The sequence below is a fragment of the Bufo gargarizans genome, chromosome 2 (genome assembly GCF_014858855.1).
Source record: "Bufo gargarizans isolate SCDJY-AF-19 chromosome 2, ASM1485885v1, whole genome shotgun sequence".
In the NCBI taxonomy this organism is placed as follows: Eukaryota; Metazoa; Chordata; class Amphibia; order Anura; family Bufonidae; genus Bufo; species Bufo gargarizans.
In genome coordinates this window covers 37,836,554-38,117,239 of record NC_058081.1, presented here as the reverse complement: position 1 = coordinate 38,117,239, position 280,686 = coordinate 37,836,554, and the positions used below count along the sequence as shown (strand labels likewise).

General features: G+C 44.0%; 2 protein-coding genes, 1 long non-coding RNA gene and 1 other non-coding gene across 5 annotated transcripts; 1 reads left to right on the top strand and 3 right to left on the bottom strand.

Moving 5' to 3' along the window:
* Positions 1-25,072: 25,072 nt before the first annotated feature.
* PPAN (peter pan homolog) lies at positions 25,073-36,388 on the bottom strand. Its single transcript, XM_044278774.1, has 12 exons — positions 36,308-36,388; positions 33,663-33,833; positions 33,013-33,114; positions 32,628-32,678; positions 32,069-32,239; positions 31,317-31,393; positions 30,307-30,414; positions 29,926-30,049; positions 28,063-28,141; positions 27,700-27,829; positions 27,048-27,205; positions 25,073-26,319 (listed from the first exon to the last, which is right to left on the bottom strand). The coding sequence occupies exons 1-12, from the start codon at positions 36,320-36,322 to the stop codon at positions 25,913-25,915; spliced, it is 1,593 nt and encodes a 530-aa protein (XP_044134709.1). The 5' UTR covers positions 36,323-36,388; the 3' UTR covers positions 25,073-25,912.
* Positions 36,389-45,939: 9,551 nt separating this feature from the next.
* On the bottom strand, positions 45,940-265,933 carry COL5A3 (collagen type V alpha 3 chain). Of its 2 annotated transcripts, XM_044278772.1 has the most exons (66): positions 265,687-265,933; positions 210,709-210,876; positions 207,994-208,207; positions 195,306-195,468; positions 155,122-155,253; positions 144,271-144,450; positions 140,778-140,921; positions 139,703-139,867; positions 137,397-137,447; positions 137,267-137,308; positions 137,111-137,173; positions 132,853-132,927; positions 131,964-132,044; positions 131,818-131,874; positions 131,614-131,667; positions 130,827-130,880; positions 130,606-130,659; positions 129,500-129,553; positions 129,270-129,323; positions 128,519-128,563; positions 128,243-128,341; positions 128,090-128,143; positions 127,963-128,007; positions 127,310-127,363; positions 121,034-121,078; positions 120,018-120,071; positions 115,864-115,908; positions 113,014-113,067; positions 111,817-111,924; positions 108,572-108,625; positions 106,467-106,520; positions 105,929-105,973; positions 105,728-105,781; positions 105,472-105,516; positions 104,307-104,360; positions 101,061-101,114; positions 97,506-97,559; positions 97,316-97,423; positions 87,442-87,531; positions 87,141-87,194; positions 86,932-87,039; positions 79,132-79,239; positions 78,987-79,040; positions 77,898-77,951; positions 77,643-77,750; positions 70,553-70,606; positions 69,597-69,650; positions 69,466-69,519; positions 69,203-69,256; positions 67,670-67,777; positions 67,279-67,332; positions 67,147-67,200; positions 64,724-64,777; positions 64,588-64,641; positions 64,399-64,506; positions 64,262-64,315; positions 62,720-62,773; positions 60,182-60,289; positions 60,046-60,099; positions 59,744-59,779; positions 58,273-58,326; positions 57,838-58,093; positions 54,636-54,748; positions 53,202-53,270; positions 52,862-53,095; positions 45,940-47,754 (listed from the first exon to the last, which is right to left on the bottom strand). In XM_044278772.1, exons 1-66 carry the CDS (start codon positions 265,769-265,771, stop codon positions 47,608-47,610), a joined length of 5,418 nt encoding a protein of 1,805 aa, XP_044134707.1. In that variant the 5' UTR covers positions 265,772-265,933; the 3' UTR covers positions 45,940-47,607. The 2 variants fall into 2 exon arrangements, with proteins under 2 accessions (XP_044134707.1, XP_044134708.1); XM_044278773.1 differs by lacking the exon at positions 144,271-144,450.
* Positions 129,288-130,939, top strand: LOC122927170. Its single transcript, XR_006387764.1, has 3 exons — positions 129,288-129,328; positions 130,617-130,699; positions 130,847-130,939. It is a non-coding gene; the product is annotated as an uncharacterized LOC122927170 (long non-coding RNA).
* Positions 202,439-202,511, bottom strand: TRNAK-UUU. The gene has a single exon. It is a non-coding gene; the product is annotated as a tRNA-Lys (tRNA).
* Positions 265,934-280,686: the final 14,753 nt, after the last annotated feature.

Genomic DNA, 280,686 nt, shown 5'->3' with positions numbered 1-280,686 from the left:
CTGGTGATGCTAAAACCCGCCCATCAGAGCCGGTGACATCACCGAACACACTGCAGGGCAGAAGCTTCCGCCTGGCAGTGTACTGTAAACAAAAAGAGCCCTTGCCCTGTGTGATCCAGCGCAGGGCAAGGGAGCGCATTAGAGCATGAACTGCTCCGATGCTAACATCAGGGGGGCTGCCTGGGTGAAATTATGGGTATGTCCGGGTTCAACTCAGAAACCGGACCACCCCTTTAATTGTAGTAGAAGAAGACTTGCACTCTGTCTTGATAGCTTATAGATCGTTTTTTATTGTCACATTCATTACTGGTACTGTGACGCGTTTCGGCAATGAATATGCCTTTTTCAAACTGTTTGAAAAAGGCATAATCATTGCCGAAACACGTCACAGTACCAGTAATGAATGTGACAATAAAAAACTATCTACAAGCTATCAAGACAGAGTGCCGGTCTTCTACTACTATTGAATTTGGAATGCCATCCTTGAGACACATGCACCGATCAGCAGGAATATAGCAGTGCCAACTAATTATTGTTACGGAAACCCTTTAATTGGTCACGTGATTCAAGGGGACCAGGTCTTTAACTCTATGTAGTGGGTTCCTAGAGCCACCACGTCCAGATAATCCTAGCATAATAGTTCTACATTCCTGATGGCTAATAAGTGTCAGCAGAGCAAGCGCATCTGGCACCAATGCATTCGCCTATGGGAAGGTTTTTAATTGAGTTGAATGGCAACTTTCAGCATGTAGTGAAGTATTGCCTGAGGCAGGTTCTGAATCATCTCCATGAGTAAAATGGAGATTATGATACTTATGGTTATGATGGTTAAGATTTAGGTACTCCACAAAGTTCGGTAAGAGACTTGGTGAAGACTGGTAGACTAGGAGGTCATCTATATAGATGATGAATGACTCTTCAGATATCCAGGTTGGATATGGAGGAATACATGGTACAACAATTCAACATTTTGTGGGATCCCCAAAGTGAATAGAAGGCAAGCTGTGTATGCACACCCACCCTCTATCCACCACCGCTGGAAGTCCCATAGTTGTAGATTGGCTGCACTTATGCTATGAGACTTCCGAAAATAGCAGTGAATGGAGAGCACGTTATGCAAGTGCGGTGTGCTCCCAGTTCACTTTAGGTCCCCATCCTACAGAGAGAAGCAGGTCCTAGAGGTGGGACCTGCACCTATTTGATATTTATGGCATATCCTATCAATGTGCCATAAATGTCTAGATGGGACAACCCCAAACAGAGATGGTATATCTCCTTGTTGATGTCTTATTTCCAAAGTGAGTTGGATCACTCACTGAAAGATTATGTACATGGTTAGAGGAGTTACAACGATGGATACGATCATATGGGAAGAACATAATTCTGGCTGGACTGTGAAGTTGTTTCACTGTATACCTCACACAATAGACCGTTCTCTGCCTTATCATCTACAACTATACTAACCCATACCACAATGACCTGGTACGGTATGGTTATTAAGTAGAGTAGCTCCTCCTAGTCAGCCAGTCCTCACCCAATCTCACACTGTCAGTCAGTGGTGTGGGCATGACGTGAACGGCAGAGAGCGGAGATTCTGGCTCATTTGCATTTCAAAAACATACATTTTCTCAAGAATGTGGGCATCTAGGAAGATGCGACCAAAACTATGTTCAACTGTCAAGTGCATGTCTTAGGTGGGACAGTTTTATTGCAAAGTGTCTGATCACTCCTGAGCTGAGCTTGAGCCATAGTCACTGGGTTTCTGCTGTTTTAAAAAGTAGACACACAAAGCTAATGCCTGTGATCAATGAGAATGACCATCATGGACAGTTAACTTCTCAGATGTTTGGTCAATTGTGACTATGGCATCTGAGAGGTTTTCCCCAGGAAGTGAACAGCTCGCCCGCGTGGCGATCGGGGAAGCTGTTCATTTGCTGTGAGAAGGGAAAGGGTCTGAGACAATCACAGCAATAATTCCTATGGAACTATGCAAATTCTTGTGTAAAAAAAATAAATAATTTTAAATGTTCTTTAAAATATAAAAAAATTAAAATCATCCCCTTTCATAATAATAAAAAAAAAAACACTCCAAAATGGCATTAAATAAAAACTACTTTGTCCTGCAAGAACTGTGCTCTCACACAGCTCCGGAGATATAAAAAGTATTCGTTTAAACCAAATAGCAAGATGACTGCTTGAGAAAGGTCCCATTGAGAGGACTGAAACGTTTTCTGGTGATTAAACTAATACTTTTTTTTCTTTTGGAATTGCCGTGGAATTTATCTTTATTATCGTTTTTTTGGTTGGTGGATCGCCTCTTCAGCCGCTGGCACTCCGTATTTACTTAAATATCGCTTTGCTGCCCATAACATTTCTTTCTTCCCTATTTCCCTATAAAAAAAAAAAGGTTATGAGGGTCAGAACATAGGGATGCAAAGAAAAAAAATATTTTTTTTTTATAGGTATTTAAAACTAAGAAAAACTACATGAACTCCAGAAAATGAAGGGAACATGTTAGTTTGGCTGCACAGGGAATGTTTTAAAAATAAAACCCATAAAACTCTCTGAATTGCGTTCCCCCACCCCCACTTCCATCCGATTTGGATTTTTTTCCCCCAGCTTCCCACTACATTATACATGGTGCCATTAGAAAGTACATCTTGTCCCGCAAAAAAAAAAAACAAGCCCTCATACGGCTATGGGAAGAAAAAAAAAAAAAAAAAAGTTACGGCGCCTGGAAGACGGAGTAAAAAATACGAAAAAGCAAAAATGGGAGAAAAAAATAATCGCCTGGTCCTGAAGGGGTTAAGTTTGAGTGTATCTGCAGACTGTTTCTGTTTTCCCTCAGTGCCGTCATCCAGCAGATCTGAGAGATCAGTCTGGGAACCTTCCTCAGGCAATACTGCACTACATGCTGAAAGCTGCCATCCAACTCAATTAAAAAACGTTCCCTTAGGCGAATATGGCGGCGCCAGACGCACTTGCTCTATGACACGTAATGCCATCAGGAATGTGGCGCTATTACATCAGGACTATCTGGACGCAATGACTCTAGGAACCTACTACATACAGCTGAAGCCATCACTGACTCCTGCTCAAGACCGGAATATCTTTTTGTGAAGAATTATACATTTTTTACTGCCTTTAGAGCAGATATTGACACGATCCTTAAAGGGGTTGTCTCACGAAAAATATTCTACGTCCAGTGCCTGGATCTGAATATTTTTGTAATTACATGTAGCTTATTACAGCTCCTGAGTTAGCCACTGAATTCTGTATAGCGCCACCTGGTGTTCTATCCTTCAACTGCCACCAGCTGCAGCAGAAAGGACACGCTGCCAGCTTGATCTAAATTTAGCAGAACAATTGATGCACGGAATGAGGAGATCTCTGGATCCACGTGAGGTACAGGGTTGGTTCTATGTTAGAGAGAGACTGTCATTTACTGTATGATTTTCATATTTTACATTACTTAAAGGAAACCTGTCATCAACTTTATGCTGACCATACTGAGAGCAGTATAAAGTACTGACAGAAATGCTGATGTCAGCGGTGTGTCACTCATCAGCTAAAAGTAAGTGGTTGCCGAGAACCAGCATCATAATCATTGCAGCCCAGGCCTGGAAAAGAGTCAGATCTACCTTTAATCTGGCAACTAAAATTTAATGTGGATAAGTGCAAGATAATGCACCTGGGGCGTAAAAACCCAAGAGCAGAATATAAAATCAGCGATACAGTCCTAACCTCAGTATCTGAGGAAAGGGATTTAGGGGTCATTATTTCAGAAGACTTAAAGGTAGGCAGACAATGTCATAGAGCAGCAGGAAATGCTAGCAGAATGCTTGGGTGTATAGGGAGAGGCATTACCAGTAGATAGAGGGAGGTGCTCATGCCGCTCTACAGAGCACTAGTGAGACCTCATTTGGAGTATTGTGCTCAGTACTGGAGACCATATCTCCAGAAGGATATTGATACTTTGGAGAGAGTTCAGAGAAGAGCTACTAAACTGGTACATGGATTGCAGGATAAAACTTACCAGGAAAGATTAAAGGACCTTAACATGTATAGCTTGGAAGAAAGACGAGACAGAGGGGATATGATAGAAACTGCTAAATACATAAAGGGAATCAACAAGGTAAAAGAGGAGAGAATATTTAAAAGAAGAAAAACTGCTACAAGAGGACATAGTTTTAAATTAGAGGGGCAAAGGTTTAATAGTAATATCAGGAAGTATTACTTTACTGGGAGAGTAGTGGATGCATGGAATAGCCTCCCTGCAGAAGTGGTAGCTGCAAATACAGTGAAGGGGTTTAAGCATGCATGGGATAGGCATAAGGCCATCCTTCATATAAGATAGGGCCAGGGGCTATCCATAGTATTCAGTATATTGGGCAGACTAGATGGGCCAAATGGTTCTTATCTGCCGACACATTCTATGTTTCTACCTGAGAAGTGTCCTGGTTATTCATAGATTCCTGCTCTCCTGCCCACCTGCTGATGACTGACCGGCTTCTACCTAGTTTTCTCCCTTTCTCTCTAGGAGAGAACTGCCAATCATCAGCAGATGGGCGAGAGAGCAGGAGATTAGGAATAACCAGGACTCTTCTCAGGTAGATCTGACTCTTTTCCAGGCCTGGGCTGCAATGGTTATGATGCTGGTTCTCGGCAACCACTTACTTTTAGCTCATGAGTGACACACCGCTGGGATCAGCATTTCTGTCACTATTTTATGCCCATAAAGTTGATGACAGGTTCCCTTTAAGCATCCTCAGTAAAAATGTGCCCTTCCTACATCAGAAAGATGCCTTAAAGGGGTTGGCCACTCTTCTATTATTCTGTCTTTCTCTGCTATAGTTTACATACTGCTTACACTACATGTCGTCCAGATGGCCGGCTTGTAGCGTGTTTTTTGGTGCATGCTCAGATGTAATCAGTGTCTGCTAGTATCTCCCATTCACCCGTGCACGCTCCCGTCCTTCGTGTTACTGCGCAGACTCTGCCGTCCTCTTGCCTCATCATTTAGACTGCACATGTCCAGTGTAGTCTGCGCTGCTACTTTATACTCAGCTTTCGGGGACTCTATTCCTCTTCCCACACTTCAGAGGATGAGTTCGGCGCATGTGCAATCCCTCCTGCGTCCAGCACTAACTCCATCATTCGGTGTCTGTTTTCTCCTAACCCCGTTATATATACCGCGGTCAATGAGGTTGTACTGCGCAGAACGCAGAATACCACCGGACAAGAACCTGCGCAGTACTACCTCATTGGCCACGCTATATATAACGGGGTTAGGAAAACACAGGCGCCGAATGATGGAGTTAGCGCTGGACGCAAGAGGAGTTTCAGAATGCGCATGCGCCTAAGGCGTCATCAGAAGTGTAGGCAGAGATACGAAGGCCGCGGAAGCTGAACATAAAGTAGCGGAGCAGAATTACACCGGACATCTGCGCATTCTAAATGATGAGGTAAAAGGACCGCATAAAAAAGGAGAGGTGGACGAATCTCAGGAGTCTACGCGATAACATGAAGGACGGGAGCGTGAACTGGCGAATGAACGGGTGGGAGAAACTAGCAGCCAGTGTATTACATCATAAGAATGCACACAAGCTACAAGCTGGACGACATATGATCTATGCAATGTAACATACAGGAGAGAAATCAAATAATGGAAAAAGTGGCCAACCCCTTTAAATAAGGTCCCCCCAGTCAGAAAGCAGCCAGTGCTTCCTGCAAACACAGGGCCAGTTCATCTCCTTCCAATAGTGCGTCCAAATGTTCTCTTTCTCGCGTCTCAGGAATATTTATTTTTGAAGTTCACAATGGGAAACGCAAGTCTTCTAAAAGTTACCGGCAAAACAAGCGTCAGTTACCACACCAGAAGCAGGAACGGGTTCAGAACAGCTCTCTGGAGTCTGAAGCTCGACACCAGACCGCCAGTAAATCCGCCAAGTCTACGCCAGCTCATAGATTTGCTTTTTGTGCGCGCGGACTGCCAAAAGCTTTAGGAGTTTTTACAAAAAGTATTTGGTTGAGGTTTTCTGCTTCTCCATTGTCTTCTATTAAATTCACAATCAAATCTCCTTCACAGAAATCACTTCGGAATCGGGTTTCACATCCAGCTACTGGAAAAACCTCTTCCATTTTACACTGTGTGCACAAGGAGGTTTTAACATTAAAGGCGGTGGGGAAACTGTTGGAGGAATTTTGAACGTGGCTTTAACAGCAGAAAACGCCCGTTTTACGCTGATGAATCCGTGGCAGATTTTAGCCGTGTGAACATAACCTCAAGAGGACAAAATTTGTTTCTTCAAACACATACCTGAACTTTTCCAAAAAATTGGTATTAGACTTTTACCGGTAATTCTGTTTCCATGAATCCACCATGACGGCATTATAACAGGAGATTGACCTCTGTAGGGCAGGAGAACAGAAAAAGGTTAAATTGCCCCCTCCCTCCACCATTCCCCAGTGTTCTTCTAAATTACAGTCATCCCTCAAGATACAACGGCCTCAGGATACAATATTTTCAGCATACAATGGTCTTTTCTGACCCATCGTAAGTTAAAACCAGACTCAACATACGATGTCTCTGCCTCAGATCCAACCAATCAAGGTCACTTCTCTGGTAAAGTAGCTGGATTTTATGCTAGTTAGCAGCTATTCCTGACTGATAGGGCTCATGCACACGAACATATTTTCTTTCAGTGTCCTTTCCGGGTTTTTTTGCGGACCGTATGCGGAACCATTCACTTCAATGGGTCCTCAAAAAAAACTTACGTTTCTCAGTGTGCATTCCATTTCCGTATGTCCGTATTTCCGTTCCACAAAAAAATAGAACATGTCCTATTATTGTCCACATTACGGACAAGGATAGTACTGTTCTATGAAGGGCCAGCTGTTCCGTTCCGCAAAATATGGAATGCACACGGATGTCATCAGTTTTTTTTGCGGATCTGTTTTTAAAGCACTGTAAAATACATACGGTCGTGTTCAAGAGGCCTTATATATATAATGACTTGTTTAATCTGTCTTTGTTATCTGCTTATTTTTCTTAAATCTTCATTTTCTCTCATCTTGGATGACAATTTAGGGCTTTGGAACCGATTACTCAACTTACAATGGTTTCAACATACAATGGTCATCCTGGAACCAATTAATATTGTAACTTGAGGGACCACTGTACGATAGTGCCCGAGATATATTCAATCCATATCTACATTTTTTTTAAAGTAATTTTTATACTCAGAAATCTGATCTACTTCATATGTGTAATATATGTATAATCAGTTGCAAGAAAAAGCATGTGAACCCTTTGGAATTATATGGATTTCTGCACAAATTGGTCAAAAAATGTGATCTGATCTTCATCTAAGTCACAACAATAGACAATCACAGTCTGCTTAAACTAATAACACACAAAGAATTAAATGTTACTATGTTTTTATTGAACACACCATGTAACCATTCACAGTGCAGGTGGAAAAAGTATGTGAACCCCTAGACTAATAACATCTCCAAGAGGTAATTGGAGTGAGGTGTCAGCCAACTGGAGTCCAATCAATGAGATGAGATTGGAGGTGTTGGTTACAGCTGCTCTGCCCTATAAAAAAACACACACCAGTTCTGGGTTTGCTTTTCACAAGAAGCATTGCCTGATGTGAATGATGCCTCGCACAAAAGAGCTCTCAGAAGACCTATGATTCAGAATTGTTGACTTGCATAAAGCTGGAAAGGGTTATAAATGTATCTCTAAAAGCCTTGCTGTTCATCAGTCCACGGTAAGACAAATTGTCTATAAATGGAGAAAGTTCAGCACTGCTGCTACTCTTCCTAGGAGTGGCCGTCCTGTAAAGATGACTGCAAGAGCACAGCGCAGACTGCTCAATGAGATAAAGAAGAATCCTAGAGTGTCAGCTAAAGACTTACACAAGTCTCTGGCATATGCTAACATCCCTGTTAGCGAATCTACGATACGTAAAACACTAAACAAGAATGGATTTCATGGGAGGATACTACAGGCGAAGCCACTGCTGTCCAAAAAAAAACATTGCTGCACGTTTACAGTTTGCCCAAGAGCACCTGGATGTTCCACAGCAGTACTGGCAAAATATTCTGTGGAAAGATGAAACCAAAGTTGAGTTGTTTGGAAGAAACACACAACACTATGTGTGGAGAAAAAGAGGCGCAGCACACCAACCTCATCCCAACTGTGAAGTATGGTGGTGGGGGCATCATGGTTTGGGGCTGCTTTGCTGCGTCAGGGCCTGGACGGATTGCTATCATCGAAGGAATAGTGAATTCCCAAGTTTATCAAGACAATGGCTTAAACAGAAGAAAATACTCCTTCTGGAGTAGCTCAGTCAGAGTCCTGACCTCAACCCGATTGAGATGCTGTGGCATGACCTCAATAAAGCGATTCACACCAGACATCCCAAGAATATTGCTGAACTGAAACAGTTCTGCAAAGAGGAATGGTCAAGAATTACTCCTGACCATTGTGCACGTCTGATCTGCAACTACAGGAAACGTTTGGTTGAAGTTATTGCTGCCAAAGGAGGTTCAACCAGTTATTAAATCCAAGGGTTCACATACTTTTTCCACCTGCACTGTGAATGTTTACATGGTGTGTTCAATAAAAACATGGTAACATTTAATTCTTTGTGTGTTATTAGGTTAAGCAGACTGTGATTGTCTATTGTTGTGACTTAGATGAAGATCAGATCACATTTTATGACCAATTTGTGCAGAAATCCATATCATTCCAAAGGGTTCACATACTTTTTTTTTGCAACGTGTGTATGGTTTACCATCAATCGTGCATACCAGGATCATATAGCTCCCAATAGAGTCGGTAATGCACTTTGTCAATGTGGATTTTATACAAATAATAAAACTCCCACTTTTCTTTTCTTTACAGCATAAGGCCCCATGCACACGGCCGTTGTTCACGACCGTGTGCGGGCCGTGGAACCGCGGCCTGGATCCCTCCTGAGAGCAGGAGCGCACGGCGTCACTGGTTGCTATGACGCCGTGCGCTCCCTGCTGCCGGCACAGTACAGTAATACACTGGTATAGATCATACCAGTGTATTACTGTACTGTGCCAGCAGCAGGGAGCGCACGGCGTCATAGCAACCAGTGACGCCGTGCGCTCCTGCTCTCAGGAGGGATCCAGGCCGCGGTTCCACGGCCCGCACACGGCCGTGAACAACGGCCGTGTGCATGGGGCCTAAAAGTGAAATATACCGCGAAACCTCCGGTGTACGCATCTATGTACATCCACCTCCAACAAATTAGATTCTTGTATAAAGGCCACATCACTTTTAGACTTGAGGATCTCTGTCCATAGCTGCTTACGCCTGTATGGGGAGTTCAATCCCCTCATGTTGAGCAAATATATCTTTAATCCCATGACAAGTAATCATAAACCCTCAATAACAAGTTGTCACGGCCTTTGGTGTGCGCTGTGACACTTATGCCATGCTTGCTGTTGCCTGTGGCAACATGTTGCCGTTTCAGCATGCGGGGGCAATGTCACGGCCTTTGTGGTGTGTGCCGTGACATGTTTGCCTTGCATGTTGTTGTCTGCGACAACGTGTAGCTTTTTATGCTGGTGTGTGCACTTCCCCTTTCAGTTGTTTCCTCCTCTGTCCGGTGCTGGAGGGGTTAACCACCTTGTTGGGCCTGGTCACTAGGTGCTTCATCTTACCTGTGGCTAGAGGCCAGGAGTCAGTGGTACTCCAGCCATAGTTTGTGTTGGAGTTATGCTCCTGGTCTTCATGCTCCATCTCCCAGAGTGAGGGCCTCCTAGTGGGACATCGAGGTCTCCAGCGATATCTTCTCTCCCTTACATGTGTTGTATGTTTGGTGTGGGGTTATGATTTGGTGTGTTGTAATGTCTAGCTTGGTGTTCCTTGTCTGGTATGTTTGGTGATATCTTCCAGCATGGTTGCTAGACTTCCTAGCCTGTATGCAGTGCCAGATGGGGCTGCCATGCACCTTGAGGCATGGGGGTCCTGGCGGAGTCTGGTGTGCTGGATACCTGAGTGAGTTTCTGTTACGGTGTCCTGTTTGGTGTGGGGGCTCCGGTACGTATTCACAGGTTCCAGTCGTGGTGCAGCGGCAGGTAAGTGTGTTGTCTTGTTTTCTTACCTGCCAATTCTCTTGCTGCATATTCCTTTCCCTGCTTCTAGGCCTTTTGAGACTCCTGTTCTTCCGTGTCCTGGAAGAACAAGGCGCCTCTCCTCAGCTCCTTTGTGAGGGATTCTCAGGGCCTTAGGTATCCAGGGTATGAGCCATCCTACCATCCAGGTCCGCTCATATGGTGAGGCGTTAGGGCTAGGTGTAGGGATGCATTAGGAGGTGACCTGCCCCCTTATCCTTGTGGTGTAAGGCGCTCATAGGGTAAGTAAATCGAGGTACAACAGCTTCCTTCAAAGAGCTGGTGGATACGATAGACTCACCTGTTATGGTTGCACCAAAGTTAAGTGCAACCGTATTGCAGGTGAGCTGTGAGGTATAAAAGGTGCAGGTTGGTGCTGCCAGACTGCGTCAAGAAGCCCCTTGGGACGAAGGCCAAGTCGCCACTTGGGTATATATTGGAAAACGTGTCTTAGCTTGTCACTGTGGAGTGATCAAGCTGGTAGACGATCATAAAGGCGCATTACCTTGACCCGGTACAGGATACAATAACATTTATTTTGAGACAACGCGTTTTGGGGTCTCATCGGCCCCTTTATCATGTCTAGGCAGTTACAAATGCAATCACACTTTGTGTAAGTGCTGTAATAGTATAACCCATCGTAGAAAAGAGTTTAGGAGCAATTTCACAAAAGAAGAGTTTCACATCAAAAGTTTTGTCAACTGCTCCTCATCATATATAATCTACCTCCTGGAATGTGAGTGTGGACTACAATATGTAGGTCGCACGATACAAACACTCAGAGAATGCCTAAACAAACACAGGTCAAACATCATGAAGGGCTTCATGAAGCATAGCGTGTCCCGACATTTTCTCAACGTCCACAATAAAGACCCTACAAAGCTGACGATTACTCCAATTGAACAGATCGACGCAAACTGCTCAGCGAGAAATAAGACTTTCCGGAGGAGAGAAATGTTTTGGATCTTCAAATTGTATACATTAGAACGACATGGACTCAATGAAACCCTGGAAAGCAAATGTTTCTAAGGCTAGGTCCCCCTTCCCCCCCATTTTTTATTTTTTTTCCTCTTCCTCTTCCTTCACTAACTCTTTTCCCCTTACATATATGCAAATGTGCATTTACCCTTTCGGCTGCAAACCTACAAACTCGGAACTCAATCCCAGAGTAACTCCATCGCATGTCCTGATAATAGCCAATCATATATATTTATCTCATCATTACACCTCAGTAGTATTATCACCAAGCACACCAACATACTTCACCATTTAATTATAGCACATTGCTTATATCACTACCTCCCTCCAATTTCATTCATACTTCCCCCCCCCTTTGTCACATCAATCATCCCTCCAATATTTCATATATCAATACACACACCTACTACTAATATCCTCTCACCAGGTCCTGTCACCCTTAATACCCAGTATGTCCCATTAATTCTGTCACCCCCCCTATGAATAAAGATCAATACATAATTTCTCTTCCCCAGACCAATTGCTTCTATAGAACTGTTCTGGCCAACAAGAACATCAGCCGTGCTGCTCAAAGAAGCGGCCGCCACTCCCGCATTTGCACAACCGCACCCCAAACTCCCGATATCAACTCCCTCACGGCGCGCGCAGACCTTTCTTCGCAATAGAAAGAATAAAAAATTATATATATATATATATATATATATATGGGAATGAGAAGAGAAAGATATGGGAGGAATGGAGGGAAAAGAAGAGGGGAAGAGAGAGAAAGTAGGAGAGGAGGAGAAAGGGAGAGAAAGAAAGAGAAACAAGGAGAGAGAAGAGGGAAAGGAGAGAAAATAAGAAAAATAGGGCCAGATGGTCATAATGTATATACATTTACTGGTTGGTCCATTTTAGCCAAAGTCTTAAATGAACCCCCCCCCACCCCCACCCCCACCCCCCTTCTTTTGTTTCACATGACCCCACAGGTACGGACATGCGCCTTTTTTTAGAAGAAACCAGGCAGTACACACCCAGCTGCACAAAAAAATAGGGTGACACAGGTATTTTTTAATACCAAATATTTCCTGCCAAATATGTGCCAACATATGACAGTCTTACCAAAAATATACATCAGCTAATTATATATATATATATATATATATATATATATATATATATATACACACACGGTATTTTCACATGTACTAATACAATCAGTACCAATAAGATATCTACTCACCTAACCGAGTATTAGAATATTTTATATGTTTTAATTATAATTAACCTATTTATTTATGAATGTATACAGGGAGATTTTTTTACAGCCTTCTTTATATATTCTCATAATTATTGATGCACCCGCCCACTCAATGGAGTGTGTGTTCCCCTGTTTTATCGATATCTATATGTTTTATCAATATCTATATATTCATCCATGCAAATATATAACTATATATTAAATTCTATATACAACTCTTAAACGTACATATACATGTACACATCTGTCTATACCAAATTCCATATACAACTTTGAAACGTACATATGTTTATTTATTATTTTTTACTGTACTTTTCCTATTATCTATGTTCCATTTAGACTTGATAAAGGGGCCGTTGAGACCCCGAAACGCGTTGTCTCAAAATAAACTTTATTGTATCCTGTACCGGGTCGTGGTAATGCGCCTTATGATAGTCTACCAGCTTGATCACTCCACAGTGACAAGCTAAGACATGTTTTCCCTTATCCTTGTCTTCAGGCCTAGTTGCTTTCCTTATTCCCCAGTCATCGTACGGTGGGAGGTTTTCCCCACTCCCCACAGTGACACAAGTGCACCCATTTCTCAGTGTGGTGACAGGATAAACCCCGGTGCTGCATGCTGCTTGGCGCAGAGATGTCCAGCACAGGAACACATTCAAGAGATAAGAAGGAACATATTAAAATAAAAGTTAAAAACAAAAATGGTGATGTGTAACAAAAGGCCAACATGGCAAAAATGCCCTATCAGGGCTTCTGACTTCAATGGTCAGGAAAAAGATAAGGTGCTGGGGCAAAAAAGGAAAATTGCCCCCGTCTCGGACCAACACTTTATATCTGGTCCTTGCTTCTCCAATAAACTTTCATAACTCACGGATCAGGCAGTGTCCCAGTCTGGGGTAATCTTGTCTGGACGAGTGGCGGTGTCTCCCGCCAGCTGTGATTCTTCGGTGATAAGGCCCCATTCCAGCAACTTACGGGATGCCCCTTGAGGAGAGTCGAGAGCCTGTAGGGACCCGTTGTGGGTGACCAGCAATTTGATGGGGAAACCCCACCGGTACTTGAGGCTCCCTCAACATTTTGGTAATGGGAGCAAATTCCTTTCTTTTGGCTAATGTTGCTGCAGAGAGATCCGAGTAGATAGAAATGCCCTTGAAAACATCAGATGGCGTGGGGTCTCGCCTCAGAGCTCTCAGGAATGCCTCCTTGATCGTGATGAAGTGGATCCTTGCTATGACGTCCCAAGGTAGGGACCCGTCTAAACCCATCGGCTTCGGCACTCTACGAATGCAATCTATTATCAGGTCTCTTTCAGTGACCGTTGGCAATGCTGCTTTAAGAAGCTTAAGTAATAGCTCAAGCTCAGCCAACTCCACATTTTCTGAGATCCCGCGGATTCTAATATTATTTTGACGGTGTCGATCCTCCGGGTCATGTAGTTTGGCTGAAAGTTTGGAAATGTCCTCCTCCATAGCCTCGTAGGCGTCTATGAGAGAGTTGTGCGATATAGCGAACTCTGCCATCTTAGTTTCCAAGTGCGCCATGCGATCACCAATGCTTTGTAGATCTCTTTTGAGATCCCTCATATCTTCTTTTATAGAAGAGCGCAGGTTTTCCAGCAATCACCGCACAACATCCTCAGTGAGGTGAGTAGTTAACTGACCGCCAAGTCCAAGCTCTTTGGCACCGATAGAGATACTCGGCAAGGATGTCGGCATTGCGGTAGTGGAGGCAGGAGAATGCGCTGGCGGTGTGGCTCCCCTTAGGCCTGAATCTACTGGCCCCCTTTTACCGAAGAATTCTGTCAACTTTGCCGTAGCTGGGCGCCTTCTTACTTTCCCCATGGCTGGTGAGTATTAGGGGTTACCAAGGTTTTATCTGGGTCGTCGGGAGAACCGCTTTGAGACGCTTTTCAGTGCATAGGTCCGGAGCAGAAAGATTAAGCGACCCTTTTCTGTTAATTCTAATTTAAAAGAAATAATCTTAGAGGAATGGGAGGAGACAAAGTTAATTATCCCATGGGAGTTCAAAAATAGTCTAGTGTTTGATCCAAAATTGTGGGACGACATCCCAAAAATAGATGTTTTCAGGTGGCAAAAGTGGCAAGAAAAACATCTATTCCCTTTGAGGACTCTTCACATTTGAAGGATCCTATGGATAGGAAAACCGAAGGCCTCCTTAAAAGAGCCTGGGAATGCTCGTCAGCTTTAATTAACACCAATATTGCAGCGACGTCTGTAGCCAGAGCGATGGGGCTGTGGTTGAATCAGTTGGAGAACCACCTTAAACTTAAAAACATCCAGGGAAGTTATTCTGGATTCTGTTCCCCTCTTAAAAACGGCTACAGCCTTCTTAGCAGATGCTTCAGACGAGTCTGTCCGTTTTGCTGCAAAAAAATGGCACACTAGCCAATACTTCCAGAAGAGTTTCATGGCCAAAAAACTGGTCTGGCAAAATGGCCTCTAAAAACAAATTATGCTCCATTCCATTTTTCGGTGGGAAAGCGGCCTACAAGAAAAAAGGGTTCCCGGAAGAAAAGCCTAAGAAAACCCAGTCCTTTCTGAGTACTCCTAGACAGACGCAGAATTTTTCTGGACGAGGAAAGGGTAAGACCAGTAGGTGGAGCTACCCTTAAGGTGGGAAAGGCAGAGGTTTCTTACTCAATCCGAATACCACCGGCAATACTGGAAAACAATGACGCCAGACCAGTAGGAGAAAAGCTGCGGTTCTTCAGTCACAAATGGACGATCCAAAAGGGCTACAAAATAAAATTCATATTCCTTCCTCCTCAAAAGTTCTGTCTAACAATTCCTCAAACAACCTCCGTGAAATGTCAGATGGTGCAGGACATACAGAAATTATGCAACATGAAGGTCATCATACCGGTTCCAAAGTCGCAACAATTCAGAGGCCACTATTCAAAACTGTTTCTGGTAAAAAAAAAACTGATGGATCGTTCCGGACTATCATAAACATGAAGTTCCTAAACAAGTGGATCAGTTATTACAAATTCAAGATGAAATCAGTGCAGAGAGCAACCCCTCTCATCACACCAGGGGCATTAACCACCTCAGCCCCCCTAGCTTAAACACCCTTAATGACCAGACCACTTTTTACAATTTTGCACTACACTACTTTCACCATTTATTGCTCGGTCATACAACTTACCACCCAAATTAATTTTACCTCCTTTTCTTCTCACTAATAGAGCTTTCATTTGGTGGTATTTCATTGCTGCTCACATTTTAACTTTTTTTGTTATTAATCGAAATTTAACAAAATATTAGCAAAAAAATGATATTTTTCACTTTCAGTTGTAATTTTTTTTTTTTTAAAAACAACATCTATATATAAATTTCTCTAAATTTATTGTTCTACATGTCTTTGATAAAAAAAAAAGGTTTGGGTAAAAAAAAAAAAAAAGGTTTGGGTACAAGTTATAGCGTTTACAAACTATGGTACAAAAATGCGATTTTCCGCTTTTTGAAGCAGCTCTGACTTTCTGAGCACCCATCATGTTTCCTGAGGTTCTACAATGCCCAGACAGTAGAAAACCCCCACAAATAACCCCATTCCGGAAAGTAGACACCCTAAGGTGTTCGCTGATGGGCATAGTGAGTTCATAGAACTTTTTATTTTTTTGTCACAAGTTAGCGGAAAATGATGATTTTTTTTCCCTTACAAAGTCTCATTCCACTAACTTGTGACAAAAAAGGAGATTTTTGTATAACTTACCAGTTAAATCTCTTTCTCGCTCTTCCTTGGGGGACACAGACCTTGGGTATAGCTCAGCTCCCTAGGAGGCGTGACACTAAGTAAAACTGTTAAGCCCCTCCTCCATCAGCTATACCCTCAGCCTGGAGATAGAGGCTACCAGTTGCGTGTCCAAGTAGTGAAAGGATAACAACCAATAACGGAAACAACCAGCCAGCAACCCAACGGGGCGCCAGACCATAACCCTGTAACAAAACACAGAAGGGTGGGTGCTGTGTCCCCCAAGGAAGAGCGAGAAAGAGATTTAACTGGTAAGTTATACAAAAATCTCCTTTTCTCGCCCATTTTCCTTGGGGGACACAGACCTTGGGACGTTCAAGAGCAGTCCAAGAAGGGAGGGACCACAAACCCAAGGCGGACCACCACCGGAGCATCAGGAAACCGCTGCCTGCAAAACCAGGCGGCCCAAAGCAGCATCCGCTGATGCATGCGTATGCACTCTATAGAACCTTGTGAAAGTGTGCAGAGAGGACCAAGTGGCTGCTTTGCACAACTGTTCAGCCGAGGCCCGATGCCTCTGCGCCCAGGAAGCTCCGACTGCTCTGGTGGAATGAGCAGTGACGCTGAAAGGCGGAGCTCTACCCTTGGCTCGATAAGCCTCAGACACCGCCAGTTTAATGAAACGGGCAATAGCCACCTTGGAGACCGCCAAACCCTTGCGCGAACCCTCCGGAACCACAAACAGGGAGTCCGTGCGCCGAAAGGATCCGGTGACCTCCAGATAAATCTTCAACGCCCTGACCACATCCAGACGGTGCAGTTCCCGTTCTCTGGGGTGGGAAGGAGAGGGACAGAGCGACGGAAGGACGATGTCCTCATTGATGTGAAAGGCGGAGACCACCTTTGGCAGGAAGGACGGGACAGGCCGAAGCACAACCTTATCCTGGTGGAAGATCAGGAAAGGTTCGGAGCAAGAAAGAGCCGCTAACTCCGACACCCGTCGGAGAGATGTGATGGCCACAAGAAAAATGACCTTGCAGGACAGAAGGCGAAGGGAGACCTCCCGTAAAGGCTCGAAGGGGGCTGATTGGAGCGCCGAGAGCACCACATTCAGGTCCCAGGATGGAACTGGAGGGCGGTACGGCGGAACAGAGTGAGCCACCCCTTGTAAGAAGGTCTTAATTGGCCCCAGAGGGGCCAGGGGACGCTGGAGAAGAATAGACAGCGCCGAAATCTGTCCCTTCAGAGAACTGAGGCTCAGCCCCAGGTCCAGACCCGACTGGAGGAAGGACAGGATCGTGGGAAGAGAAAACCGGAGAGGTGGGATGCTCCGGGACTCACAGAACCCCAGATAGGACCTCCAAACCCGATAGTAGATCCTAGAGGACACGGGCTTACGAGCACGGATCATGGTGCGGACTACGTCCGCGGAGAAACCCCGTCGCGTTAAGACGGCGGTCTCAATAGCCACGCCGTCAAACGTAGCGAGCCTAAATGCTCGTGGAAGATCGGTCCCTGAGAGAGAAGGTCTTCCCTGGAGGGCAGTGGCCACGGTGCGTCTGCCAACAGCAACATTAGGTCGGCGTACCAAGACCGGCGGGGCCAATCCGGGGCGATCAGAATCGCGGGAACGCCCTCTGCCGCGATCCTCCGAAGAACCCGTGGCAGGAGGGGGAAAGGAGGAAAGACGTACAGAAGGGAGAATTCGCGCCACGGAAGGACGAGCGCGTCGGCGCCGTACGCCTTCGGGTCCCGTGCCCTGGCCAGGTATCGGGGGACCTTGTGGTTGAATTTGGAAGCCATGAGGTCCACGTCGGGGCGACCCCAGCGAAGACAAAGGGCTTCGAACACCTCTGGGTGCAGGGACCATTCTCCCGGGTCGATGGTGGACCGGCTCAGGAAATCCGCCGCCCAGTTGTCCACCCCCGGGATGTAAATCGCGGATAAGGCCGGCACATGCGCCTCCGCCCAGAGGAGAATGAGGGTCACCTCTTGCATCGCTGCAGCGCTGCGAGTGCCTCCCTGATGGTTTATGTATGCCACAGCCGTGGCATTGTCCGATTGGATCCGAACAGGGTGGCCCCTCAGTAGATGGGTCCAGTGTCTGAGGGACAGAAGAATCGCCCTCAGTTCCAGAATATTGATTGGAAGTCTGGACTCCGATAGAGACCAAACGCCCTGGACGGACCGGGGAGGGAAAACCCCCCCCCCACCCCCGTAAGCTGGCATCGGTGGTAATCACCAGCCAGTTCAGTGGGAGGAAGGACCTCCCCCGTAGAGGGATAAGCAACCACCAGCTGAGGGAAGCCCGAGCCAGGGGAGGCAGAAGAAAGGTCCTGTCCAGACTCCTCGGTGATTTGTCCCAGGCCGACAGAATTGCCCTCTGAAAGGTGCGGGATCGGAATTGTGCGAACGGCACCGCTTCGAAACAGGCAACCATCTTCCCCAACAACCGCATGCTGGATCTGAGGGAAGGGCGGTGATGACGGAGGAGACTGCGAACAGACCCGCAAAGGGCCAGACGCTTGTCCGACGGGAGGCGGACCTCCGCCAACTCCGTATCCAGGAGCATCCCCAGGAAGATCAGCCGTCTGGAGGGGGTAAGAGAAGACTTGGGGTGGTTGATGATCCAACCGAACCGCGTCAGGGTCTCCAGAGTGAGTCCCACACTGCCGGATGCCTGAGAGAAGGAGGGTGCCTTGACCAAGATGTCGTCCAAGTAAGGGAGAAGAAAAACACTTCTTGAACGCAGAAGGGCCAAGACAGGGGCCAGGACCTTGGTGAATACTCGAGGAGCCGTCGCCAGACCAAAGGGAAGGGCGACGAATTGGAAGTGATCGTCCCCCACCGCGAAGCGCAGGAAGCGGTGATGACATGGAGCAACCGGAACGTGGAGATATGCATCCTGAACGTCGATTGAGGCCATGAAATCCCCTCTTTCCAGGGAGGCCACTGCGGACCTGAGAGACTCCATCCGGAATCTCTGCAGTCAGAGAAAACGGTTCAGGCGCTTTAGGTCCAAGATCGGTCGCACTGAGCCTTCCTTCTTGGGAACCACAAAGAGGTTCGAGTAGAACCCCCTGAACCTTTCCGTCGGAGGCACGGGGGCGACGACACCCTTGTCCATTAGAGAGCGAATGGCCGTGAAGAAGGCGGCCGCTCGTACGGGATCCCGCGGAGGACGGGACCGGAAGAAACGGTCTGGCGGAATGGACGCAAATTCGATCTTGTATCCGCAAGATACAATCTCGAGCGCCCATGCGTCTGAGATGTGGGCCCGCCATACGTTCCTGAACAGTAGAAGGCGGCCCCCCACCCGGGTGGGTGGGGGCGCACCTTCAGGCAGAGGGCTGCTGGCCTGAGGGAGCCCGTGTGGGCTGGGGCTTGCGCCAGGTAGATTGCGTCCGAAAAAACGGCTTCTTGCGTCTATCCTGGGCTGGGCCAGAGGAAGAAGAACCGGCCGCGGGTCTAGACCCGGTGGGCTTGCGAAAGGACCGAAAACGGGACGAACCAGCGCGACCGCGGGGGGCGCCCCTCGGCCTGGACTGGGGGAGGTGAGTACTCTTCCCACCCGTGGCCTCAGATATAAGTTCGTCCAGACGGGTTCCGAACAAGCGGGAACCCGAGAATGGTAGGCCAGCCAAAGAGCGTTTGGAAGCGGCGTCCGCCGCCCAAACCTTCAGCCAGAGTTCCCTCCTGACAGAAACTGCCAGGGCAGAGGAACGGGCAATGAGGGCACCCGCATCAAGAGAGGCCTCACAGACAAATTTTCCGGCCTGGACAATTAGTTGGGCTAAGGAACGGAGGTCCTGTAGAGGGACGTCCGACCCTAACTCCCGTTCCAGTTGCAAACCCCATTCAGAGACCGCTTTACCAGCCCAGGCGGAGGCAAAGACCGGTCTAAGGGCCGAACCAGAGGCAGTAAATATGGCCTTGGAGAGGGATTCCGTACGACGGTCCTCAGCAGACTGGAGGGAAGATCCGTCTTGTACAGGAATAGTAGTGCTTTTGGACAGGCGAGCCACGGGAGGATCAACCTTAGGCGGGGACGTCCACGTGGTCACAGAATCCGCTGGAAAGGGATAACAAATGTCCAGCTTTTTGGGTGTAACAAAGCGGACGTTAGGCCGGGTCCAAGCCTTGGACACCACAGAAGAAAAATCTGCGTGGATGGGAAAGACCTTGGAGGCCTGTCTGGGGCGAAGAAAGGACACGCCGGCCTGTTCAGAGTTGGGGGGGTCATCGTGTATGTGAAAGGTATCACGGATGCTAGTGATAAGATGCCCCACCGCGGACGCCAATTTGGACGGAAGCTCTGAGTCCATGTCCACGTCCGAATCCGCCAGTTCTCCCTCAGAAAGCGTATCCCTTTGAGAGGATAGACTTGACTGAGCTCGCACGCATGGCGGAGAGAGCGAAGCATCTGGAGAAGATGTGCGCTCAACCCTTGAACGTTTCTGAATATGCCGGGCCCTGGAAGATTCGCTGGGAGGCAGGGAATCAGTGGGGGCGGCAGAAACGGTAGTCCCAGCGGGTGCGACAGGGATTGTGGCAGCCTGCGGGAGAGGCGGTCTATCCACGAGACGGCCCACTACGTGTGTAAGGCTTTCCACCGCCTGAGACAGAGACCTAGCCCAGTCAGGGGGTTCAGAGGCACCGGGGGGCGCAGCGGAAAGCGGGCCCTGCACCGGGGCCTGACATGCAAGGCAATGCGGCTCAGATTGCCCACACGAAAAAAGTTCCTTACAGGCGGTACAGGCATGGTACCATGGTTTGGGGGCACCCGTGGGATCTGACATGCTGAAAAAGTGGTCGTACCCCAATACAGAGACCACAAGGGATATAGCAGCTATGACCAGGAGGGTTAGGAGAGGGTTAACTGTCCTACCAGTGCCTCAGAAGAACGTCAGGAGTAGAGAGGATCAGCAGCAGCTCCAGCAGCAGCAGCAGCAGGGAGCAGCAAACAGCAGAGAGCCTGCAGATAGCGCCCACAGAAGCCGAGCGATACACCAGGTGCTCAGAGTCCCCCACGTGTCCCAGCTTCCTGTCTAGGAGTGAGGAAACGCGGGAAGAATTCAGCAGAAGCGCGGGGAACAAGCTCCGCCCCCTCCAGCGCTTGAATGTCTCCTGTGAAGGAGAACCTAAATCCGCCCCCAAAATGGCGCGCGCAAGCCACGCCCCCTGCTGCCGAAAAAACTCGCAGGGCTAAGAAAAAGCAGGATGCCATGAAATAAAGGGCCCGCAGGCCCCAAGAGTGCGGCAATTATTCCCAGGTGGGTGACCTTCTGCCACCATTGTCCCCTGCCCCGCCGATGCCGATATGGTCATGTCGGGCATAAGCCCCGCCCCCCGTTCGGAACGGAGCGGGCGGCGGCGGGAGGGAGAGATCAGCCGTCTTGAAGAGTAGCCTGAAAATGGGGGAAAACGGCGTGGGGGTGCAGGATACACGGAGGGGAGCTGGGGAGGGTCTGCTGGAGCGCTCAGAATGAGCGACCACGGGTGCCCCCCTTACCCAGAGGGGTACATGCTTGCCGATAGGGACGGGGTATGGGCTGGAAAAGCCATCTCACCTGTCTTCACCCTCAGTTCCTTCCAGCAGGGTCGCCCCTTCAGCTACTGGCACCGCAGTGGCAGGAAGCTGGGAGAGGGGCTTTGCGTGCGGGCGACCCCCTAGCTGGCGGGATGTAGGGGAGCCATTGCTGCCCAGATCCTCCTATTGCTTCTGTGGGGGAGGCAGCAGTGCAGATAAGTTGGCACTGGCGCAGCTCACCCCGGGAGAGCAGAGAGGCCCAATGCGTCTCTGGTATCTCTAGGAAAAAACAAAAATAAAATAAAATTACAACAAGGAGAAAACAGCCCTGCAGTAGCAGGGAGTGTCTTGCCTCCTTGGACACTAAGCTAAAACTGGTAGCCTCTATCTCCAGGCTGAGGGTATAGCTGATGGAGGAGGGGCTTAACAGTTTTACTTAGTGTCACGCCTCCTAGGGAGCTGAGCTATACCCAAGGTCTGTGTCCCCCAAGGAAAATGGGCGAGAAAAAATAAAAACTTCCATGAACTCACTATGCCCATCATGAAATACCTTGGGGTGTCTTCTTTCCAAAATGGGGTCACTTGTGGGGTAGTTATACTGCCCTGGCATTTTAGGGGCCCAAATGCGTGCAAAGTAGTTTGAAATCAAAATGTGTAGAAAATGGCCGGTGAAATCCGAAAGGTGCTCTTTGGAATGTGGGCCCCTTTGCCCACCTTGGCTGCAAAAAAGTGTCACACATGTGGTATCGTCGTACTCAGGAGAAGTTGGGGAATGTGTTTTGGGGTGTCATTTTACATATACCCATGCTGGGTGAGAGAAATATCTAGGCAAAAGACAACTTTTCCCATTTTTTTTATACAAAGTTGGCATTTGACCAAGATATTTCTCTCACCCAGCATGGGTATATGTAAAATGACAAGTTACAGCGCGCTGTTTCTTTCCAGATTATATCATCCGTAGTTTCTGTAGTTTAAATTGCCATATGCGTTTCGAGGTTGCAGACCTCTTTTTCAGTGGCTGTTGTGAATCTCTATATGTAGCAGTCCATACTTTTGTCAAATGATTTGTCGAATAAAGGATCTCTGTGCAGAATCACTATGTAGAATAAGGCCTGCACAGAGATCCCTTATTCGACAAATCATCCTTGTCTAGAAATATATTCTGTGCCTTTGCAAACCTCTTTCTTTCTTCCACAATATTTTAAAGATGAATCAAAAGTGTAAAACTTGAAACATCCTTGGAGAATATTTGAAAGATCTGTTGGAAGTCTGAGGGGTTTTTTTCGAGAAAGTTTGAGAAAAACGTTGAAAAATTTTTTCTCTAACTTTTTTCGAATACATATTTTCGAATAAACTGAAATAATGTTCCAAAAAAGACTTTGGCTGAATGCACACGGCAGTGTTCCGTGGTATGCCGGGCTGGATTCACTATACCAGGGGTCAAGCAACCTCCAGCACTCCATGTGTTGGGAAACTACATCTCCCAGCATGCACACTTGCTTGGCTCCTCTCTAAACTCCCACACAGGTGGAAAGAGCACGCTGGGAGTTGTAGTTGCACAGCAGCTGGAGTGCCGAAGGTTGCTGATCCATGCACTATACTATACGAGCGTATTACTGTACAGCAGTGGCGGCATGAAGCGCACGGCGTCATAGCAACCAATGATGCCGTGCGCTCCTGCTCTGAACAGAAATCCAGCCCGGCATACCACAGACCGCTCTCGGAACACGGCTGTGTGCATTCTGCCTTTTGGAGAGAATTAACTATTTCACCTTCCCAAGATTAGTTCTTAAGCCTAAGATAGCCTGGAATGATGAGATGGTTTATATATAAACTATCTAAATATCACATTTGCGCTTTGGGTGCGTTTTCTATGAGAAAGACCTAGTGAAACACCTTGAGTTAAAAGTCTCTGAGGAAAGACTCAAAAGAAAGTCACTTATACATAATGCAAAGTATTAGATCGCATTATTTTGAATATTGAGGTTAATACCCAGGTCTCCTTTTTAGAATATTACTACTTTCTGAACTGACATTTGCATTGTTTAAAGAAATGGATATATTGGCATTTATAACTGTTGGGATAATTAATCCCCACCATATGACTCACTAGGTAACTATATAATGATCCCTTTTAAATATATTATGCTTATAATAATGGGATATAAGTGGTACATTAATCGCACAGATACCGTATCTACGCTTCTGATGCAATTTTTTTTGTTATTCCCACATTAGATTCCTCTTTTGCAACACTTCTGGATACTATTTTAAATCAACACTTGTGTTTTAAATGTCGATTGATGACATGGGAAGAACCACATTATAGAACAGCTGAGACTTCTGAAAACCACCCCTCCCAGTTAAATTTTGACCAATAGGTGTTCCAACCCCACCCCCTTAAAACCATATACAATATGGACTGCGCCATATAGAGATTCCCAACAGCCACTGAAGAAGGTCTGCAAACTCAAAACGCGTATGGCAATTTAAACTACAGAAACTAGGGATGATATAATCTGGAAAGAAACAGCGCGCTGTAACTTGGAATAGGTGACGTACAAAAACCACGCGAGACGCCGCCAAACACGTGATCACCATTCAAAGGTTTTGTTTCAGTCCCGATTTAATGCAATACGCTACTGAAGCTTGCATCCACATCGAACTACCTGTGCCTATATGTTAAAAGAAATCATCGCTGACCAGGCGTGCGGTCTGTTCTCCCCGGTGCCTATATGTTAAAAGAAATCATCGCTGACCAGGCATGCGGTCTGTTCTCCCCGGTGCCTATATGGTAAAAGAAATCATCGCTGACCAGGCGTGCGGTCTGTTCTCCCCGGTGCCTATATGGTAAAAGAAATCATCGCTGACCAGGCGTGCGGTCTGTTCTCCCGATGCCTATATGGTAAAAGAAATCATCACTGACCAGGCGTGCGGTCCGATCTGCCGAATAAACCACTGGGAAGTGGTGAAGACATGGTAAAGAGACTGCTCCTTTTTCGTTTCATATGTTCGCCTGCCTTCCTTTTATATGCTTGCTTGCTATATAAGATATCCGTATGGTAATTATATCAAGCCATGAGTGGTCATATATTTTACTAAAGAGAATATAAGCGGTCCTACACGTTACCACTGGGAACAGAATCTGGAGGACTTTTATTCAGATTTTTATATTGTCATGTGGTTTTCCCAAACAGTTGATGCTTTTCACCAATCGATTTTTTTGAGTATTTCACTCGATTTACTGTTTGATCATCCATCACCAGTCTATTATATAACCAACACTCGATTCAATATTCGATAACTATGGAATGATTTGTTTTTAATGCTGTTTTAATGTATTATGGTGATATGTTTATTAAATTCTTTTTGATGCAACTCCCTATGGCTTGAGTGCCCGTTCTATACACCTATTTTGCGCTTGTTTTGGGGTAAAAATATATACGTGAGCACCTGATTCCATTCATATTGGAGGTGAGCCGCCTGTTCATTTTTCCTTTTTTTTTTAAAGTTTGCATAATGGCTGTGCTTCATAAAGGCAAAGGAACAGGTCTTTTTTGTGCTTTCCTTAGCCATACTATTTCCTGATTAAGCTGCACAGCTAGATGCATTTCTCTCACAAGCAGTACTGTATGTAGTGACCTCACTTCCGTTCTCACTATGTTCGTCTTCATCTATGGAGCTCAGAAAGCTTATAAGGTGGAGGGGACACACATGAACTTCTCTGATCTTCAGAAGCTGTTCTTTTATGAGGCTCAGGAGCTCATCTAGCTCTGATACTCTCCCCTACCTCTCAGCAGTCTTCAGTGTGTTACTAGAGACGGATCTTGCCTAACAAGCAATGGACTGCAAATAAGGTGGAAGGGAGACCCCTAAGTAGCCATAACTTTTACAGATTTTTTTTCAGGTGGAAGCAGGCATAGTTTTTAAAGTGATTTAGAAATCTGATAGTTAAACCATTCACTATGAAATTATATTGCAAGAAAGTACCTATGGTCTCCAACTACTGTGAAAATACAACTTGCAGCAGACCACAGGATATGCAGATGCTTCACTTCTGATAAATCTCCCTTAGCAGGTCACCATTATATACAGTCACACCGCTCCGTCTCTCTGTTTAAACGTCAATTTAACATAACCCCCGCCTCTGAGGTCCTGTTCGGGACAGTTAGCGAGTACGAGGGTACATAGAGAGGAAAATAATCCATTTTATTTGAAGGCGCAGTGGTAAAAAGCCGCTGTATATGTTATAATTAAACCTATTTACAGGGAATGTTCGTGGTGGCGCCCTCTCATGGTGACTTTTTCTTATGTTTGAAGGCTTTCCCCTTCGGACCCCCTGTTTTTTGTCCTCCAGTAAACTTGCCCTTTTTCCCCCTCTTTGGGTCTCTAGAGCCAAATGCGCCAGGCTTCTTGAATCCCATCTGCTTTTTCTTCCCCTTGCCGGTGGGGTGTTTATTTGGGGACCAGCCCTTCGTGTCTTTAAAGGATTTCTGTCCTTTTTTAGCAGGTCTGTCTGAATGTCCTTTGGGACTTTTAGATCCTTTGTGCAAGGAGAACTTGGCCTTGTGATGTCCGGTGGAGGACGGGGAAGCCTTGCTATGTTTCATGTCTCCTTGAGATTTTTTAAATTTCTTCTGGGGCGGTCTGGATTTCCATCTTGGTAATGACCTTTTTCCACTGCCCTGAAGGAAGAGATCTGCAAGGGGGATGAAGGAAGGAAAGAAGAGTCAGAATACAGAAAAAAAGAAATAAAAAAAAAAAATCTTTCAGGAACAGCTTGTCCCGAGAATCCCCTCCCAGACATGGGAGCAAGACAGTAGCAGCCTGGTCGGCTGCTGAGGGAGGCAATTGGAGTGTAATAATGCAGGGGCGGGCAGCCACAGACGCAGTTTTTGAAGCAATGACGTCACAATATACTGCGGTAATTAGGAAACAGCGATATCGCCATATCGCCTTTTTTTAATACCACGGTATATCGTGATACCGGTATATCGCCCAACCCTAGATAAACCACATGACCGCTGCCATCTTGGATGCTATGGACATGGGAATCTATTTACATTTGGCATCCATTAGTGGTGGACTATGAATGGACACCACAGGTTCTGCAGCTGTACTCATGGCGTTTAGCTGATCTCTGGTGGAAATTAGATTGTAGATGGTCTAAATCAGGGATGCCCAACCTGGGGCCCTCCAGATGTTGCAAAACTACAACTCCCAGCATGCCTGGTCAGCCTACAGCTATTAGGGCATGCTGGGAGTTTTAGTTTTGCAACAGCTGGAGTGCAGCAGGTTGAGCATGCCTAGTCTAGATAAAAGAATCCCAGAGAACAAACATGCAGAGAACAAAGACTGGCATCATTTGATGTAAACCAGGAGACGCGCGCCTTGTGCCCGGTCCAAACAGCTGTACAGACAACGTACCTTTGTCTGGTTCCTCTCCGACCGTCTGTCTGTAATACTCTGCGTCGTCATCTTCGGACACCTCTGCTGCATCCTGTTCACAAGAAGCTCCAGGGTCCTCCACTTCACTGTCCTCATCCTCTGGTTGCTTCCGTTTCATGCCAGCCAAGCTGCGCTTCCTGGTGGTAAAGTGACAGGAACCTGGCTTTATATACTGGTTAGGTGACAGGATCTAAAATCTAGGACACCTACTATTCAGAGGCAGCCCGCACATGGGGGTTTGATCACTACGTGCAGGGCCATCTACATTTCTCTTCTATATTTATTAAAGTCAAAGATGTCCACAGAAAGAATCACTCTGCATGGACCTAAGAGGACCCTTTATGATGTTTGTTCACTAAAGAAGCATGTGGACTACCACTTTAAGACAAGAACCATGTGATCGGAGAGGTCTTCAGTATAGATGACCATAGAAAGCCTAACAGAGGTTTTCCCACAAATGCCGTGAGGAGCGGATTGAATGGTGTAGTGGTCAGGCATGTGTCTTCCTGCTCCATTTAGTGTCTATGGGGCTGACTACAGTGTGGACTGATCTCTCTGGAGGTCTCTTCAGGCTTCTTTCCTTGCATGACCCATATCACCATCCCTAAAACGGGACAGGGCTTGCACTCACTTATTCTCCTCATTTAGCTCTTTCTTGAGCTGGACATCCTTCTCCTGTTTCTTCCTCCGCTCGCTCTTCGCTTTCAGTTTCTTCTCTTTACGATCCAACATGGCCTTGATCTCGTCCTCTGTCTTTTCAACTGAGAAGGGATAAAAATAAATAACTAATCTCTCCTGTGGACAACAGAAAGGTGAGCAGACCTGGGGCATACTGTGCTTCTACAATGGCAGCCTCTGGGACCTGTGCTGGCTCGCGGCAACCAGGATCCAAGCCGGTTATCATGTGCTGCCCATACATTACACACTGGAGCGCTAAGCTAGTCCTCTGTTAGACACCCCGGACAAAATGAGAAACTGAAAAACCACAACTTACCGAAACTGTGGTATAAAACGTTGCCGTCATTCAGACCCTCCTCAATCTTAACCAACTGTAGAGTCATCCTGGGGCCGATCTGGGGGCAAAAGAAAGATCATCATGCCTGGCCCACCTCCTCCCATCTGGGGGGCCCCCCTGCGCCTGGCCCACCTCCTCTCCCATCTGGGGGGGGGGCCCCCCTGCGCCTGGCCCACCTCCTCTCCCATCTGGGGGGGGGCCCCCCCTGCGCCTGGCCCACCTCCTCTCCCATCTGGGGGGGGGGGCCCCCCTGCGCCTGGCCCACCTCCTCTCCCATCTGGGGGGGGGGGGGGGCCCCCCTGCGCCTGGCCCACCTCCTCCCATCTGGGGGGGGGGGGGCGCCCCCCTGCGCCTGGCCCACCTCCTCCCATCTGGGGGGGGGGGGGCCCCCCTGCGCCTGGCCCACCTCCTCCCATCTGGGGGGGGGGGGGCCCCCCCCTGCGCCTGGCCCACCTCCTCCCATCTGGGGGGGGGGGGCCCCCCTGCGCCTGGCCCACCTCCTCCCATCTGGGGGGGGGGGCCCCCCCTGCGCCTGGCCCACCTCCTCCCATCTGGGGGGGGGGGGGCCCCCCCTGCGCCTGGCCCACCTCCTCCCATCTGGGGGGGGGGGGCCCCCCCCTGCGCCTGGCCCACCTCCTCCCATCTGGGGGGGGGGGGCCCCCCCTGCGCCTGGCCCACCTCCTCCCATCTGGGGGGGGGGGCCCCCCCTGCGCCTGGCCCACCTCCTCCCATCTGGGGGGGGGGGGGCCCCCCCTGCGCCTGGCCCACCTCCTCCCATCTGGGGGGGGGGGGGGGCCCCCCTGCGCCTGGCCCACCTCCTCCTGTTTGGGCACCCTCCACCCGGCCCACCTCCTCCTGTTTGGGCACCCTCCACCCGGCCCACCTCCTCCTGTTTGGGCACCCTCCACCCGGCCCACCTCCTCCTGTTTGGGCACCCTCCACCCGGCCCACCTCCTCCTGTTTGGGCACCCTCCACCCGGCCCACCTCCTCCTGTTTGGGCACCCTCCACCCGGCCCACCTCCTCCTGTTTGGGCACCCTCCACCCGGCCCACCTCCTCCTGTTTGGGCACCCTCCACCCGGCCCACCTCCTCCTGTTTGGGCACCCTCCACCCGGCCCACCTCCTCCTGTTTGGGCACCCTCCACCCGGCCCACCTCCTCCTGTTTGGGCACCCTCCACCCGGCCCACCTCCTCCTGTTTGGGCACCCTCCACCCGGCCCACCTCCTCCTGTTTGGGCACCCTCCACCCGGCCCACCTCCTCCTGTTTGGGCACCCTCCACCCGGCCCACCTCCTCCTGTTTGGGCACCCTCCACCCGGCCCACCTCCTCCTGTTTGGGCACCCTCCACCCGGCCCACCTCCTCCTGTTTGGGCACCCTCCACCCGGCCCACCTCCTCCTGTTTGGGCACCCTCCACCCGGCCCACCTCCTCCTGTTTGGGCACCCTCCACCCGGCCCACCTCCTCCTGTTTGGGCACCCTCCACCCGGCCCACCTCCTCCTGTTTGGGCACCCTCCACCCGGCCCACCTCCTCCTGTTTGGGCACCCTCCACCCGGCCCACCTCCTCCTGTTTGGGCACCCTCCACCCGGCCCACCTCCTCCTGTTTGGGCACCCTCCACCCGGCCCACCTCCTCCTGTTTGGGCACCCTCCACCCGGCCCACCTCCTCCTGTTTGGGCACCCTCCACCCGGCCCACCTCCTCCTGTTTGGGCACCCTCCACCCGGCCCACCTCCTATCTGGGTTCCCTCCACCTGGCCCACCTCCTCCTCCTCCTATCATCTCCCTATCTGCCCATACATCCATGTCTGTCATCACACCAGCATTTATTAGCCCCACACCTCTGTCAGACGCACGGCACTTTGCTGGGATTTCATGTTGCCACGTCCGGCGTAAATCTGGGGCAGCTCTGTGATGTTCTCTTCTCCATCTTGCTCGGCCTCGCTCTCAGAGAGGTTGGCTCCTCTGGAAGACCGGAACAAGGAGTCAGTAACTGGGGGTCTCATTTTTGCATCAGCCCACCTCAGCATGGGACAGCAACCTGCAGCACTCCGGCTGTTGTGAAACTACAACACCCAGCATGCTCGCTCTGCTTGGCTGCTCTCAGGAAGCCCACAGAAGTGAATGGAGCATTCTGGGAGTAGTAGTTTTGCTACAACTTAAGTGCCGCAGGTCGCTGAACCCTACTGTATGGCATTACCCCATTTTCTTATGACACTTACTTGACCAGTAATTCACTGATGTCCTCCCAACGGCTCATGTTCGGAAATTTCTCCTGGAGAAGCTTCTTCATCCCCTTGCTCATTCCAACTGGTACCACCTTCACACTGCTGCAAAGACGTAAGAGACACAGTTATTATGGTCACAGACGACATCGCCCCCTACAGTTAGTTTGGAGGTACTGCAGCATTGGAACCATATTCCTACCAGAAAAATTCTCAGTTCCTTTGTGTAAAACATGTCTCATCCTGGATTAAAAAAAACAGACTCTCTAGCACCACCTATAGGCAACTACCCTGAAGTCAATGTAAATATGGCCAGGAAGACTCTCCTGTCACCGGCGCTCAGTTCCGACTTTCCTTCTCTTCTACTCGTGGTCCCCGCTAGATAGGAACGTCTTGTACATGCATGTGACTGCTGCCGGCCAATCAGTGTCCTTAGCGGTGATGTGTGCAGGCATGCCGTGTGACCGCTGCCACCAGGGAGGACAGTGATTGTCCGGCAGTGGTGACTCACGTGTAGATGGGAACATCAAACTTCTGGTCCAACAGGATCGGAGGCGGAGGAAAAGGAATCTCCGCACTGGAATCTGAGTACCGGTGACGGGCAAGTTTTTTTTGTTTTAACCCCTGCACCCAGTCAGCCCATATCAAAAAGGATCCCCGGTTTTAATGAGCCCCTTTAAGTGCTTAATTAACCCCTTATACCCAAGGAGAATCAGCAATTATCAAGCGCCGGTAGATACTGATGGACTGTGATTTTATGTTGGTGACACCAATGTGTAGACAGTCCCTAAGTGTGAACACTGCTCGTAGCTACTGCCACCACCTGCACACCAGGGACCCCTCTGATGACTGGCAGCAGGGGGCAGCTAACCTGATGACTGTTTCTAAAGGAAACCAGCAGAAGTGTGATTTGAGCAAATGACAAAATAAAGAACGGGTGCCACTTGGGCCGTATTCCCGACCTTGAGCTCTAACCCTGGCCATCTTCCCACCACAGCACTACTTACTAATGCCTGAACTCCAGCAGTTGGGTGTCCTCGTTGTAGTTAATGAGGATACATCTGCGGATGGTGTTCAGGTTGACCTGTAATGGTAAAAAAAAAAAAAAAAAAAAAAAAAAAGGGATGATCAAGAGTGATTCATACACAGGATAATGAGGGTTATAGTTCATACGGATGTCTCAGAGCGTTTACTTTGGAGGATCATCATGGGAGGCCCTCAGCAGACTATACGTCATCATCACCGACATCCACTAAAGAACAGGGGAGGTGCAGCATTACTTACCCCCCCTCCCCCAGTATGAACACAGCCATATAAAGATGGGAGAACTCTCCGATCTCAACCAGCAACCGCAGGGTGGCACTGGAGATCAGTGGTAGGGAGATAAACCCTAAGGGCTGGGTTCACACCTGAGCGTTTTACAGCGCGTTCCAACGCGCTGTAAAACGCTCAACAAGGAGAAACCAATGCTTCACTATGAGAATGGTTCACACCTGGGCGTTTTACAGTGCGTACAATCGCGCTGTAAAACGCCCGACGCCCCAAGAAGTACATGAGCTTCTTTGGGGCGTCGTGTCACGCGTTCCCGTACATAGACTTCAGCGGGAATGCGCGACAATGGGCGTTCACTTGTCTCTGTATGCGCGATTGCAAACGCCGGTACAATCGCGCATACAGAGCGCTCCTTTCAGAAGGCTCAGGTGTGAACCCAGCGTAAGCTGCAATGTAAAGCATGGGGGAAGGACTGAATTTCTCTTACCTTGTGCACATTGATGGAGGGGAACATGTTCTGGAACATGGTAGCCATGACCTTGATATGCATTCCCTGTGTGCCGAAATTATTGAGAACCAGGAGAGGAGGAAAGGAAAACTGCTGCTCGTGCATGCGATGCTTCTTCAGGGTGGAGACCACGTCCTTCACCAAGGAATACTGCGGATAGGAAGGGGCACACTTAACAAGCATGGCCCGACGGAGTGAGGCCTAGAAACATGTCACTCATACCAGTGCACTGGCAGACAAAACGTAAAGAGGCTCTGCCGCCACTACTGAAGCATGCACAGTAGCTGCTCTGGTAGCGGTAACAGTCCCTCTGCGCTTGCGTTGCTAACTGGAGCAATGGCGCAGGCGCGAGAACGACAAGGCCTTGTCAATCAAGGAGGGAGTCTCTTCAGCAGCAGGGCCGGACCCTCGCTGCTCGAGAAGCCTGTTTGATGAATGAATCGATTCGTACAGATCGATCTGCTTGTCTCTAGTCACCACTGACAGACGTAATAGCGTTTTCCACATCGAAGGCTGATGATGAGAAAAGGATACCAACCTGCATCACTCTGAAGTGCAGCGTGGGGCCTCTCGGCAAACGGACAAATTTCTGATGACGGGGGGAAAAAAAAGAAATCAGAGCTTTGCATTAAGGGATTTCTCCAGGGGTCCTAGAATGTAAAAGGCGACAGCAGGCCGAGGCAGAAATCACTGGACGGCCCTGTCTTTAAGGGGGACCTTCAGAGTAAAGTCTATTGTAGTGGCGTCTGCAAACTGCATGCCGCCAGCTGCGTGAAACTACAACTCCCAGCGTGTCCAGACAGTTGGCAGCGTATAATGGGAGTTGCAGTTTTTAAAGCAGCAGGAGGGCTGCAGGTAGACCGCCACCAGTCATATCTGAGGCCATAAGATAATGGTATTGGTTGCTGTGGCTCTTTACTTACAAAGTTGATGTTTGCCTCCGTTTTAGTGAAGATCAGGAAGTGGGTGACTCCGAGGGGACCGGCCACCGCCACAAAATCTTTCATGCTGTTATTCTTGCGAACCTATGACACAAAGACCCTCGTGAGCAAACTGTATGTTGACCCCATCCCTCCCCACACACATCGAGCCCAAGGCAGGAACATGGGCCTTAGCGTGGTGCTATCCTGGACAGACAGGGCCACAGAAAACTGCTGCCAGAGTCCAGGAAGTGCCAGTGTTTCAGAAGAGAAGGTCACGGTGGTGATGAGCTAGCACTCAGGACATGGCAGGGTACCCTCGCTGCCCACCATGCTCTTTAGGGTCTATTCACACGTCCGCAAAAGGGTCCGCACCCGTTCCGCAACGGGTGCAGCCCCATTCATTCTCTATGGGCCCGGACATAAAGCGGAGAGCACACATGTGCTCTCCACTTCCGCATTTGCGGATCGCGGCCCCGAACTTCTGGTCCGCAGCTCCGCAAAAGATAGAACATGTCCTATTCTTGTCCGCAGCGCATTTCTATAGCGTGTGCCAGCGGGGTGTGTTGCAGATCCGCAACACACCACAGACGTTTGAATGGACCCTTAATCAGTTTTAGGTTCCCAGCCTTGTAATATCGGGGTGGTGTTACCTTCAGAGAGGTGGCGGTGAATGGCTCCATGGCTCTCCTCACATCCTGGATCAGCTGCTGTACGTTCTTCCCAATCTGCCCCCGATGGAAGACAAATGAGTGCGGGACACCGGAGTACTCCTCCTCGGCATTGTGAACGGCCGCCGCTCGTAACTTCTTCTGGTTCTTAGTCTAAAGACAAAGACAAGTAAGTAAGAGACACTTCCACTGTTTACCGAGCTGGGGCCAAAGCAGGTGACTGCAGAAGCAAACCGCCGGGTGCCTCCACCAGAATACAGGCAGCGTTTAGGATAGCCTGGATGCAGAGGGAGCCTCAAAGGGGTTTTCCAAGAGTTCGAAACTGATGGCCTATCCTCAGGATTGACCATCAATATCTGTGGAGGTCGGACTTCCAGCACCCCTACTGATCAGCTCTTTGAAGAGGCCACAGTTCGCCGGTGAATGCCACGGCCTCTTCCTAGGCCGATGGTGTCACGTTTATTGGTCACAAGGCCTTGGTGCAGCTCAGTCCCATTCAAGTGAATATTCCAAGTAAGGCTACTTTCACACTAGCGTTCGGGGCTTCGCTTTTGAGTTCCGTTTGAAGGCTCTCACAAGCGGCCCCGAACCGATCCGTCCAGCCCCAATGTATTCTGAGTGGACGCGGATCCGCTCAGAATGCATCAGTCTGGCTCCGTTTGTCCTCCGCTCCGCAGGCGGACACCCGAACGCTGCTTGGAGCGTTCGGATGTCCGCCTGGCCGTGCGGAGGCAAACGGATCCGTCCAGACTTACAATGTAAGTCAATGGGGACGGATCCGTTTGAAGTTGACACAGTGTGGCTCAATTTTCAAACAGATCCGTTCCCCATTGACTTTCAATGTAAGTCAAAACGGATCCGTTTGCATTATCATGAACAAAAAAAAAAATTTTTTTTTTTTTGTTCATGGTAATGCAAACGGATCCGTTCTGAACGGATCTAAGCGTTTGCATTATAGGTGCGGATCCGTCTGTGCAGATACCAGACGGATCCGCACCTAGATGCAGGTGTGAAAGTAGCCCATGAAGTCGTGGCCCTGGGCTCCCATGCCGGTGCCCACCGGAGCCTCTTCAAACCACTGATCGGTAGAGATGCTGGGAGTCGGTAGAGATGCCGATGACAGATCCTGAGGATAGCTTATAAATGCTGTACTTTAAAGGGATTGGCTCACAAACAATATTTATCACATATCCCCAAGACGGGTGACAAATGGGGGACTGTTGGGACCCCCACTGATCATGAGAACAGAAGCCCCGTGTGAATGGAGCTATAATGACCGATACCAAAGGCAGAACGACCGCCACAGCGGCTGCTATGGGACCCTGCCTCTTCTAGTTACTCCCCTGGTTGGACCCCTTGCAATCATACATTTCACCTACCGTGTAGATACTTGCTGTTCTTGGGCCAACCTCTTAAAGGGGATGGTCCATCTAAGACCGTGATTGATTGAGACATCGCTAAGATATGCTCAACAACGCACAACGGGTAGGGGAATTTCACACCAGAATTGGGAAGGGGCCACCTAATGCGCTTGCGCCTTACCTCTCAGCTGGACACTGGCCGACCCTGCGCATGCACCAGAAGCCTCAGCAGTGGTTAGATGGCAGGGAAAAATTACGGGCCAGTGCGCAAGCGGGATATCTCTTATATCGAACATCCATCTGATCACCGCACCTGCACACTGTGGGGGTAGGGAAATCTGATGGCCATTTGTTCTGTTAAATCTCCCTATCACTCACTGCGCAAGCGCAGTGTCTGGATCTGGAGCCGGCTGAGAGGTAAGGAGCAAGCGCATTAGGTGGCCCCTTCTCCCCAGCTCAGGTGTGAAGTTTCACTACCCTGTCGTTGTGCGCCTGCGCGGCACACCTCCTTCCAAAGCTGGGAACCGATGCAATGTCCGGTGCAGCCGCATCACAACAGGAAGTGACGAGGGTAGGGAAATTTCACAGGTAGGGGAAATATCAGGACCCCCACAGAAGTGGAGGGTGCACATACACAGGGGCCATGAGACGGGGGACCCCCACAGAAGTGGAGGGTGCACATACACAGGGGCCATGAGACGGGGGACCCCCACAGAAGTGGAGGGTGCACATACACAGGGGCCAAGAGACGGGGGACCCCCACAGAAGTGGAGGGTGCACATACACAGGGGCCAAGAGACGGGGGACCCCCACAGAAGTGGAGGGTGCACATACACAGGGGCCAAGAGACGGGGGACCCCCACAGAAGTGGAGGGTGCACATACACAGGGGCCATGAGACGGGGGACCCCCACAGAAGTGGACGGTGCACATACACAGAGGCCATGAGACGGGGGACCCCACAGAAGTGGGGGGTGCACATACACAGCACATACCCTATACTCCGCTGGGGGCACTTGCAGTGAGGACTATTATTGGCAATGCCACATTCTGGACAACCCCTTTAAGGCTGAGGCTGCAAGGTGGCCTTAACCATGTGTGTGCCAGTCTGGGAGCCACCAATCATCTGATGACCGACTGGGGACTTTCACATAAAACCAGTGTGACCTCCCTGCTGCAGAACAACTACAACTCCCGACAGTCCAAGGATGATGGGGCTCTCCGGTCACTGCAGATGCTGCCCCGGCCCAGTTCTCCCAGTTCCTACCTTATCCTTCCCCATGCTGCTCTCCGGCTGCTACCGCTTAACCCACGTGTTAGCTTAGAACAGCGCACGCGCAGTCACTTCTGGTTCCGCCTCCCAGTGAAAGGAAACAAGGTTCCTGCTTTATAAGTTCCGCCGTCACTTAGTTCCGGGAAACGGCTGTGGGTTCCCCACCACAGAAGCAGGTGGGAACTTCCTCTACAGTCTCTATGGGGCTCGACATGTCTGATATGAATATAGTAAGACCACCATGTTGTACTAGAAGGGGGTAGCGGTTTTTTGTGCTGTCTAAAGCAGCCAATCAGATTCCAGCTTTCGTGTGTACAGTGCTGGTTGGAAAACGAGTGAAGAGTTCTGATTGGTTGCTATAGGCAACTCTGAAAGTCCAGGTGTGGCATATTCACATGTAGCAGTTGTGCCGCACATGTACCGCTGATTGCAGCGCAGTTCTCGACCCCAGAACCACAGCAATTTGTCTTCTGTCTAACGCCTCACTCACACGTTTGGATCCCTGTTTTTATGCGGATTGGATGCAGACCCGTTTATTTCAATGGATCCGCAAAAAAAAAAATGTGGCCCCCAGAATTAATAAATACCTTCATTAGGGCCTCCCAGTAATAGTAATGTCTCCCAGAATTAATAATGACCCCATTAGTGTCGCCCAATAATAGTATTGCCTCTATTAGCGCTCCCCCACAATTATTAATGCCCCACATTAGCACCCCCCCAGTAATAGTAATGCCTCCATTAGTGCCCCCAGTAATAGTAATGCCTCCATTAGTGCCCCCAGTAATAGTAATGCCTCCATTAGTGCCCCCCCAGAATGAATAGTGCCCCCAGTAATAGTAATGCCCCCAGTGATAGTAATTCCTCCATTATTGCACCCCAGAATTAATAGTGCCCCTAGTAATAGTAATGCCCCATTAATGCCCCCCAGTAATAGGAATGCCCCAATTAGTTCCCCCTAGTAATAGTAATGCCTCCATTAGTGCCCCAGAATAATTAGTGCCCCAAGTAATAGTAATGCCCCCATTAGTGCCCCCAGTAATAGTAATGCCACCATTAGTTCCCCCTAGTATTAGTAATGCCTCCATTAGTGCCCCCAGTAATAGTAATGAATCCATTAGTGCCCCCAGTAATAGTAGTGCCCCTATTAGTACCCCCCAGTAATAGTAATGCCCCTATTAGCGCCCCCCCAGTAATAGTAATGAATCCATTAGTGCCCCCAGTAATAGTAGTGCCCCTATTAGTACCCCCCAGTAATAGTAATGCCCCTATTAGTGCCCCCCAGTAATAGTAATGCCCCCATTAGTACCCCCCAGTAATAGTAATGCCTCCATTAGCGCCCCCCAGTAATAGTAATGCCCCCATTAGTGCCCCCCAGTAATAGTAATGCCCCTATTAGTGCCCCCCAGTGATAGTAATGCCCCCATTAGTGCCCCCAAGTAATAGTAATGCCTCCATTAGCGCCCCCCAGTAATAGTAATGCCCCCATTAGTGCCCCCCAGTAATAGTAATGCCTCCATTAGTGCCCCCCAGTAATAGTAATGCCCCTATTAGTGCCCCCCAGTAATAGTAATGTCCCACATTAGCGCCCCCCCAGTAATAGTAATGAATCCATTAGTGCCCCCAGTAATAGTAGTGCCCCTATTAGTACCCCCCAGTAATAGTAATGCCCCTATTAGTGCCCCCCAGTAATAGTAATGCCCCCATTAGTGCCCCCCAGTAATAGTAATGCTTCCATTAGCGCCCCACAGTAATAGTAATGCCCCCATTAGTGCCCCCAGTAATAGTAATGCCCCTATTAGTGCCCCCCAGTGATAGTAATGCCTCCATTAGTGCCCCCCAGTAATAGTAATGCCCCCATTAGCACCCCCCAGTAATAGTAATGCCCCCATTTGTGCCCTTCAGTAATAGTAATGCCTCCATTAGTGCCCCCCAGTAATAGTAATGCCCCCATTAGTGCCCCTCAGTAATAGTAATGCCCCCATTAGTGCCCCCCAGTAATAGTAATGCCTTTATTAGCGTCCCCCAGTAATAGTAATGCCTCCATTAGTGCCCCCCAGTAATAGTAATGCCCCCATTAGCACCCCCAGTGATAGTAATGCCCCCATTAGTGCCCCCCAGTAATAGTAATGCCCCATTGGTGCCCCCCAGTAATAGTAATGCCTTCATTAGCGTCCCCCAGTAATAGTAATGCCTCCATTAGTGCCCCCCAGTAATAGTAATGCCCCCATTAGCACCCCCCAGTAATAGTAATGCCCCCATTAGTGCCCCCCAGTAATAGTAATGCCCCCATTAGTGCCCCCCAGTAATAGTAATGCCCCCGTTAGTGCCCCCTTCTCTGCTTGTGCAAGAAAAAAACAACTCACCTCCTCCATTTGATGGCGCCGCTGTAAACACTCGCTGCTGACTGAATGTGCAGGACAGGACCTGCGAGACGTCATCACGCTGGAGCGCAGGTCCTGTGCTGCACATTCAGTGAGCAGCGAGTGTTTACAGCGGCGCCATCAAATGGAGGAGGTGAGTTGTTTTTTTTAATAACACAAGTGGGGGAGAGGCGGGAGGTAAAGGCTGTACTAATGAGCGCTCCACAATAGAAGTAACAGTCCATATAGGAAAATTCTGGCAATTATTATTGCTGGTAGAAAAAAATTATTGCTACCGGCAGCGGTATTAAATTACCGGCCGGGTGGCAACGTCACAAGGATGACATCCGATTTTGCCATGTCACGTGAATGCACCCTTAATGACTAATTTGTAACTAATTGTACACAGAGATTTCATACTTCCAGTTTATAGTTGGGTGGCAAAAGCCATTCTGCTTTTCTGGGGTCCTGAAAGGACAGATATGCCCTCATAATGCAGTCAGGACATATGGACGCCCAGTAGGCAGTTTTTGCCATTCAGGACTTTAGGAAAGTTGGGTAACGTCCCCTGTTGAAGCCATATTGGTGGTAGAAATTGTTTCAGGCCTTGGCTTCTTTGATGCCAGTATTTTGGTGTGGATTACAGGCCTAAAATACGGAGTAATCCACCTCCCATTGTTTTCAGAGAGGGGGTTTGTGCACCTAGCGTTTTACAACTGTGACCATAACAAGACACTACAATAAATTTAGACTAGCACAGTGGTGGGCAACCTTATTAGTAAAATGAGCCAAATATCGACAAAACAGCTATTTTTATTTTTTTGAGAGCCAAATTTATTCAACTTCAAATATATAGGAAGGTACATTGGTATTTACTTCATAAGGGTATTCCTAACCATCTGAACATACCTTTCTCAATCCTCGACACTACATCTTCTTTCACTCCACAACGTTTTACCCTATAAGGCACACATAGGTTTTAGAGGAGGACAATATGGAAAAAAATATTTTTCATTACACCTCAGGTCAGACCACTAATCAGAACCTCAATGTTTGAAATCTCTTTTGAAATTTGAAAAAAAGGAACTCGGGGGTTCTGTACCAACGCAACGCTGTCTTAACAGAGTTTTCTTGAATTTTTATGCACCTGGAAAAGCCGTGCGAAGATTTCTGAATCCATTTACTGTCAGTGTCACTAAATTCAAGGTGGAGTTCTTTTCCCCACTCAGCAACCCAGGGCGGTACGCTAGAATAGCTCTCACTTAGAATCTGCCTATAAATGAGGGTGGTGCATTTATGAGGTAAATTTGGCAGCAGAACATAATTCTCCTACCATGATGGATCAGGGAGAGGGGTAAATTTGGAAATCATAAACTGCCTACAAGCATTCTCAAAGTCATTTCTTTGAATGAAATCTTTACCAAGGGCAGGTACACCCGAGAGGGCAGTATAGAAGTCGGAAGTGATCTGTAACCCTTTCAAATCTCCTAATCTGTGATGTGACATCGATAGCCAAATGTCTGATGGAGATTTACTGGGGATAACTGAGATAGGAGCTAAGGGAGAAATCTTGTCCTGAGCAGATGTTAAGACCAAAGACTTATGGCAAATATGCAGCATTCCTCTGGTGAGTACGCTATCTACTTTGGTCCCTTCTCCTGTCCTCTCAGGTGTCCATAACCTATGGAACAATTCCTTACCCAACAGGGCCAATTCTAAATCTACATGCAGACAGAATGTCTCTTGTCTGGCCAGTTTAAGCCACCTTTCCAAACTAATAGCCTGTATATAGGTTGATAGGTCAGGGAGGGAGATACCCCCATGTTTCTTTCTTCGGGAAAGAAGGCGAAAGGACATTCTAGTGCGCTTCTTATCCCACAAATAACTGCTCATGATGGATTGTAGTTTATTAATGAAACTAACAGGTACCGATATGGGTAGGGCTCTCAAGGTGTACATTATCAGCGGCAGGATGTAGGTGGTGAGGACATTTTTCCTGCCTAGCCAGGTTAGGAAAGGAGAGCTGCTCTTAGAGAGAATAGAGGTGACTTTGGAGAGTAGCGGGGGGAAATTAAGACTATACAACAACTTGGGGTCCATCGGGATCGTCACCCCGAAATATTTTATTGCTTGTATAGGCCACTTGAATGGTGTGAGGGCTTTGACCTTAGTACGCAGGACAGCTGGGAGGGAAACGCCAAGGGCCTCCGACTTATCAAAATTTATCTTAAAATTTGAGATAACCCCAAAAGTTTCGAAAATCTGCATAACCTCCAGCAAAGCCTCTTCAGGATTTGACAACAGGAGCAGTAAATCATCAGGAGCAGTAAATCTGCCTAGTTTCACTCCTTTGATCGTGGGGGATTGGCGGAACTTAAGAAGAAGCGTCTCTAGGGTGAGTACAAACAAGGTGGGGGATAATGGGCATCCTTGACGAGTACCGTTTCTAATTTGGAAGGCGTTCGATAGGGTGCCGTTGACTAGTACTCTCGCAGATGGTGCAGAGTATAGAGTATAGACAGCTCTGATGAGGCCTTCAGGGAAGCCAAAGGCTTGTAGTACTTTCTCCATATAGGCCCAGCTAACCCTATCGAACGCCTTCTCCACATCTGTGCCCAGGAGTACAAGAGGGGACTTAGATTTGATGGCGTGGGTGATCGCATGTATGACTCTACTGATATTATGCCTACCCTCTCTACCTGCAACAAAACCTACCTGTTCTTCACCCACAAGCCCAGGGAGCAACCCTGACATCCTGCTGTTAAGCAGTTTAGCCCATCACTTCAAATCGGTGTTCAGCAGTGAAATCGGCCTGTAACTTCCACATGCTTCCTTATCCTTCCCTTCTTTATGGATAATCGTTATGTGCTTCCTAGGCTTGTGGGGTCAGAGAGCCACCTGTAAGGAGGAGATTGCATGCCGTGACAAAATGTGGGACTAAAATATCTTTATACTTTTTGTAATATGACCTTGGAAAACCATCAGGTCTGGGACTCCTGCCTGAAGGGATAGACATTAGAACCTTTTCTACCTCTTCCGTTGTAAACGGTTGAAGCAGCTGATGTATATCGACCTCAGAAATTCTTGGGATGTTAATAGAGCTAAGGAACTCCGACGTGCGTGTCTCGATTTGCTGGCTGGTGAGGGGTATTGGGAGGTTATACAGATTTGAGCAAAACTCCTGAGCTATCGCTGGAGTATTAATAAGTCGGGGGCCTGAGGCTGATTTGATGGCTTGAATAAAGGATTTATTTCTTTGGTTCTTAATAAGGTTGGAGACTAACTTAGAACCCCTATTCCCATGAAGGTATTGTTTAAAGCGCAATACGAACATTCAAAAAGTCAGTGACCTTATGCCTCAAGCACTTAAGCAGAACCTCAATGTTACTAAGACCTCCCTGAGATCAGATGTCAGCTCAGACCCCAAAGTAAATGACCCCCTCAATCAGACCTCAGATAAGAGCCCCATGCCTCTTATCATCCCCATTATCAACCATGATGCCTCTCATCATCACCATTATCATCCATGATGCCTCTCATCATCCATGATGCCGCTCATATCCCCCATTATGATTCTCATCACCTCATTGCCTCAGATCAGCCCCAAGTTTCATAAAATAAAAAAGCACTTACCTCTCCGGCTCCTGGATGCCGCTGCTCCTCATCACCCGCGCTCTGTGTTCCTCCTGCTGTCGGCTGTGCTGTGAACTGGCGTGCACAGAGTGACGTCACAGAGCGCCTCACACTGTGCGCAGCCCTGCACAGCCTACAACCGAGGACCAGGAAGCGGTGAGTACAGAGCCTTCACCGCTTCCTGGTCTTCACCCTCCTACCTATTTTTGCTATGGGCAACGAAAATGCTATCGCACTGTACATGTGAGCCCGCACCTGGAAGAGCCAATATCAGGGGGCTAAAGAGCCGCATGTGGCTCTAGAGCCGCAGGTTGCTGACCACTGACCTATCCTATGGATAGTTCACTAATATCTATAGTATTATTTGCAAAAAATCCACTGGACCCAGGAGATCAATGTTTATAATCCAATAGTCAAAAGACCAATAATTCCTGTTTCAGGTCAATTTTAAAATATAACTTTTATTATTAATTATTAGAACAATTTTTTAAAAACATTTAATACAAAACAAAACAAGAAAACACTCTATTGAGAGTCTTTAAAAATATATATGTAAGGGGAAAGTGTTCACGGGGTGATTGTGACACTGTGTCACTAACTATACCGGATTGTATCCTTCTAAGAATGATGTTTCTATTTATCAATAGATACAACTCAAAAGTTTGCCTTTGGCTTATCTTCACTTTTGGCCTTAAGGGGGAGCTTCGTCGTAATAAATTTTAATAATATGCTGGGGAGAGCGTATCCATAGCACTGTGAACTGCAGACGCAGTACGCTTTGGATTATGACCACGAGGGTGTGCAGATGTAGTGATTTGTGCTGGCAATAGATATTAGGCTGAAACAAACAGCAGGAAATACTCCTCTAACGATCAATATTACTTGTTGCAAACAGCACACCGCATACATCGCTAGAATGATAGTATAACCTGGTGGCACATAACACCAGTAGATGACCAAAAGTGAAGATAAGCCAAAGGCAAACTTTTGAGTTGTATCTATTGATAAATAGAAACATCATTCTTATACAATCCGGTATAGTTAGTGACACAGTGTCACAATCACCCCGTGAACACTTTCCCCTTACATATATATTTTTAAAGACTCTCAATAGAGTGTTTTCTTGTTTTGTTTTGTATTAAATGTTTTAAAAAATTGTTCTAATAATTAATAATAAAAGTTATATTTTAAAATTGACCTGAAACAGGAATTATTGGTCTTTTGACTATTGGATTATAAACTAATATCTATAGAGCTCGGAGTATCAGTCTATAACCAGGCAGATTTGACTTCCATGGGTCCTGAAGTAGGATTCTGTCAAAACTGTAATTGTTACCGTTTCCTGTTCTTCTCCGGGGCTTATATTTGATTCCAGGTGGAATTTGCCGTTTACCGTGACAAAAATTTATGGGGTCATTTATTAAGCTGAAATATTTCTATATTAGACGTATTTCATGCGCAGATTGCGACTTCTCCCCGCTCACGTCTGGTCTAAAAAAGTGGAGATGGTGTAGGCGGGGAAGAGGATAGGCTGGCAGGCCGTCTCAGTTACCATTTTTTTCACCTGTTTTAGCCGTAGAAAATGGTCTAAATGTAAGACAGCTTGGAAACTGACTTACATTTAGAAGCGGCGGTGGATCCACCAAAGTTATGTAGAGGCCGGTGCCCTTACATAACTACAGCGGATCCACCTCCAGGTTCGTTTTTTTTAAGACCAGCATCTAAAACGCCGGTCTTAATAAATGTGCGCCTTAGTTTGTTCTTAGTCAAAATATGTTGTTAGTGGTCCTCACCAATGAACTGCATCAACGGCTGTGTTGATACATGCTTTGTGGCTTCCATAGTGCTCAGCTAGGGTGTACAGTATAACACTGTATGAACCCCCGATGACTTGTGATGAGTTCTGTTGTGTTCTGGCATGGGGTCCATTGTTTTGTCTGGAAAAATACTTATTTATACATCGCTATTTTTTCCCTTCAACTTTGGTAGAATCTGTAATAGAGGCTCCCAAAAAAAGCCTCAGAAGCAGATGTAAATAGGGCTTTAGAAATCACGTCACACATTAGCAGTCATGAAACCTTAATTTAAAGTCTTTTTTTATTCTTATAATACAGATTTGGTATATTCGTTCTAGCACCATATAAAACGTTTGTTTTATTTTATAAAAAAAATAACCAAAACATTTTTGCATTTTGTTCAGTAATTAGTAACAACATGTTTAATCGTGGAACAAGATAAGACAGTGGTCTGTGGTCTATTCAGTACGAGGCAGCAGAGTCAATCACAGTACTAGCTTTCAGGATCACGTGATTTAGCGACAACTCATTCAAAACCGGCATCCTCTTAAAAGGGAAACAATCAGTATTTTGGTTCAACTTTTTTATTAATTTTTTCTAAAATGAGCGCAGTAGTTTAGTACATCTACAGTACCTAAAGACGTTTGATGTCGAAGAAAAAGTCAACCATGCACAGCCACATCAGATAGGGTAAACAGATATCTCTAGTAATTATCTGAAGTGCAAATGTTGGTGTTGCTGAGCCTTTGTACGGCCACTATGGATTACCGGGGTACATAATTAGGGGCCTATGCATACCCCACTACTGTCCCAATATTTGTGGGGGCTTTATGGGTCATGGGAGAATCATCCTCAGGATAGGTCATCATTATCTGATTGGTGGGGGTCCAACACCCGGCACCCCTGCTGATCAGCTGTTTGAAGAGGCTGTGGCACTCCGGTGAGTGCCACTGCCTCCTAACAGGTTACCAAGGTCAGTGCCATCTGTTGGAAGTGGATGAGCTTGGTATTGGGGCTAAACCCCATTCACTTGAATAGGACCCATGAACATGAAGTCACTGGCCTAAAAGAGGCTGTGGCACCTACCAGAGCGTTGCAGCCTGTTGAGACAGCTGATCTGCAAGGGTGCCAGAGGTTGGACCCTACTGATTAGACACTGATGACCTATCCTGGGGATAGGTCATCGTTATTAAACTTTTAACGGCCTGTACTCAATGGCTTTCCCCAAGTCACCAAAGATCGAGGACTATGGACAGCAGATGGTGACTGCACCTTGTACATAGAACTTACTGATCCTGGTTGCTAACACAAGTCAACTCAATATACATTTTGACAAAGATGCCCATTTAGCATTTTTTTAAGTAATGAGATCTATATCATGAAGTATCTCAGTAGACAATGCTGGAGTCCATAATGTATCCTCAGATATCTTCTTAAAATGAATATGGTAGGTGTAGTTCTCTTACATAAAGCTAGAATTCTGTTTCTATAGAGCACCATTAAAGGGGACAGAACTTGTAAGCAATATCTTGCTTGCCCATAGGTCCTGTCTCTCCATTAGTTACATATATTGCATTCGCTCACAAACTGCTTCATAAATAAATTGTTATATATGAGTGGATATCCACACATTTTATAGATCACACATATAGTTTTGGAACTTAAAGCCAACAGTTCACTGAGGTGGACACCTTGGCTTGAGGTCACCACGTCTGATTTCATAGGAATCAACTTTAGGAATACTGATGTATCCATACATTGGCTGCCCGATTTTGTTATGTTGGTAATTAATACACTTGAAATTATTTTAGAAAAAGTCTTGACTCTTTTCCAGGACTGGCTTCTAACCTAATCCTGATACCTCCATCAGTAATGTTTATTGCATACATGCTAACTTTACTTGTAGTATTCAGATCTTTACTTAACAGATGAGTGAAATACATGCTGATTTAACGCATAGAATATTAGGTAGAGAAACACATAATCCTCTTCTACTTAGCTTTTTATCTTTAGACATTTTTTATTATACCTTGGTGGCCAACATTTTGCTCGTCTACTACGTCACCTTCAATTTTGAACTAAAGTTATTTTTAAATGTCCTGTAGGTAAGCATCACATGAGACCTTTTTGAAACCATCACCCAAATTTGCAGTAGAATTAGTCTTCTGGCCTTAGTCTTCTGGCCTTATCAAAGAAGAAAGCAATTATACTATTAAAAATGTAGATTAAGGCTGGTCTTTTGAAAGAGATGGTCTTTGGAGAAGTTTATTGTTCATATTAAGTGAGTCCATTAAAGCACCTTTTTACCCACATAGTTTGGGCAGTGATACCTAACCTTAACCAAACAAGGAGGTCTTGTCTATAGATTGAGCACCAAATGACCCCTTTTGTGCAAACTGGTTAAGGGAGTGACTGGTGATGTTGCTAGGTCTAGAACATACCAAGTACCTCTGTGCATCCAAGCATGCATTGTCGATATGGAGGAACATGATACCACGGAAGTGTAATTGAGAAGTCAAGACCAAAGACACATTTTGGACAGTCTTTGGATCCACTAGACTTATATGACATTGAACAGATATTGTTCAGCTAAAAGATGAACTATGTTCTGAGAGATAACTAGATACCTAGACTTGAAGGTCAGAGAGCATTAGACATGGCTGACTTAAGTAATGATTAGAGTTGTCTAGAACAGTAGGGAACAGTACAAGGAAAAATAATTAAATATTTTTTTCTTTACCCTAATACACAGAGCTCATCTTTAAAGGCTAATATGGGGTTCAAAAACTATACACAAAAATATACAGTACATTTATGTCAATATGGTTAGTGACACCAGTTCCTCGCATGGTGAGTCTCAAAAGCAATCTCTTGTACGTGAGGTAGATATCACTAACCTATTAAACCTTTTGCAGATTTGGGATCTCAAATTAGATATACAATGCATATTAAAGGTTATAACATAAAACTATCATGGTCAGATTGGAAGGAGAATTTGTTCAGTGTATGACTGATGGTTGAAGATGATGGAATCACTTTATTGCAACCAGTTCTGTGACTGGGGCATCAAAAGAAACATCCTGATTGGATGATTATACTCCAGTGCAAAACCCAGGAGTGCTTCTGATGTTTGGGGAGAGACAATCCTGTAACGTGAGCAGAAGTAATCACATATACCCAAAGATGACTGAAGTACTGTAGTGACCACTGTGCCGCAGACTTTTTCCACTTTGAAATATGGTGGTCTGTAGTCCATCAAGATCTTTGGAGCCATAATTATCCCCATACTGTAACCCTACAAGGGTGAGCCCTCACTGGAAACACACATCTAGAATCCCCTGCAGTTAACATATCAAAAATATATAACAAAAATTTAACAAAAACACATGGGTGAATCTTTGTGATTGATGACCAATAGAAGTTTCCTAGTTCATTGGCCATGAAACTCAGTTTCCTTTTTCTGGAAGAGCAGAATGATCTGGGCGTCTTTAATTTGTTTATTTCTTTAGCCGTTGAAGCAGACTGGCCCCAGCTCAAAGCCAAACTTCTGACTGCTTTCTCCAAAGTCACTGACAGCAATGTCCCTGAGGGGTAGATGTTCTACCTTGTAGGTGTTGATCTCAAGCACCGTTCGCTCTACACCCTTACGATACTGTAATGACAAGATAAAACAAAAGATATGAGTCTTGACTTTTGTGTTGACTGTTGAACATCTTTCTTATGGTTTGCGATAGAAATTAGTAATGAATCCTAGAGACAAACTCAACTAATGGTCCAGTTGGGCAAAAAGAAATATGGCCTCATGACTTGATTTCAGAAGGACACTGTGAGTTACGGCCATCATCAAGCTAATGCATGGATCTTTTCAATGAGCTTGTTTAATAAGAGAAAGCGCCTTTCAAAAATTCACCACTAGAGGGGTAAAAAAGTAGCCACGATACCCTGGTAGGAAGCCAGGGAAATCACAGTTTTTGCATGAGAAGTATATTATTACATGACAGCCATTCAGTTGTAATTCAAGAAAGGCTCATAATGTAGAACAGGAGCAACACAGAGTGGCTTTCTATTCTTTTCTCGTTTAGAGAGGGGTCTCCAGTGGTGGATCTATAATGTTTATATGGGTGGTCTATAGCGCTGCCCTAGTCTGTTTTGGAGGTGGGTACAATGCAAACAGCCTATGGCTGTTTAGTCCATGATGTCAAACTAGGCTTAACAGATTAAGCTGAAATATAGCCCTATGACTTTTGATTTCCATAAGTTATGACCAAACTTGAATTTGGATGGATCATTTTAAGTTCTCAAGAACTGGTTTATTTCTCTCATTTAGAGAATCAAAATAAGAGTCTTGCAGGTTTCATATCTTTTAATGGCTAACAAAAATAAAAGCAATGAAGGCATAAGAGACCTAATGAAGAGACCTAAGTTGTTGCTTGCTGTGTATTATTGCTTCTACGTTTGTTAGCCAGTACAAGGCATAGCCTTGGTCACTGCCGGGTCCCGTTATAGTCAACAAGGTCTGGCAGTGCTACTGCCATTTCAGGCTATGCCGGATAGACTGGACTTTTAATGGTGTTGTGAAATGCTTTTAATGGTGGTGTGAAACTAGCCTTATTTTCTTTCATTTAGGCTACATTCACACGAATGGCTATTAAAAACAGACACCCTGTCAGCTTTTCATGGCCATTCAGCATTCATGTGTGCATCTACAGGTGAAAATGGAAAAATGTGAATATCGTGCAAAAGTTCATTTATTTCAGTAATGCAACTTAAAATTAGAATATTGTGAAAAGGTTCAATATCCCAGGCTCAAAGTGTCACACTCTAGTCAGCTAATTAATCCATACCCCCTGAGCAAAGGGGACCTGAGATCGTGACTTTGGGGTTTCATAAACTGTAAACCATAATAATCCAAATTATAACAAATAAAGGCTTGAAATATCTCGCTTTGCATGTAATGAGTCTCATATATGAGTTTCACCTTTTAAGTTGCATTACTGAAATAAATCAACTTTGCATGATATTCAAATTTTTTGAGTTTCACCTGTACTTTCTGGCCATTTGTCTGTTTTTAACGGCTGTTTTGCATGAAGACGGATGAATGCGATTTTATTTTTCGATTTTGGAACATCTGAACCTCAGCGGTGCCTCAATATATATTATACACCCCACAGTGCCCCAGTACAAATAATAGATCCATATTGCCCCCAGTATCTATAATCCCCCTGTAGTTCCCCCAGTATCTATAACCCCCCCGTATTGCCCCCAGTATCTATAATCCCTGCGGTAGTGCCCCCAGTATCTATAATCCCCCCCGTAGTGCCCCTAGTATCTATAATCCCCACCGTAGTGCCCCCAGTGTCTATAATGCCCCCCATTGTGACTCCAATATATAAATCCAGTATAAATATTGCTCCAATAATGCCCTCCATTCTGCTGGGTCAACAACAAAAAAAATACCTCATCCACCTGAACACGAGGAAACACTCGCTCTGCACTAAAGGTAGCAGGACCTGACATTCCCAGAGTCGTGATGTCACGCTGCTGGGAGCCTCAAGTCCTTCTCCCTCCAGTGCAGACCGAGTGTTCCCTCACGGTTAAGTGGATGAGTTATTTTTTTTACATTATTTTCAACTCCTGAAAAGCACTTTTACCCGTTTTAATGGCCATTAGACTGGTGCACTCATTTCTAAATACCCATTAAAAACGGGCGCTTGATTTCAATGGGGTCCATGTGAATAGCCCCTTAGACTTCTACTGATTCTGAAAACGGCCATGTGATGGCGTTACAAAAATGACCATTACATGGCCAGTTTTCCCATTCGTGGGAATGTAGCCTTATTGAGAGCAATAAACCAGTTTTCTACTGCCTAACACAGGACCAGACTAATTTTCTAACTTCTTGAGAGAAATATCAGCAGTATATGTAGCTGTAAAAAAATTTTTTTTTGTTGTTTCAACCCCATAAAAAACTTTACATACAGCCTTTTTTTTTAGGTAAAATTTACAAAATTGCATTTTTTTTTACTGTCTATATGATCTGCATAACTTGCTGTTCCTGTGATAGTATTTTATGCCCTTTTTGATAAGGTTAACCATCTAAGGCTACTTTCACACTTGCGTTCGGAGCGGATCCGTCTGGTATCTTCACAGACGGATCCGCACCTATAATGCAAACGCTTAGATCCGTTCAGAACGGATCCGTTTGCATTACCATGAAAAAAAAAAAAATTTTTTTGTTTTTTTTGTTCATGATAATGCAAACGGATCCGTTTTGACTTTACATTGAAAGTCAATGGGGGACGGATCCGTTTGAAAATTGAGCCATAGTGTGTCAACTTCAAACGGATCCGTCCCCATTGACTTAGGCCTCATGCACACGACAGTTTTTTTTCACGGTCCGCAAAAACGGGGTCCGTGGGTCCGTGATCCGTGACCGTTTTTTCGTCCGTGGGTCTTCCTTGATTTTTGGAGGATCCACGGACATGAAAAAAAAGTCGTTTTGGTGTCCGCCTGGCCGTGCGGAGCCAAACGGATCCGTCCTGAATTACAATGCAAGTCAATGGGGACGGATCCGTTTGATGTTGACACAATATGGTGCCATTTCAAACGGATCCGTCCCCATTGACTTTCAATGTAAAGTCTGGAGTTCTTTTATACCATCGGATTGGAGTTTTCTCCAATCCGATGGTATATTTTAACTTGAAGCGTCCCCATCACCATGGGAACGCCTCTATGTTAGAATATACTGTCGGATATGAGCTACTTCGTGAACCTCAGATCCGACAGTATATTCTAACACAGAGGCGTTCCCATGGTGATGGGGACGCTTCAGGTTAGAATACACTACAAACTTTGTACAAGACTGCCCCCTGCTGCCGGGCAGCACCCGATCTCTTACAGGGGGATATGATAGCACAATTAACCCCTTCAGGTGCGGCACCTAAAGGGGTTAATTGTACTATCATATTCCCCTGTAAGAGATCAGGGCTGCCAGGCAGCAGGGGGCAGACCCCCCCCCTCCCCAGTTTGAATATCGTTGGTGGCACAGTGTGCGCCCCCCATCGGGCCCCCCCTTCCTCCCTCTAATGTTAGAAATCGTTGGTGGCACAGTGTGCCAACCACCATCGGCCCCCCCCCTCCCTCTATAGCAGTAACAACATTGGTGGCAGTGTGCGGTCTCCCATTCCCCCCCATCATTGGTGGCAGCGGAGTTCCGATCGGAGTCCCAGTTTAATCGCTGGGGCTCCGATCGGTAACCATGGCAACCAGGACGCTACTGCAGTCCTGGTTGCCATGGTTACTTAGCAATAGTACAACAGTAGAAGATTCATACTTACCTGCTGGCTGCTGCGATGTCTGTGACCGGCCGGGAGCTCCTCCTACTGGTAAGTGAAAGGTCTGTGCGGCGCATTGCTAAAGAACTGTCACTTACCAGTAGGAGGAGCTCCCGGACGTTCACAGACATCGCAGCAGCCAGCAGGTAAGTATGAATCTTATACTGTTGTACTATTGCTAAGTAACCATGGCAACCAGGGCTGCAGTAGCTTCCTGGTTGCCATGGTTACCGATCGGAGCCCCAGCGATTAAACTGGGACTCCGATCGGAACTCCGCTGCCACCAATGATGGGGGGGGAATGGGAGGCCGCACACTGCCACCAATGTTGTTACTGCTATAGAGGGAGGGGGCCGATGGTGGTTGGCACACTGTGCCACCAACGATTTATTACAATAGAGGGAGGGAGGGGGGGCGATGGTGGGGCCACACTGTGCCACCAACGATTTATTACAATAGAGGGAGGGAGGGGGGGGCGATGGTGGGCGCACACTGTGCCACCAACGATATTCAAACTGGGGAGGGGGGGGGCTCTGCCCCCTGCTGCCTGGCAGCCCTGATCTCTTACAGGGGAATATGATAGTACAATTAACCCCTTTAGGTGCCGCACCTGAAGGGGTTAATTGTGCTATCATATCCCCCTGTAAGAGATCGGGTGCTGCCAGGCAGTAGGGGGCAGTCTTGTACACAGTTTGTGGTGTATTCTAACTAGAAGCGTCCCCATCACCATGGGAACGCTTCTGTGTTAGAATATACTGTCGGAAATGAGTTTTCACGAAGTGAAAACTTAGATCAGAAAAAGCTTTTATGCAGACGGATCTTCGGATCCGTCTGTATGAAAGCAACCTACGGCCACGGATCACGGACACGGATGCCAATCTTGTGTGCATCCGTGTTCTTTCACGGACCCATTGACTTGAATGGGTCCGTGAACCGTTGTCCGTCAAAAAAATAGGACAGGTCCTATTTTTTTGACGGACAGGATACACGGATCACGGCCTCGGCTGCAAAACGGTGCATTTTCCGATTTTTCCACGGACCCATTGAAAGTCAATGGGTCCGCGAAAAAAAACTGAAAACGGCACAACGGCCACGGATGCACACAACGGTCGTGTGCATGAGGCCTTACATTGTAAGTCTGGACGGATCCGTTTGCCTCCGCACAGCCAGGCGGACACCCGAACGCTGCAAGCAGCGTTCAGGTGTCCGCCTGCTGAGCGGAGCGGAGGACAGACGGAGCCATACTGATGCATTCTGATCCGCATCCACTCAGAATGCATTAGGGCTGGACGGATCCGTTTGGGGCCGCTTGTGAGAGCCTTCAAACGGAACTCACAAGCGGACACCCGAACGCTAGTGTGAAAGTAGCCTAAGCAAAAAACTTTCTAATCCCGTAATACTAGTGTTTTTGGATTCCAATACTTACTTGACACCCATCATATAAGGCTTTTAGCTGTGGAGTACGGCTGTGGGAGAGCGTCTCCTCATTGTCTGCCCTCAGCTTTATCGACCGGTCATGATTTCCCTTTGTCATATCAAACCATCCCACAGACTGCTGACAACTATAGACAACGTTTTGATGGCCCACAGCACTCAGTAGTTTGAGGAACGTCATCTGGACAACGTGGACGGGATTACCATCTGCATCAATGTACTGGAACTGTGGGAATCGTATAAAAAAATAAGATGCAATGTGACAAAAATGTTGTAACTGATATGTATATTGTAAAGTCTAGAGATAAATCTCTGCGATAGGAATCACTTACCTTCTTTCCTTTTTTAAAAGTGCTGTACCAACCCCCTGGGGTTTCCTTACTCCAAGCTGCAACTTTTACCTGGTGAGAAATAAACAAAAATCAGATTGAGGTTAAACTAATTTTTATGTTGGGTGTGAAGGACACGAAACCGAAGAAAACAACAAAGGGGACATTATAGAAAATGTCCTATTGCTTAAATCACATTTTTATGTTTAACATATTTTTAAAGACTTTTTGGTGATATTTTTAATTTTCCATGTCAATATCTATAGTTAAACAAAAACCATAATATCCTGCAGTTTTCGCACTGGCCACTAAGCCTAATAATAGGCCCCACTTCTTGCTCTGTAGTTATCTGCTTATCTGTACACAGAGGTGACATCATTACAGGCAGGATCCACCATTCACAATAGGTGATATCACATCTTATCTATTCTTCCCTTGTACAATGCAGCCTAGAAAAGTCTCCCCTAGAAGTCAACGAGGTCCCCTCCTGACCGTTGTGTCTATGGACCATGGGGCTGCCGTAAAGCAGTTTTCTTAATGCTTTCTAAATGCTATTAAGAACAGCTCAGGCAAGATGGCCGCCACCGTAATCATGTTCAGGAAATTGTACCATTTTTTTATTCTATCAGAAAATAAAAACAGATTAGAAAAAAAGAAGATACATTTACTTTAAAGGGCTTCTGTCAGCCCACTAAACCTTTTTTTTGGTCCAGTAGATTTTGTTTAAAACATGCTTTTAAAATATGCAAATTACCTTGCTACCAGCAAGTAGGGCGGTTACTTGCTGGTAGCAGCCGCATCCTCCGATCCTAAAGACGCCCCCTCCGCATTGACAGGGCCAGGGAACGGGATCGTTCTCTGCTGGCCCTGCCTGTTTGCATTCAAAATCTCAGTGCGCCTGCGCAGATTGAAGACAGGTACGGCCGCGGCTCAGGCGCCAGATTTTGAATGCAAACAGGCAGGGCCAGCAGAGAACGATCCCGTTCCCTGGCCCTGTCAATCACAATGTGGAGGAGCTTTAGGATCGGAGTCTTTAGGATCGGAGGATGTTTTAAACAAAATCTACTGAACCAAAATGATTAATTAGATTATGTAGCCATAAATCGCAGTGTAGGGATTATAAGTAAGCAAAAAAAAAAAAAGGTTTAGTGGGCTGACAGAAGCCCTTTAAGCTCCTGCTCTTTCTGATCTCTGAGGTCCAGAAGGCGGTCCTATCAGTGATTGACAGCTCTCTCTGTATACACAGTCATAGAGGGAAGGCTGTCAATCACCGATAGGACCGACTCCTGGACTACAAATATCAGAATAAGCAGGAATCTAAATGCATAAATAACTTGTTGTAATTAATCTTTTTATTAATGTTAAGTGTATAATAGTGAAAGTCTCAAAGGGGTATGTTTTTTTATTTATTTTTCCCGTTATTTCCATTATACTCACTGACTCAAACTTTTTGTCTGGGTGCAAACAAGTTTCTCCACCAGCTGTAAAATTGCAGAAGACCTTGAAAGCATCTCTGTTACAACCTTGGTTTGGATCAATCCAGTATTCACCTAAGATGAACAAAATACTTAAATTTCTGCTTATTTTTTTCGGCGCCAACACCCTTGCTAAAACAGGCGTAAAACATGATAAGTTAGACGGGCCCTTTCCCCGCCATGCCTACTTTTGTAGACCTGACATGAGGGGGGGGGTTGCAAATTAAGGCGCAAAGCGGCTTTGCGTCGCAATCTATACCAGAAATACTCCTAATATAGATGTATTTCTGTTACTAAATGACTGTTATTGTTTATGAACTTCATACATATCAAAAGAAATTCTCACATTTTAGATACAAAATACATGTATTCCATACCCTACCTTCCCCTATATCTCCTCCTATTACTCCATATATCCTCCTATATCTCCTCCTATTACTCCATATATCCTCCTATATCTCCTCCTATTACTCCATATATCCTCCTATATCTCCTCCTATTACTCCATATAACCTCTCCTATATCTCCTCCTATTACTCCATATATCCTCCTATATCTCCTCCTATTACTCCATATATCCTCCTATATCTCCTCCTATTACTCCATATAACCTCTCCTATATCTCCTCCTATTACTCCATACCCTACCTTCCCCTATATCTCCTCCTATTACTCCATATAACCTCTCCTATATCTCCTCCTATTACTCCATATAACCTCTCCTATATCTCCTCCTATTACTCCATATATCCTCCTATATCTCCTCCTATTACTCCATATAACCTCTCCTATATCTCCTCCTATTACTCCATATAACCTCTCCTATATCTCCTCCTATTACTCCATATATCCTCCTATATCTCCTCCTATTACTCCATATAACCTCTCCTATATCTCCTCCTATTACTCTGTATATCCTTCTATATCTCCTCCTATTACTCCATATAACCTCTCCTATATCTCCTCCTATTACTCCATTTAACCTCTCCTATATCTCCTCCTATTACTCCATTTAACCTCTCCTATATCTCCTCCTATTACTCAATATATCCTCTTCTATATCTCCTCCTATTGCTCCATATATCCTGTCCTATATCTCCTCCTATTACTCCATATATCCTCCTATATCTCCTCCTATTACTCCATATAACCTCTCCTATATCTCCTCCTATTACTCCATTTAACCTCTCCTATATCTCCTCCTATTACTCAATATAACCTCTTCTATATCTCCTCCTATTACTCCATATATCCTCTCCTATATCTCCTCCTATTACTCCATATGACCTCTCCTATATCTCCTCCTATTACTCCATATAACCTCTCCTATATCCTTCAATTTCTCCATTTAACCTCTCTTATATCTCCTCCTATTATTCCATATATCCTCTCCTATATCTCCAACTATTACTCCGTATAACCTCTCCTATATCTCCTCCTATTACTCCATTTAACCTCTCTTATATCTTCTCCTATTACTCAATATAACCTCTCCTATATCTCCTCTTATTACTCCATATATCCTCTCCTATATCTCCTCCTATTACTCCATATAACCTCTCTTATATCTCCTCCTATTACTCCATATAACCCCTCTTATATCTCCTCCTATTACTGTATATAACCTCTCTTATATCTTCTCCTATTACTCCATATATCCTCTCCTATATCTCCTCCTATCCATATAACCTCTCCTATATCTCCTCCTATTACTCCATATAACCTCTCCTATTACTCCATGTATCCTCTCCTATATCTCCTCCTATACATATAACCTCTCCTATATCTCCTCCTTTTACTCCATATATCCTCTCCTATATCTCCTCCTATCCAAATACCTGTTATATCTCCTCCTATTACTCCATATAACCTATATCTCCTCTTATTACTCCATATAACCTCATATCTCCTCCTATTACTCCATATACCCTCTCCTATATCTCCTCCTATTACTCCATATAACCTCTTCTATATCTCCTCCTATTAATCCATATAACCTCTCCTATATCTCCTCCTATTACTCCATATATCCTCTCCTATATCTCCTCCTATTACTCCATATGACCTCTCCTATATTTCCTCCTATTACTCCATATAACCTCTCCTATATCCTTCAATTTCTCCATTTAACCTCTCCTATATCTCCTCCTATTATTCCATATATCCTCTCCTATATATCCAACTATTACTCTGTATAACCTCTCCTATATCTCCTCCTATTACTCCATTTAACCTCTCTTATATCTTCTCCTATTACTCAATATAACCTCTCCTATATCTCCTCTTATTACTCCATATATCATCTCCTATATCTCCTCCTATTACTCCATATAACCTCTCTTATATCTCCTCCTATTACTCCATATAACCCCTCTTATATCTCCTCCTATTACTGAATATAACCTCTCCTATATCTTCTCCTATTACTCCATTTAACCTCTCCTATATCCTCTCCTATATCTCCTCCTATCCATATAACCTCTCCTATATCTCCTCCTATTACTCCATATATCCTCTCCTATATCTCCTCCTATACATATAACCTCTCCTATATCTCCTCCTTTTACTCCATATATCCTCTCCTATATCTCCTCCTATCCATATAACCTCTTATATCTCCTCCTATTACTCCATATAACCTATATCTCCTCTTATTACTCCATATAACCTCATATCTCCTCCTATTACTCCATATACCCTCTCCTATATCTCCTCCTATTACTCCATATAACCTCTTCTATATCTCCTCCTATTAATCCATATATCCTCTCCTATATCTCCTCCTATTTCTACATATAACCTCTCCTATATGTCCTCCTATTACTCCATATAACCTCTCCTATATCCTTCAATTTCTCCATTTAACCTCTCTTATATCTCCTCCTATTATTCCATATATCCTCTCCTATATCTCCAACTATTACTCCGTATAACATCTCCTATATCTCCTCCTATTACTTCATATATCCTCTCCTATATCTCCTATTACTCCATATAACCTATCCTATATCTCCTCCTATTACTACATATAATTTCCTAAATCTCCTCCGATTACTCTGTAGAACCTCTCCTCTATCTCCTACTATTATTTTATATATTTTTCCTCTATATCTCTTATTCTATCTTTCTTCCATTCTTTATTGCAGGATATTTGGTGTCACTTACCGTCCTTGTATTCAGGATGACACATCTGGAGCTCTTTGCAAGTTCTTCCTGGGCTGTCTTTGGACCCCACTGGCCATCTCATCTGCTCTACCTCCACTTTCAGGGATCCTAGTGTGGCATAAACTTCTTCCATGCCATCAGCCATGTAATCTGTGAGTCCCTCGTCTGCCTGCTCCCTGTCAGAGTAGCGCCGTCTTCTTCTTGTGTCTTCATATGTGTCAAGGGGTAGAGGTTGTATGGTTTGCGCTGGACGTCCCTGTTATGAATAACATGGTTGAGATTACTATTACTTCAATTGTGTTTTATTCAGTTTTTGAACTAGTGAAATATTTTTTCCTTTTTTTTTTTCTTTTGCCACAGAAACATTTATGGTCATGGTCCTTTACTGATGTATGATCTCAGACCTATACTATGAACAGTATTCTCATTACTTACTGGTGGTCCAGGAGGGCCAGCTAGTCCAAGGTCTCCTTTCATACCTAATGGTCCCTGAAGAAGGAAAACATCAATTAGCAGTAATTAGCCACATGATTCATCACTGGATTGTGCTTAACAGTAGTGCTCTTCAGTAGTGCTTTATAGTGCTTCTCACAAAACCATGCCGATTTATGGCTTATACTTATTTCCATCTCCAAATAAAGGCTATGATTCTGCAATGACTGCAATGAAACCTGAATGTTCCCTATAGGGAAAAAGTTGAAGACCACTTGTCGGGCAGTGGTCAAAATAATTGGTGACTTTACCACAACCATAGACCAAAACTTGCTGTAGACATTTGGTCAAACCCAAGAAACCCTCATCTTGGTCAAACCCAAGTCACTGTTATCACCTGGCAAAAACAGAGGAGTTCATACCAGGCAGCGGCTTTTGGGCCTTTTAGTAAAGAGACCAACTCAAGCTATGCTAATTTTACTTCTTTTTAGTTGTATGAAAAAGTACATGAATCCACTCCTTCAGAGTTTAATGACATTAACCAACATCAGCAAGGGGCCTTATATGTTTATCCTATACGGCCCTTTTTATTCCCCTTGTGCGTAAAAACTAATTCGGCCAAACCCAGGGGTTTTGAAAGGGTTAGCTAACTAAGTTTTGTGTATAGGGGTGTGTTGACTCTCTGGACAACATCAAGGGAAGGAATTATCTGCCACCAGAGTGTCTGGCAGGGGCTTACTCCCATTGAAAACACATGCATGTGTACAGTGTGGGTCTGGGGTTCCATGGGTCTACCAGAGGAAAATATTCTTGGTGCCCAACCCCCATATTACAAGTTAAGTATAATAGGCTTTAATAAAAAAATATATACAGTATATCGTAGTGGCAAGTGATTGTTTCCAAAGGCAGCTCCAAATGGTTTTTTTTACTCCTAGAATTTTGGAGTCCACTATGGTATCAGAGCCTTGGCCCACAAATGGATCCTCTGGGACTTGGGCCATTTCTGCACGTGCACCTGCATGTATACCCATGGCTGCCATTGTAAACTGCTGTACACTATTAAGTTAGCCATCACGTCAGATGGAATGGGTCAAAAAATCTATATAAGGCTACTTTCACATCTCCGTTTTCCTTTATGGTTTTAAGATCCGGCAGAGGATCTCAAAACTGGAGAAAAACGCTTCAGTTTTGGCCCAATTCATTTTCAATAGGGGCAAAACTGAACAGAGTGCACCATAATGCATGCCGCTCCGGTTTGTTGCATTCCCATGCAAGCAGCGTTTTTGTGTGCGGCATGGGAAACTGAACATGTTGGATCCAGCATCAAAAACCATCTAAGTCATTGGTGCCGGATGTTTTTTTTCGGACAAGCAGATGTGAAAGTAGCCCACTAAATCTAATTGGCCCCAAATGTATTCTTACCTTTGTTATCCATTGTCATATTTTATCATTTATTACACTAAGTAATACTTACTGGGGCACCTTTGGATCCTTTTTGCCCTAGAGGTCCCTGTAAAACAATTCAAGAGTTACTAATATAACTTTATACAAACCTACTTCTCTAGTACAACTATCCTGGCTTACTATCTTCAACTACTTCACCTTTCTAGGCTCTGTTCAGACTGGCATCATGGTCTTCGATTATAATGTTAGCCATGATGCTATTCCAGTTCTGTCATATTATTGGTCTACATATCGTCAATATACATGTAATGGGGTCTGTTGGGGTTCTGTCAAGGTTTACATCATTAGAAAAAACAATGAAAGGATAATTACCGAAAGGCCTCTTGGCCCAGGTGGTCCGTTTATTCCAGCAGATCCCACTGCACCCTGAATGGATGAAGAAAAATAAATTATTTTACTCATACAACTGGGTAGGTAACTGGTAATATTATCATAGGGTAACACTTACCGGATCTCCCTTAGGTCCTTGTACACCTTGGATTCCAGCTGGCCCTTTGTCTCCTTTCTCTCCCATTTCTCCTGGAGTTCCTATTAGTCCAATGAGTCCAACATGGCCCTGGGGTGATTAAACAGTGTTAAAGGGGTTGTTTCGTCTGGTTCAGGACCCTTCTATAACCAGTTGATAGCTGCTACAAACAGCATAATTTGCACTTGAGGACCTTGTCTGTTTATTACATTGACAGCCCATTGATGTGAATGGGTACTGTGTAATACTTAGTATACCCTCTGGTGGCACTACTGGGGATTTGAAAATGCTGGAAGGTTCCCTCCCCAACTGACTGCAGCTGATCAGTGATGGGACAGCTTTTTGGCAGTGGTCACTGTTAAGAAAAAGTGAGTGCCCAAAGTGGAAACCTTTAACCTAAATGCTATAACTTCAAGAGTTTAAAGGGGTTGTCACACAAAAAATATTCTAAACTTTTCAAATCACTTACCTTTTGTAATTACATGTAATTGAAAATGTTGTTTAGCCACGTGTTATTCAATAAAATCTAACTATATAGTGCCACCTGCTGTTTGTTCTTTTCATTATTTCTCTGTCCACCTTGCTGAGGTGGTCGCACATGATCAGCTCCATCCTTTAACTACCATCAGCTTTTTCTAGAAAGGACACACCCCCTGAACTGTCAGCTTTAAATAAATCTACCAGGACAATTAGAGCAAAGGTACTGTGAGGTACATAGCTGGTTATAGCTTTGTAAGGCCTCATGCACAGAACCATGTTTTTCATCCATGTGCTACCCACTTTTTTGTGGACAGCAGACTGACCCTTTTATTTCTAGAGGTCCATGCTCACGTCCGTAATTTTTGTGGATCCGTCCAACTGTTCCGTTAATTATAAAACATGTCCTATTCTGGTTATACAGTCCTGATCAAAAGTTTAAGACCACTTGAAAAATGGCAAAAAAATCATATTTAGCATGGCTGGATTTTAACAAGGTTCCAAGTAGAGCTTCAACATGCAACAAGAAGAAATGGGAGTGAGACAAAGCTTTATTTGAGCATTCAATTTAATGAAAACAATGAATAAACTGAAACAGGCTGTTTTTCAGTTGATCAAAAGTTTAGGACCACACCTCCCAAAAAAACTAAACCCCCCCCCAAAACAGAAATCTAACCTCCAAACATGAACTCGGTAATGAGTAGCTCCACCGTTATTGTTTATTACTTCAAAAATTCGTTTCGGCATGCTTGATGCAAGCGTTTCCATGAGGTGAGTGGGAACATTTCTCCAAGTGGTGAAGACGGCCGCACGAAGGCCATCTACTGTCTGGAACTGTTGTCTATTTTTGTAAACTTCCCTTGCCATCCATCCCCAAAGGTTCTCAATTGGATTTAGATCAGTGGAACACGCAGGATGGGCCAAAAGAGTGATGTTATTCTCCTGGAAGAAGTCCCTTGTCCTGCGGGCATTGTGTACTGTAGCGTTGTCCTGTTAAAAAACCCAGTCGTTACCACACAGACGAGGGCCCTCAGTCATGAGGAATGCTCTCTGCAACATGTGGACATAGCCAGCGGCCGTTTGATGCCCCTGCACTCCTGAAGCTCCACTGAAGGAAAAAGCACCCCAGACCATTATGGCGCCCCCTCCACTGTGGCGCATAGAAAACATCTCAGGTGGGATCTGCTTGTCATGCCAGTAACATTGGAAACCATCAGGACCATCAAGGTTACATTTTTTCTCATCAGAGAATAAAACTTTCTTCCACCTATGAATGTCCCATGTTTGGTGCTCTCTTGCAAAGTCCAAATGAGCAGTTCTGTGGCGTTCAGGGAGACGAGGTCTTTGAAGACGTTTTTTGTTTTTGAAGCCCTTCAGTCTCCGATGCTGTCTGATGGTTATGGGGCTGCAGTCAGCACCAGTAAGGGCCTTAATTTGGGTCGAGGATCGTCCAGTGTCTTGACGGACAGCCAATTGGATCCTCCAGCTCAGTGCTGATGAAATTTTTTTGGGTCTTCCACTTGTGCTGTGAGAGACCCTGCTTATGCAGTTCAGCAACCCGACCACGTTCAAAAAGGGAGAGTTTTTTTGCCTTTGCCATCACAACGTGTGACTACCTGACAGAAAATGACAATGAATCCACATCTTTGCACAGATTTGGCCTTTTAAAGGCATGTGGTCCTAAACTTTTGATCAGCTGAAAAACAGCCTTTTTCAGTTTATTCGTTGTTTTCATTAAATTGAATGCTCAAAAAATGCTTTGTCTCACTCCCATTTCTTCGTGTTGCATGTTGAAGCTCTACTTGGAACCTTGTTAAGATCCAGCCATGCTAAATATGATTTTTTGCCATTTTTTAAGTGGTCTTAAACTTTTGATCAGGACTGTATTACGGTTGATAATAATCATTTCTATCTAAATTTTGCGGATCTGTGGTTTGCAGACACTATTGTGTGCATGAGGCCTTAGGAAGAGATTTTCATGTACTATATGATTTTCAATTTTACATTAATTATGGGATAACCCCTTTAAGGAATGAACCTTACCTTATCACCTTTGTATCCTGGATCTCCTTTAAGGCCAGGTAGACCGTCCGGCCCCTATAGAGACAAGATTCATTCAGTTTACAAATAGCAAACAAATATACTTCTTATGACAATTGGGAGGATCTATGACAAGGGACCCTTCCATCAGAAAGGATATTTTTTTAACTTTTTTTTTTAATTTTTGTTTTTCATTTCGGCCATACTATTCATTTGAAAATTAAATACAACATTTTGCCTTTCTATAGCAGGCAACATAAATGATGAGACCATAGGTAACCCATTGTCAGTTTACTGCTGCTGTGAGGGGAAGATGTTATCTGAAGTGTAATTATGATGATAGTAGATGTAGAATTGGGATGACAGCTTCATTGTTTTCTTGATAGGCCTAGTTAAAGAGGTCCACAGAAGAGCATTGCATTGATTAGTGTGATGATCTCATTGAGTCACTACAGGGGGTCTCTCTCTGCTTGCAGTGATGGTCTGACTGAGAGAGTTAAGTAATACTGCCTCCTGTGCTAAAAGTCAAAATTCTTATGCTAGTAACCCGTGCCCACCACTGTCATACACTTCTGAATGGGCACTGGTGTCACGTTACTCACCTAGCTGGTTCCCTTGCTGTCCCGGTTGTTCGGACCCGCTTCCCCTCCTCTGCCCACCAGCAGCGGGCCTGACCGCCAGCATTCCATGTGTCACTCCCTGCTGCAGGCTGTGGTCTCAACCTCCTCGCCAGGTCTCTCAGGACTGTCCTTAGTGCGTCCATGCAATTTCAGGCTCTTAAAAGCGCTGGCACACGTGCACCCTAGTCTTCACAAGCCAATGACTGGCCATCCCAGGGTACCTGAACAATCGGTTACACTGTGAAGGTGTGCTTTTCTGTTTGCCTGTGTACCAACCTCTTCCTGTTTATCGTTTCTGACTCTCCACTGTCTGACCTTACCTGTGCCTGTTCACCTTATTGACCCTTTCCTACCTGATCTGACCTCAAACCTGTCCTTTCGGATTCGCACAGACTCTGCCTGCCCTGACCTCGGCCTGATTCTATGGGTTTTGCCTGATCCCTTGGTGCTTCTCATCAGAGTTTCTGATCCTCTGGGTCAGCTGTCAGCCACACTGGGACTACTATAAGAGACAGGTGCCTGTTGGTTCCCCTGCAGCAAAGTCCAGATTCTGGTATGGGAGTTAAAGGGAGAATACCAGTGGACTGTCAGGTTTATGGCTTTAGGTTTAGCCCAAAGTCATGCCAGTTGGTTGACACAGTGTTCGTTAGAAAAATAGAGAGCATTAAGGAGCCAGAACAGAAAGTAGAATTCATGGATTGACTTCAAAAACTTATATCCAGAAACCATCCACCAGTTTTTGTAAATAAAAAAATTATATAGACTATTCATATAAAAAAAATTGATGGAAATTGGCTATTAAACTTTTATTCCCTACAAATCCGATATTTAAGTCCAAATAACAACGGATTTAAGGCATAAAAGGAAATGGTGTCATTTACATCTCCTAATTGTCCCTCCAAACACCACATTTTTTTGTCCTTACCATAGGCCCAGGAGGTCCTGTTTGACCAGGTGGTCCCAATAATCCTGGTTCACCCTAGTAAAAAACAAATGCATTGCGTTACATTTCATCAAACTATGAACAAGCATTTCTTACAAAATATTTGAATAATCACTTACACCAGGTCCTGGAATGCCCCGCATGCCCTCTGATCCTTGCTTCCCTGGAGATCCCTGTGGTCCCACTGGTCCAGTCTTTCCAGGAAGACCTTCAGTGCCAGGCTCTCCCTAGTAAACATTTGCATATCAATCAATATAACAGTTTATGCTAGCTTGTGGAATACATTTTTTGTTGTGTTCTGTTCATACCTTAGCTCCTTTTTCACCTTGTCGGCCTTCTTTGCCTACTGGCCCAAGTTGACCCTTAAATAAAAAAGAGAGCACATCAGTCCAGCATTAGTTAGCATAAGATGGTGACACCAACACTACAGACTCTGGTACTTACTCTTCTACCTGGTGGACCAGTCGGTCCAGGCTCTCCTTGAGTTCCAGGTGGTCCCTGTAGTGAGTGAAGTATGGAAATGTATCATTGACTGTAGTTTATGATGCAGTAAGGGACAATTCCTTCAAACTAATATGGACGCTTCGGCATAAATGACTTTGCATTATCACAAGTAACATTATATGTCTAAAAAGAAAGACTTCGTAAAGGGCTTCTGCTGGGTTGATTAAAAATGGCCCCAAGCAACCTGTCCTAGAATGTTAGCAGGACTAATTGACTCCACTGGCAGAGCTGCCTAGGGGGCTGAGGTGGCAGGGCCTCACTACACACTATGCTCTGGCACTTGCAAATATTACATATTAGTGAGCATTCCTGTCAGGGTGCTCAGCCATGATGGCATATCTTAGGCATGATCATTTCATTACTATCTATTGTAGAGCAGTGTAATGAGGCAGCTCTGCAAGTGGTGGCAACCAGTTCTTCTCACATTCTAAGTCAGGTTGCTGACCTTCATTTTAAATCATTCACGGAGAACCCTTTTAAAGGTGAAGCCAGCCATACATTGGTTTCCAAGTGGTTACACTGTACATTTATTGTGATTGGTCAGGGTTCTTACAGTAGTTGACCATTCTACCAAATTATTTGTTACTTCACTGAACTGAACATTCAACTTCATTGAACATATTTTGATACTTAAATTGATCGAGAAAGGTTAACCTTGATGGACCAGTGTCTTCTTTGAACATACAGTATGTACCTAAGGCTTGTTTCACATTTGCGTTTGCGTAATTTTGCGTAACAGCCTGCCGGTTCTGGTGTTGCCAGATACAACCGGACTGCCGTCCGGCCCCCTTAACTATAATAGGGGCCAGTGGTGATCTTGGCGTGATCTGGCAAATATGCTGAGGATCTGCCAGTGAAATACTGCTGCACGCAGCGTTTTTTGTCCAGCCAATTCCCGGCATTCTATGCCGAAACATCCTGCTGTAACAGGCAGCCGGCATTGTAGAACAAACCTAAGTAACCCTAAAGGTGAGAATAATACATCCTTCAGAGATTAGGAACCCTACTGTAACAGGGTACAAAACAGGGTACCAAAATAGTGTTCTCATGGTACACTATGGTGAGTCCTATTATCAGCTTTAGGCCTCATGCATACGGCCGTTGTTTGGGTCCGCATCCGAGCCGCCGTTTTGGTAGCTCGGATGCAGACCCATTCATTTCAATGGAGCGCAAAAGATGCGGACAGCACTCCGTGTGCTGTCCGCATCCGTGGCTCTGTTCCGCGGCCCCACAAAAAAACTATAACATTTCATACTCTTGTCCGCGATTTGCGGACAAGAATAGGCATTTATATTGCCGGTGCCCGTTCCGCGAATTGCGGAAGGCAACACAGGCGCCTTCGGTTTTTTTGCGGATCCGCGGTTTGCGGACCGCAAAAAACGGCACAGTCGTGTGCATGAGGCTTCATTCTGAAGAGTATTAAAACCATGTTAGTATCATTCAGTAGAACTTATGGGGGGTTACATCCAAAATATGGACTGTTAGACTCTTGTGAGGCCATAAGGTACACCCTCAATAGTTGTCAAACATCGGTTTGGCCGTCAGCTATTCCTTCTAAATATTTTCACTGAGCGAGCATGTGTTCTCAATGGGGAGAGGGGAATAATCTAATGCTAGATACCCCTGTTGCAAGTTATGATCAGGCATGTTGAAATCCAACATGCCTAATCCTTCTGCCTAGTCCTGTTGTTGGGGGGGAGAGTCAGCACACCTCCATACACTTAAAGGCTATTTACACCGTCGGAGGCAAATATTTTTTTATTATTGCATTTTACTCATTTTGGGCTAAAAATAATTTTTCCAATTGGTCTTTATTAAAAATATTGAGCCGTTCTGTCACAAAAGGTTAACTGTTTGTCTAGCTGTGTGATTCCTACTTTTTACTTTTCATTTTGTGCCGGTCATCTAATAATCCTTATCTCTAATTTATTGAGAGGTTGATAAACACTTATTTAAGCCACATTTATATCAGTAAGATAAGAACTGAGCTATAATGAATGTTTATAAGATCTGAGACATAAGGAGCCCGTCAGGTTAGCTGGCTGACGGAAAAGAGCATCTCAGCTATGTACAGAAAAAAGGGTTCCATATTTGTAATGAAGATCAATTTAAATATTGATTTTAGCTCAAAATGAGTACAATGCAATAATAAAAAAATTGCCCCAAAAGGTATATTGCCTTTAGGATAGTAGACCGGTCCTGGGCAAAATCCAGTGTCTTGTGTGTTCTGTCAGTGTGCTCTGATGTGTGTGGTCACCTTTATATAGTAGACAGTCTACCATTTTATAATTAATAGGATGAAGAAAATCTATTATTTCTTACTAGTTAAAAAACCATACTGATCTATTGTGTATCATACTCACAGAATGGCCAGGGTCTCCAGCACCTCCCTTTTCTCCTGGTGTTCCATCAACTCCCTGTAGATAAGGTCATTGTTAGTCAAAACATACATTATTATACAGTTATATAAAAAAAGAACTCCATAAACTACTTACCGGAACTCCAGGTTCTCCGCGTGGTCCTGGGTCTCCGGGAAACCCAATAGAACCCTAAAATGAAATATTTCCATAAAGTTGAGACATTCCTGGCATAGGATACCAAGCAGAATTACAATTATACCTGAGGTTTAATTTACAGAAGCTAATATTTCTTGCTCACCTAAGTTGAAAATGAGGTGTTTGTTAACCTTATGTGACTATAACTATTTATTAAATCCTTGAGTAGAATCGAAAGAGTTGGGTGGTGACTGGATTAGTTATATACATGACAAGAGGTCAAGAGAATGGGGCACACCAGGTTGTCCTATAAAAATGATTACGGGTAATTACCCCCCCACTTTGTTTTACAATATCATCGCATACTGTTTGGTTCCTTGGGGCATCTCACCATGTTTCCTTTTGGTCCATCTTCTCCTGGCCGTCCCTTCTTTCCAGGCGGACCAGCTGACCCAGATAATCCTGACTCTCCCTTTTCACCAACATCACCTTTGCCTCCCTGGAAAAACATCAATGTCTATAAGAGTCACAACTTCTAAATCTATGCGTCAGTTTTTACTACCTGGTGCCACAGTAAACAAGAACAGTGCAGGAGCAGCCCTAATTGTATACACTCTGTGGTTGATTTTAGGAACAGAGTCTTCTGATGAACTGTCTTGGAAGATATATGACAGCAGTCCGTGTAGGGACTAAATAAGGGAAAAAGTGCAAGATAATAAGAATAAATAAGGTGAGCCTTCATAGGGTAGGGATGTTCTTTTCAGGGCAGCTCCTCTGAGTAATGGGTGTAAGAATTCGGGATTGTTCTCCAGAGAATCACTTTTGACCTATATGCAGTACACTAGAACTGAGGGTATCTGCAATTGTTTCTTGTATTGTTATTGTTAAGTATTTCATATTGTGGCTGTATATTCCAGCAGAGGGATCATGGATGATAAAAGATTGGCAGGAACAGGGCTAACAACACTATTGGTAGGAATTGGCTGTTCCTCTCCTATTGGTAGATATTGGCTGGTACTGCTTCCGGTCAGGAGGGTAGTTCCTGTCCAGCTGGAGAGATGAGAGGAAGCACATGCTAGAGCTCCTTCTCCAGGACGATATTTGATACTCCATAGAGACCAAGGTCTTTTGAGCTTCAAGACAGCATATGAGAGACAAGACAGCAGAGTGAACAGCAAAGCATGGCGTTACAGTCACCTATCACCCAAACCACTACTAGGCCAGTTCAAGTCCAAACCTTACAGTGGACACCTTAACCCACAAGTGCCTAAAATTGCTATTCCATTGACAGCCACCCTGCCACTATCCCACGTCCACTGTTGCCAAAAACTGCTATTTGCCGCTACTGGATGTACTGCAAATTATATTTTGAATTACTGGTATGTAAAAAGAGACTGTTATACGTTCACTTCTGGCCTCATTCTTAAAACTACATTTCCACTGCACCGATCCCCAGGGAGCAATGACCTGAGAAAGTACACCATAACACAACACTTCATCAGGGCTACTACCACTCCCATCCTCTGTACCTACTTCTCAGGGGTTCGCCGCATAAACATTTCCTAAGAGAAAAGTAGAACCCTGTGCATATATCCATAATCAAAGGAAAAAATATTTTACAAAAATTTTATTTTTCCTGTCATGGTCTTGTCCAGGGCTACTTTTCACGATGATTTGGGCAATAATTTGCTGTGCAGAAAAAGGTCATCCAAGAAACAGATTGCTGACAGTAATAACGCAAGAAGATCTCATGATGATTATAGTATAGTGGACAGAAGGGCAAGAGTGATAGTAATGCTTGACCAATGTATGAGTAACTCATTGACGCAGAAAAGAGATTGCTAGGATGGCTACTATATTATAGACCTAACTGGACACTGATAAGGGTCTGTGGACAAATCGATGAAATATCTTCATTACTTACTGAGGGACCTGTTTCTCCTGGTTGTCCTGGATCTCCAGCTTCTCCAGGCTCTCCCTGTAAAAGCAATATGGATTCTTATAAAGATTTACCCTCTATTGGTTCTATATTTCAAAAAATGTACACATTTTTATCTAGTACACTCATCTGTAGTACCAACCTCTGAAGATTTCATCCTCCTATCGCATAGACATGTTCTGTCTTTCGCAAGTTTTTTTTAAGGATCAAGCACAACAAATACAAAGTTTGTTTCAACTCCAACCCACCTTTTCTCCCACAGCTCCTGGTTGACCCGTACCACCTAAATTTCCTGGAGGACCCTGAAAATGAAAACAAGGTGGTCAGGGCTGGACTCATTCAGTCTTGTTTTTTCTTTGTAAAGCTTAAACTTACTTACATCACCACCATTGGGTCCCATAGGACCTCTTGGACCTCCAGTTCCAGGGGGACCCTGTAATCATAAATTTATGTTATTGACTCTTAAGACCAGTTTCCTGCTAATATTTGTTCTATGTATGATCCCATTTTAGGGTTGATGGGATGTGGGTAAATATAGAACTATGCATTTTCTCTGGCTCCAGATGATTCTTCTGGAGCAACAGACCTTTTGCCTCTAGGTCTGTGGCGATTCTACAACTCTCACATTTCTTAACCTCATTGCCATCCACAGAAGATGTCAGGAGACCTCTAACACCTTTTGAAAAGATCTGCATGGGCACATCTTCTAACCCTTTGGAGATCCACATCTTCTCTATCGCTAACACAATGGGTTCACAAGTTGGATGATATCCTGAGGATGGAGGCACTCACCACTTTACTACACGACTACAAACATTCTGCATTTATCACAATGTGAACTCCTTTGATTTTTTTTTACCAGGGGTTATCATCCTATTGATCCTTTTTGAAAAAGCCCTGGTAACCTCCATATACTTGTCGCAAATTTCTCCAGCCTCCCCTTTTTCCAGTTTTTTCTTTTTTCAAACTTTTTTCTTCCATCCTTTTTTCCCTTGCACATCTTGTTTACCTGTATCATCTTGGCATGTATCTTTTAGCCAAAGATGCACAGTTCAGCATTTGACTACATCTTACCCTATCAATAGTGGCGTAACTATAATTTATAGGGCCCTATAGCAGAATAAGATGGGTATCTCACCACCTAGTGTAAGCCTAACATATGGGCTTTCTCCTCAACAATCCATAGTACTGTTGTTTTATAACTGTTCATTATTCACTTGACGTGTTATGACAAAATGTTACTGCTTTGTATGTATGTTCCTTTTTTTATAAAATTTTTTAAATTTTGTCAATAATGAATTTGGTAAGGAAAAACATTTATTCCATCCAGTGTACCATTGGTCCAACATGTCCACTTTCTCCTTTCTCTCCTGGAGGTCCAGGCATACCCTATAAAGAGACAATTATTAAAATATTAGATTGAAATGCTTTCATAGTATATACTCCATAAATTATCCATTGTATTTAGTGAATGACATACATTAGACAAGAGTCACTGTTCTTTCACAAAAACGAGATTTTGTATAACTTACCAGTAAAATCTCTTTCTCGCTCTTTCCTTGGGGGACACAGAAGACCTTGGGTATAGCTCATCTCCCTAGGAGGCGTGACACTAAGTAAGAACTGTTAGCCCCTCCTCCACAGCTATACCCTCAGCCTGGAGAGAGAGACTGTCAGTTGCGTGTCCAAGTAGTGAAAACAAGGCAAAGTCCAAAAGTGGAACCAACAAGCCAACTACCCAACGGGTAAAACAAACCCGGAAACCGTGCAGAGAAGAACAAAGAATGGGTGGGTGCTGTGTCCCCCAAGGAAAGAGCGAGAAAGAGATTTTACTGGTAAGTTATACAAAAATCTCGTTTTCTCGCCCAGTTTCCTTGGGGGACACAGAAGACCTTGGGACGTTCAATAGCAGTCCAAGAGGGGAGGGACCACAGCACCAAGGCGAAGCACCCGAAGGCATCAAGAAACCGCCGCCTGCAGACCAGGCGGCCCAAGGCAGCAGACGCTGAAGCCCGAGTACGCACCCTGTAGAACCTGGTAAGGTGTGCAAGGAAGAAGTGACCGCCTTGCACAAATGCATGGCCGAAGCCTAATGCCTCTGACCCAGGAGGAACCGACAGCTCTGGTGAAATGAACGGTGACACCAAAAGCAGAACCCTGCCCTTGGTGCGGCAACCACAGCAATAGCCACTCTGAGAAAGAGGAGGAAAGCCACCCTGGATGCCGTCAACCCTTCGCGCGGACCTCCTGGAACCCAAGAGGCCGAACGTAGACAAGAGTCGGAGATCTCCAAGTAAAAAACTGCAAGGTCCAAACAACGTCCAAACCGGTGAAGTGTCCGTTCCCGGGGGTGGGAAGGGGAGGACGACTGCCTCGACGAAATGAAAGACAAACACCACCTTCAGAAGGAAGGAAGAGACGGAATGGAGAACAGCCCTGTCCTGGGGAAAGACAAAAGGCTCGGAACAAGAAGGGCCGCCACTCAGGCACCCGCCAGAGACACGATGGCTACAGAAACACAACCGTACAGGACAGAAGGAGTAGAGAGAACCACTGTAACGGCTCCAAGCGAAAGATTGGAGCGCCAAGAGCCCAGTATGTAGGTCCCAGGGCGGTACCGGAGGGCAGCACAAAGGAACCCAAGAGCCGCTCCACGGAAGAAGGTCCAGACAGGCCCAGAGGGCCGGGGAACGCTGAAAGAAGAAGGGCAGCGCTGACACCTGATACTTCAAGCGACAGAGTCCCAGTCCCAGTTCCAGGCCGGACTGGAGAAAAACAGAACCATGGAGAGAGAAAGGAAGAGCGGGGGAACGCCCAGCTTCCCACAGAACCCCAGGTAAAAACCTAAGTCCTCCAACAGATCCTGGACGAAACATGGCCAGGAGCGAACACTAGCGAGCCCACTAGAGTCGCCTGGGCAAGAGGGTGAAAACCCAATGATCAGGCGCAGACCAGTAACACGGGTAGAACGGTCGGTAGAACTGGTCCCGCCGGCCCCCGAGCAAGTTGTCCCGGATCCACCCTGAGTGGGGGAGCAGAAGGACAAACGGACAGGAACCGAAGGGTCCGTCCAGCAACCGCCAGATGCCAGGACAAGACAGGCTAAAACCCAAGCCGATGCAGTCACCACAGGAAGACGGACTACAGTCCCGGTGTGGGAGATCTGAAGACAATCTTGGCAAAAGGCAGTCCTCCCAAGCTACCGAGAAGGTAAGTCCATAGCAGAAACATTGCCTAGAATTGAAAACAAAAAAAAAAAAAAAAAACGCAATCTGCACCCAGCGGGAGGACAGAACGCCGTAGACCCGGTAACTAGGTACACAGCTAGTACAACCAGTGTGGACAAGGGGGACTCAAAGGGAACACCAGTACCATCCACATGAACAACCACGCTCTCCCCCGAGGGAAGGGCAGTGAAGGAACAGCCTCTGAAGCGCGGCCGGAACAGAAGCCACATCGGAGTGATCTGTACCGAGTGGGAGCCAAACCGACCGGCGAGAAAAGGCGGTCGAGACAGAGGCCGGCATAGGAGTGGGCAACAGAGAAGCCATAGAACAGCTCAAAAGCAGCACACCGCTACACTGAGACACCCGGTCCACCGCCTTGAATACCCTGAAGAACTCAAGGCGGAGGTCCTCCGGACCTGGGTAGGCGAGCACCCAAGAGAAGTTGGGTGACCTTCCCAAGAAGAGCAGCCCGAACCTGGTAGCAGATCAGACTGAAGCACCGAGGGCGCCAACCGGAAAGAATCATACCACACTGCACCCGAAGAGGAGGAAAAGGTACTAGGCGAGGGGACCGTAGTCCTGCCAGAGCCAACATAAAATGCGAAGGGCGCTGCAGACAGCACACTCGACCATGTGACCACTAGCGCAGGGAAACAATGCCGCGGAAGGACGAATGGGTACGTATCTAGGAACCACGAACACTCCCCGGGCGGAAGGGCCAACGAAATGAGTGAGTACCACCCAGCTCGGTGCAGTAGCGAGCAGCAGAGCCCGTCTACTTAAATATAAGGTATTCATCTGTTGCTTATTGGACAACACCTTAGGCTCACACAGGTGGACAGAATGATCTCCTTAGAGAATAGTGCAAGGCTTGCTGCAAACACCGTCTCCCAAGAGAAAAAGTATGTCGCAGGGGGAAAGGAGGCATACGTACGAGTAGCCCCGTAAGCAGTGAGAAGGCTAACCCACCTACGGGACGAGAAGGCATACACGGCCCAAACAACGCACAAGAACGTCCGCTCACTGCAAAAATATCACTCAGCGAAGAAGGCCAGCCACAGAGTCCCACAGTATCTACGGAAGTGCAACTGAAAAGGAGTTATGCACAAGACTAGTAAGGTATGCGATAGAACGCAAACTGACCTCCTCGAAAGGGGGGGACATGTACCTGGCAAACTGCAGTCAGCAAGAGTGCAAGGGCCCGCCCCAAAAAGGGGGTGATGCCCAAGGTCGTAACTACGTCAGAGAAGTAGGGCATACCCTACTTCGCCCAGAAGGGCGCCATGCACATGGCCACACAGTATCCAGCAGGAACGCAGGAGGTCCACCTAGTGAAAGGGGGGTCATGCACAGGGCTATCCTAGCATTAAGTGAGTGTGCAACAATTCACCCAACACCGAAATTTTGTGAGAGTGCAACTACTCCACCAATGAAGGGGGAACATGAGCAAGTCCAGCACAGCACATACAAGGACAGCCTTGAATCCCGTGAGCGTGCAAAATTCCGCCCATGGAATGAGGGGTGGTCACGCACAAGGCCAGCACCGCATCCAATGGGAACACAAGCGTTCCACCCATGATAGAAGGCCATGCTCAAGGCCAGCAATGTATCCGGTGAGAGTGTAGTATGCCGCCCAGAACACGAAGGGTGGGGGGGGGCCATGCACATGGCCAGCATCGCATTCAGGGAGAGTGCGAGCAGCCGGTGAAAATGTGCGTATGTCACCTAAAGGAGGCATGCCCATGGCCGGCAGCGAATCCAGTGAGAGTGCGTACACCGCCCACGGAAGAGGGGTCATGCATATGGCCGGCAGCGGATCCAGAGAGAGTGCAAGCACCCCGCCATGCATAGGGTTCATGCACCTGGCCAACAACGTACCGGCGAGAGAACAACCACCGACCGAGGGAGTGTATGTATGCCGCCACCAGGGAAGGAGGCATGCCCAAGGCCGGCAGTGAATCCAATGAGAGTGCATCATACCGCCTATGGAAGGTGGTCATGCACATGGCTGGCAGTGAATCCAGTGAGAGTGCCGAATGCCGTCCACAGAAGGGAGTCATGCCTATGGCAGGCAGCGAATCCAGAGACAGTGCGGCGTTCCGCCTAAGGAAGGGGGTCGTGCACATGGCCAGCACCGAATCCGATGAGAGTGCAATATTCCGCCTAAGAAGGGGGTCATGCACATGATCGGCAACGAATCCAGTGAGAGTGTAGCGTTCCGCCTATGGAAGGGGTCACGCACATGGCCGGCAACGAATTGCCGTGTTCCACCTATGGAAGGTGGTCGTGCACATGGCCAGCACCGTATCCGGAGAAACTGCAGTAGGCCGCCAATGAAAGGGCGATCATGCACAAGGCCAACCCGCAGTTAAGGAGAGTGCAGTATCCCGCCAGGAGGGGGGTCCTGCACATGGCAGGCACCCTACAGAAAAGGCCGCATGCACTGACCAGCGCCGTAGCGCGGAGAGGGCAAAAAAACCGCCTAGAAGGGGAAATGACCCTGGTAGCGCCGCAGCCGGGGAGCGCGACACCATGCCACCTATGGAAAGGGGGCATGTATACAGGCAGCACTCTGAGATGAGGCTGCAGTGTCCTGCGCAGCCCACAAGTCATATTAATAAATAATTTAATTTCTTTTTTTTTTTTTTTTTTTATTTATTTATTATAACCCAGCCTCACTGAGGCAGAAAGCCACACAGGCCCATCGGAAGCCGGCCTGTACCCAAGGGGTTAACAGGGATCCGGCCTGGGGGCGGCACTGCGATCCTCTGGGGGCGGGGGAACCTCCAGGCGGGAAGATTCGCGCCCGGAGAAGTTCCAGCCCCCTCCAACAGAGGCCCGAATTTTGCGGCCTAGCAGGCCGTGAAGCCGGGGTCTAAATTTTTTGCGGCGCCCGGCTGACCGGGGCCGCACAGTATTTAAAGTACCGGCCGGGCCTACGGAGCGGCACATACCGGCCGCGGGTGCCCACCCCGCGGGCCGGAAGAGCTGGGGACCCGGATAGAGTGGGATCGCTGCCGCGAAGTGTCGCCCAGGAGGGGAACAACATTTTGCGGCGCCCGGCCGACCGGAATGTTCCGACGGTCGGCCGGGGGCTGTTGAGGCATAGCGCTCATTTGTAGGCCGCGGTGCCCACCCGCTGTCGGAAGCGATGACCCGGCAGCCATTTCACCCCTGGAGCGGGCCCTTGGCCTAGAACAGCGCTCCATATGGCCGGCAGCCACAACCACCTTGCCCTTGGACCGGTGCCCGTGATGGGTCAGGGGCAGCAAGGCGCGGGCCCTCTGGCCCTGAAGCAGTGGCCGGTAAGAGGGAGGGGGACCCTGAGACCGGGTCTGTGAGGGTGGGAGGCCTGCATAACCCCTACGTCAGGGGCAGCTAGGTGCGAACCTCTGCAGCTCCCCAGGCATTCTTCTTGTCAGGGAGAAGGGTGCCAATGTCCTATGGAGGGGAGGAGAGGGAGCAGAATGTCGCCCTGTGGCAGCCAGGGGCCAGCCTAGGACTAGCAGGGACAAAAGGGTCCAGAGGCCCTGTCAGTATGGGGGTCAGGCACGCAGGAGACCGGGGTGGGGGGGGGGACGTAGGGCTGGAGAAGCCAATCTCTCACCACAGCCGTCTTCACCCTCGGTCCGTTCCAGCAGGGTCGCCCCTTCAGCTACTGGCACCGTAGTGGCAGGACGCTGGAAGAGGGACTTGGCGTGCGGGCGACCCTTGCGCTGGCGGGATGTAGGGGAGCTGGGCTGCCCTGATCCACCTTGCCTTCTGTGGGGGAGGCAGCAGTGCGGATGACCGGCACTGGCGCAGCTCGACCCCGGGAGAAACAGAGAGGTCTAGTGCGTCTCTGTTGTCCCTGATGTTCTGGAACAAAAAGAAAAGAAAAAAGTAAAAATCTAAAATTAAAACAAGGAGAAAACAGCCCTGCAGAGCAGGGGGTGTCTTGCCTCCTTGGACACTAAGCTAAAAACTGACAGTCTCTCTCTCCAGGCTGAGGGTATAGCTGTGGAGGAGGGGCTAACAGTTCTTACTTAGTGTCACGCCTCCTAGGGAGATGAGCTATACCCAAGGTCTTCTGTGTCCCCCAAGGAAACTGGGCGAGAAATGTCATTTCATTTAATAGAGAACGGTATAAGTAGCAAATTTCTAAATAATTTAATTAAAAAATCTGCCTGCATCCACCTGAAGTCATGGCCACTAGGCATCTCATTTCCACCTAAGATGCAGTCCACTGCCTGTTGTCAGGCAAGATCCGTCTCTAGAAACAGAGACACAGAAGATGGCTAAGAGGAAGTGGTGACGTGTCAGAGCTAGCTGAGATCCTGAGCCTGATAAAACAACTGCTTCTAGACTGCTTCTGAACATCACAGGAGCCTTCTGCCTCTATGTAAGTGTGATTTATCCCTCCTTATCTGTTCTCTGAGCTCTCTAGATGAAAACAAACATTGTAAGAAGTAAGGGAAAGGACATCACAGCAGTACAGTACTGGCAAATTTCACAGAAGGGAGACGCCCCTGCTTCTGAGAGAAATGCCTCTAGCTATGCCACTGAAACTGAATAATTTGGCTGAAAAAACATTAGGGAAGCCCAAACATAACTGTTCCTTCACAGTTATGATTATACAAAGAAGCAAAGCCATTATGTAAACTTTTTTTTTTTTTTTTTTACTCAGGTATGCTTTAAGGTTTGGGCAAATCATTTTCAGTAAAGTTGATAGTGGGGGGCAGGGGGTAGTTTTTTTTTTGCAGGGAAAATGAAGTATTGCGGAGCATGGGAGTCTATGAGATCTAACAAACCAACTTACTCCTATAGGACAAATGGAAAGGGGTTCTTCATTTTTTTTTTCTCTACTGATAAAATAATAGCCAAATGCATTGGTTTGACCCTCATGTGATTTTGTGGGTGTTGCAGTTGGTCAGCTTAAAGGTGCAACCCAGAACAGAAGCGCCTGGCGTTAGTCCCCCTACACAACCTTTTAATTGGGACAGTTATCCAGACCCTCGTTTTCCAGCAATGCAGTTCCTCTGGGGAGGGGACGGTTTCTTGATTTCTAATAGCAATGTAAATTGGAGGGCTGGGTCCCCTCTCTCTGTGGGCCTCATAGCAGCTATATGGTCAGCCTCTATGGACTATCTCCATACTTTTAAAAACAAACTGCCTAGTGTTTATTTTCAAGGAACCAACAATGGGATGGGTCAACTTACCTGCAGCCCCCTTGGGCCAGTTATACCAGGGAACCCTCTATAACCTTCATCTCCCTTTTGTCCTTGCATTCCTTGTTGACCCCTACGTCCAGGCTCTCCATCTTGCCCCTATGCAAAACAGTAATATGATGAATAAATCTTCATTGTTAAATTTTATAGAAACACAAAAGGATATTTAAATCTTACTTTTTAGTGATTAATTGGAATAAGATACATGCATGTTTGCAAATATGATTTGTTCAACACAATACTTACTGCTTGACCAGGGTGTCCTATTGGACCTTGTATGCCAGTTGGTCCTGGTGGCCCCTTTAAAATAGAGAATATAGTCAGATATTGGAGTAAGGCTACATGCACACGTTCAGGATTTATGTGCGGAGAATCCGCACTGAAATCCGCAGGTGTTCACAGGCAAATCCGTGCGGTCAATCCGCATTAATTGGTGCGGATTTGCATGCGGATTTGCGTGCGGATTTGGTGCGGATTTTCCGCATGCGGATTTCACTAAGTGAATTAAGAAAATCCGGTCAGGAAAAAAAAAATTTATTGACATGTCGCGGATTTTAAAATCCGCACCGCAGGTCAAAATCCGTGCGGAAAAAATCTGCATCGTGTGCATTGAGAATTTCAAATTCTCATAGAATACAATGTACATGACCTACGGTGCGGATTTTCCGCACGCAAATCCGCGCGGAAAATCCGCACGCAATCCTGATCGTGTGCAGGGGGCCTAACATGTACATTTATAGAAATTTTTGTGCTGTTCCTTTACATTAGTCTATGTTTATATTGTTTCTATGTATGTCTCTTCTATAAACTCTAAAATAGCCTTCATCCAAAGTGTGTATATATATATATTTATTTATTTTTATCGCAAAGTGTAGTTTGCTGAAGGACTTGTTAAAAAATGTTTAATGGGCTGGACTTTGTATGGAATGGTAGGTAGATTGGTAGTGGGACCTGCCATTTCCTTCCCACTCCAGTACACCACTTTCTCCTAAACTAAGGCAAACTCAGGTGTAGCTGCTTTGCATGTTACTGGGGGAATAAATACAGGGCTGAAATACTCATACAGTGTCAAGAGTCTGAAAGCTGCATGACCTGGTGGCTGAGTAAAGCCTGATCTCCTGTTATCTGCTGTATTCCTAGGTGAGTAAACCTATGTGCAGTTAGCAGTCAGATGGGCAGGTGTTTTTGTGTTTCTATGAAATCAACTGCATAACTTTGTTTGCTTTTATATTATTTTGGAAGATCAATAGGAAGTGTTGGACTTTTAACTTTTGGAAACTGTTAAAGCCTGTGAAGTCTGTCATCACCAAATCCGACAATATTATAGATACTTACTTTATCTCCCTTGTCACCTTTACTTCCTTTTTGTCCAGGGCCGCCCATTTCTCCCTAAAAGAAAGGTGCCAGATAACATTAATATTCACTTTGTGGAAACCATGCCAAAAAAGAGGCACAAAGACGTCAAACAGTTGTCAGATACCTTATCTCCATCATCCCCAGCAGGTCCAGATTGACCAGCAGGTCCTGGTGGTCCAATGCTTCCCTGAGCACCATCCTGGCCAGCTCCACCCTCAGGTCCTTTCTCGCCCTGCGAGACAAAACATAATCTTAAGTTATATATTATAAATACTGTACAAAACATTATTTTTGCATCAAATGAGGGGTTAGAAGGGGGTTAGAAAATCTGCTACTAAATGAGATAGATGAGGCAGCAGATCATAATGAGGTCGTTATTATGGGGGACTTCAACTACCCAGGTATAGAGTGGGAAACTGAAACCTGTATATCTCCTAAAGGAAACAGGTTCACATTTGGAATCGCACATCGTGTATCTAACCGGGCGAGTTTCAATACTGAGAACCGTTGACAATTTGGAAAAGAGTTTGCTGCTCACTGAGCAAGCACTCTATGGGGTAGATGTGGGGGAGGGTGGTAGCGAGGAGGCTCAGGAAAGTGAGGTAGCTAGCTGTAGAACAGTTAGAAAGTAGGGTAGAGGGAGGAGTGCCAGGGAGGCTAGCCCTGATCTGACACACCTCAAGTGCATGGTTGGAAGATTAGGGCGATGTCAGTTCAGGGAGAGCACTGCTGCAGCTGAACCCGTCCTCTTCCAGTCAGGGGAATGTCAGCTCCAGTAAGCAGGGCACCAGGAGAGCAGGGCAGGCCAGACAGGTGCTGGTAGTGGGAGACTCAATTATAAGGTGTACAGATAGGGTGATCTGTCACAAAGACCGGGATCGTCGAACGGTGTGTTGTCTTCCTGGCGCTCGAGTTCGACACATCGTGGATCGGGTTGACAGATTACTGGGAGGGGCTGGAGAAGATCCAGCAGTCATGGTCCATATTGGAACCAATGACAAAGTTAGAGATAGGTGGAGCGTCTTTAAAAATTATTTTAGAGATTTAGGTCACAAGCTTAGGGCAAGGACCTCAAAGGTAGTGTTTTCCAAAATACTACCTGTACCACGAGCCACACAAGATAGGCAGCTGGAGACTAGGGAGGTTAACAAGTGGCTCAAGAACTGGTGTAGGAGGGAGGGGTTTGGGTTCCTGGAGAACTGGGCCGACTTCTCTGTCGGCTACAGGCTCTATTATAGGGATGGGCTGCACCTCAATGGGGAAGGGGCAGCTATGTTGGGGGAGAAGATGGCTAGAAGGTTGGAGGAGTGTTTAAACTAGGGACTGGGGGGGAGGGAAATTACATTATAGGAGGGGAAGATAGTGCAGATAGAGCCCGGGGTGAGGTAATGGGACTGGGGGAGGAATGGAAGGAGGGACTAGAACAGTTCAGAAGGAAAGGTGTAGGGTAAAAAATATACATAAACCTCTCAATTGTATGTATACTAATGCCAGAAGCCTGACTAATAAAGCTGGTGAACTGGAATTAGTGATGTGTGAGGAGGACTATGACATAGTGGGAATAACTGAGACATGGCTGGATGATAACTATGACTGGGTGGTTAATCTACAGGGTTACAGTCTGTTTAGAAAGGATCGCCAAAACCGGAGAGGGAGAGTGGTCTGCCTTTATGTAAAGTCCTGTCTAAAGCCCACAGTCCGAGAAGATATAAATGAGGGACATGAACATGTGGAGTCACTGAGGGTAGAAATACATGGAGGAAAAAACCCAAAAAAATTACTAATAGGAGTTTATTATAAACCACCTAATATACCAGAATCCACAGAAAATCTGCTACTAAATGAGATAGACGACGCGGCAGATCATAATGAGGTGGTTATTATGGGGGACTTCAAATACCCAGATATAGACTGGGGAACTAAAACCTGTATATCTCATAAAGGAAACAGGTTCTTGGCAATAACAAAGACAATTACCTTTCCCAACTGGTTCAGGACCCGACTAGAGGGACAGCCATACTGGACTTAGTATTAACCAATAGACCTGACAGAACAACAGATGTGCAGGTTGGGGGATACCTGGGAAACAGTGACCACAAAGTAATAACCTTCCAATTGTCATTCAAAAGAGTTTTTCTTCAGGGAGGAACAAAAATACCAAACTTCAAAAAAAGCGAAATTTAGCCAACTAAGAGAGGCCATAGGTCTAACTACCGTAACTGGGACAAAGTCCTCAAAAATAAAAATACAGCCACAAAATGGGATGTTTTTAAAAGCATCCTAAAATCTAATTATGAGAGGTACATACCTTATGGAAATAAAAGTTTAAGGAACAAGAAAAAAAACTACAGTATGTGGATAAATAGAACTGTAAAGAAAGCAATAAATTACAAAACAAAAGCATTTAAATCACTAAAACAGGAGTGTAGCGAGGAAGCCCTGAAAAATGATAAGGAAAAAAAAGAATATGTAAAAAACTAATAAAAGCAGCCAAATTAGAGATGAGAGATTAATTGCCAAGAAGAGCAAAACTAACCCTAAAATGTTCTTCAATTATATACAGGTCCTTCTAAAAAAATTAGCATATTGTGATAAAGTTCATTATTTTCTGTAATGTACTGATAAACATTAGACTTTCATATATTTTAGATTCATTACACACCAACTGAAGTAGTTCAAGCCTTTTATTGTTTTAATATTGATGATTTTGGCATACAGCTCATGAAAACCCAAAATTCCTATCAAAAAAAATTAGCATATCATGAAAAGGTTCTCTAAACGAGCTATTAACCTAATCATCTGAATCAACTAATTAACTCTAAACACCTGCAAAAGATTCCTGAGGCTTTTAAAAACTCCCAGCCTGGTTCATTACTCAAAACCGCAATCATGGGTAAGACTGCCGACCTGACTGCTGTCCAGAAGGCCATCATTGACACCCTCAAGCAAGAGGGTAAGACACAGAAAGAAATTTCTGAACAAATAGGCTGTTCCCAGAGTGCTGTATCAAGGCACCTCAGTGGGAAGTCTGTGGGAAGGAAAAAGTGTGGCAGAAAACGCTGCACAACGAGAAGAGGTGACCGGACCCTGAGGAAGATTGTGGAGAAGGACCGATTCCAGACCTTGGGGGACCTGCGGAAGCAGTGGACTGAGTCTGGAGTAGAAACATCCAGAGCCACCGTGTACAGGCGTGTGCAGGAAATGGGCTACAGGTGCCGCATTCCCCAGGTCAAGCCACTTTTGAACCAGAAACAGCGGCAGAAGCGCCTGACCTGGGCTACAGAGAAGCAGCACTGGACTGTTGCTCAGTGGTCCAAAGTACTTTTTTCAGATGAAAGCAAATTTTGCATGTCATTTGGAAATCAAGGTGCCAGAGTCTGGAGGAAGACTGGGGAGAGGGAAATGCCAAAATGCCTGAAGTCCAGTGTCAAGTACCCACAGTCAGTGATGGTCTGGGGTGCCATGTCAGCTGCTGGTGTTGGTCCACTGTGTTTTATCAAGGGCAGGGTCAATGCAGCTAGCTATCAGGAGAATTTGGAGCACTTCATGCTTCCATCTGCTGAAAAGCTTTATGGAGATGAAGATTTCATTTTTCAGCACGACCTGGCACCTGCTCACAGTGCCAAAACCACTGGTAAATGGTTTACTGACCATGGTATTACTGGGCTCAATTGGCCTGCCAACTCTCCTGACCTGAACCCCATAGAGAATCTGTGGGATATTGGGAAGAGAAAGTTGAGAGACGCAAGACCCAACACTCTGGATGAGCTTAAGGCCGCTATCGAAGCATCCTGGGCCTCCATAACACCTCAGCAGTGCCACAGGCTGATTGCCTCCATGCCACGCCGCATTGAAGCAGTCATTTCTGCAAAAGGATTCCCGACCAAGTATTGAGGGCATAACTGAACATAATTATTTGAAGGTTGACTTTTTTTGTATTAAAAACTGTTTTCTTTTATTGGTCGGACTAAATATGCAAATTTTTTGAGATAGGAAATTTGGGTTTTCATGAGCTGTATGCCAAAATCATCAATATTAAAACAATAAAAGGCTTGAACTACTTCAGTTGTGTGTAATGAATCTAAAATATATGAAAGTCTAATGTTTATCAGTACATTACAGAAAATAATGAACTTTATCACAATATGCTAATTTTTTTAGAAGGACCTGTAAATGGTAAAGAGTATAAATCTGAAGGTGTCGTCCCTCTACAGAGCAATGAGGGGGGAGTTGCAGAGAGCGATGAGAAAAAAGCAAAGCTATTAAATATTTTTTTCTCCACTGTATTCACTGGGGAAAATAAACTGTCAGATTAAAATGCAGAATGTAAAAGTAAACTCCCTATTAAAAATGCCCTGTCTGACCCAGGAAGAAGTACAGCGGCGTCTTAAAAAGTGTGGTAAGGTTAACAGAAAAGTGTATGGTAAAGTCCTGGAAGGGGTGTATATCCCACCCAGCTTTTTCAACTAGGTGAGGTAAATAAAATCCAGAAGGTTAAAATGGTCTCAGCAATGTGTAGGTTGCTGAGACAGTTTTGTTAAGTTTATGGGCTGTATTTTATTGGACTGGGAGAAGGTAGGCTTGGTAGAGGGACCTCCCCAGTCCACCTCATTCAGGGGCAGGTTTTCCCCTAGCCTGAGGGATCCCCAGCTGAAGCCAGCTGGGATCGTTAAGAGGAAATAAAGCACAGTCCAGGCTGTCAGTCTGGGGAGAGTAATGCCTGGACAATGTCTGGGAAGATGGCTGCCCTGCTGGCTAGAGATGCCTAATTCTCTGTGTGACCTGTGTTCAATAGGTGAGCTTGGATCTTCACTGTATTAGCCAGAGCCCAGACGGGCTTTGTGGTGCTGGACCTTCACCTTACCCAGTGAACTATAACTGGGTTTGCCTGTATTGCCAGAGTTATAAAAACAAAATAAAGCAACGTTTGGAATTTAACCCTGTGGTCTGCAAGAGAATCTGTCATTGCCGCTTCGCCTGAGAGTGTAACCCCTTACAATAGATACATACACCCCAGTATCCTAAGAGAATTAAGTAATGTCATAGCCAGACCCTTATTTCTGATATTTAAGGACTCTATACTGACAGGTAGTGATGGCCTTGCGGTTCGCCCGGCGGTCGGTTCGCGGCGAACTTTGGTCGTTCGTGATTCCCCGAACATGCGAACATATGGCGACATTTGTACCCGCCATATTCTTTTACATTGTAAAGAACTTTGACCCATGACACATCCATCAGGTGGTACAGGACAGCCAATTGAAAAGTTTCAGCACATGGACACACCCCCTACCTTATAAATAGACCCGATCTGGCCACCAGTTTACATCGAGTCTTTTGTCAGTGTAGGAAAAGGTTGCTGTGTGGAGCAGGGACAGACTGTTAGGGACAAAAACGCTAACAAATAGGTCCACAAAAGTCTGTCTAATAACTGGTATAGGTGTACTATTGATAGGTGTGCAGTACAGAGGGGTGTAATACACTTATAATATACTTTCTAACATAGAAATCATATTATAGTGGATTTGTATTGTGCAGCAGTGGTGAGTGGTTTTGCTGCGTTCCCTCTGCTACACACAGTGACAAACGGTATTGGAAAAAATTATTATAACTGGTGTGCGCATGCTCGTACGCGAAAATTATATTGCCGATATTTTGCATAAAAAATAAAATAATGAATGGAGATCACAAATTAGAATAATACATCTGGTATGTCACTGTCCATGTTGTGGGACTATTTGTGCACTACTAGTAATTATTTCTTGGCTGCAAATATGAGCTGAAGGTTTTTCAGGTTCGTCTTCCATTACAATAAATGGGACCCGACGCGAACTTGCGCTTCATCCATCACTACTGACAGGGAGTGTGCCACAGGATTGCCGCATCTTAGAGCATCTCAACGGAAATAAGCAAATAACGGCATATCAGCATGGCTTCGTGAGGGATCGGTCATGTCAAACTAATTTAATCAGTTTCTATGAGGGGGTAAGTTCTACAGCGGCAAATCAATAGATGTCGTATATCTGGACTTCACCAAAGCATTTGACACTGTACCACATAAAAGGTTAGTATATAAAATGAGAATGCTCGGACTGGGAGAAAATGTCTGTATGTGGGTAAGTAACTGGTTCAGTGATAAGAAACAGAGGGTGGTTATTAACGGTACACACTCAGTCTGGGTCACTGTCACTAGTGGGGTACCTCAGGGGTCAGTATTGGGCCATATTCTCTTCAATATATTTATTAATGATCTTGTAGAAGGCTTGCATAGTAAAGTATCAATTTTCGCAGATGACACTAAACTGTGTAAAGTAATTAACACTGAAGGACAGTATAATACTACAGAGGGATCTGGATAGATTGGAGGCTTGGGCAGATAAGTGGCAGATGAGGTTTAACACTGACAAATGTAAGGTTATGCACATCGGAAGGAATAATGCAAGTCACACGTACATACTAAATGGTAAAACACTCGGTAACACTAACATGGAAAAGGACCTAGGAATTTTAGTGAACAGCAAACTAAGCAGTAAAAACCAGTGTCAGGCAGCTGCTGCCAAGGCCAATAAGATAATGGGTTGCATCAAAAGGGGCATAGATGCCCGTGATGAGAACATAGTCCTACCACTTTACAAATCACTAGTCAGACCACACATGGAGTACTGTGTACAGTTCTGAGCTTTTGTGAACAAGACATAGCAGAGCTGGAGAGGGTTCAGAGGAGGGCAACTAAAGTAATAACTGGAATGGGGGGGACTACAGTACCCTAAAAGATTATCAAAATTAGGGTTATTTACTTTAGAAAAAATATCAATGAGGGGAGATCCAATAACTATGTATAAATATATCAGGGGTCAGTACAGAGATCTATCCCATCAGCTATTTATTCCCAGGACTGTGACTGTGACGAGGGGACATCCTCTGCGTCTGGAGGAAAGAAGGTTTGTACACAAACATAGAAGAGGATTCCTTACGGTAAGAGCAGTGAGACTATGGAACTCTCTGCCTGAGGAGGTGGTGATGGTGAGTACAATAAAGGAATTCAAGAGGGGCCTGGATGTATTTCTGGAGCGTAATAATATTACAGGCTATAGCTACTAGAGAGGGGTCGTTGATCCAGGGAGTTATTCTGATGCCTGATTGGAGTCGGGAAGGAATTTCTTTCCCCTTAAGTGGGGAAAATTGGCTTCTACCTCACAGTTTTTTTTTTGCCTTCCTCTGGATCAACTTACAGGATAACAGGCCGAACTGGATGGACAAATGTCTTTTTTCAGCCTTATGAACTATGTCACTATGTAAGGATAAAAAAATTTAAGGTGAACATGCTCCTGATTTTAAAAATCATTTATAATTATGGAGAACCCAAATGTTAATGCAGCATACCACCCATAGATAAAAATGTAGTATAGCCAGTGAGCTATTCAATAAAATGCATCTGCATAGCGCCACCTGCTGTTTGTTCTTTTCCTTATTTTTTGGTCCATCTCACTGAGGTGGTCACACGCGCTCCGGTAAAATCTTCAACTGCCACCAGCCATATGTTCTGTAAGAGGCTGCGGCAGTTACAGGGAGAGAGCTGCAGCAGAACGACATGCCCACTGGGGAAAGCACACCCCACTGAGCTGCCAGGCTGAAGATTATTAGAGCAATTTGACCAGTGAATGTGGAGATCTCTGGACCCATGTGCACTACAGGGCTGGTTCTAGCTTTGTTAGAAATGTATTTTACATCAATCATGGCACAAACATGATCTGAAACCAAGAAGAATAAGATTTTGCAGAGTGAATATAAGTTTCTCGTAGATTTTTAGGTAGTTGTATGGTTAACCACAGGTCAGCCATGAATGGCTTCTCTTACTGTTGTCACGAAATTTGATGGTCCTGTAACATGAAGAATGTATTAATGACCACTTTATTATGTTACTTACTGGATTCCCCTTCTCACCAGCAGGTCCTGATTGTCCTTGTGACCCAGGGCGTCCTGGAAGGCCAATTCCACCAGCTGCTCCAGGTGGACCTCTCTCTCCGCCTGGACCCTTTAAACAGGTAACATTTATAAAGGTTAGGGGACTATGTGTGGATGAACATACACAAGTAACAGGGGCTACTGTTGAATTTCCGGATCTTCAACACCTACTGGAGCTCCTGGTGAACCAATGGGGCCTTCTCCTCCTTTTAAGCCAGATGGACCCTACGAGGAACAAAGAGATTCATTGCGATTTGTAATGTATACTCTATATATAGTGAAACCTTTCCAAAAAGACCCCTTTATCCAGACCATATTTTCTGTGAAAACTTTCCATTTTATTATACTAAGCATACTGGCCATCTTGTTTGACAAGAAACTTTTTTAATGCAAATTCTGGTGAGCGTATCTCTAAAAGTTTTTACTGTGTACATATATTTTTATCAATTTATATGACAATAATGATATTTACCATTTCGCCTGCTATTCCACGGGCTCCTGGAAATCCGCTTAACCCTTGAGGGCCAGCTTTGCCTGGAATTCCGACAGGACCGGGGTCACCCTGTGACGGCAAATGACATATGCTCCTTGTGAATGGTTGCAGACTAGAATCACTTTAAAAAGTGTCAAGATTAGAAAAATGAGAAACCCAGAAAAAAAAATTGTAATTCATTATTCATTCATAATATCCTCCGGGTGGGTCTCCAATATCAGATTGTCTGGGACGGAGCAGTTATAATTACACCATTCTGCCTCTACGAGTAAGATGATGTGCAGTGTAATTTTGAAGCAGATCTCATGTGAGCTTCGCTATCAATTCAAACAGCTGGTAGGCTGAGGTGTTGGGAGTTGGACCCCCACCAATCTGATATTGAAGACTTATCATGAGGATAGGACATTAATATTTAACCACTGCACAACCCCTTTAATTAACAGGATAACAACTTAGCACGGTGTGGCTCCACCCTTAAAGGGCATGTCCAGGATTCTACTTTTGATGGCCTGTTTTCAGGCGTCCAACAGCCTGCACCCCTGCCAATGAACTGTTCTACAGTAGCTCAGGTGACATGGCTACACAATCTGCTGAGGGAGCAGCGCTGTAGCAATCATCTCCATCCCCTACACAGTAGACAGAACTGTGTAGTTCCAACACCGACTTCCAGAAGGAGTGTTACTGCAGAACAGCTGATCAGTTGGAGTGAGATATTCATGGCCTGTCCTGAAGATAGGGCATCAGTTGTAAAATCCTGGACAACCCATCTCAGGGTGACCAAAGATATAATGTAGATGCCTCAATTGTTGGGATTCGCCAAAGTCTAATGTCCCTGTCCACGTCATACATACAGTTGTGGCTATGACTGGTAATGCAGCTCATCGCAGCTCAGTTCCAATCATTTAACTTTAGCTTCATTTAACCGATCAGCAGGAGTGCTAAAGTCGGACAACCCGATGGGTTATTATACGGATAGGCTATCAGCACTACCATTCAGGAAAACATGTTTATTCACCAGACTGAGACTATGGGGATCCGTAATAGTCTTCCAAAAGATATTTGGCCCATTAGATTACAGCCAGCATTCAGTTTTTTTAATCAAATTTTTGAATCCAAAATCAGGTGTACAGTCGTGGCCAAATGTTTTGAGAATTACATAAATATTGGAAATTGGAAAAGTTGCTGCTTAAGTTTTTATAATAGCAATTTGCATATACTCCAGAATGTTATGAAGAGTGATCAGATGAATTGCATAGTCCTTCTTTGCCACAAAAATTAACTTAATCCCCCCAAAAACTTTCCACTGCATTTCATTGCTGTCATTAAAGGACCTGCTGAGATCATTTCAGTAATCGTAACTCAGGTGAGAATGTTGACGAGCACAAGGCTGGAGATTTTATGTCAGGGTGATTGGGTTAAAATGGCAGACTTGACCTGTTAAAAGGAGGGTGATGCTTGAAATCATTGTTCTTCCATTGTTAACCATGGTGACCTGCAAAGAAACGCGTGCAGCCATCATTGCGCTGCATAAAAATGGCTTCACAGGCAAGGATATTGTCGCTACTAAGATTGCACCTCAATCAACAATTTAAAGGATCATCAAGAACTTCAAGGAAAGAGGTTCAATTCTTGTTAAGAAGGCGTCCAAGAAAGTCCAGCAAGCGCCAGGATCGTCTCCTAAAGAGGATTCAGCTGCAGGATCGGAGTGCCACCAGTGCAGAGCTTGCTCAGGAATGGCAGCAGGCAGGTGTGAGCGCATCTGCACGCACAGTGAGGCGAAGACTTTTGGAAGATGGCCTGGTGTCAAGAAGGGCAGCAAAGAAGCCACTTCTCTCCAAAAAAAACATCAGGGACAGATTGATCTTCTGCAGAAAATATGGTGAATGGACTGCTGAGGACTGGGGCAAAGTCTTATTTTCCGATGAAGCCTCTTTCCGATTGTTTGGGGCATCAGGAAAAAGGCTTGTCCGGAGAAGAAAAGGTGAGCGCTACCATCAGTCCTGTGTCATGTCAACAGTAAAGCATCCTGAGACCATTCATGTGTGGGGTTGCTTCTCATCCCATTGAGTGGGCTCACTCACAATTTTGACCAAAAACACAGCCATGAATAAAGAATGGTACCAGAACACCCTCCAACAGCAACTTCTTCCAACAATCCAACAACAGTTTGGTGAAGAACAATGCATTTTCCAGCACGATGGAGCACCGTGCCATAAGGCAAAAGTGATAACTAAGTGGCTCGGGGACCAAAACGTTGATATTTTGGGACCATGGCCTGGAAACTCCCCAGATCTTAATCCCATTGAGAACTTGTGGTCAATCCTCAAGAGGTGGGTGGAGAAACAAAAACCCACTAATTCTGACAAGCTCCAAGAAGTGATTATGAAAGAATGGGTTGCTTTCAGTCAGGAATTGGCCCAGAAGTTGATTGAGAGCATGCCCTGGTCGAATTGCAGAGGTCCTGAAAAAGAAGGGCCAACACTGCAAATACTGACTCTTTGCATAAATGTCATGTAATTGTCGATAAAAGCCTTTGAAACGTATAAAGTGCGTGTAATTATATTTCACTACATCACAGAAACAACTGAAACAAAGACCTAAAAGCAGTTTAGCAGCAAACTTTGTGAAAACTAATATTTGTGTCATTCTCAAAATTTTTGGCCACGACTGTAGATCATAAAGTATAGAAAGTATTAAGGACAGCTATAAATTATCCTCTTTTTTTAAATCCACTCCTAGTTTTGGCTTCAAAAACTGCATCTAAAAACCTGAATGCAGGGCTGAACCCTTAATTTTTGAATGTTCTCTTTGAATGTTTACTAAGAACATTGATTGGCTGTGTCTGGTACCGCACCACAGTTTCAGCTCGGTCCCATTTACCTGGTTAAGATGCAGTATGAGACGTGGCCACTCAAATCAATGGTGTTGTGTTAGTCACTGCCTTCACAAGGCTGTGGCTTTTCAGCCAGTGCTGTTGCCTCATTTTTATGATTGGTATGGAACCAGGGGTGAGACCCCACAGATCACGGTACAACTTAAAGTTTCCTACATAGTTTTTGAATATATGGAATTTTGGATGACGTTTGAAAAGTTCCCAGTGGTCCTATTTTTTTTTTTTTTTTTTTTTAAACTCGTTTTATTGAGAATAGCAACCAAAAATTGGTACATTTATACATATGACAAAATCAAGAATCATATATGTGATTATACATACATTGCCATGAAGTGGTACAGAACAGGAACAATGTGACACATTTCCATCCAGAGAACAATGAAAAATAAAGAGAAGCATATGACGTCTTCTGGTAAAGTGCATTTTGTCTAGTTTCATATCTCCCCCCCCCCCCCTCCGCTTATCATAAACCATGAAATAATACAGCATGTGGTATCACGTGGACTGTACGGATTGCATGTGAGAAGGCAGTGCAGTGGTAGGTGATGAACACCAAGATCCCCATATTTTGTCAAATTTCTGAGGACACTTCCTATTACCATACATCACCTTTTCATAAGGTAAGATTTGGTTCACCAGTGCCTTCCACTGACCTATTGTCGGCGGTCTGTCCGCCATCCAGCGCAGGGCTATAGCCTTCCTGGCCAGAAATAAGGTTTCTCTTAGGAAGGTGCATACATACAAGGAGCGGGTATCCCCATCCACTATCCCTAGCAGACAGATCTTAGGACAACAGGGTATTGCCTCTGTGATCAGAGTCGATAGAATATCCACTACTTTCTTCCAAAAGGGTTGCACGTACCGGCAGTCCCAGATAAGATGCCAGAAATCCGCATTTTCTTGAGCGCATCTATGGCATCTCGTGTGGTCAAGCCTTCCCATTTTATGTAGCCTGGTAGGCGTTAGATAACTTCTGTGAAGAATGAACAATTGAGTAAGCCTATTGTTGAGAGAAGGCGACACAGTTGATGGTGCGCATAAAGCCTCCGCCCATTCCTCATCAGAGAGTTGTGTCACCCTCTCCTTCCACCTCATCTCCACTAACAGGGGTTTGGGCCTAAGTTTAAGATCTAGAAGATGCGTGTATAACTTTGAGATCATCCCTCTCGGTCCCTGCGTCCTGAGAATCCCTATCAATGGGTACTTGGAAATAGCCCTCACTGCCACCTGAAATTGAGCCTGAAGGGCATGTCGTAGCTGTAGGTACCTATAAAATTGGGGTCTTAACACCCCAAACTTCTCCTGGAGCTGAGAAAACGAATGGAGGACCCCCTTCTCATACAAGTCCCTCAACGTGAAGATGCCGCAGTTTTCCCAGATAACCCTTCCCTCACATTGTCTCAAGTGGGGGAACATAGGGTTGTCCCATAATACTATATCGTCAGGAAAGTCCCGGTATTGTTGGAACTTGGCAGCTCTCCACACCTGATTGGCTAATCTGTGTATGGGTAGTAATCGACCCTCTATTGTCTGCAAGTTTTCTAAAACCGGCCACAGGGTAGAGAGACCCAGATGGTATCTTAAGTAGAATTCAGAATTCGGAATGGGAGTCTGCGAGACCCATGCAGCCAAGAATCTGAGCTGACCTGCCAAGAAATACAAAAAGAAATCAGGCATCGCCGCCCCTCCCTGCTGCCAACCCCTCTGCAGAATGTCAAGAGCCAGCTTCCTTCTCTCTTTACCCCACACGAATTTTGCCACAATCGAATGCAGCCTCACAAAAAAGGTCCTCGGAACTGGGGTGCACGCGTGTTCTAATAAGTACAATGCTTTAGGTAGGAGAACCATTTTAACAAGGTTCAATCTGCCCATGACTGATAAAGGCAATGTGCTCCAGGACTTGAACTTGTCTATAGCGTAAGATTCAATAGGAACAATGTTGAGTTGGTGTGACAACGTTGGTTCCTTGGTAATTATGATACCGAGGTACTTAAAATGATTCACCACCATGAGGTTATGGTAAATCGTAGGCCAGTCCGGCGACCATAAGGGCATGAGGGCCGACTTGGACCAATTAATACGGAGGCCGGAGAAATCACCAAATTGGTCAATCAAGTCAATTGCTCTAGGCAGGGATGAGTCCACATCGTCCAAAAATAGGATAAGGTCATCTGCGTATAACCCTAATCTGTCTTCTCTACCACCTACTGATACCCCCTTGAAAACCCTATCCTGTCGTATTCTGATGGCTAGATGTTCAATTGCCACTGCAAACAGCAATGGGGATAAGGGACATCCCTGCCGAGTACCTCTTTGCAAGGAAAATGTAGGGGATGACGAGCCATTAATCATTATATTAGCAGTAGGCCGATGGTAAAGCACCTTAATCCATTTGATGAAAGTGGGGCCAAAGCCAAAACTTTCTAGGGTGTGCAGCAAGAACTCCCACTCAATGGAGTCGAATGCCTTGGCTGTATCTAAGGATGCCAAGGCCCACTGTCTATCGTTCGTGCAACCCACCTGCGCCACCACCTGGGCTCTCCTAATGTTGCTAGAGGTGGACCGGCCCGGTATAAAGCCGGATTGATCCTCATGGACTATTGAAGTGATGACTTTATTTAACCTATTCGCAAGGACTTTAGTCAGAATTTTGTAATCTAGGTTCAAAAGTGATATTGGGCGATAAGAGCCACACTCCATTGGATTTTTATCTGGCTTTAAGAGAACCACAATAGAGGCATCATACAGGGAGTCCGGAAGACACCCCCTCTCCAGGGAGGAAATATACATTCCACGTAGATGAGGCCCTAAAATATCCCCATATTTCGAGTACATCTCCAGGGGGATGCCGTCCGGGCCCGGAGACTTACCCAAGTTTAGACCCTTTATTGCAGCCACTACCTCCTCCAGCGTGATCTCTTCATCAAGAATCCCCCTATCCAAGGGAGATAATTGAGGATGATCCACCTCACCCAAGTATGCCCGGAGTGCAGGCAGGGTATAATGGGTTCTTGAAGAGTATAATTCACTATAGAACTCCCTAAACCTATTCAAAATTCCTCCAGGCTCCTCCACCACAGATCCGTCCTCGTTCTGTATGCGGATAATCGGAGGGGCCATAGTGTTACGTCTGATAACCTGTGCTAGGATCTTCCCTGTCTTGCCACCCTGTTCAAAGGCTTGTTGTTTGAGAAAGAAGAGCTTGCGATCGCTCTTTTCCTGTAAGCATAACAGGTATTGTCTACCCTTCTGCATCCAGTCTAGTCTAGTTCCTTCGGTGGGGTCAGATACATACGCAATCTCAGCTGCCTTACATAACGCACACAACTCCTCTTCCTTAAGCCTCGCGGTTTTTTTAAGATACGATATGGATGACTTAGCGCATCCTCTCACATAAGCTTTCAGGGTATCCCACATTATAAGAGGGTCACCGTCTCCTACCGCATTCAAGTCCAGGAATGCTCTTAGCTGGTCAGGTATACGATCGTTCATATTTATCAGGGACAGCCAGAATGGGTGAATGCGCAGATTGTTGCCACGTGACTCGCCCTCAGAAGAGGTCAGAGTTCCCACGATAGGCGCATGATCAGACGGTCCCTGAGGCATATACTTCACATTCTCTATTGCAAGATAGGCCTGTGCATCACACAACAGATAGTCAATCCTGGATAGCGCCCCCTTGGAGGGTGTAAAACATGAGAATTCCCTGCTGGATGGATTCCTTTCCCTCCACACGTCTAGCCACCCCAGCTCCGAGATGAACCGACCAAGCCGCGTAGCACCCGTCTGCGTGTCGTCCGCACGCGGGTTGGCCTGAAATCTATCTATTACCTCATTCCCTACCATATTAAGGTCACCCATGCACATCACCCTGGAGTATGGGAATTGAGCCGCGAAGCTGGCTGCGGCCTGCAGAACAGAGAGGTTGGCAGGAGGAGGTATGTACACATTAATTATAACATAGGGCGCGCCATTTAAATGTGCATAGATAAAGATGTACTGGCCCTCAGGGTCCACCACCTCTTGATGTACCTCCCACCGTACTGAGCGATGTACCAGTACGGAAACACCCCTAGAGTGTGACGTGCCATATGCGCTCCTTAACCATTGCACCCAGGGTTTACGCAATCTTCCCTCTGTATCTGCTGTGATGTGGGTCTCCTGGAGGCACAATATGTGCGGGTTGTATACCCGAATTTGTGCAAATACCGCCATACGTTTCCTGGGGCCTCCCAGACCACGCACGTTCCAGGACATATATGTTATAGGTGCCATGGGATTTGGCCTAACATTAATGAGTGTGCTGGTCCAGGAAACCCACATGTGAAGCACTTAACATTAGTGACCATGTTAACGGAGGACCTGCACAGAGTAGAGATAATACAAACAAGTGCAGGTGAGAGCGCTGGCTCCCAATATCAATAGTAAGCTTGGCTAGTGGCTCATTAAACCTAAAGCATAATCTGAGATATATCACGGGCATACTCACGGGCCCCTCACACCCGTGGAACATCAGAAGAGAGGTCTGCCTGGAGACCAGCAGAATCGTGTATACTCAGAGTAGTAGGACAATGGAAAAAAATAATAAGAGGTAGTCCCAGGATTTGAACAAGTATAATTTCCAACACAGGATTGTCCCCCCTTCTCTAGGGCGCATTCCGGGGTCTCACCACGAGCCAGTCCTCGGCCTCCCTGGGGCTGTTGAAGAAGAGCGATTTCCCGCCATCCAGAATTCTCAGTCGGGCCGGATAGGCCATAGAATATTGTAAATCCATGTCCCTCAGGCGTTTCTTTATAGATGTAAACGTAGCTCTTTTCTTCTGTAGTTCTGCTGAGAAGTCCGGATACAAGGAGATGTTAGCAGATCCGAGGGTGATGGTCTGTTTGATTCTGGCCTTAGATAGGATGAGGTCGCGGTCCCGCCAGTTGAGCATACGGGCAAGGAGTGGTCTTGGTGGGGCCCCTGGTGGGGGCATCCGAGCTGGGACCCGATGGGCTCTCTCCACCGCAAAGGCCGCCGAGAAGGACGCATCTGGAAACGTAGATTGAAACCATCCCTCCAGAAATGTAGCGGGATCAGATCCCTCGGTCCTCTCAGGCATTCCCAGTATGCGGACGTTATTCCTCCTCGATCGGTTTTCTAGGTCGTCACATTTCTGACGCCATAGTTCAACCGCACCCTCCACCGCAGTCACCCTCGCTGCCAGGGGTCTGGTCGAGTCTTCCAACTCTGACACCCTCTCCTCTGTGAGTCGGACCCTCTCTCTTAGCTGTTGGACATCGTGACGCAGGAGGCCCAGGTCTACTCTGACCTCTTCAATCTTTCCTGTAAGCGACGACTGGCACCCCATAATGGCAGCCATTAGCTGACTGTGGGAGACCTGCAGAGTGAGTTCAGGCTCTCCCTCCGGTTCCGCCGTTGAGGCCTGTCCGACTTGTCCCCTGGTGAGCGGTGCACGAGGAGAGGAGGTAGCGGCAGCGCCATGTTGCGAGTCTTGGCGGGCGAACTCCTTCAGGCGATCCGCCGCCTGTTGCGCCTTGCTGGGACCCATAATAGTAATGCACGACCTCTATGGGATCTGTAGCTTAGGTTTAGGCAAAAAAATCTTTGATGCCAGCTCAGGATTAAGCAGGATGGAACTTATGGAGCCGGAGCTGCTCTCAGACACGTCCAGCCATGTCGGCAGTTAGCCACGCCCCCCTCCTATTTTTGTTTTTAATACCTATCTGCATCTGTTGTTCAGTGCACTGTGTTTCTAGAGATAATGAGGAGAATATTCTCTCGCCAATGTGGGAGTAAAATTTTAGAGGCTATAAAAGGATGGGAAAATATTTCAGCCATAATAAAATTGGAGATTGTGTCTCCATAAATGGGGTGTTTGGAGAAGTAGATTTGTAATTCATTCCTTGACTAAAAGACTTCTAGACTAAAGAAAGCTATTTACTTAGGGGGAATTTGTTGGGTTTCCACCTCGTTGATGTTATCTACTCCCAGATCCTACCTGTCTTCTGATAGTATAGTGTAAAGATGTCAGGAGATACTGTACATTACGGTAGTGTTATTGACAACTATCTGAAGGCCTCATCGTACAAGTTAGTTTGTTTCTTCAAAAACACTTCTCAAAATAATGTGGGGGTTGGAAAAATAATTTCAGGTGGAAAATCCTGAGGAAGAAATGGCATAAAGTGAAAAGGTTTTCCATCAAAGACCAAACATAAGTATATTCAATGTTATTCAAGAGTAATTGGTAGGAGATGGCTCACCTATTGTTCAGTATATGGGAAGGGTGCACCTACTAAAAAAAGATTCACCCAATCTTCGTTACTATGTAAAAATGTATGTAATATAGTAGGGCACACCTACATTCAGTAACACATGGGGACAAACTATATATATGTGTTACTAAATGTAGGTGTGCCCTACTATATTACAATACATTTTGACATATTCAACGTTATGTTCTATAAAGCAGTGGAAGCTTTCCATGGCTGCAAAGTCATACATAGCATAGAGTTACACTTGTGGAAAGAACCTCTGCCAGAGAAATTGGTCTCACTCTTGATGGGTGGTGCGACCTTTTCAGGACTTCTACTACAATGATGACAAAGAAAGTGAGACACCTGAAGGGCTAACAGGATCTTTGTGTCCCACACAGAACGCAGGCTCTCCTGTCTCAAGATGAAAGTGTGATGGTTTAAACCAGTACCAAAAGGGGCTCCTTCTCCTTGGATTCTCCTACTACCATTGTTGTAATTAGGGGTAGAAAACATATGAAGTGTGTAATCCTATGAAGGCAATGTGTTATTATAAGTTGCAGCATTTTAGACCACCTATATGTACTTTTCAATTTTCTTTTAAGTTTGTGACCCCCCATCAGTACTGTAAGAACATCATCAGAGTCATTATCCTACATGACTGTACGTTTTAGCTGTTGATAACATTGTGGATCAGGTATTTACCTTTGCACCCTCACGTCCGGCAGCACCTGGCAATCCATGTTCACCGGGAGATCCTGGTGATCCTGGGTGACCTCTCTCTCCCATAGGGCCTGTTTCTCCAGATTTTCCCTAATGATGAGAGCACAAATCATCACTATATCAAGATCACAGAAAGTTAAATATCAGGGTTTTTTGTTGATATCATACATACTTGTGGTCCGACAACTCCAGCTGGCCCCGGAAGTCCTGTTTTGCCTTGAAAGCCCTGTTACATTAGATAGGATAAGAAATGTCAGATTCCTGATGGTAAGTAAATATTGAGATTAGAGCAGATTTACCCCATTTAAAATGTAGACAGTGTAAACTTGGACCAGGCAGTTTAAAGATGCGCCAATTTTTTTCGTAAGTGACTAATGCTGGATAATAAATGTGATGCAGGCCTGGACACTTTATGTAATCTTACACCACTTATCGGTTGGCTTAGTTGGAATTTTATGCCAAAGTTTTTAAGTTGGAATTTTATGCCAAAATTTGGGTATAATTTTGAAGTAAATTGTTGTGTCTTAGCCCAAGCCCTGCTAAGCCATGCCTATTGTCCCGCAAAACCATAACCCTTGACAACCTAGGTGCAGTGGATTATTATTATTATTTTAAAGTAGATGTGCCAAATTGTTCCGAAAATGCCAACAATATCTAGTTGCAATCACATTAGTTGATCTGGTCCTTATAGGAATTAGAGTAAAGTTAGCCACACACTTCTGATAGCTTTTGACTAAACACCTTTTAGCTGGTGTTAGTTCGGCTGATATTACTTCCGACCCCCCATACACATGCATGCATGGGGAGGGAGGAGTAAGTTAGTATTTCTCTGGCTGTGGTTTATCTCAGTTGAGAACAAAGGGATCAGGCATGTTTGAATCCAACATACCTGACCCATCTCTATGGCAGATGGCCAGTTAGTCCCACTGAAAATGGTTTGGTATGGCTAGCTTTAGGCTTAGGCTTCACAGCTGGCACATGGCATTTAAAATCGGCATGAGTTTCGGTGTCAGAAGATGCAGCTGAACTTCAAAATGAATGGTGGGTGATTAGGGTACTAATGCAATGGTTGCACTGGCCAATTGTTGTCAGCTGTAGATATATTGCACATACCAAAAACTAAGGTGGGGCTATCATGTATACCAGGGATGGCCAACCTGCGGCTCTTCAGCTGTTGTAAAACTACAACTCCCACCCTGCCCTGCTGTAGGCTGATAGCTGTAGTTAGTCTGGGCATGCCGGGAGTTGTAGTTTTGCAACAGCTGGAGAGCCTCAGGTTGGCCATCCCTGATGTATACAATCTATGTGTACATCAGGATTTTGTGGTCCCAAAATGGTGAGGTGCCACCATCGGGCAGGACTTCTAACCAGATTGGGAGAGTTTTATTCTCTGGCATTTCCAAAGAGAAGAGATTTGTTATAAAGATATTTTACATAGTAATATAGTAAGGCCTCATGCACACGACCGTTGTGTGCATCCGTGGCCGTTGTTTCTTTTTCCGTGATTTTCTGCGGACCCATTGACTTTCAAAACTCGGAAAATGCATCGTTGTTCATCAGCGGCCGTGATCCGTGTTTCCTGTCCGTCAAAAAAATATGACCTGTCCTATTTTTTTGACGGACAACGGTTCACGGACCCATTCAAGTCAATGGGTCCGTGAAAAAACACGGATGCACACAAGATTGGCATCCACGTCCGTGATCCGTGGCTGTAGGTTACTTTCATACAGACGGATCCGAAGATCCGTCTGCATAAAAGCTTTTTCAGAGCTGAGTTTTCACTTCGTGAAAACTCAGATCCCACAGTATATTCTAACACAGAGGCGTTCCCATAGTGATGGGGACGCTTCTAGTTAGAGTATACTACGAACTGTGTACATGACTGCCCCCTGCTGCCTGGCAGCACCCGATCTCTTACAGGGGGCTGTGATCCGCACAATTAACCCCTCAGATGCCGCACCCAAGGGGTTTATTGTGCGTATCATAGCCCGCTGTAAGAGATCAGGGGCTGCCAGGCAGCAGGGGGCAGACCCCCTCCCTCCCCAGTTTTAATTTCATTGGTGGCCAGTGCGGCCCCCCTCCCTCCCTCTATTGTATTAATTTCATTGGTGGCCAGTGCGGCCCCCCCCGGCCCCCCTCCCTCCCTTTATTGTATTAATTTCATTGGTGGCCAGTGCGGACCCCCCCGGCCCCCCCCCTCTCTCTATTGTATTAATTTCATTGGTGGCCAGTGCAGTAGCACTGGAGTAGTGTCCTGGTTGCCATGGTTACCGATCGGAGCCCCAGCTATTAAACTGGGACTCCGATCGGAACTCTCCGCTGCCACCAATGATCCGGTGGGGGGGGGGAGGCCGCACACTGGACACCAATAAAATTAATGCAATAGTGGGAGGGAGGGGGGGCCGGGGGGGACGCACTGGCGACCAATGAAATTAATACAAAAGAGGGAGGGGGGGGGGGCCGAACTGGCCACCAATGAAATTAATACAGTAGAGGGAGGGGGGGTGGGGCGGGCCGCACACTGGCCACCAATGAAATTAAAACTGGGGAGGGAGGGGGGTCTGCCCCCTGCTGCCTGGCAGCCCCTGATCTCTTACAGGGGGCTATGATACGCACAATTAACCCCTCAGGTGCGGCACCTGAGGGGTTAATTGTGCTGATCACAGCCCCCTGTAAGAGATCGGGTGCTGCCAGGCAGCAGGGGGCAGTCATGTACACAGTTCGTAGTATATTCTAACTTGAAGCGTCCCCATTACTATAGGAACGCCTCTGTGTTAGAATATACTGTCGGATCTGAGTTTTACGATCTAACTCAAATCCGATGGTATATTCTAACATAGAGGCGTTCCCATGGTGATGGGGACGCTTCAAGTTAAAATATACCATCGGATTGGAGAAAACTCCGATCCGATGGTATAATAGGGAATCCTGACTTTACATTGAAAGTCAATGGGGGACAGATCCGTATGCAATTGCACCAGATTTTTGTCAACGTCAAACGGATCCGTCCCCATTTACTTGCATTGTAAGTCAGGACGGATCCGTTTGGGTCCGCACGGCCAGGCGGACATCAAAACGATTTATTTTTTACTTTCCTTCATGTCCGTGGATCCTCCAAAAATCAAGGAAGACCCACGGAAGAAAAAAAAAAAACGTTTGTGTGCATGAGGCCTAAAATTGAGGAAAAATACATGATCATATAGTTTTGTGGTCACCGTAAAGATTAGATTTTTTTTTTTTTAGAGACCACAACTCTAGCCCATGTTAGGGAAGGCCACAATGAATGGGAGTTAATCGACAGAAATATTTCTATAGACTAATACAGTCCACAGAAAATGATGTAGATAGGAAGTTGCATGGGTGCTTCATAGAGAGCCTTATCTGTTTGTATAGTCTAGTGTTGGCTTTTTGCCTAATCTAGTCCCCCGACCTAGAATATGTCACAGCTCTACTCTTTTCACTAGCCTTCCAGTATCAATATACATATATCGTCCTGTTTAAACTCATGATCTGTAACATCAGAACACAGAAATTTATTATTTTTTAATCCTCATCCAACTATATCCAAACCAAATGTTTCCATTTTGGGTGGAGATCTTTCCATAGAATAATAAAATTCACATTCAAAAATACTTTGTACCAACAACCCCCCCTCCCATTCCAAAAAATGAACATTTAGACCTCTTATCCAATCAAGATTTCACGTCATACAACATATTAAACTCACCGTCTCTCCCCGTTGGCCCGCATGTCCAGGTAAGCCATCTTTCCCAGGGATACCCTTATGAGAAAGCACAGACGTCAGTTAAAATGTACAAATTAGCCATTTACTAATAATTATAGAAAGAGTCAAAAACTGAGCATAGTAGAAAAATAGAAATCAACTTAAAGGGGTTGTCTGGGATTTTATATTGATGGCCTATCCTCAGGATGGGTCATGAATATCTGATTGGCGAAGGGTCTGACTCTTGGTGCCCCCACCGATTAGCTGTTTGAAGAGACCACAGCGCTTGGAGTTGGACCTTCATTGATCAGATATTGATGACCTATCCTGAGGCTAGGCCATCAATATAAAAATACCGGACAACCCCTTTAAAGGATGGCCAATGAACATTTATCACCTATCCACAAAGTAAGCGATACCTGTATAATTGCTGTGGATCCAACTGCTGCAACCTCCACTGATCAGTAGAATGTCCCCCCAAAGTCCCCTGTGTGAGTGGAGCACTAGTGCGCATGCATGACCATTGTTTTATTAACTCTCTATGGGACTGCTGATTACAGCGCTCGGCTATCACCATTAGTCCCATAGAAGTAAATGGAGTGGTAGTAACACAAGCGCACTACCGCTCCATTCACAAAGGGGAATCGAGGGCCGCCTTTTTTGTGGTCCCAGCAGTTGAACGCCCACATCCATCACGGAAAACACCACCAATGGGTTGATAACAAGATCACAAGGTGACCCCTAGCGATCGGCTGTATTCTGGATGGGAACCTAAAAAAGAAACTGTTCAGCTAGACTGGGTTTGCACATTCTATTTTTTTGTTGCGGTAAAAAGAGAAAGAAAACCCCACATCATAAAAACCTTGGGGGAGATTTATCATTTAGTTTCGCCAGAAAAGTGGCGTTAAAAATCTTAAATTGTGTTGTTTTTTTAAAATAGTCGCAAGTGACCTTTTTCGCCGCCCTCTCCACTTTTCGGAAAGTGGATGTGGCAAGGGCTGTTGTTGGCTGTTTCATTTCATCGGTAATATGCCATTGCATATTAAATACAAAGCAGTGTCTCCCTGCAGCAGTAATGTCAGTTTATGACTCTGCTGCACAAGGAAGGGTTTATCTGCAAAGTATTCCTCATTAGAGTAGTAGATGAAGGACTGGAATGACTGGCAGAATGACAGCTCTAATGTTCTCGCGATAGGCCTAGATAAACATGCAAACCCAGGAACAGACCATTGGTTAGTGTAATGGGAGAAGCCCAGACCAGCCATGCTACTGTAATATCATAGGGGAGGACTGGTTCTCTGATTAAGTCACCACCCCTCAGGACTGCTGCTCCAATTTAAATGTGCCTGTTTTCCATCCACAGGCTACATTTGGGTGCACCTGTGAAGCCTGGGCCTTATCAGCCAGTCTTGAGTGGGACTCACCTCCCCCCTCCCATTGCTAGCATGGTAGATGCTGGAGTTAACTGGTGAGTGGTCTGTGAGTCGGACCTCACGCTCCTGTAATTCGCCCACTGGCCCCTGGTATTGCCCATACGGCTCAGGTAGGTGAGTGTTAGGACCCGAGCTACTTGAGAAACCTTGGCGCGGTGCTCGGGCTTAGACATGTCCTCCACAGTAGGATATTTTGGCTAATCTCTAAAATTTAGCATCAGTATGAGGGTTTAGTAAGACCGCAGAGTGAACCTGTCTTTGGAAATGTTATTATATTGCTATATTGGTTATCACATCCACATAATTGCTATCTTGTGTAGGATGTCTATTGTGGTACTTGTGGTTCGCTGCGGGCATCCTCCACTGTATACATTTTCGCTGGGGATCGCCATTAGCAACGGGCCACAAGTGCAGGTTTTGCTCCCCTGTATATACATGTACAACTGCATATGGGTTTCAGCACTTCCTGCCTGTTTAACATAACGCCATTTTTTTATTTGTTTGTGTAAAGAAAAACAGTCTGCCAGGGTTCACCGCAACCGTAGCCGAATAATGCTGTGAACCCCCACATCCCCATTGACTACACTGTGATCCATCCGTTTTTTTACATCAACGCCGGCTTTCGTCCTGCATGCACAACATTTTTGTCCATCTGAAAGCCGCCATTTCTTTTGGAAAGCGCCTGGATGCCCTTTGGATCCCGTTATAGTCAATAGGGATCCGACGGCGTACGACATTATCTGGCTATGCCAGATACGGTGAACTCCAGCAGGCTGTTCCACTGCCAGAACAGTTGCCGGATTTCTGAATGCAGATGTGAACGTAGACTTAGCTAAAGTGGTTGAGCTTTTACTTTGGTCACTATTGCATACAGAGACGTTTAACCATCTAGACTCCATATCTTATCACAAGCATTATGCTTGACAGGTACCTTTAAAGGGGTTGCCTCACTTCATCAGATAGCATTTATGATGTAGAGGAAGTTAATACAAGGTTGTTACTAATGTATTGTTATTCTCCATATTGCCTCCTTTGTTGGCTGGATTAATTTTCCCATCACATTATACACTACTCGCTTCCATGGTTACAACCACCCTGCAATCCATCAGTGGTGGTCGTGCTTGCACACTATAGGAAAAAGCACCAGCCTATGTGCGCTCCCATGGTCCCGGCCACCAGAGAAGCCAGCGTTTTTTCCTATAGTGTGCAAGCACGGCCACCACTGATGGATTGCAGGGTGGTCATAACCATGGAAACAAGCAGCGTATAATGTGATGGAAAAATGAATCCAGCCAGCAAAGGAGGCAATATGGAGAATCACGTTACATTAGTAAGTGCCTTGTATTAACTTTCTCTACATGATAAATGCCACTTGCTGAAGTCAGACAAACCCTTTAAAGGTCCCTTTACATGGCACAATTCAGTAGGTGATTGTCGGGAAGGAAGCATCAAACAAGCACCTGCTCATCAGTGAAGGAGACTGCTATCTCCTCCACAGTATGAGGAGAAGTGATCGCTAATGCCATCACTCATCCCCATACAGACTTGATGTTTGCTGGCAGCAGAGGCTGTTTAGTTGGCTCGATCTGCTGACGGCAAATGATGATTTAGGTGCATGCACAAATGAGCATTTTACCTGACGAATGAGCATTTCGCTCGTTCATCTGGTAATCGCCAGCACCTTAACACCACCAGATAATGGCTAACGAGTGTTCCTATGAATGCTCGTTAGTGATTATCTGGTAGATTAAGGCCTGTGTAAAGTTGCCTTAACTGTAAGCCAAAAAAATATTAGGTAATTGTATTGGTTACTTACATTGGGTCCTTTTGGTCCTGCAAATCCAACTGGTCCTGGAGGCCCTAATGGTCCCTACAAGTATAAGACAAAAGAAATTATTTTGTATGACTATGTCTGCAAGAACTTTAAAGAGGTTCTGCACTTTGTTTTAACTGATGATCTATCCTCTGGATAGATCATCAGCATCTGATCGGCAGGGGTCCGACACCCGGGACCTCCGCCGATCAGCTGATTGAGAAGGCAACGGCGCTCCAGTAGCGCTGTGGCCTTCTCACTGTTTACCGCTGGCCCAGTGATGTCACGACTAGTATCAACTAGCGTGGGCGGGGCAAAGCTCTGTTCACTTGAATGGAGCTTAGCCCCGCCCACGCTAGTTGATACTAGTCGTGACGTCAGTGGGCCGGCGGTAAACAGTGAGAAGGCCGCGGCGCTTCTGGAGCGCCGTTGCCTTCTCAGACAGCTGATCGGCGGGGGTCCTGGGTGTCGGACCCCTGCCGATCAGAAGTTGATGATCTATCCAGAGGATAGATCATCAGTTAAAAAAAAGTGCAGAACCCCTTTAACTGTCTTAAACATGGTTGTCTATAGGAGGGAGTAGACCATTCTGAACTTTGTGTCCTGTATTCTATGTAACGTATTTCTCCATGTAGTGTGACACAGTGAGAGGTTTTGTCTGGGAAAACAGGTATTTCCTCCCAGCATGTGCTGCTGGGCTGATTTACAGCCAGGTGAAGTCAAATACCGGACCGGATTTTAAGTGCCAGTCTGGGTTTTGGCAGCACCTGGCTGTCCTTGAATAGGCAGCTGGACTCAGAAGCCAGAACTCTGTGTTGGTATCTGGAAGCCTTCTGTCTGGATGAAGGCTTGCTACCTGTTTGGCGTGAAAACAGGTTGGTGCTGCTATAGTCAAGGACTCTTTGAGGCAGAATGCCGCATGGCGTGAATTACCACTAACACCGCAAGGTGACTTTTTGTTTGATTATGACTGCTTGTTTTGTCACTTGCCTAATGTGTGAATAAAACACTGAACTGTTTGATCCAAAGAACTTGTTGTTGCCTCTATACTGCGTCCGCTAATCCTGTCTACCAAAGCGAAACCCCACAGTAGCTATAGTAATCTGATACAAAGCCCAAATATGCCCTGCTTAGACATAGACATACCCTGCAGAATCCCATAACTCACCTTTTCACCAGCAGGTCCTGGAACACCATCATGACCTGAGTCACCCTGCAAAACAGAAGACAGTCTCATTGATGTCATTATGGATACTAGCTGGTGTGCCATGGTCCTGGGCAGTAGATCTCACCCCCATAGGTCTAAAATCCATGGAGGGCACTGACTGTTTTAAAGACTCTCTAGCTAAACTTCATGTTGAACATGTCAACTGACTTTGTGTCTAAATTACAGTGTGCCCTAAACAAGCTAGAGGAACACGCACCTTCAGACCAGGTTTTCCGGTTGGCCCTCGCTGACCTCTTTCACCTCTGGTACCCTAATGAAACATCAAAAACAATCATAATTCAAGATTTAGGGTGCAATCTCCTTCTGCGCCTATCAATATCAGCCCATTTTTGAGAGAGAAGGTGGAGATAAAGTAAATCAATATGGTGTATGATATACTAATATGTAATGTTCTTACCGAAGGTCCACGCTGTCCGGCTTGTCCAGGCTGTCCACCTCTTCCCTAAATGGAGAACAAATAGCAATCATCATGGTAGCAAAAACTCAGGTGAGCTGCTATTCTTTTATGGCTGTAAAACACTTTAAATGCTTACCAACAGATATAACACTGCCCTCAGTAAAAGGCCGCGTTAGGCTTTAGACTTAAAGGGAGCCAGGGATAAGGACAGGCTTTCCTTTAGATTGGTGCCTTTATTCTAAAGGGATTCTAAAGGGGTTTTGTCTAAAATCATTGCCAAAATTACACCAAGTGGCAGCCCAATGGGCAAATCACGGAGGCACAAAAACTAGGCCTCCCCTCCATTAGTGCTCTTTCCTAGAAGTCAAAAGCCATTCTAAGCCTTTATATGCAGGCACTAAAGTGCTTTAAAATACGGCTGGGGTGTATGTTGCTCTAAAAGGGTCAATTGTTGATGTAGAAGATGATCTGAGTAAATAGCAGCTCCTCAGACAATATCTTCACCTCACCCAAACCCGAAAGATTGTTGGAAACTTACCCTCTTGCCCTTCTCTCCAGCCATACCCAATGGTCCAGGAAACCCTGTGGACCCCTGCAAGGCAAAGTTAGTAAATCAGTGCCATTCTTAGATATGTTAATAGAGAAATACCTACCGTATTTTTCGCCGTATAAGACGCACCGGCGTATAAGACGCACCTAGGTTTTTGGGGAGGAAAATAAGAAAAAAAATATTTTTAACCAAAAGGTGTGCTGTGGGTTTGGAACTAGGTGGTCTGTGGATGGCACTATTACTGGGGATCTGTGGATGACGGACACTGTTATGGGGGGATCTGTGGATGACGGACACTGTTATGGGGGGATCTGTAGATGACGGACACTGTTATGGGGGGATCTGTGGATGACGGACACTTATGGGGGGATCTGTGGATGACGGACACTGTTATGGGGGGAACTGTGGATGACGGACACTGTTATGGGGGGAACTGTGGATGACGGACACTGTTATGGGGGGAACTGTGGATGACGGACACTGTTATGGGGGGAACTGTGGATGACGGACACTGTTATGGGGGGAACTGTGGATGACGGACACTGTTATGGGGGGAACTGTGGATGACGGACACTGTTATGGGGGGAACTGTGGATGACGGACACTGTTAGGGGGGAACTGTGGATGACGGACACTGTTAGGGGGGAACTGTGGATGACGGACACTGTTAGGGGGGAACTGTGGATGACAGACACTGTTATGGGGGGATCTGTGGCTTTTACTGTTACAGGGGGATCTGTGGCTTTCACTGTTACAGGGGGATCTGTGGCTGGCACTGTTACAGGGGGGGATCTGTGGATGGCACTGTTATACATGTGTAATCCACAGACCCTCCCAGCCCATAACTGTGCCATCCACAGATCCCCCGCCGCTCCTGTATACTAATATCATATGTCTTATTCAATTAATAGTTTTTAAATATGCCTCTTTATTCCTAAAAGTACCTTAAATCCGAAGCGCTTCAGTACAATGCCGGCAGGCCGGGCAGCCGGCGCGGCGCGGCGCGTCACTCACTGACGTCACTTGCCTGCGCCGCCTGCTTCATTCATAAAGTAGGCGGCGCAGGCACGTGACATCAGGGAGTTACGCTGCCGCCCGCCCAGCCTGCATACTACTGAAGCGCTAAGGATTTAAGGTACTATTAAGCATAAAGGGGCATATTTGAATAACCATTCATTGAATATGCCATATTTTATTAGTACACCGGAGCGGCGGGGCGGGCCTTTAGTACAGTGACTGCACCGCCCCGCCGCTATTGCCGGCCCCAGCTCCTCCTCCCAGTCCCTCCCCGAGTCCTCGCTCTCTTTACATCGCTGCCAGCGATGTAAAACTGACTGCATTCGCCGTATAAGACGCAGGGGCATTTCTCCCCCATTTTGGGGGAAGAAAAAGTGCGTCTTATACGGCGAAAAATACGGTACTTAAAATATACATTTTATGTACTTTAGAGAAAAAGGAAAATATATGAAATACATTGTCACATAGAGTGATTTTCTTGCAGTAGTCCTCCGCTCTGGCTAATAGAGAGGGTTCCCAAGAAGAGGACTCTCCTGAATGACTTTCATATGCCGTAGAAATGCTTGCACTGATTGACCTATTGTGACCACCTTTCTTTATTACCTAAGATTTTAAAAATTTGCCTGTTCATAATATTGACAGGGCCAAACAAAGACAGCTTGCCACCCTCTGGTAAGAAAAGTGGGCCCCTTTTTGTTGAGTCAGCTGCTTGTCATAGAGCCCTTCAATAATGTGCCAACTTTATTCACCAGTAATGAGGACTTATGGCATAAGCCTTCTACATGCAATCTAGTAGACCGTTGGCGCTGTTCCTTTCAAGATGGCCATGTTGGCCTCAAGGCCCAAACTAGTTCCAGTAAGCTTTAAGCATTCATGGAAATTGCAATTCAGGTTATCAAAGTGGTGCCCAGCATATAGCTTCTTCGACTCATAAGAAAAAATTACTTCTAAAAATGGACTTCTTGATCACTGGTCATCATTGCTACTGTATATTATGGTCTAAACAGCAGTACTGTAAACATTCTCCTTAAAACAGTCTTTCTACCATTAGTAAAACATGAAATCTACACTCATACCTTTGTTCCTTGGCGCCCAGGATATCCTGGAAGACCTGGAACTCCAAGTTTTCCCTTGAAATATAAAAGAAGCTCATCAGAACATCAATCTTACATAGTTACATAGTTAATACGGTTGAAAAAAGACATAAGTCCATCGAGTTCAACCAAGGGTTAGCTGTGGATGCGAATCCCAGAAGGAAGTGAGACTCAGATTTGTACACATTTTCGTAAGCATTAATGTCATTTACTTTTAGGAATTCATCTAAACCCTTTTAAAACTGTCCACTGTTCCTGCTGTGACCACGTCCTATGAAAGTCTATTTCACAGATTCACATTTCTTACAGTAAAAAAGTTTTGACACTTCTGTAGACTAAACTTTTTCTTCTCCAGTCGGCGGCAGTGCCCTTTTGTCTTTTGATGGCATTTTACATGGAACAGTTTTTCACTGTATTTTTTGTATGGCCCATTTATATAGGTTAATCATGTCCCCCCTTAGATGTCTCTTCTCAAGACTAAATAAATTTATCTTTCCTCCATGCCCCTTATTAGTTTAGTCGCTCTCCTCTGTAATTTTTTCAGCTGCAGTGCTTCCTTTCTATGGACTGGTGCCCAGAACTAAATTGCATATTCCAGATGAGGCCGCACCAACACTTTGTAAAGTGGTAGTATTACATCCCTGCCCGCAAGTCCATGCCTCGTTAATGCATGGCAATATCCTGGTGGCCTTAGAAGCAGCTGATTGACATTGTATTCTGTTACTTAATCTACCATTTACAAGGACACCCAAATCCTTCTCTATAAGTGACTTCCCCAGTGTTACATCCCCTAGGACATATTTTGGAATCAGTTTTTTGGTAGGGTCCACTTCATCTTCACTGCAGGCAGAAAGTATTCTTTCAGAAGAGCCATGTGTTGCCATCACAAAGTTCTTTACCTGTCTGTATTGGTTTAGAAGCATTGTAAGTTCCTCGATTCGAAAGTCTTTTTCTTTGTTTGCCGCTAGTAATGTCTCCATCCCCAATTTTAGCCTCTGAACTTTTTGATCTCTTTCCGAAGATTCATTTTGTGCAATTGTCCTTGAAGATATCGGGCTCTGTAAGCGGTCAATTTCTGCATCTTTCAGTGCCAGCTGCTCCTGGAGTTGAGCAATTTTGGCCTTTGTTGCCTTGAGTTTCCACTGATACTGCACTCTCTCATTTTCCAGTTCCTCCACTTTAATTTTAAGGCTTTTAAGTTCTTGTATTAGCATCTCTGCTTTGTTGTGAGAGTCTTCGCAGTCGTTCTTCTCTTTTTTCCAAACTGGCCAGCTTGATCTTTAGGTTCGAAATCTCAACCATTAGGTCCAACTTTTGGGTTTCTAGAGAGGTCCGGCTCAGAAGCTCATTCTGTAGACATCCATCCGTCTCCTCCTAAAGTCTACTCCATCTGCGTCCGGCCTAGGTCTACAGACACTACCTGCGGCAGGTAGAGGCAGTCAATCCCGGCCAGAGGACGAAAAGAAATGCTGCAGCTAGGAAAACCCTCCAGACAGTGACGGAAACTTCCACGTGGAGCTTCTAAAACTTTTATAGCAACTACTACACTCGGAGGCTGCCAGCAATGTGGAGAGCGCCAGCCGTGGACGGCCCTCAAGAGATAATTAGAAGCCAGGATCTGAGGCTAATCTTAGGCTTGCGTTCTCGTTCCCGACCATAGGAGAACACGGAGGAGATAACACAGGCAGCGCAGAGCTACTCAGCAAACTAGAAACAAATGTGGAGTCGGGAACCCTAAGGGGTTACAGCAGAGTGTCAGCATACAGCTGACACTCGCTGCTGATGTCGGCGGCTCAGGAATGGAGCCTCCAACATCAAATAAAGCAGGGGGACCGCATCAAGGGCAGGAGGCATAGATAGGGGGCAGCGCTGTAAAGGAGGGGCGTGGCCAGCAGGAGGGGGCACATTTGAGGGTCTGATGCATGCATGGGGGTACCGCATCAGCGGTACAATACATGGATGGGGGGGCGGGGATCGCATCGGAGGCAGGGCTCACAGGTGGGGTGGGGGGGGGGGGGTTGGAGGCACACAGGAAGAGAGCAAAGATCGGGGGCTTCATTACACATTACCTGATTTCAGGCTCTGATCTGCAGAGTGCAGATCAGAGCCTGAAACCGGCATTTTAACACTACCGCAATCCGATTGGTTAGTCTGCACAGATTAACCAATCAGATTGATTGCCGGCAAGGGACCACTCTGATTGGTCCCTTGCTGGCATTACTAGACTGTATGCTGTCCCTGACAGCACCAGGGCAGGGGAAGAAGCTTTAATCCAAGCGCTTTCCAGCCATCTAACCATTTTCACCCAGGGCAGTTGCACACTCCCCATTAAGGTGCAGCCCGTCCCTACTGTAGAGCCTGTAACCAACCGAGAAGATGGCCTAGTTCTCAATGAACCCAAACCCTTCCTTCCTGCACCAGCTTCTGAGCCACTTATTTAACTCCCTAAGCTCATCTACTGGGAGATGTTTGTGTATTGTGAGTAGGAACCCAAGTGGAAGGGATCAGTGATCTTTAGTATAGTATATGGCCAACAGATGTACCCGTGAGTCAATCCCATAGAGGTGAGGTCCCCAATCTGTGACTTTCCAGCCTGCAAGCTGTAAGGGCATGGTCGGAGTTATAGTTTTGCAACACATTAGAGATCCCTGCCTTAAGGTGGATTTACATGTAAAGAGTAGCAGCCAATTATAGGGAAGGAAGCGTTTCTTCCTGACAACTGGCTGTTCGTTTAGTAGGGGTGAAGCACTGCATTTATATGCAACGATCACCTTGACAGTATGAGAATGAGCGATTGCTATTTCGATCTCTAGTCCTCATACAGCTCCATTGTTTCTGTGCAGCAAAGTGCTGTTTAAACAGCACGATCTGCTGACCAGAAATGATAATTTACTTGCCAGCACTAACAACAGTTTCACCTGTTGAACAAACATTTTGCTTGTTCATTGGGTGATCGGTTGCATCTTTAGAAGGGCAGATTGTCAGGTTCGAGCGTTCGCAGGGACGTTTATCTCAAATAATCTTAACAATTATTTGGGTGTGTAAATCCACCATTAGAGTATGTATTGACTGACAGTTTTTGGCATGGAAAATAAAAAAATATATATCTTAGGTAAAAAAAATAAACCTCAATGAATATACAAAGGACCATATTAAAGTCTCTTTGTATAACAGTTCTGTAATAGGAATGGTACAAAGAAACAATATTATAGTATGAATAATCCAACCTTCTCCCCGGGAATTCCAGAAGACCCGATTTCTCCTAAGGGCCCAAATTGTCCCTTAGGACCTTCAGGACCATCTTCTCCACGTACTCCTAGAGCTCCAGGGTCACCCTAGAATGACAGCAATGGGAAATAAAAAAAAGTTATGAATATAATTGATATTTCTAGATCCAAAAATAATCCTTGATGATTTTTCAAGAATTCAAGGTACCAGGACAAACTAAGAAGAGGCTTTTATACTGTATTGAATCCAACATGTCCTCTTTATTATGTCTTGAAAAAGGTCCACCATGGCTCCAAAGTCACCTTTAGATGGGGTCATCTTCTGTTGGACCTTGTTTTGGGCCCATTAAGGTATCAAAACCTGGGTTTTCTGAAGAACTCTCTTGTGGGGTGTCCGTTTAAGAGCATTGGAAAAAAATGCGGATTTTTTTTTACTTAATTTCCTTCTTATAATGAACTTTGGTATAGTTAACCAAAATAGAATTTTGAAATGTATCCAATATTACCAGTAACCTATTGTGCAGAACTGGGCCACATAGCAAAACCAAAATGTGGGCTGACATCTGATGCAGGCTCTGGTAGGTTACATGGTTCAAAACTTCCCCTCAGCTATAGTCTGGCACCTATTGCACACGCCTGGTATAAAGCTTGTCCCCTGATCTACCGAACCTTTATATGGAAACAGATTTGAAGATGATGGTCCAGAGTTTTGGTGGCACTGAAACAACTCTCCCCAAGAAACTGGAAGTTGTTGGGCTGGTGAGGTCCAGAGCTCGCCCCTTTTAGTCTGTGTCCTCCTGGGTCTATGTACATGCATAGATCTTTTACGTATAATATTAGCAGATACATATAACATACAATACATCTATCTCTGGCAACCAATCTGTTCCATTGAACAGAAAGGTATTTGATACAGTGGCAGTTTTTACTCAGGTCATCACTTGTTTTATGCAACTATAACTGCCGAAGACTACCCTACTGGGGACACTGGAAGAGTTCTATTAAATAGTGCTCATCTCATGCTTTACAGAAATTCACCAACAGATGTTCATTTTTTTGGACATGTAGATACCATGAAACTACGTTATTGACCCTCTTATTGGATGGAAAAGCATTGTACTAATGTCTGCTCATAGAATTTGCTTTTTACCGTCACGTAGACCGACAGAATTCCAAACATTGACCACTTGGTCTTACCGTGTCTCCTTTAATTCCCATATCTCCTTTGGATCCTGGAAATCCATCTTCTCCCTGTAATATAAAAAAGAGAGTGTATAGGCAACTGTGAAGGCGTTATCCGAGTAATGAAAAAAAAACATTATAAAACTCCTTAGGGCTTACATATACATTAGTTAAGCTTGATTTCTTAAAAAAAAAAAAACATACTTACACCTTTGCATGGTTTTGTTATTCTTGCTTTGTTTACATGACGCAGCAAAGCTGTGGGGGCGTGTACCAACACTGCCTGAGCTCTGCCTCATGAATATTTGTGGGTGTGAATAATCTGCCTTTCCCCGCCCCCTGCCCTGCAGCGCTTGCTCTGCACAACCTAACCTCGCATACAAACACAGTCACATGATCATCTCCTAGCTCATACAGGCAGAGGATATTCCTGACACATCGATATATGTAGAGATATAGATTTACTGATCTATATCTCTATCTGTATATATATCATCTCATCAGCCATCATATGAACCCCCATGCCTCTCATCAGAAAATATATATATATGTTTTTTCACATTTTCTGAGAGCCATAGGTTTTAATTTTTTTTTTGCCTGGTTTTACTCTGATTGTGGTGGATGGTGACCCAAAACTGGCTCCTGATAGATTTTTTTTTTAAGTTCACCTGATGGGGTACATCATGTGATATTTTTAAACAGTCGGTTGTTACGGATGTGGCAAATTATTATTATTTTTTTCCTATTTTTTTTACAATAGGGATACATTTTGTTACGTCAGCTGCCGCGGATCGAGTGGGAGCAGCTCCTGCAACCACCCGATCACATCACAGCGCCCTACTGCGCTGGGCAGGAAGTTACGTCCCGCTGGTCCATACACGTATGGCTCTGGCCTGGAAGGGGTTAAGTAGATGACAAACTTGTGATGTGAACCCATCCTAAGGGCCCATTCACACAAACGCATGGCTGTGGTGTCTGTATTGCAGAACCCAAGTAGTGGTGCGCAAAACACGGTCACCATACATGTGAACGGCATGTCACGGATGGAGATGCAATGACTTGAATTGCTCCGTGATGTACAAGGTACGGCAAAACATAGGTTATGTCTTATCTTTTGGCGTATTTTGTGGATCGCAAACCGTTTCAAGTCAACGGGGCTGCATCCGTGAAAAGGGATTCACACAGCTGGTGCCTGTGTATATTGCAGACCGCTATTTGCAGTCCGCAACACGGGAACGGCGACCATATGGTTGTGTGAATGAGCTCTTAGAAGTAACATATAATGCCGGTGAACCTGGATTCTTATCTTATTTTACACCATTTACAGTGGTTGCCATAGCATTGCACACAGTGCTGCTACACATCCACTGCACAGATTTGCTGCACATGTTACACACAACCACTATACATACAATTGGTGCACACATTACACACACAGCTCTGCAACACAAACACATGCATGCAATCAGCACTGCACACACACTACACATATATAATGCACACATTACACACACAGCCCTACTACACAACCACTACACAGACTTGATGCACATGTTACAAACAGCTCTGCTACACAATCACTATGCATACAATTGCTGCACACATTACACATATACAGCTCTGCTACACAACCACTATGCATACAATTGCTGCACACATTACACATATACAGCACTGCTACACAACCACTATGCATACAATTGCTGCACACATTACACATACACAGCTCTGCTACACAACCACTACATATAGATTTGCTGCACGCATTGCACACTTCGATACAAACACTACACATGGATTTGCTGTACAGATTACACACACAGCTCTGCTACAAAACTAGACAAAGATATGCTGCACACATTACACACATGGCACTGTTTACACAACCACTACACATAGGCTTCTTTCACACGTGACACACATAACCAGCTCTGCATGCATCAGCAACCTAATGCGCACGCTCACACGCACCACTACTGCAGTCACGACACACACAGCCCTGCTGCATGAACGCGTCACTCCCCGATTTATCCACACCAAGCATCCTACCAAACGGCCCTCGCTCAGGTCATGTGACTGATCACATGACCGTGACGTCACCGAAGGCCCTCTCTACCCCATGTGGGGATCATTGGTTTCCAGCTCTAGGATCGGCTGCTGCAACTCCTGCAGATCAGGTATAGGGACTAAAACTCCCACTATTCTGTGCCAGTGCATGCTGGGGCTTATAGTCTCACCTCAGTTCTGGTTCTATTCACTGATGGGCATAGATTTACTTTTGTCTGGTCGTTGGGGGTGGCTTTGATGGCAGGGGATCGGCTGTGTCTCACTGCAGAAATGATTTCACACTGCTGCCTCTGGCACAGGAGCCGTCTGGCAGCCAGATGAGAGAGGGGGGGGGGCGGGCACACAAGGCTCTGACGTTTCGTGTACAGAGTCGGGCCCCTCCCTAAGGCAGGGATAAGCCTGTACACGAAACGTCAGCACAGGAGCCTGGTCACGTGCAGAAACACGGCATAATACGTGAAGTGAGTAAATTACTAATGTATTTTTAAGATTGGTATAAGCCAGATTAACACAAATACATAGAACTCGGACAACCCCTTCAAAGACCTCAGATCAGTCAATCATGATAATCTCACTTTTTTGGCATTAACCGTTTATTTCCAATCCTAAAAATATATAAATATTGTTGATGTCTGAAAATTGGTTGGCAAAGGCGAATATTATATTGTATATTTTATTCTTTGGGTATTCCTGGTATGATCTTCTGTACTCTCGACTCCTTACCCCAAGATGTTTGTCTTCCAATCCTATTTACCATTCTTTCTACCCAATGCAGTGCCTACTATTTTACCCACTTACCTTTTCACCTTTGCCTCCTTTTGGCCCCCTCACACCAAAGGCTCCCTGAAAAGTAAGTCAAAAAGAGCAATTTAGTGATATTTACCCCAAAATACATGTGAACAAGATTGTGTAAAAGATTGTAGTGAGCACTAGTGAGTTCCTCAGTGACTAAAGACATACATGTACCATGCGCTAATCTCCGTATGTATTAGGCACTATCACAGAGCTGGGGAGACATTACTATGTACCTACAACTAGTTATTATACATATTCCAAAGTTTCCGCATAAAATTGCCAATCCAGCCCTACTGAATAACATGTATGGTTCCAGAGAGATCCAGCACTAATGTATAGGCTCATGTGATATATAGGCAGTCGATTTAGCGAAAGCTAACTAAAGTAGCTGATTTTGACCATTTCAGCCGACCATGATATGAGAATTATGCTTAAATAATCGTTCAATGTGGCCGACGGCAGACTACTGCCAAAAATGTGATCTGTCAGGTCAGGTTGGATGTTTTCGGCCATTCTTAGCTGAAACTACATATCTATGGCATAACTGGCACTTGCACAAGCCAACTAAAGCAGATTTACTAAGACTTGTGTTTTATTCGCCCATCTGAGAAAAAAGTGCATCGGAGTTGTCACGAACCAGCGGCTGTGAACCCACTGTGCCACCCGACCAACCTCCTCTAAGGACGTTTTCTTCGCAGTACCACTGAAGGTGGGGATAGACTTTCCCGAGGGGAACCCCACATTGCTACCTCTTGAAGAGCATTGGCACACAAGGCAGCTAGTCCAGACAGACTACAGGGTACCAGTGCAAGGTACCAGAGGAATACACGTAGTAAGCAGGCCGAGTCGTAACCAGGAGCGACAGAGTAGGACCGAAGGATGAGGCAGAGGCGAAGTCAAACAAGCAATGGGTCAGGGCAGGCGGCACAAGTACAGGTCAGGAAATCCGGATCGGCAACAGGAGAGTCAAAGCAAAGCAGGAAAAGATCAAACAGATAGCGGAGTCCAGAAACACAAGCACAGGTCAGGTAAACAGGAACACAAGCAGAGATAAGAGCAACTTTTGCAGGACACAAGGACCTTGACGCTCAGGCACCTGGGAAGGGGGCTGGACTACTTATATACTCGCAGAAGGGCTACGATTGGTCAGCACAGTCACATGGGCTAACCCATAAATCACAGGAAGTGACGGGCGCTGACCCTTAAGGAAGTGCTACAGGGAACAAGCTAAAAGCATGCTGTGCCAAGGGCTGGAAGGAAACCATGGAGCGGATTCCAGGATCCAGGACAGATGATGCCTGCAAGGACAAAGCCCAGGACTGCGGCAGTGAATGGGGAAGCACCGGCAGCAGATCACCACCGAACACGGAGCCCAGGACCGCGGACGTAAGCAAGGGAGCATCGACGGACAGCAACCACTGTTACAGGAGTAAGATGTGCCAAATTTATTAAGAGACACAAGCCTCTTAATAGAGTTGACAAATCTTCTGGCTTTCTGTGCATCGAAAACCTAAATCTACACCATGTATAAGTTGGTATAGATTTCAGCTATAATTTACGCCAGTTTTGTAGTATAAATTTAGAAATTTCACTGGGTCCCTGGAGACTACTCCCCTCCTGCTAAGCCACACTCACAAGATTTAAATATGACGTGCACCGTAATTTACTATTTTATTTAATCATATTGGCTATGCCAGGCATGCTCAACCTGCGGCCCTCCAGCTGTTGTAAAACTACAACTCCCACAATGCCCTGCTGTAGGCTGATAGCTTTAGGCTGTTCTGGAATGCTGGGAGTTGTAGTTTTGCAACAGCTGGAAAGGCCGCAGGTTGAGCATGGCTGGCATATGCCAGTCTTAGAAGTGACATAAGGGTAATTTTTGGGGTCAGTTTTTGCTTTAGTCTCTGTGTTTGTGTATTTTGTGACATATTTTTCAAGCGTTGCATGCGGTTTGTTAAATTTGGCACATCTTTAAGCCTAACACTTTAGTCTAGAGATGCTACTCCAGTATTTTTACGCCAACCTCCCACTGGAGTTTAACAAAGTTACAATATTAAATCTGGGGTGAAATGGATTACTATGGCGAACCACACACAATTTTCCACCTACTCTTTGAATAAGTGCGGCATAAAACAGCAAAAAAGAATTGCACATTTTGGCATGAAACCGGACTTGTACCAAAACTAGTGGAGAACGTTGATACATCCCCCTTAATCTAAAGTACAGGCCTCTTAAGAACATATGGAAGATTCTGGCGTACATTATAACAAATCTGACAGGCTGACGTGAACACCCCCTCCTGCCAGGCCCCATCTACTTTCCTTGTCACTTTAAAAAAAAAAAGCAAAAAGTCACAAATTATGCGACAAACATGACGTGTACAATAATTTATGACTTTTTTATGCCACAAAAATACATTAAAGCATTAATAAATTTGCCCTGCTGTGTTTTGTTATTTCTTTCTCCCTGATCTGTCAGTTTATTCTGACTTTTGGATGGTAAGATTGTTCATGAGGACAGATTCCTGAGCCTCATGTTTGTATGGCCAGCTTAAAAGGTGGTGCAATGTGAATTAAAGGATTGGCGCACGCACAGCATTTATCAGCTATCCACAGGATAGGCGTAAATCTATCACTTCTATAAGACTGATGGAGGTAGCGAAATCCTGTACTTAGCATCTCAACAGTCAGTGAATGGAGCAGTGGTCATTATAGATGAGCGAATACAAGTTGACGAAGTAGAATTCGATCCGAATTTCAGGAAAAATTTGATTTGTCCCAAATTCTAATTTCCTTGCACTTCGTGGTAATGAATTGTATTTTTTCTAAAACGGCTGCTGCACATATTAGAAAGAGGAAGTAAGAAGCCCGATACTACACATTTTAGGGTGCTCAAGTTGTACTAGACATAAGTATATCCGTCAATCCCTAACTGTGGAAGTGGTGTGAACTTGCAGTCTGATACAACAAGTTTTGGGGTGTTTTATTTTGGATATCTATAAGTACATCCTTGATTCTGGGGTGAAATTGTTGTCTGATACTACAGATTTTAGGGTGCTCAAGTTCTATTACATATAAAAATACTCGTTAATCCCTATTTGTGGAATTGGGGTGAAATTGTGGCCTGATGCTACAAGTTTTGGGATGTTTATATATATATAAAAGTACATCCATTTATTTTTGATTCTGGGGTGAAATTGCGGCTTGATACTACAAATTTTGGGGTGCTCAAGGTCTAATATAGTCTCTATAGTACAATCTTGAGCCACTGCATGTTTTTTATACCTGATGCTAACATTGACCTATAAGGATAAGTTCACACTTGAGCTATGTGGTCAGTTTTGGCCCCGTATCTGACTAAATGAGTGATGTGTGAACTGATTCTAAGAGTGACGCCTGTCAACTGCTGGTCATACAGACGCAAAGTAATTGTTTCACTAACACAGAGGACTATGTTTCCGTAATGCACAGTGTTCTACACCAATATACAGGCTCTCTGCAGCCGGGAAATAGCTGTTTTTTAATGCAATTCATCATAAAAAAAATTTGATCGAATCAAATCTTTTTGGGAAATTCGGCGAATCGTCCAAATTGAAATTTTTTAAAATTCACTCATCGATTCCCAATTTTTTTTATCATGGGGTAGCTCTACATTCTGAGATTCTCTGAGATTCTTGATTGTGGTATATTCTGTTCCAAAGTTGGTTAGACTGAAGTATCCTTCCCTACTGTAAGAGTGACATGTGTTTCTGGTGCTGCGTAATGGAGAACATCAGACCAGACCATCAAGGAACCTCATGGTTTGAGAGAACTTTGGATGGGAAACACTAGTCTACTGCACCTAGAGAACCTGTATATACTGTATGTTTCAACTGATAACTAAACCATCAGTAATTGGGTGATATATTTCAGGACTACTTATATGCCCCTTGAGTAAAATTTGTATTGTCAGTTACTACCCAACTGGCACTCTTGCAAATCCTTCACTGATTTTGTTGTTCGACTGGAAGCCATAAGGAAGCCAAATATTGTCATTTGTTCTAAGATGATGGCCTCCATTTCCTGCAGAGCCCCTGAGTACTACTAAATAAATATATGACATAATTTTATAATATCATAGCTGTTGCTTCATTATCAGCAGCGACTATATGTTCTTACCTTAACACCACGGGTTCCAGGATATCCTATAGGACCAGGGGGTCCAGGAAGACCCTGATACAAAAAGCAAAAGGAAAATGCTGAGTAATAAATCCAGATTCCATGTTTCTAGGTCTCTTATGCCAGGACAGGCCAACCATAAGAGGCACAACTTAAAGTCTAAATGGCTTTTCCCCTTATTATTGTCTTTTTAGATTTCCAAATTATCTTTAGGTCTTCTTCATCTTGGGAAACATTAGCTATAACAACTGTCCAAAAACATTCAACTTTGCCCATCACTAAAACCAAATCTGAGGATCGGTGATGGTATGGTAGCTAAAAAAAAACTGTTGACCTGTCTGACCAAAACAGACTGAATATGAAATTTGTTGCCCACCATGGTCCAATAAGGTAAGCCCCTATGACATAACAGCTAGTCCCTACAGATCGAAGGTACTTCTGCACTATGGCTCAGGACAATACAAGGAACATTTCAACCATAGCTATAGTCAAGCCCGTATTTTGATGAATAGAAATGTTAAATTATAAATGTTTACCCTGAACCATATGGATATTAGCCTATATTACTAATAACTGAGAGCACTAATTTAAAAATCAAAAGTCAAAATAACATGCATAAGGCCTCATGTTCCAAATCAGGTTCCAAGGCCTGTTTAAGGGGCCAAACATTAACTTATAAGGTAGCCATCCAATAAGTGGCTTTAGAAAGAGACAGAGCTTCTTCACATTCCTTTTTTCCTAGGGAGCGGTCCCATAAGACACTCTATACCAACTTGGAGGACTCCACAAAGGGGGAGTTTATTCTCATAGACCTAAGACTTCATGAACACAGTTCATGGTTGTACATGGGTTGCGATACCGGTCCATACTGTATATTGTAGTCCATGTGTCTCCATTCAGTACCTCTGTGTGCTGCAGTATTCTATATTGGAATGAAAGTGTTTTTCCCTACAGAGTATATTGTTTTCTTCAAAAAATGTGTCTTGTTGGCATGTAATTTAATTTCATCCACTTACCTGAATGCCCTTCTCTCCAGGAGGTCCTTCTCTACCGGGATGTCCCTGAAAAAAAAATGAAGGTGATAATTTGGTCATCTTCCACAAAATATGTGATCACTGTTGTTTGTAATGATGACATAGGATTATATAAGACATAAAAATCTTCATCTGAATCTCGACGGTACATGTACTAACTCTAATTATTAAAATAAGTATAGAATATATAATTATTGTCGGTTAAACCTTTAAATATGATTCAAGGGCAAATGGACATCTAATTTTGTATTTTGTAGTGGGTAGGTAGCTTGAACTTAATGGACCTATATTACTTGTTACATTTTACCACCGCTACTAGGGCTGAAACGATTACTCAAATTAATCTATTAACTTCATACAAAAAAATCCTCGATGCAAATCTTTTGCATCGATGATTCGTTTGTGCCATGTGACCACAGAGTGTGAGTGAAGAGCTTGCTATTACTCACGCTCCGTGGTCACCCGCCTGCCCGCACCGTGCTGCACTGGATCTTGACGTACACACATCGTGACTTGCATGTAAGCATGCACTATGACCTGATGCTTTGTGACGTCGGGTCCCAGTGCAGCACGTGAAGAAGAGGATGGAAGATCTCTGGAGTGTCGGCAGCATCCCCCCCTACAGGAAAGGTAAGTATTTTAGTTCACTGGCTCTGCGGCTGGGCACTGATGGCTAGGAGGGGGAGTGGGGGAATTGATGGCAGTGCGGTGGCACTGGGGGGAGTTCATCGCACTGGGGAGAGCTGATGACACTGGGGGCGAGCTGATGGCATATGGGGAGGAGCTGGTGGCATTGCTGGAGGAGCTGGTGACACTGGGAGGGGGAGCAACAGATGACAGGGGGAAACTGGTGGCACTGGGGGAGTAGCTGGTGGCACTTCTGGAGAAACTAATTGCATTTGAAGGGGAACTGGGGGGAGCAACTGATGGCACTGGGGGGAGTTGGTAGCACTGGAGGGGGAGCTGATGGCACAAGGGAGGAGGAGCTGATGGCAGGGGGGCTGATGAGTTTTTATAGAAAACTGTCTTTTAACCACCTCAGCTCCCCTAGCTTAAACCCCCTTAATTACCAGACCACTTTTTACAATTCTGCACTACACTACTTTCACGGTTTATTGCTTGGTCATACAACTTACCACCCAAATGAATTTTACCTCCTTCTCTTCTCACTAATAGAGCTTTCATTTGGTGGTATTTCATTGCTGCTGACATTTTTACATTTTTTGTTATTAATCGAAATTTACCGAATTTTTTGCAAACAAAGTAATTGTTCACTTTCAGTTGTAAAATTTTTCAAATAAAACTACATTTCTATATAAATTTTTCTCTAAATTTATTGTTCTACATGTCTTTGATAAAAAAATGCAATAAGTGTATATTTATTGGTTTGTGCAAAAGATAGCGTTTACAAACTATGGTACAAAAATGTGAATTTCCGCTTTTTGAAGCAGCTTTGACTTTCTGAGCACCTGTCATGTTTCCTGAGGTTCTACAATGCCCAGACAGTAGAAACACCCCACAAATGACCCCATTTCGGAAAGTAGACACCCTAAGGTATTCGCTGATGGGCATAGTGAGTTCATAGAAGTTTTTATTTTTTGTCACAAGTTAGCGGAAAATGATGATTTATTTATTTATTTTAATTTTTTTTCTTACAAAGTCTCATATTCCACTAACTTGTGACAAAAAATAAAATTTTACATGAACTCGCCATGCCCCTCACGAAATACCTTGGGGTGTCTTCTTTCCAAAATGGGGTCACTTGTGGGGTATTTATAATGCCCTGGCATTTTAGGGCCCTAATGCGTGAAAAGTAGTTTGAAATCCAAATGTGTAAAAAATGCCCTGTGAAATCCTAAAGGTGCTCTTTAGAATTTGGGCCCCTTTGCCCACCTAGGCTGCAAAAAAGTGTCACACATGTGGTATCGCCGTACTCAGGAGAAGTAGGGCAATGTGTTTTGGGGTGTATTTTTACATATACCCATGCTGATTGAGAGAAATATCTCTCTAAAAGACAACTTTTCCCATTTTTTTATACAAAGTTGTCATTTGACAGAGATATTTCTCTCACCCAGCATGGGTAAATGTAAAAAGACACCCCAAAACACATTGCCCAACTTCTCCTGAGTACGGCGATACCACGTGTGTGACACTTTTTTGCAGCCTAGGTGGGCAAAGGGGCCCAAATTCTAAAGAGCACCTTTAGGATTTCACAGGGCATTTTTTACACATTTAGATATTTTTTTTCGTTCAAAATGAACGGCACAGATTTCTTTATTCGCATCGATCAATGTGGATGAAAAAATCTCTGTCAAAAAAAAAAAGGAGGGGAAAGGCGTCTGCCAGGACATAGGAGCTCCGCCCAACATCCAAACCCACTCAGCTCGTATGCCCTGGCAAACCCGATTTCTCCATTCACATCAATAAATCATTGCCGGGGTTTTTTTTTTATATTTTTTTTATATACAAAGTGTTTGCCAAAGCATATGAACACCGTGTCTCAGTTCATAAGCCTCGGCAAACGTATCTTTTTTACTGCAGAGAAGAAATCTCGTCTTGCAGCGCCGCATACACCGACTTGTGTGTAATCTGACAGCAGCGCAATGCTTCTGTCAGAATGCACATCAGTGCTGCAGCTGGTTCATCGGTTTGTCCACCTAGAAGGTAAAAAAAAACTGTCCGCAACGCAATAAATTTATTAACATTTACTTTATATAACATTTGAACAGAACATTAACTTTTATAAACTTTATTGAACTTTTGGAACAGAACATTAACTTTTTTGCTTACCAGTGATTTATTTATTTATTTATTTTTTACCTTCATAGGACAAACCTCTCCTTCCCAATGGGACAATGTGCAAAGCGCAAATCGCCCAGAGATGTGGCGAAGTACATTATGCACTTTGTCCCAGGTGAAAGGAGAGGTTTGCAGCAGCTGTGAGTGAAAGGGCCCTAAGAGCCCTGTGTGCCTGTCCTGGTGAGATGCAATCCCTATGCTAGGTGTACCTGTGTGTGGTTTTTCCGGAAACACTCCCCTAAGCATAGGGCAGGGTGGTCAGGGCAGTCAGGACAGAAATAGGGGGTGTCACGCCTTATTCCACTCCTGCTACAGACACGACATCTTTTTCGGGGTGACGGTTGGGTTGAGGTACCAGCAACGACATTCGGGAAATGTCGCTCATGTAGACGGCTAACTACACTGGTGGATGGGGCCACGGAACAAAACTATTATGCATAGCCAATTGAATTAAATATACAGACACCTTCTTATAACAGCGTCTGGTGCAGCGGGACACTAAATAAGGAGCCAACATCTGGTCATTGAAGTCCACCTCTCCCATGAGCAAATTATAGTCGTGGACCGAGAGGGGCTTTTCAATGACACTGGTTGCTTGTTCTATTCGGATTGTCGTGTCTGCGTGAATGGAGGAGAGCATGTAAACGTCACGCTTGTCTCTCCATTTCACTGCAAGCAGTTCTTCGTTACACAAGGCAGCCCTCTCCCCCCTTGCAAGACGGGTGGTAATGAGGTAAACAAATGCCTAAAGAGGGGCACACTTGTGTAGAAATTGTCCACATAAAGATGGTACCCCTTGCCAAATAAGGGTGACACCAAGTCCCAGACTGTCTTCCCACTGCTCCCCAGGTAGTCAGGGCAACCAACCGACTCCAGGGTCTGATCTTTGCCCTCATAGACTCAAAATTTGTGCGTATAGCCTGTGGCCCTTTCACAGAGCTTATACAATTTGACCCCATACCGGGCACGCTTGCTTGGGATGTATTGTTTGAAGCCAAGGCGCCCGGTAAAATGTATAAGGGACTCGTCTATGCAGATGTTTTGCTCAGGGGTATACAAATCTGCAAATTTGGTGTTAAGGTGGTCTATGAGGGGCCGAATTTTGTGGAGCCGGTCAAAAGCTGGGTGGCCTCTGGGACGAGAGGTGTTATTGTCACTAAAGTGCAGGAAACGCAGGATGCTCTCAAATCGTGTCCTGGACATGGCAGCAGAGAACATGGGCATGTGATGAATTGGGTTCGTGGACCAATATGACCGCAATTCATGCTTTTTTGTCAGGCCCATGTTGAGGAGAAGGCCCAGAAAAGTTTTAAATTCGGAAACTTGGACGGGTTTCCACCGGAAAGACTGGGCATAAAAGCTTCCCGGGTTGGCGGCTATAAATTGAGTGGCATACCGATTTGCCACGACTAAGTCCAAGAGCTCCGCAGTCAAGAACAGCTCAAAAAAGTGCCGATCCGATCTGAGCTGTCTCAACCCGAACTCCAGACTGGGCGGTGAAAGGGGGATCTACTGGTGCGGCTGAAGTTGGGGGCTGCCAATCAGGGTTTGCCAGCACCCCAGGGACTCTAGGGGCTCTACGGGCCTGTCTGTGCGGTGACTGCGACAGGGGAACTAATGCACGTGCCACCGTACCAGCTTCAACTGCCCTTCTGGTTCTCACCACTTCACCATGTTCTATGGCAGTGCTGGTACTAGGTCCAGGATGGGCTGCGCTGCTGGTGTATGCCTCACCACGTAATCCGACAGCACCAGCCCCACTCTGCTGCCCTTGAAGCGGATCCTGCGCAACCTGTGGTCTAGCAACACGGGGCCGGGTACGCCTGGTGGTATCAGGGACCTCAACCTCATCGTCCGAACTTTGGGTCAGACTTCCACTGCTTTCTACAGGTTCGTATTCTGACCCGCTAGATTCATCAGATGAGGGTTCCCATTCCTCATCCGACTGGGTCAGAAGAATACCCCTTACTTGCCATTTGGTCAACTAAATTTAGGGGTATTTCCCTGAGACTACCCAAGAAAAAAAGCAAGCCTGTCTTACAAATGGGAGGCTAGCGAAGTACCGGAAGCCGCTGCGATTGATAAAAAATATCACTGCGGTGGGGCGGGCGTGGGTGAACGCACGTGTGGGCGACCGATCAGGCCTGATCGGGCAAACACATGGTTTTGGGTGGAGGGCGGACTAAGGTGACACTAATACTATTATAGATCTGACTGTGATCAGTTCTGATCACTTACAGATACTATAAAAGTACAAAAGCTGATTAGCGATACGCTAATCAGCGAATCAATTGACTGCGGTGCGGTGGGCTGGGCGCTAACCGAGGCTAACTACCTAACAAAGGGGCCTAAACTATACCTAAAACCTAACCGTCAATACTAGTGGGAAAAAAAAGTGACAGTTTACACTGATCACTTTTTTCCCTTTCACTAGTGATTGACAGGGGTGATCAAGGGGTTAATTGGGGTGATGGGGGGTGATCTGGGGCTAAGTGTAGTGTTTGGTGTACTCACAGTGATGTGTGCTCCTCTGCTGGGACCAACCGACGAAAAGGACCAGCAGAGGAGCACAGAAGCCATTTAACACATTATATTTATAAATATAATGTGTTAACTGGCTTGTGATTAGATTTTTTGAAAATCACCAGCCTGCCAGCGATGATCATTGGCTGGCAGGCTGGTGACGAACTCCTCCTTTAACTTTTGCCGGCCCGCAATGCGCATGCGTGGGCCGACTGTGCGCGTAATCTCGCGTCTCACGAGATGACGCGCCGAAGCGTGAAGGAGGAATGAATCGACCGCCTCCGGAACGCAATCCTGCGTTAGGCGGTCCGGAGGCGGTTAATTGTCTTTTTATTATTAGAGCACTCGATTAATTGCTGGATTAATCGGTAGAATACTTGATTAGTAAAATAATCGATAGCTGCAGCCCAACTGCTACGCGGTCAAGCCCATTGCAGGAACTTCAAACCTAGCGTATCATTTTTGCTTCCTCTGATGATGAATGAAGTTTTTGATTGTTCCATCTGTCAAGAGGCTGATTCTTGTGCTCTAGTTAAAATATCCACATGATATCATCATGGGTGTTTTTCAGTGCCTATTCCAGAAATAAATCCTAGACATGAGAACAGCATCCTCATCACATTCATAGGCCTGGTCATCATGGTGCGTCATTCCCCGATCATGACTATTTGCAAAGCTATAAGCTGAATCTTACAGCTTTGGAATTAGTATATAAGTAGGATTGCAGCCTCTCGATATTAATGCTTTGTCATTGTGGTTCGGTTCCTTCACCCAGTCTGAAGGCTTAGCCACACTTACATCACTCAATGATTTCAGGACACATAGAATTAGAAAAGACAAGTACATAGAGACAAGCACCAAAAAAGGCCTGAAATGTATCTGCTAATAGTTGATCTTTTTTGACCTGCACAGTACAAAGTACACATCTGTTCTCACCGGTGGACCATCAGACCCAGCCAGTCCTGGTATTCCTTGCTTTCCTGCTGGACCCTGGACAAAGAGACAGAGAAAGTGATTATGTCTTTGTACTAGAAATCACTTGTATTATTAGTAAAAACCTACACACTAGTCCATTGTTTTCTTTTCTTGTTGTATTAAGATTACAGAAACTATAGGAGTCCACCCTGGTGTTTCCTCAATTATATGAGTATAGGATTCCTATCTGATCAAGATTCATATGCTGTGATGTGACTGCATTTTAACATTTTAGCGCTTGTGTTATGGCCACGATACCCACACCCTCATGATGATTAAACCCTATGGTGATCAAAGTTCAGTTTGGTACAACCATTGGTGGGTCATGTTGTCTGAATCAAGCCTATGAGCTAGGCTAATTCTAAGCATGGTGAGAGATTGACTTTACAAATCTAATGTTGATGCTCCTAACAATTTATTTTTAGGAAAATGTCTGTCTTGCATTGAACTGATGTAAGCTCGATTTGTCGTTGAATAAGGTTATAAATATGGACACTCTTGTGGCAACCCACAGATGGACTAGTATATGACCTGCCCACAGGCAAACACCATTAGACATACAACGTATAGGATGAATGACATTGGTATATATGAACACATGACAGCTGACCTACCTTCTCTCCTGGCATGCCAATATGACCTTGGGGTCCTGGCAATCCCTAAAATGATAGATACATTTAGAACAAACTTTATTGAGGATGTTTCAATTATTCATGCATGTATACCTTTTTTCAGACTTACGTGAGGTCCTGGATTTCCTTGTTGTCCATTTGGCCCAGTTTCTCCTTGTATACCCTATTAAATTAGAAAATAAATGGTCAAAACATAAGGATACAATATAACCTTGATAATTAGGAGCACTAAACAGATGATGTATTCCAGGCTATTACATACTTGGTTTCCTTTTGATCCTTGAGATCCATCAATGCCATTCACACCTTGTTGACCGGGTGGTCCAGGAGGTCCCCTGGGACCCACTAAACCACGCACACCCTGCAAAAAAGGAGGAGAAAAACATTCATTACCATTAATGTAAATACACTTTGACATAGATCCTCTACAGTAGACTCTCACATTAGACCAATGGCCTGGACCCATTCATGATCAAGCTGGTTTATAAACCCTTGGGTTCCTTTCCAAAAGTAGAAGGTAAATAACAAAGCAACTTACTGCCTCTCCAGAGGAACCTGAGGGTCCAGGAGGCCCATGAGAACCCTAGAAAAAAGGAACACAAGAACTTTTAAGATCTTGACAGAACAGTAGTAACTATCAGTTCATGAGTTTATAAAAATGGAAAAATGAGCCAATTTTTCTATCTTCAAGTATACAAGAAACTATGCAAATGTCCCATCTGTTCTTGTAATAAAAAAATTTTGATTAGCCATATGCAAACAGTAGACAAACGGGTGCATTATAGTCAATCCATTTTATCAGATCTGTCTTGTATTTGCAAAGGCTATATGTAAATCATATACCATATATTACCTCCCGGATAATCAGACATGGGCATGGAGAAACTCTATTCTGTGAGTTGGGAGCTGCAGTTGCTAAAGTAACACTATGACTCCTGGAGAGTATTGTGTACGTCTAATTAATTTGAATGTCACTCATGCATAGTACTCTTCGGGCCTTGGCAACTGTACTGCCCAGCATGCAATAGCACCTCTCAATGCCTGATGTCAAATTGGGCGAGAGATTGTATTTAGTAAGTAGACTACAACCTGATAACTGAAACCAGATTTAAAATGTTACTAATATAGTAGTGAATGACCATCTTCAGTATACTACCATTGTTGGACAATACTTTGATGGACAGTGGAAAAAAATTCTGGGCTTCTTTCTCAGAAGAAGATAATTTTGAAAGACAATCATGGCCAAAATTGAGGTGCAAAGGTGACATTCTGGTACTTGAAGATTTTACCTTTTCTCCCTTATTTCCAGGTGGACCAGTTGGTCCGGAACCTCCTAAATCTCCCTGTGGTAAAATAAATAAATTAGTCAATGTATCTATGTTTAACTTTCCTTCATACTTTCAACAGGCTCATTAGCACATTGGCATCATCGTGATCTTCACCTTCAATGAATGATATATAAGGTCTGATGGCAGAAGATGGTTCATAAACCCCTCCAGTTATCCATATTTATACTTACCCTGTGACCTTTCTCTCCTGGAAGACCAGGCAAACCATCAAATCCACGGTCTCCCTAAAGAAATCAAAACATTTGCATTTAGGGGTGGTAGACCCATTCCATAGACAATGCTGTTGACATGTGAATTCCTGTGGTGGCAATTCATGGATCAAAAATAAAAGATGATTTGTACATAGAAGATAATTATCAACAAATTTCTAGAATAAAGACTGATCAATATGAAGGGAAATCTGTGGCCAGTGGAAGTGGTGTCAGCTAGAACAAAGTAGAAGCTGTGCTAGGAAAGTTCTAGGAATTGCTAAAAAGTATCTCTTGCTGGCTCAGGTCAGCTTATTCCAGGGGCCACATAATCAACCATTGACTATAATGGACCAAACATGTGGTCTATGTATAAAACAGAATGGAGACAATAGGAGATATAGTGGAAACTGAAATCTGAATATACTAATTTATAATACAGATTATAACTCAACATAATTACAGAGAAAAGGTTTTCCTTCAGCATCTAAGGACCTCTTTTTATCTCACAGAGTACAAAAAAAACATTTCGTACTACTTTTACCTTTTACTGTTTCCGCAAGGGACAAACACATTTAAAGGATTTTTCCCACCATACCTTATAGCATATGCACCTATTTAGAGGATGGGTGCCACCTGGCCTCCAGGCTACCAGCTAAGGTGGCTACCGCTATGCTATTGGAGACTGAATATAGAGGTGGCAGCGCATGTGTACCTTCCCATTCAAGTTTTTAGGAGTAACGTAAGCAGCCAAAACGAGCTTGTCTATAGTAGGAAAACCCATAGACATGGTAACATTCACACAGCATGTGGAGATTAGTGTTTGTCAACTTCAGTTCTCAAGTTCCATCAACAGGTCATGGTTTGAGGATACTTCAAACAACTGCAGTGTTGTTATGAAGAATACTGTAATTAAAATCCTAAAAACATGACGTGTTGCAAGTTCTTGAGAACTTAGATTTAAAAAACACTGATGAGCCAGCATACAAAGTTTTTACATAATATTTTGGCAAGTGAATTTATCACGTCCATGAAAATGTGCATTTTGTGATAGTATTTTTGAGGTGTTGTTTTCTTTTTTTACCTACCTTTATTCCAGTTTCCCCAGGCACACCACGGGCACCATCTGCTCCCCCACGTCCCTGTGAGAGAAATAAGGAATAGTAACATGAAAATGATTATGTAGGTAGTAGCGTGAACAGAAGGGGGAAAGTGGAATGAGAAGGGGGGAAAGTGGAATGAGAAGGGGGGGAAATTGATTGCAGTGGGGGCAATATTTGTAAAATGTGTAGTCATGATTAAAACTTACTCTTTTGCCAATCTTTCCAGGAGGCCCTGGAATACCTTGAAAGCCACGCGGGCCCTACAAAAGAAAGACATAGAAAGGTGTCAAGATGTAAATACACACAAATAGAGACAAAAGTAAGTCTAGCTCAGGATAAACTACATTCGGGCAGATTTATTAAAGTATTTACAGTTTAAAAGGTGTCAGGCTTAGTTGGAGGTGTGGGACAGCTATGACCCAACATATTTACTGTAATTTATGCCATAGCTAGGCATATATTTGAATTTCTGGACCATGGACTGCCGAAAGATGTGCCATATTGAGTAAGATGCCTCATGCATCTTAATAAATTTGGCGCATCTTAGTCCAATGGTCTTTTTACTAAAACTGGTGTTTGAAACCCCAATCTTAGTAAATCTGCCCTATTATGTATACAAGACTCCTGACTCTCCCATGATGACAAATGGGAAAAAAGGCTTGGAATTTTGGATTACAATGAGAGGAAGGTTTCTCAGTGGCTTATTGTCATCTACCCATTGGAAAACACATGAACGTTCAGCCAACCATATATCTTTACAGTGAAGTTGGAAAGATTATCTGTTGGCCAAACGAGAATTCAACAAACTGCTGTCTCAAGTGTTTTGGCCATCATACAGCAAAGCTTGCATTATGTATTTGTAGGTAGTTATTATGAAGCTGTTTGTAAGGATATCCCAGAAGGAAGAAATGAATTCCCCCTGGCTCCAACCCCCTGACTGACCTAGACATTAGGAGCTTTCTCTTGTACCCAGTAGAGGAAAGAAGAACTTACCGGAGGTCCTGATTCTCCAAAATCACCTTTTAGACCTGTAGACCCAGGAGGACCCTAAAAACACAAATAAATAAAAAAATCACACACGTTGTTAAAATCTCTTGTCCTAAATGTTATATTGTCAATTACATTAATTAAATAAAGTGAAATTGTAAAAATATAGGCTTAAGAATTGTCCTAAAAGGTATTGACAATCATACTTACGAGAGGGCCAGGTCTTCCTGTCAAACCCGTTGGTCCTGGTGGACCTTTCATTGCCAACTAAAAATGGAAACAGTGATTGATAGATGTTAATGGACATTTCCTTTTAGAAATAAAGTCCCTGTGTATCCATTTAAGATTTAACAGACCTTAGCTTGCTGCAAGATTTGCTGCGCCTGAGCTTCTTGAAATGACACCATCTGTCCTCTGGATTCACCACCGTATTGGAACTAAACATCAATGGCATGCACAGAGAAGAAAAAGATATGGCTTTTATTTGTGTGATTGAAATTTTGCCAAATTGCTCTCCAGCTGCCTTTAAAAAACATTGGACGAATTTAATTTGGTCAAGGACTTATTGTTAGATGATAAGTTGATCACAGGATGTCCCACTGCTAGGACTCTCAGTGATCAGCTGTAATCTGTGGGTTAATCTGGAAGTAAGTTTCTAATTTACCTGTTTACCTGCTGAGTCAACCCATGTAAAGAAATTGCCTTGATAGCAAACTTAGATATAGGGAATTAGCCCTGAGGTCATGGAAAGAAGGTGGTGTGTGAGACAAAACTCAGCACCATAATGGGGGGGGCTCTGTTTTGGGTCCTCTTCTGTTTAGGTCACAGTTTACCCCCTTGTTATTCTTTTATAAACTCTTATATGCACATATTCTGAATGCCTAATCGGCTCAGCCTTTATCAGCTCCTGCCTGGCGTTGCAAGGAACCATATGTATTAGTTACCATTCATAGGGCATCTGGAAGATGCAGTAATGAAATATGTCATGGCTGCCTTTATTTTTCCCATGAACAAAGCAAGTGCATTTTAATTGCAACAAGATTTTGAGCAAAAAGAAATATACTGTCTTTTCTCTGTAATGTCCCCATGGATGTCACTGAAATAACTCATATAGTGATCATATATCTGTGGGATGAGTCGTAAGATCAAGGGAGATGAGTCACTCTGCTTTTTAAAAAAAATCTTCCAAATGCCTGAAAAAAACCTCTAATTATCCATAATCTCCGTGGAAAAATGTCTACTCACAGGAAGCATCACTGTGTTTCCAGGAGGACCAGGGATACCATCAGCTCCATTAAGACCAGGTCGTCCAGGAGGGCCCTGTGAAAGAAGTAGAAGAAATGACAGTAAAAAAAAACTGTATTGAGGAAGACATGTTCCTTGTACGAACATGCTGACAGTGGTGTGGCCTGGAGGGCAAATAAATAGGCTAAAGATAAAAGAGATCCCATAGCTAACATTACATGACATCACCAGAAGATTCCTATCTCTCAGCTGAAAGTCATATATCAGTTGTCAGAGCTCTTGTCTATGCTAGGGCCATAACTTCTGGGATAGATGTGATACAATGATATTGGTCAAGTATGGCCAATATATCGGAAATGGAAACAGTATATCTCAGGGTTCTCCTACATAAAATGTATGACTCTGTGGCCCATTTAAACAAATGGAGAGTTATCGTAACCTTCAGCTTGCCATAGGCAAGCCATTTTTTGCTAGATGGGTCCAACTAACATGAGGTAATCAGTTGGTGTTGCTCTGGTGGTGTCTCTAGGGATCAGCTGAAAATTGCAGGGAAATCTAGTAGCAAGTGTTAATTTCCCCTGTAGCACCACCACAGGGGGAAGAGAGTATTATACAGAGGCCAGTATAATCAAGGAAAAATGTACACATCAAGTCTTCAAAAATGAGTCACTTTAGACAAGAGATGAGGATCCTGAACAGAGAACCCAATCTATTAACTCAGAATTACAGTTGTGTTCAAAATTATTCAACCCCCACTGAAATTGAGTGTTTTGGCCAGTTTGACATTGATTTTGATCATTTTAGTCATCTTTTTTACAATTAAATCAAAGAGGCACTTGTAAGTCAGACAAATATAACATAACATTTATAATGAAATAACCACAAATGTATTTTCTGTGCTCACATCATTATCATTTTTATTCAACCCCCAAGTGACATTCAATCTTAGTACTTAGTACAACATCCTTTTCCAGTTATAACAGCTTTTAAACGTGAAGCATAGCTTGACACAAGTGTCTTGCAGCGATCTACGGGTATCTTCGCCCATTCTTCATGGGCAAAAGCCTCCAGTTCAGTCACATTCTTAGGCTTGCGCGCTGCAACTGCTTTCTTTAAGTCCCACCAGAGGTTCTCAATCGGATTTAAGTCTGGTGACTGCGATGGCCACTTCAAAATGTTCCAGCCTTTAATCTGCAACCATGCTCTAGTGGACTTGGAGGTATGCTTGGGATCATTGTCCTGTTGAAAGGTCCAACGTCTCCCAAGCCTCAGGTTTGTGACGGACTGCATCACATTTTCATCCAATATCTCCTGGTACTGAAGAGAATTCATGGTACCTCGCACACGCTGAAGCTTCCCTGTACCTGTAGAAGCAAAACAGCCCCAAAGCATGATTGACCTACCCCCGCCATGCTTCACAGTAGGCAAGGCGTTCTTTTCTTCATAGGCCTTGTTCTTCCTCCTCCAAACATAGCGTTGATCCATGGGCCCAAACAGTTCTAATTTTGTTTCATCAGTCCACAGAACACTATCTCAAAACTTTTGTGGTTTGTCCACATGACTTTTGGCATACTGCAGTCGACTCTTCTTATTCTTTGGAGACAGCAAGGGGGTGCGCCTGGGAGTTCTGGCATGGAGGCCTTCATTACGCAGTGTGCGCCTTATTGTCTGAGCTGAAACTTCAGTACCCACATCTGACAAATCTTTTTTCAGTTCCTCAGCAGTCACACGGGGACTTTTCTCCACTTTGCGCTTCAGGTAGCGCACAGCTGTCGAAGTCAGCATCTTCTTTCTGCCACGACCAGGTAGCGTTTCAACAGTGCCCTTTGCCTTGAATTTGTGAATGATGCTTCCTATGATGTCTCTTGGTATGTTTAACATCTTTGCCATCTTCTTATAGCCATTGCCCTTCCTGTGAAGAGAAATCACCTCTTCTCTTGTCTTCCTGGACCATTCTCTTGACTTCACCATGCGTCCTCCTGAGGACGCAGCACGGCGAAACGTACGTCGGGGAGATCCAGCGCCTATTTTTTGACCCTCATAGGTAGGTTAACATTTTGTCCATGGTTAGCAGTCCTAGACACTAGTTCTATTACTCAGCAGCATATGTTTTCGGTTCAGGATTGGTGATAGTCTCTATATACTTTTACATGGGTGATTGCTCTTAGAATAATATCCTTAGTGCACCCCAGTTTTATAGTTCAACAGAGTCCACCCTCCTGCTGTTTTATAACCTTGATGGTCCCTTCCATGAGAACAGTCTCACACAACTAATAGGTGTATTAGTTATTAGATACCTTTATTATAATGGCTCAGTACCACCGTTATAATTTATTGTTATAAAGATGTAATCATGTTCACAATTGTGATTGTCTAATAAAGATTATATAAATTTTAAAATTTAATGGGATTTGTTGTACTCATTCAGCTAAGTTGTTTATTCACCATGTTTGTAAACACACCAGTAAATGTCTAGAAGGAGCTGAGTATCACAGTCCTTTTAAATCTGCCTAATTGGTGCTTATTATGCTTGATTGCTGCTCCTTGACATCCACAGGTGTTTTCAATACCTGATCGAAAACACTTGAATGAACCTCTGTTCTTAAGAGTGGTAGTCTTTAGGGGTTGAATAATTGTGTCAATGAAGAAATCACAAAAAAAAACATTTAATACTGTATTACAAAAACAATTGATGTCATTTTAGTGGCATTTGGTTCTTTAAAAAGTCCTTGTAAGATTTCATTCTGAACACAATTACAAATGTACACTAAATTCCCTAAAACCCTTTACAGCATTGGGGGTTGAATAATTTTGAACACAACTGTACCTAATAGAATGCAACCATAACTTTGGACATTACAGACCAACCTTAACAAATAAGAATAATGTTCAAATATGGACACTTCTTTGCTCGTTAGATTTACTTGGTTTCCAGCCTTTCAACTATACTGTCCATGCCTGATTTTCATGAACACTTGGATAACCTTAGACCAAAGATATTTCAGTTGTGAGGCCTTCACCTTACGGTATTGGCAGCATTATATTACTTCTGAGGCACGGAACTGCTGAAAACAGTTGTATCACTGGTATGTAAGAATTCTGGTTGTCCTCAGATCCCTGATAAGCAAAAACCATTGACTCCTTTATTTTGATAGTGGTAATCAAAAAAGCCAACAATTAGAAGACCCTATAAAGGGCAACTACCATCCTACGAGGAAAAAATATTCAATAAAGGTCAACCGAAACAATTATGTAATCTTTATGCAAAGGATGAAAAAAATCTTCAGAGATTCTTTCTTCTCAGCATTGCCATCCAAGTGTTAACCATGGCCTCGCTAATAAGAAAAATGTCAGCAGAACTTGCCAATTTTAGCTGAAGGAGCAAACATCTGACGTGTGGGCTGCCTGACTCAGATTGGTGTGAGGCGAAGGAGGAATCAGGCCTCTTGGATTCAAGAATATCCTTTTTTTTCTAATCTGCTGCAAAAGGATTCTTCTCCCAATTGAGATACAACTGCATAGTGAAGTCAGGAGAAATATTTATTGGCCTTCATATGTATGGCTAGCATTGGGCATCACGTATTAATGCTTGTGAAAATCTCAACTATTTTTCTTATAGTAACCACATGGCCATCACCGAATATAGGCCTGTTGGTGGATGGATCTTATTGTCATGTCAACACCTGGGCCTACTGTGGGTTTTCTGATCCTTCCCTAGGCCAGCCTGAAGCTGATGACACAATTTGTCTGTTGAATTTTTCCAATTCAAGATTTCAGGGAATATAGAGGTAAGCAGGAAAACTTATAGGAGGCTGAGGAACATTTATGTATTTCTCCTGAGAAGGTCACACAACAACATTCTTGTTGGCCTGAATGATCTCTCATCCTTCCCTGGTCCAGCTTGAAGCTGATGACAAGATTTATTGGTTGATTTTATTCTACTTCAAGATTTCAGGGAGTATCGAAGGTAAGCAGGAAGATTGCTAGGTGGTCAAGGAACATTTATGTATTTCTGGCAAGCCTCCGTCAATGCAGAAACTGAGAAGGAGCATGGTGACCAAGGTGCATTCTTAGATTTTGCTATGGATTACTGACTATACTGCACTCATCATCAGATAACTTTCATAAATATGATTCTACCTGGTCCTGTATAGACCAGAGCTATATAACATTGACATGTATGATCTTAGAACTGAAATCTTCACTCAACAGTTTGCTGATACATTTATACATGATGTAAATGAACCGGAAGTCTTACCCTCTCACCAGGATCTCCAAATGGTCCTGTAGGACCCGTTGGACCAGCTGGCCCTGGTTCACCCTAGTTATAAGTATAAAAGATAGAGTTCACTTAGAGGTTTTGGCTATTACACCAAGTAATGGAGATACATTTTAACTATCAAGTCGTACATACCGGGTATCCAGGTAATCCTTGAGGGCCCTCAATCGCTATACCCTGTAATGAACAGAAAACCATATAATATTACGTAAATACTATAATATAGCAATAATAGGTTTATGGTCTCTGACAAATATTTTCTCACCGGTTCTACTCTGGCCGGTTCTCCCTTTTGTCCTTTCATACTCTTCTCATCCTAGAATACAAAAAAAAAATTAAGAAAAAAAAAATTAAATAGAGACACAAGACTACATACAAGGAGAGAGGTTCTTATTGCTCGGCCTCTTACCAATTACTAAGCAATTTGCCAAATTCACCATCCAATTATTAAAAGGTCAGGGCATGTCTTAGGATAGCCAAATACTCTAGAAAATTCTCACTCAAACCTCCCAACTTCAGTGCAATGGATGACCATCTATTACGTACAGGGGTTTCAGGCTTTTCCCCAGTGGGATATTGTGGACTTCTGTATGACCGATTCTTTTGTCCTCAAGGGAGATAAACTACTACTGGAGTTTTCTGGCAGTGGTCTATTCGCCCTCCCTTTTGAGAACACATCCATGCTAAGCCAAGTCAAGTGTCCGTGTGTATGGCTGAAACTTGGGTGGAATGGCTGGAAGACTTTTTCGGCCAACAGCTAATATCTAAAGAGTATGGCTATTGGTGTGCGTTGTTACATAATGCACATTCCTTGATAGTACTGAAGGGTGCATTACAGGCCTTGGCTTGCATCCCTAATTCTACACTTGGTGTCTGAATGCATAGGTTTCTGATCAGTTGGGGTCCGAGACCCTTTACTCTTGCCAATCAGCTGTTTCCGAGCAATTTTGTAGTGGATGGAGCTGGTAACTGCGGTGCTGCTCCCATTCACTTAAACAGGAGCAGCACTTCAGTAACCGTCTCCATCCACTAGACAATGAAAAACCTCTTCAAAAGGAGTTTTCTGGTACTTAGCTTTTGATGACCTATCAGAATAGATCATCAGTATCAGAATGATGGGGGCTTGTCAATGAGCTGTTTCACGCAGACGATGGCGCCACAAACTATACCTTGTGTAGTTTCTGGCATCAATGCACTGATTCACTTGAATAGGAGCTGAGCTTAAGTACCTGGCACGGCCGTGCCAGGTACTGAAGCTCAGCTCCTATTCAAGTGAATCAGTGGATGGAACCTTGTGCTTCCAGCTCCGTCTACTGTATGGTTACTGCCATATTTCATCTGGCTCAAACAGCTGATCCTGCTCTCGGACTCTCGCTAATCAGATATTGGTGACCTATCCTGAGGACAGGCCATCAATTACTAAGTACAGGACAACCACTTTAAGGACCAAGCAAAAACATATCTTTTTTCCCCACCACTTTCAAAGAGTCCTAACTTTTTAACATTTTCCTCAACATAGTCATACGAGTTGGTTCTTGTAGGAAGAGTTGTAATTTTTAATGGTACCATTTAATGTTTTTATTTTAATGTATTGTTTGTAGGGTGGTAATGGTAAAAACGCTTTTGTTTTTTTATATTTGGTTTGTACAACTTTCACTGTGGAATAACAATGACAAGTTCAATTCATTCTGCGGGTCAGTATGCTTACGGCAATACCATATTTATAAAGTTTTATGTTTTTACAAAAAAATATTATTAAAAGTTACTATTACTTAGCAACCGTTGACGTACTTCTGAACTCATTGGTTGCTAAGAGTTTAATTCTCACCATTGGTAAGTCATCTCTACTGTTTGGCCTTCAAAGACACCTCAAAAGGTTCACACAAACAAATGTTAATTTTAAATTGATTTATATAGGTTGTCTAGAATTAGAATAACATGGCTGCTTTGGTCCTGACATAGCGCCACATCTTGTCCACAGGTTGTATGTAGTATTGCAGCTCAGACCTATTAACTTCAATAGACCCAAGCTACAATACCAAGCTCAACCTGTGGATGGGTGTAGAGCTGCTTATGGACAAATGTAGCCAGTTTTTTTTTAACCATGGGCAAACCCCTTTAAAGGAGTTGTTTGGTTACAAAAGGAAACTGGACAACCCTTGGGATCAGCAAGAAATATCACACTGGTCAGTACTGGTACTTACCTGGAAGATCTGTCTCCACCACTCTAGTTTTCCCTGCCAGGCTCTACAACACATGACCACTGCAGACAATCACTGGCCACAGTGGTGCTCCTAAGAAGCCATTGATTGGCTGCAGTGATCATGTGTTGACTTGACGTTACTGCTGCAACTGGGTAAATAGAGCCTGACTGGGAGAACCAGAGCAGCGAGAACTGCCAGATGAGTACTTAAGAGTTCTTTAATACAGTCTGATCCCAAGGGTTGTCCAGCTTTCTCAAAAAAACTGGACAACCCCTTTAAGTAAAGGCCAAAGGCAATACAACATGTTGAATGCAGAGGATAAGCATTAAGCCATTTGAGTAAGTTATAACATTAGATTGAGCCATACCTCCGCTCCTGCCTCTTGGGTCTCCACCTGTCCACGCTCTGCTGGTCCATACCTCTCTTCTCTATCCTCTCTATTGTCATAGTCCTCATCTTCATACTGTTTGATCTCATAGTCATCTTCATTTCTTTCTTGTTCCTCCCCAGTCACATACTCCTCTACTACATCCTAAATAAGGGCAACCATAGAAAAAGTTTCACAATTTGCACATGTTCCAGAAGTGTTGTGGGTTTTATTTAGTTTGTCATTAATTCTTATGATGTCTTCCAGTTTTCTACTTCCTTGTCTGCTAACATTGCATTGTTTAAGTTAAATTACCACAGGTTCCACTGTTAGGGTATCTTGGATATGTAGAAGATCTGTCAGTCTGACAGATTATAAGTTAGCCATTGCTTAATTATTATTATATGTTGCACTTAAATCCATAGCTAAGCACTGGATACATCCGACTCCCCAACTGAGTCGGAAAGTGGCATTCATATTAAAAGAGGCACTGTAAAGAAATTCAAGAATTAGTGGAAGACATGTCTGGCTGACCCCGGTCTGTTATCTCAGAGATTGGTGCATATCTGGAATGGTATAGTTCTTAGGGGATTTGGAGGTCTGAGATAAAGGAACACAGAGGTACGGATCCTATATGAAGCTATTAGTGTAATAGATTAATGTAATATTTAAATGGGATATAAGGCGACTGATATATTGGAGTGATAATTTCCTTTTTAGTATATGTGGCCACACAGAGAGGGAGGGCAAGGGAGAGTTGGGGGGAGGGAGGGGTATTGGGATTTTATACTGATCAATGTATGACCATGTACAATTGTAAAAAAAAATGTCATCTTTATTCTGTACTTGATGTATACTTGTACATTTGCCATAACTGTGATTGTTGTATACTTTCATTTTTATTCTCATACGAAAAACAATAAAAATAAAAAAAACATTGCATTGTTTGAGAAGTGGTGGAACAGGGATGGACAATGGGGCCAAAATTGGGGATCATTTCCATAATCATAAGTATTTAGAATACCTATTAGAATATTGTAGAAATATAAAAATAAAAAAAAACCATGGTACTTACTTCGTAGTCAGTAGCATTGATGCTGACAGACACTGTGGACACTGTGATATCTTCTTCTTCTTCGGGTGAGGGAGTATAGTAATAGTCTGGGAACTCATACTCTGATAGAATGGGGTCTTCTGTTGGTCTTGGTTTTGTCTCTGTCTTTGGTGATTTAATATACAAAAGTTAGTTTTCTTAAATACATGTAGAGAAAGCTGGGCAATTTCAGAAAGGAACCATGAGTCTCCAAGTAACCTCCTACAAAAATAATATCTTATGGGCTGCAATGTCCGGACAGGACGAAGACTGGATCGTCAAAGTAAATATCTTCCACTTTTATGCCATTTCAGACTTTAGGTTGCCATACACATTAGATGTATGTTGGCTGAGCTTGCTGATTTTGGTGGGACCAGGTGACCACTTAATGTGTATAGTGGTATCTCGCCTCCTCCCTGATGGCAGATGGCAGAGAAAGAAGGGTTGGGCATATAGGATTTTTTATATGCTTGATCTGTTCGTTGTCGGAGGAGATAAACCGCCAGCAGAGGTGTCTGCAAGAGGCTTATTACCCTTTCCCATTTGAGAACACATGAACTCGGCCAAGTGTGCATATTTATGGAGAAGGTTGGGCGGAATTACTGTCGGCCAAATGAGCATTTGGCCAACAGGTATCTAAAGTGTATAGTTCCTCAACCTAGTGAAGCAGTCTGTCCAACAGTGGGTTTAGATGATACAGTGGCTCAACTCCCTAAATCTACCTATATAATGGTTGAGGGAAGTAACAGCTTGACAAATTGTCTCTTCCCTTTCCTCATATGACAGTAGGAAAAAAGAAAGGATTTGACAACAGATGTAAAACATTGTTCTGAATGCTTTTATGAAAAGTTGGTCCATGTTGTATCTGTACTGATTGGGCCCAACCACGTGGTTTTGCCTCTTCAGTGGCACGGAGCCCATACAGGTCCATATTGTAGACCTGTAGAGACTGGTTATGTGATTAATACGGTTATAGGCACAGACCTTATTCTATTGTGAACCACCATTCCTGCAATATTGTCTTATTGCTTCTTTCCTCAAACCACTGCCTTTAATGCAACAAGATTCAGGTGCTTGCATATTATGAAGACGGGCTTATCACCTTCAAGGCTGTTGGGTCTTTCCATATGGAGACATTACAGGACTGCTGCAGTGGAAAAATATTGGTGGAAAACTGGATTAATGGTTGAAACCTGAGGTTAAAAGGTTCTTGGGTCACATTGTTCCATGACTTCTGGATAAACTACATCCCCATGAGAAGGTTATATTCCATACCACTGATGGACCATGTGGGGACAATCATTATGAGTTCATCTATTCCATCGGCCTCCTCTTGCTTCGTTATTTTTTACTATGGTTACATTTATTTTTACTTTTCTAATTTGTCATTACAACAGATTTTATAGCAGTGGAAAAATCTGCACCAACCGAGTGTTGCCAAGGTGCCTAGAGATCCCATACTGAGATGCCCATGGTTCTTTCCTTTGCTGAAATGACCCAGCCCAAAATATGAGGCACAAATGCATCAATGGATGTCATGACTGATGAGATGAGACGAGATGGATTTTGGCAAATGACACGGGAATTCTCATGCTTCTTTGGAATAGTTAGTGCCAGGATGAGATGGTGGAAAACAGATGTCAAGTGATGTGAAAAAGCAACATTATAAATCTAATTTGGCATTGTAATAAATGAACTACTCCTCAGTTCCATGTGGCTGATCCAAAATTACCCTTCATAAATGACCTACTTCTTGTGACTTCATGAACATTCTTTACCTTTAACGTTCAACACCAACCTGCAATACCACACACAACCCAAGGATAAAAGGTCCTAAAGCCAAAAAATAAGATTATTTTATAGGAGTCTGCATCAATCCCTGCAGCTCAATTTGATCGCCCACAAATAAGGCTACTTTCACACTCGCGTTTGGTGCGGATCCGTCATGGATCTGCACAAACGCACATGTTCAGATAATACAACCGCATGCATCCATTCAGAACAGATTATCTTTAACACAGCCAAAACGGATCCGTCTCGAACACCATTAAAAGTCAATGGGGGATGGATCCGTTTTCTATTCTGCCAGATTGTGTCATAGAAAACGGATCCGTCCCCATTGACTTACATTGTGTGTCAGAACGGATCCATTTGGCTCAGTTTCGTCAGACGGACACCAGAACGCTGCAAGCAGCCTTGTGGTGTCCGCCTCCAAAGTGGAATGGAGGTGGAACAGAGGCAAACTGATGCTTTCTGAGTGGCTCCTTATCCCTTCAGAATACATTAAGAACCAAACTGATCCTTTTTGGACCGCTTGTGAGATCCCTGAACGGATCTCACAAACGAAAACCAAAACGTGAGTGTGAAAGTAGCCTAACCCTTCAAAAATTATCTACATCAGCTTATCAGCTTTCATTTTAATGGGAATGATCTGCAATACCAAACCTATAGACAATAGTGGTTTTCCAGACTGTTTCTGGAAGAAAAAATCTTATCAATTTTGAAAACCAATTAGGGTACCTAACAGAAGCTCCGGCAATACTGTCCTACAGGACTTGCCTAAAATCCTTTTAGTGTTGACCACAGAGATTACAGGGAAGGTGATCCAATCAAATCACCACTTTGGATCAGGAGATAATTTTTTCCTATTAGGGCAGATTGGGGCTATGGGGTTTTGCCTTCCTCTGGATCAATAGAGAGAGACACATTTCTAACTATTAGCCATACCCCTTCCCTTTCGTCCACATCCTCTCCTATCATTTTGTTAAACTTGATGGACATGTCTTTTTTCAACCATACTTGCTAACTGTGTAACTATGTACACTGCCCGTCCCCTACATGACTCTTTTAGCCACTTATAAACTCACTATTCCTTTCACCCATAACTATATCAAGCAAAGAACTACCAAATATACTCATTGGTACATATGGGAACCTGTCCTGGTGACAACACCTTCTCTACACCTCGATTTGACCATGTTAAGTGGGAGTAAGGGTCTGTAAGCAAGCACTGGCCAACACTTCCGTAGACTTGCTCCTAAAAAAGACACTGTGTGGATATTCATAGAAGCATTTCTGTCTAAAAATCTTCCAGACACCAAATACAGTTAAGGCACCTCAATAGAACCTTGTACTTTCTGCTCATGTTTCCTGATTGGGTTGGGCGCAGATCAAAAAGATAACATTGGAAGAAGATACACCAGAAGTCCAACTTATTTCTAACATGTTTATCTGATGACCTCCATAATCCGGCAGTAAAACTCAGAAATTTCTATACTACTCAAAAGTCTACTTTTTAGAGCAGATGATTATGTTAGCGTTGGATATGAAGATGAGGTGACAAATGGAAGCACACTGCTAATGATTAATATAAGTAATGGTTTTGGTAACAGGTAATAAAACATGCTGACCTCAGACAATGACAAAGCGGGATGACACTAGAATGGTAATTTATTTGAGCGGGATGGGTGGTTACCATGAGAAGTGTGACCGCCTGAGTGGCGGCTGAGGTAGTGATCCCTTCTGTCGGACTTATAACAGTGCTGTGCAACTGTCCTGTGTGCTCTGCTACAGACTTTTTCTTCTTTTTGCCCTTTCTATCCTTCTTTTTACCTTTTCTGTCCTTTTTCTTTCGAGGAGTAGATTCTGTGGCATTCTGTGGAGCCAAGAGAGGCATCAGGAAAAAACAATGTGTCTTGGGGTCACTAGGAGGATATGTTATAGGTCCGGCATGTTCATAACACATAATGGGTGTATGAGATGTGGATGGTCCTCACTGTGGACGTTGATCAGAATTTCAGGGTAAATTCGATTCGCCGCAAAGCCTAATTTCCTCGTGCTTCGTGGTAGCTAATCAATTTTCCCTGAAATGGTGTTTAAAAAAACAAACATAATCACCTTATCCATTTGATCGTGAAGAGGCCACCGTGGCCATCTCGATTGAAGATGTCATGCGGATATTTTTTTTTAACCCCTGAGATGACGCAATAAATGATGAACGTGGCTTCTGAGGGGTTCAATTGCCGCTTCTCATCATTGCGCCCACTACTTACAAAGAAATGCGCTTCGTGACAAAGCGAATTTCTTTGTCAAATTCGTAGTAGTATTCAAATTAATTGTAGTATGTGCACGCATAACTTACTGATTTAGCATTTGGTATCCTCTTGATATATACTTTTAACTTGCAGACCAACCTTCTATACCACTCAGGATAGTCCCTGACAGTCAAAGTTTACTAGTTCTTCTACACTGGTCAAAATCTAGCTTCAATCCTTTCCATGCACCCTTATCACCAAAAACCTACCTAAGCATCTAATCCTTATCCAGGTTCCCAGATAGCCTACCTAGCTGTCTCCCCACTGGACGTCAACCTAACAGCTTTATCCTTCCAATAAAAAAACATCACTTACCCATCCTTGAAAGTACATACAAGCTGGTACCCACCTACCCTTTTCTCTGGGCATCAGGTAAGCTATCTGCCCTCTGTATTGGAGGCTGCACATCTGACTGCTGCCTATAGACACCAGATGAGCAACCTAACACTTCCTACCCTTTACCCAGGGGCATAACTACCATAGCGGCAGACCATGCGACTGCTAAGGGGCCCAGAGCAAGATGGAGCTCAGTTGGGATGATCTACTCTTCTACTGCGGGTGGAAACTTGGCCAGGACTCCACCCTCTAAAGAATCAACTTTTAGCAAACGAGGCAGTGGAAAAGATGGCCCACGGGTTATTGAAAGGGGTGTAGGCGGAAACCCTTCTGTCCTGTGTATTGGGGCCTAGTTTGATCTTTGCAATGGGGCCCTTACTTCTCTATGTATGCCACTGCCTTTACCGACTGGAAATAACCCATACTACATTAATGTATTCCTTACGTCAAAGACTACTAAGTAGGTCAAAATCCAGAAGAGTGGTAAGGGTTCCAGATGCCTTTCAACTGACTAGTTACATGGAGTGATAGATAGAGCTGTCTGGTGAAAAGCATGGCTTCTACAGTAAATCATCTCTAATCCAGGAACTGCTTTGCGTGTTTCTTGGCACTGACTTACCCAGGGAATGTTTAATAATGTGTTAAGCTGAGAACGAGAAAAACCTCTCTCTTCGGGAGTGATGCCCAACAGGTGCAGAGAGAGATAGTGAGACACTGGTCTAATGTGATGGATGATCTGGCTCCACTCCATGAGTGAAGGGTCATAAATATTCTTTAAACCATATATCGGTGAACTCTGTATAACAGTTACTGTACAATAAGATTTATAATTGCAGTCACTTAATCCCGTAGCTGTATAGGATAAGATATTGCTTTCTGTTAAGAAATATCTTTTATGTCATAGAGGGGGCTGAGGACCTAGTTCTATGGGCATCTAACAACAAGAATCTTTTGCTCAGCTAGACCTCGCCTACATTTCACCTGTAGCTTCCACTGAATCACTGAGGTAACAACCTCTTGGGCACCACTCGTAGAGCTCAATGTTCTTGTGACTCTCTAGGGTTCTTGGACTTTTACCAGCAGTGCCAAAGTTAAAGGGGCATTTCTGTCTCAGACATGTATGGTTATTTATATAAAGACATGGGTATTCCAATCTTAGACATGTACTGTATGGCATATCCCACGACATGCCAAGAATAGCTGATAAATTTAGGTCCTCACCTCAAGAACAGAGGTTCATCAACCCCATCCAATTTGATGCAGAGGTGGCTGGGATTATCCAAGCATCGGAACTCACAGTCTACTCTAACTCCATAATCCCTGCTACCTCTGCATTTTGTTGTAGCCTGGATGTCGGGGCCATAGGTGGAACAGAATCTGGGGACCTCTCTTCTTGAAAGTCGAGACCCTCTTTATCAGACATTTATGGCCTATCCTGTAAATATGCTATACATGTCTAAGATAAGAATACCCCTGTAGAACCTAATGGTGCAAATTATCCAGTGCAAATTTATCTGTAAACTGCAACTATCTGTTAAAAGTGAACTCCAGGATCCTCCTTGATAAGGTTTTCTGTGACTTAGTAGGAGCCGTGGTACACCAAAACCAGGCTCAAGTGAATGTGAGACAACTGTAGTAACCAGGCATGGTCACCACACTGAGAACTTTGGCTGGTTTCTTCAAACAGCTGATTGGAGGATGTGCCAGGAACTGCCCCTACCCATTTGATACTGATGACTTAGCAGTTTATCATTGTTTGTTTATTGTAATGAAGACTGACTATTCATGCACTGACTTCTTGTTTGGCTTCTGTGCTTACAGACTGGAGCCAACATGAAAAAGCAGAGATGCAGCGTAAAGCTAGGGATTGGGACAAAAAAAGGCATAGAGCAGCCTCAACCTGTTCGGAGGGGCTGCTGGGAACTGGCCCCTTCCCCACTTGATACTGATGACTTGGTTTATCATTGTTTGTCTTTATTGTAATGAAGACTGGCTGTTCATACACTGACTTCTTGTTTGTCTTAGGTGGGTTTTTGCTTACACACAGGCAACAATATGAAAAGGCAGAGCTGCATTGTAAAGCAAGGAATTGGGACAAAAAAAGTATAAAGCAGCCTCAGCCTTATTACATGAAAGAATTTAAGGGGGGGGGGGGGCTAAGTGGGGCATTTAGATGCCGCGAGGAGCTGAATACTTTTGTATGTGCATGTAATCAAAAATTTAGCACAGCCACTGAGTTATTCAATTCAATTGTGTAATGATCTGAGGAGCCATTGCATATGCCAATAGGTCACCCCTAGTAGTGATACGGGGGATGCTAACAGCTCAGCATATGTGTAGGACATCGTGCAGCCACATATGTTTCTTTCATGGCAGGGCTTCCAAATGGCATTTTTCCACAGGATAATGCTCGCCCATACACACAAGGGTTTCCCAGGAATATCTCCACCAGATTGCAAAACTTCCTTGTCTGCACGGTCGCCAGATTTATCGTCAACCAAGCATTTATGGGACGTCAGCTTCGGCAACTTATGACTGTGTAGGATATAGAGGTCCATCTGTAACATCTGTGAACAAATTTCTTACAGGATACCATCTGGAGCCTGTATGCCTCCATGCCTAACCGTATCTCATCTTGTATCCAAGGTTGATGCCATATCTCATCTTGTATCTAGGCTGGAGGCCATATGTCATCTTGTATCTAGGCTGGAGGCCATATGTCATCTTGTATCCAGGCTAGAGGCCGCATATCATCTTGTATCCAGGCTAGAGGCCGTATCTCATTTTGTATCCAGGCTAGAGGCCTCATTTCATCTTGTATCCAGGCTAGAGGCTGCATCGCATCTTGTATCCAGGCTAGAGGCCGTATCTCATCTTGTATCCAGGCTAGAGGCCTCATCTCATCTTGTATCCAGGCTAGAGGCCGCAACTCATCTTGTATCCAGGCTAGAGGCCTCATCTCATCTTGTATCCAGGCTAGAGGCCGCAACTAATCTTGTATCCAGGCTAGAGGCTGTATCTCATCTTGTATCCAGGCTAGAGGCCTCATCTCATCTTGTATCCAGGCTAGAGGCCTCATCTCATCTTGTATCCAGGCTAGAGGCCGCATCTAATCTTGTATCCAGGCTAGAGGCTGTATCTCATCTTGTATCCAGGCTAGAGGCCTCATCTCATCTTGTATCCAGGCTAGAGGCCGCATCTCATCTTGTATCCAGGCTAGAGGCCGTATCCCATCTTGTATCCAGGCTAGAGGCCTCATCTCATCTTGTATCCAGGCTAGAGGCCTCATCTCATCTTGTATCGAGGCTAGAGGTCGCATCTAATCTTGTATCCAGGCCAGAGGCCACATCTCATCTTGTATCCAGGCTAGAGGCCTCATCTTACCTTGTATCCAGGCTAGTGGTGGTCCAACAGGGTCCTAGAGCTTCCTTTCAATTGTACAGTTTTCCCCCAATAAACTTTTCCTTTCACCCTAATATTGTAATACCTTACATATATCATCATTATATTCACACATATAGAAAGCTTCATTCCATTCCAACAACTCCTTCTTGGTGCGTTTTGTATTTATTTATTTTTGTCATGGGGTGTAAGGCTGGGTTCACGTCAAGTTTTTCTTACATTTAACACATCCCAAAAATGTCTAAGTCTGTAGGTCAAAAACGTGATGTGAACCCAGCGTAAGACTTCTTCCTATCCAGTAACATCTCAGAGTGACCACGGTAAAAGCTTGACCCGACCCTTACTCTGTGTTCTTCTTACATGACCAGATGTCTGTATTTGCAGCCAAATCTCTATCCCTCTGAGTTCTTCCTAGCTAGGCGCCTCATGATTTATATTCCCACGGCACCATGTTTGTACAAATGTACGAACTTCGCCAATAGTCTGACCACTTGGGTAAATATTTTAGATCATCAATAATAAAAATAATACAGAGAAGCTTCTATATCTTTATTATCTCAAGTCTCAGGCCTGATGTTGTACTCTTTTTAGCAGATATTTCCGGCCCTTCAGGTCATTGTTGGCAATAATAGGTTTAATATAGGGGAAAAAAAGGCTTACAGAAAATTAAAGTGGGATCTGGATAATAAAACCTAGAAAAGTGCCCTCCCCCCCCATCCTCATTAGATAGAGAGGAGCACTTCCTTATTTTCACAGCTCGCTCATTGTCAGGGAACCTATAGGAAATGGTTGTACCGTGGGTATCTCTGGAGATCCAATGGTGTCATTTGTTACTAAGCAGTGACCCAAATACTTTGGCTAATTGAGTGATTGAAAATTACACTTTTTAATAAATTCCATGGGGTTTTTTGCTTTGCTCAATCCTTCTTTATTAGAAAGCTCTGTCAATGATAATCTGATCAATGGTGAGACCCCTTAATGAGAATGGGGAATAGAATGTGAGACTGTGATAAGAAGTATTCCGTTCTCCTCCAGCACCACCGCAGGCAAAATAGAGCATTACGCCATTCTTGTTGAAATTAATAACCTTTCCATGCAAATGCACGATTGTTCCGGGTCTTCTAGAGTGGAAAACAAAATAAGCCGATCCTAGAGTGACCCTTTCATGGGCCTCCAAGCGATCAACTGTTGTCTGTAGAAGAGTCCAGCAGCATGAGTTAATTTCCCCTGCAGCACCCTCTCAGGGTTAGTGGAGTATTACACAGTGCCTGTAGAACTCAATGGGATGTTCCTATAATGCATGGGTCTGCTGGGACATCCAGAGTGAAAGACTAAAGTAAATTATGAGGGTCCTAAATAGAGACACCTCTGTATTAAAGGGGTTGTCTGAGATCATAAAATAATTTAGGTGATAGTCTACATAACAAGAGAATCGTAACTTGTTGAATCCTTCCCCTGTCCCGTTGCAGGATGACATCATCAACAATCAAACCCCCTCTGACAGCTCTCAAGCTGTTTCACCATTCATGTTCCTCTGTATATCCCTCTATTCTGTTGAAGATATAATGTCTCCCATATCTAAAGGACCAGACTTGCAGATATATGGTTGGCGAGTGTATACATTTGCAATTATATAAACCTCCTGATTCCCATTGGCAGGCTGTACTATCTGTGTGTGCTGACTCTCCAGTGTAGTTCTATGAGATGTAGCTTCATGCTGATCTCCCTGCTTCTTGCATGTAAGAGCTGACAGTCGGGAGAGAGAGAGATGAGAGGGAAGACAGGCTCAAACTGCATCATATATGAAAACACGGAGACCTTGCAATGTGAGGGGACAGCAACTGATCTGTTATGGCTGCCCCCAGAGCAGTGCAGTTTGGTGAGACTCTGTCCCCTCTGTCTCTGCAAAGCCGCATGATGGGAAATGTAGAATTCATTAAGAAAACCATATCTGAGGGAAGAAGGAATCACAATGGCAGAAAACCCACAAATGACCCCAGAAATCTGGGTCTCACTCCCCTTTTTCTAATATTCACACCCCCACCTATCGCTTGGTTGAACTTGATGAACTTATGTCTTTTTTTCAACCGTAATAACTACGTAACGCAAATAAAACAGTTTTACAGAAAGCGTCTACTAAAGCCTCTATGTTATATTGTAATATTGGCACTATGTAAGTAAAGAAAAGAAAAAATCCTGGAGTGCTTCTTTAAATCAAGTTTTTAAGATAAACTTTTTTTTTTTTAATTTTTAGTGATTTTTTTCTTTTTAATTTTCCATGTACCTAACTATATTTAATACATATTCCTAAAAGGTCAGCCACATGGGCCATAGACACAGTGGACAGGAGGGGCCCTCATTGACTTGCATGAGAGATTATTAGAGGCATGCTCTGTGACTTGTGCAAAGGCCAGGAGGGAGTAGATAAGCTGAGATATCACCTAATATGTATGATGGATCCTATGCTATCTCAAAAATAGGTGATATCCGTCACTGTAATCCTATCTGTGATGATAATGACATGACTAGTGAAAAGTTACCTGTATAGAACAGGAAGTCTAAACATATCATTAGGCCTAGTGGCCAGTGTGAAAACTGCACAATTTTAAATAGATAGATGGAAAATTAAGACAAAAATCACCAAAAACATAAAAACGTGATTTAAACACTAGGTCATTTTCTGATGACGCACTCCAATTTTTCTTTCTCGAGAAAGCCTTGTGATCTTTGTAAAGGGGCCACAAGATTAATTACATTCTGTAACCTTTTCTAAAATCCATCATCTCCGTCTGGCTATATATAAGGCAAATATTCCATGTATTTACACACTGCATCTGTAGGGCTCTGACATTGCTACATTACTGCTGAGCTGTGAACTGAGGGGTCTATTCCCCCGGGGGTCCTGATGACACATCTCCCAGGCCTGGTTTTCCTTGCTGCCTCCCAGTTGCACATGCCAGTGCCGTGACTCATACACAAGGAGACCCAGCCCTTCGAACCAGCTGTTACCATTCCAGCTGGGACGGCCCGGACATCCCATCTGCTGAATGAAAACCCTGTCTCCGAGCGCCAGGAATGCCCCTGCCAAAAATCTTTTCCATTTCACGCCTGCTTTTGGCTGGTGGGAAAGGGGTCCTCTGGCTTTTTAACCAGTCGCGTGTTGGCTACTGAGAGGGTCAATTTTTCTTTAGGCCAAAAATAATCAGGTGCCAAAGAATTTCATGTTCTACGTCCATTCCAACATTGTCTGTTTACAAATTAATCAAATAAAAAATAGTATTTTACAAGAAAACCGCCAAGAACGTAACATTCAGATTTGTGTGCAGTAATTTATGGCCCATGAGTGCCCACCTACCCCACTTGTAGGTGGTAGCTATAGCAGGTGCATAGGTAGAAGTCACACCTGGGCCCTGGTGTCTGAGAAACCATAATAAAGGGACACTAGTAGATATTCACTGGGTACCACCTAAAGGTTGGTTGGAGGAGAGGTTTGGCTGAAAGTGCCCAATGTTCTTGTCACATGGTTACTTAAGGGGGTATTCCCAACTGTTTTCATAATCCTGGACCCTCAGGCTGACACATATGATTAGGGGTGGTTCTCCATAGATATTTATTGATCTAATATCTATATCTCTGTCTATATCTATCTATCTAATCTCATATCTATCTATCTATCTATCTATCTATCTATCTAATCTCATATCTATCTATCTATCTATATTTATCTATCTAATCTCATATCTATCTAATCTCATATATATCTATCTATATTTATCTATCTAATCTCATATCTATCTATCTATCTATCATCTATATATCTGTTATCTATATATATATCTATCTATCTATCTATCTATCTATCTATCTCATATCTATCTATCTATCATCTATATATCTCATATCTATCATCTATATATCTGTCTATAACACAAAACACAGCAGCACAAGTCAGATGTTTGGAAAGTACAGGTATACTTCCTCCAGACCATGGGTTGGTGGCCAATGGATACACCAATAGAAGAATGAGGCAGCAATCCAAAATTGATAAAATCTATCTATCTATCTATCTATCTATCTATCTATCTCTATCTATCTAATCTCATATCTATCTAATCTCATATATATATATCTATATTTATCTATCTAATCTCATTTTTTATCTATCTATCTACCTAATCTCATATCTATCTATCATCTATATATCTATCTATTATCTATCTATCTATCTATCTATCTATCATCTATATATCTCATATCTATCATCTATACAGTATATCTGTCTATAACACAAAACACAGCAGCACAAGTCAGATGTTTGGAAAGTACAGGTGTAATTCCTCCAGACCATGGGTTGGCGGCCAATGGATACACTAATAGAAGAATGAGGCAGCAATCCAAAATTGATAAAAAGGCTGTGGACCCACTTTATTCACCCAAACGTAACGTTTCAGCCTAACACAGTGAGGAAGGCTTGAGAAAGACCTTATTCTTCTACTAGTCTATCTATCTATCTATCTATCTATCTATCTATCTCTACCTAATATCTATCTGTCATCTATCTATCTATCTATCTATCTCTACCTAATATCTATCTGTCATCTATCTATCTATCTATCTATCTATCTATCTCTACCTAATATCTATCTGTCATCTATCTATCTATCTATCTATATATTCTTTATCATATCTATGTCTGTGTGTCTATATAACTAGAAGAGAGACAAATAATGTGGATCCATATCTATCTATCTCATATCTATCTATCTATCTCCTATCTATCATCTATCTATCTATCTATCATCTATCTATCTCATATCTATCTATCTCCTATCTATCTATTATCTATCTATCTCCTATCTATCATCTATCTATCTATCTATCTATCTATCTATCATCTATCTATCTCATATCTATCTATTATCTATCTATCTATCTCCTATCTATCATCTATCTATCTATCTATCATCTATCTATCTCATATCTATCTATCTCCTATCTATCTATTATCTATCTATCTCCTATCTATCATCTATCTATCTATCTATCTATCTATCTATCTATCTATCATCTATCTATCTCATATCTATCTATTATCTATCTATCTATCTCCTATCTATCATCTATCTATCTATCTATTATCTATCTATCTCCTATCTATCATCTATCTATCTATCTATCTATCTATCTATCTATCTATCATCTATCTATCTCATATCTATCTATTATCTATCTATCTATCTATCTATCTAATCTATCTATCTATCTATCTATCTATCATCTATCTATCTCATATCTATCTATCTATCTATCTATCTATCTATTATCTATCTATCTATCTCCTATCTATCATCTATCTATCTATCTATCTATCTATCTATCTATCTCATATCTATCTATTATCTATCTATCTATCTATCTATCTATCTATCTATCTCCTATCTATCATCTATCTATCTATCTATATATCTCTCTCATATCTATCTATCTATCTATCTATCTCATATCTATCTATCTATCTATCTATCTATCTATCATCTATCTATCTATCTCATATCTATCTATCTATCTATCTATCTATCTATTATCTATCTATCTATTATCTATCTATCTATTATCTATCTATCTATCTATCTATCTCATATCTATCTATTATCTATCTATCTATTATCTATCTATCTATCTATCTATCTATCTATCTATCTATCTATCATCTATCTATCTCATATCTATCTATTATCTATCTATCTATCTATCTAATCTATCTATCTATCATCTATCTATCTCATATCTATCTATCTATCTATCTATCTATCTATCTATCTATCTATTATCTATCTATCTCCTATCTATCATCTATCTATCTATCTATCTATCTATCTATCTATCATCTATCTATCTCATATCTATCTATCTATCTATTATCTATCTATCTCCTATCTATCATCTATCTATCTATCTATCTATCTATCTATCTATCTATCTATCTATCATCTATCTATCTCATATCTATCTATTATCTATCTATCTATCTATCTATCTATCTCCTATCTATCATCTATCTATCTATCTATCTATCTATCTATCTATCTATCATCTATCTATCTATCTCATATCTATCTATCTATCTATTATCTATCTATCTATCTATCTATCTATTATCTATCTATCTATCTCATATCTATCTATCTATCATCTATCTATCTATCTATCTCATATCTATATCTATCTATCTATTATCTATCTATCTATCTATCTATCTATTATCTATCTATCTATCTATCTATTATCTATCTATCTATTATCTATCTATCTATTATCTATCTATCTATCTATCTATCTATCTATCTATCTATCTATCTCATATCTATCTATCTATCTATTATCTATCTATCTATCTATCTATCTATCTCATATCTATCTATCTATCTATTATCTATCTATCTATCTATCTGCCGTTGGATTATTTTACATAATAATGTTACTGCTCTTTTTACCTGCTCAGGGAACTCTGGGTCCTGGGCTTGCACAGCGTAGACGAGCGCACCGTCACAGTTGGGCATGTAAGTGTTACAGTAGTCGTAGGCGGCTCTGGGGTCTGCCACCATCAGCAGCTGTTGGATGTCACCCTAAAAAAAGAAAAAGAAACCTATATCATATAAGAAACAGTCAGATTAGATCAAATTGGGGTTAAGAAGAACTTGGTTACAAGCTGACCCTCATGGCTCATTAAGAACATGTACAGATGTAGCAGAGCGGAGCACTGTATGTAAACCTGCTGCATTATCCTCTCCCAACGGGCTGCACATTATGACCAGATAGAGACTTAGGGGGTCATTTATGATGACCTATATTAGGCGTATTTCCGGAGCAGATTGCATTGCAACGGTAAGTTGCACTGCAATCTGCTACTTCTCCCCGCTCACACCAGGTCTAAAAAAGTGGATGGGGAAGGGAACGGGCCGGCAGGCCCATCTAATTCATAATTTCCTACGCCTATTTTAGGTGTATAAAAGGGTCTAAATGTAAGACAGCAAGGAAGCTGTCTTACATTTAGAACTGGCGGAGGATCCGCCGAAGTTATGGAGAGGCCAGCGCCAGCTTAGGGCTTTATTAAGACTGGTGTCTAAAATGCCGGTCTGTATAAATGTGCTCCTATCTGTCCATAGGACCACTATAAGCCGTACACTCCACAGAGGTGATGGAAGCATCTGTCCATAGGACCACTATAAGCCGTACACTCCACAGAGGAGATAGGAGGATCTGTCCATAGGACACTATAAGATGTACCTTGCACAGAGGAGATGGAAGCATCTGTCCATAGGACCACTATAAGCCGTACACTCCACAGAGGAGATAGAAGCATCTCTCCATAGGACCATTATAAGCCGTACACTCCACAGAGGAGATGGGAGGATCTGTCCATAGGATCATTATAAGCCGTACACTCCACAGAGGAGATGGGAGGGTCTGTCCATAGGACCACTATAAGCCGTACACTCCACAGAGGAGATGGAAGCATCTGTCCATAGGACCACTATAAGCCGTACACTCCACAGAGGAGATGGAAGGAAGCATCTCTCCATAGGACCACTATAAGCCGTACACTCCACAGAGGAGATGGGAGGATCTGTCCATAGGATCATTATAAGCCGTACACTCCACAGAGGAGATGGGAGGGTCTGTCCATAGGACCACTATAAGCCTTACACTCCACAGAGGAGATGGGAGGATCTGTTCATAGGACCATTATAAGCCGTACACTCCACAGAGGAGATGGGAGGATCTGTTCATAGGACACTCTAAGCCGTACACTCCACAGAGGTGATGGAAGCATCTGTCCATAGGACACTATAAGATGTACACTGCTCAGAGGAGATGGAAGCATCTGTCCATAGGACCACTATAAGCCGTACACTCCACAGAGGAGATGAAAGCATCTGTCCATAGGACCACTATAAGCCGTACACTCCACAGAGGAAATGGAAGCGTCTGTCCATAGGACCACTAAAAGCCGTACACTCCACAGAGGAGATGGAAGCATCTGTCCATAGGACCACTATAAGCCGTACACTCATACACTTAAGGGTTCAGGTGAGACTGCAAAATCAGACTACACAAGATATGTTTGTGGTCTGTGATCATAGAGACCCAGAGATCTGCATAGGGGCTGTAAACATCAACGGTAGGAGAGTTTTAATGTATGGGAGAAATTTGAAAAACTGTTGCAAAAGTATACTGTCACAGTCCCTCCTGTGACAGAGGTTAAAAGATCTGAGAGACTGGCTGCAGGTTAGGTTATCTGACAGCCTATCTGTTTTCACTTGTTGCAGTGTTGTTGTTGGTAATGACCACACCTCTTATCTCAGGTGTAGCTTGTGGTCATTACTGCTCCTCTATTTAGTCTGGACTCACACTTTATACCATGCGGTTGATATTATCTGCCTGGAGTTGGAAAAGCTGGTGTGTGGTCCTCATCTGAGTTCTTGCTCATCCATTTTCTATTGAAGATAAGTGTACCTCCCTTTGTATTTTGTTGTTCCTATTTGCTTGTTGTTTACTAGGCCTCAGGGAGACACTGGTTTGTTCATCTGGGAAGGAACCAGTGGTCTCAGACCCTATCACTACTCCTAGGGCTATTCAGGGTTACTAGGGCCTAGGTTTACGGTGTATGAATATTCCCACCCTCAGGGTCTATTCATACTGACAGGAGTCAGGGCTAGGTTTATGGTTTCCTAGGTGGTGACCGTTTCCCTTTCCCTCCCCTTGGGGCCTAGTTTCTGGTCTTTTTCCTTCTGTTGTCATTCTATGTACCTCCCCTCCCCCTACATTGTGACATATACTAGTTAATAAAAGTATGAAAAAATCTGGTTCCAACCTCAGCAGTGTTCCTGGGTCTATGGTGTCTTAAGGCATCAATTATGTGACCTCATAAATGTAATCTGTTCCACACTGTGTTCACAAGAAGGAAACATTGCTGATTTTGGAGTCAAATCTCATGTCACAGACTCCCCCCCAAACCCTCCGTCTTCTGCTCCAGGTCTTGATCGTCCTGATTTGCTGTTCCCATACAGCACAGCTGCAGATGACAAATAGAACAGATTCGCCATGGGCATTAAACAAAAAAAAAAACGTGGTCGGAAATGAATCCAGAGCTGGACCTCAGCCATAGGAACAACTGAGGCTCACTCATTAACCCCAGTCCTCACCAGAGAGGTCTACACGACACAAGACGGCTACTTTCACCATCTAAGTGTTACATCGGCAGCCTATGTCTTTTGCTGTCCTGCTATTAGGAACATGATTCACCGAACTACTACTACTCTCATTTTTGCCATGACTAGCAATCCAGTCCTCTCCTTGCTCTGTGTGCAGTTGCATGGCTGCTTTTAATTGTTAATCAGCTTCTGCCATAAATACAGCACTTCCCTCTCACTCCTTGGCTGCGCTAAGGTTTCTAGTTAAAAAGTGAAGGTGTGCTCTTCTCATTTTCTGCTCATGTACCAAACTTCTACCTGTTAATGGACTCTGACACTCTGCTGCCTTCCCTGACCTTAGCCTGTCTACCATACCGACCCTTTGCAGCCTGCCCTGACCTTGTATTAGTTTGGTGAATATGCATGAACCCTGCCTGCCCTGACTTTTGCCTGTTTACCAACTACGAGTATTGCCTAATCCTTTGGAGCTTCATGCTAGTATCTCTAACCTCCGTGGGTCATCTGCCAACTACACTGGGACTATTCCAAGAGGTAGTGGCCTGGTGGGTTCACTGCAGTGAAGGCCAGATCCCTTTATAGAAGGTTAAAGGGTGAAAACCAAGGGATCACAAGGATAACATCCTCAGGAATAGCCCAAAATCAAACTGGTTAGTTGGTACAGTGGGTCCACATCCAATGCCTGTTATACTAACAGTTATTCTTTGATATTCTACCCCCCATGTTACCTTCAAGCTAAGATATGAAGAGTTATTTGGTGGGGCCGTCAAAGTGTGGTTCTGGTGTTCAGTGGTGATTTTCTACTTTTGTCTCATTAAAGAATGCCTTTTCACATTTAATTTCAATAGCCTTTATGGAGGGATGAAATATTTTTTGTGACCATTATTGACCCTACATTAATATTAAACCAGAGCTCAAAAGATTGCTATGAAAAATGATCATGAAGTAGAGTAGAAGATCATGAAGATGATTACAAGGTCTTGATTTCCCTTTGGTCCTTAAAGGGGTTGTGCCATGATATAAACGTATTTATTCCCTATCTTAATTTTCAGTAGATTTCTAAGGAAATCTGGAATCAAGTGTTCAATTTCCCTGCAGTGCCACCACAGGGGAAGTGGAGTATTAAAGAGGACCTTTCACCTGAAAATGCAAGTTAAACTAAAGATATACCCTTACTTGCCGGCCCCCGGTGGTGCTTATTAAGTTCTTCATTTTGCACTCAGTGCCCCCGTTTGTCCGCGGTGCCCCCCGCAATATTTCCTGCCTTCTATGCTAATGAGCCATTCGGCTCAACTGGGCGGGCCTGCAAAAGTTCTCCCGGGCATGTCTTTCTTCTCCCTGGCACGAAGCGCATCCAATCAGCGCTCCGCTCTTAGCCAGGGAGAAGAAGCTCCAGTTCTCGCGAGATTCGCGAGAACTGAAGTGATTTCATCCATCCTGAGCCGGCGCCATCTTGGATTCCCGCGGCGAGCATTGGAGCAGCGTCGGAGGCGGCGGCTCAGGATGGATGAAATCGCTCCAGTTCTCGCGAGTCTCGCGAGAACTGGAGCTTCTTCTCCCTGGCTAAGAGCGGAGTGTGCTGATGCGCTTCATGCCAGGGAGAAGAAAGACACGCCCGGGAGAACTTTTGCAGGCCCGCCAGTTGAGCCGAATGGCTCATTAGCATAGAAGGCGGGAAATATTGCAGGGGGCACCACGGACAAACGGGGGCACTGAGTGCAAAATGAAGAACTGAATAAGCTCCACTGGGGGCCGGCAAGTAAGGGTATATCTTTAGTTTAACTTGCATTTTCAGGTGAAAGGTCCTCTTTAAATGGTTTATGTAATGTATAGACATGGCACACTCTTTGTAACTGCTCTTTTACCCAGAATACCCAAATATTTTATGTGAACATGAAGGGACTGCATGTTCCCTTGAAGGGACTGCCCACGATTATAACAGAGATGTAACTATAAGGTTTGAAGAGGTAACAGTCACACCTGGTCCCTGGGTATCTAAAGTTTTTTTTAGCACATACAAAGACACCAGTATAATAAATGACACATGTAAGGTGGGAAGCCCTGTTATGGATTTCTTGGAGTCCAGGAGCTACAGGTTAAGGTCTGGATAGGCCATTAATGTATGATCCATGACAGTCTGACCTTGAACACATCTACCGATCAAGACTTGACTGAAATACCTGCTGTACTTGGCACCACTGTTTCATGGTGCTGATCACAGAGGACTGGGCTGGCTATAGCGTTGTGCAACTGTGCATCCTCGGCGCATCACCAGACAATACTGAAGAAGGCGTCTCTGGCCTTGAGGGTGACCCTATAGCTTTCAGCACAGTTTCCCAGACTTGGTGCCTGACTCTGCACAGGTTGCAATTTCATTACTTATTGTTTGGATGGTGTTATTTGGATGCTTTATGGCAATATTATCTGCACACTATGTTATTGTATTATTTGGTATACTATGGGGGGGGGGGGGGGTTATCAGTAGAAGCCACTGCACAGGATACCGCCTAGTCTGAGGCCAGATCGCCTGGAAGTCAGACCTTCATCGATCATACATTGAAGGTCCATCAGCGTTAAACTTTAGTCCCTAAGAACCCCAGTCAGGCGCTGCTTCTACCTGTAGAGTACTACACAAAGGGTCATACAAACAGTATAATAGTAATAATAATACAACACATTCTTCAGCTGTCTCTACATCTGTTTCGTACAATATTTTATTGGTGCAAAGAATCTATGATTTGCAGCCAATTAGATCTGGAATGACCTATTTGGCTTGTAAAACCTTATTGTTATAATCTCACAGCAAAAAAAAACATCCACAGAGTCTGAAAGAGAAACGAACTGTTAAAAACCCTCTGTGCGCCAAATGAGATGCCATCATAATGAGCCGTATGAGCCAGAGATACCCGATTCACTGGACTTCACGAATGTAATGCACTCTAGACGTTCAATGCTTAGTGTACATTGTTTTATTATATGCAGATAATGCCCTGCTACTAGTACAGTATCAGGATGTATGAGAAATCTAGGGTAAGGCTCTTCTAATAGGGATGTAGCAACCGTCAAAGTTCTCACCCCACTCTCCACCCTACATACTGGCTGCAGCCCGACTGAGGCGTGCAAATGATCCAATGCCAGAGAAGTAATTTAGTTTCTCCCTTGTGAACTTAAGTATTTATGAAGCACATGGGCAAGAAGGGTGGGAGAAAAATAGTCTGCAGTGGTCAGAGACTAGTAGTTGATTTACTTCTGCATCGGAAAGTGTGTAGATGTGTAGATTTTTTGTCAGAAGGATATGTAGTAGAGTGACTATGAATATAGTTAATATCATCAAAGTCAGGTTTAGAAAAATATGGCCGCTTTCTTTAATAAACAATGCCAGACTTTTCCATGAGTTATATCTGCAGTGAGTAAGTATTAAAGTGTCCCCTTAGAAACCTTCAAATAGGGTGTTTCTAGGGACACTCCATCTTCAGCGTTCCACTGAACAATGAAGACAGCTATCTGTAAGATTCAGATGCAGGCTTCTCAGCCTGACTCTGCTCTCCCTATCCCAGCTCCTTACATGTATGTTAGATATGTTTCCAAGTTCTCTGCCTTGGTGTCAGTGCTGATTGCTGGTTATTCTCCTCTATCTGTGTGGAGCATCCCTGCTTAGTTTGTGAGCACTGGGCATATTGAGGAGACCAGTGGCTGCAGTGATCAGCGTCCTTCTTTATTTGCGTTGATGGTGGTGCCTCCCTGGTTGGTTAGGAAGTGATTGGCAACTAGAGGAGAGTGCTACAGCATTGTTCTCTATCTGCTCCTTGTTCACTAACTATGCAGGAATGCACTGGGCAGATAGAGGAGAACACACGGCAGAGTTCAGTGCCTACAGTAAGTGTACAGTGTCCTTCTGTGTCAGCGCTGATCCTTGGTTATCTAGTGAGCAGTGAGCAAATAGAGGAGAACAGTGCTGCAGCAATCTGCACTCACACAGATGGAAACTGTACACTTACTGTCAATGGTGAGCACTTCAGCACTGTTCGCCTGTGTTGGGTCAGTGCTTACTAACTCTGGACAGGTGGCAAGGAGATGACCATATATTTTTGACATATCTTTTCACAGCTGAGGCACAGCACATGTATGTTATAAGCATCAAAGGCTACATGAACAATAGACCATCTAGGTGTATGGGACCCACAAATTTCTTATGGTGTCATGATTTACTGAACACGAGGTCCTTGTACTGTGGAAGTTTTTTTTTTAGTTGTCCAAAGGGAAATTATCTACCTCCAGATACTTGGATCTCTGAGGACTTTTGATTGCTTGCAGGGAATTTATCTGCCCCATACCTGGTGGTCAATCAACAGATGCTTGGATCCCTGAGGACTTTGGGTTGATGACAGGGAACGCTTGGTTCCTTGAGGACATCAGATTGGTGGCAGGGAGCACCTGAGGTTTTTGCCTGATCACCAGATACTTGGATTTCTGATGGTTGATGACCAGTCAACAGATACTTGGATCTCTAATGGCTGGTGGAAGGATTACTCTCTGTCCCATAACTGAATGCCTGATCACCAGATACTTGGATTTCTGATGGTTGATGGCCGGTCAACAAATACTTGGATCTCTGATGGCTGGTGGAAGGGTTACTCTCTGCCCCTTACCTGAATGCTTGATCACCAGATACTTGGATCTCAGAAAATGATTGGAATAGGACTTCTCTGTCCCATGCATTATTGCCGCCTGACCACCACATACTTGGATAAGCCTTGGAAGGTTTATCTTCCCCTTAGCATGTCTGAGTTGAATGCACTGGTTTGCAGTTTAGTTGGTCTTGGTTGTTGGTAGTTGCTTAGTTGGTAAGTGACTTCTTAATTTTTAAGGACAAATGTGATCTCTACAAAATAAATTTTTACTTGGCACTCTTTGCTGGTGCCCATTACTTCCAAAGAGACATCAGTGTTAGAGTTGATATATTAAGTAACTCAAGTTAGAAGCACTGAAGGGAAGGTTTGCTTGGGCATTGTTCCCATTTTGCGTTCGATGTGCCAAGTCATACAACTTGCATCACACAACGGTTTTTATTTTTGGAGCTATTATTTTGACAAATCAGTCGATGTTACTTAGGAATCATGCACACAAGCAATATTAAATTAATGGGGGTTCTGTCGGTGAAAAACTAAAATTTTTCAATAGGTTTTGCTTCACGTTACCTCAGTGTGTTCTGTGAGTCTCTTAAAGAGGACCTTTCACTACTCTACAAACTAAAAACTAACTATACCTGTGGGCAGAGCGGCGCCCAGGGGTCCCCCTGCACTTACTATTAAGTCTGGGCGCCGCTCCGTTCGCCCGGTATAGGCTCCGGTGTCTGCGCTCCCTCTGACTGATTTCTTGTAGGAGGCGTCTACCTTGCTGCACTGCTGGCCAATCGCAGCGCACAGCTCATAGCCAGGCTATGAGCTGTGCGCTGCGATTGGCCAGCAGTGCAGCAAAGGAACACGCCTCCTACAAGAAATTGCAGGGCTGGGACATGACACAAGGATTCTCTCTTTGGAGGTCTTTAAATCCCTTTGTCATGTCCCACCCTTTCAGGTCATGCACTAATTAAACTGTTTTGCCTGGAGTGTTCCTTTAACATCTGCTGATGGTTTCCTTCATTGCACTGACATTCGCTAGTCAGTTCCTTATGTTTGTATTTTACTGTATCATTAAAAATGCTATTTTAAAGTAGAGTATTGACCTATACTTCATACCTTCTACCGACCCCATATTTTATGAAATGGGTGTAGATTATGCAAATATGCTCAAAACAGTGGATGTTTCTGGGGTGTTTTTGGACCATCCAGAGGTCTGCTCTGAACCTCTGACTTAGGGTGGTCCCCTTGGCATTTCCTGGTTGGGATCTTATATGGTTCCTATGACACATGTCAGTATAGTCTCTCTGGATTGGCTGACTGCAAGGTATTATGGGCAAACCCACTCTGAGTCATATGATCCTCCTCCATCTTCCCTGCCTCGCTGTGCTGTCTTCTGATCTGTACAATGGCAGATGCCATTTTGATATTTTCTACTGAAATGAATTACAAAAAGTTTTAGATTCGATAGAATGCAATTTCTGGTGGAAATTCGTGCATGCCTATTGGTTACGACATGAGGGTAATATCTGGGTGGTGTGTGAATGTTTTTACTGGCGGCACTGTATAGCATTGTTATGTAGGCAGCTGTATGAGGGTGTTATTTGGCCAATAGTACACCGTTGGGGAGTGCCACATATAGCACCATCCAAGTTAATGTAACACCAACCGTGGAGTCACCATAAAAGTGGACTGGACTTGACTGAGGGTCAACCTAAATTTGCCTTATTTGGATTATTTGCCCTAGTTTGGAATAGTCCACAGAATTCCTTTGACATAGCAAGCGGCACATAGACAAAGACGAAGTAGACTTGAGTGGGCGACACCTCCTTGGACCTGAGGTATTGTGCAGGAAGTGGGGCATCACAATGTTCTCGACTTTACTCGTTGGAGCAGGAGCTCTTTATAGGAGAGAATGTGGTACTATAAAGCCCTCACTCTTCACCAGGAGTAGTTACATGAACACACAGATGCATTTCTTGGCTTTTGCTCTTCATTTCAGAATGTTTTAACACATTTTTGACTTGTTTTCACACATTATTGTCATCAAAAGTGGAAAGCTTGAACCTCGTTGGTTGCTTACCTCTCACTATAATGTGGACGGTTTTACTTTCAAGGTTTTGGACAAATACTGTCTTTAAAGAGCACCTGTCACCACTCCTGACATGCCTGTTTTAATAGCTTCATGCATTCCCCATGTAATAACTATTCTGGAACATCTATTATTATGGCTCTATGTTGTGCCATCCTTTATTTTTTCTACTAGAAGTTATATATGAATTGCTAGCAGTCTGCAGTAAGGGGACATAGGGGAGGTAGCAAGGCAGCAAGTTGGGGGTGTGTACCTCCACAGTCTGAAAATGGCAGCACTGATTAGATAGAGAGAGTCTGAGCAGGGGCACACCCCCAACCGGTTACCACCCCTCTGTACCCTTACTGCAGACCGCTAGCAATTCAATTATAACTTATACTGCAAATAATAAAGGAATGGCACAACATACAGACATAAACATGGGGAATGCATGGAGCTAATAAAACAGGCATGTCAGGAGTGGTGAAAGGCCCTCTTTAATATTATAGTTGGTGGGTACCTGTTTTGTGGAGCATATCTTGGGTAGAACATTTGACCAGGTCAAGATTTATAGACTAAGGGTACTTTCACACTTGCGTTATTCTTTTCCGGTATTGAGTTCCGTCCTAGGGGCTCAATACCAGAAAAGAACTGATCAGTTTTATCCTAATGCATTCTGAATGGAGAGCAATCCGTTCAGTAGGCATCAGGATGTCTTCAGTTCAGTCACTAGCACAGGCTTCCAGTATCCGTAGTTTCAGGTGCTGCAGCATATGCTGTGAAGATACGATATGTGCAGCACCTGAAACTTCGGATACTGGAAGCCTGTGCTAGCATTTCTCCTGCTGTGTTGCTATCAGTGTGTGAAGAGTGGGAGAAGAGGGTTGCATTGACAATCCAACACAATGGGCAGCACATTGAACACATTTTATAAGTGGTCAGAAACTTGTAAGTAACTCATGAAAGAATAAAGTTACGTTAAAACCAAGCACATCATTGTTTTTCTTGTGAAATTCCCAATAAGTTTGATGTGTCACATGACCCTCTTCCTATTGAAAAAACAAAAGTTGGATTCAAAATGGCCGACTTCAAAATGGCCGCCATGGTCACCACCCATCTTGAAAAGTTTCCCCCCTCACATATACTAATGTGCCACAAACAGGAAGTTAATATCACCAACCATTCCCATTTTATTAAGGTTGATCCATATAAATGGCCCACCCTGTACATCCCCTTTAAAGGGATTTGCCAATGAACACTGATAAATGTATGATTGCTGGGGTCTCACTGATGGGACCTTACCAACAACGGGACCTTACCAACAACGAGAATGAGGGTCTCTGAGGGCCCAATGTGAATGAACCGGTAATGCATGAGTGTAACCAATGCTTCAATCACTTCTGTAGGACTTCTGAAGATAGCGAGCAATGCACTTATCAGTCCCATGCATGCACAGTCTCATTCACACAGTAGACTCTGGGGCCTCCTTTAGGAACTTAAAGAGGAGCCTCTCCTGACATGTCTTTTGTAGTAACTACTTGCATCCCCCATGTAATAATAATTCTGGAGCCTCTATTCTTATGCCTGTGCCATTCCCCTGAAAGTTTACAAATTGCCAGCAGTCTGCAGTAAAGGTACCGCTGGCTGTTACTAGTTGGAGGGTGGGGGGTGTCCCTGCCAAACTAAAGTTGTCCCATGTTGTAGGCAGGTCCAAATTGACAGAAGGCAGGGCCAACACAAATGGGCGGGGCCTGCAAAACCATCTTGCAGCACAATATACTGCCCCAGCAGAGCCAAATACCACAGTGCAGCACAATATACTGCCCCAGCAGAGCCAAATACCACAGTGCAGCACAATATACTGCCCCACCAGAACCAAATACCACAGTGCAGCACAATATACTGCCCCAGCAGAGCCAAATACCACAGTGCAGCACAATATACTGCCCCACCAGAACCAAATACCACAGTGCAGCACAATATACTGCCCCAGCAGAACCAAATACCACAGTGCAGCATAATATACTTCCCCAGCAGAACCAAATACCAGTGTGCAGCACAATATACTTCCCCAGCAGAACCAAATACCACAGTGCAGCACAATATACTTCCCCAGCAGATCCAAATATCACAGTGCAGCACAATATACCGCCCCAGCAGAACCAAATACCACAGTGCAGCACAATATACTTCCCCAGCAGATCCAAATACCACAGTGCAGCACAATATACTGCCCCAGCAGATCCAAATACCAGAGTGCAGCACAATATACTTCCCCAGCAGAACCAAATACCAGTGTACAGCACAATATACTTCCCCAGCAGAACCAAATACCACAGTGCAGCACAATATACTTCCCCAGCAGATCCAAATATCACAGTGCAGCACAATATACTGCCCCAGCAGAACCAAATACCACAGTGCAGCACAATATACTGCCCCAGCAGAGCCAAATACCACAGTGCAGCACAATATACTGCCCCAGCAGAACCAAATACCACAGTGCAGCACAATATACTGCCCCAGCAGATCCAAATACCAGAGTGCAGCACAATATACTTCCCCAGCAGAACCAAATACCACAGTGCAGCACAATATACTTCCCCAGCAGATCCAAATATCACAGTGCAGCACAATATACTGCCCCAGCAGAACCAAATACCACAGTGCAGCACAATATACTTCCCCAGCAGAACCAAATACCACAGTGCAGCACAATATACTTCCCCAGCAGAACCAAATACCACAGTGCAGCACAATATACTTCCCCAGCAGAACCAAATACCACAGTGCAGCACAATATACTTCCCCAGCAGAACCAAATACCACAGTGCAGCACAATATACTGCCCCAGCAGAACCAAATACCACAGTGCAGCACAATATACTGCCCCAGCAGAACCAAATACCACAGTGCAGCACAAAATACTTCCCCAGCAGAACCAAATACCACAGTGCAGCATAATATACTGCCCCAGCAGAACCAAATACCACAGTGCAGCACAATATACTTCCCCAGCAGAACCAAATACCACAGTGCAGCACAATATACTGCCCCAGCAGATGCAAACACCACAGTGCAGCACAATATACTGCCCCAGCAGATCCAAATACCACAGTGCAACACAATATACTGCCCTAGCAGAACCAAATACCACAGTGCAGCACAATATACTGCCCCAGCAGATCCAAATACCACAGTGCAGCACAATATACTGCCCCAGCAGAACCAGATACCACAGTGCAGCACAATATACTGCCCCAGCAGAACCAAATACCACAGTGCAGCACAATATACCGCCCCAGCAGAACCAAATACCACAGTGCAGCACAATATACTGCCCCAGCAGAACCATATACCACAGTGCAGCACAATATACTGCCCCAGCAGAACCAAATAACACAGTGCAGCACAATATACTTCCCCAGCAGATCCAAATACCACAGTGCAGCACAATATACTTCCCCAGCAGAACCAAATACCACAGTGCAGCACAGTATACTGCCCCCGCAGATCCAAATACCACAGTGCAGCACAGAATACTGCCCCAGCAGAACTAAATACCACAGTGCAGCAGAGAATACCGCCCCAGCAGAACCAAATACCACAGTGCTGCACAATATACTGCCCCAACAGAACCAAATACCACAGTGCAGCACAATATACTGCCCCAACAGAACCAAATACCACAGTGCAGCACAGTATACTGCCCCAGCAGAACCAAATACCACAGTGCAGAATATACTGCCCCAACAGAACCAAATACAAGTGCATTGCAAAATACTGCCCCAGCAGAACCAAATACCACAGTGCAGCACAATATACTGCCCCAGCAGAACCACATACCACAGTGCAGCACAATATACTGCCCCAGCAGAACCACATACCACAGTGCAGCACAATATACTGCCCCAGCAGAACCAAATAACACAGTGCAGCACAATATACTTCCCCAGCAGATCCAAATACCACAGTGCAGCACAATATACTTCCCCAGCAGAACCAAATACCACAGTGCAGCACAATATACTGCCCCAGCAGAACCAGATACCACAGTGCAGCACAGTATACTGCCCCCGCAGATCCAAATACCACAGTGCAGCACAGAATACTGCCCCAGCATAACTAAATACCACAGTGCAGCAGAGAATACCGCCCCAGCAGAACCAAATACCACAGTGCTGCACAATATACTGCCCCAACAGAACCAAATACCACAGTGCAGCACAATATACTGCCCCAACAGAACCAAATACCACAGTGCAGCACAGTATACTGCCCCAGCAGAACCAAATACCACAGTGCAGAATATACTGCCCCAACAGAACCAAATACAAGTGCATTGCAAAATACTGCCCCAGCAGAACCAAATACCACAGTGCAGCACAATATACTGCCCCAGCAGAACCACATACCACAGTGCAGCACAATATACTGCCCCAGCAGAACCAAATACCACAGTGCAGCACAATATAATGCGCCAGCAGAACCAGATACCACAGTGCAGCACAATATACTGCCCCAGCAGAACCAAATACCACAGTGCAGCACAATATACTGCCCCAGCAGAACCAAATACCACAGTGCAGCACAATATACTGCCCCAGCAGAACCAAATACCACAGTGCAGCACAATATACTGCCCCAGCAGAACCAAATACCACAGAGCAGCACAATATACTGCCCCAGCAGAACCACATACCACAGTGCAGCACAATATACCGCCCCAGCAGAGCCAAATACCACAGTGCAGCACAATATACTGCCCCAGCAGAACCAAATACCACAGTGCAGCACAATATACTGCCCCAGCAGAACCAAATACCACAGTGCAGCACAATATACTGCCCCAGCAGAACCAAATACCACAGTGCAGCACAATATACCGCCCCAGCAGAACCAAATACCACAGTGCAGCACAATATACTGCCCCAGCAGAACCAAATGCCACATTACAACATAACTTACTCTGTGGTGGCCAGCGCCAGCTGCCATCTTCCATACTCCTACTCCAGTTGCCTCATGATGGTAATACAGTTGGAGTCAGGAGGGCACTTGCGGGCTTGACGCTCCCAGTGTTAACTGTGGGAGTGTCAGACTATTACTTCTCTGGCAGGCGGTCGTAAGGAGGGCTCAGGTGTCCCCTGGGCATCGGCCCACCGGGAAATTTCCCTGTAGGTTCTATGGCCAGTCCGCCCCCTGATATGCACATACATACAGTATCTAACAAAAGTGAGTACACCCCCCACATTTTTGTAAATATTTATTATATCTTTTCATGGGACAACACTAAAGATATGACACTTTGATACAATGTACAGTAGTCAGTGTTCGGCTTGTATAACAGTGTAAATTTGCTGTGCCCTCAAAATAACTCAACACAGCCATTAGTGTCTAAGCCGCTGGCAACAGAAGTGAGTACACCCCTAAGGGAAAATTGCCAAATTGTGCCCAATTAGCCATTTTACCTCCCCGGTGTCATGTGACTCGTTAGTATTACAAGGTCTCAGTTGTAAATGAGGAGCATTTGGTGCTATCGCTCTCACACTCATACTGGTCACTGGAAGTTCAACATGGCTCCTCATGGCAAAGAACTCTCTGAGGATCTATAATAAAGAATTGTTGCTCTACATAAACATGGCCTAGGCTATAAGGAGATTGTAAAGACCCTGAAACTGAGCCGCAGCACGGTGGCCAAGACCATACAGTGGTTTAACCAGACAGGTTCCACTCAGAACAGGCCTCGCCATGGTCGACCAAAGAAGTTGAGTGCACAAGCTCAGCGTCATATCCAGAGGTTGTATGAGTGCTGCCAGCATTGCTGCAAATGTTGAAGGGATGGGGGTCAGCCTGTCAGTGCTCAGACCGTATGCCGCACACTGCATCACACTGGTCTGCATGTCATCCCAGAAGAAAGCCTCTTCTAAAGATGGTGTACAAGAAAACCTGCAAATAGTTTGCTGAAGACAAGCGGACTAAGGACATGGATTTCTGGCATCCTCAAACGAAAGGTGGAGGAGCGCAAGGTCTCTAACATCCACCAGCTCCGTGATGTCATCATGGAGAAGTGGAAGAGGATTCCAGTGGCCACTTGTGAAGCTCTAGTGAACTCCATGCTCAAGAGAGTTAAGGCAGTGCTGGAAAATAATGGTGGCCAAACAAAATATTGACGTTTTGGGCACAATTTGGCCATTTTCACTTAGAGCTGTACTCACTTTTGTTGCCAACGGTTTAGACATTAATGACTGTGTGTTGAGTTATTTTGAGGGCACACCAAATTTACATGGCTATACAAGCTGTACACTGACTACTGTACATTGTATCATATTGTCAGATCTTCAGGGTTGTCCCATGAAAATATAGAATAAAATATTTACAAAAATGTAATGGGTGGACTCACTTTTGTGAGATACTTTTATATTTAAGTGTGCATGTATGAATGTGTTGGTGGTATGCATGTAGGTGTATGTCTGGCCTTGTCAAAGTCACGCAGATCCGTACGCTTGCCAATTTTCCTGCTCGCAACACTTCAACGTCAAGAACTGACTGTCTACTTGCCGCCTCATATATTCCATCCCGCGACAGGCGCCATTGTCATGTGATAATCAATGTTATTCACTTCCCTGGTTTAATGCCTCATTCAGTGATTTCCATCAGTGACTGTGAGCCTAAACCAGGTGCGGCTCTAAACACAGAACAGGTGCAGATCTTTCCCTTATACCTTACATCTGTGTAGGCTTCACTCCTGGTTTTGGCTCTCAATCTCTGATGGAAATCACTGACCAAAACACTGATGTGTGAGTGAGGCTTAAATGTTATGGGTGATCGTGTATGTATGTATCTATGCACGAAGACATACGTGTAAGACTACCTCGAATATCATTTTACATGAAATAAAACATATCCTGTAGTCCATCCGTTCATTATAGAGCTTTATTCAGACCAAGGTCTTGTTACCAGTGGGGTACCTCAGGGATCTGTTCTGGGACCCATATTGTTCAATATCTTTATCAGCGAAATTGCAGAAGGCCTCGATGGTAAGGTTTGTCTTTTTGCTGATGACACAAAGATATGTAACAGGGTTGATGTTCCTGGAGGGATACACCAAATGGAAAAGGATTTAGGAAAACTAGAGGAATGGTCAAAAATCTGGCAACTAAAATGTAATGTTGATAAGTGCAAGATAATGCACCTGGGACGTAAAAACCCAAGAGCAGAATATAAAATCAGTGATACAGTCCTAACCTCAGTATCTGAGGAAAGGGATTTAGGGGTCATTATTTCAGAAGACTTAAAGGTAGGCAGACAATGTCACAGAGCAGCAGGAAATGCTAGCAGAATGCTTGGGTGTATAGGGAGAGGCATTACCAGTAGAAAGAGGGAGGCGCTCATGCCGCTCTACAGAGCACTAGTGAGACCTCATCTGGAGTATTGTGCTCAGTACTGGAGACCATATCTTCAGAAGGATATTGATACTTTGGAGAGAGTTCAGAGAAGAGCTACTAAACTGGTACATGGATTGCAGGATAAAACTTTCCAGGAAAGATTAAGGAGGACACAGTTTTAAATTCAAGGGGCAAAGGTTTAAAAGTAATATCAGGAAGTATTACTTTACTGAGAGAGTACTGGATGCATGGAATAGCCTTCCTGCAGAAGTGGTAGCTGCAAATACAGTGAAGGAGTTTAAGCATGCATGGGATAGGCATAAGGCCATCCTTCATATAAGATAGGACCGAGGGCTATGCATAGGATTCAGTATACTGGGCAGACTAGATGGGCCAAATGGTTTTTATCTGCCGACACATTCTATGTGTATAACAGCCCCTTCATACGGTATATGCAGAACATTATTATTATTGTTCTTCTGAACACTTATTTCTCCTCTTTCCAGAATACGATGAAGTCCATTCCCCGTCCCCCCACCTTTCCCCGCCAGCTGGAGCTCTAACCCCTGACCACGAGAGATTTTAGAAATGTTTAGGAACCCAGCCAGAACATACTTCGACCAACATGAACAGTCCATGAGAGGAATCAGATACAGGAAGATAGCAGATGGGAGATTTATTTAATGTAATAGGAAGTAATAAGTCACTATAGCGCGAGCAGTGACAGAATTATAGGCAGAGGCTCATTTCTTAAATGGACAGTACATATATTACGTGTATGCCAATTGCCCACTGGGACATGAGGCCACCGTGAAATTATAAAAATTTGTATCTCCCCCAGGGGCATACATAGAATTCACTGGGCCCCATAGCAAGAATCTAAATTGGGCCCCCATTCCCCATAATATATGCAATGTGTACAGGTATATAGTATATACAGTAGTGTACTAATATGCGAGGAACGAGGTATAATATATGCAGTGTGTACAGGTATATAGTATATACAGCAGTGTACTGATATGTGAGCTAAGAGGTATAATAGATGCAGTGTGTACAGATATATAGTATATACAGCAGTGTACTGATATGTGTGGTACGAGGTGTAATAGATGCAGTGTGTACAGGTATATAGTATACACAGCAGTGTACTGATATGTGAGGTACGAGGTATAATAGATGCAGTGTGTACAGGTATATAGTATATACAGCAGTGTACTGATATGTGAGTTAAGAGGTATAATAGATGCAGTGTGTACAGGTATATAGTATATACAGCAGTGTACTGATATGTGAGGTATGGAGTATAGTATATGCAGTGTGTACAGGTCCTGGCAAATGTACCTTTCAAACCTAGGAACTACACAATTTTTGATGCAGTTCCTTTGCTAGATCCTGCAGGATCTGTGATGTTGAAGATGATGTAATCAGTGGTCCTGGCAGATGCACTGTTTTAACCTGGGAACTACACTTTATACTGAGCAGTTCCTTTACAGGACCTGTGATGACATCATCAAAGGTCCTTTAGCTTTAGGAAGATAGACCGGAGCAATTAGGGGGCAGGGCTTCTCCTCCACTGCGGGGTCCCCCTTCCTCACGGGCCCCATAGCAGCTGCGTGGTCTGCCTATATGGTAGGTACGCCACTGATCTCCCCTGACCCTTGTCTGATGTCTCAGGGTTTTAGAAAATAATCTGTTTTTAATCACAGCATGGAGTATCCAGCACTCCAGAAAAAACTATGTGTTCCTGGCACGTGATAGAAGAATTAAAGACTTGATGGCTACAAAAGAAAATCTAATAGTAAAAAAAAAGGAAAGTACAGAATTTTCAAGGGTATGGGACACTCTCTTCTTTTCTCTGATGGGATGATGAAGAACAACACAAAAAAGTAAGGGTTGGGCCACAACACATATTCTACATTTTTCAAACCAGCTCCTTGATCTGAATACTTTTGCAATTGTTTGTAATTAAAAATTTCGTACAGCCACTGAGTTATTCAATAAAACGTATCTTTATAGCACCACCTGCTGTTTGATCTTTTCCTTATTTCTCTGTTCACCCCACTAAAGTGGTCACACATGCTCAGTGTAAATCTTTAACTGCCACCAGCTGTATCTTCTTTTAGAAGCTGTGGCAGATACAGGGAAAGAGCTGCCCCAGAAAGGAAACACCCCTGAGCTGTGACAGGGAGAGAGCTGCAACAGAACGTCTACACCCCCTGAGAAAGGACCCACCCTCTGAGGTGCCAGCTTGAAATAAATCTAGAAGAACAATTGGAGCAATGAATGGGGAGATCTCTGGATCCATGTACAGTACAGGGTTGGTTCCAGCTTTGTTAGAAAGAGATTGCTGTGTCCTATATGATGCCCGGGTTACATTTTTTACATTGATTTTGGCATAACCCCTTTAAAGCCTTACACATTTTTGAAAAGATTGTAGATATCAAGAAAAACAATCAAGATCAATGTACTAGAAGCCCAAATGACCAGAATACCATCTTATTTTGGACATCCTGATCTCCACCCTTCCCTAATATGCACTCTTGGCTGTGGAAGAACCAAAGATCTGATATATTGCAGCATTATTTCCTCCAAGGTGCCCATACAAATTAGCAGATTTGGCAGATTTGAAACTCAACATGCTAGACTTCTCTGGCAGCGGTTTATTTCCATCTCCCGTTGAAAACACGTACATTTGTATGGAGGAGTCAGGAATAATAGCTTTTTGATCAACAGCTATTGAAGGTGTATGGGCATCTTAACATATGCCATTGGGGAGTCGTTAATCTACTGTTATATCATTTAATTGGTGGCTGATTCTACCAAAATCAGGAGCTTCGTATTACTTTTATCCAATACAGTGCATTCTGAAAGTTTTCAGACCCTTTCACTTTTTTCACATTTTCTTATGTTGCTGCCTTGTGCTAAAATAAAATAAAAAGTTCAGATTTTTTCCCACCAATTGCCACTCAATGCCACATAATGACAAAGTGAGAACAGAATGTTCAAAATCTTTGCAAATTTATTGGAAAAGAAAAACTAAAATCTTGCATTGACATAAGTATTCAGACCCTGTCACTACCAGCACCAGCAGACGTGAATCTCACCGTACCTGCCGGCGTCCGTTTGCCAGAGAGACAGTCTAATCTCCCATGTCAGGTATTCGGACGTCATAGGTCATGTGACGCCGGGCATGTCATGTGACCAGGAAGGGTGGAGTATTTAAACAAGCCATCTGCTGGTAACAGATTGCCTGTGAATGGTTCTATATATCTCACCAGTGCTTTGGATTGTGGATTGTTCTGACGTCTGACTTTGGCTACTCCTTTTGCCCCTGATTCTTGGATTCTGATTTGGCTTTTCTGCATCTCCTGGTTTGACCCTGGCTTGGATCTTGGACTCACTTCTGCCTTACATATTTGGACTTGACCGCTCATGAATGACCTTGGCTTGCCATTGTTTAAGTGTATCTTCTTTTGCTTCATTGTTCTCTCTTGGCTTTGATCCGGTACGTTTGACTCTGAGTACTTTGTTTCTTGGTTTTTCTCGGTATTTGTGTATCTGCCTGTCGCTTTTTTATTATTTTTCCCATCAGTTTTTTCCTGGTAAGCCCCAGCACGTAAATAAGCAGGGACCATCAACCAGTTGTGGTCCGCCACTTAGGGCGGTCATGCAAGCAGGCAGGGACAGATGTGAAGGTGGAATTTAGGGTTCACTTGTTCCACTCATGATAAGACCCTTTACTCGGGACTTAGTTAAAGCCCCTTTGGCAGTCATTACAGCCTCCAGTCTTCTTGGGTATGATGCCACAAGGTTTGTACACCTGGATTTGGAGATTATCTACCATTCTTCTCTGCAGAGCCTCTCAAGCTCTGCCAAGTTGAATGGGGACCGTTGCTGGACAGCTATTTTCAGGTCTCTCCAGAGATGTTTGATTGGCTTCAAGTCGGGGCTTTGGCTGGGTCACTAAAGGACATTCACAGAGTTGTCCCTAATCCACTCCTGTATTGTCTTGGCTGTGTCCTTAGGGTCATTATCTTATTGGCAGGTAAACCTTCAGCCCAGTCAGAGATCCCCAGCACACTGGATCAGGTTTTCATTAGAAATATCTCTGTACTTTGCTCCATTCAGCTTTCCCTCAACCCTTACCAGTAGACCTGTCCCAGCCACTGAAAACACCCCACAACATGATGCTGCCACCACCATGTTTCACTGTAAGGATGGTATTGGACAGGTGATGACTAGGGATGAGCGAACTCGAACTGTATAGTTCGGGTTCGTACCGAATTTTGGGGTGTCCGTGACACGGACCCGAACCCGGACATTTTCGTAAAAGTCCGGGTTCGGGTTCGGTGTTCGTCGCTTTCTTCGCGCTTTTGTGACGCTTTCTTGGCGCTTTTTGAAAGGCTGCAAAGCAGCCAATCAACAAGCGTCATACTACTTGCCCCAAGAGGCCATCACAGCCATGCCTACTATTGGCATGGCTGTGATTGGCCAGAGCACCATGTGACCCAGCCTCTATTTAAGCTGGAGTCACATAGCGCCGCCCGTCACTCTGCTCTGATTAGCGTAGGGAGAGGTTGCGGCTGCGACAGTAGGGCGAGATTAGGCAGATTAACTCCTCCAAAGGACTTGATTAACTGATCGATCTGCAGCTGTGGATCATTGAGCTGCTGATCCTCAATTGCTCACTGTTTTTAGGCTGCCCAGACCGTTTGTCAGTCACATTTTTCTGGGGTGATCGGCGGCCATTTTGTGTCTTGTGGTGCGCCAGCACAAGCTGCGACCAAGTGCATTTAACCCTCAATGGTGTGGTTGTTTTTTGGCTAAAGCCTACATCAGGGTGAAGCTGTCACACCAAGTGCATTTAACCAGCAATAGTCTGTTCATTTTTTGGCCATATACAAAATCAGGGGCAAGCTGCGCCTGTCACCAAGTGCATTTAACCCTCAATGGTGTGGTTGTTTTTTGGCTAAAGCCTACATCAGGGTGAAGCTGTCACACCAAGTGCATTTAACCAGCAATAGTCTGTTCATTTTTTGGCCATATACTAAATCAGGGGCAAGCTGCGCCTGTCACCAAGTGCATTTAACCCTCAATGGTGTGGTTGTTTTTTGGCTAAAGCCTACATCAGGGTGAAGCTGTCACACCAAGTGCATTTAACCAGCAATAGTCTGTTTATTTTTTGGCCATATCCCAGTCTAATTCTGTCACTAAATCCATACCGGTCACCCAGCGCCTAAATACTAGGCCTCAAATTTATATCCCGCTAAATCTGTCCTTAGTGCTGTAGCTGGGCGAGTTATTTAGTGTCCGTTCAAGCACATTTCTTGTTCTGGGTTGAAATACAATTCCCAATTTAGCAATTTCATAATTTAGTGGTTTCTGCTATATCAGAGCTATATAAAATCTATCCCTAAAAGGGTATATAATATTCAAGGTGCACATTGGGTCATTCAGAATAACTTCACACACACCCGCTACTGTGTATTTCCAAGTCTAATTCTGGCACTAAACCCATACCTGTCACCCAGCGCCTAAATACTAGGCCTCAAATTTATATCCCGCTAAATCTGTCCCTAGTGCTGTAGCTGGGCGAGTTATTTAGTGTCCGTTCAAGCACATTTCTTGTTCTGGGTTGAAATACAATTCCCAATTTAGCAATTTCATAATTTAGTGGTTTCTGCTATATCAGAGCTATTTGAAATCTATCCCTAAAAGGGTATATAATATTCAAGGTGCACATTGGGTCATTCAGAATAACTTCACACACACCCGCTACTGTGTATTTCCAAGTCTAATTCTGGCACTAAACCCATACCTGTCACCCAGCGCCTAAATACTAGGCCTCAAATTTATATCCAGCTAAATCTGTCCCTAGTGCTGTAGCTGGGCGAGTTATTTAGTGTCCGTTCAAGCACATTTCTTGTTCTGGGTTGAAATACAATTCCCAATTTAGCAATTTCATAATTTAGTGGTTTCTGCTATATCAGAGCTATATAAAATCTATCCCTAAAAGGGTATATAATATTCAAGGTGCACATTGGGTCATTCAGAATAACTTCACACACACCCGCTACTGTGTATTTCCAAGTCTAATTCTGGCACTAAACCCATACCTGTCACCCAGCGCCTAAATACTAGGCCTCAAATTTATATCCCGCTAAATCTGTCCCTAGTGCTGTAGCTGGGCGAGTTATTTAGTGTCCGTTCAAGCACATTTCTTGTTCTGGGTTGAAATACAATTCCCAATTTAGCAATTTCATAATTTAGTGGTTTCTGCTATATCAGAGCTATTTGAAATCTATCCCTAAAAGGGTATATAATATTCAAGGTGCACATTGGGTCATTCAGAATAACTTCACACACACCCGCTACTGTGTATTTCCAAGTCTAATTCTGGCACTAAACCCATACCTGTCACCCAGCGCCTAAATACTAGGCCTCAAATTTATATCCAGCTAAATCTGTCCCTAGTGCTGTAGCTGGGCGAGTTATTTAGTGTCCGTTCAAGCACATTTCTTGTTCTGGGTTGAAATACAATTCCCAATTTAGCAATTTCATAATTTAGTCGTTTCTGCTATATCAGAGCTATTTGAAATCTATCCCTAAAAGGGTAGATCATATTGAAGGTGCACATAGGGTCATTCAGAATAACTTCACACACACGCTTCTGTGCATTTCCAAGTCTAATTCTGTCACTAAATCCATACCGGTCACCCAGCGCCTAAATACTAGGCCTCAAATTTATATCCCGCTGAATTTGAATACAATACATTGGGCCAAATAATATATTTGTTGTTGTGGTGAACCATAACAATGAGAAAAACATCTAGTAAGGGACGCGGACGTGGACATGGTCGTGGTGGTGTTAGTGGACCCTCTGGTGCTGGGAGAGGACGTGGCCGTTCTGCCACATCCACACGTCCTAGTGTACCAACTACCTCAGGTCCCAGTAGCCGCCAGAATTTACAGCGATATATGGTGGGGCCCAATGCCGTTCTAAGGATGGTAAGGCCTGAGCAGGTACAGGCATTAGTCAATTGGGTGGCCGACAGTGGATCCAGCACGTTCACATTATCTCCCACCCAGTCTTCTGCAGAAAGCGCACAGATGGCGCCTGAAAACCAACCCCATCAGTCTGTCACATCACCCCCATGCATACCAGGGAAACTGTCTCAGCCTCAAGTTATGCAGCAGTCTCTTATGCTGTTTGAAGACTCCGCTGGCAGGGTTTCCCAAGGGCATCCACCTAGCCCTTCCCCAGCGGTGAAAGACATAGAATGCACTGACGCACAACCACTTATGTTTCCTGATGATGAGGACATGGGAATACCACCTCAGCATGTCTCTGATGATGACGAAACACAGGTGCCAACTGCTGCGTCTTTCTGCAGTGTGCAGACTGAACAGGAGGTCAGGGATCAAGACTGGGTGGAAGACGATGCAGGGGACGATGAGGTCCTAGACCCCACATGGAATGAAGGTCGTGCCACTGACTTTCACAGTTCGGAGGAAGAGGCAGTGGTGAGACCGAGCCAACAGCGTAGCAAAAGAGGGAGCAGTGGGCAAAAGCAGAACACTCGCCGCCAAGAGACTCCGCCTGCTACTGACCGCCGCCATCTGGGACCGAGCACCCCAAAGGCAGCTTCAAGGAGTTCCCTGGCATGGCACTTCTTCAAACAATGTGCTGACGACAAGACCCGAGTGGTTTGCACGCTGTGCCATCAGAGCCTGAAGCGAGGCATTAACGTTCTGAACCTGAGCACAACCTGCATGACCAGGCACCTGCATGCAAAGCATGAACTGCAGTGGAGTAAACACCTTAAAACCAAGGAAGTCACTCAGGCTCCCCCTGCTACCTCTTCTGCTGCTGCCGCCTCGGCCTATTCTACTGCTGCCGCCTCGGCCTCTTCCTCCGCCTCTGGAGGAACGTTGGCACCTGCCGCCCAGCAAACAGGGGATGTACCACCAACACCACCACCACCACCTCCGTCACCAAGCGTCTCAACCATGTCACACGCCAGCGTTCAGCTCTCCATCTCACAAACATTTGATAGAAAGCGTAAATTCCCACCTAGCCACCCTCGATCCCTGGCCCTGAATGCCAGCATTTCTAAACTACTGGCCTATGAAATGCTGTCATTTAGGCTGGTGGACACAGACAGCTTCAAACAGCTCATGTCGCTTGCTGTCCCACAGTATGTTGTTCCCAGCCGGCACTACTTCTCCAAGAGAGCCGTGCCTTCCCTGCACAACCAAGTATCCGATAAAATCAAGTGTGCACTGCGCAACGCCATCTGTGGCAAGGTCCACCTAACTACAGATACGTGGACCAGTAAGCACGGCCAGGGACGCTATATCTCCCTAACTGCACACTGGGTAAATGTAGTGGCAGCTGGGCCCCAGGCGGAGAGCTGTTTGGCGCACGTCCTTCCGCCGCCAAGGATCGCAGGGCAACATTCTTTGCCTCCTGTTGCCACCTCCTCCTTCTCGGCTTCCTCCTCCTCTTCTTCCACCTGCTCATCCAGTCAGCCACACACCTTCACCACCAACTTCAGCACAGCCCGGGGTAAACGTCAGCAGGCCATTCTGAAACTCATATGTTTGGGGGACAGGCCCCACACCGCACAGGAGTTGTGGCGGGGTATAGAACAACAGACCGACGAGTGGTTGCTGCCGGTGAGCCTCAAGCCCGGCCTGGTGGTGTGTGATAATGGGCGAAATCTCGTTGCAGCTCTGGGACTAGCCAATTTGACGCACATCCCTTGCTTGGCGCATGTGCTGAATTTGGTGGTGCAGAAGTTCATTCACAACTACCCCGACATGTCAGAGCTGCTGCATAAAGTGCGGGCCGTCTGTTCGTGCTTCCGGCGTTCACATCCTGCTGCTGCTCGCCTGTCTGCGCTACAGCGTAACTTCGGCCTTCCCGCTCACCGCCTCATATGCGACGTGCCCACCAGGTGGAACTCCACCTTGCACATGCTGGACAGACTGTGCGAGCAGCAGCAGGCCATAGTGGAGTTTCAGCTGCAGCACGCACGGGTCAGTCGCACTACAGAACAGCACCACTTCACCACCAATGACTGGGCCTCCATGCGAGACCTGTGTGCCCTGTTGCGCTGTTTCGAGTACTCCACCAACATGGCCAGTGGCGATGACACCGTTATCAGCGTTACAATACCACTTCTATGTCTCCTTGAGAAAACACTTAGGGCGATGATGGAAGAGGAGGTGGCCCAGGAGGAGGAGGAGGAGGAGGAGGAAGAGGGGTCATTTTTAGCACTTTCAGGCCAGTCTCTTCGAAGTGACTCAGAGGGAGGTTTTTGGCAACAGCAGAGGCCAGGTACAAATGTGGCCAGCCAGGGCCCACTACTGGAGGACGAGGAGGACGAGGATGAGGAGGAGGTGGAGGAGGATGAGGATGAAGCATGGTCACAGCGGGGTGGCACCCAACGCAGCTCGGGTCCATCACTGGTGCGTGGCTGGGGGGAAAGGCAGGACGATGACGATACGCCTCCCACAGAGGACAGCTTGTCCTTACCCCTGGGCAGCCTGGCACACATGAGCGACTACATGCTGCAGTGCCTGCGCAACGACAGCAGAGTTGCCCACATTTTAACCTGTGCGGACTACTGGGTTGCCACCCTGCTGGATCCACGCTACAAAGACAATGTGCCCACCTTACTTCCTGCACTGGAGCGTGATAGGAAGATGCGCGAGTACAAGCGCACGTTGGTAGACGCGCTACTGAGAGCATTCCCAAATGTCACAGGGGAACAAGTGGAAGCCCAAGGCCAAGGCAGAGGAGGAGCAAGAGGTCGCCAAGGCAGCTGTGTCACGGCCAGCTCCTCTGAGGGCAGGGTTAGCATGGCAGAGATGTGGAAAACTTTTGTCAACACGCCACAGCTAACTGCACCACCACCTGATACGCAACGTGTTAGCAGGAGGCAACATTTCACTAACATGGTGGAACAGTACGTGTGCACACCCCTCCACGTACTGACTGATGGTTCGGCCCCATTCAACTTCTGGGTCTCTAAATTGTCCACGTGGCCAGAGCTAGCCTTTTATGCCTTGGAGGTGCTGGCCTGCCCGGCAGCCAGCGTTTTGTCTGAACGTGTATTCAGCACGGCAGGGGGCGTCATTACAGACAAACGCAGCCGCCTGTCTACAGCCAATGTGGACAAGCTGACGTTCATAAAAATGAACCAGGCATGGATCCCACAGGACCTGTCCGTCCCTTGTCCAGATTAGACATTAACTACCTCCCCATAACCATATATTATTGGACTCCAGGGCACTTCCTCATTCAATCCTATTTTTATTTTCATTTTACCATTATATTGCGAGGCTACCCAAAGTTGAATGAACCTCTCCTCTGCCTGTGTGCTAGGCCTAAATATATGCCAATGGACTGTTGCAGTGGTGGCTGACGTGAAGCCTCATTCTCTGCTATGACATGCAGACTGATTCTCTGCTGACATGAAGACAGATTCTCTGTTACGGGACCTCCCTCCTCTGCCTGGGTGCTGGGCCTAAATATATGCCAATGGACTGTTGCAGTGGTGGCTGACATGAAGCCTGATTCTCTGCTATGACATGCAGACTAATTCTCTGCTGACATGAAGCCAGATTGTCTGTTACGGGACCTCTCTCCTCTGCCTGGGTGCTGGGCCTAAATTTATGACAATGGACTGTTGCAGTGGTGGCTGACGTGAAGCCTGATTCTCTGCTATGACATGCAGACTGATTCTCTGCTGACATGAAGCCAGATTGTCTGTTACGGGACCTCTCTGCTCTGCCTGTGTGCTAGGCCTAAATATATGCCAATGGACTGTTGCAGTGGTGGCTGACGTGAAGCCTCATTCTCTGCTATGACATGCAGACTGATTCTCTGCTGACATGAAGCCAGATTGTCTGTTACGGGACCTCTCTGCTCTGCCTGTGTGCTAGGCCTAAATATATGCCAATGGACTGTTGCAGTGGTGGGTGACGTGAAGCCTCATTCTCTGCTATGACATGCAGACTGATTCTCTGCTGACATGAAGCCAGATTCTCTGTTACGGGACCTCTCTCCTCTGCCTGTGTGTGTGCTGGGCCTAAATATATGCCAATGGACTGTTGCAGTGGTGGCTGACGTGAAGCCTGATTCTCTGCTATGACATGCAGACTGATTCTCTGCTGACATGAAGCCAGATTGTCTGTTACGGGACCTCTCTCCTCTGCCTGTGTGTGTGCTGGGCCTAAATATATGCCAATGGACTGTTGCAGTGGTGGCTGACGTGAAGCCTCATTCTCTGCTATGACATGCAGACTAATTCTCTGCTGACATGAAGACAGATTCTCTGTTACGGGACCTCTCTCCTCTGCCTGGGTGCCGGGGCCTAAATATCTGAGAATGGACTGTTCCAGTGGTGGGTGACGGGAAGCCAGATTCTCTGCTATGGAACCTCTCTCCAATTGATTTTGGTTAATTTTTATTTATTTAATTTTTATTTTAATTCATTTCCCTATCCACATTTGTTTGCAGGGGATTTACCTACATGTTGCTGCCTTTTGCAGCCCTCTAGCTCTTTCCTGGGCTGTTTTACAGCCTTTTTAGTGCCGAAAAGTTCGGGTCCCCATTGACTTCAATGGGGTTCGGGTTCGGGACGAAGTTCGGATCGGGTTCGGATCCCGAACCCGAACATTTCCGGGATGTTCGGCCGAACTTCTCGAACCCGAACATCCAGGTGTTCGCTCAACTCTAGTGATGACCAATATCTGGTTTTCTCTTAACATGACTTTTAGAATTGAGACCAAAGAATTCAATCTTGGTTTCATCAGACCAGAGAATCTTTTTTTCTCACAGTCTGAGATTTGTGTAGGTGCATTTTTGCAAACTTTGATGTGTCTTTTACTGAGAAAGGGCTTCTTTCTGGCTTCTCTGCCAAAAAGCCCAGATTGGTGGAATACTGCAGAGAGGTTCCATAACCAGGGAATTATTTTTAGAGTTTGTATAAAGGATACTAGCTCCCCAAGAATGGGGATGGTCCAGCAAAATAGGAGACCTTCTATAATGGGAGTCCTGCTAAAGCAGGCAAGTCTCCTGGGTGCCCAAATTCCTGATAAATTCCATACCTCTCATTGTTCCTTCAGTCCTCTTCCCTATTGGGCTGCTCCACAGACAAGTCCCTTATGGTGAAAGAGGGCTGAGTATCTCCAAGGTCTGGCCCAGGATCTGTATTTATTTAGGGGATCTAGTCTGGGGTCTATATTTGTTGATGGGGTTTGTTCTTGGGTCTGTATTTATTTTGGGTTTGATATGGGATCTGTATCTGTTTAGGGGTCTACATTTATTTATGGGGCCTGGACTGGGCCCTGTGTTAATGTAGGGGTGTGGATTTGTCTTGGGGTCCTTGGTCTGGATTTGTTTAGAGGGATAGCTCTGGACCTGTATTAATTTAGTGGTGTGATGAAGAGGCTCTTTTACAGATAGGTGGGACATATGGTATAATGCCAAATACATGGATTCATAACATAACATTGAGACGCCTGAAGACCCCAACAAAAGACAAACATTCTGGACAGAATGGTCAGCGGTAGAAACAAAGAGGGTACAAGTATTTCCTCTCTCTACTACCCTCTGTTATTGATTAGCAGCAAAATGAATATCTGATCTTATCACAGATGACATGAGGAAAAATATTTATCTTGGTGCATGATTCAGAAATAAGCACTGGGAAGACTTTGAGTCTTATCTACATAAATCCAGGCTACACTGGGGAATTACATTATATTTAAAATGCTTAAAGTGAATCTATGATCTGTACCCAACCTAGACATTATATCAGCAGAATGCAAAGTACACAATTTCCAAGTGTAACGTCATTTATTAGATTGCTGTCCCTTGTCAATTCTGGTATTATCCTACAGAGGTAGAGGGAAATCAAATACCTTGTCATTTCCCTGCTGGCACCATCAATGATCAAAGGTATCTGAATTCCAGGAATAATTGGTTGTTGATAATGCAATTGTAGGACCTAAGCTATGTGCTTGTAGGACTGTGAAGCTGTATACATATAGCATTGTGAAGCTGTACATCTGTAGTACTGTGGAGCTATGCACTTGAAGAATTATAGAGGACTATCAAGATGTACACTTGGAGGACTGTAAAGCTGTACACTTGTAGGACAGTGGATCTGTATACCTGTAGGACTGTGGAGATGTACACTTGTAGGAGAATGGAACTGTATACCTTTAGGACTGTGAAGATGTGCGCTTATCAAACTGTTGAGATGTGCGCTTGTAGGACTGTGGACGTGGAGATGTTCGCCTGTAGGACTGTGGAGATCTATACTTTAGAACTGTAGAGCTGTATACCTGTAGGACTGTGGAAATGTATATCTGTAGGACTATAGAGCTGTATACTTGTAGAACTGTGGAGATATGTCCAATACCTATAGAACTGTTAAGTTCATAGGACTGTGAAGGCGTACACTTTTTCGGACTGTTTACGTGTCCACTTTGAGGACTTTGGAGCCCTGTACCACACCATTATTTAGGATTAGCAGATAGATGTTGCATGAAGCCATGTATCACTGACCTATCCCCTGAACCATAATCACATCTCCTGTGCTGTACTCTCTCTCATTCCTCTCCCTCCTTTTCCATCCTAATACGTTCAGTCCAGGCAGATGTTCATAGTATTTTCCATCCCACGCCTTTCCCCAGCGAGACCCCCCTCTCCCCACTCCATGAACATTGTCAGATACCACAACAAAACACACAGTGCATGGGAAACAAGTAACATCGTCCTGCATTACTGGATGTCACAGGGGACTGAATCATACATAACTCGGCTGAATACTGTGTCCTACCAAAACTGCTGAGTGACCACCATATGTTCCCATTCTCATAAGTGGCCACAAATGAGATTCTCATAGATCCTGCTCCAGTGCTGAGGCTCTAAGCTTATATATATATAAATCTTATAAGATGCCAGCTATAATATGTTCCCACAATGCTCTAGCATGAGTTACAGCTATCACCCCCATGCTTCTAAACTAAAAACATCAGTCTAAATTGTTTAAAGGGGAATTGAACTCAAACCGGGTGGGTACCTTTTACTTTATAACTGGAATCCTACAGTGTATTCACAAATGGTGTTTTTGTGGATTTTTTATGTTAAATTCTACAACAATATAGCCATAAACTCAGAAAAATACCACTTAAAAAATTGAGATTTGAGATTAATTGATGGATAGATTGATTGATTATATATAACGTATTGGATTTGTTTTCTTATAATTTAGTCATGGTCTAATGAAGAGGATCCCATTTTAAGAAGAAGCTGATCAGCTGATTGACACAGTTCCGACGATCAGCACTGTATAGGCAATACATTTTCCCTGCAGTGGCCACTACAGGAGAAATGAAGTACTACATTCTAGCGATTGCAATAAATGACATAGTTGGGGGTCGTAAGTAAGAGATATCCACCATGGCTTTTTGTGACAGAAACTGTGAGTGAATGGGGTGATAACCAGATTCTTGATCCTTGTAATGTTTAAGAATACTGACTTTCCCACTGCTGGCTGAGAAGCAACGTTACCAGCACAAGAAAGTCATGACATAAAGAAGCTGACACTGCTTGCAGACGGTTCTCTGCTTGGTCCTCTATCAATTGACAGGTAGGTTACTATGTAGTATTTTACTTATGGAGGATTGTCCCAGAATGACGATTTGACGATTCCACAGGATAGGAGATGAGAATCGGGTCTGACCACCAGGTCCATTCACAGGGCATCCATTCTCGTGATCGTGGTGGTCCGAGCAGTTGGACCCCCACCGATCAGACACTTATCAACTATCCTGTGTGTAGGTCACTCTGACACAACCCTTTTAAATTCAAGATTTAATTAATTTTCTGAGATATTTTTACTGATGATCTATCGGTGGGGGTCTGAAACCTGGGGGCCCTGCCGATCAGCTGTTTTGAGAAGGCACCGGCTCTTGCAGTATCTCCATGGCCTCCTCTCTGCTTATAAAGCACAGCGCCATACATTGTATAGTGTCTGTGCTCGGTATCGTAGCTCAGCCCTATTCACTTCTATGCAGCTGAGCTGCGCCTAAGCCATGTGACCGATGGGCGTGATGTCACATGGCCTAGAGAAAGCTTCAATGAGGCCACAGCGCTACTGCGAGTGCCGGTGCCTTCTCAAACAACTGATCAGCAGGGGTCCTGGGTGTTGGACCCATATGATCACATACTGATGACCTATCCAGAGGATAAGTCATAAGGAAAAATATCTCAGAAAACCCCTTTAAAGGGAACCTGTCATCAACGTTATGCTGTCCATAATAATGACAGAATAAAGTAGAGACAGGTGAGTTGATCTGTCATTTATAAGTTAGTAGTAAGTGGTTGCCGAGAACCAACATCACAATCATTGCAGACTGGGCCTGGAAAAGAGTCCCGGCCACCTGAGAAGAGTCCTGGTTATTCATGAAGTCCTGCTCTCCTGCCCACCTGCTGATGTCTGACAGTCTTCTACCTAGTTTTCTCCCTTTCTCTCTAGGAGAGAACTGCCAATCATCAGCAGATGTCAGGAGAGCAGGAGATTATGGATAACCAGGACTCTTCTCAGGTAGATCTGACTCTTTTCAAGGCCTGGGCTGCAATGATTATGATGCTGGTTCTTGGCAACCACTTACTTTTAGCTCATGAGTGACACACCGCTGACATCAGCATTTCTGTCACTATTTTATGCTGCCCTGAGTGAGGTCACCATAAAGTTGATGACAGGTTCTCTTTAAGCATTTCTCCTTGTTGAGCAGCATGTTTGTCTTACAATCCACCATAGTTTATGGTTCAGATAGCATTGAATAGAGAATAAAAAGCCACATGTTTGACCACCTAGGGACCCTTTAGGCCTCGGCCTGACAAATATAATTTCCTATTTTTTTCTGTATGCCCAACTTCTGTATATTATATATATGTAATATCAAACTGATGTTTTGTGTTGTTGGCTTTTCTCCACTTCGTATAGTTACTGTATTGCAAAAATGAAAAACTACAATAAAACGATAATAAACAATGGAGGGCACCACTGTCTGGATTGAGTGGAGCAACTCCTTAGATATGAATATAACACATTTATTTAAAATATCAGAAACAACATAAAAATATATCTAAAATTTACCTTGAATAAAATAGACAACAAGTTTTTTTATGTTTTCCAAAACTAGTGGCAGAAATCTATGGCTAGTTTTTCCAGCCTATAGATTTTAGCCAGTAGCTGGACAATACTGTCCACAGACCAAAACTTTAATAAGATGACCCCAAAGATGTAGTTGGCGATCGCATCATAAAATTCCCGGGTGGTAGATTTCATCATATATTTTTCCTTTCCATGCACTCTAATTTAATATATATGTTTTCAGTTTTTGAGACAATGTAATAATGTCCGTTATTTCCCTGTGTCAGTAGCAAAGTCCCGTTGTATATCGGTACTAATGTCCCGCTTTAAATTCCTCGTAAATTCCTCGGTAGTTTACCGGCTCACTCCTCTGTATACACGTGTCCCTAGTTTCCGTTTTTCACCAGGTTGCTGTTCAGATCCTGGAGATTATGGTGCTTGCCGGGTAGTTTGAAGTTCTAGTTTCGTGTTGTGCTGGCAAGTTGAACCAAAGTAACCGCTGTACCTTTTTCACCCTAATGCTTTTTCCACCCTTCTATTGTGGTTTTTCGGTGCTTACTGTTATCGACATCCAGCTTATGGTGACAAAGTGCCAAACATGTTTCGGAGCTCCTTCCTCAGTGGCTATAAGTCACCTCTATGAGCCCAGCTTTTTATACACCTTCTTTCATTCACCTTAATTGGGTTGGAGGGATAAATCCAAAACCTGTGCATGGATCGTATACTCATGTGCCGTGTATTCCTAATATCTTAGTACTATTTCATCAGAAACATTTACATCACTCATGCAGTTAAATTGTCTTACTTTATACACATTTTCCATTTACTGCGGTGGTGATGCATTGCATTTTTTCATATACATAAGTTTTTTCTGTGTACAGTCATTTATCCTTGCTGTGTACCATTTGCGTTTATCTGAATATATTTGCCGTTCACATCATATGGTTTCTACTACATTTTCTTATTATAATTATTCTAAGGGTTTCATTGTTTGTAAAAAAAATAATAATAATAATGTTATGTTAATTTACGCTACTTTGTGTTACCGACGGTAATGGTGCGTTTTTGATGCTTTTTTTTTTTCATACACATGCGTTTTTTCTACCAAGACTCTTTTTTCATTGCTATCTAACATTTCTATAAATCAAAATCTATCCAACATTCTTATTTGGAAATTTCTACTACTTTATCAAGATATATTAGTTGTCTCTCTATTGTTTCTTCTTTTCATTTAATTCATTGGTACATGGAAGACGAATATATAGTCACCTTTGCTTGTGGATAGGGGAGTGGTCCGGATCCGAGGGGAAACCAGGACACCGATTACCCATTAGAGCCAGGTCCCCACCCTCATTCATTTTCCTATTACTCTAAAAAGCCAAATAACTCCATGTCTGCATTGAGGCCTTGTGGGGTTAGAGTTTCGAAGTCGAAAATTTGCCTCGATTCCGCCCGAGACATACAGGCTATATGGTCACCCCCTCTCCATTTATATTGAATGCTTTCAATTGCCGTGAAGAGCATACCACTAGGGTTTTGCAATGATGATCTTTAATATGTTCAGAGAGAGTGTGTGTCTCTAACCCTTTTCGTATGTTGTTTATGTGCCCTGCAATTCTCTTTTTGAGGGTTCGTTCGGTCCTCCCTATATATTGCCTATTGCAGGGGCACTGTATCATATAGATGACACTCTTCGAGTTACATGTAAAAAATTCCCTAATCTCCCATTTATAGTTGTTCTGTGTGGAGCAAATTATATTCGTCTTCCTAGAGCCTTTTGTAATTTGGCAATTACCACATTTTCCACACTTAAAAAAAACCTTTACATCCGCCCATTCCGTAATTGAGGTGGTTTTACTCTGACTTTTCATTGTTGGGGCGACTTTATTGCCTAATGATGGGGCTCTGGTACATGTGATTTTAGGGTGTGTTGGCAACCATGATCCCATAACCTTATCCTTAAGTAAGTGCCAATGTTGGGTCATTATTTTCTCCATTGTTCTATATTGGGAATTAAATGGGAGTACAATTCTAATTTCCTCCTCTTTTTGTACTTTTGGATTTTTTGACTCAAAAAATGTTTCCCTTTTCATTTTCCTTACTTGTTCTAATGATGTTTCAATATTTTCTCGCGGGTAGTCTTTGTTTATAAACTCCGTTGACAGTTGCTGAGCTTCTTCTTCACTACAGTTCTGCTTAAATCGCCGAAATTGGTTGACAGGTACTTTAGTCAACCATCTCGGAAGGTGGCAACTATTAAAAAGGATGTCGCTGTTTTTCGATGTGTTTTACAGGTAAGTTTGTTTTCTTGCACAGATATTACAAGATCTTAAAAGGTAATTTGTTCCCTATCTATGTTTGGTGTGAATCTCACATTTTTGGAGTTGGAATTTATTGCATTTAACTGTCCCAGTTCACTCTCACTCCTATCCCATATAATTAAAATGTTGTCTATAAAACGTCGCCAGAGTACCAGACCCTCCCCCAGCTTTGGCCGAATGGTTTCATATTCCCATTGCGCCAAAAACAAGTTTGCGTAGCCTTACACACTGTCCTACAAAGGGAAAGTGAATTAAATGAGGAACAAATATTATTCTCTTTAGAGGGGATTCAACATATTTTAACACACAATTATTTCTGGTACGAATCCGATTTTTATTTTCAAACATGCGGTACTGCCATGGGTACCAGATTCGCCCCCCAGCTACGCAATTTTTTTTGGGTGCAATGGGAATAAAACGCGTCAAAAATGCACATTTACCACAGCATAAATGAACATACATTTTTTTTTGTGTGTATAAAGTAAGATAATTTAACTGCATGAGTGATGTAAATGTTTCTGATGAAATAGTACTAAGATATTAGGAATACACGCACATGAGTATACGATCCATGCACAGGTTTTGGATTTATGCCTCCAACCCAATTAAGGTGAATGAAAGAAGGTGTATAAAAAGCTGGGCTCATAGAGGTGACTTATAGCCACTGAGGAAGGAGCAGGGAGCTCCGAAACATGTTTGGCACTTTGTCACCATAAGCTGGATGTCGATAACAGTAAGCACCGAAAAACGACAGTAGAAGGGTGGAAAAAGCATTAGGGTGAAAAAGGTACAGCGGTTGCTTTGGTTCAACTTGCCAGCACAACGCGCAACTAGAACTTCAAACTACCCGGTGAGCACCATAATCTCCAGGATCTGAACAGCAACCTGGTGAAAAACGGAAACTAGGGGCACGTGGTCCGGACACGTGTATCCAAAGGAGTGCGCCGGTGAACTAGTAGCCGTGCTGAGAACTAACGTGGAACAGAAAGGACTTCTACAATAGGGATAAGTGCACTGCCCTGACAATACACTGTACCCGATGCAACCCATCCAAGGGGATTGCAACACTATAAAGTGGAACACTGCATAAACAAATCCGAAGTCTCACTGAAAAGCAAATTTAAAGCGGGACATTAGTACCGATATGCAACGGGACTTTGCTACTGACACAGCGAAATAACGGGACATTATTACATTGTTGCAAAACTGAAAACATATATATTAAATTAGAGTGCATGGAAAGAAAAAATATGTGATGAAATCTACCACCCGGGAATTTTATGATGAGATCGCCAACTACATCTTTGGGGTCATGTTATTCATGTTTTGGTCTGTGGACAGTATTGTCCAGCTCCTGGCTAAAATCTATAGGCTGGAAAAACTAGCCACAGATTTCTGCCACTAGTTTTGGAAAATATAAAAAAAACTTGTTGTTTATTTTATTCAAGGTAAATTTTAGATATATTTTTATATTTTTATGTTGTTTCTGATATTTTAAATAAATGTATTATATTCATATCTAAGGAGTTGCTCCAATCAATCCAGACAGTGGTGCGCCCCCCATTGTTTATTATAATTGATACAACATCCGTTGGGATTGGGGTTCCCAAATTGGAGGTGCACCCACGTTTTCCATTGTACAAAGTGTGAGCCGCACCATATTGTACAAATTACAATAAAAATATATGTAAAAAGAAAAAAAACGCTGTGTGGGCTCTGCCAACGCTTTAGGCCTCTTGCACACGACCATATGGCTTTTTCAGTATTTAGCGGTCCCCAAAAAACAGATCCGCAAAAAATACAGATGACGCCCGCGTGCATTCTGTTTTTTGTGGAACGGAACAGCTGGCCTCTGATAGAACAGTACTATCCTTGTCCGTTATGCGGACAATAATAGGACATGTTCTATCTTTGAACGGAAATACAGAAACAGAAGGCATACAAAGTACCTTCAGTTTTTATTGCGGATCCATTGAAATGAATGGTTCTGTATACTGCTCGCATACGGAACGCGAAAAACGGAACGGAAACTGAAGAAAAAACATTTGTGTGCAAGAGGCCTTAACCAAATTCTAAAGGCTCATGCACACGACCGTTGTTGTTTTGCGGTCCATTTTTCACGGATCCATTGTTCCATATCTGAGGGGTTTTTTTTCTCTGATTTAAGTCCTCTTCCGTTCCGTTATTCCACAAAACATATCCGTATAGTTTCCGTATGCGACCTGTTTTTTGTGCATCAGAAACGGAAACAGTAACTTATTATTCACCAAACACATGAGCAATATGGGCTGGGCATAGCATTTCTACAGTATGAATCCGCAAAATATAGATGAAATATGGATGACATACGGATGTGCTCTGTGTGCGTTCCGTATTTTTTGCGGCCCCATTGACTTGAATGGGGCCTTTGACCGTGATTTGCGGACAATATTAGGACATGCACTACTTTTTTGCGGAACGGAGATACGGAAACGGAATGCACACGGAGTACCTTATGTTGTTTTTGCGGACCCATTGAAGTGAATGGTTCCGAATACGGTCCGCAAAAAAAACCTGAAGCGCAAAGAAAATACGTTCGTGTGCATGAGCCCTAAGTGAAATGTGAGTGAATATCCACCCTTGAACACCATTTTTTTTAAATCTATGTAGGTCCAAAATTTTGTACTGATTGATTTCTTAAAAAAATCTTAATAGAGTTCAGTATTTTCTGTGATACAGATCATCAATTTGCTAGTTTATTAGAGCTAGGCATGTATACCCGAGTTAGTCTGTCAATAATTGTCAAAATAATTGTAATTACCTTATAATCACAGCTTTCATTAATGTCTCCTGTCCCTTTCCACTGCTCCCTTAAAAGACCGCTGCTATGGCTCATCTGTCTCCGGCTAGGCAGACAGAGGGGCGGTCCTTCACACTGCATGCCTGCATTAGGCTTCAGAGTGAAGAGGCGTGTCTCTCAGTAATCCAATCTGATTGGCTGGCAGGAAGCTGCTGGCTACAGCAAGTTTGTATGTGACTTGAGGGAATGCAGTTTTGGCCTCAGAGAACTGGCAGAGGAGTCATCTGGAGAAGATCCTCATAATGTAGGATTCAAAACAGCTGTAACTAAGGGGGAAACTCAAGGAAAACTGTTTATTGCTTTATGCATAATTCTGCTGCAGCAGGAACATATGCTAAAACACACGGTTGGTAAAATAAAACCTATAGGGTAAATATTCCAGGAGACACCAATTACGGTATTAAGTCACTATAGATATGCTCAACTTAAGCATGCACTCGCATATATGTGAAGTCAAATTTTTGTTACACTTCTTACAGGAAAAAAATCTGGGTTTCACTGATTTATACTAGATTTAGAAAGGAATTAAGCACTGTTTTTAAATTTAAAAGTGTTCTTAAATGGGAAGCGGATTTAGGGGTAGATAACTCACTGCAATGGCGGGAGGCATATCAAAATAAAAAGAAGGCCTCTCTCGCGCGCCAGCACCGGCTGACACAATTTTAAATATAAATCGGTTATATCTAACTCCGGGCCTGTTGTCCAAAATGTACGGAAATAAAGAAAAATAATTTTGTTGTTTGAAATGCCTTTGCCCTTATGCCGGATATGTTCATATGCTATGGAGTTGCCTGGCTATAAAGATTTTTTGGGAAAATATATTCCAGGGCATGGAGTTAAGCACAGAGAATAACCCCCCTTTACCTATCGAATTCGTCATACTCGGGATAATTCCTTCGAAGGTTAAACCCAAAGTACTAAAAAGTGAACAGAGTCGGTGGTTGAAGGGATTTCTGGCGGCCAAGGTATTAATTCTGAGGAATTGGGTGAAGGATAGGGCCCCTACTCTACTAGAGTGGGAAAGATTAATGAATAGAGTAAAGGAATTTGATTGAGCATATTAAATGTAAAGGGGAGAAACATCGCACATAATCGGAAGATGTAGGGCTGGAGTGGAATTGATAAATAATAAAAATTGGGGATGCCTAGACAGAAAAACTCTCGTACATATGGTGACAATGGTATGTTCTATAGTGTAGTATGAACAGTAGGAAATAATCTGAAATGGTGGTGGGTGCCGCCCGCCGCCCCTGCGACAGCCGTGGGCTGGCTCGGGAGGGCGGGAATGGGGGGGGGGGGCGGTTGGATAGGGTTCGTTTCTTATGGAAGGAGGGAGATGAGTATCCATTCTGGGGGTTTGTTTTTTACGGTGATCGGACCGGCTGCTTTGTTTCAGAGAAAATCAATAAAGAAGAAAAAAATAAAAAAAACATATGCTAAAATAGATTTATTTGATGAAAATATGACAGTTATCCTTTAAACAATAAAATTCTGTCTGCCTGCAGCCACCACTAGAGGGAGCTTAGGAGAAAATTGTATACTATTTTATCACTGCATTCTATATATGCTTCCAGGCACCCCATAGTTGTAAGAAAGAAAATTATAGTATATCATGGTGACTTCTTGAAGTCTGAATTTTAAGTTTTAATTCTATATCTAGACAGGAGGTTTGGAGCTTTCTATCTGGAAAACAGAGCTCTATAGCAGTTTGGTGGACCTTTAGTTGACAGTATTACAAGGCCTTACTTTACTCTAAGGTCATTATATACCAATATAAGCAAATAGAAAATGAATTTCTATCACATTTGGCTCGCACATACAAGGAAGGATTGCGTATATCATGCAACTCTCTATGTAAAATGACTTTTACCCAGTTGTCATGTCAGGCCATATTTTCTTAATTATGAGGTCCAAAGAACTGAATGGCAACCAGTGTGAACAGGTACAAATTTACAGAAAAAAAAAGGGTCAAACTCATGAAACATGTAGATAAGGCAGATTAAGGTAAGAAGACCCCGATTACAGATGGCTGCTTGTTCTCAAGACCTACCTCAAATACCTCCTCGTCTAGTAGCCGTGTCCCAAACAGGGTGACGCCGTCAGTGCTAATAATAGAATCGTCCCCACGGTCCAGGTATTGGGTCTGCTTCTTCTCACAGTCAACAATCATCGTCACATTTTTTCCTTCTACACTAATTCCAATTCGATGCCACCTATAGGAAACAATAAATGATGATTACGAGATTCATATTTGTACCGAATATCCGCACGTAAAAAAAATCTGACTCCATGTTCAGGAAATTTCCCAGTTACCAAAAACTCTGTGTAGTCAAAGACAGTAAATAGAGTCAGGCAGGGGGGAGAGGAGGGGGATGCAGCTGCAGATTGCGCAGTGTTTCAGTACAATTGCGAAGGAAGAAGAAGCAGAAGGGAAAACACCTAACTTGCTCATGGTGCCCACCTAACCCCACTCAAATACCTTCTGCATGCATTTCGTCACATAAGTATGTGCACTCCTCATTCAATGGATCACCCAACACCAAAAGCTCCACTATAAAGGTTCTAGACAGGGGCACAGGTATAGGGGAGCGGAGGCAGCAATAGCACCTGAGCTCTGCCACAAAACAACACATAAGTATTACAAATGTCAGATGGTAGTTCAGAACCCCTCTTGCAGATTTTGCATTACGGCCCAGGAACTGAAAGGGGTTGTCTCACTTCAGCAAAGGGTATTTATCATGTAGAGAAAGTTGTTAATACAAGGCACTTCCTAATGTAATGTGATTGTCCATATTGCTTCCTTTGCTGGCTTGATTCATTTATCAATTGCATCATGCACTAGTCATTTCCAGGGGTTACGACCACCTTGCAATTCAGCAGAGGTGGTCGGGCTTGCACGCTACAGGAAAAAACGTTGGCGTCTCCGGTGGTCAGAACCATGGGAGGACACATAGGCATGCATGCACTGCACAGCTCCGGTCCTGGCCACCTCATATCTGCAGTGCGGAGGTGGTCGTAACCATGGAAACGAGCAGTGTATAATTTGATGGAACAATGAATCCAGCCAGCAAAGGAGGCAATATGGACAATCACAATACATTAGTAAGTGCCTTGTATTTGTCTACATGATTAATACCATTTGCTGAAGTGAGACAACCCCTTTAAGTTCATGGACCCTCATGAAAAAATCTCTAACAGGGGTTAAAGGGGTACTATAATGCTGGGTAGTGGCCGTGCCTATTTGGAGCAGCGCTGCAGCAACTAGGCACTGGTAAATCCCATACAACCTCTCAAGGCGTTGTAGAAAATCCCTTTAGTCACAGGAAACCCATATGAAGAAAATCCCACATAAATTTAGTTTTAATTTTTGGCAGAATCCTCCTTAATACTGAATTATAAGAATTATAAGAATTTGATCACATGATTAGGCAAATGAAAAAAGGGAATTTTGGATGGAAATAGTAATGAAAGCATGTAACAGAAGAAATAGCTTAGAAGTAGAGATAAAAAAGTCAGTCAAGATGGACCATCTGGTCTTTATCTAGCCAGAAAAGCCTGCTAACAACAATAATGTCCTACTATTATCTTGAAGAGCATGACACTTATCTGTCAGACTTTTGGCATGCCTTTACCTGCTACACACAGTTGGGATTATGGAGACTGTCTTGTGTGTAATAGGAGATAGTTTACATTTCAAACATTATAATTTTCTCCTTAGAATTTAGACGCTTAAAATTATTATATTTACTATAAATCTGCCCCCTAGGTGCAACAATATAAATGCTTTAATACTTCGTCTATGTAAATGAATATAGCTACTAGAGATGAGCGAATCAACTTCGGATGTTTCGCATAAAACTTAATTTCAATACTGTATTAGAATGTATGAGCCGAAGTTATTACTTCACGAAGTCTCGCGAGACTTTGCATAATAACTTCAGAAATTGATTTATACTGGAAAAAAACATTTCCCGAACTCAGGATGTTTCATCCGTAGTTGATTCGCTCATCCCTAAAAGCTACTATAATACTGCTCCTACATTTATGTACAAGAATATAATTAGTATAATACTGCTCCTATGTACAAGAATATAACTACTATAATACTGCTCCTATGTACAAGAATATAACTACTATAATACTGCTCCTATGTACAAGAATATAACTACTATAATACTGCCTCCTATGTACAAGAATATAACTACTATAATACTGCTCCTATGTACAAGAATATAACTACTATAACACTGCTCCTATGTTCAAGAATATAACTACTATAATACTGCTCCTATATACAAGAGTATAACTACTATAATACTGCTCCTCTGTACAAGAATATAACTACTATAATACTGCTCCTATGTACAAGAATATAACTACTATAATACTGCTCCTATGTACAAGAATATAACTACTATAATACTGCCTCCTATGTACAAGAATATAACTACTATAATACTGCTCCTGTGTACAAGAATATAACTACTATAATACTGCCTCCTATGTACAAGAATATAACTACTATCCTTTTTGTTATTGTTATGGAGACACTGCTGGCTAAAATTAGGCAAGATCCGGGCATACAAGGGATTACCTTGGGATCTCATACCCATATGACAGCTGCCTTTGCAGATGATCTCTTAGTCATCACGTCCAATCCCACGACCTCATTTCCCAGGCTCCAAGCTCTTTTTGAGGAATATGGTTTGGTCTCTAATTTCAAGATCAATTATGGTAAGTCACAGGCCCTAAATATTTCCTGCTCAGCCACTTCCATAGAAATGATCAAACGCTCCACGGCATTTACGTGGGCCCCCAAGTCAATCCCATTTTTGGGCACCCATATATCAGCGAATCCAGAGGACCTTTACGAGCTTAACCAGGCCCCTTTACTTAGATCTATTAGAGCACACCTGCAATCCCTAAAACTCCCGTTCATTTCATGGATTGGAAGGAAGAATTATATTAAAGCCTTCATTGTCCCTAGACTACTTTACTTCATTCAAACACTACCAATTTGGCTACCCCATTCCTTCTTTGTGGAGGTCCGCAGAATCTTCTCAGCATTTAGTATGGTCGGGTAAGCCCCCCAGAATAGCATACACCACCCTCACTCGGGAGAAAAGATTGGGAGGTTTTGGCCTGCCAGACATATACCTTTACTATAAAGCGGCAATGATAAGCAGAGCTCTAAGCCTCCTCTCCTGGCGCCCTCTCAATCTTGTCTCCCAATTGGAGTGTGATATGCTCACCTATAAAGATAAACTGGTCTTATGGGGTTTGCGGAAAAGTACTGCTAATAACATTTATGCCTCGCCTTTGTGGAAGGGCTTACTGTTGGAGTGGTCCAAACTATATCAGGCGTCAGTTCTTAAGTTCCCTAGTATGAATATCCCCCTGCACCTGCTTCAGGCCCATATTCATCCCGCCACCACTGCACCATCAGGAATTTGGGCCCTACTATCTAGCTTAAGGTTACAAGACATTACATCTGAGTCTGGTGCTTTAAATTGGAGTGATGTTTTCGCTCTTCCAAAGGTCCAAAAGGCTTCCTTTTTGGCAGTTATGGCCTTTAAAAAGGACCTAAAGCTTATTGAAAAGGTCCCACGGCCCACAAATGATCCCTCATGGATGGAGGGGAAGATTTCAGTAGGCCAACGCCCGCGGAAGCCTCTCTCCACATTATACAAGGAGCTGCTCTCCTCCGCCCCTCCAGATCTGTGGTTTCTCTCAGCTTGGGAGAAGGAGTTATCCATAACTTTGTCAGAACCTGAGAAAGCTTTTATCCTCACACACTCACACGGATTCAACCGTTGCATTAAGATACAAGCTAACTCATACAAATTGCTCACAAGATGGTATAAAACACCAGAATATCTACATAAGATCAATTCTGATATCCCCGACCGTTGCTGGAGGTGCGGAGGAGATGTTGGTTCTCTTTCACATATATGGTGGAATTGTGAAAAGATCCGGCCTTTCTGGATAGAGATCGAAACTATTATAAATAAGATCTGTAAAAACCAGGTTAGATTAGACGCAAAGCTCCTAATGTTATGGTGTCCTAATGACACGCTGACCCCCTCAAGGTTAAATCTACCGACTATGCTTATAACAGCAGCTCGCCTATTGATTCCATTGTTATGGAGAAATGATTCTCCTCCATCCCTCTTGATGTGGACCGAGAAGGTGGATCAGCTTTACCGGTTTGAGGAGCTTGCTCACTGGGAGACTCACTCTAGAGCAAAGTTTATCAAAACATGGTCCCCTTGGAAGCTTTATCGTAACTTCTAGATTCACACGAAGCATATGATAGACATCTATTACCCCCCCCTCCTTACCTCCTTTTCCCCCTCCCCTCTTCCCATGTCTTGTCTTTACTTTTCCGTATTAATTACTTTTATGCACGTGTTAATGTGTTATTGAGTCATGTCGCCACTGCACTTGAATTCATGCGCTTAGTGAATAAGCATTTGTCCAGCTGCGCCTGGTATTTAAGTGATTAAATTGTCACATGACTATTTGCGTTTTCTTCAATAAAAAGAAATTTGATTAAGAATATAACTACTATAATACTGCCTCCTATGTACAATAATATAACTACTATAATACTGCCTCCTATGTACAAGAATATAACTACTATAATACTGCCTCCTATGTACAATAATATAACTACTATAATACTTCTATGTACAAGAATATTACTATAATACTGCTCCTATGTACAAGCATATAACTACTATAATACTGCCTCCTATGTACAAGAATATAACTACTATAATACTGCCTCCTATGTACAAGAATATAACTACTATAATACTTCTATGTACAAGAATATTACTATAATACTGCTCCTATGTACAAGCATATAACTACTATAATACTGCCTCCTATGTACAAGAATATAACTACTATAATACTGCCTCCTATGTACAAGAATATAACTACTATAACACTGCTCCTATGTTCAAGAATATAACTACTGTAATACTGCTCCTATATACAAGAGTATAACTACTATAATACTGCCTCCTATGTACAAGAATATAACTACTATAATACTGCCTCCTATGTACTAAAATATAACTACTATAATACTGCTCCTGTGTACAAGAATATAACTACTATACTACTGCTCCTCTGTACAAGAATATAACTAATACTGCCTCCTATGTACAAGGATATAACTACTATAATACTGCCTCCTATGTACAAGACTATAACTACTATAATACTGCTTCTATGTACAAGAATATAACTACTATAATACTGCTTCCTATGTACAAGAATATAGCTACTATAATACTGCTATGTACAAGAATATAACTACTATAATACTGCCTCCTATGTACAAGAATATAACTACTATAATACTGTTCCTGTGTACAAGAATATAGCTACTATAATACTGCCTCCTATGTACAAGAATATAACTACTATAATACTGCTCCTGTGTACAAGAATATAACTACTATAATACTGCTCCTATGTACAAGAATATAACTACTATAATACTGCCTCCTATGTACAAGAATATAACTACTATAATACTGCTCCTATGTACAAGACTATAACTACTATAATACTGCCTCCTATGTACAAGAATATAACTACTATAATACTGCCTCCTATGTACAAGAATATAACTACCATAATACTGCTCCCATGCACAAGAATATAACTAGTATAATACTGCCCCTTATGTACAAGAATATAACTACAATAATACTGCCTCTTATGTACAAGAATATAACTACTATAAGGGTCCATTCACACGTCCGTTTTTTCTTTCCTGATCTGTTCCGTTTTTTCAGGAACAGATCAGGACCAGATCTGGACCCATTCATTTTCAATGGGTCCTGGAAAAAATCGGACAGCACAATGTGTGCTGTCCGTTTCCGTTGTTCCGTTCCGCATGTCCGTTTAAATATATAACATGTCCTATTCTTGTCCTGAAAAATCGGATCCTGGTACAATACAAAGTCAATGGATCCGCAAAAAACGGATGACATTCGGATGTCATTCCGTATGTCATCCGTTTTTTGCGGATTCCGTTCCTGGAAACACATAACAAATTTTTTTTTTATTTTTATTTTTTCAATTTTTTTTCAAAGAAATCCAAACAACTTTATTTGATTATTGAAATGTATACATGTTTCCGTTTTTTGCGGATCCGCAAAAACGGATGACATACGGAAACATTTTCAGGAACAACGGATCCGCAAAAAACGGACCGTTTTTCAGGATGAAAAAAAACAGGACGTGTGAATGGACCCTAATACTGCTCCTGTGTACAAGAATATAACTACTATAATACTGCCTCCTATGTACAAGAATATAACTACTATAATACTGCCTCCTATATACAAGAATATAACTACTATAATACTGCCTCCTATGTACAGGAATATAACTACTATAATACTGCTCCTATGTGCAAGAATATAACTACTATAATACTTCCTCCTATGTACAAGAATATAACTACTATAACACTGCCGTCTATGTACAGTAGCAAGCTAAAATTTGGGCACCCCTAGTCACAATTACTATAACTGTGAACAGTGAAACAAGTTAAAGATGAAATGATCTCCAAAAGTCATATAGTTATAAATGACACGTTCCCTTAGTATTTTAGGCGAAAGCTATTTTTTTTTTTTATCTTTTACATAAAAAAAAAACAAAAAAAGGAAAAGGGGTCAAAGCAAAAGTTTGGGCACCCTGCATGGATAGTACCTAGTAGCACCCCCTTTGGCAAGTATCACAGCCTGTAAACGCTTTTTGTAGCCAGTCGAGAGTCTTTCAGTCCTTGAGGGATTTTCATCCATTCTTCCTTTCAAAACTCTTCCAGTTCTGTGAGATTCCTGGGCCGTCTTGCATGTACTGCTCTTTTGAGGTCTATCCACAGATTTTCACTGTTCTTGTTAACTGCCATTTCTTAATTACATTTCAAATTGAGGAATTGGCAACCTGAAACTACCTCAAAAGGCTGAAGGTTTTACTATGGCCCTCACAGTCTCCTGATCTGAACATCATTGAAAATCTGTGGATAGACCTCAAAAGAGCAGTACATTCAAGATGGCCCAGGAATCTCACAGAACTGGAAGAGTTTTGCAATGAAGAACGGATGAAAATCCCTCATGGCAATAATGTGTTGGTTTTTTAAATTATGCTAAAACTTTACGCCCGAACAGGGACTTGAACCCTGGACCCTCAGATTAAAAGTCTGATGCTCTACCGACTGAGCTATCCGGGCTCTCTGCAGAGTAACTGAAGTAATGACTTTCTGACCGACTGTACTTCCTGTCTCATTATAGCTCCACCTTTTACCATACCGTGCACTAGTACCTGCTTCCTAGAATTATAAAGGGAACTTTCACATATGTATTAGGGGATTACATTACCAGTGACTTTCTGGTGATAGCACCAGGAAATCAGCTGAGGGGCATGTCAATTACAAATAGGGGTTCCAGATCTAGAACAGAACTCTGTCCTCCCTTCATTGAAAATATAGATATGCAAACTGTGACTGACCTGTCAGAACATGTTGGGCAGCATAGTGGTTCTAGCCCTCCAGCACCACTTTTTCCAGATCTAATATGAATCTCTGCATGAAGTTTTATAAGGAGCAGATAATTATATTTCAAGAAAACCTGTATCAATCGGTTGTTCAAACCATGGAGACGCTATAGAGACAACACAGAAGGAAGAAGCTTCGGCATCTGGCTAAAAGGTGCCAATGCTAAACCCCGACCCTTACGTACAAGACTATAACTACTATAATACTGCTCCTATGTACAAGAATATAACTACTATAATACTGCCTCCTATGTACAAGAATATAACTACTATAATACTGCTCCTATGTACAAGAATATAACTACTATAATACTGCCCCTATGTACAAGAATATAACTACTATAATACTGCTCCTATGTACAAGAATATAACTACTATAATACTGCTCCTATCTACAAGAGTATAACTACTATAATACTGCTCCTATGTACAAGAATATAACTACTATAATACTGCCCCTATGTACAAGAATATAACTACTATAATACTGCTCCTATGTACAAGAATATAACTACTATAATACTGCCTCCTATGTGCAAGACTATAACTACTATAATACTGCTCCTATCTACAAGAATATAACTACTATAATACTGCTCCTATGTACAAGAATATAACTACTATAATACTGCCCCTATGTACAAGAATATAATTACTATAATACTGCTCCTATGTACAAGAATATAACTACTATAATACTGCCTCCTATGTACAAGACTATAACTACTATAATACTGCTCCTATGTACAAGAATATAACTACTATAATACTGCTCCTATGTACAAGAATATAACTACTATAATACTGCCTCTTATGTACAAGAATATAACTACGATAATACTGCTCCTATGTACAAGAATATAACTACTATAATACTGCTCCTATGTACAAGAATATAACTACTATAATACTGCTCCTATCTACAAGAATATAACTACTATAATACTGCCTTCTATGTACAAGAATATAACTACTATAATACTGCCTCTTATGTACAAGAATATAACTACGATAATACTGCTCCTATGTACAAGAATATAACTACTATAATACTGCTCATATGTACAAGAATATAACTACTATAATACTGCTCATATGTACAAGAATATAACTACTATAATACTTCTCCTATGTACAAGAATATAACTACTATAATACTTCTATGTACAAGAATATAACTACTATAATACTTATCCTATGTACAAGAATATAACTACTATAATACTGCCTCCTATGTACAAGAATATAACTACTATAATACTGCCTCCTATGTACAAGAATATTACTATAATACTGCTCCTATGTGCAAGACTATAACTACTATAATACTGCCTCCTATCTACAAGAATATAACTGCTATAATACTGCCTCCTATGTACAAGAATATTACTATAATACTGCTCCTATGTGCAAGACTATAACTACTATAATACTGCCTCCTATCTACAAGAATATACTAATGAAATGAACTTAGAATAAATGTATGATTGAAGCAGGTTGTGCAATCTCTGTAGGCTCCAGGAAGTAGTGGAATCTATATGGATGCAAAGGAAGTGTCTGTGAACATCCAATGTCACAAGGCATGGCTTTAATTTTTGCCTTAAAGGGGTTGTCTCATCATCAACAATGGGGGCATATCACTAGGATATGCCCCCATTGTCTTATAGGTGCGGGTCCCACCATTGGGACCCGCACCTATATCTAGAATGGAGCCCCGAAAGTGAAAGTGGGCACACTGGCTTGACTATTTCCGTCAGCCCCATATAAATGAATGGGAGCGGGGGCCGTGCATGCACGGTACGCTCCCATTCACTGCTATGGGGAGCCGGCTTGGTGGTGGCCGGACCCGAGTCCTCCTGCCACCACCTTTTAGGGCTCCGTCCTCGATATAGGTGCTGTCCCAGTGGTGGGACCTGCACCTATAAGACAATTGGGGCATATCCAAGCGATATGCCCCCATTGTCTATGATGAGACAACCCTTTTAATGCCCCACTATGAACATTGGCAGATATGTATCTTACAAATGGTGGTGGTAATTAAAGGGGTTATCCCATGACTAATGTAAGAAATGAAAATCAGACATCATATAGTACATGGCAATCTCCTTCTAACAAAGCTAGAACCAGCCCTGTACCAGCCTTGGATCCAGAGATCTCCCCATCCATTGCTCTGCTAGATTTATATCAAGCTGACCGCTCAAGGGGAGTGTCCTTTCTGCTGCAGCTCAGGAGGTGTGTCCATGCTCTCCCTATCACAGCTCAGGAGGCGTGTCTCAGCTCTCCCTATCACAGCTCAGGAGGCGTGTCCATGCTGTCCCTATCGCAGCTCAGGAGGTAGTTGAAGGATAAAACTGAGCATGTGCGGCCATCTCAGTGAGTGGGACAAAGAAATAAGCAAAAGAGCAAACAGCAGGTGGCGCTATACAGACTCATTTTATTGAAAAACTCAGGGGCTATACAAAATTTTTAATTCCATGCAATTACAAAAGCATTCAGATCAAGGGGCTGGTTTAAAAACGGTAGAATATTTTTCGTTGGACAACCTCTTTAAGCTCCTGAGCCTCATACTAAAGCTGAACTATGGTGTTCCACCTACAATTTGCCATTAATAAAACTGGTGCCTAATTATGTAGCAGAGGAGCCTTTGGCCGCCCTTCTGGCACCAGGGCCTGAGTGCCATTGCTACTTCTTCATCCCTTATAGCTACACCACTGGAAACTGAGAGATTCATACAAACTCTGAACAGGAGCTGGGGCCCACGTGAGGACAGTATGGAGGCTCATATTTTGCAGCCCTTCCATACTTACAATAGTGTAGTTCGTACATTCACGATATATAAGCCCTGCCCCTCCCTGGCAATTCCCCTGGTTGTACCCAGAACTGCTGACTTATGGGTGGGACTCACCCACTTCTCATCTGACATTTAAAGTTTTTTTTATTTTTTATATTGATGACCTATCAATATAGGTCATCAATATCAGATGAGCGGGGTTCCGAATGTGGGCACCCCCCGCCGATCAGCTGTTTGAAGAGGCTGTGATGCTTTAGTTAGTGCCACGGCCTCATCACAGTGCCATCCATTGTTGAGTGGCCATGCTTGGTATTGCAGCCAGGCCCATTCACTTGAAGCTGAACCTAGGCCATGTTATCAATGAATGTAACCCCACTGGCTTGGGAAGAGGCCACAGAGCTCAGCGAAATGCCGTGGTCTCTTCAAACAACTGAGGGTGCTGGAGTCGGACGCCCGATGATCTGATCTTGAGGATAGGCCATTAATTTCAAATGCTCGAACAACCCCTTTATAGTATCTATACAAATCTCAATGCTACACTGAATTCTGGGAGACTTAATTTCCCTGTACAGACCTTGGTATAAAGACTATGGTATCTAAAATTTAAATCCAGGCGCTGAACAAGTAGGGGGTGATAGAGGATCATCTTGGATATCCCTTTTGATAGGTAATAGGTTGGCATCATAGGGGTTGTCTAATCTTAGAACTTGTGCCGCTTCTCCTGGGAACATCTGACTCCTGGACTGTACTGAATGAACAGTGTCAAGTTCTGTAGGGACACATCCCATTTGACAAGAGGAGGAGTAACAGTGTAGTCATACATTTCCAGAAGGAATAATGGAGGATCAATGCAAAGCAGACTTTACTGTTTCTTCTATACTTATTGCCAAGTTTTTTTTTTACAAAACAGACATGTCAGGAGAACTTACGAGGCCTCTTTAAAAGGAGTCTGCCACCACCAATTCATGAATGAAACTGTTCCTGGTGCCCTGCAGTTCACGTACACAGTATCCCCAACATGCCTTTATGTCTGTTTGCTGATATTCTGAGCCCCTGAAAAATGGATTTTGTTCTATATGCAAATTAGCTGAAAACATCCCAAGGGGTGGTCTCCATCGCTAATGGTGCCTAGGCACTCCCATTTGAATTGAGCCCTGCTCCTCCCCTTGGTGCCTTTTCTCCACCTCCTTCTGGTCCTGACATCATGGTTCTAAAGCCCTCCCATCAGTGGCGGTGACGTCACCAGGCTCACTGCAAGGTGGAAGCCTCTGCCTAGCTTTACCAATGCAGAGCCCTTATTGGATTTCCGGAAAAAGCCCTTGTCCTGCGCGATTCAGGGGGACTGCCTGGGTAAAAAAGGGGATATGTCCGGATTCAGCTCTTAACCCGGACAACCCCTTTAACTGATTCCAACCATCAGAATTGTGAATGCAGCTCTGGATGTGATTGAAGTCTAAAAAAACATTTATTATTGTTGTTTTCATTGTCCTTTAGGTGGCGTTTAGCTTTCACATTTTCATTTACGGGTCTGAGATAGATAAACCAAATTCAAATTCAATGATTTGGATTATTTCTACATGATTATTATTTTTTTTTAAGATATAGGATTCCTCTATGGTCTTTTGCTGTCAAACTGATGAGAGGGTAGGGGTGGTTTGGCCATAGACCTGACAGGGTAATTTCCCAGTGGGCCGATGCCCAGGGGGCCGTCCAAGCTGCCATCTCTGCCTCTTGCTGGGTAGATAATAAGCTATCAGTGGTAATTAACTCTGTTAGAATCAGGTCAGGGTGTCCTCTACAATCAGATGTAATTTTCATGGGAACTGGGCAGCAAATGTTCATATCCCCTTGTGGCGCCCCTGCAGTGTGCTCTCCTTCACTTTCAGAAGCCCATTCTGGAGATAGGCTTGGGTCTCTGAGATAAGACCTGCACGTATCTGATTTTGATGGTATATCCTAGTGACATGCCATCAAAGACTGAGATGACACAAGCCCTATAAGATTACTCCACACATTGACAACCATTAGCGTGGGAAGATGTTCAATACAGCTTCTATCCATATAGCAAAGGGAATATCTCATCATAGACAATCCCTTTAATCTTCCTCCTCCAGAGAACCCTCATTTTACCATCGTAAGATCAACCAGCTGACAATTTGCAGTCACTCCCTGTATGACATGCACATGCCCGATACAGCACTTATTGGCAAGAGGTATCTTGATAAAAAAAAATCACTCTATTCAGGGCAGTCTATCAAAAATATGGAAACATCAAGACAAAAGCCATTTCAAAAATAAAAAAAATCAAACAAGACTGTATTTAGATCTTAGAACTCATCCCATCGCCTTAAATGACTAGATGACTTACTTGCCATCGGCCAGGTTGATCTTCTTGAAGAATGGGTAGTTTTCAGGGGTTGGATTTCCATGTTGATCTTCATACACAAAGACTGGGGAGCGCCCAATTTCCACACCAAGCTGTTGAACACCCTTTTCATTGTAAACGGAGAGGAGGAAGAACTGAGCATCTTTCCTAACTTTGAGAGTGATGAGAATGGAGAAATCTTCTGGCAACGATTCATCTGTACCAAGGGATAAAAGGAAATTTTTTACTGTTTATCAAGTTTTGGATATGTTCTTCAAACATATTATAGACCCATCTATATGGCAGTGGCTTATGTCCTGAGGGAACAAAAGATTGGACAAATCCTACATGCTTGATTCTTTTTCGAGGCAAGTCAGGAAGCCCTTATATACATTAGATGGTCGTCCGAAAAACTCACTGAAAAAAGGCCTAAACGGGTGGAAATGCTCCAAACCCAGACACTGTAGCGTGTCTTTAGCCGGGGGAGCAACTCCTCCGCATGCGGTCCGCAGATAACGGCAATCCCCGTTGGCAGATTCCGTTGAGTTGTCTCTCGTATATGGGCACCTTTTAGATGAGGACCAAGGTGTCTTCATGCTTCATACATAATCAGGACTTGCTACAATTAGGGGTTTCTTCTTTGTAAATATAAACCAAATCTATACTAGGACAAAATTAATGGTTTATATTAATACCTTACCTGGAAGGTGACCAGTGTGAAGTCTCTCTGTTGCTACACCAGAACAGATGCATTAGATGGCACGTTCTGAAATAATTAGACCATCTGTGCAGTGCATGGATGACCTCAATCAGAAGGTCTACTTGATGGGAGGGGTTGTCCGCTTTTTACTATTGATGACCTATCTTCAGGTTAGGGCATCAATATCAGATCAGCGGGGGTCCAAATCCCGGCACCCCTGCCGATCAGCTTTTTGAAGAGAAGGTAGCTCTTGTACAAGCGCTGCCTTCTCTGCTCTGTTAACCTGCTTGATGCAGCAATTGCAGTGGTGAGCAGGTTTAATTACAAGTACAGGTGTCCCCATTCAGTTCTATGGGACGGCTCTGTCTGTACAAGTGAATAGGATGGAGCCGTTCCATAGAAAGTGAATGGGGATGCCATACTTGTAGTTACACCTGCTCACCACTGCAATTGCCACAGCAAGCAGGTAAACAGAGCGGAGAAGGCAGCGTTTGTATGAGAGCTGCTTTCAATTCTAACAGCAGAGGGCTGGGGGGTGCTAGGACTCAGACCCCCGCAGATCTGATATTGATGACCTATCCTCAGGATAGGTCATCAATAGTAAAAAACAGACAACACCTTTAAAGAAGGGTCATCTCTGTGTGATGTTTCCATGCCTCATTGTCAATATACTGAGATATGGACAACAACTGTAAAGAACCCGCAGAAATATGGTTTAGACCCTTACGGAGTGTCCAACCTGTGTGACCTTTGGGGCCAACTATAGTATCATAGAATGGGTCCACTGGAGGATCCTGTGGTACTGCGCTGGGTCAATCCAATCCTGCTGGGAACTACTATAAATCTGGACATAAATTGTGCAGTATTATTATTCATACATTACATAGGGCTGATATTAGACTACATTATGCATAAAATAGTTATTTTTTATTGGTATTATTGGGGCTCTGTATAGCAGTTTTATTTGAGCACTGAATCGTTGTATGTTTAGGCACATGGTGTATGGTATTATCTCAGCTCTGTGTGGTAGTAATACTGTATTTGAGCACTATATGATGTCATTATTTAAATATTGTGTGTTGGTATTATTTGAACACTATATGGTAATAGCATTTGAGCCCTGTATGGTGGTATTTGTGCACTGTATGTTAGTAGTTTTTGAGCTCTGTATAGGGGTTTTATTTGAGCACTGTATGGTAGTAGTATTTGAATTATGTATGGTGCTGTGCTATTAATTGAGAAATGCATGGTGGTATTACTTGAGCACTGTATGGTGGTTGTATTTGAGCACTGTATGGTGGTATTATTTAATCACTGCATGGTCGTATTTATTAAGCCCTGTATGGTAGTCCAGTAGTATTTGAACACTGCATGTGAATTATTTGAGCACTGTATGGTGGTATTTAAGCACTGTATGTTAATAGTACTTCAGCACTGCATGTTGGTATTATTTGAGCACTGTATGGTGGTATTTAAGCACTGTATGTTAATAGTACTTCAGCACTGCATGTTGGTATTATTTGAGCACTATATGGTGGTATTATTTGAACACTGTAAGCTAGTAGTATTTGAGCACCATACAGTAGTCTTTACTGCTACTTGGGTAGTTATTTCACAAGTGTATAGCACTGTTATTAGGGCATAATAATGTATGAAGCCTATAGTTAGTAGGTACTGTATGGCATCGCTATTTGTACACCATATGACAGTAAGGACTGGGGAGGGAGAACTTCAGTAGAAGTTCCTACGGGGCATCATCCAGTGTAATGCTGGCTCTGATTAATTCATATCTATAATTAAAAAGTTTTTCCTACTCCTTTATATGGACTCCCTGAAATCTGTCCACAGACGTCTTGTGATTCCATGACCCTAAATTAAGATCTCCTGCAGTCTGATAAGAGGGCAGAGATGCTGCAATAAATTTCAAAAGTTACAATACGCACGCTACAGAAAAATGAGCAAATTGTTGTTTATATATTGCCAACACATCATTTTTTTGGCTCACTGTAGGGACGTACCTGGAAATAGCTGCTTAGTTGGGGCGCTAAAGTGCGTTCTATTTTCCACTCGGAAAGCAATGTCCGTCTCCTCAATTCCTTGTCTGTGTGTACAGAGTCCGGCCGCCAACGTAACGCCTTCAATTTCTTCATTGAGTTCCAGGGCTTTTAAGACATTAACTGGAGTTGCTGGGAATGGAAGGGCAAACAATCAGTCAGGCACCATATAGAAACAGGTTCATGTAGCTTTAGACACTTGCGAAATCTGTCTGGTATTGCAGGCTGTCTGTATTCAAGTGAATAGAGCTGCTGTACCACACCTATATAGACAAAAGTGGAGCTCTGTCAGGGGAAAATAATGCAACAATTATTCTCACCCTGGGCATCCTGTGTTATAAATATTAAAAGATCTGGAAATGTAAACGTTCTATTGAATTATTTTTTAAGTTGCAAAAATTCTGAACACAAATTATTCTGATGACATCTCTAGAGCCCAGTTTGCTAATAAACACAATGGATTTCTGGATTCAGAAGTGACTTAATACCACTGAAATGTTTTACCCATGGCCTAGTTCTCCCCTACATGAACTTGTCAATACCTTAAAGAATTTTTCAAATTGTCTCAAATATTACATTACAGTAAATCGCAGCTAGCTGTAATATGACTTCAGAGGCCCGCTGTTATTCTATATTTTGTCCTTAAAGTGAATTAATGCACTATGGGTTCTTAGACAAAGAGAGCAAAGTCCTGGTTGGTCGCATCCACTTAGATGACAAGAACCTGTGCAGGACTCTACTATCCTGAGAAACTGCACCAGTAGTATAATACTGCCCCTATGTGTAAGAATATAACTCCTATAATACTGCCCCTATGTGTAAGAATATAACTACTATATTACTGCTCCTATGTACAAGAATATAACTACTATAATACTGCTCCTATGTACAAGAATATAGCTACTATAATACTGCTACTATGTACAAGAATATAACTACTATAATACTGCTTCCTATGTACAAGAATATAACTACTATAATACTGCTCCTATGTACAAGAATATAACTACTATAATACAGCTCCTATGTACAAGAATATAGCTACTATAATACTGCTCCTATGTACAAGAATATAACTGCTATAATACTGCTCCTATGTACAAGAATATAACTACTATAATACTGCCTCCTATGTACAAGAATATAACTACTATAATACTGCCCCTATGTGTAAGAATATAACTCCTATAATACTGCTCCTATGTACAAGAATATAACTACTATAATACTGCTCCTATGTACAGGAATATAACTATAATACTGCTCCTATGTACAAGAATATAACTACTATAATACTGCTCCGGTGTACAGGATTATAACTACTATAATACTGCTATTATGTACAAGAATATAACTACCATAATACTGCCCCCTATGTAGAAGAATATAACTACTATAAAACTGCTCTTATGTACAAGTATATAACTACTATAATACTGTTCTTATGTACATGAATATAACTACTATAATACTGCTCCTATGTACAAGAATATAACTACTATAATACTGCTCCCTATGTACAAAACTACAACTACTATAATACTGCCTCCTATGTACAAGAATATAACTACCATAATACTGCTCCTATGTACAAGAATATAACTACTAGAATACTGCTGCTATGTACAAAAATATAACTACTAGAATACTGCCTCCTATGTGCAAAAATATAACTACTATAATACTGCCCCCTATGTAGAAGAATATAACTACTATAATACTGCTCTTATGTACAAGAATATAACTACAATAATACTGCCTCTTATGTACAAGAATATAACTACTATAATACTGCCTCTTATGTACACGAATATAACTACTATAATACTGCCTCCTATGTACAAGAATATAACTACTATAATACTGCTCCTATGTACAAGAATATAACTACTATAATACTGCCTCCTATGTAGAAGAAAATATAACTACTATAATACTGCTCTTATGTACAAGAATATAACTATTATAATACTGCTCCTGTGTACAAGCATATAACTACTATAATACTGCTCCTATGTGCAAGAATTTAACTACTATAATAATTCTATGTACAAGAATATAACTACTATAATACTGCTCCTATGTACAAGAATATAACTACTATAATACTGCCCCCTATGTAGAAGAATTTAACTACTATAATACTGCTCCTATGTACATGAATATAACTACTATAATACTGCCTCCTATATACAAGAATATAACTACTATAATACTGCCCCCTATGTAGAAGAATATAACTGCTATAATACTGTTCTTATGTACATGAATATATCTACTATAATACTGCTCCTATGTACAAGAATATAACTACTATAATACTGCCTCCTATGTAGAAGAATATAACTACTATAATACTGCCTCCCTATGTACTAGAATATAACTACTATAATACTGCCTCCTATGTACAAGAATATAACTACTATAGTACTGCCCTGTACGGTATATTAATTAAACTAGATTTTTAGATTAGTAAATCAAGCATATTCCCCGGGCTCCTATAGAATTATCTTTTTGGCTTTCAGCTTATCATATCAGTTTCAGCCCAGTACAGATTTGGAAATACATTAGACACATAAAATATCCAGATTTCATTCTCTGATGAAATCTAAACAAGGCGTAGAACATTTTGTGGTCTTTATAAGAAGAAACAATACTTAAGATGTGTTCTCAGCTTCCAATGCCAATGACCTTAGGAGAAAAACAGAACATTTTCCCAAACCAATAAGACATAAAATACTTATAAAAGTCTAAGTAGATAGAAAATAGACTGGTAATAAATCTGCGTACAATGGTTATTACAACTTAAGCCCTGTGGACAATGAAACAATTCACTATTCATTCCATCAGTTGCAATAAAATCTATTTGCCCAACCAGGGGTAGGCCTAGAATTGTCAAGGCAACAGGACAATAAATGTAATTTGCCCCGACTGCCACAGAAATATAACTTCACAAGGCCACATCATCCAATTGCTGCCTTGGGACTCAATAAAAGGTTTATCAATCAGTATACAGTGAGCGCCCCCTAGTGGTGACAGCAGTCAGACAGAATTTTACAGAAAGGGGAAGATTTGGAGCTCGTAAAATGGATCATGGCCTTATATACAGATACGGGGCAAATTTTTATTTTTTTATGTTTACCTAATGCTCAAATGTACTGAAGGACAAAGAACTGCTGGGGGTCCATGATTGGGTAGGTAAAAAAACTTAAATTAAACTTAATCCCGGACATATCCCCATTTTCACCCAGGCAGCTTCCCTCATTTCATGCTCAGATGCTCTCCATTGCCGTGCACTGAATCCGGTACCGGGCTCTCCATGGGGAAATCTAGCTGGAGGCTTCCGCCTAGCAGTGAGCCTGGTGACATCATTGGCACTAATGGGTGGGCTTTAGTGCTGCCCTAGCCTGTAAAATGGCTAGGGCAGCGCTAAAACCTGCTCATCAGTGGGAACACTGCTAGACGGAAGCCTCCACCTAGCAGTGTAATAATATAAACAAACAGCCCTTGCCCTGCGCAATACAGCGCAAGTCAAGGGAGAGCATCAGAGCATGAAATGCTCCGATGCTCATGTCACGGGGGCACGAGGGGTGAAAATGGGGATATGTCCAGGTTCAGCTCTGAACCTGGACAACCCCTTTAAGTAAGGACTCAGATTGGCGTTTTTTGGCTCTATTACTTTGGGAGTGGAGGGGGATGCAGCTGCAGTTTCTTGGGTAATATGTCCTTGAACAGGTATGAAAGTAAGATGGGAAAAGTAGCAGTAGGGGGAAACACCTAAATGATTGAGTCCTACGGGAGAAAAGTGCTTTACAAATGTTTCGTTGTTGTTGTTGATCAATCGAGTTCTCAGTTTTAGTAAAGAGGGACTAATGGGAACTGTTCAGGCTATGGTATTTACTTTGGATATGATGTGAAATCAGGACAGGAAGAGTTCGGATGTTTGTGAACACTGGTGTTGGTGAAGGCCTCTTTTGAGAGTTGTATGAGGGGTCTGAGCCCTGAATGAATCAATCCTATTATTTAAATTGAACCACAAATAACCAGAAAGAAGCTCTAAATTGTTACGGTTTTGGCAATGGGCTAACCGTAAGAGTGTTATTCTGGCACCTCCTCGGTAGTCACCCTTTAAATCCAGTGTAGTGGGCAGCTGACCCACTGGGGTCTGAGAATCCGGTGCAAGCACTGGGAGCTCTGGATATAAAAACAGCACCACGCAGGAAAACTGCAGGTACAGGCACCAAGTCTTAAACGATGGTTTTAGAGATACAGGTAGCTTAGAGTTAAAGGGTTTGTCCCACGAAAAATATTCTACAGTTTTCAAACCAGTACCTAGATCTGAATAGGGTGGGTTCACATCATGTTTTTCCCATCCTTTTAAAGTATGCGTTTTCTTTTACCGTATTATTATTATTATTTTACACATTATAAGAAAAGTGTTGAGTTGAAAAGAAGATAATGACTATAGTCACAAAGGTAGACACAGTGCTGAGCCTGGCCAGGCCTTGTTTATGACTAGTTATGCTGTATATATGTGAATGCACCATTAAAAACCCTAATAGAAGTCATGTGGTCATTATGGCACTTAATAACCCCAATACTGTTCCTGGAGATAAACTTTGGTAACTATAATCATGGTTGTGTTACACAACTAGTATGTGGTAGACCTTCTAAGCCACTATTTAATTTGCACTTTCTAAACTAAGGTGCAAAGTCTAAGAAATTCCTTAGTTTGTAACCTTCTAACCCGTATACAAGGAATCTGGACTTTGCTGTAGGGAGTCCAGGGGTCACAGCTTCTGGAGCCTTTCAGATTGGCACTAGAGTATTACTATCGGAATGTAGAAAGGAGGAACAGCCTAGGGTCAGCAACAGTTAGTCAGCAAATCAAGGTAGTCAAGGTTCCCTAAAGAGGGAGCATGGTGTGGAACAAAGCCAAGGTCATCAACAAATACTAAGCATTAGTCCAACGGATATCACCAAGGGGAAGTCAAAAGTCACGCCAAGGTCAGGAAGGAGGGTAATACAGTCAGGAAACCTGAAAGATACAAGTATCCCACAAAAGTGAGCCCACTCCTCACATTTTTGTAAATATTTTATTATATATTTTCATGGGACAACCCTGAAGATCTGACACTTTGATATAATGTAAAGTAGTCAGTGTACGGCTTGTATAACAGTGTACATTTGGTGTGCCTTCAAAATAACTCCACACAGAGCCCTTTATGTCTAACCTGCTGGCAACAGAAGTGAGTACACCCCTAAGTGAAAATGGCCAAATTGTGCCCAATTAGCCATTTTCCTTCCCTGGTGTCATGTGAATTGTTAGTGTTACAAGGTCTCAGGTGTGAATGGGGAGCAGGTGTGTTACATTTGCTGCTATCGCTCACACACTCTCTCATACTGGTCACTGGAAGTTCAACATGGCTCCTCATGGCAAAGAACTCTCTGAGGATATGAAAAAAAAGAATTGTTGCTCTACATAAAGATGGCCTAGGCTATAAGGAGATTCTAAAGAGCCTGAAACTGAGCTGCAGCACGGTGGCCAAGACCATTCAGCGGTTTAACAAGACAGATTCCACTCAGAACAGGCCTCGCCAGGGTCGACCAAAGCACGTGCTCAGCACCATATCCAGCAGTTGTCTTTTCAAAATAGACGTATGAGTGCTGCCAGTAGAGGTTAAAGGCGCGGGGGGGGGGGGGGGGGGTCAGCCTGTCAGTGCTCAGACCATACCCCGCACACTGCAGCAAAGTGGTCTGCATGGCTGTCATCCCAGAAGGAAGCCTCTTCTAAAGATGATACACAAGAAAGCTCGCAAACAGTTTGCCGAAGACAAGCAGATTAAGGTCAAGCATGTGTGCCGGCAACCAGGTGAGGAGTACAAAGACAAGTGTGTCTTACCTACAGTCAAGCATGGTGGTGGGAGTGTCATGGTTTGGGGCTGCAGGAGTGCTGCCGGCTGTGGGGAGCTACAGTTCTTTGAGGGAACCATGAATCGCGGGTGACGCTAGGGAGGCTCGTCCCTGGCTGCCATTGGCTGCTCCCCCTGACATCGGATGATTTCATCCGTGCACGGGGAGAAGCAGCAGCGGCGGCCACACACAATATTGACAATTTGGGCACAATTTGGCCATTTTCCCTTGGGGGTGTACTCACTTCTGTTGCCTCACTTCTGTTGCCTTGAAAAAGTATTCATACCCCTTGAACTTTTTCATATTATATTCACGTTACACCCACAAACTTTTGTTGCTTTCTTAGATTTTTTTTATTGATAACCTTTCATCAGAATAGATCATCAGTATCTGATCAGGGGCGGTCCGACACCCGGGACCCCCACCGATCAGCTTTATGAGAAGGCACCAGCGCTCCTGTGAGTGCAGCAGCCTTCTCACAGCTCAGCAACCACAGAGCCGTACAGAATATAGCGGCTGTGCTTGGTATCGCACTCAGCCCCATTCACTTGAATGTGGCTGAGAAGCTCCTAGGCCAGGGATGTCAAACTCGTGGCCCTCCAGCTGTTGCAAAACTACAACTCCCATCATGCCTGGGCATACTACAGCTATCAGGGAATGATGGGAGTTGTAGTTTTGCAACATCTGGAGGGCCATGAGTTTGACATCCATGTCCTAGGCCATGTGAACGATGAACGTGACATTACTGGCCTAGGAAAATCAGAGAGAAGGCTTCAGCACTCACCAGAGCGCCACTGGCTTCTTGAACAGCTGATTGTGGGGCTCCCAGGAGTTCGATCCCTACCGATCAGATACTGATGACCTAGCCTGAGGATAGGTCATCAAAAAAAAAAGAAATCTTGGAAAACTCCTTTAAATGTATTGTAAGGGATCGCTCTCTCAAGCAGGGAGGTGATGACAGATTCCTCCTCAGACAACGGGGTTAAAGCCCAAATAGTGCTTTATTTTGGCACTTCAGTAACACAGATGATCACCCAGTTATATCGTCACTGGGTGAGGTGAGGTTCCAGCACCTCAAAACCAAAACACAGCAAAATAAACACCTGCCCGTCTGGGCTCTAACTAATACATATGTCTATAAAATATAAAACACTTCGGTACGTTGCCTGTATTGCCAGCGTCGCAGATCCCAAAAATGTGAAGTGGGCAGTGTTCACACCAATAGCCAAGACGTTTTCAAAACTGGACCGCACTGCTGTATTAGCCAATCCGGGAATCTTCACTCCAGCACAGAGCCGTCAGTAAATGGAACACAGAGAACCAGTCCTCCTTTCACAGGCACACTCCTCCTTATTATACTCACACGAGCAGATCTTGGTTAAAAGCATATCACATATCCATAAAACACCTACTCCTGCCGGACCTGGGTTTCGCTTTCACGCTTCGTCAGTGTAACTGACGGCTCTGTGCTGGAGTAAAAATTCCCGGATTGGCTTATACAGCAGCAGGGTCCAGTTTTGAAAACGTCTACCTAATATATAGGTCTCCCTACATCACCTCTTAAGCGCCGTTCACACACGGGGTATCCGGCTCTGACACTCAGCAGGTCAGCTTCACCAGGCGTAAGTCCCACACCAGGGGAGAGATCTGGCTTCACTCAACCGTACGGTCGACCAGCCCTCCTGGCTGTGACCACACAAGCCTCTCAGGCTTCCCTCTCTAAGGGTTGTTTTATCCCTCATTAGACCTCCACACCTACAATCACCTCAGGTTGAAGGGAATATGTCTAGTAGAAGGGTGTGTGGACTGCGAGGTCCCACTGCCAAACCTACCTCACAGTACTTACACTGAGAATACATTACACACAGGTGGACTCTTTATTTACTAATTAGGTGACTTCTGAAGGCAATTGGTCTCACTGGATTTTATTTAGGGGTATCAGAGTACAGGGGGCTGAATACAAATGCACAACACACTTTTCAGATTTTAATTTATTAAAATTGTGAAAATTTTTGAAAACCACGTATTAATTTCTTTTCATTTCACACATACTTGCTACTTTGTGTTGGTCTATCACATAAAATCCCAATAATGTATATTTAGGTTTGTGGATGTAATGTAAAAAATGTGGAAAAGTTCAAGGGGTGTGAATACTTTTTCAAGGAACTCTATCTTTCTATCTATCTACTCAGCTCATGTACAATATGGTGAGTTTCCTCTAAAGTTAAGATTCCCTGTTGTAGGATTCTACGTTATAGAATGAATTCCCTCTTTGAGCCAGAGAGCGGAACAACTATAATTATTGTTCTTCTCATGCACAGCCCATTGAAAATGAAGTGTCATAAAATATGTTTGACTCCTTGCCCCGGCGAACAGTCTCACATAAATCACAGTCATAAACGTGATAGTTTCTTTGCAATTCTTCTTTTCAGTGCCGTGGGAGAGGTGAAAGGGATCCTTGAGGTGCACTGATTAACCATCAAGTGTCCAGCAGTTGGATCCATCTGTTTTATATTTGTGACTCCTTTCCCCTACATAACCAATATTATGTTCAAGGGCTTGTCCAATCTATTCCAAAATTCCCTCCAGCCACAAATATATATAAAATATAATTACAAAAAATAATAATATATACTCACCAGTTTTATCCTTCGCTGCTTCCACTGCTGTTGCTCTGTTCCTTCCTGCCGGGTTTTGTGGCTTCGTTTGTTTGGCTGCAGGGATGACGTGCCAATAGACACCATGTGAACCCTGCAGCCAATCATTGCTCTCACCGTTCTTGTGCTCTATGCTGCTGAGGCCAATGATTGGCTTCAGAGGTGTCTGGTGTGTATAGGTACGCCATCACTGCAAAAAAGGGCATCATGGCTACAGAGGATCACAGAAGCATCTTCGCGCTGGAAGTGGTGGGGGATTAAATGGGTTGGACAATCCCTTTATTAAGATAAAGAAGATTATCAGTGACAACAGTGTTCTAACAGTGTCATAGACCTAGCTGTGCATTGTAATGATCCTACCAAACAACATCTCATATCTCAGCTTCTTGGACCCGGGGGAAGGTGTGAGGTATTAATGGTAACAAAAATCAAGTTAGCACCACACCAGTCCATCACGTGAAGGCAAATAGACAAATAGACAAAGTGAGAGGGAGGGAATAAGAGGGGTGTTGTCATGGGTTCCGGAAAATCAAATTACCGGTAAGTGTAATTATGATTTTTCTAATCCCGGACAACCCCTTTCAAGATGCAGTTCTAATAAGCACTACTGTAGTCCATACAACTTCAGGCGGTGATGAAGAATAACAGGCACTTTTATTGTGCAATATAATTAAAAGCATTTCGACAACAATTCCGTAAATCTTGTTCTGTGTCATATTTAAACTTACAAAGCTTCATAATGCAAATCTATGGATTACGGATGTGTTTATAGAGGTGTACAATGAGGGGTGTTCTACACGGAGTGCCACTCAGGCTTTGTGATCACTAATCCCATTCCTGTAGGTCTATTCCTATATCCCAGTGGATGAGTATGATGGGCCATTGGCCTTTAGCTCCTGATCCAAAATCTGTAACAGGGTCCCCCAAATAAGACATCTTATTTACACAGTCGAGTCACATTATTCTGACCACTTTCCTACTTTTGACGTCGGCAGCGTGTGGCTCATGAAGGAAGTCACGTGTTGGTGAGCGGGCTTGGTGGGTATATAAGGTATGTGATAGGCGGTCTGCACACATTGTTGCTGTCATGGGTAAAAGGGGCGATTCATCTGAGTTGTAAGAAAGGATGATTACTGGCTTTCGGGGAAAGGGTGGTGGTATTTCTAAAACTGCGCAGTGTGAACTGTTCTGGTGCTGCTGCAGGGAAAGTGTATTGTTAGTGGACAAATGACTCCATTGTGAATAAGAGATGTGGGAACTGTGGAGCACCACATGCCATTGATGTGAGAGGTGAACATCAGCTAAGAAGGTGACAGAGGGCTGACACAATGCAGTGCAGCAACTCACCGCCAAAATGAACCAGGGGGCTACCAGATGTGTGTCTAATACAACAGTTCAGCAAACCCTACGGCATATGGGGCTATGAAGCAGACAAATGGTCACAGCAACTTTTCCAATGAAGTTGCATTGTCAGAAAGGGCTTTAAATTTTGTAGCAGTAGAGGAGTTGGACCTCTGCTGATTGGCCAATGGTTGCTTTCTCCAATGAGTCATGTTTTCTGCATCATCCAATGGATGGACGTTGGCATGTCAGGTGAGAAACATCAGAGAACAAACACCCTGCAACTATTGCTGGAAGAACACAAGCTGGTGGTGGCAGCGTTAAGATCTAGGGAAGTTTTCCTGGCATTCCCTGGGCTCGATCATCCATGTGGAAGGCACTCTCAACTGATCTGGGTATGAAGCCATTCTTGCAGATCACATTTACCCATACATGCTGATTGTCTTCCCTGGGGCAGTGGGGATCTTCCAGCAAGACAATGCAACATCACAGCTAGAAATGTCCGACACTGGTTGGAAGAGCATGACCAAGACTTCCAAGTACTACCCTGGCCCCCTAACTTGAACCCAACTGAGCATCTGTGGGACCATCTCTATCATCGTGTACACTCTATGAATCCTACCCCATACACCCTCCAACAGTAGGATGCACTGCAGTCAGCATGGCTCCAGATACCAGTGACAACCTACCAGGACCTTACTGAGCCACTCTTAGCCTGTCTAGCTGCTGTCTGTGCTGCACATGGTGGTTACTCTGGATATTAATAGACAATTTAGAGAAGCTCACCAGCAACCTACTGGAGCCCAGTCCTTCAGGTACCAACTGAAAACCAAGTAAATTTGAAAAACAATCAGACTGGCTCACAGTATTTTTGCATTTATTACAATTAATAAAATTACAATTATTAAAATATATTGCCTACTAAATATTATTATACATATCCTGATTGCATGTCAACTTATTAGCATAATTATATAGGTACTTTAAATGTGGAGCTCACGCATATACCTAAATGACAGGAGTACTCCAAAATGTGACCACTTGATTTTACTACGTGGTGTCTGTCTGCAGCGTGTTATACTTAAACCTTTCAAATGCTCAGATACTTGTGTATTGACTTGCCGATAATCTACATACAAGTCGTTCAAAGAATGTTCAATTTGCGGTCACCGGTGCATGGTCTTGACATCCAAACATTACTTCATGCTTTTTGAATCGGCGTTGATTTCCTACCTCCTGCCACGAGGTAGTCGCTCGGCTTATCCTTCTCGGCGTCTCACGTGACCTGACCTGGAGATGGTTTCCTGGTCAGTGATGTCATCCACCTGTGCCGGTCGAAGTAGCAGAGATCGATGTAGCAGAGCCACGCCGGTGCAAGATTCAATTCTCCTTCAGTAAAGATGCTGAACGGTAGTGCACTAATTGATATAAATCAGTCCACTATGATAATATTAGACCACTGCCGGTACCGTGCTCACTCTTTTAGAGTGGTTCCAGATGAAATGAGCAAAAGTCTTTTTGAGCAGAGACAGAAATAACGCACCACTAGCTGGGTCCAGTTCACACTAGTTCGCACTAGACGCGTCCCTTTAACCCCTTCCCGACAAAGCTGCTTTCCATTCTCACCTACCAAAAGCCATAACTTTTTAAATTTTTTGTTCACATAGCCGTATGAGGGCTTGTTTTGTGTACAGGAAAAGTTGTACTTTTTAATGGCACCATTTAATATTCCATGGAATAGGTCAAAAAATGCGGTTGCACCATTAATTTACAGGATTCCTTTTTTACGGCGTTTACTGTACATAAAAAATTATCCATTATTATTATTATTTACCAGATAGGGATATTTAATGGCATTGTAGCTGTCAGAGAAAGTTTACACTAGTTCACGTATTCCAGCAAAAGGACAGATAAATCCCAAATTTACCAGTTCTGTGGCATCTTGTGGGGGCAAGAATGAAGAGATAAGAACTTAAAAGCCATATTCTCTGACCTGCTTATAAGACTAAATATATTAATACGTAGCTAAATTATGGGCATAGGAAATTAAAGTGGTTGTCCCATGAAAAATATTCTACAGTTTTCAAACCAGCACCTGGATCTGAATACTTTTGTAATAGCATGTAATTAAAAATTTGGTATAGCCGCTGAGTTATTCCCTGAAATCTATCTGTATAGCGCCACCTGTTGTCTTTTTCTTATTTCTTTGATCTGCTCACTGAGATGGCCGGACATGCTCAGTTTCATCCTTCAACTACCTCCTTAGCTGTGATAGGGAGAGCATGGACACGCCCCCTGAGCTGTGATAGGGAGAGCTGAGACACACACCCTTAGCTGTGATAGGGAGAGCTGAGACACACCTCCTGAGCTGTGATAGGGAGCACATGGACACGCCTCCTGAGCTGTGATAGGGAGAGCATGGACACGCCTCCTGAGCTGTGATAGGGAGAGCTGAGACACGTACCCTGAGCTGTGATAGGGAGAGCTGAGACACGTACCCTGAGCTGTGATGGGGAGAGCTGAGACACACCTCCTGAGCTGTGATAGGGAGCACATGGACACGCCTCCTGAGCTGTGATAGGGAGAGCATGGACACGCCTCCTGAGCTGTGATAGGGAGAGCTGAGACACGTACCCTGAGCTGTGATAGGGAGAGCTGAGACACGTACCTTGAGCTGTGATGGGGAGAGCTGAGACACACCTCCTGAGCTGTGATAGGGAGCACATGGACACGCCTCCTGAGCTGTGATAGGGAGAGCATGGACACGCCTCCTGAGCTGTGATAGGGAGAGCTGAGACACGCCCCCTTATCTGCAGCAGAAAAGACAATCCCCATGAGCTGTCATCTCAGTATAAATCTAGTAGAGCAATGAATGGGGAGATCTCTGGATCCATGTGAGGTACAGGGCTGGTTCTAGCTTTATTAGAAAGAGATTGTTATGTACTGTATGATGTCTTATTTTTTTTTTTTTTTACGTTAGTTGTGGATACCCCCTTTAACCATCTAATAGTCATGAGATATTAGTGGTAAAAATCTGCAGCAATGTTAAGAGTATAAATGATGATTGATTATTGTTTGCATAGTGATTCATAAAATAAACAGGTTGAAAAATATTAAATCAGAGAAGACATTGAATTTGAACCCAAACGTTAACTGTTTGAGTCCCTTATCTCTTACTGCAGTGATTAAACAAAAAAAAAATACTTTCCATTACCATTTTTTTTATATTTCTGTCTATGGAGCAATGTGAAGTCTTTTAGATAGATAGATAGATACATTGGCGTAGCTATAGGGGTTGCAGTTGCAACTGGGCCCCTAAGCTAGGGGAGCCCACAGGGACCCCTTACCAATGGCTCTTTATTTTTCACTTTATAAGACATAGTGCATCTTATAAAGAGAATACTAGTGAGCACTTCCATTATGGAAGCACTCACTAGTCAGCAGGAGGCAGAGGAGTGAAGTTCTGTGAGTGCTGTACTAACACTCCTCCCTGATCTTCTCCGGGCCGCACTGCTGTGTCCTGACTGGTACAGCGTCAGGACGTAGTGCACGCTCTATGACCTGATGCTGCAAGCAGTCAGGTGACAGTGCAGCGGGCCCAGAGAAGACCAGAATCTGAGAGAGCCGGGGAGACCTCCAGACCCAGAGAGGAGCGGCTGAGCAGGAGACGTAAATTTATTTTAAAGTCTGATCTGAGGTCTGATACTTGGGGGGTCTGTTTTGAGGTCTGATACTTGGGGGGTCTGATTTGAGGTCTGATACTTGGGGGGGTCTAACATAGAATCCTGATCTGAGGTCTGATGCGGGGGTCTGACATGAAGGTCTGATATGGGGGGAGGGTCTGAAATATAGTCCTAATCTGAGGTATGATATGGGGTCTGACATGAAGGTCTAAAGAGGATCTGATCTGAGGTCTGATATTGGGGAGCGTCTGACATGGAGATCTAATTGGTTTCAGATCTGATCTCTGATATTAGGTGGGGGTCTGACATGGAGGTCTAATGTGGATCTGAGGATCTGATATAGGGGTCTGATCTGAAAGGTAAGGGGGTATTTTTGTACTGGCACACATTGTAAGAGGGTATTTGCACTGATGCACATTATAAGGGGTAGTTTTTGTACTGGCACACATAAGGGGGTATTTTTGTACTGGCACACATTATAAAGGGGTATTTTTGTACTGGCAGACATTAGAGAGTATTTTTCTACTGGCACACATTATAAGGAGAATTATAACTACTGGGGGCTATGGGGAACATGATTACTGGTGTTCACAATGGGGGCATTATTACTATCAGGGGCACTGTTAACTCTATGCATGCTGGTGGTTGGTTGGACTTTGGGGATGACTATAACTGTGGGGGGCACCCTGGCACAGTATCAGTTTAGCATAATTATTTTGGGGGAACATTATGTTTATACTATTCATGTCAGGGACACTATTTGCTGGGCACAGTTATTTTTTAGGGCACTGTGATCCAATAGGTATTGAAGGAGGCACTATATGTGTGGTACTAGTATTTAAAGGGTATTGGGGAGCACAGCGGGCACAGTATTGGGGGTGGCAGGATGGGGCGTTCAGGAGGTGAGAGAATGGTGGAAAAGTAGGAAACTGAGATGTCTGTCAAACTCTTCAGAGACAAGAGATGGTTGAAAGTAATCCTCATGGCGGTCTGGTGTAAAAGGAGAAGATAAAGAAAGAGAACGTCTACATAAGAGGAGACATCAGTGGATGTAAGGTATATGGTACTGTATTACCCTGTATGTTTTGTAGCGCTGTATGTCATGTTTTCCACGTATGTCTTTAAAAGTAGGGCTGGAGGGAAAAGGTTAGGTTGAGAATTTGGCATGGGGTTGGGGGGGCAGTTTCAATTTTTACCTCAGGCAGCAGAAAGGCTAGGTGCACCCCTGCCCCTTGTCACAAAGCACTGAGGGAAGGGGGGTCCAAGCTGAACTCTTGCACTAGGGCCCATGAGCCTTTAGCTACACCCCTGGATATATAGATTGATAGGTAGATAACTAAATAATTTACTTTCCCTTCTTTTACATAAAATAAAAAGTTAAGAGATAGGACTGTGTGGAGTTTGGAACAATCAGAACTCTTCATAGAGCTGGCCACCACACAAAATGACAAAGAAATGGTCACTCTGCCTGAGTTCCAAAGATCCTGTGTGCAGATGGGAGAAACTTCCAGAAAGTCAACCCTTACTGCAGCACTCCACCAATCTTGGCTTTATGACAGAGAGGCCATAAAGAAGCCTATAACCAGTAAAAGTCTCATGAAAGGCCACCTGGAGTTTGTAAATAAAGCATATTGGACTTTCAGACTGTGAGAAACAAGATTATCTGGTCAGATAAAACCAAGATTGAACTTTTTGGCCTCAATTCTTAGTGTCATGTATGGAGGAAACCAATCACTTCTCATCACTTGTACACCTGTACCTGTTCACCTACAGTGAAGCATGGTGGTGGAAGCATCATACTGTGCGGTTGTTTTTAAGCGGCTGGGACAGGGAGACTGGTCAGGGTTGAGGGAAAGATGAATGGAGCAAAGCACAGAGATATTGTTAATGAAAGCCTGATCCTGCTCTGGACCTCAGACTGGACCGAAGGTTCACCTTCCAACTAGACAATTTCTCTAAGCACACAGCCAAGATAACACAGGAGCAGCTTCGGGACAACTTTGTGAATGTCCTTGAGTGGCCCAGCCAGAGCCCTGACTTGAACCCAATCGAACATCTCTGGAGAGACCTTAAAATGGCTGTCCATCAACGGTCCCCATCCAACCTGACAGAGCTTGAGAGGATCTGCAAAGAAGAATGGTAGAAGATCCACAAATCCAGGTGTGCAAAGAAGACTGGAGGCTGTAATCACTGCCAAAGATGCTTCAACTAATATCTAATATCTATGTAATACAGGAGTTGCTTGTGATCCCATAGTATATACTGTAAGTATTACAGGATGGCTATACAGGATGGCTATCCCCTTCTATCTAAGGATTGCATGCCCAAGAGAAGGGGTTAACGCAGTTCCTCATTTCTTTGGAGCTTATGTTATGCACAAGAACATGTTGAAACTTCTCTGAGCCTTGACCCACAATAAGATGCTTTTGTGTCTTCAGAGAAATAGAGGAATGATATAATAAGCTTTGGATCTTCCTCTATAACCACCAGTACACTGAATGTATTGTTACTGGTTTCCATTTACTGCCTGCAGCGTTCACTCCCTACCCACTGATGACATTTAGACGTTTATTGTTTTATATCATCCTATGGGATACGTATGGTAACGTATTTTATGATACTAGGACTAGCAATCAACCTTGCACGAAAGCAAGGTTGGGACAAAAACAGGATAAACTGGCGCTGCTATCAACCTTATATCATAGCGGAATATAGGGCAGGAAAGCGTCAGAACTGGTGGAGGATAAGGAGCCAGGCTTGCCATGGGTATACCAGCTCATATGACGTAAGTTTCCCAACTGCCAGTTTGGGCCATGGATTAAGGGTATAATGACCACTGACCACAGGGGGGTAGCTATGGGCTCATGGGCCCTGGTGCTAGAGTTCAGCTTGGGCCCCCCTTCCCTCAGTGCTTTGTGGTCAGGGGCAGGGAAGCACATAGCCTTCATGCTGCCTGAGGCAAAAACCTCACCCCCACCCCCGCCATGACAAATTCTTGGCCTAACCCCTTCCCTCCAGCCAGAGGGGTAACTTGACCAGCATGCACTTTCTATAATGCTAGTGTCTTTTTATGTGGCACAAGGGTCTTTGGGCCCCTTCAGGCTGCTGGGCCCGGTAGCGAATGCTACCTCTGCACCCCCTATAGCTACGCCCTTGACTGACCACCAACAGAAGACCATATCATATAGTCAGGTTTCTATGCCTTCATACAGTAATTGATTAATAGCCTTTTCTGTAACTTCAGTGCCGCTTTATGGGCACTGTTATGGTGGACAGTTGCAGAGAACCACTTTAAGAAGGTTTTGATACTACAAACATTGATGGCATAGCCTGTCTGCAACAACAACCGATGTCCGAACACGTGGTTGTCTCTGGTTTTTGGCAACGGTCATGGATTCTGTTACTCAACTGCCGCACAAAACCATATACAATGCTTTTTGCTGGAATGCAAAGTTTTAGAAACGGACAATCAAAACAGCCCTGTGTTCCTGTGAATGGGCCTGTCCATACAAAGGCCTCCACTAAGAATACGCCAACACTACTGCCCTCCGCAAAGAGAACCACTCAGCTGGCCTGAAAAGATTTGATTATTTGATCGGTCTCATTTATTTCTTACACTGCTGTGGTAAAATGAAAGCTGAGCTCTGATTGGTTGCTATGAAAGCTGAGCCATAATTGCTTGCTATGAAAAGTGAGCTCTGATTGGTTGCTGTGAATGCTGGGCTGTGATTGGTTGCTGTTGGCAAGAAAGACAGTTTTACTGTGCGACAGTTTGGATGAATCAGGCCCAGTAACTGCACAAACCACACAGGAGAAACACAGGACTGGTTTTCGGTGGAAGGCCTACAAGAGGTCTGTGTCTATCCAAGCACAACCCAAAAAGTGAACATACATACTTACCAGCTATCTTCTTGGAAAATTTGGGGCATTTTAGCTTGATGGGGCTATTTACTTATAGGTGGGACTATAAAAATCCATAAAAAAGGAAATTCCAGCTCACCATATATCCCCCGTGCACGGAATGAACCGGACAGATCATCCGAGTATATCAAAAGGAGAAGAGAAGTTCCAGCACCACGTATTCAGATTGTTGCTTCGTCTCTATTTGAATTTTCGGTTACAAATTACATCTTGTGGACATCACCTCCCACCACCACAGGTTGACATGTTTCGAACCAAAGCGTTCTTAATTGGGACTTATCGCGACTTATGTAAGCCATGACTGTTTTCGGCCCAAGACAGCCTACTTCAGTAGGCTGATTTGCAATACAAGGCACAGACACAATTGTATGAATGTCACTGTGCCAGGTACTCCAAAGTAGAGGCCACAGCACTCCAGGAAGTGGCAGTGTCCCTTTATTCTGTTTGGTAAAAGTCATCTGTAGAAGCCACTGTTTTTAGTACTGCAGCTTGACCTAAAGTCTTCAGTGGTGGGGGATCCCAGGGCTCAGGCCCCCATCAAACATACATTGACTGCTTATACTAAGAATAGGTCATTTGTGTGCTTTCATCTGGGAAACCCCTTTAAATAATAGGATACTTGCTTCTGACAAATTTCAACATAATCAACACTAGCTGGTGAAGTGTGTCTTTTTGGGTTATCTATCAAGAGCTCCTAATCTTCATATACATCTGATTACACCCATGGACTGGAAGCAGTTGGAATGTTTCCACACACGATAGATGTAGATGGACCACATCCAGCTTGTCCATATAAAGTGAGGCAACGTGCCAAAAAGTGACATCTTCATCATGATCTCATCCATGACATTTCTACAGAGACTACCCTACAGTACTGGGCTCATTACAAGAGGCTCTTCATCTAAATAATGAACGTTATGAAATTCCTCAAAGAGGCTTGGACATGTCATAGCAGTTTACAGTACTGTGGTAGTCAGTGCTTCTTGAGTAGATATATTCTTTTTCATCAATCAAGGCAAAAAAGTTGAAGGCGTTTAAAAAGTGACAACAATTTTCTGACACAGAAATGTATTCCAAGGTGGGCATTTCCCTTCCCCCATGGCTCTTCACATGTCAGTGTGTTACATAGCTGGTGGCAACAGTGAGCCCACAAGAAAGCCCGTCGTAGAATAAAAGGGCTTCTTGTAGCGTGTATATTGATGACTCATCCTTAGGATATTCCATCACTGTATGATAGGTGTTGATCTGATCCCTTGGACCTCCATTGATCAGCAGAATGAAGGGATAGTTTGGCCGTGACGGGTACTTCTGCTTAGTCCCATTTCCTTGAATGAAGCTGAGATGCAGTACCGGGCACCACAGAACATCCAGAAAAGAAGGGTTTGTGATGCTCACTGGGGTCACATTGCACTTTAAACAGTCTTTCTAGGACTAAACTCCTAAAACTTTACTTATATTTCCATAAATCATCGGTTCTGCGTTTTGGACCACAGGTCACAGGACACTGACACTCAGTTTTTCCAAACCTTCAGTGGTATTGCATCAGCTCCACTCTCCCTTCTGGCCACTGGCCAGTGTATGTAGCATCATTGTTGATGACTTATACAATGGGGCCAGAAATGGTCAGTCTTACACATTAAGTCCATTCGCATATTATGCATGCGCCAACACCAGCATCCAATCAGAATTCTGCTAAATTGTGAGTATAACAAGATGGCGCTGGGAGATGAAGTGGGTGGGCCTACAGGCTAGTGTGGGGTGTGCTGGGGGTTTCTTGATTTGGCTTTGATGCCAGGGCTATGAACAATGGGAAATGTAGTCATATACAATAAATATGAAAATAAGAAAAATGGGTGATCTGGTGGAGGACCCACGATCAGTGTGAAATGAGCTCAAAACTTAAAGAGAGTATCTGGGAGTCTTACAGAATAAAAAGACCATTAGGAAAATTTCGATTCTCCAGGATTTTCATATTGATAGCCTATACTCAGGATAGTATATGAGATAATATGAGATAGGTGGGGATCTGGTATCCCTGCTGATCAGCTGTTTGAGGAAGCTACAGGGCTCACCGGAGCTCTGGTGAGCGCCACAGCCTCCTCACAGCTTACCAAGCACAGTGCTGTTCTGTGGATAGTGGCTGTGCTTGGTATTGCAGCTCAGCTCCATTCACTTGAATGGGACTGAGCGGCACCTAGGCCACGACACTGATGAACTTGACATAACATGACCTAGGAAGAGGCCTAAGGACTTATGGAGTAGACTCTTCATATAGCTGATCGGCGACAGTGCTGGAAGTTGGACCTTCACCAATCAAATGTGTTAATAGGCCATATAGAAAAGGGCTGTTGTCATCAGACAACCCCTGTGATCATTGCTAGTCTGCACAACTAAAATTATTAACCTTGTGAATGTCATTAGTGGTGACTGATATGGTTGGTGGCAATATAAATTAATGGGCGTAACTCAGCTTTCATCAATCACTAGGGCAATTGTGAATGAAAGGCCTCCTCCTCTGTGTCTAGGCAGCAGGTGCACTTTATGGGTTATGGTTCATTGGACAAGTATTCCTTTTATTACATTTTTCTTGCTTCCGATAGAGGAAATGTGCTGCCACCGGCCTCCTATAACTTAAATACTAAACCACTGTTCCATGTAGTGTATGACAAGCTCAGACCTGCAGGAGATTAGCAGCAAGAGAAGAGCATTCTACTCCAAGATCAAACCCTCTGTCCCTTCTTGAAGACGTCTTTTCTTCTCAGAAATTCTTCTCGTTTCAGCATTCCCACCCAATTTTTTTTATGGTAATCCTGTTTAATTCTGTTGAAATACCGATTGCCAATGTTTAATTTGTGGTTGTCAGAAATATTGTTTGGAGGCCGGGTGCCAAAATGTTTTCCCACTAGAAATACGCAGGAAGTGACCTCTGTCACAATCAATACATGCAAGGTCATTCTCAAGATGCTGAACTATAATGACAGGGACTGAAACAAGGACCGACTCTCAGGGACCAAGTCATCCTTTACATCTAGGTTAAGTAACCCAGAGATACATACAGGTGAGGGACAGAGGTTATATAAAATGCTTGAGATGCTTGAGCTGATCATGCATGATAAGGACCTGAACCCTATGGAGGGATAAGAGAAGGAATGGTTGCATATATGCATACAGTAGTTGACTAACACATATGAAATCCATAGATGATGGTCTGGATTTCTATCTGGTTCACTATATGCCCACATATGCAAAACAGTCAGGAACTGTGATCAACCTTAGTCAAATTCTCATTTTATTTTCTCCCTCTTGGCTAGTGACCATCTTTATCTTCAAGTAGAAAGCGAATAAGGATCGGCACTCACTTTCTTGATGATATGAAATATCGTTTGAAGTTGAGTCATGCAGTTTGAAAAAGCCCCAGGCTTGAGCTGAAACTAGTCACTGTCACTGATGATGGTATTATGCCTTGAATAAACGTCTCTTCATATCGTCAAGAAAGTGAGTGCCAGCCCTTCTTCGCTTTATACTTGTGGGACATCTACCCTGGACACGTGCACCACGTGAAAACCGACCCATCTTCTTCAATGCTCATCTTTATCTTCAGAGACTGATGATTGATTGGTCAAGAGGGGCATTTTGGGCACAATGTCTGGCTACGTAGTCAGTCTCTACTTATGCCACAAATAACTGGAAAAAAATAAAAATAAAGAAAAAACTATTCCTTCCTTCTTTGTTTACTCCATTTCCACCTATCTTCCTAGCCCTCCTCCTTAATTCTTTCCATCCCTCCTTCCTTTCCTTCTTTCTCTTTGCCAGCTTCCTCACTGCAGGCTAAGTGAGGAAGCTGGCAGCCGTCCTTCCCTCACCGCGCCTGCGCCGAACACTGAACGGGACAGCACAGGAGCCTCTAGGAGCAGGAGCAACGCCTCGCCTGCTGTCAGAGGCTAATTTGCATATAATAAAACGTTAAATTGCACAAAAACGGGGCATACCTAAGAAAAAGAATAACACAATTAGAATCAGCGGACATTTGCACATGTATAATGTCAGCTCATTCACACGTCCGTAGTGTATTGCGGATCCGCATTACACCCGGCCGGCAGCCCCATAGAACTGCCTATTCTTGTCCGCAATTGCCGCGTACCGGAAGATCGGGGGCGCGCTCCGGAAATGCGGATGTGGACAGCACACTGTGTGCTGTCCGCATCTATTCCTGCCCCATAGAGAATGATTGGGTCCACACCCGTTCCGCAATTTGTGGAACAGATGTGGACCCATTCTGCCGATGTGTGAATGGACCCTAATAGGGATAATTGTGGTGATAGAAACCAATCAAGGTGACATTGAGCCCTTTGCCTACAGGGCCCCTAGGTTACTGCACAGGTTTCACATATAACTGATCTGTCCTTGTCCTTGATCTGTTTTCCTCACCCTCCTCCCCTCTCTCCTTCTTTCCCTCATGCCTTTTCACCCTCCATTCTAGTCTCCATTCTCTTCATCCTTCACCCCTTTCATTTCTTCTGTTCTTTCCACCGTTCCTTCCTTCCCACCCTTCCATCCCTACTTTCTTTCGTTCCTTCCCTTCTTTCCTTTCCTCGTTCTTTCCCTTGTTTCATCATCTCTCCTTTCTTTTTCCCTCACACCTTTATTAACTCTATTTTTTATTTGTTTTCATACTTCCAACCTTTCCTTCCATTCACATTCCCCATAGTAACATAGTTCTGCAAAGTCGATCCAGAAGAAGTTCACCAAACCTTCATGAGGTAACAAAAAAACCCTCTCTCATTATACCTGGCAATCAGAATACCTCCCCGTATCATTGAACCTTCTCCAGACGACCCTTCTCCTTCCATAGTCTCACTGCTCTTACCGTAAAGAATCCTCTTCTATGCTTGTGTACAAACCTTCTATCCTCCAGACGCAGAGGATGTCCCCTCGTCACAGTCCTGGGGATAAATAGATGATGGGAGAGATCTCTGCACTGACCCCTGATGTACTGTATTTATACATATTTATTAGATCTCCCCTTAATTGTCTTTTTTTTTTATAAACTAAAAACTATAAAACAACTAAAAAAAAAAACCTTCCTTTTCATCTTCTTTCCCTCATTCCTTCCGTCTCTCAATCCTTTTGTTCCTTCTTTTTTCCTTCCTTCCCTTATTTCTTCCTTCTTTCCTTTTGTCCCTCAATCCTTTTATTCCTTCCTTTCGGGTGCAATGTGAGGGTGGGTGAGGGAGGAGGCTAGAAATACTGGCACACCAATGAGTGATACCATGTGGGAGAGGAGAAGGTCTTGTTTTGGCTATCTTCATCAGACCCATATTGTTAGAATGGAGCAGCACTGCGCATGCTCAGCTGCCACTCCATTCTGCCATTCGGTTGAGGTCCCTGCTTTAGCGCCCCCCCCCCCCCCCCCAACAAACTAGCAATTCTAACCCAAATACCCTACCAATTTTTACATGGACCTACTGGGAGTTACTACTTATCCCAGACATGACTCCCTGCTGACTCAGTTCAGGAAACAGGGAAGGTTCCCCTTACAGAGATCCTGAGTACCACAGCCGGACAGGTTGGTAAATATGACATAAGTGGTAGGACGGCCTCATGCAGAGGTGAAACCAATAGCCGTGAGGCACTGTAGCAAAATTTAGAATGCGGCCACGCTCCACTATGACCACTTTCACCAGCGAGTATTATTGGTTTTCCTAATGTACAGAGCTAATGCACACAGTGATGTCACAATACAGGGATAATGATATAATAATGGAGTGGGATAATGTGCACATGTGTAATAATAGTGGGATAATGTACACAATTATGTAATTATGATGGGAAAATGCACACAGTGATGTCACATTATAGTGAAGTCACAGTACAGAGTCAATGACTCACAGTAATGTGACAGAAAAGTGATTATGAACACAGTGATGTCACAGTGCAGAGATAATGACTCACAGTGATGTCACAGTACAGGGATAATAAACACAGTGATGTCACAGTACAGAGATAATAAACACAGTGATGTCACAGTACAGAGATAATAAACACAGTGATGTCACAGTGCAGAGATAATGACACAGTGATGTCACAGAACAGAGATAATGACACAGTGATGTCACAGTGCAGAGATAATGACTCACAGTGATGTCACAGAACAGAGATAATGACTCACAGTGATGTCACAGAACAGAGATAATGACTCACAGTGATGTCACAGTGCAGCGATAATGACTCACAGTGATGTCACAGAACAGAGATAATGACTCACAGTGATGTCACAGAACAGAGATAATGACTCACAGTGATGTCACAGTGCAGAGATAATGACTCACAGTGATGTCACAGTGCAGGGATAATGACACAGTGATGTCACAGAACAGAGATAATGACACAGTGATGTCACAGTGCAGGGATAATGACTCACAGTAATGTCACAGAACAGAGATAATGACACAGTAATGTCACAGTACAGAGATAATGACTCACAGTGATGTCACAGAACAGAGATAATGACACAGTGATGTCACAGAACAGAGATAATGACTCACAGTGATGTCACAGAACAGAGATAATGACACAGTGATGTCACAGAACAGAGATAATGACTCACAGTGATGTCACAGAACAGAGATAATGACTCACAGTGATGTCACAGTGCAGGGATAATGACACAGTGATGTCACATACTGGGATAGTATTTTCCCTGCACACAGGGTAACCATTCAAATAGATGTAAAAATTACCATGGGAACACATTACATTTTCTATGCCATTTTATGTACATTTTACTAACAGCACCTTTGGAGTTGTTGGACCCCATATATAATACCCTGGTAGTTACGCCCATGGCCTCATGGGAATTGTTGTTAAAAAACTGACATGTCCCAACCCTTCAGGCTGCTCATTTGGTTACATGGTACAGGCGACCCGTAAAGTGACATCACTGATGTCACTTGCTTCCATTGTGAGCAGTCATTGTGGTGTCATTCAGTCTCAGAAGTCACAGGATTGATTCGGTTGGTGATGTCACTTGCTGCAGATATGAGCAGCCATGGTGATATCATTCACCTTGAGTAGTCAAAGCGTCAACTAGGCCGGTGATGTCACCTGTGATATGCAACATGAGTAGTGATTGTGATGTCATTTAGCCTGAAAAGTCACAGCATTGACCAGGCCTGTGATCCTGAGCAGCCTCCTGAGCAGCCTCTGTGATTCCACTCAGCTTGAGAAGCCAGTATTGACTATGCTACTGATGTCACTCAGGCTAGGAAGGCACATTGTTGTCTAGGTCAGTGATGTCTCTTGGCTCCAAACAGCCAGGTATGCTCACAATACAACCCAACTGGCTCTTTTTATCCCACATAAAGGGTAGCAACACTTTTGGGGATTTTTTTTATCCTTGCATTCTATTAATTTTGGGCTAAAATAATTTTTTCATTGGTGTTTAATGAAGATTTTTAACAGTTTTTCCTTGATAGCTTTCCCTGTAAGTGAATTTGCAGACTATTGCTTTCTGTTTCACATTGAATCCATCTGCTGTGATGGTCCAACCTGTAGTCCTTATCTCTGAAGCCCTGACAGTTCATAAACACACATTACAGGTAAATTCTCATCAGTTTTATAAGAATGAAAACGGTTTTCTGAGATTTAAATACAGAAAACCAATCATCTGGATAGGTAATCAGTATCTGATCAGTGGGGGCCTTACACCCTGGACCTCTGCCGATCAACTGTTTGAGAAGGCATCTGCCCCCCTGTGAGCACCGCAGCCTTCTCCCTGCTCACCGTACACTGTATAGCGGCTGTGCTTGGTATCGTGCTCAGCACCATTCACTTGAATGGAGCCAAGCTTCACCTAGGCCATATGACCAATGAACGTGACGTCACTGGCCTAGGAAAAGCTTTGAGCGCCACTGCTTTCTGGGTGTTGGAATGATGATCAGTATAAAAGTCTCGGAAAACCCCTTTACGCTTAAATGAGTGTTTATGAGCTGTTAGGAGTTCAGAGATAAGGGCTATAGATCCAGCCATCAGATCAGCTCTCTGACGGATTCACTGAAAAAGGTGAAGCAATAGCGTGCAGATACACTGAAACTGAAAGCTGTAGAGGAAAAACTGTTCACACTTTTTAATAAAGACCAATAGAAACATTTTTTTAGCCCAAAATTAGTAGAATGTTATGTTATGATGGAGATGAGCCAATCGATTCTGACTAGCCGATTCGTCTCAAAAGCCAGTCTTCTTCATCTGTGAGGGGCTGATGAAGATGCAACCACCTGCCGTATGATTGTCAGGGCCGGACATTCCGCACAGCCCTGTCAATCTCCTGCCTGCACCGCAGCTGAAGCTCGAATATCGGCTTTGGGTGCAGCTACAGTACATGTGCCACTAGAGTTCCCGGTAGTGGTGGGTGCACCGTAGCTGCTCCCGAAGCTGAATTTGAGTTTTGAGATTGGCAGGGCTGGGTGGGATGTCCGGCCCTGTCAATCATATCTCAGGTGGGCACTTCTTCATCTAGGGGGACAGCTCCCAGAAGTGAGGAAATCTGTCTAATGAGACAAATCAATTTATTAGAATCGATTCGCTCCTCTCTACTCCGAAGGCGTCCAAAGCCTTTAAAGAGATTAGGTGACCTCTCACCCCACCAAACCACAGTAATCAACAAATAGCTTAAAATATGCCAATTCCATAACTGTATCTTTCTTTAGACTTGCATTACACCACTGTGTGCTTGCACTGAAAGTCCTAGGAATCATCTCCGCTATGCTTTGCCTTGTCTGTGCATCAACTATCAAGCCAAGTGTCCTCTAGAGACTGTAATTGCCAAGTGGCGTGCCCATCAGAGATTGTAACGGCCAAGCTGTGTGCCCTTTAGAGACTGCAACCGTCAAGCTGTGTGTCCATAAGAGACTGTAACCACCAAGATGGGTGTCAGTACTTGTAACCACCAAAATGTGTGCCTATTCTTGTAACCACAAAGCCAAGTGCCCTCATAGAACTGTATTCACCAAGTTTAATGCCGCTGGTTATAACCATTACATTTGTTTCCCAAACCAGAATAAAGATTCTGTTCTTTGGAACTTTGGGGTGTCTGTCTCAATAACTGCACCATCCTCAAGTGGGGGACCGCGTCAGGGTCAAGTGCCACACCTCAAAAACTCATAAACTCTTACAAAAGTAGAAAGACCAAAAATTTAGGAGGTTTGGAGGTCTTTCAGAGTTTCTTTAACTGGCTGCTTGGATCGAGCTCCTCATCCACCTCTCATGAAGCAGTCTTACGTTTAATGAATTCCACACAAAGCTGACATTTGGGTGGAGTCATTTCTTAAATATACATCCAATATACACATGTCAAAGTTGAGATCTGTACGATAAGCCGTACAAATTAACCCTTTGAAGCCTGACATTTGTGTAGGATAATGCTGACGGCTTTTTTTTTCCTGCCCTTTCAATAACTTTTTCTTTTCGGCTGAACGTCAGGGTGAATCACAGCAGATATTTCATACAGTTCCCCTGCCAATTAAAGTATTTCTTCTCTCAAGAAAAGAACAACTGGATCTTCTTAAATAAATTCTTTAAAGAGGGAGTTTACTTTTGACCCTTCCATTTTGTTAGAAAAAAAGGATCTCCCTTCCCCCTCCCCCCCCCAAAAAAATAAAAAAAATAAGCTGATCTCAAGGTATCACATGGCTAGGAGTCTCAGCGATCAGTTGCAATCCGCGGTGGAGTCTGACAGCGAGTGTTCAATTCTTCTGCAGCGCCACCACAGGTGAAATAAAGTATTACATGACTGTCATTCAAATCAGTGGGCTGTGAATTGCTGCATCCTCTAGAACAGGGCTCAAACTCGTGGCCCTCCAGCTGTTGCAAAACTATAACTCCCAGCATGCCTGAACAGTCTACAGGTATCAGCCTACAGCAGGGCATTGTGGGAGTTGAAGTTTTACAACAGCTGGAGGGCCGCAGTTTGAGGATGCCTGCTCTAGAGCATGGATCAAACTCGTAGCCCTTCAGCTGTTGCAAAACTACAACTCCCATCATGCCTGGACATCCCACAGCTATCAGTGTATGCTGGGAGTTGTAGTTTTGCAACAGCTGGAGGGCCATGAGTTTGAGATCCGTGCTCTCGAGAAAGTGAGAAACAACCCCATGATGGTAAGACATGGTAAGACATGGACATAATTAGGGAATTCTCTTACATGAAGTCTAGCAGATGTTCTGTCAGTATCTTTTTAAAGGGGCATTCCTAATGGACAGGCTGCTCTTCCCTACACCCCTGGGTGTCCGGAAACAACTTCATCCTCGTGATCAGTGTGGTCCCCAAGGTTGGATCCCCATCAGTCATAAAATGATGGCATTTCCTAGCAATATGTCATGAGATGGGAATGCCCCTTTAAGCCATTGAATGTCTACAGGGAGCATATGGTATCCACTTTGACTGGTGTGATTATGCATTCATACAGCTATAACATCTACATGACCCAGCATCATATTTGCATCGTGCATCTAAAACATTCTTGGGTACCACTGCACATCTAGAATAAACATGTGGTTCAGACAATATGAAAATTGCCTAGACCAGGGGTCAGCAACCTCCAGTACTCCAGTTGCCCTTAAACTACAACTCCCAGCATGCACCATTCACTCCTATGGAATTTACAAGAGCAGCCAAGCAAGTTTGCATGCTGGGAATTGTAGTTTCATGACAGCCGGAGTGTGGGATGTTGCTGATCCCTAGCTCACACCATCCACTGTGAGACATCCCTTACCCCAATGATATCCTCTTGGCCAATGATGACACCAGGAGGACTCTCATTTGAGTTGATGTCCAGTATAGAAAAAGAGATAGGAACATTCATTAATTGTAATTGAGTATATGAAAATGTAATGTGACCAACCAGATTCATGGATCAATGTCCCCATGCTAATATTGGTGTGTCACTTTAAATTAAAGGGCATGTATATCCAATAGAGAGGTGGGTTCTAATTTTGGGAACACAAGTCACAAAATGTGTCCAGCCCAGCTTGTGTTTTAACACCACATCTCTTTGGACTGTGAAGCTGCCACACTGCACCAGTGCCATCAGCAACCATCTGCTGCCAGGGACTCTGTCTTGTACCTCACAGCACCCACCAACACCAAAGGCACCCCAAGCCACTTTCAGGCAGGAGATACCCTCGAAATCAGGGTGTGCCTGGATGAATTTATGCACCCTTCCTGTCATTGCACAGACCAGTGAGCACCAGAGTGAGAACTACCACCATGAGTACAACTAGTCCCATCCTCTCCACCACCCTATGGCTGCTGCAAATACTCATGAAGAAACAGGAGATTCCGCTCCCCTAACAGCAGTAATGGAGGACATTATACAGCAGAACAAAGCAGTGTAGCTGTGGATCCCAAAGTGAAGTGAGAGTAAAACTAGCCAGCAGCATGGACTGTGTCTGTCTCTCCTCCTCTGCCTCTCTACAGCAACCTCTCCCTTCTCCTCCTCCAGCCCTCCTCTCTCTAACTCAGGGAAGATGGATTTGAGAAGTGAATTGAAAGTTAGTGAAGAGAGGAGCAGGAGAAAGCATATTTCCCTGATAGGATATATTACAAAGTTTCCTAGTTTTGATGATATAATTTGTGAAAACAATGAAACCCTAACAAGATGCTGTGACCTGTGCTTCCAAGGCATCCTAGAAATACTGATGTATTAAAATACATTTGCACGGAGGAACGGTTCTAAAAGCCTTCTCTACTATCTTACAAGTTATTATCTTACGAGGCTTCACTTACGTTCTCTCCCTGCGCTGCGGATGTTTACTCAATGTGCTTAATAAAAGACATGAACAACTGCTTGGGTTATTAATTTAGTTGCACTGAGTTTGTCTATAATTGTGGCATTTTATTATCAATCACTGCAGAAATCCAGGTAATTTCAAAGGGTTCACTTACTATATGGCTAAATAGCTAGATATTGAATATATTGATTTATAGATATGAAACAAAGAAAGATTAGATAGACATAGATATTAGATAGATAGATAAATAGATAGATAGATATGGATAGCTAGATAGATAGATAGATAGATAGATAGATAGATAGATAGATAGATAATTAATAGATATGGATAGATAGATAGATAATAGATAGATAGATAGATAGATAGATAGATAGATATGGATGGATAGATAGATAGATAGATATGGATAGATAGATACTGCTTGAGAAAGATCCCAGGAGGAGGATCGAAACGTCACTGTCTGGTGAATAAAAGTTTTTCCTGATTTTACTCCTTGGATGTGCCGTGGAATTTTTCATACTAGATAGATAATAGCTATGGATAGATAGATAGACATAGGAAAGAAAGAAAGATTAGATAGACATAGATATTAGATAGATAGATAGACGAAAGAAAGAATAAATAGATAGATAGATATGAGATATAATATACTGTGGCTTTTTATAACAGGGCCGCTATTGTAATTGTGGTTTTGAAATTACAGCTAAAAAATGTATTTGAGGGATTTCTGTGCTGCTCGGACCTGCAGTGAGGTATTTGCAGCCCGGAGCAGTGAACGTAACAGGAGGAATAGCAGTGCTGGGAGAGCGGCGAGGACCCGCAGGACATAGCATTCTGTAAACAGTGTGACAGCTCCTAATCCTGCTGCGCTGGAATGAAAGTCAATCTCTTCTAGAAGCTAATTTGACATGTGTGACTTAGAAGACAACAAGGCGTAGAGCAGGAGGCGGATTAGTCTGTGTCAGAGGCAATGTATAATCCAGATCCTCTACAATCCCACGTTGTAAGCAGCATAGTGGAGATTTACTCCAGAAATGGTCTCAGCAGTGTACTTCCTACAGCTGTGGGCTTGTTACAATCCAGTCCTTAAAGGGCTATTCCCATCTCAGTAACTGATGGCATATCTTGAGGATATGCCATCAATATCAGATAGCTTCTGCACCCACCTCTGGGAACTGCTCCTATCTCCAGAATGGGGCCCCTGAAATGAAGGAGAGCATGCCATACATGTGTAGCCACCATGGGCGGACTGGGAACTTAAAGTGGCCCTGGAAAAAATACCAAAATTTGCCCCGTTTTGTAGTCGGGTCCAATTTGATGGAAGGCAGGGCCAACAATACCATAATGTGGCACATTATACCACCCCAACAGAGCCAAATGCCACAGTCCATCACAAAATACTGCCAAAAGCACAAAACACATCCCAAAAACTTCCACTGGCCGGCCGTGAGGAGGGCCCAGGTGGCCTCCTTGGCATTGGCTCACCGGGAAATTTCCCTGTATGGTCTATGGCCAATCCTCCCCCTGGTAGCCATCCTCCCTTCACCGATGTGGGAGCTTAGAAAACAGTAGAGCGCTGGCTCAGCTATTTCCGGCAGACCCATATTAATGAATGGAGGGTGGCTACACATGTGTGGTATGCCCTCCTTCATTTTAGGGGCCCCATTCTGGATACAGCAGCAGGTCCTGGGGGTGGGTCCCGATTTATGTATGGCTCTGCCAGATATCATAATGCAGGTCTCTTTCCAAAGTCTTCTTCATAATGTCTACTTCAATCAGAAGAACGATGCAAACAAAACATTCTCCAGCAGGGAGATCGTTCATAATGGAAGGTCACATGTCCACCAGCAACTTGTTAAGGCTGCTTTCACACTAGCGTTCGCTGGTCCGCTCGTGAGCTCCGTTTGAAGGAGCTCACGAGCGGACCCGAACGCAGCCGTCCAGCCCTGATGCAGTCTGAATGGAGCGGATCCGCTCAGACTGCATCAGTCTGGCGGCGTTCAGCCTCCGCTCCGCTCGCCTCCGCACGGACAGGCGGACAGCTGAACGCTGCTTGCAGCGTTCGGGTGTCCGCCTGGCCGTGCGGAGGCGTGCGGATCCGTCCAGACTTTCAATGTAAGTCAATGGGGACGGATCCGTTTGAAGATGCCACAATGTGGCTCAATCTTCAAGCGGATCCGTCCCCCATTGACTTTACATTGAAAGTCTGGACGGATCCGTACTAGGCTATTTTCACACTTAGCTGTTATATGCTAAAAATAATGCAGACGGATCCGTTCTGAACGGAGCCTCCGTCTGCATTATTATGAGCGGATCCGTTCAGAACGGATCCGCCCGAACGCTAGTGTGAAAGTAGCCTAAGCTTGTCACTACCTTTGCTGTTTGACCTTTGTAATGACCCAGAGTGGGCATTACCACCTCCTTGTACCCCCACTATCTTGGTTGGTGCATCCTGTGTCATCATTGATATTTAATGTCATTTCCTGCAATGTGTATATTTATTTCCCTGCATATGTTATGTTAATATGTAATATGCCTGGTCTACCAGCAGGTGGCAGCAAGCCTGTGCAGAGATAGTTTCTCTGGAGAGGAACCTCCTAGTTCCCTTCCAGCCCTCTCTAGAGAGGGAGGAGTTTAGTTAGTGAGTCAGTCAGTCTAGTCTACCCTCCTTAGGGGGAGGTTGTGCGTTGGCTAGCAGAGCACTGCCTGCTCTGCTAGGCCCAGAGGCCCTGCCTCTGAAGTCTACATGGTTGCTTGTCCCCTCCTGGGCTTGCCTTGCCTTCATCCAAGCTGAAGCTAGAACTTGAGGTATTCCAAAGCCAGGACACGAAGTTCCTAGGATTAAAGTAAGAGACAGACTACAGACAGCTAAACTAAGTTCTAGCAGAAGAAGAAAGTTCCTATTTACTCCAGCTAGCATAGCAGAGCTGAGATTGTTGCAGAGAAGTGTTTGCCTGCCAGATTATGCCAATACCTGCTGATGACCAAGATACAGTTTGGAAACTGTTTGCACTACCGCTTATGCCAAGTAAAGCTGTGTTTAACAAATTCATCTACTTATTCATCATCCAAGTTCGACTACCCTTTTTGCACTACTTCGGACCACTTCACGTCTGGGAATCCAAGGATATCCAGGTAGGAACACTGTGACACGTGTATACAACATCCACAGAGACAGTGTAGGCCACTCTACACCACTCTGGCAATCCTACCCTGGATACCAACATTACCATCTACAAAGGGGACTCCATGTCCTTGTTGCTTAACCGCAGCTGACGTCACATTTACTTGCTCTATAAGAGAGGGACATATTTTGTAGAAACCTCCTAAGGGGCAAGGGATACCCCAGGTACTTAGTGGGCCCGTTGCACCTCTAGAATGCTTGACCCTCTTGAGCTTCTGTTTTTTATAATGTCCCATCATAACCTTCTCATGTTGGCTTACAAAGTTCTCCACCATGCTGCACCTTCCTACACACCCTCCTTCATCTCTGCCACCCCACCCTACAATCTAAAATGAATATTTTCCATAATCAGAACTTTTCACTCTCGTCTCAAAGACTTCTCCAAGCTGTACCAGTTCTCTGGACTATGCTAAACCAGAGACTCAGGTTATTTCCCAATGCTCACAGTCTTAGGCATTAACTAAAAAAAATCCCCTTTATAGGGGCGCTGTTACATCCCCTAATCTAACTCTTCTCTGTTGTCATTCCTCAGATGAAAAATTAGCCCGCCTCCAGCGATAGTGTGACAAGATGCTCCTTTAGGCACATTGGAATCTGTCAGCTGGTACTGCTTGTGATGCTGCGGATAGTGTCTGTAGTGTCTGTGATGTTCTCCTTGAGGTCATCCAGGAGATGTGGATTGTTAGCGGACACTTTCTGTTTTAAAGGATAAGTGTCATCTTTTATTTTATTTGCTAGTTTATTAGAGCTAGGCATGTATACCTGAGTTAGTCTGTCATTGATTGTCAAAAGATCTGAAATTACCTTATAATAACAGCTTTTATTAATGTCTCCTGTCCCTTTCCACTGCTCCCTTAAAAGACCGCTGCTATGGCTCATCTGTCTCCGGCTAGGAAGACAGAGGGGCGGTCCTTCACACTGCATGCCTGCATTAGGCTTCAGAGTAAGGAGGCGTGTCTCTCAGTAATCCAATCTGATTGGCTGGCAGGGAGCTGCTGGCTACAGCAAGTTTGTATGTGACCTGAGGGAATGCCGTTTTGGCCTCAGAGAACTGGCAGAGGAGCCATCTTGAAAAGATCTTTATATTGTAGGATTCAAAACAGCCGTAACTAAGGGGAAAACTCAAGGAAAACAGTGGTAAGTGAAGAAACTAAAGATTGCTTTATGCATAATGCTGCTGCAGCAGTAACATATGCTAAAATAGATTTTTTTAATGAAAATATGACAGTTATCCTTTAATTTTCCCCACAGATAAAAATTGCATTTGGACAAGTGGTGGTCATAACCCCTCGCTCACAGTTTGCTCCTCCGTAAACAGTTCATGAACCCATGCCAGGGTGTGGCATGTTGCCCCATCTTGTTGGAAAAAGCAGGACATTTTATCTTCTGCAGCATCACTGTTGAAGAGCTGCAAGCAGTATCAGCCAACATAATCCGACGTGCCGAAAGATGCATAGACGTGAACGGGGACCACTTTCAGCATCTTTTGTGACTTGTGGGTAATTTAAAAAAAACAATCCACTTGCTCGTTCATCTTGTCACACTATCGCTGGAGGCTACTTTTTTTGTGGGCCACCCTGTACAACACAAAACTTTTTACCTCCAGTATCACCCTAATTCCTCATAGATTGTAAGCTTTTAGGAGTAGGACCCTCAGTTCTATTTTTCTGTCTCATTTGTATCTCATATGCAGGGGCGTAGCTAAAGGCTCATGGGCCCTGGTGAAGGAGTTCAGCTTGGGCCCCCCACCACCACCTTCCCTCAGTGCTTTATGGCAAGGGGCAGGGGTGCACCTAGCCTTTCGGGTGCCTGAGGCAAAAATTGAAACAAATCCCCCCCCATGCCAAATTCTCAACCTAACCCATTCCCTCCAGTCCTACTGTTAAAGAGGTTGTCCTCTTTTTACTACTGACGACCTATCCTAAAGATAGGTCATTAATATAAGACTGGCAGGGGTGCCGGGATATCAGCTGTTTGAAGAGAGGGCAGTGCTGATATCAGAGCTGCTTTCTCTGTTCTGTTCACCTGCTCACCGCACCAATTGTAGTGGTGAGCAGGTAAACAAAGCAGAGAAGGCAGCATTCGTATGAAAAAAGAAGTGGACAACCACTTTAAAGACATACTTTGAAAACATTACATACAGCGCTACAGAACATACAGGGTAATACAGCCCCACATATGTACCTCTTCCATCCAGTGATGTCTCCTCTGATGTAGATATTCTCTTTCCTCATCTTCTCCTTCAGACCGGACCACCATGGTGACTTCTTTCAGCTGCGTCTCGTCTAACAAACAGACATCTTACTTTCCTACTTTTCCATCATCCTCCTCACCTTTTCAACACCCCATTCTGCCCCCTCCCCAATCCCCAATACTATACTGTACAAACAGTCTTCCTGAAAATACTGGTACCACACAGATAGTGTGCCAGTACAAAAAAATACCCCCTTACCTTTCAGATCAGCTCCCCATATCAAACCCCAGATGAGACCCCCTATCTCAGACCAGACCCCCTTTAGACCTCTGTCAGACCCCATATCAGACCCCCATTAGACCTCAATGTCAGACCCCGCCCCAATATCAGACCTCAGATAGGACCCCCATTAAACCTCCAGACCCCCATTTAACCTCCAAACTCCAATATCTGACCCATATTAGACCTCTAGACCCCCCATCAGACCACTATTAGACTTCCAGACATCCATTTAGACCCCCATTAGACCTCTAGACCCCCAATAGGACCCCCATTTGACCTGCAGACCTCCAATCGGACCCCCCATTAGACCTCCAGCCCCACAATCAGACCCCTCTTAGACGTCCAGACCCCATTAGACTTCTCTAGACTCCCAGTCAGACCCTTCAGACCCCCAATCAGATCCTTTAGACCCACAATCAGACCCTTTAGACCCCCAATCAGATCCTTCAGACCCCCAATCAGACCCTTTAGGCTCCCAATCAGACCCTTCAGACCCCTAATCAGACTCTTCAGACCCCTAATCAGACCCCCAATCAGACCCTTCAGACCCCCAATCAGACCCTTTAAAACCGCAATCAGACCCTTTAGAGCCCCAATCAGATCCTTCAGACCCTCAATCAGACCCTTCAGACCCTCAATCAGACTCTTCAGGCCCCCAATCAGACCCTTCAGACCCCTAATCAGACCCCCAATCAGACTCTTCAGACCCCCAATCAGACCCTTCAGACCCCCATATTAGACCTCAGATCAGACTATAAAATAAATAAACAAACTTACCTCTCCTGCTATGCCGCTCCTCTTCCGGTCAGGCTGTCTCCTGGGCTCTCATCTTTTCTCAGGTCCTGCGCTGCAGTCACCTGACCTCCTGCAACCTCAGGTCAGAGTGCGCTATGTATATCTTGACGCTGCAGGCAGCCAGGACACAGCAGAGTGGGCCCTGAGAAGAGCGAGCAGGAGGAGGGGTAAGTACTGTACAGTGCTCACAGCGCTTCTCTCCCCTAGTGAGAGCTTTCGTCATGGAGGCGCTCACTAGTATTCCCTTTATAAGATGCAGTGCATCTTATAAAGGGAAATATACAGTACCACTGGTGATGGGGGCCCTCTGGGCCCCCCTGGCTTAGGGGCCCGGTCGCAACTGCAACCACTGCGACCCTTATAATTACGCCAGTGCTCATATGTCTCCAGGTACAGGAGATAGATAAGTGGTTAAGGCTGAAGCTCAGCCTGCGTTTGTGGGAGGGGCGAAGGAGGCCTATTTAACACCGCCTCGCTTATCCTCATGGACGCCGCGCTCTTACCCCTCCCGCCCTTCCCCTCTTTACCTCTCTCACCATCAAGGCATGCCCCTCATTTAGCTCGCACACAGCCATGGCTTCCGGCACACCTCAGCCATTGATAGTTGATAGTCAAGTCACTTTTCCTGACCTGGTTTGTCCACTCTGTTCCCACCGTAGACAGGACTACAAATAGATAGATATAGATAGGTAGATAGAAACATTAGTGTCATCTGTAGAAATTCTTCATGGTGTGAATGGACAATGTGTTTGTTAATACTGATATCTAAGCCCCTTTGTACTTTAGGTCTGTCTCTTGATTCTGCATCTTTTCAGGGCAGTGACCTTGTCTTTCTGACTCTTCTTTTTGTCATGTTTTCCACCTTGTCCTTGCTTCGTGACAGTGAAAAAGTTAAGTCTACAGAGGGTTCCCCTGTGTTTGTTTCTCACGGGTTATCCCTCACAGACCAGTGACGCCCACCGTCACCACCATCATCTATCAATTCTGGGCATCAAGCCAACTGTTATACAAGCCTTACAGGGAGGAACTGGGAAAGGGCAGCCGGGAAAGTGAAGTTCTTGTAAAGAATAGTTTAGTCAGATGAGAAACACAGGACCATGATGGAAGGAAGAGGACAGTGTGGTCAGCAGACCATGAGGGCAGGGTCAAGAATGGGACATTGGACATTTACAGTACATAATGCTTAATACTAAGTAAAATGAGGTCTACAGACATCCCGTAGTTTTCTGGCTCCCACTACTATTAACACTATTGTAACTGGGTCACACTAGAGTAACCCAAACAAGAACAAAGAAGCCCATGCAGATACGACTGCACCTCAGAAATTCAAAACTAGTGCAGACTTTATTTAATTAACAGAAGGGCAAAGCAGAATTAGAAGCAAGTAAAAAACCACAAGGCAATTCAACAAATATGTCTTGGACTCATAATAAGATGTAAAAATATCGCATGGACCCAGGACCAGAAGGCATCACCAGAAGACAGTATCCAATAAAACAGTGACACAGCAAATGTACACAAAAGTAAAAAAAGATGGTACAGCAAACCCTGGTGACAAAGTGTATAGTAAAAAAATAATAAATATGTGTCTATAATAAATCTGCTTTATAATGCAGCATCAAACGGAACATGCAAAATTAGAAATCAACAATCGGGGGTAAGAGGTCTCCATTGGTATTGCTGTCCCACGTGGCTTAATCAGGGGTAATTGCTTGTGTGTACAAATGAGCAAATTGATTTTAAACAGATTCGACCCGAATTTTGCAAATATTTAAGGTAAATCTTAAATTTTCTTTAGTGAAGGACATAAGAGAGAAATATGAGTCCTAGGAGACCTCGGAGTGTTACACAAATTGTCAGGCCAATTGGAAAAGATTCGATTCAGGTTGAATTGATTAAGTCCCATATGGAATCAATCAACTGATTCAGCTGAATCAAACCCAAATGGAATTTTGAGCGATTCGCTCATCTCTATTTGTATATGAGGGTCAGTGCTTTATAGCCCCAAAAATGCCACAATTGGATCATTCAAACTAAGTACACATAAAAAAGAGGAAAATGGATTCAGTTCATTTTCAAATACCACTCTAGTCCTCACAGCAAAGAAATGGCGGCGTATATTCCAGCGCCAAAACTATAGTGCACCTGTTCCAAAAATCTCATCCCCAAATACATAGCCAGTGCCTCCGCTCTATATACAGGCCTGTGAGCTACATCAACAGTGCATGTGCTAAATATACAATCAGCGCATGCGCATTGGAGCATCTTCAGGTTGCTAGAATAACACCACACGCGGTATTAATGCCCATGTGCAAAAACTTCCCCATGGCTTTGGTAAGTTGCATTGCAGCACATGCGCAAAGTAATGGTGAATGAAGAACTCATGATAACAGCACATAAAGTAATCGAGCACAGCAAATGTGGACCATGAAAGAAATGACTAGTGGTCACCTCGATACCGTAATCGATCACATCGGAATCTGTGGCTAGAAGATTCTGGTCAGGCCACCACCAACCCGGCTCCCCATAGTAGTGAATGGGAGCGCACTGCGCATGACCGGCCACCGCTCCCATTCACTTCTATGGGCTTTCGCCGGCCCCATAGAAAATGAATGGAGGGCGGCTGCGCATGCGCAATGCCCCCTTCTTCAATTTCGAGGCTCCGTTCTCGATATAGGTGCGGGTCCCAGCGGATGCCCCCATTGTCTGTCATGAGACAATCCCTTTAAGTGCAGATATATATTAGTAGGTGATGTCAGAAATGTGATAATAAATCAATTCAATAGGTCAAAATCAATAGAATAGTAATAGTGCAAAATCAAAATGTAAGCTCATACCTAACGATGACAAGTGATATGCATAAGAAGTAGCAATGCACATGTGTCCTATGTATCAAGAAAACCCCTTGACTTCTAGAACAATAAAAATCACCTAAAGGGGGCGATGCAACACGGTGGCGGTAAACAATATATTATGGAATCTAATGTTGGCAATGACAATATATCTGCCATGAAGCAGATGTGGATCTGCTGTATCTACTGGACAGATTTGACTTGGGGCTACTCCTAAGGGCGTTTTCTAATTGGCCCCCATGGTCTTCATCCTTTAACCCATATACAGGGATCTAAGCTCTGCTGCAGAGGAACCACCACGCTGCTGCCGCTTTGAGTAGTCTCTGTTCAGTAAACTGGTGGGTGACCAATTGAGGTCAAGAGAGCACCAAGTGATCAGGCAAAACTGTACTTAGAAAGAGGCTGGGATTAGGGCAGACAGAGTATGTGAAATCCAAAGTCAGCTTCAGGGTTGGGGTGGGCAGATCAGGGTCAGTACAGAGAACAGGCAGAGATCAGGTCAGGCAGTGAAGGGTCAATCCAGGATCATGCAGAAATCAGTACATGGGAGATCAAACAAGTCAAGAAGTGCACCTTATCCAGAAACTTGTTGCTCAGGCATCCTCCTACAGAAGAAGGTGCCTTAAATGCCCTGTGGTGGCCAGGCATAGGCTTGGGAAGATATAGGTGTATGCATGCTAGCATTTTAAGAGCTGGAGAGAGAGAGCACACATGGCTTAAGGGCAGACAGAGGCAAGCCTCAGCCTGTGTGACTTGGATGGAGCAGAGTTGTGCTAGAGAGAGGGCTATAGTGAGGAGTAGGGATCGCTGGTGTAACAGTATCTATATCTAGCCTTGCATGCCTGATACCAAAGCATCTGCCCCAACAATGGTGACCTCATTCAGCAGCCCCAACCTGGCGCATCATGTAATCTCCCTATATCAAGAAATGGCTCAATGTATTTCCCTAAAAAAATGAACAGTTCCTCCGTGACCATCATAGAGGAAATTCTTTTGGACCAGTTTTTTCCCTCAATATTTGTGAATTTAATCGAGAGATTAAAAATTATATTTTGATCCACAGTTTTCCGTCAGTGATGTTTTTAATAAGGCAAAGACCACAGGAGTTTTTCGACAAAATAGACCCCAATTGGAACCACACATGGGTATGATGGCGGCCATTTTTTAACAAATCAGTAGCCTGTTCAGGGTTCATGAGTTACAGAACATAAGCCAAAAAATAAAGAAAACGGGAAAAAACGGGTCCACATATTGCACCACGGCCAAATCAGTTGGTACTTTGGATGTCCCTAAAAGGACAATTAATGTTCAATGCCACCGCCATTCCAGGGAGCAACGAAAGGACCTCATTTTAAAAGGAATGTATTAGAAAATGATCTGTTGTTTAAATCATTCTCTTAAGCATCCCTCCTACACTTCTCCGATCCAGTCCAGCAGGATTGATACAAACAACCGCTCTACAAAAGGGGTCAGAGGAGATGTCAGGAATCGTTCTGATGAACAGGTGCGCAGTCAAGAAACCTGCAGCCAAGTACAACGCTGGTCTTCCAACAAACATTTTGGTCTATAACAGCCGACTACTGGTTTCAGTGCCATTGCTGTCTAAGGGAATCAGAAACACTCCAGTGTGCGAAAATCTGATCACCGTGGAAAACACGGCCCAGTCAGATGAATGGAGATTTCTGCTGCACCATGCTGATAAGAGGGTCAGAATTTGGCACACGCAGCATGAATCAATGAGTATGGTAGAGGTAGAGTACTGGTGTGGAAAATGTTTTCTGTGCACACCCTGGGCCCTCTGATACCCGGGGATGAATGTGTTGTACCACAGAATAGGATACTTGCAAACTGTTCTTTTTATGTAATGTTATTTAGTATGTTAATGCCTTGTAACGTACCAGCATATCACTGTATGGATCAGTCAGGGTTAATGATCCTGACTCTGCCGCTGTAGGAAGTTAGGTGTTGGGCATAGGTCCCCCCCTAGTTCAGTCAGTGTTGTGTGCTTGTGGAAGAAGTTAGAGGACGCTACATGTACTCACTCCTCAGAGTACTAGCCCTGAACTCCAGAGAACCACTATCTCCGAGAGATCCACAGAGAGATCTACAGTACTCCAGAAAGAACAAGAGAGAAAGAACTAGAAGGTCCAGAATCTGCATGGCCGAGCACTGGAGTCAGTCTGTAAGGTATTTGCTGTTTAAGGCTGATATAGACTTTACTGCAGTGAGACATTAATGAGACACCTTTCACTCTTGGACATGGTCTGGCCCACCTTATCTTAATCCTGGAAATTACAGACACCATTGGCAGAATAATATTACCAGCCTTAGATTCCGCAGAGAGAGACTTTGGAGAAATAGAGGGAAGGAGTACTGCAATCCTCATCCTGCAGAAGCATTTCAACACCTAGTGGAATGTATGCCACAGTGAACAGCTGTGGTTCTGAAGGCCAAAGGTGGTCCAACGTGCTACTAGATGACTGTCTCAAATAAACTGGTCATTTGTATATGTTGGGTGCAAAATCCATGAGTGAAATGCTTAGCCATTTGCATGGCGTTCAACCTTCTAACATGACCTGATCACTGGACATGACCACAATAGAGATCTATTAGGAATAAGCACATATAAGGAATGTACAGTATGTATGGACACGCGAAATGCGTTAAAGCAGTTTTCTCGAAAAACAATATGAGATTGGTTGGGGTAGGACACCCGGCACCTCCACCGATCAGCTCTTAGTGTCGGCCACAACTTTTTGCAGTAAACAGTGTATGGAGCGCAGTACACTGAGTAGTGGCTGTTTTTGGGTACTGCAGCTGATGCTGCTATTCAAGTGAATAGAAGCTGAACTGCAAATGACCACCACAAAGTCTATGGTGCTGTAGCGTTACGACTTCACTAAGAGCTGACCAGTCGGGGTGTCGGCTGTTGGACACCCACTGTTCCCATATTGATGACCAATTTAAAATAACAAGTGGGATTTGGCATGGTTGGACTGAAGTCCCTTGGGCCCACCAGAGGAAATGATTCCTAGGGCCCACCCTCTGAGTACATAGGACATTAAGGGCCCAGTTTTATTAGGGGTCAATTATTGTCAGAGCTTGGGCCCACAGGAGGATCCTCTGGTGCTCTGGTGGAATAGTCTGACCCTGGGCTTTGGTACTGGCTGGTACCTCGGTATCAAAGCCCACTTCGGATTGCTATTTTAAATCGTTTTTAAATACGCAGATAGAGATACAGTAGTAATTCACTGAAGTCTCACACGACTTTTGTCGATAGGAACTTTGGCTCCACTGAGCCAAAACATTTGAATGCTGTACGGAAACAGCATTAAAATCAAAGTATTTGAATGAATCGACTTCAGATCTATGATCAGAAGGTTGATTCACTCAAGCCTAATGGCTAGGTCCTGGAGAACCTCTCCTCAATATTTATTGATAAGACTCATTCTGGAGGAAGACATTTTAAAATTCTGGGCCACACTTTCCAAACAGCTTAGGCCCCTCCACTATATCCTTAATCCACCCCTGGGGGTTACATTATATCTGCCATTGACTGGTGAGAGACAGGAAGGTACATTCAGGCTTGGACTGGCCCACAGGGGTACAGGTGAATCCCCCGGTGGGCCCATGAGCAAGATGGGCCTCTAGTCTCCCACCTCCTTCACAAGTGGCACATATCACAGTAGACTTACTGCACTACATACATATAGTCAATGTACAGCGCCTCAACCAGCCTATGTTCATATAAAAACTTGATACATTATTAACCTACCAAAATAGTCATTGTCAAACAGCTTCCCCAGACAGATGTGACTCAGAAATGGCGGCCAGGACGTCCAGGTGACTATTATTTACTGACAGTTTTTAAGCCTGTCCTTATGAAACATGGAGATACGTGATGATTGCGATACGCTGGTGACCAGTCTTCAGACCTCCATTCCCTAATGTTTGTCCTTCACATTGTCTCACTCCTGGCAATGATAGAGTTAAATTCTCGCAAACAAAATCCACAGGCCAAAAAGCACCAAGAACGTGACCCTACGTGCATTCAGCGGGAGACCCCATGCCCTTAAACAGTACTGAGAAGACTGCATTTTCTTGGAGTCTCCATGGGGACAGGAACCAGAGGCCTCAAACCATCACGGAATTGAGATTCAGACATCGTCCTCTGCCTAGCAACGTGGAATCCGACCACATGAAAAAGTGCTCAGTCATGCAACGTATCCATGAAGGAGTTTTTTCCTTTGCTTCTGTAGACCCGGTCGTGGCTCAGAAATCTTGTCATATCAGATGATGATCAAAGTTTTGAATAAGCCCTAAATATCGCTGGCATGAAATTACTCTTAATGGGGATCTCCACTTTCAAAAATATGTCCCATTTACTAGGGTCTCTCCTCTTAAGGTTCTTCTGCTGTTGCACCGAGGTAGGGATGGGGTGAGAACGTGAGATGCCAATTTCTGTAGATCAAGAATCCTTGACATAGGGGCAGATTTAAGAAACTATCTAAAACAAATATGGCCTTTGTTGCTAATGGCAACCAATCACAACACAGCTTTCATTTTTCAAGAGCAGAACCTGAAATGAAAGCTGCGCTGTGATTGGTTGCTTTGGGCAACAAAGACATGGTACTCTTAAAGGCCCCCGGAATATTAAGTCATGTGATTTATGGTACTGGTTTATTTTTACATGGCACATGGGGCTTTTGGGAGCCTGGGCACTACCTATACCTATGCCAGAACTGAAGGATACCGAAAAGGGAATGATATATATAGCAGGGATGCTCAATCTGCGGCCCTCCAGCTGTTGTAAAACTACAACTCCCATCATGCCCTTCTGTAGGCTGATAGCTGAAGACTGTCGAGGCATGCTGGGAGTTGTAGTTTTGCAACAGCTGGAGGGCCGCAGGTTATATCATTCTGTTTAATTCTAATTAAATGCTCTGTACACCAGTCACCTACCATAAAAAAAGTACTTTCATGTACATAAAAAATGAGAAAAAACACATTTTAACATCTCATATCAGGGCTAAGATGTGATTACTTAAAGTCACAGGCCCAAAGCCTGAGGCTCTACTACTGAGACATCACATTGATATCACGTGCCCTCCTGATTTCTGTAAGGTGCAGTGTTGCCATGGAGACCCGATGACCAATGCTATAGTTTGCCATGATTTGATGAGGTTGTTTGGTTCGGACAACCCTTTTTAGCAGGTCCTCCAGCGACAAGCTGGTCTCGGTGGTCTTCCTGCCGGGACTCAACTTTTATTACTTGGGGAAATTCATACTGAATGCTCATTCCCCCTGGAGTAATTAGAACTTATGCAGCATTACACACTTTCCATTGGACTTCATGGTCGTCCAATGTTTTGGGTAGATCAGTGGGGGCCGGATTGGGGCACATACCAATAAATAGTCACTACTAATTTACAATATTGGACTTAAGGGGGTGCTGTTGCATTGGTGTCTATGGAAATTATATGCTAGCGGTAAAGGTGCAGACTGGTACTGCACGTTATAAAATGAAAGGGTGAATTAAAATAAAATTATTTGCCCCAGTTTCCCCAATGTTTGCTCCACTCCAGAAAACACATACTGTATTTAAAACACCAGTATATACTCAGAGTCAATGCTGCAAGCTGCTGACACCCCACCTTACCATCCTGTGTGTTGTCGTAGTCAGAAATCACACGCAGCAGGGAGAAGCCAGTCCCCTTCCATCTACTTTTGCCATATGCTGTAATGATGGAAGTCAGAGAAGCCATGCATTTCACTTATGTGTAGCCATTATTTAAGGCCATGGATTCTAATATCTGGGGCAATGGGTTAAATTGCCAGTGTAGACAACACCAATTGGTGAATACATGACTCCATAACCCACCTCTGTGTACCCAATGTCCCTATACAGCAAACCAAATGGTAAAGGCTTGACCTCATTAACCACCTCTGTGTACCCAATGCCCCACACAACCCACCCCAACGCAGTAAATGTTCTAGTGATGTGCTAAACAACCTTCCCCATCAGTTTGCGCTGGCCACAGATACCCCTCAAAGCTGGCCTCTCTTTTGAAGATACTCCTTTTGTGCTTCTGACCAGTTGTCTCCTTTACTGCTTCTTCTTTAGTTACCTCCTTCAGTGACTCTTCCCCATATGTCCCTTGTTTCTGACCCAGTTGCCCCCACTAATACCTCCAGCTGAAGACTTATCTTGGGTTGTCCCAGTCCCTCAAAAAGAGAAATTCGTTACTCGCCATAACTGCTGCCATAATGTGGACAGATATTACAGAACTCCCCAATTTATCTGGCCCAGTGCGTGACAGAACCAGGAACATGGCAGCTTGTGAGTATATTCCATGCAGTGACTGTTGGGAGATTACCAACTGCACCCATCTCATGTTACTGAGGAATATCCATCAACAACCTGAGAAATATCTCTGTGTCCCAAAGGTGTGACCTGCTGGATCTACTCAGACTTACACACCATGCTTGGTCACTTATGAAGTCTCAAGATGATTGTCAGCTAAAAATCCTCAATCAATATGAGTCCTTGACTACTTCTCTTCTGAAAAGTTAATTCTGTTCATCTACTCCTTAGTCATACCTGTTTCTAGTAAATCAGATGACAACCAGTATGGCCCAACAGCAAATATAAGACCTGGAGGTTAATTACTGCACTTTATAACTATTGTGTCACATTCCTACATATTATAGACACGGCCATTGCCCAAGGGGATCCTTTAAGTATGAGATCCCCAGGAGCAACCTACATTTACCAGTCACCCATTGACTGCCTAAGACAAGTACCTTACAAATAACCCTTTTCCTGTCCTAGACCACCAGTGACTTTGAGATTATTATTTTTTTTTAAATATGGCCCCATTTTCCAATAAACCAGCCCTGATCATTGAGGTAGACAAGGAGGCTACTACGGAGCCATGAATGATTGGCCACCACATTAGGTTGCCCCCATCCTTTTTTGATCAGTAGGAACTCCACATACCGTACGTAATAAGGAAGGCAGATCAAAGAACACAGGCCACTTGTGCAAGAGACGGATAGGAGGGACCACAGTAGCCACAGGGCTACCTTAATGTTAACCACATTTTAGAGGCACACAGCTTGAAACATCAAGATTGCCCTGAGAAGGTTGAGGTCGTAGGTCCATAGTACATAGTGAGTTTCTCATATCCTGTATGATGGAAGAAACTAAAGCACTCAGCAGATATTGCCTTTGGCAGATGTCTGGTGGTAACCAACCTCTATCCTGGTTATCAAAACTGAAGCGTTTTCTGGCGCTATTGAGATCCTATAATGGATCTCAATAGCAGAATTGAAAACGCTAATGTGAGAGTAGCCTTAGGCTTTGTATCTGATACTTTCATGTGTGATACTATCTACCAAGCTGGGGTATCTAAGCCTATTAAGTGTCATACAGCCTGAAAGAACCACATAGCACTGCATTCCTCATTGCTTAATAATTATAGACACATTAGATAAATACCACTACCTGGTTTAGAGGATAGCTATGGGCACTCTGTCTCCAGGCTCACCATGCATATCATTCTCTAAGCAGTCATTTACATGGATACTGTAACTTTGGTTCCTTAGGTTATATATCCTCATATGTTGCCACTTTTCTATGATCCAAGAAGAAGTAGATGTCACATGCAGATTATCTTAGTGAAGGACAAACCCCCTACTCCAATAATGTCCCTATTTAATATGAGGACAGAGAAATGTGTCAATTTTGGAACATCTGACCCTCTATGCTCAGCTTACATCCCATCAATTATAGGATCTGCATATTGATTTTCGGGAGCATGTGGAATAACATGTTTGTGGACCACCTGGCAGGTCCCTAATAGTGATGAGCGGGAGGTGCCATATTCGATTTCGCGATATTTAGCGAATATTCGATTGAATATTCGTCTTATATTCGTCAAAATCGAATATTCGGCATTATTCTATTTATCGCGAATAATATGCGATTTCATTATTCGCGTATTGCGATTTTAACTGTATAAGGCAACTTTCCTATTGATTGGCTATTGCTATGGCTAACGTGTATTTTACGAATATTCGCTATATTGCTATATATTCTTGTTTTAGAATTTGACAAATATGACGAATATTCTAAAAAACAAAGTTATAGCAATATAGCGAATATTCGTAAAATACACATCTAGACTGTAATTTAGCTACTATAGTGTTATAGTCTTTTTTTTATAGTCTAATTTTTTTGTCTCTTCTAAACTTCAGATTTGGAAAAAATGTACACTGTTAAAAAAAATTCTATAGCACTATATTAGCTCAATTGCAGTCTATATGAGTATTTTAAAAATATTCGCTATATTGCTATATATTCTTGTTTTAGAATATGACGAATATTCTAAAAAACAAAGTTATAGCAATATAGCAAATATATTAGTTATTTAGAATATTCGTCTTTTTTTTTTCAATCTGTACTGTTATTCCACTTTGGCATACTCCTCCCCGACAAGCATCCCCGTCACCATGGGAATGCCTGTGGGTTAGAATATACCATCGGATCTGAGTTTTCACGATCTCAGGGAAAACTCAGATCCGATGGTATTTTCTAACCCACAGGCGTTCCCATGGTGATGGGGACGCTTGTCGGCGAGGTGTATGCGGACAACTGTACAGATTGGAAAAAAAAAAGTGAATATTCTAAATAACGAATATTTTCCCTATATTGCTATATATTAGTTTTTTGGAATATTCATCATTTTTTTTCCATATGAAAACATGACTCCTCCCTGCTTAAGTTGCTTGTGGGCCAATGACTCATTGGCCCACAAGAAAGAAGCAGGGAGGAATCATGTTTTCAGATGTAAAAAAATGACGAATATTCGATATAGCGAATATATAGCACTATATTCTAAATATTCGCGAATTAGCGAAGTTGCGATATTTGCGAATAATATTTGCTATTCAAATATTCACGCTCAACACTAGTCCCAAAATGATTTTGGGACGTGTTTTGATGAGCAGTAGAAGACATGTACTGTAGATAAAACTTCCTGAGCCCAGATCCACAACGGGGTCCCTTACCCCACACTATAATTGTCACTGACCACTGCTCTATTATCTGACAAATTGGCCAGATCAGTCGTAGAGGCCAAGTGGCCAATGTGCCTAAAAATGTGCCTACTGTTCCCTAAAATTTTGTATTGTTCTTTATGAAAATAATTAAACTTAGAAAAAGGTTCACATGGTTCCTGGGCTTTTCAAAGGATTTCTGGACCATGAGGTAGCCACTAAAGCAATGTAAGCCTGAGTTTGTATGGGACATAAATCACTCCAGTGAGGTGATGCACATCATGACTTTGATTCTCTATAGAGGTCAATAGGAAAAAGTCCAGCAACCACTATCTCCAACAATCCAGAGAGCCATGGTGCAACTGCTAGGGCATTAATTATACCAGCCAAGAAGCAGTGAAGTGAATGTGGCTGAGCCAGTGGGATACAGCGAGAAGGCCATTGCGTTACTGCGAGCACCACTGTCTACTCAAACAGCTGATCTTTGGATAGGTCATCAGCATCTGATCGGTAGCGGTCCGACGATGGGACCCTCACCGATCAGATGCTGATGACCTATCCGAAGGATAGATCATCAGTAACAAAAAAGTGTAGAACCCGTTTAAGTATCATGATCCTAACTATATGAGTCCTGTTGCCCGGTGGTGTCAAGATGTGCTAATGGAAGCTCTTTACTGTCCTTCTATTCAGGGTCTCCTTCTAGATGCTGGAATGTAAATCCCACGGCACCAGATTACTGATAAAACCTAAACCTTCTGATCCTCTGCATAGTTAACAACTTGGAACATGTCTAATTCTTTGTATTTCAATCCTGTCCACACTACAGTCTACATGAGATCATCACTTTCACATATCCACCATACGTTCTACATAGATGTCTTCCTTCTTGTTTCCACCAGCACTGTTTCTCGGATGGTATCCGCCAGGGGTGTCCTGAACAGTTGATCTATTAGCTAGGTAAAGCTTTGGTGCCCATTGGCACCTCTTCCACCTAAGGCAGATGATGGATAGTGATGAGTGGGAGGGGCAATATTCGAATTTGCGATATTTCGCAAATATTTTGTAGAATATTCGTCATATATTTGCGAATTCAAGAATTCGAGACTATATTCTTGATTGCGAAAATCGGCAATGTACTATTCGCGTAATGCGCACAAAATACCAGTGTGGGTCACTTATGCTACATTTTTTAAGCTGGTATAAGTTTCCTGAGACTGGAGAAAATGGTTGACACGGCAGAACATTAGAATAGCTTCATATGGAGATAGAGTGCTCCAATATTTGTGAATTTTCGGCAATTAATGATGCGCATATTTTTCACAAAACGTGCAACTTGTGACATCTCAGCACTATGTCTGTAGCATGTATGTATGGACAGCAGAACCTATCACATTGCCTAACACCCTGCACTGGAACCTATCAGCTACACTATAGATCAATCTGAGGGTGGGTTCACACTAGCGTTATGGAGTCCGTTATGGCTTTCCGTTATAACAGGGTTACAATGGAACATAACGGAATCCAGAAGACGGAAGGACGTATCCGTTTTGCTGCCCATAGACTTGCATTATGACGGAATGCAAAACCGACGCATTTAAAAGGCATTCTATTTGCTCTCCGTCCTAATAGAAGTCTATGGGAATCAAAACGGATCCGTCTGGTTCCCGTTATGCAAGACAGAAAACAAAGTCCTGGACTTAGTTTTCCGTCATGCATAACTGGAGCCAGACGGATCCGTTATGTTTTCCTATAGACTTCTATTAGGACGGAGCAAAATGGAATGCCTCTTAAAGGCTTCCATTTTGCATTCCATCCTATGGATTCCGTTATGTTCCGTTATAACCCTGTTATAACGGAAAGCCATAACGGACTCCATAACGCTAGTGTGAACCCACCCTAACCTACACTGACCATCTCCCCCTAACTATCTGAATTATATATATATAAGTTAACTGTCTAATGTAGTAACACAAAGCACAGAGCACAGCAAGGACACTGCTGTCTCCTTCATAACTGCAATAAACTTTAGAAAATGGCTGCTGGGGAGGTTCTTATATAGTAAGGGGTAGGCAGCTTTTCTATTGGTTGCTAGGGATGTTGCTAAGCTGTGACAAAGCCTTCTCATTGGCCCACAAGCAAGAAGAAGGGAGGGATGATCACCTGATGTGTACTGTGCTAAAAAAAAAAAAAAAAATGAATATTCGTAATTACGAATATATAGCACTTTATTCTAAATATTGGCAAATTCTCGAAGTGCCGATATTTGCGATAAAAATTCATAATACGAATATTCGAGCTCAACACTAATGATGGAGCCCAGTGGTGGTTTAGTTTGTACCCTGATAATAGTTGATGATGCTTTGTCACCTGCCACTCAAGTGACATCACCAGGTTCAAGTGACATCACCAGGTTAGGTGCAGTGATGTCATCAGATTCAGCTAGAGGACATCTCCCCACAAGACTTCCATAAAAAAATATGCAAAAAATCATGTAGAGCACAGGGGCCACCAGGGTAAGGCCCTAACCAAGCAGAAGTCGATGTCCTAGACTCCTATACCACTTGTAAAAGAGCTCCCTGGACTAGAACTCCAAGTTTCATAACTTTCCTATACCAGAGCTATTTGGCATTATACATAACTTCCCTACATTATAATACCCCTGCACTAGAGCTCCCTGCATTATATCTCCCCTGCACTAGAACTCCCTGCATTATATCTCCCCTGCACCAGAGCTCCCTGCATTATATCTTCCCTGCACTAGAGCTCCCTGCATTATATCTTCCCTGCACTAGAACTCCCTGCGTTATAACTTCCCTGCACTAGAACTCCCTGCATTATATCTCCCCTGCACCAGAGCTCCCTGCATTATATCTTCCCTGCACTAGAGCTCCCTGCATTATAACTTCCCTGCACTAGAACTCCCTGCATTATATCTCCCCTGCACTAGAGCTCCCTGCGTTATAACTTCCCTGCACTAGAACTCCCTGCATTATATCTCCCCTGCATTATATCTTCCCTGCACTAGAACTCCCTGCATTATATCTTCCCTGCACTAGAACTCCCTGCATTATATCTCCCCTGCACTAGAGCTCCCTGCATTATATCTCCCCTACACTAGAGCTCCCTGCATTATATCTCCCCTACACTAGAGCTCCCTGCATTATATCTCCCCTGCATTATATCTCCCCTGCACTAGAACTCCCTGCATTATATCTCCCCTGCACTAGAGCTCCCTCCATTTTATCTCCCCTGCACTAGAACTCCCTGCATTATATCTCCCCTACACTAGAGCTCCCTCCATTTTATCTCCCCTGCACTAGAACTCCCTGCATTATATCTCCCCTGCACTAGAACTCCCTGCATTATATCTTCCCTGCACTAGAACTCCCTGCATTATATCTTCCCTGCACTAGAGCTCCCTGTATTATATCTCCCCTGCACTAGAACTCCCTGCATTATATCTCCCCTGCACTAGAACTCCCTGCATTATATCTTCCCTGCACTAGAACTCCCTGCATTATATCTTCCCTGCACTAGAGCTCCCTGCATTATATCTTCCCTGCACTAGAGCTCCCTGCATTATATCTTCCCTGCACTAGAGCTCCCTGCATTATATCTTCACTGCACTAGTGCTCCCTGCATTATATCTCCCCTGCACTAGAACTCCCTGCGTTATAACTTCCCTGCACTAGAGCTCCCTGCATTATATCTCCCCTGCATTATATCTTCCCTGCACTAGAACTCCCTGCATTATATCTCCCCTGCATTAGAACTCCCTGCATTATATCTTCCCTGCACTAGAACTCCCTGCATTATATCTCCCCTGCACCAGAGCTCCCTGCATTATATCTCCCCTACACTAGAGCTCCCTGCATTATATCTCCCCTGCACTAGAACTCCCTCCATTTTATCTTCCCTGCACTAGAGCTCCCTGCATTATATCTCCCCTGCACTAGAACTCCCTGCATTATATCTCCCCTACACTAGAGCTCCCTGCATTATATCTCCCCTACACTAGAACTCCCTGCATTATATCTTCCCTGCACTAGAACTCCCTGCATTATATCTTCCCTGCACTAGAACTCCCTGCATTATATCTTCCCTGCACTAGAACTCCCTGCATTATATCTCCCCTGCACTAGAACTCCCTGCATTATATCTCCCCTGCACTAGAGCTCCCTGTATTATATATCCCCTGCACTAGAACTCCCTGCATTATATCTTCCCTGCACTAGAGCTCCCTGTATTATATCTCCCCTGCACTAGAACTCCCTGCATTATATCTCCCCTGCACTAGAACTCCCTGCATTATATCTTCCCTGCACTAGAGCTCCCTGCATTATATCTCCCCTGCACTAGAACTCCCTGCATTATATCTCCCCTGCACTAGAACTCCCTGCATTATATCTTCCCTGTACTAGAACTCCCTGCATTATATCTCCCCTGCACTAGAACTCCCTGCGTTATATCTCCCCTGCACTAGAACTCCCTGCATTATATCTCCCCTGCACTAGAACTCCCTGCATTATATCTCCCCTGCACTAGAGCTCCCTGCATTATATCTCCCCTGCACTAGAACTCCCTGCATTATATCTCCCCTGCACTAGAGCTCCCTGCATTGTATCTCCCCTGCACTAGAACTCTCTGCATTATATCTCCCCTGCACCAGAGCTCCCTGCATTATATCTTCCCTGCACTAGAGCTCCCTGCTTTATATCTCCCCTGCACTAGAGCTCCCTGCATTGTATCTCCCCTGCACTAGAACTCTCTGCATTATATCTCCCCTGCACCAGAGCTCCCTGCATTATATCTTCCCTGCACTAGAGCTCCCTGCTTTATATCTCCCCTGCACCAGAGCTCCCTGCATTATATCTTCCCTGCACTAGAACTCCCTGCATTATATCTTCCCTGCACTAGATCTCCCTGCATTATATCTCCCCTGCACTAGAGCTCCCTGCATTATATCTTCCCTGCACTAGAGCTCCCTGCATTATATCTTCCCTGCACCAGAACTTCCTGCATTATATCTCCCCTGCACCAGAACTCCCTGCATTATATCTTCCCTGCACTAGAGCTCCCTGCATTATATCTCCCCTGCATTATATCTCCCCTGCACTGGAGCTCCCTGCATTATATCTCCCCTGCACTAGAACTCCCTGCGTTATATCTCCCCTGCATTAGAACTCCCTGCGTTATATCTTCCCTGCACCAGAACTCCCTGCATTATATCTCCCCTGTACTAGAGCTCCCTGCATCATATCTCTCATGCACTAGTGCTCCCTGCATTATATCTCCCCTGCACTAGAACTCCCTGCATTATATCTCCCCTGCACCAGAGCTCCCTGCGTTATATCTCCCCTGCACTAGAGCTCCCTGCATCATATCTCTCATGCACTAGTGCTCCCTGCATTATATCTCCCCTGCACTAGAGCTCCCTGCATTATATCTTCCCTGCACTAGAGCTCCCTGCATTATATCTTCCCTGCACTAGAGCTCCCTGCATTATATCTTCCCTGCACTAGAGCTCCCTGCATTATATCTTCCCTGCACTAGAGCTCCCTGCATTATATCTTCCCTGCACTAGAGCTCCCTGCATTATATCTTCCCTGCACTAGAGCTCCCTGTATTATATCTCCCCTGCACTAGAACTCCCTGCATTATATCTTCCCTGCACTAGAACTCCCTGCATTATATCTTCCCTGCACTAGAACTCCCTGCATTATATCTTCCCTGCACTAGAGCTCCCTGCATTATATCTTCCCTGCACTAGAGCTCCCTGTATTATATCTCCCCTGCACTAGAACTCCCTGCATTATATCTTCCCTGCACTAGAGCTCCCTGTATTATATCTCCCCTGCACTAGAACTCCCTGTATTATATCTCCCCTGCACTAGAACTCCCTGCATTATATCTTCCCTGCACTAGAGCTCCCTGCATTATATCTTCCCTGCACTAGAGCTCCCTGTATTATATCTCCCCTGCACTAGAACTCCCTGCATTATATCTTCCCTGCACCAGAGCTTCCTGCATTATATCTTCCCTGCACCTAAACTCCCTGCATTATATCACTCATACATTATTATATCTCCCCCGCACTAGAGCTCCCTGCATTATATCACTCATACATTATTATATCTCCCCGCACTAGAGCGCCCTGCATTATATCTCCCCTGCACTAGAGCTCCCTGCATTATATCTCCCCGCACTAGAGCGCCCCCACCCTCTTCAGGCCGCCTATGTTCATGGACTGTGTCAGGAGACGTAATGGGAGCCACAGACATGGAATCTTGATCTTGACCTCTGACTTGAACTTCAGCAATGAGGTCTTCACCATCAACTGATTTCAATAGAAATAAACTCACAGCTCCAGCTGTTGTGAAACTACAACTCCCAGCATGCCCTGACAGCCTGGGAGTTGTAGTTTCGCAACAGGCCGCAGATTACTTTAGAGTCTAGGAATTAGCATCTCAAATTAATTTTCTCAAAATCTGACCTATGGTAGATGATTTAAATTTATATTGACATTTATCGAGCCGACTTTGTCATCTGGCACAGCTCATTGTGCTATCCAATGACATGGGACTGCTGGTAAACCTATACCGTTATCATCGTATTATTATAGTTATTATGATGCATAAAGTTACTTTCCAAAAGTGAAATGACAAGTTCAGCTCTGCTACATCCAATCCATCTAATTTCAGATACAGTATCTAATAAGCTACATGCCACTCTGCTACATATATATCCATCCTTATTTCAGGTTTAGCATTACCTATGATACATTCAGCTCTGCTACATCTGTATTATTCTCTAATAATCTAATTACATTTTATGTATGAGCAGTATCTGTGATTTTGCATGTTACTACAGGTAAACTTACTGCAATTTGTTATGATGGTGCTTGAGTGGCGCACATGACAAATTCAGCTCAACTACATCTCTATAATGTGTTCTTATGCAGTAGTCCAGAGTATATAATTGCTAAAAATGACATCAATATGATATCACATTATTGCACAGGACTGCTGGTAAGTATAATGAATCATCTTAAGGAAATCACAAACACTGCTCTGCTAAATCCAGCACTTTATAAGAAGCAGTAATGTTATTTTTTTGCATAACTGATGGTGACATCCCAATGTATTATCTTTGGTTTTACATAGGACTGCAGGTCAACCATCTACAGATTTATAACAATGCATACATGTCAGCCCCAAGTATCGCTGACCAGTTCAGCTCTGCTATACCATTTTAGGTTGTAATAGGACTGTACCTGTTCTGACAGTGCAGAGCCTCTGCAGGACCAGGAGCAGCACGGTGACTTTCCAGCAATCCCATGATAGTATCCACCTATCCATAGTGAGGGATGGGAGAGGGTCTCTATGTAGCAGTTCTGAGTTCACACACGGGGGACATAGGGCTGTAATCCGCAGTCACACTACCATGTATCCATGTGCGCAGAGACAAGGGGGAGAGATGAGTGCTCGCCTTGGGCTTAGTCCTCTCTCTGTGGTATCAGTTTTCTCGCAGTCAGTACTGTCTGGCTGTGTGTCCTCTTCTGTCTGTCCCTCCCTCCTCCTCGCTCTCCCTCTCATAACCCCCCCTTCTCCTTCTTCTATTCATCTAGTGCAGGCTTTTTTACAATCCCCCCCCCCTTCCACTCTTCCTTCTGTCACCCTCAGTTGATGTTGTCCTCTGCCTTGTATCTCAGACACTTCCTCACCTGCCTAGTGTCACCTCATCTCAAGTCTCCAGGCCCTCAACCTTATCTGGCCTGGGTTCCTCTACGGTTCCTGTTACATGGGACAATGGTGAGCCAATAACAAGCATGTACCAGTCACTTGTTCTCGTTTAAAGGGCATTCACACAGCTCAATGTTAAGTCAAAGGGGATGGGGGGGGGGAAGGCGAGCAGTTTTTTGCGATCATTCACCCCCCATTCACTTTGCATATGGTTGGCAGAGTTTACACAGGGCGATGTGCTGCATGAAAGATGGGATCGCCCGACAAATGAATGTTCTACTCATTTTTAGGGGGAAATGTGTGACATCTTTATATGGTTCAGGCCATACCCATCTCTATGTCTGACTATTGAAATAAAAATTCATGATCATGATGATTGAGGTGTGATTTAGTGATGGAAATAATTTAGGTCAGAGATCCTCAACTCCAGTCCTCAGGGCCCACCTGCTGGTCAGGATTTGAGAATATCCCACAGAATGAGTACCTGTGGTAAGTCCTGATGCATTGACACTAAATATATCACCTGCTCAATACTAAGGAAATCCTAAAAACATGACCGGTAGGTGGGCTCTGAGGACTGGAGTTGAGGAACACTGATTTAGGCAACTCTAAGTCTTTTATAATGGACAATTTTAAGGTCCAACTTTTCTAAAAAGTTGGAAGCTGGATGGGTCCATGAAGAACAGGTCTTCTCTGGTTTGCTGGTTAATGGTAACCTTTCACAGTGGACTTGTTTGGAGTAGGGCTCTCTTGACCCACTTTGAAACGTTCTTGGGTTCCAGATGTTGGAGGCATCTCCTCTTACATCTCTGACAAGCCAACAATCTTGCAACCAGGGGGTCTCCTCTTGTCTTAATTTTTTCAGAACAGTTGATGCTTCTCACCTTACTAGATCTAAATGAGCAGGGTTCGAGTAGAAGGCTCATCTGCAATTATCAATTTGCTTTATTGCTGTTGGAAGCGAAGAGGTAGGTAGCAATTATGGCCCGGGAAAGCACCAGGTGAAGAAGTGCTGGGTATGGGAGGCATCTCCACAGGATAATTTACAGAAGTCCTATCCTGCTTTTATCTATACGGTTCTAGGAATGATGAGTGCAGGATATGTAGTATTTAGCTGAATGATTGTTCTGAAGCATGTCCACTATTGAGGCATGTTCACAGCATCAGTAGCCATATTCATGTGGATGTGTGTCAACTACTAATGCAATGGAAAATGGAGGTGAACATTCCCTTTTCTACTGTATTTACAGTGAATGAATTCCTTATAATAAGTGCTGAGTCGCCTTTAAGGGCTTGTTCAGAAGAGCAAAGACGAGCTGCGTCATAGATGAGCACATTGGAATTATTATCTTTTGATGGTTCCCTTAAATTCACTTACTTTTTCTATCTTCATTCATTTATTTATTCACCTCCTCTGGTTTGTAGGCCTTATTTACACGTCAGTGTTTGTTATCCAAAGTAGGGGCAGATCCTCCACCAAGATGAGGTATAATGCAAAGATCTGCGTTTCGGCCTTGCTCCTGGTTTGGGATTGGGATACTAAAACCTGAAGCGAAACACTTCTCTTTCATTTATTTATTTTATTAGTTTAGGTTCGGTCATTTTTTACAAAAATGTATTAATTCATTCATCATCTGAATAGCATTTACCGTATTTTTCGCCCTATAAGACACACCGACCTATAAGACGCACCTAGGTTTTTGAGGAGGAAAATAAGAAAGAAAATGTTTTTAACCAAAAGGTGTGTGTCACCACCAGACATCTGAGAAGCTCTGACAGATGTCTTTCAGAACCTCCCCCTTGAGCTTCCTTTTGTTTTGCTTTCATTTTCTCATCTCGTTAGCCTCTCTCAGCTGTCATGTAGTTGCACTAATTGCATCCCTTTAAATCCCTTCCCAGACTGCTTCACTTTGCGGTTTATATTCCTTCCTGGAGTGTGTGCATTAAGATCCTACTTCTGAGTCTTCTACAGATAAGTTTTGTTCATTCATTTGTGTTTTTCTGTTTGCTGGATCCCAGGTGACCCTGACTCCCTCCGTATCAAGTGTAGGGAGCCGGTGGCCGTGTCCCCTCACTATTATAGGGTGTTCAGGTGTTATACAGTCGAGGTACGAGGATATGCGATCATCTACCATTGGGATTTTCGCATAGGCTGAGCAGTCAGGGAGAGTGCCAGGTCTGATGCAGGGCTCTCCCTTTTGGTTCCTTAGTTTTGGATCCAGTCAGTCGGATATTCATTTTGTGTCTTCTAGTTTCCTGTACACCTTCCGTGACAGTGTGCTTTTGGTGGGTTTTGAACTAATGGTGGTCTGTGCATGACACTATTATGGGGGATCTGTGGATGACGCACTGTCATGTGGGGGATCTGTGGATGGCACTGTTATGGGGGATCTGTGGTTGGCACTGTTATAGGTGATCTGTGGATGGCACTGTTATGGGGGATCTGTGGGTGGCACTGTTATGGGGAAGGGTATCTGTGGATGGCACTGCTATGGGGTGGGGGATCTGTGGATGGCATTGTTATGGGGTGGGGGATCTGTGGATGGCACTGTTATGGGGGGGGGGGGGATCTGTGGATGACACTGCTATATATATATGTGTCATCCCCAGATCGCCCTCATAACAGTGTCCCCCAATACACCGGCCCCCAATTAATCCTTAACCTGTTAATAAGTTTAACTAAAGTTGCGCTCTCCCCTGTTCCCCTGTATCAGTACAGCACTTACTAACAAGCTTCCATAGCAGACAGAGCGGATGGCAGCAGTAAAGTCACTCACTGACGTTGCGCGCCTGCTCCGCCTGCTTCATTCAAAAAGTGGGCGGAACAGGTGCGCGACGTCAGTGAGTGACGTTACTGCTGCCATCCGCTCTGCCTGCTATGGAAGCTTGTTAGTAAGTCCTGTACTGATACAGGGGAACAGGGGAGAGCGCAGCTTTAGGCTACTTTCACACTGGTGTTTCAGGGTCCGCCTGTGAGATCCGTTTCAAGGCTCTCACAAGCGGTGCCAAACGGATCAGTTTAGCCCCAATGCATTCTGAATGGATGCGGATCCATTCAGAATGCATCAGTTTCACTCCGTTCCGCCTCCATTCCGCTCTGGAGGCGGACACCAAAACGCCTGGCGGTGCGGAGCCGAAAGGATCCATCCTGACTTACAATGTAAGTCAATGGGGACGGATCCGTTTACATTGACACAATATTGGTGCAATTGTAAATGGATCCGTCCCCAATTGACTTTCAATGTGAAGTCAGGAGTCCCTATTAATATACCGTCGGATCGGAGTTTTCTCCAATCCGATGGTATATTTTAACTTGAAGCGTCCCCATCACCATGGGAACGCCTCTATGTTAGAATATACCATCGGATTTGAGTTAGATCGTAAAAACTCAGATCCGACAGTATATTCTAACACAGAGGCGTTCCCATGGTGATGGGGACGCTTCAAGTTAGAATATACTAAGAACTGTGTACATGACTGCCCCCTGCTGCCTGGCAGCACCTGATCTCTTACAGGGGGCTGTGATCCACACAATTAACCCCTCAGGTGCCGCACCTGAGGGGTTAATTGTGCGGATCTCAGCCCCCTGATCGGGTGCTGCCAGGCAGCAGGGGCCTGACCCCCCTCTCTCCCCAGTATTAAAAGCATTGGTGGCCAGTGTGGCCCCCCTCCCTCCCTCCCCAGTATTAAAAGCATTGGTGGCCAGTGTGGCCCCCCTCCCTCCCTCCCTCCCTCCCCAGTATTAAAAGCATTGGTGGCAGTGGCCACAGGCTAACCAACCCCCCCCCCCCATCCATCATTGGTGGCAGCGGAGCGGCATTTCCGATCGGAGTCCCAGTTTAATCGCTGAGGCTCCGATCGGTTACCATGGCAGCCAGGACGCTACTGCAGTCCTGGCTGCCATGGTTACTTAGCTTATACTTACATGCGCTGTCTGCTCGGCGGCCTGCGCTCCTCCTACTGGTAAGTGACAGGTCTGTGCGGCACCTGAGGGGTTAATTGTGCAGATCACAACCCCCTGTAAGAGATCGGGTGCTGCCAGGCAGCAGGGGGCAGTTATGTACACAGTTCTTAGTATATTCTAACTTGAAGCGTCCCCATCACCATGGGAACGCCTCTGTTTTTAGAATATACTGTCGGATCTGAGTTTTCACGATCGTGAAATCTCAGATCTGAAAAAGCTGTTATGCAGACGGATCCGTTCTGAACGGATGGAAGCGTTTGCATTTATAGGTGCGGATCCGTCTGTGCAGATACCAGACGGATCCGCACCTAGCGCAGGTGTGAAAGTAGCCTTAGTTAAACTTATTAACAGGTTAAGGATTATTGTCTAGAAATACTGCGGTGAGCGGCGGGGCCCGGTGTAAGAGTACAGTGACTACACTGTGCCCCGCCCCTTGTTCCGGACTCCAGACCCTCCTCACTCCCCGCTCATACATCGCAGGCTGCGATGTAAAATGGAAGCATTCGCCCCATAAGACGCAGGGGTATTTCCCCCCCCACACCTTTTTTTTGGGGGGGGGGAAGTGCGTCTTATAGGGTGAAAAATACGGTAATTAATTTGGTCTATTTGATCTCAGTCATCTATAGCACTGTGCATTCATTCATTCACCTTCCCGCCTCTGATGTTGCTTGTTCAATCAAAAATTCTTTGATTCATTCAATCATTTATTCTTCCATCCCTCATCAATCTTTTATTTAATGTGATCCATATGTTCTGTCTTACCTGTATTAACCTTTCTTTAGCTGGTTATATATAATTTACACAGTCCGGAAGGAATTTTTTATTCCCCTAAAGTGGGAAAAATTGGCTTCTACCTCACAGGGTTTTTTTGCCTTCCTCTGGATCAACTTGCAGGATGACAGGCCGAACTGGATGGACAAATGTCTTTTTTCGGCCTTATGTACTATGTTACTATGTTACTATGTTCTATGTTACACACATGCAATTTTGTTCATTTGTTCATTAATTATATTATTTCATTCAATTTATCTTCCATCCTCCGGCTTGTACTCAGTTCTATTCAATCAATCAGTTAGTATTTATTTTTATTTAGTTTAGTTAGTTTTATTTCTTTGTATTATCCTTTTTGGCAATACCATAAGATCATTCCTTTCTTCTTCCTTTTTTTTATCTTTTCATTCTGTTATCTATTTACTTTTAATTTATTCCGATTTTTCTATTTTGATCCATTCATTCTTTCATTCTTCCATCATCGGGCTAGCATTTAATGAATCTGGTCTATGCAATCTCAGTCACCCAAGGAACTTGCTTTGTGGATAATTTGTTCATTCATTTATTCACCTTCCCGCCTCTAATGTTGCTTGTTCATTAAAAAATTATTTGATTTATTAAATTAATCAATCAATCAATCATTCGTTCTTACATTTCTCCTCAATCTTTTTTTTAATGTGGCATATTTGATCTTTTATACCTATATTAACCTTTCCTCTGCTGGTTGTATATAATTCACACCCATATAATGTTATTCATTCATTCATTCAATCACCTTCCATTCTCTGGTTTGTACTCTAAAATTCATCAGTTCTATTTGGGTTCATTCAATCCATCAATTAGTATCTGATTATGTTTTATTAAAGGGAACCTGTCACCGGGGTTTTGTGTATAGAGCTGAGGACATGGGTTGCTAGATGGCCGCTAGCACATCCACAATAACCAGTCCCCATAGCTCTGTGTGCTTTTATTGTGGGGAAAAAACAATTTGATACATATGCAAATTAACCTGAGATGAGTCCTGTCCCTGAGATGAGTCCTGTCCCTGAGATGAGTCCTGTCCCTGAGATGAGTCCTGTCCCTGAGATGAGTCCTGTCCCTGACTCATCTCAGGTACAGGACTCAACATCAGGTTAATTTGCATATGCATCAACTCGTTTTTTTTTTACACAATAAAAGCACACAGAGCTATGGGGACTGGATATTGCGGATGTGCTAGTGGCCATCAAGCAACCCATGTCCTCAGCTCTATGCACAAAATCCTGGTGACAGGTTCCCTTTAATTAATTAGTATTTTCCTTTTTGGCAAGATGGTAAGATCATTAATTCATAATTCTCTTTCATCGATCTGGTCTTTCAGAAGTGAAAAGCCAGCCTGAAAATTAAAGCAGTCACCTTAGGCTTCTTTCACACGGGCGAGTTTTCCACGTGGGTGAAATGCGTGAGGTGAACGTATTGCACCTGCACTGAATCCGGACCCATTCATTTCTATGGGGCTGTGCACATGAGCGGTGATTTTCACGCATCACTTGTGCGTTGCGTGAAAATCACAGCATGCTCTATATTGTGCGTTTTTCACACAACGCAAGCCCCATAGAAGTGAATAGGGCTGCGTGAAAATCGCAAGCATCCACAAGCAAGTGATTTTCACGCATGGTTGCTAGGTGACAATCGGGATGGGGACCCGATAATTATTATTTTCCCTTATAACATGGTTATAAGGGTAAATAATAGCATTTTTAATACATAATGCATAGTAAATTAGGGATGGAGGGGTTAAAAAATAAAAAACAATAATTAAACTTACCTCATCCACTTGTTCGCGCTGCCCGGCTCGTCTTCTGTCTTCATCTTTGATGACCTGGGAGGAAAAGGACCTTTGGTGACGTCACTGCGCTCATCACATGGTCCATCACATGATCCATCACATGGTCCATCACCATTGTGATGGACCATGTGATGAGCGCAGTGACGTCATCAAAGGTCCTTTAGCCATGTCCTAAAGAAAGAAGAGGAGATCCGCTACGCGACCAAGTGGATGGGGTGGGTTAAATTTGTTATTGTTTTTTTAACCCCTCAATGGACATTTTACTAAGCATTCTGTATTCAGAATGCTATTATTTTCCCTTATAACCATGTTATAAGGGAAAAAAATAAAATCTACAGAACACCTAACCCAACACCTGTGAAGAAGTCCGGATTCGGGTCTGGGTACCAAACATGCCTATTTTACTCACGAGCGTGCAAAACGCATTAAAAACGCTTTGCACTCGCACGGAAAAATCATGCATTTTCCCGCGACGCACCCGCATCCTATCCGGCCCTCACATGCTACGCCCATGTGAAAGATGCCTTATTGGTTCCCATGGACAAAACTTCCACTTCTCATATGCATGTGCACTTCTTTATTCACCATTCTTCTTTATTTCTTTATTATTAGATTGTCCATTCATTCATTCGTTCGTTCGTTCATTCATTCATTCATACATTGTTTCATTCTTTGATTCATTCGTTTATACATTTGTCTATTCATTCATCAATCTTCCTTCCTCTAGTTCTCTGTTGATTGTTGGCATGGTCCTGTTTCAATATTAAATTCATTCATTTTTATTCTTAAGTTCTTTGTCATTAGTTTGCCTGCTCCATTCATTCATTCATTCATTCCACTTTAACCATTCTTCCATTAATTAATTTTATATATTCATTCATATATAAATTGATCTTCATTTGTCCATTTATTACATTTGTTCATTCAGCAAGCTGTTTCCATCTAGTTCTCTGTTATTAGTTCCACTTTTACATCTTGGGTCATTCGTTCATTCATTCATTCACTTGATTGATTCATTAATACAATTGTTTACTTTATTCATTTAACAAACATTAACTTTATTCCTTTAACTTCACTTTTTCTCTTCTGGCTCTTTCCCTTACATTCATTCAGTCTCCTTGGGCCTTGGGCACATTTCCATGTCTGATTGATATCCGTAGAAGATCCGTCCATGTTTCATCCGTGAAGTTGTCCATGAAGAATCCATGTTTGGTCCGTGTGTACGTTTTTTGCCCTCCTTGTGTCATCTGTATTCCACGGACACTTCTCAGCTGAAAATTAATTTCCATAACATCTCCTACCAATGGTCCTTGAAAAAACACTGAGAGAACATAGATGCCCTCAGTGATTTTTAACGAACCCATAGACTTCAATGGCCATGTTTGCTCCGCATCATGGACCAAAGTAGGACATGTCTCTGTGGTTTTTCCACTGACCAACGGAAAACCACATTAAAATCAATAGGTAGGTGTTCAGTCCATGGAGAACACAGATAACGCACATCTGTTATTCCCTGAAGTGTAACCAAGTCCTTAGGCTGGAGATACAATTAGACTTTCTGTAGCACTTCTAATTGACCTGTATGTGTGGTATCCTCGGCCGGTGGCCAGCGCCTGGGGGATCCCTTGCCCATTAGGAGGTTTCTATGAAATATGTCCCTCTTATAGAGCAATTAAAAGTGACGTTAGTTGTGTTTAAGCAACGGGAACATGGAGTCCCCTTTGTAGATGGTGATGTTTGGTACCCAGTGTAGGAAGGCCAGAGTGGTGCTAAATAGGCCACAATATCCCTGGAGATGTTGTGTAGCACTTTTGTCACGGTGCTCCTACCTGAATACGGGTGGATCCCAGACATGGTCGACCGAGGCAGTGCAAAAGGGGATGAAGAACTTGTATGGGATAGCACAAAGTAGATTCCAGACTTGGTAAACGTTGAACAGTTGCTTTTACTTGGCATAAACGGTAATCCATACAGCTTCCAGACTTGATCTTGGTTTCCAACAGGTTTTAGCAGGCAAATGGCAGGCAAACACTTCTGCCAAATATTTGCAGCTCTGCTATGCTGTAGCTTCCTCAGCTCTGCTATGTTAGCAATAGTAATAGTCTCTTTCTCTTCAGTAGGCATTCTTAAGAACTTCTTGTCCTGGTATGTAGCTTCGGCTCAGCTTGGGTGAAGGCAATGCAAGCCCAGGAGGGGACATGCAACCAAATTGTCCTGTGCAGGCCAAACCTGCAGGCCCAGCAGAGCAGGCAGCACTCTGCTGGTCTACACACAACCTCTCCATTAAGAAGGTAGACTAGAACTCTAACTTTTTCTAAACTCCTCCTCTCCTTCTCCCTCTAGAGGGAGAGAGAGACTGAACAATCCAGTCCATTCCCTGCTACTAGCACTGCCAAGTGTTGCTGCCACCTTGTGGTAACCAGGCACAGTACATACGAATTACTTGGAATAAATATGCACATTAGAAGAAGATGACATGAAATACATTGGATGAACAATATTAGCACATAGGAAATGATAGCAAGGTGTCAAAAGGAGTGGTAATTGCACTCTGGGTCATTACATATGTATCCTGTGCACTGTGGCTGTCTCGCTACAAAAACTCTAGGTGTAGCCTAAGACTTCACTGTCTAAGACTTCACTGCATGTTTTGCTGTGCATTAAAGGGGGTCTCCAGGAATAAAAAAAATGAAAATACTTAAATATTATTTTATAATAAATATATTCACAAATACCTTTCATTACTTAGAATGGCTTGTTTTGTCTGGGGAGTGGGGAGCAATCATTAGGAAAAATAAAATGGCCACCGTCTTATCAGTACACACAAAACCTGTCCTAATCACACAGGAGGACAAGTTACTTCACCACAATGAGCCATAGAGCTGCCTCATCCTCCTCTCTGCTCTGCTTGTCAGGAATCATGATCCTGGATACAGGTGAATCTCTGTGGGAATGGAGATGATGAGGAGACATGAGAGGAGGGTGAGGAGTGGCTAATGAGAAGCAGCACTTGTTTACAGTCTCTATTACCACAGTCTGTCCTGTCCGTCCTCTCTGTACTTCATGTCTCCTCATGAACTAAATTCCCCAGAGATTCAGCTAAAGTTCTTGTCATCTGTATTCAGGATCAAATAATCCCTTACAAGTAGAGAGGAGGATGCGTATGAGGCAGCTCTTTACCTCAGTAAAATAACTTGTCCTCAAGTGTGATCAGGACAGGTTTTGCAGGGACTGATGGGACAGTGGCCATTTTGTTTCCCCTGATGATTACTCCCCAGACAAAATCAGCCATTATAAATAATAAAAAGTATTTGGGAATATATTTATTATAAAGTAATATTTAAGTATTTTCTTAATTCTCGGAGAACCCCTGACTCGGAGAATCTGTGTTTTTACCAACTCCGTCTCCGGGACAGCTGCTAGTAATCTGCAGGCAGCGCTAAGCAGGTTTTATACGCCACCTATAGGATTTTATTGGATTTATACAATGTGCGTCTCAGGTTACACTTGTCAGACTTCGTTATGTCAGTAATTCGTGATTACAATCGTCAGTATCCTGATTCCCAAATCACTCCCGGGGGTGCAGAATTCCACATAAAATATAGGTCCAGTACTGGATCGCTTGAAATGATCACATAGTTGATAGCTGTTTTGCCTCTCCTTCTGGGGTGACAGCAGAATCATGATGTCAGCAGAGAGGTCAGTAAAGAGAGGGGGCAGTCCGTGGTAGGACAATGTAGTGGGGCAATGTAGTACTGTATACCTAAGCAGTTGGATTAGCGTACAATCTATAACAAATTTCCTTGAGATTTCAACTCTAAAGCCTGTGGAATTGTAAATGCGGCTCTGGGTGGGGTATAATACAGGATATATTTAGGATTAGTAGAAGATAAGTACACGTAATGTATGTACACAGTGACTGCACCAGCAGAATAGAGAGTACAGCTCTAGAGTATAATACAGAATGTAACTCAGGATCAGTACAGGATAAGTAATGTATGTACACAGTGACTCCACCAGCAGAATAGTGAGTACAGCTCTGGAGTATAAAACAGGATGTAACTTAGGATCAGTACAGGATAAGTAATGTAATGTATGTACATAGTGACTCCACCAGCAGAATAGTGAGTGCAGCTCTAGAGTATAATACAGGATGTAACTCAGGATCAGTACAGGATAAGTAATGTAATGTATGTACACAGTGACTCCACCAGCAGAATAGTGAGTGCAGCTCTGCAGTATAATACAGGATGTAACTCAGGATCAGTACAGGATAAGTAATGTAATGTATGTACACAGTGACTCCACCAGCAGCATAGTGAGCACAGCTCTGGAGTATAATACAGGATGTAACTCAGGATCAGTACAGGATAAGTAATGTATGTACACAGTGACTGCACCAGCAGAATAGTGAGTACAGCTCTGGAGTATAATACAGGATGTAACTTAGGATCAGTACAGGATAAGTAATGTATGTACACAGTGACCCCACCAGCAGAATAGTGAGTGCAGCTCTGGAGTATAATACAGGATGTAACTTAGGATCAGTACAGGATAATTAAAGGGGTTTTCTGAGATTTTATAACTGATTGGTGGGAGCCCAACATCTGGGCTGAGAAGTAGCACAGTAACTAGCAGTAGCATCGCAGCCTTCTCTTAGCTTTCCCTAGGCCAGTGACGACATGTTCATTGGTCCTGTGGCCTAGGCACAGCTGAGCCCCATTCAAGTGGGGCTGAGCTCGATACCAAGCACAGCCACTGTACAATGTACTTGCGCTATTCTTGGTAAGCACAGAGAAGCATGCAGTGTTCACAGGAGCGCCGACGCCTTCTCAAAAAGCTAATTTGTGGGGGTCCCGGGTGTTGGACCGCCACCAATCAGATATCCAGAGGCTAGGTCATCAGGTATAAAATCTTGGAAAACCCTTTTAATGTAATATATATACACAATGACTCATCCAGCAGAATAGTGAATGCAGCTCTGGAGTATAATACAGAATGTAACTCAGGATCGGTATAGGAGATCATTGTAGCTTATGTAAATAAGACTCAACTTTTTTGTAGATTCATTGTATAAGTAAACATAGAATGGTGCCTGGAGGTGATCATATGCTTGAAGACATTTTCCTTGGATGTCTTCATGCTCAAAGTACTTGAAGAAAAAAAATATCCTCATCACCTTTGACACTATAGATGTAACTTTTACACCTTGTGTAGTTCTGTAGAGGAGTCATCACTAAACTCCTACAATGACCCCTTCTAACCAATGAGCGCTGCACACAAGAGGTTCAGACACATACAGAAGGAGCAGTTCTTCTGCTTTCTCCTAGGTTTGGTGAGTGCCCACTCTAACAATATCAGCTGCAGGACCTCTAGTAACATCAACAGCTGAACCTAACAACAGTTTAAGACCTCAACTTACAGTTACACCACCCACAGACAGAGACAGCTCAGGCAACAGTGCAGCCACAGACCCTCAGTATCAGTCACAGCCTGAGAACCCCCATAAGAGGTGCAGCCAGGAGACCCACCAGTGGTATGAACTTAGTAGTTTGAGCTGGATAAAACTCCAACTTTTGCACAGATTTGCCAACCATGTCCTAGGCAGGATTCTCCTACAACCCACCACATATTAAAGGGGTTTTCCAGTTTATCCATCATCATAAACAATCATGCAACTCCATTCAAATGGGGGACCCCCAGCAACTTAAAGAACGGGGGTCTTCGAGTTCCCTGTTTGAATGGAGCAGTCGTGCATGTTAGGCCATTGTTCCATTCACCTCTGTGGGACTGACATGGACAGCACTTTGTCAGTTTCATAGAAGTGAAAGGAGAGGTAGATCGTCATGAGCACTACTACTGCATTCAAACGGGGAACTTGGGGGCAACTGTTCTTGGAATTTCTGGGAGTCCCCCATTTAAATGAATTTTATGTTTAGAGTTTATGATCAATCTGTTCTGTCACAGGAACCGAAAAACCAAAATTGACAGAGAGCCAGATTTCTCATATGATAGACAATGGGGTCTGTCGGGTTCCAAAACGGTGTCCAACATTTTACCAGAAAAATAGAGCAGTATGCTGCACTAATTTCCTGAAGAAAATTACAGATTCTGTGGAGGCTCTGAATTGAACCCCCAGGCAGCTTGAGCCTAGCTTTTCTCACATAACTACATCTGGTTGTGCAATAGTTGACTGCAAGTTGAAGTGATAAAGGAAAGTTTCCTATTTGAGGTTCTAATGGGTGTACATGTCTAAGGAGGTACTTGGAGTAATTCACAATATTTTACTGATATCAAACACAACGTGAATGATTTATTTCTTCTGATCCTGGATCATGGCCAGTAACAGTTTTCCAACGTTCAAAGGACCTTATTTCAACTCACATTTATACACTGGATCTACTGTGCATATTCATTGTAGTACAAGGTTGACTAAGGTCTCCAAAAACTTTAGAACATGATTTTATTGAGGTATTGTCATTGGTCAATAAGTGACCTATGTAAATTATAATTTTTGGAGCTGCTCCTTAGTGATCTCATCCTCCTGATCATGCTGGGGTTCATTAAGCTAATTCTGAACTTCATTTCGTTTTGTTTTTAAATTTTGATGTCTTGAGAATAATGTAACATTTCAGTCTTTGACCAAATCTTCTACCAAAGTTTTCATTTATGCACTTACAGATAACTAGTATAAATGGTGGTCATGTTTTGGATTTATTCTGAGTGGACCCAGCTCATTGAGAAAGACAGCAATGCTTGAAAGCATTGAAGGGCGAAGAGCAAGAGGACAACTAACTAAAAGATGAAGACCCAACAGAAGACCCAAACAGAAGAAGACTCTCTCTGGAAAACAGTATTTGAGACACCACAAAAATTACCTTTTTGTCAATGCTTTAAAGTGGTCCTTTCTCCTTCCCAAAATGTTATAGGAGAATGATCCACATTTTACTTAAGAAATGCATGGTTTTGACCATTTGTGTGTTTTTGGTATTGACTAGAGATGAGCACATTTTTCTAAAATTTGATTCGCCGGTTTGTCGAATTTCTTTAAAAAAATTCAGTTCGAGCCGAATATATTTGAGGTGAATTTCGTTAAAAAAACGGCAATTTCCTGGCTGCAGAGCCTTTATAGTGGTGTAGAACACTGTGCCTTACAGTAACACGCATAGGGTGTCTGCTTTGGTAGTGAAATAATACTGTGAGTCTGTATGACATGCAGATGACAGGCGTCGCTCTCAGAATCACTGTACACTTCACTTATTTGGGCAGTCGCGGGGCCAAAACTGACCAAATAACGCAAGCATGAACTCAGCCTTACAGGTCAATGTTAGCGCACTCCTTTTACACCGTCATCAGCTGATTCAACATAGATGTCTACAGAACCTGTTCTATTAAACGCTTATACAAGTAGAGAGAGTGGAGAGGGTGTCAGCAGTAAGTTTGTGTTGACGTCAATGATTATTTTGTCCTTCCTCTGATCCGTCAGAACAATAACCCACAAAAAACTGATCCTGTCTGTGGAGCATCCGCCTTCACTCGGTCAGCATTTGGACAGTAATCCATCAGTATTACTAATGCCCAAAAAAATGGAGTGGATCCAAAATAGAGATGACATGTAAACTGAATATTTGCATGTCTTCTGTGTTTTATACCCACTCCTGCTTTTGGCTACCAAATCATAAGCCAATTCTGATTGGACCATACAGGCCTTACAGCTGCTACACAGAGAGAATCCGTTGTGCGTCTCATTTTTCCTTCCTTCTGACAGATCAGAAGAAGGGTCAAATAAATGATGATAATGTCAGCCAAGCCAAAAAGGCTAAATAGTGGCCAAGTCATGAAGTGGGAAGGGTGGGAACAGCATGAGAAGTCCACAGAGTGGCCCAAAGACATATTGGTGAGGTGGAAGCAGCATGAGGAGACCACAGAGTGGCCAATGATAGAGTCTGGAGGTGGCGGCAGCATCAG

Coding starts and splice junctions, on each gene's coding strand:
- COL5A3 (XM_044278772.1), bottom strand. CDS start 265,771: ATGGATAGGTGGATACTATCATGGGATTGCTGGAAAGTCACCGTGCTG. Junction 64,778..67,146: donor CTGGAGACCCTGGCCATTCT/GTGAGTATGATA, acceptor CACTCACTACAG/GGACCACCTGGAACTCAAGG. Junction 64,507..64,587: donor AAGGTGAAAAAGGAGCTAAG/GTATGAACAGAA, acceptor AATGTTTACTAG/GGAGAGCCTGGCACTGAAGG.
- PPAN (XM_044278774.1), bottom strand. Junction 30,415..31,316: donor CTGCTGGAGTTCAGGCATTA/GTAAGTAGTGCT, acceptor ACGTCTTTGCAG/CAGTGTGAAGGTGGTACCAG. Junction 27,830..28,062: donor CGTTTTATACCACAGTTTCG/GTAAGTTGTGGT, acceptor ATCCCTTCTCAG/TTGAAAAGACAGAGGACGAG.